The sequence below is a fragment of the Serinus canaria genome, chromosome 18, assembly GCF_022539315.1.
Source record: "Serinus canaria isolate serCan28SL12 chromosome 18, serCan2020, whole genome shotgun sequence".
NCBI classification, from domain to species: Eukaryota; Metazoa; Chordata; class Aves; order Passeriformes; family Fringillidae; genus Serinus; species Serinus canaria.
The window spans coordinates 3,909,205-4,163,318 of record NC_066331.1 but is presented as its reverse complement, the minus strand read 5'-3'; the positions used below and the strand labels follow the sequence as shown (position 1 = coordinate 4,163,318).

The 254,114-nt window shown below is 44.9% G+C and overlaps 2 protein-coding genes, 3 long non-coding RNA genes and 1 other non-coding gene across 9 annotated transcripts; 4 read left to right on the top strand and 2 right to left on the bottom strand.

Annotated features, from left to right (window-relative positions):
* The first annotated feature begins 4,273 nt into the window (after positions 1-4,273).
* SCPEP1 (serine carboxypeptidase 1) lies at positions 4,274-14,769 on the top strand. The gene is made up of 13 exons (XM_009094364.4): positions 4,274-4,686; positions 5,631-5,776; positions 6,648-6,737; positions 7,401-7,556; positions 8,014-8,088; positions 8,275-8,347; positions 9,238-9,275; positions 9,459-9,587; positions 11,030-11,114; positions 11,869-11,982; positions 12,617-12,754; positions 14,077-14,240; positions 14,341-14,769. Exons 1-13 carry the CDS (start codon positions 4,380-4,382, stop codon positions 14,404-14,406), a joined length of 1,581 nt encoding a protein of 526 aa, XP_009092612.3. The 5' UTR covers positions 4,274-4,379; the 3' UTR covers positions 14,407-14,769.
* A 2,862-nt stretch (positions 14,770-17,631) lies between these two features.
* On the bottom strand, positions 17,632-22,978 carry LOC127060236 (uncharacterized). Its single transcript, XR_007779016.1, has 3 exons — positions 22,888-22,978; positions 21,898-22,037; positions 17,632-19,137 (listed from the first exon to the last, which is right to left on the bottom strand). It is a non-coding gene; the product is annotated as an uncharacterized LOC127060236 (long non-coding RNA).
* RAB11FIP4 (RAB11 family interacting protein 4) lies at positions 22,775-133,996 on the top strand. Of its 4 annotated transcripts, XM_009094363.4 has the most exons (15): positions 22,775-23,093; positions 51,469-51,556; positions 61,064-61,152; positions 113,464-113,687; positions 116,957-117,148; positions 118,654-118,788; positions 120,204-120,239; positions 121,134-121,233; positions 121,640-121,743; positions 122,252-122,392; positions 122,928-123,009; positions 123,275-123,412; positions 123,868-124,026; positions 124,356-124,499; positions 126,321-133,996. In XM_009094363.4, the coding sequence occupies exons 1-15, from the start codon at positions 22,950-22,952 to the stop codon at positions 126,435-126,437; spliced, it is 1,893 nt and encodes a 630-aa protein (XP_009092611.1). In that variant the 5' UTR covers positions 22,775-22,949; the 3' UTR covers positions 126,438-133,996. The 4 variants fall into 4 exon arrangements, with proteins under 4 accessions (XP_009092611.1, XP_018774500.1, XP_030086578.1 ...); XM_018918955.3 differs by lacking the exon at positions 116,957-117,148 and having other exon boundaries at positions 22,816-23,093; XM_030230718.2 differs by lacking the exons at positions 22,775-23,093; positions 51,469-51,556; positions 61,064-61,152 and adding an exon at positions 102,163-102,268.
* A 5,325-nt stretch (positions 133,997-139,321) lies between these two features.
* Positions 139,322-139,393, top strand: TRNAT-CGU (transfer RNA threonine (anticodon CGU)). The gene has a single exon. It is a non-coding gene; the product is annotated as a tRNA-Thr (tRNA).
* A 9,895-nt stretch (positions 139,394-149,288) lies between these two features.
* Positions 149,289-167,948, top strand: LOC108962669 (uncharacterized). The gene is made up of 2 exons (XR_001991355.3): positions 149,289-149,548; positions 166,354-167,948. It is a non-coding gene; the product is annotated as an uncharacterized LOC108962669 (long non-coding RNA).
* On the bottom strand, positions 162,591-242,170 carry LOC108962670 (uncharacterized). Its single transcript, XR_001991356.3, has 2 exons — positions 241,899-242,170; positions 162,591-168,088 (listed from the first exon to the last, which is right to left on the bottom strand). It is a non-coding gene; the product is annotated as an uncharacterized LOC108962670 (long non-coding RNA).
* Positions 242,171-254,114: the final 11,944 nt, after the last annotated feature.

Genomic DNA, 254,114 nt, shown 5'->3' with positions numbered 1-254,114 from the left:
GTACTACACACCAAAATTAAGGTCATTATCTGACTATTCACATGGGAAAGTGAACAATATGCACAAAAATGCTCATATGACAATTCATTCATTGTGGCTTACATGGCAACTGCAAGATACACAGTTTGAGAAACATTAATCATTTCGGGTGTCAGGAACTGCACCTTGTCATTGCAGGGACTCATTCCACACCCACTGAAGATACACCATTATGATCTCACACTTTCTCTCTAAAATAATCATATACTTTCTTCCTTTGAAGAAAGGAAATAATTTCTTTCAGAAAATGAAACCATAGTAGAGGTGAGTCACTGACCACTCAAACTGACTGAAAAAAAATATTTTGTAAATACCCATGAGCATCTTTCAGCTCAACTAGCAAGGGTTAGAACTTCTCAATGTTAATAGACATTTTGGGGAAAGAATGAGGAGGGGAGGGATGTGTTGAGGATGATCGCAAGGAAACTGGGAATACTCCTGAAAGATGAAGTGTTCCTTGGACTTCTGGTTTTCCAGGTGACAGCACATGACAACAAGCCCTTGGTGTCCCCAGGTACGTACATTGTCCTGCTGATGTTGAAAGGATCTCAAGTTCAATCTGCTTTTTTTCATCATTCCAACTGATTATTTTTGCCTCCTTCACAAAGCAACAAGAAAAGAATCAGGTAAGACACACTTCAGCACTGGATAAGTATTCAATATTTACAACCTATGCACTACTTGATTGCTGCCAGAGGAAATAAGTATATTTAGCTATCAAATTTTCCAGTCTCTATGTATAAAATCTGCAAAGAAATAATGCTCAGCAATCTGTAACTACTGGCATCAATAAACCAAAGTTACTCATTGTCACTAACTTTGCAGTTTAAATCAGTACTTAGCCAGAAACCAAGTTATTTGAAGTAGCAACAAAATTTTACTTGCACCAGTTTTAAGAACTTGCCCTAACTGCAAATAGCAGTAGACTCAAATACAGCTACATTTTTCTACTTGAGGGTCTGTATTTTTTTTAATCTCTGAAATATTAGTGAGTATTAATAATCCTTGTAGTTGGTGGTTTGTTGGTTTTGGTTTTTTTTAATATCAGCTACACCTTTCAAGTGTTCAATTAGTTTCGGCTTCTAGAGTTTTGATTTTACTACTGTACCAAAAATAGCCTGTGGAGTCAACTGGATGCAAGGAAAAACACTGCACACCATCAAAATATTTAAGCCATACCTCACCATCATAGTTCTGTGAGTGAATGAAGGGAGGAAAGAAAACCAGTACCTTATAGTCTGAAATTTCAGGACTGTAATTTTCAGTTAGTTCCAGGCGCTGTTGAAAGAAATACAAATAACAAATTGTAACTTTTCACAATCTTTGATGATTCCACCTACATCCAGACACAGTTTCCTCAACTACAGAAAAGTGCAAAAGCCAAGTCTCCTGGAACCCAATGGCAATCATGGTGCCAGGTTTACTTCCAGGACTTGCTGGTCCACCGGATTTATGTTCAGGTCAGGCTGTGTGAGGAGATCAGGGAGATGGATCCCAGTCTCCTCAACTGCAGGGATTTAATTTTCATCTACTTTTTTATTTTACAGTGCAGGGTAATTATTAGATGGTAAGACTTGCAATAACATTTACATGGAAAATAACATTGTAATGACAGCAGAGACAGCATTTCTTGTGTTCTACAAATACAGAAACCTAAAGAAATGCACTTAACTTCTGTATTTGCTCCAAACTTTTGTCAAAAATCAAAGCCAGGCTTTACAACAAGTGAATTGTTTAGAGAAACTGTTAGGTCAGAAACTTACGAGTGGCCCAAATGAAGCAATTTTAACCTACTAACATTCAGCAATTCCAGAGTTTACCTTAAAGGCAATTCTTTCTCCCACTTGGGGTGGAGCAGCTAGAAGAGGTAACACACTATAGTCTCTCTTGGGAACCTCCACGGGATTCTGTGAAACAAAGAGTAACCCACTGATTTAATTACTGTATCAGTGAAAACAGAAGACAATGTTCATGAATTGCAAGAATCACTGAGAAGAGCAAGGTACATGCTTTGTTTTTAGATACAGAATACAATCACTTTATTGTTGTTTCACAAACACATCCTCAGGCTGACAAACGGAATTACAGTAAATAAAAGATGAGCTTTTATCCCACTAATCTATTTCTGCTGTTATGAATTACTCTCATCCTGTAGGTTCTTTGTACAGTTCAAGCTGCCAGGGAAAGGTGACCTCTGCCTGTGTCAGTCACTCACCTGGACAAGGACAGAAGTGTTTGTCGCAGCTTCATTTAACTGCCTCTGTTTCTGGCCTTCACTGCTGTAGTTATAGAAGAAGCCAGGGTTTGCTCCTCTCCCATGGCCCCTCATCATCCCACGAAACCCACGGCCCCTAGGGCCTCTCCAGAAGTTATCCTCTCCTGTTCCACGCCCCCTTCCACGGCTCGGGCTGGCAAATGATCCTTGGACACTGGCTGGCAACTGTTTAGTGCAGTTCCTTACTATGGAAATACCCAGTCCAGCACCTGCTGCAGATTTTTTAATGACCAGTGTTTCTGAATCTGAACTATCAGTGTTTGAAGAGGAGCTCTGTGCTTTGGGAGGCATGGTGCTGGCTTTTACAGCCACCACATGGTTTGGCACTGATTTTTCCTTTGCAGTGCTGTCTTGTGTTGGTGTCACCTTCTCATCCTCTGTACTCGAGTCAGAATCTGAACTAGAAGACTGGGGTTTTTTAGCATTTTTACTAATTGCAGTCTTAGTCTTTTCAGTGTTAGACTTTACAGTCACTTTATTAGTTTTCACATCAGAATCTGAAGCAGCTTGGGATTTGTCTTTGGGAAGTGTCACCACTACAGGTTTATGGGAAGATTTATTGTCTTTCACCTTTACTTCACTGCTGTCACTGTCAGACGATGTGCTGGAGGAATCTGAAGCTCCCACCCTCTTTTTCCTGGACTGTGTTGTGATCTTTTTGATGCTATTATTACCAGAATTTAGAGAAAAGCTCTCATCTGCCCGTTCTAAAGCCATCTTTGCTGCAGCAACCTTTGTCTGCTTTTCATCCTTCTTTTCTGTTGCCAACTGCTTCTCCCTCTCTGTTTTTTTCATCTTTTTAGAATGGGAAGTAGAGCTCTCTTCCTTACCTTCTGCGAGTCTATTTCTTCCCCTAACTTCTTCCTTTCTTTTTCTTTTCGTGTACCTTTTCTGAGAGTCCCAAGTATCTACAGAGATCTCTTCCCTACAAGAGGAATAGTCAAGGTTATGCTTCTCCTTTTTCTTTTTCCTCTTATGCTTGCCTTCATTCCTAGACAATTCTTCCTCATCCTCCTTGTGTCTGTGCCTTTTTTTGTCTTCTTTTGTTGAGTAAATAAAGCCATCATCTATCTCTTCATAATCTTCTGCAACTATCTCTTCCAATTTTACTCTGTTAAAAAAAAAAAAAAAAACCAGACAAAAGCCACCGTTCAGCATAATGGAGAATTTTCCCCACATGTGAGCAGCTTAGGCAAGTTCCCCTCGAGTGAAGATGCTCCAGCTCTTCCCTGGACAGTCCAGAACCCTGCCCTGCAGTCACAGGCTCCTCTTCCATCTTCGGGAACATTTCCTTTCCATCTGCTTGGCTCCCTCCATCCTTTTGGGCATGCTGGGGTGTCTCAGGTGCTGGGAGTCAGTGCCCGAGGGCACCCGGCTCCCACTCCACTGCCCAGGGAAGGAGGAGCTCAGACCCCCGGGGAAGCCCCATCCCTGTCCCACCAAAACCACGTGGAGATTCACAGAATCCCAGAATGGGTCAGGCTGGAAGGGACCACAGTGGGGTCATCTGGTCCCACCTCCCTGCCTAAGCAGGGTCATCCCAGAGCACAGGGCACAGGGTTGTGTCCAGAGGGCTCTGCAACATTCCCAGTGAGGGAAACTCCACATCCTCTCTGTCCCAGCGAGCGGGCCCTGCACCTCACGGCCAGGTGGAACTTCCTGGGCATCAGTTCCTGCCCGCTACCTTTTGTCCCATGGCTCGGCAGCACCGGGAAGAACCGGCCCGGCCCTGGCACCGCCTTTAGGCACTGACAGACACTGATGAGGCGCGTGTGTGGGACTGACCCCCGATCCTGCTGTCCCTGTCCCGCTGTCCCGATCCGGATACCGCTTTCTCTGTCCGATCCCGCTCCCTATTCCACTGTCCCTATACCAGTCCCACTGTCCCTATCCCGGTCCCTGTCCCTGTCCCGCTGTCCCAGTTCCCATCCCGCTGTCCCGGTCTGGTCCCTACCGCAGCGAGTCGTTGTCCCGCACGAGGCGCGCGCTCTCGGCGGGCGGCAGCAGCGCCCCCTCGAGGAAGAGGCTGAGGCGGGCGCGGCGGCTGAAGCCGAAGCGATGGCGGATGAGGCTGAGCAGGTCGGTCACGAGCCGCGCCTGGCCCGGCTCCAGCAGCAGCCAGCACAGCGCGCAGCCCGGGCTGGCCGGCGGAGGGTGGTCGAACACCAGTCGCAGCCGCACCGGACCGGCACCGCTGCCGCCGGCCGCCATCATGGAGATGGAGGAGGAGGAGGAAGAGGCGGAGGAGGCGGGCGCGGGAGGCGGTGCCTCAGGGCGGGCAGGGCCGGCCGGTCCCGTGACCGCGGGAGCTGAGGCAGCGATGGGGCTGCTCCGGGCTGTGACCGCGCTGTCCGTGCTGCTGCTGGCGGCAGGTACTGGCCGGGCCGGGCGGGACGGGAGCGGGACCTCCGGGCACGGGTCTCCAGGCAAAGCGCTCCTGTGTCCCTTAGCCGCTGCCGGGCAGGGCCCGGGCTAAGTCGCGCGAAATTCCGCTTGCTGGGGTGGCGGTCGGGCGGGACGGAGACGGTCGCGGCAGTCCCGGTGGGAGCAGCAAAGCCTGGCCACCATGGCTTGGAAAAACCTTACTGCTCCTGCTCCAGTGCGCTGTTGCCTTCTGCCCTGATCCCTGAGATTAAAGGATGCCGTGCCAAAGGTCTGTTCCGTGTCCGAGATGGACAGTAGACAGACTGCGTTAGGTGACCAGACTATACTGACTTAAATTATATTTTGGATTCCTTTAGAAGTGACTCTCAGTCTGTCTGCATCTGCTCTCCTTGGGGACTGTGCAGCGGAGCGGTCCCCGCAGACGCCCAGCTCACTGTTCTGGGATAAGTTCAGGTCTCGGGTCATGGCGCCAATAACTCTGGATCTGCGGGTTCGGTCCCCGCTCGGGCCAGACTGTAAACGATTGGACTCGGTCTTTTCAGGTCCATTTCAACTCAGAATATTCTGTGATTCTTGTCGAAATTGCAGCTGGTTATGGAAGTTATTTCACTGGGGCTGTGCCTTCAGCCCGAGGCCTTGAAAACACTTAAAGAACAAATTATTCCAGCGATTGGGCTGCTATTCCGGCAGCAGTTCTAACGCCAGGCTCTGTTAAGGCAGCATTTAATTACACACTTCGTTCATAGATGGTAACTCAGCTGTGGGTGGGGGTGTAAGTATAGGCAGGTTTCGTATAGTAATTTCTTTTCATAGTAGTAGCACTTCTAATTATCACACCCAAGATTGAAATGTAATGTTTTGGAGCAATTCTGGTGGAAAGTCCAAGGCTGAGCCTTTTAGCTAGCTGATTGTTATTGTTATTCCCCTCAAGGTGTAGTTCTGCGGCAGCCCCAGGAGCCCAAAGAGGTGTGGGGATATGTGGATGTTCGGAGCAAGGCCCACATGTTCTGGTGGCTCTACTATGCAAATAACCCAACCAAAGACTTCACAGAGTTACCTCTTGTCTTGTGGCTTCAGGTAAGGTTTGGTGAGAGACACCTAAGCAGTAATTCTTTCCATCCGTGCCTGGTTTAGTCTGATATCTGATATTGTGCAGTTCTACAGAAACAGAATTCAAAACTGCCTGGTTCTAAATGCCTCACCTTGTGAATGAGGTGTTGGGAGAAAATAAGAGTGATTTCATTCTGCAGTTTTGGGGTGTCCTCAAGTGCCCACCTTCCATCAAGTTCGATTGCAATAACAGAGGTTGTTCTTTCATACAATAGTAGTGATTTTTATGCGTTGTAATTTCACGGCTCCTTTCCTGGGGAGTTTGAAGTCTAAACAATCTTGAGAGAGAGAGTAAATAAAATAATCAGAGATTGAGGATGATTTCTAAATGGAAACAATCCCAGTTTGATAAAAGTGATAGCATGTTCTCCACAGTACATTTCAGAAGTTAATGCTTAATAGAATCACTTGAGGAGTTGTTCTTATTCTTTCTGGGTTATTTAATCTGTGTGAAACCCACAAGCTGTACATGCTGATTAAGTTAATGACTTGCAAAGCCCCAATTAGCAGATAGTTAACTTTTGCACTCTATATTTGGGGAATAAGGTTTTCAAACTGTGCTCACATTGCAGGCACCTCACCAGAAGCTCTCACAAGTGGGTCACTGCTTCTCTGTTGAATTCTTGCTTTCAGAAATGACATGTGTGTGCATAGCCCAAGACCATGAGAAACAGAACTTGCTCTGCAAAATTAACATGTAGTGCAAAAGCCATTTCTAAAAATTTACAGTCTGTCATTCTACTTACTGGCTGGCTCATATTTTTCTTCCATCTGTCATATCTATGACAGATGGAAGAAAACATCTTTAACATCTGTGTCTTTTGATATTTCCCTGCAGGGAGGTCCAGGATCTTCAGGCTGTGGATATGGGAACTTTGAAGAGATTGGTCCATTAGACAAGGAAATGAAACCAAGAAATACAACCTGGGTACAGTAGAGTTCAGCTTCTACCTACTAATTACAAATGTTTGTTTGCTTATGTAAGCAGATGATCACTACACAAAAAAACACAGTATAATTTTTTGTTTAAAGTTCGATAGTTATTAAATTAGCTGATAGGAATAGCCTTGTTTAGATCTGAGGGGTAGACATTAATTTAATTGAATGAAGTATGTATATTCCATGGAACTGTGAAATGCAGATGTCTGGGAAACAGAGAGGAGGGAAATGGTAGAAAGAGTTCTTTCAATTCACAGCATCATTGTGTGCAGTCACAGAGCTTTTTCTGGATGGCTGGCAGTGTAAAACCTATGGCTTATAATTACAGGTCCAGTATGACCTTCAAGGGAAAACAAATTACAGCTGCTTGTGAAGGTGGAAGTTTAATTAGAGCAATATATTTGTGCTCTGACTTACCAATAAGTCTGAAGTACTCCAGAGTTCCCCTAGGTGACCTGCCTCTGGATAACTGGGAATTTTGGGGTGTATTTCTAGTTACAGATTGGGCAAATTGAAGGACTTTATGTTGCACTTAATTTTTCTGCAAGTTTTTTCAGGTTCAGGGATTTACTGGCTCAGTAATCATCTGTGCCATGTTTTTTTGCTGGTGCTGAACTGAGGTTTTATACAAACCTTCTTTCTGCCTCTACAGTTGCAGGCAGCCAGTATCTTGTTTGTGGATAATCCTGTGGGCACTGGATTCAGTTATGTGGATGATTGTAGCTTGTTTGCCCAAAACCTTACCACAGTAGTTTCTGATATGATGGTTTTTCTTGGAGAATTCTTCAAGTGTAGAACAGAATTCCAGGTAAGTGAATTGAATTATTGTGTATTGTTGTATTTTTCTCTTCTTTTCAATAGAATTCAAAAAGAATTAGGGAACAGAATTCCAGGTGAGCAGTGTTTTGCTGTTAGCTAGTGTGTGGTGCAGGTATAACCACTGTCTCTTGTTTTCCACATTTCAAAAGTTGTATCTTGATTTTGGAGTTAGTTAGATAAGCATTGGGGTGCATTACTGTCTGTTGGATGATCCAAGCAGCATATATAGGATCACAGCTGCTTAGCGTTCCAAAATACTTCAGAACCAACCCCAGCAAATCACCAGGATGTTATGGAAACCTAATGTACAGCTGAAAATAAGAAAAACATTAAATGTTTGATGGTAAGAGGTGAATGTGTCTGGGTCCTGTGGGATGTGGGAGATGGTTGGAGGCATCTTCTGCCCTCCACACAACGAGTTCCTTGTGTGCTTTTTCTCTCCCCAGACCATCCCATTCTACATATTTTCTGAATCTTATGGAGGTAAAATGGCTGCTGGGGTTTCTTTAGAGCTGCACAAGGTAAGTACTTGGAGGATACAGTTCACTTTTCACTTCAAAACAGGGGGTTCTATTGTCTGGAATACACTGTCCCTATTTTTACAGTACTGCTTACTTTTTTCACTTAATGAAAACTGATTCTAGAGTCATGAATAGCTAAAATTTAATTCTTGTTGTTTTGGTTTGGTTTTCCTCTTATTCACGAAGGCTGTTCAAAAAGGGACCATAAAGTGCAATTTTATGGGGACTGCTCTTGGAGACTCATGGATTTCTCCTTTGGGTATGTTTTAACTCCTCAGACTGTGGATGATTTGTTGTTGTTATTTTGTTTTGTTGGGTGTTGTAATCATTCCATGCCTGCCTTAAGTGAATTAACTGTCTAGTGAGTCTGGTAAATCAAAAATAAATACTGCAGCCTTGCAAGTCTTCTTGTGACTGAAGAATCTCTCTTTGGAATGTATCTAGATTAGGAAAAGTCAGAGAGCAAGGTCAGCAGGGAGCACACTTGCATCTGAAGTGGAGGGATGGTAAAATGCCCCTACACATCTCCACAGCCTCTGAGGTGTTTTGTATGTCCTGTGCTGAAATGTGACCACCAAGTGATTCCCAAGGCTGCAAGTGAGATTTGTGCCTGGTGGAGGATAAAATGCAAATTAAAGGGCTCTTGGTCCTTCAGTGGTATTGGCAGGGGCAGGCTTTACAGATTCTCTGCAGCACAGAACAATACCAAGCAAACTCTCATCTGTCTGCTGTCAGCTGATCCTTGAGAATTTACAAAGTTGTTATAAAACAGATGTGGTTTTTAACTCAGTTTTTCCCTTGTGACTTTTCAAACAGATCAGTTTAGATAATTCCCATCCTCTTGTTAGACCTCTGGCAATGTGCTGCAGTGCTGGGAGAATATGTTGGTAGAAACATGTTGATTGCTTTAAATAAATTTCACTGGTTAACTCAAACGGGATTAATGATGTTGCAGGATTTGTAAAGAACCAGCTCTGTGGTACATAACCTTAGGGTTAAACAGAGCTTACTGATTAATTTTTACCAATTAATTCATCTCCATTTATTTTTCTCATAAAAATTGTTGCCCCAGTAAAGGAGAAGTTAGTTAAATCTTTTGTCAATGATTGCTTGTCAGTTTAATGCTTGAAATCTGTTCTGTTTGTTTAGACTCTGTGCTGTCCTGGGGGCCCTACCTTTACAGCACTGTAAGTACCTTCTTAAACTCTTGGTCCTCACCTGATCCCTTGTGCTGCCATACAGTACAAATGGATGTTGAGTTTTAAGATTACCTCTTGGCCTGAATAAAACCTCAAAAGCATGGAGGCTGTTAGCAATAAATGGATGTGAAATTGTAATTGAAGCTCTCCTTCTTTGTGTTTGTCTTCCAGTCTCTCCTTGATGATAATGGTCTAGCAGAGGTGACTGCTGTTGCCAAAGAAATAATGGATGCAATAAATAAAAATCAATATGGGCTGGCTACTGAGCTCTGGGGCAAGGCAGAAGGTGTCATTGAAGAGGTGAGATCTTTGACTAACATTAAGAACTAACTGCTGCCTGGGGAGGCACATGATTTCAAGTTATCCTTTCTATGAGTTCTGAGCTGGTATGAATTCTTCAACCCTCTGCCCAGTCATTTTTGCCAGGATTGGTTGTACCCCAGTGCTGACATAAAGGAGTGTTTGCTATTCCCTGCTGGAAGAGTTACAGAGAAAGTAGGGAGGACAGCCCTTGAGGTCTTCCAGAATTGCACTGAGGTTTCAGCATACAGCTACTCCTCTTGATTCCACAGTTTCAGTTTAAATAAACTATACCTCCTGGAAAACTCTGAATATTGAAAACTGCATCCACCAAGACACAAACTTGAAGTTAAGCACACATCTCTATTTGAAGAACTACAATAGGTGGACAGGATGGAAAGGAACCTCAGGTTAAGGTCTGTTACTGTGGGTCACTGCATCTCTTTACTTAGAAAGTTCCAGCATAAAAGACTGGTAAGGGTTTGCTTTGGTTTCTCCTTAAAAGGTTGCTCCAAAATCTGATTTTTTGTTACATCTCAGTCTCTTCTCCTTGCACAGAAAGGCTAATCTGTAACCACTTCTTTTTTTGTTCTTTTTTGGAGCTTTTTGGTGTTTTTTTTTTCTTTTCTGTGATTCATAACTGACAGTGCCTTGCACATAGTTGGTTTCACTTCTTGCTGTTCAGAAGGAATTTTTGGTTCCTGTTTTAATTTTCAAATCTACTGGGCTTCCCATCTCAGTTGTGATGGTGCTGGCAGGTGAAGGCACTGCATTGTGCAGTTGCTGTTGTAAGCTGATTTCTGACCTAAGCATCAGAACATTAAAAACTCAAAAATCAAGCAAAGCAGGGCTTTGAGAATCTGGAGTAACTTCTCTAATGACAACACTGCTCACATTTGTCCTTGGATGCAGGCAGCCACTGTCAGCTGCATCAGAGCTGCCAATCTGCAGTGCCTGGGCACGTCCAGCTGTCAGCAGCTACAGAAGATGGGTGGCTCATACCCAGCACCACGTTTTCAAGGAAGCATTTTAGATTTTGGAGGATTGTAGGTTGGAAGGATGTTGAGCAAGAGCAGCACCACACCAGACCTGGCAGAAGGGACTGTCTAAAAGCATCACCTGGCACTGCAGCTCTGTGCCATGAGTAATGCAGGGTAAGACTTCCTGTAGCTTCACATCTGTTTCAGAGGAGTAAATTGCATCTCTGGCACAACCCATGTGTGAACAATACAGGCTTGAGGAATCTCCTCCCCACTTCTCAAAGCAAATGTAGAACTGAAGTTTTTCCACAAGTATCTTCCTGGCATGCAGGTAAAATGACAGGTCACAGGGTCCTTTATTTAGGATTTACTTTTTTTTTCTTTTTTCTTTTCAGGAAAGGCTGTTCTTTGTCTCTGAGAAATGTTTTTATTAGTGTTACTGAAATTATCTTGTGTTTTCAGAACACAGACAATGTGAACTTTTATAACATCTTGACTAAGGAGGTTCCAGAAGTGAAATCAGATGAACAAGAAAATCTCCATCTCAGTAAGTTGTATTTAAACTTGAACTTCTGAAGCCCTGAATTTCCATTTACATACGTTCAATTCTGACAGTGGAAAGAGTCTCAGTGTAGCACATCCTTAAAATGGATGTTGATATTCTCTTGAGCAGAACTTGTTTGCTGTTGCATAAGTAGGGACGGATAAGAATGTGGAACAACCCTATAGATGACACCTCCACCTATACATCCTGCACAAATTACAGCAAGGAAGCAGTCAGTATAATTGCAACATGGTTTCATGACCTTTTAAGTTACTTCCTCTTACTGTCTTTCATTTCTGTCTTTAAGACAGGACACCAAAGTGTCTCATCAGTAGAAACAGTCTGATTAAATTCTTGCTCCGAGATTTTTGTGCATCAGTGCAAAAAACAGATGTTTAGAACTTCTTTCAAACTCTTTTTATGTTGGCTTCATAAGGGAAGGGGAAATGAACTCCTGAAAGTAAAACATTGCAGCTCAAAAATAACTGGTCTGTTGAGAAGAGCCAAGTGGTTGAAGCAGAAGCCGATGCCCAGAAAAAGTGCAGTGTTAGCTAAAAGTAGGAATGGATGGGATCGTCCTGTCCTAAATAAGGGTTGACTTCAGTGGTTTCTAGTAAAAGTAAGCAAATCTCTCTCTGTGGTGCTGTATTTTCATTAGAAAAGGGTTTGTTGGCCATGATTGACACTGAAGATTGTTATCTGTGCAGGATGGTGTCTTAAGTGTGCCACTGATCGAAGCGGGTTGGCTGTTTTTCAGTGAGGCTTTTCCAGCGCCATGTCAGAAAAATGCATCAGAGCAGCCTTGATGAGCTGATGAATGGGCCCATCAGAAAGAAGCTGATGATCATTCCTGACTGTGTGAAGTGGGGAGGTACTTTCCTGTCTGCTAGTGTGCACCTGATGAGTTCATTATCACTGTTTTACAGTATTTCATCCTGTAGGAAAATACTCTGGCAACTGCTCTCATTCAGTTGTTGTCCATGGGGCTAAGGAGGGGATTTGTTCTCAGAAATGAAGATGTTGTGAGGCAGGCCTGTGGGAGCAAGTGTGGTTCTGATTCTGATTCTGCTGCTCATATCTATCTTTAGCCAAGTAACTAAAAATACAGGGGGAGGGAGGAAGATCCTCTGTATTTCAGGAGCTGGTTTCTGTCTCTCGTGCAGTCCTGCTAAAACTCCTCTCAGTTTTCCTGTGCCAGAAGTCTGGTATCATGTAATGATGCACCTTATGGAGAAGGGGGTGTAAAACAGGCTTAAAGGGCTGATGTCAGCACTCTGTGTGTGTAAATAGGAGCCAGAAACTACAGCACTGTCTATGAGCTCCAGTGGGAGCATAGCTGCTGTCTGCTCCTCCTGTTCCTCAGACTGATAAATCACTGCCACTTTGGCTAGAATTGTTTTTTGTGCAGCTGTGAACTCCATTATAAAGCATTTAGCCAATGCTTCTGTCCCAGCTTGGGGATACATCCTTCATCACTTAAAATTTGTCTTTCTGGTTCCAACCAGGTCAGTCCAGACAGGTCTTTGAGAACATGGCTGAGGACTTCATGAAACCTGTCATCGATATTGTTGATCAGCTTTTGGCAGCCAATATCAGTGTTACAGTCTATAATGGGCAGCTGGACCTCATTGTTGACACCATGGGTGAGGAACTTCTTTACTGGGGGTGGAAGCAGAACATGTGATGAGTAGAATGTGGAGCTGTCCCTATATTGGTACCCAGATTTCTCCAATCTCCAAACCTCTTATCTAACTAGTAGTGCTGAAATACTACAGTCATAAATGAGCAGCACTTAGGATGTTTTGCTTATATCCGTCTGAGAGAGGCAAATCCTTTGCCTCCATTATACTGTTGAGAAATGGATCTGCAACATCAGTAATTGCTTGATTCAGTAAAGCTAATAATTCACTTAATCCTCCTGGATAAGCACATAGATGTGTATGCGTGTATGCTCATTCATAGGCAAAGAATGCTGGTAATTAATGAGGGAGGGTGCAGTAGAAGAGTGATCACACCTGCTTTCAGTGTAGGCTCCTGCACACCTTGAGCTTTGTTTGCTGCTTGCAAGATGTTGGTTTGGTCCAGGGGCAGTTTGGGAGCCAGGCCAAGTGCTGCTGAAATGCTTCACAAGGCTGCTGTGCTCCCTTCTGCTGGTACTTTCTCACTGAGTTAAAGAATCTGCAGTCATAGAGACTCCACAAACACCTTCCTATGCTATGAAAGGCTTTATTCCTTGTATGTCTCTGTCTACTTAGATATTCAGAAGCCCTTAATGAACAACACAGCAATCAATAAATCCAGGAAGCATGGTATTTAGGTTGTCAAAACAGATTAGCAGTTGGTGATGCTCCAGTTTATCACATTTTCATCTAAAATTGAGTTGTAGTTAACATGTAAATTCTTCCAGCAGTTCACAGGTAGGCTAAAGCTTTGTCCCTCTTGGAATCCTATAATTGATCTTGTTGCTATCTTGACCTCCACCTTCTCTAGCACCACCTGGAAACAGAAAGCCTTTTCAGTCTTCTCTCAATGAGTGTCCAACAAACAGAGAAACAGTGCCTTTTCTGATTTCCAGGAGGGGGACTTGGTATGGCTGATCCCTCTCCATGGCAGGACATTCAAGGTGTTTGAGGTGCAACGTGAAATATGTTGGAATTTCTAGGGCTGCAGAGCCTCCAAGAAGCACATATTCAACTTGTACGAATCCTAAATCCATTTCATACACACCTTCACTGTTTATTTATTCCCTTCTCCCCTCCATTGGTTTGTTTCAGTTTGTCCTGAATTTTCCTAGGCATAAAAAAATTGGTTTTAGGATCTGAACACACAGACTCTGTGCTAACTCTGCTGTACTGGTATCCAGTTTAGGGGGTGTCCAGCTGAACTGGACTCCCAAGCTGCTGTGGAACCAAGTATTGGTAATTTCCAAGTATTGGTAATCAATGCTATCTTTTATTTCCAACAGGCCAGGAGGCATGGATCCGGAAACTGAAGTGGCCTGATTTGGAGCAGTTCAGCCAGAAAAGGTGGAAGGCTCTGTATGTGTCACTAGAATCCACTGAGACAGCTGCTTTCCACAAGGCCTATAAGAACTTTGCTTTCTTCTGGATTCTCAAGGCTGGGCACATGGTAAATAATAAAGTCCTTGGGGTGGAATCAGCAAGAAGACTGAAGTTGTGTGTCTGCTTCCTTATAGCAGCTGCTTATCCTGTGCTTTTCTCCATGCTAGGTACCAGCTGACCAAGGAGAGATGGCACTCAAAATGCTCAGGATGGTGACTCAGCAGCAGCACTAGGGAGGGGAGGTCATCTAGTCTGGCTTCCTATCCAGCAGCAGGGCTTTGGAGGAGAGTCAATCTGGATCCTAAGCCAAAGGAGGCCCAGTGGCTGTTTGAGCACACAGCCTCCCTCATCCTGCTGGATACTATGCACAAGTGCTTGTGGAAAGGCGTTTTTTCCTTGAATGAGTTATTGCTTTTGAATTTTTAAGCTGTGATTTGCTGCCTTAACACTGTTCATAAATGACTCTTCCAGAGGGAAGTCCCCTGTCATAAAGAACAAGCCCTGAACCTTTGCCTTGGAAGGATTTTGTGCTCTTGCCTTTCCCTGAATGCTCTCTTGTCTGTTTGCACACCAAGAGTAAAACTGATTTGACTTGATTTGCTTTGTGTTCCTCTGGGAGAGCTGACCTGCTTCATGAGGCTGTGGAATGTTCCTTCCTTTGTCCTCAGGCTTGAGTCACCTGGCTGGATTCAAGATGAAGCCATGGAAATGCTAGGACAGAGGACCTGCCCTAGAGGAATCACAGTCCATCTCATCTTGCTGAGGTGCCTGAATTAGGATCCAGGATTCTTCAGATTTTCTGTGCTCTGGAGAGAGAAAAACATCCCACAGAGGAAGATTTGTCCCTTTTCATCTGACCATTTGTTTCTTGTTTCCATTCTTCTTAATGCCCACTACTCAAACTCTGCCTTTATCCTCAACACCTAAAGCACATCCAGCAGGAATTCCTGCTTTTCTCTATCCTGAAGCAGAAGGCCTGTTAATACCCTGTTGTACCAAAGAGTCCCAACAGACAGAAGCTTCTTAAAACCTTCTGGGTTTAGCCAGAAGGAAAGGAGCAATAACAGCATAGTTGTGAAATATTATAGGAATGTTTAAAAGAAGGTTATACAAAGTCTTGATCCATATCTTTTGGAGATTTTTTTAAAGTCTTGCAGAGACCTATTATTCTGAAACTTTTTTTTTTTTTTTTAATACATAGTCAAGAAGAAACTGGTCATCATTTGACTTTTGCTATGGAGTATGAAGTAGTTGTTTTTTATTGGTGTCTGATAAGAGGCAAAACAGCTCCTTCCAGCTGTCGGAAACCCACTCCAGCCACTGAAACTGTCATGAAATACCTGATAGCATTGTCTTAGCAAAAACTGAGGCACTGTCCTGGTTTAGGGCAAATTTGTGAGGAAACTCCAAAAGGGGTCCCTCTAGAAAGCAGATTCAAGCCTTCCCTCTACTGGTTTGGGAAAATATTTCCTTGGAGAAGAGTGGGGAAAAAACTGTTTATTTAACAAGCAAAGTATTCACAAGCATAAAAAATGAGTAATATTAAACAATAAAACCTCTCTCTGTTCTGAAGAGATAGCAAATTCAGGAAGTCCTTGTTGTGGGGTGTAGCTTGGCTTCCTCAGTCTCTTATCAGTGCCTCTGGTGCTGGAAAAGGCTGTGGCTCAGGCAGGTCACAGGTGTAAGCTCCCACACCTGTGCAAGAGGGTTCTCTGGGTTTTCAGTCCAGAGCAGGTTTGAACAGTTCCAAGAAAAAAAAATAACACACAGTCCAGGGAACTTCACTGCCTCAGCTAGCTAAAAAACTAAACAGCAAAGGAGAGCTGTCTTCTGCTCTCTGTCTGTGCTGCAGACAGCACAGTTCAGGAGAGAAAAACGCTGAAGCCCTCTGTCTATGTTTTGAAAACAACCACCTCAGACATTTCACTGCTTCTCTGTCTCCCCCTCACTTCACTTTCAGATCTAGTTTAAAAGGTGCAAAACATTTCTGGGCTGAGAGTGGGGATACAAATGGGGATACAATCATAAATTAACTCTAGGACAGGCACAAGGCTGTGTGAGCACATGTGCAGTCACCCAGCAGCTGCACTATTGGTACCTAATCATTGCTTTCCTTTTTCATGTTCCCTTCTTGCGTTCTTGAGAACATAAGCAATGCAGATCCAGATTTGTTTTTTGAAATACTTTTTTCAATAAATAAGTCTGATTCATTTCTCTTCAGCATCAAATTGATTTCATTGCTTGAAAAGGGTATTATTTCCTGGTTTGGCTTTTAGGTGAACAAGAGGAGGTTGCTACCGGTGTGTAAATTTGTGTATCTGCATTCTTTGAATATTTTAAAATAATTTCCCTAGCAAATCAGTATGTTTTTGCCTGGGTAATGTGCTAGTTTGGGCTGGGGTAGAGTTAGTTTTCTTCCTAGTAGAAAGTACGGGCTATGTTTTGGATTTGTGGTGGAGATTGTTGATAACACAGTTGTGTTCTAGTTGTGGCTGAGCAGTTCTGACAAGGCTTTTTCTGCCCTCACCAGACCCCAGCAGTGAGGGGCCTTTTGGGAGCACAAGGAGTTGGAGGGGACACAGCCAGGACAGCTGACCCTAACTGGCCCAAGGGATGTCCCAGGCCAGGTGGTGTCAGGCTCAGCTGGTGGAGAAGAAGGAAGGGAGGACACTGGGGGTGATGCTGCTTGTCTTCCCAAGTAACTGCTGCATGTGATGTGGTAAGGCAAGGTTTAGCATGTAGGACTTGTCCAAATTTCACTTGGATGTCACGTAGGCAAACACAAGTACAGATTCACAGGGGACTTGAAAAAACAAGGCCAGAGAGGCAAACATCACTTTTACAGAAGCTGGTTCAAACCCAAGAGCTCATTTCTCTGTTCCCCTAGCTCTTATCCTCCAGTTTCAACATCAACATTTATAGAGAGATACTGTTCTGAATAGGGCTGTGTCAGTTTTTAAATGCTGTGAATCCTCTAAGAGACAGCTGGAATCATGCCATCTGCAAGCTGTAGTGTTTAGACTTGACAATGCCTACCAGTCATTTCTGCAGGCAGCTATAAAGGTATAAAGTTCATCTATAAAGGTATAAAGGTGCTAGAACCAGCCTGGTTAAGCTGCTTTTCTATTGCTTCTCTGGTCCTGAAGTGTCCTTTTTAGGGCTATTTCTCTACAAGCTGGTTGCAGAATGTCTTTGAACCAGACTCAGCTCACCAGCATTAGCCCCACATGACCTGTGGATGGTCACAGCAATAATGATTGTCCTGGTTTAGGACAAATTAGGGGAAATCTCCAAAAGGGAGTCCCCTAAAAAAACAAACCTCCAACCACCCCTCCCCCAATACCGGGTTCGGGAAGGAATTCCTCGGAGGAGCAAAGTGGAAAATAAAACCTATTTAATGACAAGTAACAAAGGAACACTCCCCAACACAAGAAAAGAAAAGAAAAAAAAACCAGGCAGTGTTGTGGAGGGTGCTGAGCTTCTCTCGCAGACTCCGGGGGGTCCTGGACGTCCCAGGTCAGGTCCGGAGCCGGTACAGTATCTTCAGGGGAGGGTAAGAAAGAGGGAACGAAAGAAAAGGAGGAAAAAAAAAAAAAAAAAAGAACAGCGCAGAAAGCAAGCAAGCCATGCTAAGCAGCAGCAGCAAGCAAGCAAAAGCAAAAGCCAAGGTGCCCGGTCACCCTCACCCCCTCCCTCCCCGCCCCGCCGCGCCAAGACGGCCGGTGGGGGGGGGGGAAGGCGCAGATGCCAGACACAACACACGATATTGGGATAAAGGCTGTCACCCCACGACAATGACGCTGCATCTGCATTCTCCTGTATAAATACTTTAGTTCTGTCCTTTATCTCCCATCATCAGTCAGCTTAGACTTATCTCCCTCCATCTGTTTGGAGACAACACAAGTGATGACTGACATTAGTATCAGTATGGTATACCATGTTCTAATTTTATTATTCTGTCCCATTTCTCCTAGCTGAATACAGCAATATCTGGGAATAAAATTCCTGTAGTCAGCTCTACTAAAACTGCAGATGGAATGTATGTATTCAGATGTTGTGTAGTCCATTCTGGATAGGACAAAATAAACAAAATTGTAGAAACTTAATTTGAAGCAGTAAAAGATGACTTTCAACTGATTATATGTTGTGTTATGGATGAGCTAAGCTAAAAAAACACACTGGCTGGTGCATCCTCAGTCTGTTACAGCTGCTAGATGATTTTCTAGATTATTCATTTATTTTTTAACAAATTGAGGGAAGGAAAAGAGGAAGAAAAAGTCTTTGGGAATCTGGGGCTTAGGTCTATTAATGTGATTTCCTTGTCAGAGCCAGAGAGGAATGTCTGTGTGTCACCTAACAGCCCAGTTTGGGGTAGAAGTTGAAAAGAGCATGACTGCTGCTACTACACTGGTCTGATTTTCATATAGTTTTCTTGGAGCTTTAAACATTTTATTGCTTTCAAGAGGTTGCCAGATGCAATTATATGTTATAATCTGAGGGAAATGCAAGCCTGCCCAATTACTTGGAACTGGTCAGAGAAAATTGGGCAGGTGCTGTCCTTTCCCTGAGGCAGCAGGGAGGTTTCTGGAATGTACCGAGAGGCTTGGCCCCGGGGCATCTGGAGGACTGTGGGATGTGGAGGAGGGAGAAATCTTGTCCATTCACCTCGGCCTTAATGTATTATTCTTCTTGCCAGCCTCGGCAGGTGGATGCCTTGGGTTGGTGACAGACATGCAGTGGAGTGACCGGCCACTCGGTGGAGTCAGGAGACCTCGGAATACCGGGGGACACGCTGGCCTTGGCGTCTGCAGCCCAGCTGCTGTCCCTGGGAACACCAGGGAATATCCGTTTGATCCTGCGAGTTCACAGTGGAATCGGCTTTACGGGAACCTCGACAGAGGATTGTTTATTGTAGCTGTAACTGCGGGAGAACAGGTGGTTTGGTCTTTGTATAGTACTGTGCTCTAAGAAGAAACAAATAAGGCATTAATGGGTTTGAATTTAGTGCAGTTGCTCTCTAGCTAGGCTCATCTGACAGAGTTTTGCTCATGCTTAATTGATAATCTGGTAAGAATGCTGTTGAAATAAGCAAGAGTATTCATACTGTGTAAAATTAAACCAGTAAAACTTTTACAAGGTGAGGTCCTATAGGATTAAGAAAATTTCAAAGGAAGATCCTTGCTTTGGAGAAACATTTCTCCAAATTTTTTAAGTTTTGTTCTTGCTGTTTAACTTTTTATAATAAAAAATAGATTAGAGGAAAGGCAGTAAAAATAATCAAGTATATTGCTTCTGTTCTAAACTTAATTAAGCTTGTCTGAGAAGACTTCATTACCTCTTAAGTAATATTTTTCAGTTCTCAGGGGCAAGGGTGTTAATAAGCTGATTACTTCTGGCTGTTACCTGTTGTTTGTGACGTTTAAAGAGAATGTCCAGCTGATAAAGTACCTCTGTTACCTGTGGTTAACCAGAGCAGTCAATGGGAAATGGAATTTGATTCAAAATACAGTAAAACTATGAGAAGCCAAATATTCAAGGAGGGCTATATTGTGTGTGCTATAAAGAGAAATTGTACTGTGAAGCTGTTCTTAGGGGCTGGGTCTCTGGATGTGGCTGGATCACAACCAGAATTGTAGACAGGGCCATCAGCCCTGGGGAGTGCCCTCTTTAGACAGTGTTTCTGACACCAGATTACAATTTGCTATGTGAGTGGAACTGACATTGATGGAAAAGCAGCTGATTGTAAAGAAATCCTGCAAATGACAGCCATGGCCTGTGGTATGCAATGAAATATTTCCTCTTGAACTATTTATTCTTAGCATGCAAATATGGTAGCATCACCACTAGTCATATTTCAAGTTCTAGAAGGAAACTAGAGTGGCAGTAAGTAAAATATTTATTTCATATTGTTCATGAGTCAAACTGAGAAGTTGCCAATTATCTCTGATTAAACAGGTAGTTAGATATACCAGTAAGGGAAAATAGCCCACTGGTACATGTCCTGCCTAGAAGGGGAGAAGCAAGGATTAGCAAGGAACAATGCCAGCTCCACCACTGGAAATAAAAAAACAACCTCCTGGATTCAGCCCTAAAAACTTCACCTTGGCAGAGCAGCTGTCACCAAATGGGTGGCAATTGTTTGGTTCACTGTCCTGATTTTAGTCCCCATGGGACACCCCCAGCTTTAAGATCACAGACCCTTAAAGACAGCATCTCTCATCCCAATTCTCCCGTTTTCAGTGCTATCAAATCATCTCCCAGCTGTCAGATATTTGTTTCATATATATTCAGCTGTCTGCAATGACAGCTTCTACAACCTTTCCAGCTCTCTTATCAGCTTCATTTCAGTGCTTGCTGGCACTCAGGCTGTCTCTGTGGCAGTCCTTGGACTTCAGCACTAATTCCCCAAACCACAGCATCTAAACCCAAATCTTCTTCCCCTGAAACCACCCATTCCAAGTTACTGCAAGACTGACACAGATTTTAATGATGACAGTTTTGATCTAAATCCCTGTTGCCCCTTACTTGGATATCTGGACCAAGTTCCTTCATCTTCCAGCAGAAGATAAAGGAGAGTCAATGGAAATTAACTGGATTTCATGAAATTGAGCACAACCCCTCTGAGGTGTGGGAACTCTTCCTTGGGTCATGACAAACAGGAATATTCCTTTTTAAAATTTTTTTCTACCACAATATTTATTGTGACTCCACTTCCCAGTATAGGCCTGCACAGCTGCCCACCTGCACAGAGAGAGGGGAGTCAGAAAAGGAGTCACTGAGACAAGCTCAGCAAACATCTGTGTCACTGGGACAGTGACACAGATGTGCTCTGAGCCTTTGAAGAGGTTGAAGTGACTTCAGAGCAGTTAGACTAACAGGAGCTGATTCCTGGTGTCTTCCCACAACTCCAAGGGCTACCAGCTCACAGATTTTGAATAGGTGTCCCCAAGGGGTGTGCTGAGCTCAATCCCCATATAACCCGAAGAGTTCAAGGGTCTCAAGATAAAAGCTAAACATCCCCACATCTCAAAAGTCCTGCTCTAACTAGACAGCTTCAGAGAAGATTGCTGATCAAATATTCTGCTTCCCTTTTTCCTTTCACATCTCCTCATACCTCTTCAGAAATTCTTTGCTTCCCAAGGTTCATATCTGATCTCTGCACTTTGATTTTTTTTTTCCCAGACTGGAAAGACCATTTAGTACATCAGTGAGGGAAAGAAGAGCTCTCCTGTGATTTTTTTTGGTAAAAATAAAGGAAGATCAAAGTGGCAGAGGCTCTGGAACCAGCTCCTTATCTCTCTGAGGGTGGATATGTGGGGAATTGTATTGCTGTCACTGTGTTGTTGATTGACAACTGATTTGCAGGCTACAGGGCTGTCAAGCCAGCCTCTTTCCAAACCCTGAATTTGCACATAAAAGTGAAGAGAGACTCGTGCTTAAAGAAATAAAACTTCCTGAGAACACACTGGTTTCTACATAAGAGATAAATTTGAGCAGATTGCTCTAATCATGGAATTTTCAGGGTTATTAAAGGCCATATGGACCTTTCCTACTGCAAGAAGCAAATGAATGGATACTGTCTCGATTCAAAACCTGCTGCACTTACATGGTCATTTTAGTTGGACAGCTTTATCAATCACCTACAGGACGTCACTCACTGATTGATGGTCACCTGCACTCAGCATTTACAGCAGGAAAGGACTGCTGGCAGAGGCAGTGAGTACCTGAGCCTGACTCAGCCAGAGCTCCTTCCTCCCCAAGAGCTGGACTCATCATGCCTGGTCTGAGTGCAGAAACCAGAACCATCACCAGTCTTCCCTCTGGCAGCTCACAGCTGTGGGCTTCAAAAGCAGTCCAAAACACTCTTGAAAGAAAGAAAAGGGGCAGAGCAGAGAGATCAAATTAAAACCCAGCCATGGAGCACAACAATTGTAGGCGGCTTTAATGAGGAATCCTGCAAAGGCAGAGATCTCCTTTCTCTGGAGAAAGCGGGGGTGGGCAGCGTCAGTGCCCAGCCAAGCGGGGATCCTTCCCACGGCTTTGCCTGCTCGCACGAGCGCAATGCAGCGCGGGGGGCTGCGCTGGTCCTGCTTTGCCTTAATTGCCCCCTAACTCTCTACACTCGGGTTTTCCCCTCTACCCTGGAACTATTCAGACCAGGCTTTTTCTAAGAAAAAATATTGCAGTGTGACTGGTGTTTTGTTTGGGGCATCGGACTGAGGTATGGAGCAGGGTCCGTGCGCTGCCGCAGAGCCCAGGCCAGCTGCGTCCCGGGCTGCTGCTGCCGCTGTCCTGCTGTGCACCCTGCCTCTCTCCCCGCCCGTTCCTCGCTCCTCGGGCGCCTTCCCTGCCATCGCCGCTGTTCCCCCGGTGCCGCTGTACCCAGTCCCCCTATCCCTGGTCCCGCTGTCCCCCCACTCTCCGTGACCCGGTCCCGCTATCACCCCGGTCCCGCTGTCCTCCCGGTCCCCGTGTCCCCGTCCCGCCCGGCCCCGCCGGGGCCTCCCTGCTGCCCCCGGCGCCCCCTGGCGGCGGCTGAGCCTCCCTCAGCGCCATCCTCCAGCTCTGCCCTATTGTTCTCCCGCCCGTCGCTCGCTCCCTCCCTCCGCCGGGGCTCGCGTCCTCCCTCCGCTCTCCTCCATCCCTCCCTCCATCCCTTCCTCCTCCTTCTCGCCGTCGCTCCCGCCCCGCTCCCCGGAGCTGATGTCACGCACCCGCTGAAGGCGCGGGCGATCATGGCTGCTGCGGCCGCGGCCGTCCCGCCGGCCTCCAGCTAATGCCCGCGATGGAGCCGGCCAGCCTGCTGCCGTTCCTGCGGAAGCTCAAGGAGGTTTTCGATGTGTGCGATGAGGATGCGGACGGGTTCATCCGAGTGGAGCATTTCGTCGCGCTGGGGCTGCAGTTCGGCCAGGGGGATGAGGTGAGTGCGGCGACTCCCGGCCCCCGCGCAACTTTCACCTGCTGTGTTTGGCCAGACCCCGCCCGGGCCGCCCGTCACCCACCTGTCCTCACCGCGGTTCCCGTCCCTTCGGGAGCCCCAGGTTCGTGCCTCAGAGCAGCCCGGTCCCGCTCCTTTCGGGGTGGCTCGGGCTCCCTCCGTTCCTCGGGGGGTGTCAGAGCCCTCCCCTTGGCGGCCTGGAGCCCCCTGCCCTCAGGGCCATCAGCCGCTTTCCCCCTTTCTCGTGGAGCCCTCCCCAAAGACAGCCCGTCTCTCTCTTTCCCCAGGGGGTCGCGGAGCATCCCCCATCCCTCGGGGCAGCCTAGACCCCTGGGGTACAGGGACCGGTCGCGGTTCTTTTCGAGGGCTGTTTTTATTCCGGGTTTTGTCAGCCCTGGCTGAGCTGAGCTCGGTGGGGCACTGGCAGCGGAGCCGGTGCGGCGCCGGCCGTGTCTGGATAGTCAGGGACGCACCTGTGCAGGAACCCCAAAACCGCCCGGGGATGGGTTGGGAGCGAGGGCTCCATTCATCCCTGCCTCCCTCAGCCCTTCCGTGACACAGCGTAAATCTGGAGTCGCGCCACCGGTCTCGGCAGAGCGTTGCGTCAGTGGGACCGGTGTAAATCGTGACATCAGTGGAGATGGGAGTGGGATTCGGGCCAGAGGCAATGAGGGCAACGCCATGCGCTGGTTGGAAACAGTTCCCTTCAGTGATTCAATCAAGGGCTGCAGCTCCAGCGAAATGAACCAGCAAGAAACGCTTTCCTAGGAGAGCTCTTGGGATGTTACACTTTACTGTTCAATGCTTCACGATGCGCCCCAGCAACTTCGGGTGCCCGGGAGAGGAGTGAAGTTGGGACTATGACAAGGTTCAGAAAACCAGTGTCAAACAATCTTTTGGAGTACAATAAAACAAATTAATGTGAGGCGCTAATAAAACAGTGATTTATAGAGGCACGCCAAAGAGGAAGCAAAGCCAGAGTGAATTCAAGTAATTGTTGGAGCAAATAGCTTATTTCTAGCTTGCCACTCGTAATGAAACACAGCTTGCGAATTAAATCAGGAAATCAGGAGACAGAAGGCTTATTACTTACAGATAGGCACAGGTCTTAAACATGTTCTTAATGAGAAGCTGCAGCTTGTGGTTTTACCAAGCAAAATAAGGAGAAATAAGTAATTGTAACAAGTAATTGTTACAATTGTAATAAGTAATTGTTTTATTGATTTGGGGTTTATTTGTCTCTTGTATAATTTAATATAACTAATAGAAGTACTTTAAAATCCTTACTGCCAGATAAAACTGCATCCAAATTGCTTTTTGGACTACTGTGTTTATTTGGAGGCAGGTCAGGGGCTCTCTTGTGCAGCACTGAGGAAGACTGACAAAATTGCACTGACTGTTCTGCAGCAGGATGACACTGATGGTCATAACAATTCTTTTTGGTTTTAGAAATCTTTCATGTTGCGAGAGTGGAGTGGGTGTTCTGTAAGATGTGACAGAGAGTTCGGCTAATGATCTCATAAGCTTAGAGTGAATTGGAGTATATTAGTAGAAGAATATTTAAATGGAGAGAAAGAGAAAACTGGAAATCCCAGTAAAGACTGGGATAGAAGTACCAGTTGTCAGTGATAGCTTCAGGATGGGCTGCCTTGCTGGCCAGGAACAGTAGAGAGTGCCAGTGCTGAGAAATGCTTTGTATTTCTTTCAGTTGTAACTGGCAGTCTTTGATAAGATATTTGTAAAACTGGGACAGAGAAGTCTTATCTATATATCCGATTTCTTTATCTATCAGTGTTATAACTTGTTCTGGTTTACTTCCCCATGCCTGGTGTAGTTGGTGTTGGAAGTCCCTTGACTTCAAAGGAGCAGCTGAGTAAATGGGATTTGTAAATCACCCAAAGAGGTTTGCTAGTGAAATACAGAGTCAATTTTCCAAGTGCAGATTTACTCCAGAGCAACTACTGTAGGTGAACAACTAGTTTAAAGGCTTGTTAAAAGAGAACTTTTTGTGTGATGAATCACAGTTGATGTTTGGGGATGATAAGAATCTACTCTCCCAAGGAACACAGTGCTTTCTACCTTGCATCTGCAGGAACATACCTTGTTCTGTGTGGAAATGCATCTCATGAAATTAAACTGAGGAGACACTCTTAGGGAGCAGTTCCCTTTAACACATTAGAACATATTTATTGTCAATTAAAATTAATTCTATTTTTGATTATGCTAAACTTCTTGGGCCTTATCCATCTGGGCTCCCTTTCCATTCAAAGAAATCTTTCCATGAGCATCAGTGAAAGATTGATTTGCCCTCATGTGCAATGGAATATAAACAGAATATGATTCTGTTTATAGAGTTCATCTGGCCACAGGAAGGGTCCTATTTTGTAGCACCGTGTACTGAGTAATTCTGATACTTACCAACAGTAGCCTGGGGTCATGTCTATGAAATGAGAGAGTATCTATGAAGGGCACACAGATTTCCATCTCTTCTCTACTTCCTCAGAGCCACCACCATCCAAAGTTTGGAGTCTACAAATTCTTAATACTAACTTTAGTAGGGTTTGTAGGGCATTTAGCCTTTTGTGGTTTTATTTCTTCTTCTTTCTGTTTTCTTTTTCTTTCTTGTGTGTAGTCAACATGCTGGATTTTATTATTCCTGAAAGATAACAACTCTCTGAAAAGCACCCCAAGGCAAAATCGTTGCAGCAAGGCAGCAGCTTTCCCTTCAAGCAAAGCACTCCTTACCTGCACAGTCAAAATAATAAACTGTAATGTTTCTGGTTAACATTTTTTTCTATTTTATTTTAATGGGCTTTTGAAACCTCTGCTTCTAATAGGTTCTAGTAAGTTTGTTTGCAAGCTTTTGCTTTGCCCTGTGGTTCAACTAGAGGAAAAAAGGATTTGGTTGTATTGATTTGGCAGAGCCAGGAACAGAACCAGGTCTCTAAATTCCTGAATTTAGAGCAGACCTGACTGGCTGTCAAGCACTGCTTGCATATACACACAGTTGTGGAACTTGTACTTTTAGGCAGTTGGGCATTCTGGCCGCTGCTCATCCCATCTGACTGTGGGCATTTACTGAATCGTCTCCATCAATCTTTCTCCATGGACATTGATGAGCAGTTGAACACTCAGAGGCTGTAACAGGACCAAAGGATGAAATAAATCCCTCAGAGATGCTTCTTTGTCTCCAGGACAACAGAAACTCCTAGCTGAGACTTTTGGTTCTGTGCTTGGGTCTGACTTTCCTCGTGAATGGGGTATTTGCCGTTTGTGTAGAAATCTGAAGAAAGACACCAAGGGCTGTTTCCAAAGCGACTTGACTGGATGGCATGTACTCACTAGCTAAAGAAACACTTCACATAACACTGAGAAATGCCAAGAGTCGCTCACCATCTGGTTCCCTTTCACTGGGAAAAGAGTTGCAGTGGAGCCGTGTCTGGGAGCATGGTGAGTGACACGTTCAGCAAGCCCCAGTTCTGGCAGCGGATTGTGTGAATGTGTATTTCAGGGTAGTGCCAGTTGATGTTTCATTATGCCAGATTCTACTTAAACTCCACACTCAGTTTTCAGCAACAAGTGAAGTAAGCTGAGTGTGTTGATGACTTCTTTCCAAGGCAGGTAAACACCTTTTGGAGGTGCAAACCATGCAGGTGCTCACACAGTCATCTTTGTCATGGTGAGATCTGCTCATCAACTTGAAGCAGTGTCACAATTGAAAGGGAGCTGCAGCAGCTGATAAAATGTATAGACCAATATAAATTATTCACCTGAGTGGACAGTAATTCACTCAAAGCCAATGGTTTACTAGTGGTGTAGAACAGAAATAGCTAAAAATTAGTTCACTTATTTCTCATGAAGAGGTGAACATTTCTGGCCAAAAAAAAAAAAAACTGTTATAGGGAAATGTTTGTTGCTAATTTCAGTCATCAGCCCCATTCAGGGCTGAAGTTAAAGGCATCAACCTCAAGAGCTGCCCCAGCAGTGGATTGTGGCTGTGGCTGAGTTTAATGGCACTCCTGGTGCTTCCTTTTGACTTGCTATCAGATGTCTCCCAGGAGCTGAGGCTGTCGTACTCCAGAGACTGTTGTACAGCATTACTGCTATAACCGCTCCAGAAGCAGCTCCTCCTATAATTTCAGGACTGTGATTTCACTGCCTGGCAATCCAGAGTCTTTCTGAGGAGTCTGGGTGAATTTCAGTAGTAAATTCACTTCTCCTGGCTGCAGTGTTGCAGCTCAGAGTTGCACCCAGAAATTAAAGGAACCAAAATTCCTGTCGGTGTGCACAATGACAGAATAGCTCATACCTTCTTGGTAACATGAGTCTGCAGCCATGAGAAAAGGACACTTTGGCACTGAATGTGGAAACAAAAGGGTGTTATCAAGTGATACTGCCATTCTTATAAGGGCATACTTCTTCTTTGCTTTTCCTGGAAATAATTATTGAAAGAAAAAATAAAATATTTGCCTAGACAGTATCAAGGATACAAAGAGCAGTCCCACGTGACAGTGTTCTCTAGGCAGCAGCAAGGCTGCTATGCATTCAGATTCCTTAAAACTCTATTTGCTAATGACCCAGATGTTTAATGTAATTTACAATGAGTGGAAAAAATAGATTTCTGAAGTGGAACAGTGGGGTACTCAGTTTATGGATTAGTAAAGGTACAGCCACTGTAGCCTCCCTAACTTAATACGAACTGGCAGTGTATATGTTTAAAATAGCCTTTTGAAAAATGCTGAAACTAAGCATGTATTTCTAAACAGCTGATATAAAGCAAGCTGGTACTTAGTGTTAATGAAACGTTTGCCAAAGCACTGTGGTGGGGAGAGGAGCTGTAGGTTTGCTGTGCACTCATGAGTTTAATTCGTTATGTAATGTTTGCATTTCAAAGGTGAGAGCTCTGAGGGGTACAGCTAGGAATTGATTATTGCTGTGTTTTGCAATACAAGTCAGTGATCTGAAACAGTAAATTCTTAATGCCTAAAGGAAAGGTAATCAATTTTGATAGCAATTCTTGATATTTAAATGACTGTGTTTTATCACTACCTCAGTGTTTTGCATTTAGCACAGGTACAGTGATATTGTGTTGACATATCATTAAATGCAAAAGTAAAAAAATGCATGAATGAAGCATAGAAGACAGTACAATATAGAAAGTAGCATGTGTATGTGGTGTGTTAAAACATATAGCTGCCAGGCAGGGCCAGATATTTTCTATGCAAATTTTTCTCCCTCCATCCTGATTCAGTCCATGCTGTTATGGTGTTCTTTGTCTGTGATACGCCTGCATGTTCTCCAGAAATTTTCTCTTGCAAATCCTACAGAGGATTTCAGATTTCTCACATGTATTGATTTTATTCCTCTAATATGATTAAGCCCTGAAAAGCAAATTAAACAAAATTGCTGGAAGGGACGGTAAGTCTTGGAGGGAGAACAAGCCATTGCTGTCTAGTATTGGTGGGGGTGATCCCCAACACAGAAATTTCTTTGGCTTCTAAATTGCATTTTTACCTGCAATTTAGCACAATTGACTCATACTCAGCAGCAGTGCTTTTGTAGCAATGAAGTGGAAGTAAATAAAAGGCCTTAAAATGTTTCATGTTTTTATTTTCTGTGCAGTTGACAGTATAGTTTCCTATTAATTTTATATGATTTTAATGCTGATATTCACAAACATTTTAAAATCCTTGATCTGATTTTTGCATCGGACTGTCTGCTCAGGAGTTCTAGCAGTTCTTAAAATATGCAGTATTTGGGAATACACGTGATCTCAGACCTAGATCCTGGCACAGGCTGCTGAGTAAACACCCATCCCTGAATGTGGTTAACTCAGTGCTCAGTGTAGGGTGTGATTAAGCATATGAATGATAAAAGAGAGTGTCAGACACAATCACTACTACTCCAACATATGCTTTTGCAACAGCAGTGTGAGTGTAAACCAAGCACTGTACAATGCCATTTTACTCAAGATCCAATTGAAGGGCCTCACTTGGGGAGAATGCAGAATGCAGGTGTTTCTGCAGTTATGTGTGCTGGATTCACGTTTTGTGTGCAGTTAAAGTCATGAATAGCAGGGCTCCTTCCTAAGCCTTGAATCTGTTTCAGTTCTGAAGGATGTTCAGCCCCAGAATGAGAGACAGGACTGAACTTGGGGTCAAAATACAACCAGGGAAACAGGGTCAATGCACAGGGCACAAAATGCAGGCACTGGAAAAATTGCAGTGTACTCCTTGGATTTTAAAGTTGCTTTGACAGTTTAGTTTGAGTGAAGCATTATGGTTTTAGGAGGTCAAGAGAAAAGCTTAGAAACAGGTTAACTTTTCTCTGTTAGGATTCCTTAAATTAGGAGGAAGGATACTGGAATGGTGTGCTCTGGAATACGGAGGATATTGGCCTGGTGAAATGAGGGTGTTTTAGAATGACCTACGTTCAGTACTTACAGATGTGTTTTTTCATGTATTCCATAACATCACATACACATCTGCATTGTCAAACTTGTTTTTTTCTTCTTTGGGGGACATTCTGGTGGTATTCCATCACCTCCAGATGAGCTGACTCTCCCTGATGGGATCCAGATGGCTTCTGGAACATGGGATATTATTTTCCAGTGGCACTTCTGTTATGATAAAATATCCAAACAAACATGCAAACAGCTTTGTCCATGTTTTTGCACGGTACTAACAGATTTGAGAAACTGTCATAAAATACTGGTGACTGCTTGTTTAGTATTAAGTTACTATATGGGCAGTTTTAAGCCTAATATATAGGATGTGTATGTTGGGATGTGTTGCTAAGGCCACTTTTCTCAGTGTTGTAACCTTCTGGGAACAGGAGAAGCCTGTAGGAGAATTTTGCTTCACACTTTATGCAGATCCTTTAACAATTGCTTTATGAGTCTGGCATGTTATTTTTGCCTTAAAGAGGTAGGAATGTAATTAACTTCACCTTTTGGGGTTTCTTATAAGTATGATATCTTGATGGATTTCATTTAAAGCCAGCGTTTTATTGACAAAATTTAAATCAGAATATTTGGCAAACAACAAGTGAAAATGCTCCAAAACATAAAATTTTGCTCAACACAAAGCATTTTTCTGTTTTCTTCTGAGAAACATAAAAAAGAATAAATGGGTTTGATTTCCTTTACTTGGTAAGAAAGCTGAAAAATCATTTTTTTACCAAGTTATGTATTGAGCAAGTGCAGAGACTTTGTGGATGTTGGAGGAAGGGAAAATATGTTGTTTGGTTCTGTGCCTAATGGAGTTGTGTTCAGGTTGCAGTTATCCAGAGCTGTGGAGAAAATAAAGCAACAGGTAAAGCAAAACCATGCATAATGCCAAACCATGTAAGAGACTAGACAATGTAATCTGCTTGAAAAGAAAACAAGTGTGCAGGAAAAATGAGTTTGTGCAGGAAGTAGGAACAGCTTTAAAATGTGGTACAAGAGAATTTAGGATTATGGTCCATGAATGTTTGTTTGGCTATGATTCATTTTTTGCAGCCAGATATGGGAGAAACTTGTGAATTTTAGCCTCCAGCCTGAAGAGTGAATTGTGTCTTTCATTCCTCAGTTCTCTCTGGGATTGCTTGAAAATAAAGAATTGAGAAGTGCTTTGGGACACATCTTCAAAGGAGCTTTGATAATGTCAGTTTTGCTTTTCCTGCTGAGCAATTACAAGGCTTGGAAGTTTCCACTGAGGAAAACTGCATCTTGCCTCCTCACCTGGGAATTGAGTGCTCTTGGCCAAACACAAACTGCTCTGCACGGGCAGCTGCATTTCACTGGGAAGTGCTGTGATATTTGCTTCCAATCAGACAGTCAAATGTGCCTTGTTTAGAGAGAGAATGAAATTGGTTTGAACACTCTGCTGTTGACAGCTGTCATTTGGGAAGGTCTAAATTTAAAGGTCAATGCATTTGTAACTGCCAGTGTAACTTTGGGGGTGGCAGGTTATGATCTTTATCAGTAATCTACTGCCTCTCATGTGTCCTGTAGTCACCTTGACTGGTGACTCTGCTGGTGATGGAGAGGATTTCTGGACATCTTTCAGCAGGATTGGAAGCTTTGGCTCTAACCAAGGTCACAATGTCTTTCCAATGGCTGAAAAGAAAATTTGCTATGTACAGGGAATTTGGCACAGGTCGAGTTACTGTTGAGGTTCAAATGCTGGCAGATGCAGATCATTTGTTTCTTGATTTTGATAGTCACCCAGATAACCTCTGGAAAAGGTCAAATATTCACAAATTACTTGCATTTTGCCAAAGGTTGTGGCACAGATTGCTTTTTTCTGTGTGTGTAAGCCCATGTGATTTCTCTTACTGTATTTTTCTTGTACTCTTGGCCTCACTATTGCCAACTGCATATTTTCCAAGAAATAATTTTTTTCCCCCTGTGGCATTCTAAATATGTTTTCAGAAGCCTGACAACCCTGGTGTGTGGAAGTATCCTCATGGTACTCCTGTCTTGTTCTCCCTGAGTAGGTGGTGGAGGTTGGTGATGCTCTGTGTCAGCCGTTTCTTTGGGGTGGGCACTGAATATTCGGTGCATTGGCACAGGCAGGGCCAAATTGCTGCTCTCAGTCTGCTGCCTGGGGCCACAGAATGGTTTGAGGAGGAAGAGAAGGAGGGCACCAGGCAGCAGGGATATTTAATGCGGGAGGATTGATGGTTCCTTAAGGGAGGCATCATGAACAGACTGCAATCCCCACTGTCACTCTGCAGCATCACAGCTCTGCCCGGGCACTGCTTTTGCTGGAGACTCTCTAAAGTAATGTGTGATGTTATTATCACTGTGTCATTCTCTGGATTTATTCCTTCCATCTTCAGGGACAGCTTCAGTTCTGGACTCACCATGACTTGTGCTTTTTGGTGGGTGCTCCTGTTAAAGTGAGGGTGATTGTTAAGCTCTGGTAGTGTTACAAGAAAATAGCACCTGTTTGGAAAGGAAGGGAGCTTTGGAGGGATTGGTCTAAGTGGTCATAAACACAAATGATTTACACAACATTTCAGGTGAAAAGCTTGCTTGATTGAGTTGGTAGCATAATGTGGCTATAAATTACCTTTGGGTTTATTGCAGTTGGCTGCTGCAGCGGGTCTTTAGCAATACATTCTGTTTGGTGGCACTGCTCCTAATTCAGTGCCTGACACTGCTTGCATTTTGTAGATGTTGCTCTATTCTGTAGAGCTGCTTCCCTGGATTTGTGGTACAGGGTGAAGAGAGTAGGAGGGTAAACTCCTCCCATAGCAGGAGATTGCTGATGTCTCTATTTTAGTAAAGAGGCACATTTCAAATACCTTTTTACAGGGGGAAGGGTTGCCATGGATAGCAGTTGTGAAACATTAGCATCACACCACAGCTGCCACGCCCTGCCTTGGTTGACTTTGTTCTGGAAGGACCGTGAGCATCAGGTTCGTCTTCCATACTTCTGGATGGCAGAGGATGGCTGAAGAGACACTGGCTGTTAGTTGCTCTTGTTGGCTTCCAGAGATGTTTCCTGAGCCCACAGGGACACCAGGCTGAGCATCCTCTGCAGAGCAAAGCTGCAGAGCCGGCCTTTTGGGAGCGGGGATGTTGGATAAAGAGGCGTGTTCTCAGTCCTTTGAAGTGCCAGTGAAGTGGAACCTCACTGGGCTGGTGCCTCCCTTCCCTTTTCACACTGTGTAACTGCTTTACAGCTCACAGTGCCTTAGAAGGTTCATTCATTGAATAACAGGTGTGCCAGTCACAGAAGGTACTTCATTAATTAACCAAATACTATTTCCATTTTAATTTCTCTTCTTTTTCCCCTGTGTTCTCTCTCCCACTCTTGCTGCTGATAGAAACATTCCCATTTTACAATCAGTCTGTTAGTTGTCACTCCTGCTGAAGTGGTGAACCTGCTGTCACTAGCACTGTGCCACCATCAGCTCCAACCTGTGGTTTCCCTTAATCAGCTGGGCAGAAGGATCTCGTTGGGAAGGGGGGAGAAGGATGTTCCCTTCTAAAGGATTGCAAACACATGGACAGCAGTGACTGAATGCAAAGGAAATAACTGGTGAAGTGCACCCTGTGAAACAGGGTGTCACTGTTTGAGGGGGTACCTGTGTGTATCTTAATACCCACAAGCAAGAATTGATTTCTAGGAGTAAACTGCCAGCCTGCAATGGAAATGGATTTAAGACCCAAAGCATGTGCTCAGTGCACACTGTAATTAGATTGTGATTGCAATTTCAGCATAGTGCTGAACTTCAACCTTTTAAAAACCCCATCTTTCTTCAGAAGCTATGGGGTTATTTATATCAGCGATGGACTCAAGGAATATCACAGCTACCAAATGGGAAGGAAAGGAGAGGCTGTCAAAAGATTAAATTTTGACAGCATTTTAAATGTTACCCCCAACACCACTGTATTTAATGATTCTCTAGTTCTTCGAAAAATCAGTGGCTCTAAAATACTCCAGTCATTTTTGAAAATGTGATTTTATTTCCCCAAGTACAGCAGAGACTTGGTAAAATTTTGCTTTGGCCCTAGGAAAAGACTCAGGAGGTGCTAGACAATAATGCATTGCTCTCCACAGAGCAATTTTCCCCTCTGTCAGAACTGGCTGTTGTGCTTTCTGTTATTAATGAGGGAGTTATAGTTCTCTTTAGGAGAGGTTTCCATGTTATCTGCTGCTTGGCACTTCAGAGACTCTTACTAAAGAGCTGATGTGATTCCCATGAAGATTTTTGTGCACTCTCTGTTAAATGGGTCACTCCATGCCAGATAATGTCTGCACCACTTCTTGGGACCAGCAAGGAAGGCAGGCTCAGTACAGGCTGTGTGTCAGCACTGCTTGAAAGGAAAACCCCACACAATTTTAAAATATTCATCTTCGCTCAACTAGTATGACCAAAATAAAATAATAAAATAAACTGGGGTTTTTTGGTGCCAGATTAATAGATTTAGGTCACAGACTGTAAATGAATGTGACTCAGCTGTGTGAATAAATCAGTTCACTTGATTGTGGAATGAATTTACACTTTCAAAGCTTTTAATAGGTAATGAATATGCAGGGTCTACCACATGGTAGGAGATCTGAGAAAAAGGCTTAGATTCCAGCAGGCCTGGCTCTCAGTCAGCAAGTGTTACAAAAAGAGTGTCTTGGAGTGGTAGAGAGCAGTGCTGCTCTCATCCCTGCTTTTTGTCCTCTTTGCTGTTCCTGATAGGAGTGTGACAGTGTGATACACCAAATGTGCAACTGGTGGCTTTAGAAGACAGGTTTTACCATGCTGTATTGATGCTCAGAGCTTGTTGTCCTGTTATCACCATTTGTGGACATCAGATGGAGTTAGATGGGGATTTGAGATCTCCCAGTAGCCTGCAGAGCAGTCTGGGAGCAGTTGCTCAGCCCAGCCCTGTAGGCAGGTGGGCAGCACCAGGCTCTGCTTTGATTTAGGGTAAAAGGCTCAAATCTGAGCAGTAACAGGAAGTGTTTGATGGAGCACTTACCAACTAAGTTCATGCTGAAGAAGGTGGCTCCCCGTGGTTCTTCTGAACCAACACAAGGTTTGAGATGGTAAAACCTTGTTTCAGTGAGAGTCATGACATTGATTTGCACTGCAGAGCCCATGCTCATGCAGGAACAGACAAGAAATGCATGGCTTTCCTGGGCCCTCTTGAGAAACTCAGCATCCTGTAATAATTCCTATTTTCTTAGTTTTTGCATACTATACACAAGAGTGATGGGGAAGGGAAATACAGCTGCTGGTGCAAAGTTACCCAAGTTAAGAACAGCCTACAACATGACTCTGAAGTGTTTTACCGTCAATATTTTTGCTTGCAGTAGAGATTTCTTGCCAGAGCTCTCTGTGGAATTAGAAAATCTGAGTTTGAGGTAGCTGGATAAGAAAAAAGGATTTGGCAGTTCTGTGAAAATCTTTAATCAAAAAGGGTCTACACAGCACCTCAGCAAAGTTCTCCTGGGCACAGCCTTTGCATGTGCCAAGACTGAATCACAGTTGATAACAAAGCAGGAGAGGTGACAGTGCTGATCTGGAAAGTGTCTGGTGTAGGTGTGGTGTGCATTAACCTGCACAGGAACTTGGTGTATGGACAGCCCTGGGGATGGTCAACACTTCCTGGAGTGGGGAAAAATGAGGAACACATTTCTTACCAAAGCTGAGCTTATGATCCACTGCAACCAGGACCTTCTGGTGTTCCACTGAAATTACATCCTTAAAGTGTTTTCCCTTATTCCAGACCTTTATTGGTGAGTTATTTGCACAGGGTTTGCTGCTGCCTTTTTTCTGCTGTTGGAATTTGAGCTCACTGTCTGTGTGCTGGATGGTGATTTCTTTGGAATATTTCCTTTCTTCTTTTGGCAGGTCCTAAGTTTATTCCATTATCTTTATGAAGTGAAAAACGCCAAGCAGAATTTCCAGTGACTTTCACTTTTATTTAATTAGTGTTCTATCTTGACATTGTCTAGTGTGTAAATCTTGCCCTTTTGAAGACTAGGAGCAGCTGATGTATGGTGTTTTTGGCCCTGGCTGCAGATACCTCTCTGCTCAGCAATTGGTGTGTGACACAAACTTATTTCTGGGCTGGGCAGGTGGAACCACTGTTGCAGTTTACTGAGAGTATCTGATAAAGTGTTCTGTTCAATAGTAATGGAGAATGTGGTGTTTTATTGCTACCACAGGACAGCATGTGCATATTCACACACATTTGGCACTCCGAATCCTCCATTCTCCTCGGTTTCTTATACTGCACCCCTCATTACTTGCTCTAAACAGGCCATGAGTTTGCAATATCCTGTGCCTCTGCTTCCCCCTCTTAATCCCAAAAGCTGTAAAGGACAAAATCCACACATATGGGCTCAGTGCTGAGCCCATATTCAGGGCTTGCACTGGGCAGTCCAGACACTGCCTATGGATGTTGATCTAATGTTTTGGATAAATATGGAGCATTAATCTGCCATGCAGTGTCATACTCTGGAGAGCACTAAGTGACATCTAAGCCCAAGGGGACTTTTTAGGAGCCCATGAAATGACAGCATAGATCTGATCAGCTGCAGCAGCAGAGATTGTTATATCAAATAAGCCAAATTATTCTCACTATACGCCGTAGTGAAGTGAGGTTAAATGAAATTCTGTAATGCCAGTATGTCTGACTGCAGGATTCCAAGCTTTTCTGTGTGCTTGAAAGTGTTTCTTCTTGTGAATGGGGTGCTGCAAATCTGTGAGTCTGACTGGACCATGCCCATGTTGGGTATGGAGAAGCAGTTTACCTGTAAGGCTTGGGCTGAAGTGTGTGCAAATGGCATCCATGGAGCAGGACACAGCTGCTGCACTAACCACAGTCTGAGGCTGTAGGATCACAACTGATTTTCCATCCAAATCAATGACAGTGCAGTGAAGGACTGAGACTAATACTGAGGTAGAAATGGTTGGAGCCATTCCCAGGCTTGAACTGAGAGCAGAGTTTTGTCATGTGTTTGCTGGGAGAAAGAGGAGCCTCCAAGCCCTCTCACTGATGCAGTGCCCTTGCTAGAGCAGAACAAGTTAATTGTACATCTGCGCAGCAGGAGCTTACTGGGTGTCTTTCTGATGAGTTGACAGCTGATAATTATATGAGGACTACAGGCTGTTTGTCCTCTCTTACTTTCACTAGGGGAAAGCAGCACAAGGAATGTGAGAAAACCTTGATTATAGGGAAGGAAGGAGGATTTGTTCTTGTTATTTCTTGCTCTTATCATCTCCAGCCAATCTTACAGCTGGCATAGTTGCACAGGGTTGGGCGTGTTGCTGTTGTGTTTCAGATTTTACTCTAGTGGGTGGCTGGGGAAGATCTGCACATCTAGGCAGACCTCTGTCTCTGGTTTTAGCTCTCAGGACACACTTCCAGTTTGCAAGAGCAGAATTTGGGATGCAGCACATCTGTGCCATCTTTAGTGGGATCTCATGCCTAATCTCCTGCTCTCACCATATCTCCCCATCTCTCAGCAGTAACCCAAAGTCAATGTCAGTGAAAAAATGAAAGTTGTTGAAAGTGTTAGGTGAAATCTGGGTGTTATGTCTCCTTGCAAATTGTTCCTAGGTACTGTATAAGCTTAGCTCTGTGGCTGAATGAAATGGGGTGTATGTGCTGGGACATAAACCTGCATAAACAATACAGCATTTTCACCACTCCTCCCAGCACCAGTTATGCAGCACCAGTTGTGCCAGAATTGGAACATGCTGTGGTCAAATGAGAATGGGATTGGGAAGTGGGGAAGAACAGTATTTCTTCCAGCTTGCCATAAACTTGTGACAGGATGCTGTGACTCAAATCTGAGCCCCGGAATAGTCCAGCAGAGGAGGAAATCTTACATACAAGAACATGATTTTGGATTGGCTTGATGGTCTGTTCTGGGGAACCAGAGGATTTTTGGGGTTTAATTGTTCCAGTTTTACAGCTCATATAAGAGAGCTCAAACCACCCAGGCTGGGGATTAAATCCCTGATACTGAATTAGAGCTCTGTGTGTTTGACTTAGCATTAAGGTGATGTCCTACATCAGTTCTCTGACAACTAAATTTTGTCTTATATCAGAGCTCTCTTTTGGCTCATTTGAGAATTTGACAATTTCTGGCTTGTCCTCAGACTTAAAAAATCCCTTCTTGCATGTCTTATGTATGTATTTGGGCCATGTTTAGATTCCAGAAATGCTGTGCCACTTGCATATTAGGGAGTGCAGGGCTGCTCACAGAGCAGACTGGAACCAGGTGTTCCTTGGGCACTGGGAGCTGCTGCTCAATCTGTCAGCCAGGCCAAAGAAACATTTTCCTCCTCATGCTTCTGTCCCTCTCCCTGCACTGGTTATTTTTAGAATCTGTCCACCTCTGCATGTCACTTGTGGAGCTGTGTTGCAGTAGATGAAAGCAGAGGCCAAATAGGTTCAAACCAGCAAGGCTTGGTGTTTCTAGTGGTTTTTTATATAACACTGCTTATACACATGGTTTTATATAGATGTTTGCTTCTTTTCATATGTCCATGCTATATGCCAGCTCCCCACTGTAGCTTGTTCTAGTGAGGTGGAATAACATTTTATATTTCAGTAATGAGATTCTTTCACCTAGGATTTATTTCAAGAAGAAATCTGTGGCTAGAGAAGCATTCACTTGGCCTCTTAGAGTTCTTGGAGTGCTGTAATTGCCAGAAGTACTTGCTTTAATATATACAAAGCTATTTATGCACACAGGTTTGGGGTCATTGCTGTGTGTCTGAGTGTCTCAGTGTATACTTACTGTCACTGTTCTGGGGCTTGGGAGTGGACACAAAAAGAAACTGATGACTTGACCATGTCCAAAACACTGAATCTGTGGCTGAGTTGGTAATTTAACCCAGGTCTGCTCAAAGCTACTCTTTCAAGAGGACTCATAGCTGCTCAGAGCTACTCTTTCAAGAGCTGAGACTTATTTTGTATGGAAGGTGGTGCTGGGGTGAGTTTTGCATAGCATCCAGACCATTTCAGCAGAGAATTAGCCTTACTAATTACTTGCCCTCCTTCCTTAATTGAGTATTTGCTTAATATCTGACCTCTCTTAACATACTCAAACAGTCTGAAATAGCTTTCCCAAGGAGTTGTCTTCAGCTCTTTATTCAGGCAGAATTATTTATATACCAGTTATGCTCACTCTGCATCAACCTTTATTTGTGAGAAATGTGAATGCACACCTGGAAGGAGCAGCAAGGACCAGCTGCCATCAGATGTAACATTTCACTGTAACTCAGCTTAGATGTGTGTATTGGAATGGCAAGTGCTGTGTTCCAGGTCACATTCATCCAGGTGGCTCCCAGAGTGTGACAAAGCATCTTCAGGACCTCTTCCACCTTCTCCATCCTTGGCAGGCTGTGCAGCTCCAGCCCACTGCAGTCACACAGGGACCTGCAGAGAGCTGTCCAGCTGAGGGGGACATGGTGCCATCCAGCTAGGACATTGTATTTGTCTCTGATCCATCCCAGAGATGCTGTTGGCAGGGTGCCCATCTCCATAATAGCTGTAACCTTTCCCTTGATGTTTTTATTCCTAATTGTACAGGAAGTGCATGGATTCTGTCCAAACCAGGATGATTGAGAGATATGGGAGCTGCTGGCTCTTGAGGATGAGCAGGGTGTGGTTTACAGTGGGGAAGGAGCATCTCTCCTGCTGCTGAGGCACCTGCATTTTGTTTGGCACCATTTTTCCTCAGCATTTCCCCCTCTGCACTTACCGAGCTGCAGCCCTGAGGTTCACCTCCTCCCGCAGGCAAACCCTTCATAGAGAGATTTTTAAAACACATGGACAAATAGGCACCTGGTCCATGAACACATTAGGCAGGCTCAGTCCATCAGCCCTCTCTGTGGGGAGCCCTCCAGCCTGAGACCACAGTCAGTAGTGGCAGACAGACAGATGTAAAAATGTCAGTTCAACTGAAGATGGTTACAAACCATGAAACTCCTTTAGTCCATGGAGAGGAAACCTCACCATGCCCAGTGAGAATTCCTTTGTTGAACTGGCCCAGTGAAAGGTGCTCTCAGAAGGCTCTTTTTGTTGTATCAGGCTCTCAGCATTCCACCTCATGTTTCATACATATGCCTTTGCTACAGAGCTTTGCTGAGCCTTGTCACTGAAGGGTAAATTACATCCTTGTTACTGTACCAGGCATGTTCTGAGCAGGTAACACACAGACTGGAACAGCACAAAAACCTGTGGGTTTTGGGGGGCTGGTACATGTTCAGCTATTAGCAGTGAGCTGGCTACTCCAGTCTGGCACTGCAGTGAAATGCAGCTGGGTGAGGGCCTTGCAGCCCTCTACTGTGATTTCTGCATGCTCTCATCTCTTGATTGTAACTCCTACAAGACACCTTTATGTTGGAGGAAAATAGATGCAGGCACAGTTTTGGCAGGCTGGGAGAAGGCAGCAGCAGCAGCAGAAGTTCTGAGTATTTGAGAGAAGTTGCACTGTGGAAGGTCTGGCAAACACACAGTAATCAGTTTTTACCTATTTAGGGATTTCACAGGCAATCAATAAATTGTCAAGGGTGTTTAAAGTGGTAACTGAAGTGAAGAAGAACCTGTGAACTGAAAGAACAAGACTGGGGTCAAAGTTCCTTCTCTGATTTTAAAGGGACTCAGCTAGTATAGAAATAGTATTTTACTCTATATGTTGTACCTGGAATTGGGGTGAGGTACAATGGGAAGGATAAACCTGTGCAGTCACCTCTTGTATAGATGCTCCAAAAGCAGAGCTGCACATAATCTGATTGGTGTTTGTAGGGGATGTTCTTCACCAGAGATAATAATTTGAGGTTCAGCGACCATTTCTTACCTTATTCTAGGGTCCATCTAGGAGAAGCTCTCCTTATTCCCTTAAACAGCCTGTTTGTTTTTACACTGAAAGATTGGTTGGTTTTGCTTTCCAAGCAATTAATTTTCGCTCTCTGTGACCCTGTGGTGACATGTTGTCATAATAACTACGGGGAACTTATATCCACTGGAAAAATCAAAATGACAATTTTTTGGTCAGGCTGTTTGGTTTGATTTTAATGTGGGAAAAAATGAATTCACATACTGATACACAAAGCATCAAAAGATATCAAAAATAAATTAGCATATACCACTGGGAGATGATAAATATACACATGTTGACAGAGAAGGCAACCTACATCCCTACTAAAAGGCAGTTGGAAAAGGCGGCTGTGGAAATGAGCAAGATCAAACCAGTAACTTCTTAAAAGGCTTTAGAAGGAAACAGTTTCACAGAACAGGAACAGCCCTGTGGTCCTCTGTGCTGTACATACAGGCATGAACAGTCCAGTCCCACACATCTGGACAGAAATGCCTCTCAAGTGACTATTATCCTGAGTGACAGCTGGACTGGGAATAGTGACCTGCTTACCCGAGCCTGAGAGATATGATTTTCCAGCTGATGGAAGTCACCACATCATTACCTAAATCTCTTTTTCAAAATTTGCCTTTTCCTACTTAGTCCCCAGGCCCAGCACACTTCGCAGTCCATCTGTTTCTGGAAAAGAAGGTAAAATCACGTGTCAGTTGAGAAAATTACCTTTGTGTCAGATACTATCTTTCCAATAGTGTGTGCAGTGAGCCAAGAATGCTGGGTCCAGTCCCTCACGGAGCTTCTTACAATACCAAGACAAATTGATAGCAGATTCATTGGGCACACTTCTGAAACACAAAAGTACAATCCCACTGTAGCTGTTCACCTTCATCTCTTTTGGGGATTTTTCTATTGCATTTTGGATCTTTGTTCCATTCAGCCTTGTAACCATTTAGAAGTACTAATGTTGACCAGGCTGTGATGGCTAATGAGGATGCACAGTGCGGGCAGTCCTGTAACGTGAAGCACCCTTGTACAGCTTCTAGGGCTGTCAAGAGCATTCCTTTTCTGTGCATTCAGGCTTTGTATTTCTGACCCTTTCCACACAAAAATGCTGGCTGATTATCATTCTGTCTAATGGCTTCCCCCCGGTGTAGATCAAAGAGCAGTGTGGATTTCTGTGTGTGATTTTATACAAAGTTTCCTCCACTGCAGTTTGAATGACACATTTCTCTACAGGGGGATTGCTCATGGCATGGGAACGGGAGGTCTGCGCTGGCTTCTGGGCTGTTGCATTGCCTGGAGCTGGCAGCTGCAGCAAGGCACAGGGGGGAATTAGAAAAGGTTAACACGGTGTGAGTGCTCTGGTCAGGAATCTGGCTGCTTGTGCGAGCTGGGCAGGAAGGGCTCCCTGCTTCCCTCAGCCCCGGGTAGTTTTGCTGTTGGTTGGGGGGCTCTTACCCCCTCTCAGCACTGACAGTCCGGACTCATGCTCATCCCCGGCTGTCACAGCCTGCTTATCCTGCTTCCCTAGTCTTAACGTCAGAGGAGTCAGCTGCTGCTCAAACCTGTCACCCTCATTCCAGACTTGGTAATTATCCCACGTAATGAGCGGCACTTACTGCTCATTTCCTTCTCTGGTCCTCGGGGAAGGACAGGAAGGACATTATCTCCCAGCCACACTTTTCTAAAGGTTAAGATCTTTCCCGTCAGCTAAGTGGAATCTTGTTCCTTTAATCATACCTTTTTGCCCGATGTTTGTCATCTTAACTAATGTGCGTCTCCCTGAGCTGGATTCATCCCATCCTCATTCCTCCCATATGCATTTTTGTGTCAAAGCATTAATTTGCCATGAAATTTCTTTCAGTTTAATTCAGTTTAATTTCAGGACTGCTGCTCAGGCTTTTTCATTTGAGATCAGATCTCAAGGCCTACATTTCGTGCTCTATATCTGTGAGCATGCCAAAAGCCAGCCAGATTGCCTTTAAACATTCAAAACTGATTTCGGGAGACCAGGCTGAGAGACCTGAGGATGCCCAAATTATGCTGCTCTGGGTGGGCCTCTGGCTGGCTCCCAGACCAAAACCTAAATTCTTTCTGAAAGCAGATGTGTGCGAAGCAGTGTGTGCTGGTTGCATACTGTTGGGTTAGCTTTGTGTGTTGAGGAGAGAATATAACTACAAAGCACACAGTCAGGAGAAGTGGCTGTCTGAAGTGTAACACTTGCTTTGTAACTTTGAGGCTAGAAATCCAGCCTTGTGAGGATTTGCTGACAAAACTGGGTGATACAATATCTTGTGAGTGCTGTTGCACTTAGCTGCGTTTTTGACCTGGGAATCAGAGATGAAAGAGTGAAGTGACATCGCAGAGCTGCCCCAAAAGTGCTTTGTTCTGATTTTGTGTCAGCCATGCAGTCTGGAGCCACTGCCTGGTTTTCAGCACTGGAGTTTGTCTCTGGTTTGATGAATTTCTGAAGCTCCTGTTTGGCTCTGAGCGCTGTGTGAGACCCCCTGATGTCTGAACTGCTCCCTGTAACCAACCTACCTGACTTGCTGTGCTCTCCCACCCTCTCCAGCTCCTTCCTGCTGGCCTTTGCTATTTCGGTTGTTCTTTGCAAACCATAACACCTCGATTAAAATGCAGATGTGTCACAAGGAAGGCACCAAGAAAGTGTTTTCTGGCACTATGGGCCCCACCTGTCTCCCCAGTTTTACTACAAAACACGATAATTATTCTGAGAGTAGATGCTGCTTGGCTGATGTCTCGCAGCTGAAAGCCATGAAAATCATTATTCTGTGTAAGTTCCCTTTATGTACTGATGAGAGTGATCACACACACTACAAGCTGCAGAGAGGAAGAATATTTCCACTGAAAATCAATCCATGCTGCAGCACTTCTAGATAAGCCCTGATGTTATGCAAACATTTTCCTGCTCCTTGTTTAAAGGAAAATATGCTGCACCCACATGACCAATTGCCTCATGTGTCTCTTGTGATCTGACTATTTTCTGCTGTATTTGACTTATGCTAATGGGGACGATAATGGGCTGTGCCTCGTTTCAGCTTGTCACAGCTTTTGCTAGCAGCCTTGTTTTCCCAGGCAGCCTTGGCTTCAATTCTGATAGCTGTGGAGGAAAAGGTGTTAATGTAGCTCTGCTTATTTTAGCAAGTGAGTGAATCAGTGGTTTTAGGAAAACAGTTCAACACATTAACCCTTTGTTTCCAGAACAACACACAAAAAAAAAATCACTGTAGAGTGAACAGATGGCTCAGCATATTTTTAGCCTTGCTTTCTGTTCCCATGGTATTCCAGACTGTGTGGGATTCCCCATAGACTGTTGTAAGATTGGTGGGCCCAGCCAAATGTCTTGTTTTGCAACACAGCATCAGAAGGAAGGAGGGAAATGGAATCCTGTTTAAATCAGCTGTTTAAATAACTAAATGAAAGGTTCTCAGTTCTCACATATCCATAGATTGTGGGGGAGGCTGGAGAGTGAGAGGTTGGTCTTATGATTCTGGCACTTGCTCATTGTCAGCTGCTGCGTTGCATTAAGAGGGACAAAATAAATGTGAATTACTTTTCTAGGGCTGTTGTGTGTATAAACAATTGATACATCCAAAGGTGTAGATTGGCAGAGGAAAAGCTCAACAAGATTTTGCTGGTTTCTGGCTTGGAGATAAAATGGGGGAAGGTAGTTTTTGTAGCTGTGGACTGTCTCTTTGGGATGTGTACTCTGAGGAAGTTCTGAAACTTCTTAATTCCAGGCAATGATCCTTTCTCAAGTGAGGTCAGATTCAGAGCTATTCACATGCACTCCCTTTCAAGCTTCTTGGTGATTCTTTGTGGTAGTAAAACACTTTGTTGTGTAAGTAGAGAGGTTAACCAGGAAGGTATATGGTGTGAGAGAAGGGTTTCCTTAAGAGTAGCGACTTTTGGATCTCAGCTATGGTTAGACATTCTAACTGTAAGGATGATACCTAGAAAACTGGGCTATGTATGGCAAGAATTGTATTCGTTGTTATCCCAAATTAGGTTTGTGTCATCATGTGCTAAAACTGCTGGTGATTTCTCAAGGTGGAACAGAAATCATAGCATCCATTTTCCTAACACTGCCTGTATTTCTGTTATACACAAATACTTATTGAGGTTCATGGAGTATTATGTTCTCTTAATAGCTCATTTGCATATTAGAATGTTTTTAACAAGTCCATCCCTGATGTGTTCTCTCAGCAGTACTGCGTGGCTCAGTATTTTCCCATCAGAAGATAATAAAATGCTATTAACATAACAAAATGCTGAAGACGAGATGATGACAAGGTCTGCCCAGTGGGGCAGATTTCATTGCAGCAGAGCAGTTTAGAAATACCTGTGTATTGTGTCAGATCACCAGCATGCCTGACACATGCCTGTTCCATTGTCCAGTCCAGCAGATGTACTCAGAGATGACAGACACCAGCCCGTGAGCAAGTGAGACAGGGTAAGAATCCCCACAAGCTCCAGGCAGCTTCCATGGCCCAGCTCCAGGCAGCTTCCGTTGCTGTCTGCAGCATCACTGCCTTTATGGTGCACTCTGAGTGTGGGGTCAGTATTGCCATCGCCATTTCAAAGAAGGGGAAGCCAAGGCAGATGAAATACTTTGCTGGTAACATCATGCTGCTGAAAGACTTGCTGCTCTGCCCTGGTGCCACAGCCCCATGGCCACTGGATGCCCTGTCCTTCCCCTGCAGCAGGGATCTCCCAGTCAAGATAAACCCTCCTGCCCTGGGGGCTTTGCTGTGGATCCTACAGCTCCTGCCCTCCTCCCTCTAGAAGGTGAGAGGAGGCAGTTCCTGCCCTGCTCTGCTCCTTGTCCCTGTGTGCAGTGCTCCCCAGCCCAGCTGAGCCGGTTGGAGCTGTGTGTCCCTGCCCTGGGGAAGGGCAGCAGCTGCCCTGCCGTGTGTGCTGCAGCTCCGCTCACCATCTGTCACCCACCTGAGCCCAGGTGGTGCTGGCACAGAGCCTTCATAACACATCAGCACTGGAAGCTTCCTTTTGCCTCTGAGTGTGCTCAGCCACCTGCAGTGCTTCTGGAGTCACCTCTTTCCCTCTGTGCCTTTGTGATTCACTGATACGTTTCACGTCCTCCGCATGGCGCATGTTTTCTCCATCTGGATAACTGGGGGATATTTTTCTCCCCTTGGATCGAGGCCCCATGGACTCAGGTCATATTTGAAAGAAGATGGAATTCTATGTGTTATGCTAAACCCAGGGAAGACAAGTGAACGGACTCCTTTGGATTTGATCAGACTTTTTGCATTGCAGCCATTAGTAAATGATGGATTGGACAGATTAAGGAATTTGCTCCAAGTTGAGGCCAAGATTACTCAACAGGTTTGCTTCTGTTATTTAGGACACAGTCCCAAGATCTGCCTTCTAGCTGGTAAATTGGGTGTGCACAGTTAAAGCAGAAACTGAAACAATCCTTTCTGTTTACAGACAGCTCACAGAGAAGCCAACTTTCAGCCTTGAAGCCCACAGATAAAGGGAGAATGAGTGATGCTTGAAATCAAAATTCAAAGCAAATTCAAAACCATTGTTTCCAGCAATGATGTATGTCCCTGCATGCTTTGGGATCAGACAGCAGCTGATGGAAATTCGTGATGCTGTTTGCAGTGGTATGAATTATTTACGATGCACAGTCTGCCTGGACTGAGTGGGCTGGCAGTTTGTTGGACTCATGACTCTGAAATGCTGGCCCTCCACTCCTTACATGTGTGACTGGGAACATGGTCCTGTGTAGGGTCAGGGAGAGCATCAGAACATCTCATGTGACATCCTGAAATGGTGACAGCTCAGATTGTAACCCACTTATTCTAGCCTAGGTAAATTTTCTAGGTGTGTCTCACCTTCTCAAAAGGCCTCATATGAGGCCTTTAGAGTTCCAGACCCTTCCTAATTTTTTTGTTCTGGTGGGTAAACAATGGTGCTGATAAAACAATTGTGCTTTCCTTTTAATTGGAGTCTGTTCAGTTTTATTTTGCAGATAACTCTTCTTTATGTCTTCCCTCTGTTACAATCTTTTTGAACCTGTAATTCCCTGCTTGCAGAAGTCTTTATACCTAGTCATCATCATTTGATATCCTTTTTGCCAAATTAAACAGAAGAAAACTCTCTGGTTTTGGTTGCATAAGATGCTTTAATTGTATGTCAGTTCTCTGCAACAGATGTGTGTTTTCAGCATCTCTTATGACAATGGGTACCACAATTGTGTGAGTGCTAGTTTCTCCAATGCAATGTAAAATTCTTTCCCTCTTCTTGTGTTGCTTCCCTGAAATGCCACAATATCCGAGAGAAATCTCATTACTTTTCCCTCCATCTATAGATCCCAGCTCAGCAAAGACAGCCCTTCTGACTGAAGAGCTCCAACATCTGGGACCACATCAGTACCAAGAACACCTGAACCCAGGGGCTGGTGAAAATGACAGGGGTGGCTCTCACACATGTGGTGGTCTCATTGCCCAGCCCTACAGCCAGAGCAGCATTTCCAACTGTTCAGGTGTAAACTTACACCCTTTCCAAATGTGGGAAAAACCAGTCTGTTGAAACCAGCAGTTCTGCTGCTCCTTTTATAAATCATGTGGGAAGCTCTCTAATTCCACCCTGTGGCATTTACATGTTTAATCTCCTTTTGCTGGTTTTTTTTTTTTTTTTTTGAGGTTTCTCACAAATGCTTCTCAGCCTCAGGAGATGCTGCCCAAATGTCACTGCCACAGCACAGCCTGACCTTTTCCTGCAAGTGCTTGTGTTGCCTTTGTCACAGCTCCCAGGTGCTCCCTGCTAGCACTTCAGGGTGAGACGTGCTCACAGACTCCTGCAGTATGAAGGCAAATTACTGAGACAAGTTGTTTATTTCAAATGGCATCTTCTGGCTGTGATTTGGATCCTGCTGCAAGATTTCAGTGGATAGAGCTGGTGTAGGTTCCCTCTGAACTCAAAAAACAATCTTACAAATGTTTTTTGTGTTAACAAAATCTCTTCCTTTTTGAATAAAATTAAGTGAGGTCAATAGAGGTCTGAGTTTCTTCTTGCCTGCAAATGGAAGCAGGATTCAGTTCCAGACAGAAAATCTTTGCTGGAAAAAGTACTGATGCTGTCTTGGCAGCTTCAGTACAAGAGCTGGCCAGGGGTCTGGAGAGGGTTCCTTGGCTGTTCAGTGCAGGTGCCCCTGAATTGAACTCACTTGCAAGAAAGATCAGTTTCAATAAATATTTTCTGCTGTTGTCAGTAATTTGTTCTCTTTTCTCCCCTTCCTCCACTCTCTCTGCTACAAACCTCCTTTCCATTCTGCTTTTTCATGTGTTCCCAGCCACTTCTTGTGTGTCAGAAAGCAGCATGGGGCAAACACCCCTTTGCAGGGCAGTCAGGATGGCTGGGAAACCCAAGGGACAGAAGACAACACCTTGTTTGAAGTGAGCAGTTATTTCAGTGGAGAAACTGTTTGCATTGAAAGGTAATCACCCATTCATCCAGGCGAGTTAAACAATAGGGACAGAGGTTTGGTTTTCTCCAGTTGTTTCCCAAAGAAAAGTGATTTATTTCTTCTCTCAGATTTATGTCTTCTCTCTGACTATTGGATGTCTACTGAAGAGTTTATTAGAGACACCCTTGCAATTGCCAAAAGAACCAGCTGGATTATTGAGCCTGCAGCTCATTTTTTTCTGCCTTTTTTCACTTCCTACAGTGAAGAACTAGTTTGCAATCCTTATTTGTGCTGTCTATCCCACATGGTGAGGGACTGCTCTGTGCAGAGAGTGTCTGTCCCCAGCCCAAAACACTGCCCCTACTCATTGTGATGACTTCTGATGTTAAACTCTGGAGCACACCGTGCTCCCTGTGCTGCCTGTAGGTCCCACAACAATCACATACTCATTTCACACTGAATTCACACTGAATTTTGGCAGCAGTTGGTTTTGTGGTCCTGTGTCCCTTGCCAGGGGATCATCAGAGCCCAGAGATGTGGGGCCCAGGAGTCTGAGTGGCCCATCCTGCGTGTCCCCCATGTGCAGACCTGAGCTGTGCCACCTGTTCCATTAGCAGGGACAGAGCTGCTGTCCCTCATTCCCTGCTAGGGGCTGTGGGCTCCCCCAGTCCCAGGGAGTTGTTGATTGCAAAAAAGCCTTCACTGTCACCCAGCCTGCCAGGTAGGCTGACAAATCCATACGGTTCCCAAGGCAATGAATGAAACAACATTAATAAAACAACTTTTGATTCACTGTGGAGAGCCAGCCCTTTCTGAGAAGGAGGGGGAGAGGACTTTATTTCTTTACAAAGTGAAGCAGAGGGTCATTTATAGAGTGTGGACCCCAGAGAAGATTTAGGGGATCTGTAGATTATTTGGCCAGAGATTGAAATTTAACTTAAAGCAATGCCTTCAGTCTAGAATTAACAAGGAAGAGCTTCTTGCCTTATTCCAGAAAGCTATTGGTAAAAATGCATGACCAAGTGCAGGCTCTTGAAAACTGTGTGCAAATCTGCAGGGATTTATGTACCAAATATGTGTGTATATTAATGCTCAAACCCTATGCAAGTATCCACCCAAATGCAGTCCCTGGTGATCAAAATCCTCTTATCCCCTGACCTGCTATGGGAGCTGTGTTTATTCCTAGCTGAAGATGTGAGCACTGCTGGCATCAATTCCATCAGGCTATTCTGTAAATTCTTCATCATCTCCTGCACTGATGTCAGTTATTTGCATTGTAATATCCAACTGAGAACACTCAAATTAGATTTAGGGGAAACTGGACACTGAAGCACTTTGCTCAGGTGATAATTTTATTTACTCTTAAGACATTGCTTAGACCTAAATGTGAACATATCCTCTGTTCCTCCATAATACACACTCCCGGGCACATAGCATCTAATTTAATTTAATTTTAAAAGTGTAATTTTAAATGTCTGAGCAGCTGCTGGACAAAAATCATTGGATCAGCTTTGAGAAATAAACTTAAAGTGCCAGATTCACTGTGACACCACTGTGTTATAGCACAATATTAAATAGACTAGAGGCTTCCCAACTGGCTGCAGGAATCTGTGCATTAAAATTTAAAACAGAGTTGTTGTTTGTGAAGGTGACAGGGATAACACCAACCTGGATTTTCCATATCAAGCATGCCTCTACTTAATTGGTTTCAGTCAGGATTTTCAGCTAGTCTGGTGTGCATTAACCACACACTGTGGTTTCTGGTGAAGCAGCTTTTTTTTTTTTGAAACACAGATGTGTGTTCTGGTGCTCTAAATTAGTGGGGTTACAATAATTCCTTGTGATGCCAGGGTGGAAATTTGATCATGAGTCACACCATAGTTGACATCTGGGCTCTGTAGCCCAGCTGCCCCTACTGGAGTTGTGGAAACCTTCTGCAATATGAAAGTTTTAAGAAAATGTCTAACTTGTCATGGGCTCTGAACTCATTGTATAGCTCCTTACTTGCCCTTCCTACACAAGCTGATTTTTTATTTTCCATAAGAAAATGAGAGGGGAAAAGATTCAATTTAAGGATCAAATAGTGCCTTTCTCATTCAATATAGAATTTTGCAAATGAGTAAAATTTTTTTCATTTTTTTCATCCAGGTTTGCATGTCCTAAATGAGCCCTTTGGCTTATGATGGCAGTTGTTGGTACAGAGGGAATTTATAGGCACTGAGAAGTGCCTGTAAGAAGAAATGTCATGCACACACATGACTGCATTATCTTCAGGGCTTTGGGAAACTGCTGGGGTTTTGCTAGCACGTGGGAAAAAGCCACACCAGAAAATTGAGAAACTAGGTCATCTGGATTCATTTGCTGTGTCTTTGCAGCTGGGCTTTTGTTGCTGCTCAGAGTGACATATCTGAGCTCACACAGACTGTGCTGCAGCAGGATTCTGTGGACTCCTCTGCGCCTGCTGTCCCTGCACTCAGCTTGTTCAAACTCCTGAGTGTCTGGAGGGCCCAGCCAAGGGCAAGGTTGTGTGGAGCTGGCTGTGAGCTCTTAGGAGCAGTAAGAGGCTGCCTCTGCCTCAGTGAGGGTCCCTGCAAGGGAAGGCACTGGCACACAAGGGGATGTACACAAGCTCCAGCAGAGTGGTTGTCAGAAAGAACAGCCAGCTGTGGGTCCAGGTGTGCACTCACCTCCCTGGACTGGTCTGCTTCTCACTTTATTCTTCTTTAGCTACTTTTTCCTCCATTCCTTTTTTTTTTTTTTTTCTAGACAGCACAAGAGCCTCTCCAGGCTAGGCTGCTTTTCTTCCTCTATCCCAAAACCTTCCTGAAAAATTTGCCAGACCGTTTCTGGGGCAAGTACTAATTTGGTGACTGTGTTTAAATTCAGCATATTCTCATTCTATTGGTGAATAATGATCAAAAAGACTACACTGTGTAGCTGAGATTATATGGAGTAAGTACATTGTTTGTTTGCACAGTGTACTAGACACAACCATTCTCTCATCACATGAACATATTATCCTACTGTTAATTTTCCTATACAAAAACTTTATTCTCTGCTGTGTCAAGGAAGTTTGGTTTCATTCCAAGTGCCCAGTGGGTTTTCTCTCCTATAATCCAGATTATTTAGGAAATGAGACTGCTATGGGCTGTGCAGATCTTGGTCTGTCCTTTCTCCTTCCCTGAGAACTTGTGATAAGAGGGGTGGAGAACCACTAAGGTTTCAAGTTCCTCTGAGCTGAATGCATGGCAAGAGCTCCCAGAGAAGAGATTCTGTTAGCACCCTGCTCTGTGGTGAGAGGATAAGTCACAAATTCTCCCCTTATTAAGCTCTTGAGATCCCCATAGGACAGGATTGATGTCCCAGCTGAAGAAGTTTTGGTCAGAGCACATGCCTTGGTCAGCACCAAGGTCATACAAGACATGATTTCTCCTTGCAGAACCATTTGTTGGCTGGTTCAAGTGAACAGTGTGAGTATTCTTCAACTTGTAGTCTTCTGTAGAAGATACAGACAGGATCAGAGCAACAGACAATACACCAAGATCAACACATATTTTATCATCTTTTATTTTAGGTGGAAAAACTGGCAAAGTACTTGGACCCGAATGATTTGGGAAGAATCAATTTTAAGGACTTCTGTCACGGAGTTTTTGCTATTAAAGGTATGTGCATATTTCTTAAAAATAATCCTTAAAAATAATCCTTAATATAATTCTTAAAAACATCAGTTCCACTAATGTTTCTGTGGTTGCAGAAAATGTAACCATCAAAGACATCCTCTCTTTTAACTCTGGTTATTTGTAGTGACAGCAGACCAGGTTTGGGAACAGAGCCAGGATACTTTTCTTTTTTGTGCATCTCATGTGTTAATGGTGAACAGTGCTAGAGTTCCTGCATCCATAGGTGCTTGGACATTGGTTTACTGCTAATTTTTATCAGAATAAATGTGTTGTGGTTTTAAGACAAATGCAGCTGAAGAAAGAGTAGCTTTGTGATTAACAAACAGGGCACAGGTTTGATACTTCCAGATTCTGATCTGGTTCTGCTGCTGATTTACCTCAGGGAGTGAGGGAGCCCTTGGGCTTTCAGTTCTCTACTAGGAAATTTAGGACTATTAAATTCCTCTTGAGGTATCTGCAAGGTATAATTCATTCATGTTGTTAGGGTACTTGGGGCTATGTATTGGAAGGAAATAAGTTAATTACAGGTTGGCAAACCCTGAAGATTGAGATCAGGTGGATCTAACCACCTCCTTTCCAAGGAAACAGTCCTTGACATTGTTATGCTCTAGAGCTTAGCCTAAAGGCAACAAAAAAACAGTGAGGAGGGACTTCAGCTGGTTTGCTGCTGATTGCTTTTCTAACTTCCCATAGTGAAATAATCCATCTTTTCTGGACATGTGGTTTGTCCTTTCTAAAGTGTTGGAGTGATGTCATAGCCCAGAGGCTTCACTTCAGGGACAGGGTGAATGTCCCAGTGATCATGGTGTGGTTCCAGGAGAAGCCTCTGGAGAGTCTGTTACAATGACAATGAGGTTATTATGTAGCTATAACGATGCAAAAACATAAAACCACAGTACTTTTCATTAAAGTTTATGGCAGCCAGAGACACTGTATAATTAGGTTAAATTACAGTGAGAAGCTGCTCTCATCAATGTTTTTTGGAGACACCATCCAAGGTGACACTGATGTGTTTGAAGAGAAGGCAAGAGAAAGCCCAGGAGGAAAGTTACTACATTTGTGCACAGACCCTAAAGTCTCTGCTTGGGGTTTTCCTTGAGCAGAAAATGCTGTAGCAAACTGAGTTCTAGTTCAAGTAAGACACAAGCTCTGTAAATCATCTGGTGTCTTCTGTAATTCACAGTCTAAAGATTGCACAAATGCACAAAATATGATCAGGAAGGGATAGAAATGACCCAGAGCATCTCTTCTGTGGTAACTGTGCCCTTGTCCAGGTGATGGAGTGGGCAGCTGCATCTCCTTTACTGTGGGGACAGTGTGAGGATATTGAGTTATCAGGCATGAGGCCTTGGGGGTTTTCATCCTTGCTCACCTTGTGGGATCTAATTCTTGTGTTCATATCCTAAGGTTTAATCCTGCAAAGATGTGACCAAGACCAACTGGCGTACCTTGCACTCCAAGTTTATGAGTAGTTTAAAGCCCAGGTGTGGAGCATGTAGGGTCCAGGTCGTTTGTGTGATGGTTGTTAGGATGTAGCTGTGAACAGATGCAGAGAAATCACCCAGTTCTGCAGCATCACCTAGAGCTCCCTTAGCACATCATTAGCATTTCAACACTTACACAGACTCAGTGCTAAGTGTTTATCATCCAAGCAGCAGCAGCTGTATCTGTTTCTGATAAGACACTGTGCTGCATGTTTTCACAGCGTCTCTTTAGAAAAACTGCTTGTATTGCTCATCTCACAGCATGGAAATTTTATTCAGCTTTGGCTACTTGCCATATTTTCCTTAAAAATGAAATTGGTTATGTTAAAGTTCAGAAAGGGCATGTCTGCCTTTCAGAATGGAAAGCCTCCACCATGTTGTTTTAGTGCAGCCACATCCCAAGGGGAGAAGCAGGCTTATTATCAAACAAAAGCAATTTGTCTTGGCAGCAACAGATTATAAATATGATTCTTTGACATCTCAGCCTATTACAATTGCTTGGGGCAGTCAGATTAACAGAGCAAAATGAGATGCTACTATAAATCCACTAGGGTTTTCAGTAATAGAGTATGAAGTTATGCTGTTCTTAGAAATGGAAGCCAAATGTTTAAATTCAAGCTTTACAATCCCAATGCCTTACTATATTTCTTATTTATGAGATTTCAAATTAATTTATCTTAAGGATGCTTGCCTTTATAGTATGGTGATGAAATTTTTTGCTGCACAGAGGTGATAAAGTGTCAAGGTTTTTTGGTGGTTCAGTGCCTTGAATTTATTTAAATCATAAGGTTTCAGACATCTAAGAGCAATAGATTCAAATCAGAGTTGACCTCTGATGATGTTGGTTTGAGCATTTCATATCCAGGATTGGATTTCAGTGAAAAGCTAAATACTGGAACTTGAAAAAATCCCAAACATCTATGTGTTTAATGCTGTGTAACTGATTGATAGAGAAACCTCTAGCCCTGGATCTAAAATCTGTAGCTTGGCCTCTCTCCTCCATAAACCAGGGCATTGTTTACTCTTGCATGGTACACATGAGAAGTGTTGTGTTCCTTTACAAATGGACATCAAGCCTTGTTTCCTCCTGGAGCTGCATAAACCTCCTGACATATGGGTCAGGTACCTCTGCAGCAGCTGCTGGGACTGGAGAACAGTTCATTTCCTTCAGCTGCTGAGTAGCAGGAGCTGTGGCTGAGGATGAGCAATCTCACTGACAGTAGGACCTTGGGAAGTGGTGGAGAAGATTTGTCCAAGTGGAGGTGAGTATGCTAGAGGGCAGAAGGTGTTGAAGGAGCTCCTTCCCACTTTGTCTCTGGGCTGGAATCCTGGACAAGTATGGTGCCTGCTATTTTCTGGTCTTTTGTGCATTAAAGGACTTTGCCTCAGCATCTGTGCTGAGTCCTTGCTGTCCAGGCTGCTTTCCCCATGCAATTAGGCTCTGCAAGAGCCAGGGATAGGCTTGCCATCAAATTTAAAGCTTTGCAGCAATTTCATTGGAATGCCAGAGTATGAAGGTTTTACTTGAGCTCAAGCTGCCCTCTCTATCTGCTGCCTGCAGGGCTTTAATAACTGTCTGCCTGTAGAGCAATTGCCATGAAATAACACCTGTAGCCTCTTACCTAAGTGCTTTGTGGCACTGCTCAGAGATACTGAGAGCAGCCAGAATATCACTCAAATGCTGAATTCCCATTAATTTCAGCAGGGTCAGCATGGGAACCATTACTGTTTGCTCAGCAGAGCCAATGACTGTTTTTGTTGTTCTGAATTTATATTGCACTGATCCAGTAAATATTTTCCACCACTTGTAATACTCAAAGGCTTGAGTGGAGCTGTTAATTCCTTGTGCTCTGCAGGCTGGTGGGTTCTACAGTCAGATATGTTTGCAGGACCAGGCTCTAATTGAGTCTGACCTGTTCTTTGTATTCTAAGATTTCTATTGTCTTTCCAATAGTCTCTTTATTTTGATATTCTGCTTAAAAGTACCCAAACCCTGACAAATAAAGGGGGAGCTCCCCCTACTGCCCTTGGTGTTACAGCTCACAGTGATAAGAGGGTACTGTATGAACACAGATTAATACAGAATTAAAATACAAAGGCAGATGTATTCTGACTTTATAGCTTATTTTAGCCATGAAGACAGTGCTGACTGCTGTGCAGTGTTTGGAGGCTTTTATAACAGGAGAGACTGAGCCACGTCAGCACAGAGCATTTCTGCATTTATGAATCTGTGTGCTTTAGCAGAATCACTGTTTTTTTAGATTAAATCATACAGCCTGTTGTTCTCCTGGAGCAAGGGAGCCTTTCCCTCATGTTGTAGAAGTTTTAAGGACATTTTAGTTATGCTTGGTTATGGAATTTGAAAATGGAGAGTTGTAGGAGCTCCTTCTATTCATTAACATGTGGAAGAAGCACAGCTGTGAATTTATACACTTCCCCACCTGCAGCAATAGCAACCTTTGAATCTTCAAAATAGCAACACAGACCATTATGTGCCTTCAAAAATCCATCTCTGTGCCTCCCTAGATCTTGAGGCATCTAATTACTGCAGTGGGTTGGAAAGCTTCTAGAAGCAAGCTAATATATAAGCACCTAAAAGTTAAAAAGTAGATATGTTTCTCTGTGAGTTCCTAGCACTTTTTAATGAAAATTCCAAGAATACAAATTTACCCAATGTTTCAAAGAAATGTTCCAAAAGGGATGTTGGCCATTCTGCTAGCTCAGACTATGACAGGTTATTTGGACTGTGAAATAATACAAAAATAATAGAGTATGAAAATTGTGGGATATTTTTAGAAAACAAAGTTTTCTAAAGCAGAGTATTTGTGGCCTTCTGTTTCACTGGAGATTATATTTTTCTTAATAGCTTTTATAGTTTCATCCAGATGCTGCAAGCAAAAATATTTCTCACAAAACCAGTGCCAAGTCCTGGCCATCTCCTTCAACTAATTATAAAATCTAATTTGCAGCTCCATAGCTGAGAAAAGTGTTGTGCCAGTTGTGCCCTGAAGATCCAGCATGGACTAAGAGATGGGTGTGCAGTCATGTAAAAGGGAGTTTATTTGCCTATAATATCTAGGACCAGGACAGCTGTACCAGCATGGGAATTCCAGTAAAGCACATCAGAAAACCCCAAAGTCTACATAAACCATTTAGGTTTGTAGCTGTACATCTCAGACTTCAGGGAGAGTGTAACTGGAGATGATCTGATGGATGTATCTGTTCTGGTAAGAATAACTTAGTGACAGGGGTGGTGCTTGGGATGGCTCCAGGGACAAGGACTGTCAGTGAATGTGAAGAGCTGAGCTCTCCTGGAATTAATTACTTATTACAGCTGCTCAACGAACTGAAATTGGCTACTCCTGAAAGTACTTGAGAGTTTTCTAAGACTTCACTAAATTTCCCTAAATACACTCTGTAACCATAAATGAGTCTAATACACCACTAAAGATCCAAGGGCAGATAAAGTAAAAAGCTCTTGCTGTTAGGAAAAATGCCAGAAACCAGCTACATTCAATTAGGTAGCCAGATTTGATTTCCTATAGTATTAAAATTGCTTAATTGCCTGTGAAAATTGTCTGATGTGTTATGGGTTAAATCTCCTTCTTGGAGCATTTGCAGGAAATAGCTTTGTTAAAATTGAGTTTATTTGTGGCCAGAATGTCTGTTTGCAAATTGAATTTTTGTTAGGGTGGGAAAAGCATTTTTAAATAATTTTAAGAATTTACAATCAGTTTTATCTCATAAGGGATATCATGTCTAGCACCTGAGTGAACTGAGAAAGTTAAATGTTGATGTATTCCCTTTCAGTGACTTGTAAATTAGTTTCATCCTCTTTGCTTAGGAGTGAAGATGATCCTGTTCTGGTCAAATGAATTATGTTTGCTTTTGCATTTGTAGTATTAGGATAAATATTTTTAACTCAGATAATTTTGACAGACCAGGCTAGAGAGTGACTCAGTGCTTCCTCAAACTAGAACTCGTACACATCCACGTTTCAAAGACTCTCCTGAGTGGACAGAGAAGCTGCTTCTGTGCTGGCTCATCAGGTGTTTTTAGCCAGGAAAGAAATTTCAGCAGCTTCTGGGCACTCTCATTTTGTGATCTGATTGTTTAGTCCTTTCTGCAGACACAAGCTTGCTGCCAGTCTGTGTCACAGTGATTTACTCTGAGCACAGCCTTTCCCACTGTTTCTCCATAAAGGGCAGCCTGCAGAGGAGCTGCCGCCATGGCTGCACAAGGACCTGGAGCTATTCCTGGCTTACTCTTTCCTCTCTCTGCTTCCTCACTGTTACTGCAGTGCAGGTCTTCTTGCCAAGTGCTGCCCAGAAATGTAGATGAAATTTTCCCAACTGCAGCAAAGGAGAGGGAACATTGAGCACATTAATATCTTATGATACAGGTAGACATTCAAATGAAGTATCTCTAATCAGCCATGTAAGTGGCTTTCAGTTCTACCTTTTCCAGGAAAATGAATTTATAGCAATAATAGGACATCTCTAGTGCAAGAGGCCCTTAAAGTAGCCAGGAATCATTCCTTTATTTCATTGCAATGGGTTATTTTTTGACAGATTCTAGCCTTGGGTGCACACTGCTGCACAGCTTGAAATATCCACCATGGCAGTTCTGCAGACCTCAGTGCACAGGACTCTGCTCAGGAGTGGTTCTGCTAGCAAAGAACAAATCTTTGTCCAGTACCTTCCTATTTCCATATTGAGATTTGCCAGAGTAAACCTTGATTTGTTGTTGTTTTCTGTCTGGACTGTGACACACGAATTTAACTCACTGCACTTCCCAGGCTGCAAGCCAGGATGTGTTCTAATGAGAACATGTCCTAGGTAATAAGAGCACACATGGCACAGCACTGGAGACACTCCAGTGTTCTCTCTTTATGTTACACCACTGTGTAACCCTCCTGGAGTACCTGAAAAATTCAAATTGTATTTAGATGAGGGGAGCAAAAGGGGAGATTGTATTGGCACCGTTGCAGAAAAACACTGAATAAGAAAGCTGATTCATCACCTGACTGTGCATCACCTTCCTGGTGATAAGGGATGAAAGAAGGACCAAGGAAAAGACCAGCATCAGTCCTCCAGAGTGAAGAAATTCCAATTTGTGTCCTCAAAGAGAAGAGGAGAATGAAGAACTTATTCTTAAAACTCAGTTTTTAACAGGGATAAAAAAAGGGGCACAATTTTGAGATTCTTGAAGCCAGTGGCCTTTTTTCCATTGATTTGCTGGATGTTGGAACAGGTTCAGATGTCGGCAAGGTAGTGGTGATGTGGATTAGTAATCTCAGAGGAAAATGGTCTCTCAGCATTTCCTTCTCTTCTTCCCTTTTTCATGGAGTATAATCACAAGCAGATTTTCCCAGGAGGATGAAGAGAGCCAGGCTGTCATGCCAGCTTGCATGCAGAGCAGTGTACAGGGGATACTGCCTGCTGCACACCCAGACATCTCCCCACTAAAAACTCACCTTGGCAGAAGGAGACTGGCTCAGGTGAACTCATGCCCTGAATCTGCCAGCACCAATGGAAACTTGGCCTGTGACTACAGTAAAAGCAAGATTTGGCTTTGTTTGCCATTTTAAGCTATGCAGTTTGGTAATCAAATTGGATCAAATGGCTGCTGATGTTCTGGAAATGGATTTGGTGCTTGGCCAGGTTCTGGATCAGGCTGTAAAAGCCTGGGTCAGGTGGCTCTGGTGAAGAAGTGGTGAGGGCTGCACTGAGTCAGATGGATGCAAAGGAGGCATTGCTTTTCTCCCCAGTGTTTTTACTGAAGAAAAGACAGGCCAAGAGCTATCATGAAGTGGTTCTCCCTAATGGACAAGGGAAATGAAAGAACGTGATCAGGAGTAATCTTAGATGAGAAATGAACAGCAAAGAGGGGACACAGAAGACTCTACATTTCAGACCCTGGAGATTTGGGAGCTGTTTGTGACTCTAGCTCTAACAGACCAGTCTGGCTGGCCTTTTGAAAGGAGACAAGCTAAAACATTTCTCATACCCTTGTTTTGGGCAGTTAAATCCTTATTTAAAGACCCACAACTTTTATGACTTTTCCCCACTAAAAAAAAGAAAATTGGGAGAACACTGTTGTTAGCACAACTGGATTAAGAAAGCAAAGCTTGGAATTATGGTGTAAATTATTGTTGTTGAGAAATTTTAGAACACTGTAAACATGCTCTGTTGATCACACTAACCTGCATCCATTACTGCGTAGCACTTGGTATTTATTTCCCTTTTCTGTTGGAGGTAATTCACTTTAAGGAGTAGTTGCTCCATCTCATGCAGAGACCTTTTAGCAAAGCAGTTCATACACGTGATGAGTCTCACAGTGGGTGCTGGCACAAGGCAGTTTGATGAGCAATAAGCTTTAGTTGTTAATGTTAAAAGATAGAAACAATAAATTGAATTTTCCTCTGTGAGAGGACTAGCAAATAACCTTAGGCAAGCACAGAGCACTTTAAGCTAAAACCTAGAGGAAGAAAAGGATTATGGCTGAGTGGGAAATGTGACAGTTACAGGTAGGACAAGTTATGTAGAAAGATGCTTTCTCCAGGCAAACAAGTTTAACATCTTTCCTCTGTCAGTCAGTAGATTATGTTTTTGATTGTTAATCCCAGATAAACTCCTCTTTGGGAAGTGACCCTAGCACACATTCTTGGCCATTACCTTCTCCAGCAAAGATGGGCATTTAACAGCTTCTTTTATCCTCATTTATCTGCTCAGTACAACCTGAGGCGCTCACTTGGCTGCAGAAGGTGAAAAAGGAAAAAAAGTCTTGCTGCCTTTGTCCATGGGATATTTCTGGAGTCTTAGTGATGTCTCCATCCAGCAGGTGGTGCCTCGACATGTGTGTGACAGTCAGGGACAGCACAGTGATGCCCTTATTAGGTTTTTCCATCTGGTCATTTTTTCCGGTTTCTGAAGTACTCCTTTCCTTTGCAAGGGACTCCTCTCCATAACCACAAACCACAACATGTCTTCATCCCTACAGATGTTATTCCTTCATGTAAAACCAGGAGAAAAGGTCAGCGAATGGTACAAACCTGTTCAGTTCTCACTTCCTTCCATCCCCGTGTTTCCTCTATCTCACCTGCTTTGGGCGTGGGATCCATGTGTAATGTCACAGCCAAATATATTGCATTAGTGCTGGGATGGAAGGGAGGAATTACTGCTGGGCAATTGCAGCTTCCAAGCAGGATAGTGCACAACACATGCTGAGAAGGTTTCATACAGTCTGGGCCCACAGCTGTGAGCTGGGTGCTCTAAAATAACCTGGTCTGACATTACTGTCTTCTGCAGCTCACCCTGCCAAGTGGAGTCACTGGTAATTAATGAGGAACAAGGCATCTGGTGATTTCAGTGTTTCTATATTTGTCTCAAGTTTTCAGATGAGAGAAGAATCGAGGGAAACACAGACATTGATTTTTCCAGCTCTTAATGTGGTTGTTAACAAAAGCAAACACACAAGCTTCAAATCTCTGGTTGCAGTGCATAGTTATTTGCTTGTGAAACACTCTGTGACAGCTTTTTTTTTTTTTTTTTTAAGGGGGATTTGTGACACTTAGACACTGCCCTTTTGTCATTTTGACCAGAGAAAATGAGAAGCAGCTCCACCTGACACTGATGTGCAGTAGTTGGTAGCTCATGCCAAGCCTGCATTCAGGGTTTGACTGCAGAGCCTGGGTTTATTTAGAGGTGGGTTGGTAGCCCTCAGGGTAGTTTACCAAGCCAAGCAATGCTGGGCTTTCAGTTTCATTGCAGGCTAGTGTATCCATGCTGAGATAATTGCACTTTTCAAGTTCCACACGTTGAATGTGTGCTGGGCAGAACTCTGAAGGCAGAGTTGTGTTACATCCATTTAAATAAATCCCAAAGCTGCCTTCCAAGGTTTTGTGCATATAGATTGGCTAGAAACCAGTGTTTCTTCCTCCATTGTCCATGTAATGGAAGATCAGCTCTTGGCCTGACCATCTCCTCTTGTTTCTCTTTGCCAGGCTGTGAAGAGTTACTAAAAGATGTCCTGTCTCCTGAAAACTCTGAGCCCCAGCACTACCAGCCACAATATGTTGATTACTATTACCAGGTAAGAGAAGAACTGTTTCTGTCTCATGTCAGTGGGCTGAGGAAGGCTCTGGAGGGATGTGTGGTTGGATCATTGTAAATGTTGTTGTTTTACTTGGCCTAGTGACTCTTCCTTCCTAGGTTCACGGCTGTTAGCAAGCCATCCATACTGTTTTAGCTGTATTTAACATGGGTTAACTGATGGGAAAGTATTTAGCACTTGGGTAGCGTTCGGTATTCACCTGGCTGTGAAGGGAGGTTCCTGTACAAGCTCGCTGGCACCTCACAAGTGGAAAACACTGGTTTGTATCTAATTAAATCAGTCAAACTTTGTAGGTGAACAAGTCCTTAGGGACTTTCTGCAGATAATAAACAGGGCCTCAACAGAAACAATACAAACAATACAAAAGTTGGAAACCTTTGCTAGTATTTTGGCTGGTGGGTGTAGCATATTTTTAAACCATTAAAGGTCCTCATTTGTATCCTTAAATTGTCTGTGCAGTCTAAGAAGTAGAGCACTGCTAAGTTTTCTTTTTAGCATCTCTTTGTCCCTTCTTTACTTCACTTTGGTTTTAATCACCTCCACCCATGTAAAGATTAAAGGTGCAGTTAGCATCGTGCATTCAGAGAAGTGTGTCAGTGGTGCTACAGACTGCAAATCAACAGGAAAAGCATTTTATCTTCACAGCTAGTGAAGTGTGAGAACAATTCTCATGTGTTGAGGAAATATGTGATAAGTGTGCTGGTGAGCTGCAGTTGCACAGGAGGTTTCACAAAAAATACAGAGACATTTCCTGCACCTCCATGCCCATCACCACTCTGTCTGTAAACCCCTGGTTTTTGTAACTGATGACACAGATACCCACCATGCTGTTGCTTGGTTACCTTAATAGATGCCATAAACCAAACTCCTTGGTTTGCAGTAGCTGATAGAGGCTATAAAATGCAAACAGGCTCTGCACACAGTTGATGTTCCCCTGTTGCTATGCAGAAGTGTCAGGCTGGTTCTGACACTCTAAGAATGCAGGTGGCTGTTGGGTTTGTATTCCTCGGAGATTTCACATCTGCTGTCGTGCAAAAATGTGCTGGGGAGAGCTCTAGAAGACAAACTGCAAAACTGCAGACTGCACCTCTTCTGCCATCCGTCCTCCAGGAGAGCCTGAGGGTTGGAATTGCAGTTGCTAATCCTGGTAACAGCTGCTGAGTTTCCCATTGGAGTGCTGGATTTTTGCCTCTGGGAGAGGGAGGGGGCAGAGGGTGACCCTCCCTGTTCAGAAAGAGCTGATCTGACCCTGCTGTGCTGGAAGCCTTGCTGGTCACTCCTGATGTCCACCAGCCCCTGGATGGTCCCTGCAGGGGCTTGGCACCACTGCAGTGGGGTCCTGCAGCAGTTTTTGTCACTTTAATAGAGCCAGTGGGGAGTTTGTGCAGCCTGGGAGTAGAACCAGGTCCCTCCACACCTGCCCAGGCCAGGTGAGCTGTCGTGGTGGAGAGAGAACAGGCAATGGTGCGCACTGCTGTACATCCCACGCTTATGCCACAGCTCTTCTGCACCCCTGCTCTCCGGAGGGGCTGGTTCCATCTCCCATCTCCAGCTCCTCCGGGTGCAGTTTGGAAACTGCTCGCTAGATGTCAGCTAAAGACTGGGAAAAGGCGTGAGCAGCCTCTGCTCCGCCTCGAGGATCCTCTGCTATGGCAGGAAGTTGGAATTTTCTAGCTGATGAAGCAGAGGAGAACTGAGGGTCAGTGGATTTGAGGCTATCACCGTTCATGGCGTTTGTTCCCCGTTCCCAAAGAAGAACATATGGCAAACATATACGCTGTCCTTGCATCCCCCAGACCTTAATGAGTGTGAATTCCTGGTGCTGTAATCAAGTTTCTGGGCAGCTCCCATTGGCACAAGTGGTAGTTGCCTGTCTAATCTGATTTTCAGCCCAGTATGCCCTTTGCATGTCTCTAATTCTCAGGGGCCCTCAAATTCCCAGGCAGAAGGACACAACTGCTATGATGGTACAAACAGATACTTCAAAAGGGAATGCATCTTTTTTATTCACCCAAGGGGCTGGAATAAAAAGGTAGGTAGTTACACAAAGGCAGGTACTGAGCTGGTTCATTGTTATGCTGTCTCTGCATTGATGACTTGAAAGAATGTTTCTGTCCTCTGCTTTCACTTTTGCTTCCCCTCCCAAGGGCCCCCTCCCTGTATTGCAGCTTTCTGAAGCCCAGAGGCAGCATACTGAAATGGTAAAGGTAATTCGAAGAGGTAGGATGAAGTGGCAGGAGCCACTGTGAGGTGCTGAACTGGTCCAGCTGTTTGCATATGTTGAGTCAAACGGGGAAGAAGAAACTGCCAAACCTCCAGCCTTTAATTAAAATCAATTAATTAGTGCAATTAATTTAAAGGGGTATATAAACCCCCTGATTCCATGAGCTTGGGGCACTTCATTTGACATTTTTTAAATGTTCTGGTTTTACTTTTTGATTTTCTTCAGTGTAAACAAAGAGCAAAAGCCATCAAGCTTTCAATGTCTGAAAAAGCCAGGAAAAAATCCTATTGTATATTCAATTCAAAATGTAAGGGCCGTTCCATGGAAGGTTCTCAGTGGCCTGTATTGAGAGGCTGTGTGAGTGATACCACAGGCAAACAGATAGCTCTGCCTTTGAGCACAAGGCTGTTAAGGTATGATATGCAGAACACAAAGTGTGTAACCTTTATGGGTTACTACAGGATATCCCACTGACTTCCATCAGCATTGATTCAGGCTGCAGAGTGTGTTTTCTCTTTGGACCAGAGACACCTGGTCCAAAGAAACTTAGGAGGATGGGACTGCAGTTAGGAGATAGCAGTTCTAGAGCTCTTCAGCTTTGGGATATAGAAATAAACCTTTTCTGTCTGTGAGCTGAGTCTGTTGATTTGCTTAAAGTCTGAATTGTGCTCCATCTGAGGCACTGTGCTGTTCATTAGGATAATTTCTGTCTCTCACAGCCTTTAGAGAGGTAATAGAAGTACTCAGAATTGCCAGAAGCCAATTTGTCAATCCCAAATTCCTTTCCCAGTGTTTGCTGCTATGGCCTCAACTCATGTTTTGGCTTCTGTTTGAAGGGAGACAAAAGTCTCCCTAGTCCAGTTTGCTTTGTGGCAGGCATCTAGTAGCACTTCAGAGCCCTTGGATAGCCTTTTGGAGATGGTAACCAGCACAAAGTCCACAGCTGAAGTTTGCATGTGAAAAGCCAGGCCCAGATTGAGCCAGCTCAAACAAAGCAGAGTGCCTGTGTCTCGAATTTCCAAATGGCTGGCTCTGAGCCTTCCCAGGCACCCAGCCAGCTGGGAGCACTAGCCACAGCACTCACAGGGAATTAGGCTGGCTGCATCTGCAGCTCTCTGGCCAAGATTTGCATTGCAGGCCCTGAGAAGCAGTGGTATGGGTCTAGGTGCTCTTCTGTCTGAGCACCTAAGTTTAGGGGAATGGGAATCAGAACAGGAGCTCCTTTGTCAGCTCTTCACCTGGTATATTCTGGCTGTTTAAATTTGAAGGGAGCCTGACTCTAAACAACCCCCACAGGTGACAGAAGAGGGGGCTGAGTGACAAATCTTAGAGCCTCTCACCATCAGCTAGCAGGGCACTTCTGAGTGTTCCTTATGGAGGGACAGGCTGTTTTCCCATGAGAGTTGTTGCCTTTTCATCTGGAATTGATGGCCAAAAGCTATATGTGCAAACCCAGTGGAAGAGCATTATTGTAAGGAACAATAATGGCAGGGTCCTTGTTTCAATCAAAGCTGTTTGTTTCTTATTAATTGTTGCTGTCTTGAGTTGCCACATACCTTTTTTTTTCTGTTCCCATCTGTAAATAAGAGTGAATCTCTTCCCAAAGTACAGGATGATCGCTGCATATCAAAGAATGAGTTGTCTTTTCATTCCTCTGTGTGTTCCCCTGCCTGCCAAGTGATTAATTACACTGTATGAGCAGCAGAAAAATTGTTGAAACATGACAAATAAATTGTGTTTGCCTCTGGGATGGAGCTGGGACTGCTGGCTGATCTGCTGCTTTGAAAATATTTTCAGTAGCAATTAGGAGTCCCTCACCAGCTTCTGAAAAAAGTTTTTTTCCCCACTAGCTTCTTGAGGATATCTCCAGACACCTGTGTCAGAGCAGAGGGGACCTTCTGCACTATGAAAACACTGTCATACAAATGGGTTTTTCACTAAGCTGTGGAAGAAGGTAGCAGGAGAGCATGTAACCAGAATATTTTAAATTTTAATATCATATATTCTGTGTTTAGACCAATGACTCCACCATTGGAGAGAATAACTGACCCCATTTCTTAGAAGGTTTTTCTTGATAGTGTTTTTTCCTAACATCAAATACAGGTGTTTACAATCTTAATGTGAAATCCATCTTTCCTCGCACCTTCTGTGGCAGCAATAGTGGAGACACTCCTATCTTAACAAAAAAACACACAAGTGGTTAAGGTGGAAATACCTTTTCAACCAAAGGCCAAGAGAAGAAGCCAGTCAGTGTGGTAAGGACAAGCAGTATTAAATACATCAAACTGGAGCTTTTACCCCCTGTTTCTTATCATCCTCCAGTTTTCTGCACCACCCACAAGCTCTCAGTCACTGTTGGCTCCCAACAGAAAACACTGTTGTGTTTCAGCCCTGCAGAGGCTCAGTGTGAACACTCCCCTCCCTGTGCTTGGGACCTGGGGTGTTTCTGCCCCCCTGGGATCACACAGTGCATGTTTGCAAGTTGCTCCCCTTGTCAAGCTGCTGGGGGGGCTCCTGTGTCCTGCTGCCACCATGGGACCTCTTACAGCCAGAGCTCTGTGTTAGATCTAGTGCTCCTAAATTTGCCAGGTCCTCCTTCCCCTCAGCTTCTGCTGCATCCCCTGAGAAATAAATATGTTCAGCATCTCCAGAGATGGCCTTTTGGGAGGCCCAGCCTCAGGATTGATCCCAGCCCCTGCTGAAATTGGTAGAAACACTTCTTAGCCCCTGGCAGGTGTGAAATCAACATCTGGGGTTGTTCCCAAGGTCGTTGTCTGAATCCTTACTGGAGGGGTAAGGTGGTAGAAGAGCTTGGTAAAGTACAGTCATGCAGTTAAAGAGAGGAAAAAGTGCCTGTTCCAAGGCAGGATTTTACACAGGCAGTGTGCTCTGTCTGCACCACTGCGAAGTTTATTGTAACCTCTACAGGCAGTACTCTCAGCAATTATTTTTTCCTATTTTTTTCTGAGCATCAAAAAGCAACATTAACTACAACTGCTGAGAAACCCCAGTGAGCAATTACCAAGAGCAATGAAGAGCATGGTGTGCCACCATTTGGAATTCATTTACATGGAAATTGCCTGCTTTCACCTGGTGATATTCTGAATTTTATTTTTTATGTTTGTGCAAACATGCAAAAATAACTGTCCTTGGTCAAAACACCTGCATAAAAATAACCTGCCTCTCTGGCTGCTCAAGCTGATTCTGAAATGTTGCCCTGAAGAACTGCTGTACTGACAATGAGCAGCTCTGCACTTGGGGCAAGGCACCTTTCAACAAAATAAATGTCAACTCCTCCAAACACAGCCATAAAAGAGATTGAAGATTATTTTCTTTTTTAAAACCAGCTTGCATTTTTGATTTGGTGGAACATCACACACTGACATTTTTAAAGGGGAAATTACTTCGCCCCTGACTCATTTTTGCTCAGTTGTGGTATAAAATACACATAAAATAACTCCAAAGAAATAACACACTCTGGCCTGGTCAAAAATAATTCTTCTCTTTCTCAAAATGTGTTTTGGGTTTTCTTTAGAGAGAAATCTGAGTTTTTTGCTTTCTCATCCTGGGCTGGATCAACAAAATACTCTGAGATCTTAGAGCCTGTAGGCTGGAGAAATCTTTTCCCGTGCAGATCTTGGCCAAACACCCCAAATGCAACCCCAGTGTCTGAGGCCAGCAGGGCTGGGGGGTGACCTGGCAGAGAAGGCACAGCCCTCAGAATGGAATGTCTCAGTGCAAAGTGTTGATTCAGGTAGGGCCCTGTGAGAATCCAACTTCTGGGCTGAATTTGTGACAGTGTTTCTGTACAAATCCTGCCAGCTAGCTGGTTTAAATTTGGATAGAATAGTGCAATACTTAGGTAAATTGTCTTGCCCATGGTAGAAATTTATTTAAGTACCTGCTCTTGCAGGTGAACCACTGGTCTCCTGTAATAGAAGGATAAATCAGTGAGGGGCCAGAGATTGTTTTCTTCCCCTCAGGGTTGTGTCTGAATTAAAATTTACTCTTTCTTAGGGCTAAATTTGGCTGGGTGGTTTGAGATAGGGGGAAGTGTGACTGCCTGGTTCAGACGTCAGAGCTGTGACTCGGCAGCAGAGATGAAGTTCCAACTGGAGCATACTTCCAGGCACCCATAGCAAAGTCATTTTGTACACTTATTGTTACCTATATATCTCTTTTTTTCTGAGTATTTATTTTCTGTGGCCCAGAATTTTTGTATAGCATTCAGAGCTTTACCATTTTGAAGCCTGTCACCCCTCTCTTTGGCAGAACCACTTAATAGACATTTTCTGTCTCAACCTGAATTTTCTTTCTGAGTCATTATCTTCAACCTTTTAATCTGCTGATTTTCTGACAGAGCACAGTTTTGGGGGTGTTTTTTTCTGAAATTGTCAGTTGCCATGGCAAAATATTCCTCCCATCCTTGGATAAACCAATTTAGGCTGTGGCATCGTCTTTAGGTAGAAGCTGTGAAATGACTGAAAGCTAAAAGTTGTCTCTTTTATTGAGGAGGTCTCATCCCTATTGATTTAGTCCTTCAGGTAAGTGTGGCTTTGTGGTTTAGTGCCTTCTGCCTTTTGTTTGATGTACTGAAAATCTGTCCACTTCAATTTGTGGTGTGACCTGAGTACAACATTCTTAGCAACAAAAGCAAAGAAATATTATGGCAGCACTCACCTTGCTTTGTGTTCCTGTGAAAGAAATGCAGCTGCTCAGTGAGGGGGTGGTGAGCAAGTCCTGACTGATACACAAATACCAAAATATCTGTAATAAAAGTAGCTCTATGGGGCCAGGGCACACAGCATTCACTAGCTTTCTTGACACTTGCTTGACAAGGAAACCTTTGTCTTCCAGTTCATAAATTGACACTGATTCTTTCTTCCTTTTTTTTTTAATTTCTTATTCTACTTTGTATCATTTCTCCTTGCTGCTTGGGGAAATTTATGCTTCATTTATGGAAGACTGTGGGACAATGCACAATTGTCTTTCTTCTTCTTGGAATATTTACAGTGATAAGACTGTGAAACTGAAGTATAGGTTTTTTTTTTTTTTAGTAAATAACATTGGTTTAAATTGGTTGGTGGGTTTTTTTTTGTTGTTGTTGTTGTTGTTGTTGTGGGTTTGGTTGTTGTTTTTTTTCAGAAGAAGAAATTTCTATGTACATGTGTAAAAGCTGGTTGATAAAACCAAGATTCCAGGTTACTATGAAACTGTAAAGAGAAAGTCAACCACAGAGGGATGTTCTAGCTGATAAAACCAGCAAAATCCCTCATTGCACAAGCAAACAAAAAGGATCTGAGTGCTTCTTTTCTACCTTTTAACTTCTCTGATGAACCTGAGAGCTGTGTCATTTTTCAAAACATAGCTGCACATACTGCTAGAAACTTTCCCACTAAAATAGAAACATTCTTCCATAGGTGAAATCTCACACAGCTGTTGCTGTGCTGAGACAGTATGGCAGGGTTCAAATACATTATTTCAGTAGCCTCAAGAACTGCTACCAAAGTGACCCAGACAGTTCATGAAATTGCCCAATTCTTTTCCCACTTACGAAAACTCCAGGACACCTCTCCCACGTCCTTTGTCCCTCACGTCAGTCCCAGCTCTTGCCACATCCAAAGTCCCCACAAAAGCATGTGGTGTCTGTCCTGCTCTCTCAGGTGTCCCCCCAGGTTCTCCTGGCATGGCTGTGACCTGGTCCTGCTGTTGGACTCTGTCACAGAAGTGCCACAGGGGGACCATGGCAATGTCCTGCATCAGAGGCAACAGAACTGTTTAAAATTAAACCAGTACTCAGCTGGGCTGAGAGAGCTAAAATGAAATCTTGATTATCCTGTCTGTTTTTAGAAACTGGAGAAGAATCAAAAGGTGATTTTTTAATTTTTTCTTTTTTTTTTTTTTACATGCTGCGGTGTAGAATGTCTTTGTCTGGGTGGAGGCAGGCTTTGCCAGCACTGTCCCACATCTGGGCTCAGAGAAGCAATTTGTAACTGAACAGGAAGAAAAAGTAGGCCAGCCTACAAGAGAGTATCTAGGAATTACTCCTGAGGGATTTGTGCTACACTGCCTCCAGCAGCTGAAATAACAGCATGAAATTGCGATTAAAAATTAAGAAGAGATATGGGCTATTTGACCTTCTTTCAGTCAGGGACACAGAGGCCCTGCTAGGATGGGGATGCACAGAAATACAGCTTCTGTTGAGCAATTACCAGCAAGAGGCTGCTGAGGTTCATCCTAAGCTCCATGGAACAGGGAGATAATTTCTTTCCTTGCAGAACCTAAACCAGTTTCAGCACTGGTTAAAGTGGAGAGAAACTGTCCTTGCTCCTACAGCTACATGAGAAATAGCAAAGAAACTGTCAATTGTTACATTTTCTGAGTTTATGGAAATCTAGGCAGGATTAATTAGGCCCCTGAGAGGCTGTGTTAATTAGGGTTTAATTTGCCAAACTTGCTATTTGGCTCACCTTTTTACCCAGGCTGTGAGTGTAAATGCCCAGCTGACTCCAGCATCAGCTGGGGAACAGGCCATGAGACAGAGCAGCCTGTTTGGGTGGATGTGTGCCCTGATCCCAGGCTTGTTTTGGAACTCAGTTATGATAAGCTGCTGGGAAGTGTAAGTTGGAATAATAACAATAATATAACCATGGCAGTGGTTGACACAGAGCTGACGCAAATGCTGATGAGCATTTTGGGCTGACAGTGTGAATCTGGTGGCTCAGTCTGAACCACCAGGGCTAGGAGGGGTTTGGAAAGGGAATGCACAAAGTAGACAAGGCATATCAAAAAGGGTGGTTCCTTGGAGCTTGTGCCAGCCTGTCTAAATAAGCCTGTGATAGCAAAGTGTTTGACTTTGCAAGAGGTTTTGATTTGTCCTGAGCCATGAAGCCTGAGAGTCAGGGAGGAGACAGCCCTGGTGTGAATCCTGCCTGCTTGTTACCTTTGAGTATCAGCCTCTGGTCACTCCACATATTGTTTGGGAAGAGCCTTTCTCAGTGTGTGTTTGTGCAATGCCACTAGAGCGAAGCAGGGTAATGACTGGAGGAGAGAAAGTTTGCAGGCTCTGCACCCTTTGATAGGGACAGCAAATACATAAAAATGGTATAAATACATAGAGTTTTGGCTACCCATTTGTGTAGAATAGTGCAATACTTGGGTACATTGGCTCGCCCACGGTAGAAATTTATTTGTAGCACTCTTAACAAAGCCTGACCTCATTTAAAATGGGGTTAACTTCTCAAATGACTTTACTGTGCTGCCACCTTCTTCAACTGACAGAGAGGATGTTTGTCTTGTTTTGGTGACAGAGTAACAAACCTTCTGTATTTTTGTATTTCTCCACAAGAAGTTTCCTATATCTCTATCTATTCTGCATTTATTGTTACCATATGCATGTTGAAAAAATTATTGGTGTTTGTTGCTTCAGTGCGTTCTTAATTATTGTGTCCTTGAAGGCTAATGCCATTGGGGAAGATTTCTGTAGGTAGCTGGGGCATGTGACTTTCATCAGAAGATGGATCATATGGTTACGATGCCCTAAGGCACAATCATGGAAGGGTCTAGTGCATGCAAGGTGGGGAACCTGTCCAGAATGGAGAGGGCTATTGGAGAACCATGAAGAACTGTTTGCCAGATTCTTAGATTCTAAAAATCAATATAAGAACATAAGAGAAACAAGCTTATGTTCCTGCTGAGCTGGCTGGGAGGTTTTTACCCACCTTGTAAGCTTTTGAGACTGTTACAGTAGGAGCTTTACCCATATTTATCCCTTCTTCCAACTCTTACAGCTTCACCTTTGACAGGGTTCTCTTTGGGTTTTCAGACTTTCAGAATTTAAAATGGCTTGTCACTCCTCAGAATATTTCACAGACTAGTTATTATTGTGAAAAAGTGAGGAGACCTGAATAATGAATGAAGTCAGTATTTCACTGCACCTCTGAGATTTGATTTTTATGGAAATCAGTAATGCAGAGTATTTTATGAGACTAATATAGATAAATATTGCCTTTCACAGATATTTGTTTTCCTCTGAACTGTTCAGCATGAGGATCAACAACCATCCCACTATGAATCACACTTTGCAAGGTTATCTGCCTGTGGGAGCTGCCACAGGTTTGTCACCTGGGAAGCTGTTAGTCAAGTGGCAGAGTAAATCATCAGCTTTCTCCTTCCACTGTGTTTTGAAACTGCACTTAAACGTTTGTGTTTGTCTCACTGCCAAACAATGGTGAGGTATTATGGGGAATTATAAAAGGGAGTTTTGTGCAGTAAATTCAGAGTTCAACTGTTCTCTAGTACAATTCCTTGCCTATAAAGAAACTCTGAGGAAGCCTTCTCAGATTACTGCACCCTGACAAAACACTGCCATCAGGAGACATCCTGTGTCATGTCGTGGTTCTCATATCAAAGGGGAAGGAGTCTGTGCTCAGATATTGCAGAAAGTGCCCTGCCAAGAGTGACTGATACCCTGCTGGTTTACAAAGCAAAGTTTTAGCAGTGAAATGTACTGAATAACACTGCCCCATGTGCTTGTGAGGCAAGGTCCTAGGGCAAGGTCCTAGGGCTGGGGAATGTCCTGGAGCCCTTTCTCTGCAGTTATTGAAGGTCACTAATTTTCCCCCATAAACAAAATCATCAGATGCTTCCTGACTTAGAGCCAGGCCATTACTTGCTGTCTTTTGAGGGACATGCTTTTCCTCTAGCTTGTGTCTAGATCAAAAACCTTCACAGGAAGAGACAGACCCTCTTGATTGTATTTTTATAGTGCCTGTCTTGTGTTCCTTTTCCTCTCTCCTGGGAGGACAGGATCACTTCATTTTAGAAGAAAGACACTGGGAAGGGAAGAAAGCAGCACTAGGAGTATTTCAAGATTTACTGAGTGAAGTGGTCATATTTAGTTTGACTTAGATACTTGCTTTGTGCATGGACTCACCTTCCTATGCAATGTCTTCTTTCCTGTGGGGGAACTGATCCCCAAGAGAGGAAGGACGTTCCTGAATAAGGTCCCAGGAGTTCAGACTGGGTTAGGACATCCCCTCTCACCTCTGTTAGCATGGCTCCCTGGGGCTGGCTGTGCAGGTCTGCCCTGGTGCTCCTGATGCTTCCATGAGAGCCCCTGGGTAACAAGAACCACGTGGACCACACACCTTCCTGCTTCCTGAGGCACTTCACATCTGTAACTGCTTCTTGGATGACTCAGGGGCTCTCAAAGTTTCCCCTGTGCTGACGGCTCACAGCCTCTATTCTCATGGTATCTGAACACTTCCATACTGAACATGATTAATTAGAAGGGAGAGGCGAGTGTCAAGGGCAGGGATCGGTGTTTAAGAGTAGCTCAGTGTTTTAATTTGTGCAGATTATGGAAATAGAATGTGAAAGGTAACTAGAGGTATTTTACTCCCTGCTGAGATGGTAAAGAAAGGTCAAATTTAGCCCAGGGAGGGCCCTTTCCATGACCTGTTCTTTACATAACTTGGGGCACTGCAGGCCCTTGGCTGGACTCAGCCCACAGTCATGGGGTGTCTTGGTTTTCAGTGGATGTTTCCAGTCTGCACTGTAGGTCTTGGTGCAGATGCTGCGTGGGAATCTTCTTCATTAGCTTCATTTTCCTCTCATATTGTATATTCAGAAGTATCTGTGCAGCACCAGGCCATTGACAATGCTGCTGATTACTTCACATCACTATTTAATTAGGATGAAAGACAAGGAATGAGCAAGTGGAGATTTTACACTTGGGAAAGAAATTGATTTTTGGAACAATCAGACTGTTAGCTCCAGCAGGCTTTTCTTTAAAAAGACACTTTGGAGTTGATTTAAGTCAGGGAATTTGTACAAAATTATTCTTCTCAGCCTGTGATTGCAGAGACCTAACAATGGGGCTGAAGTGGATCCTCTGCTGCATTCTGTACTGTACCTCAGGAGTGAGGAGCTCAAGCCTGGACTTAGCAATGCCTCAGTGGGACCCCATTGAAAGGCCTTGCCTGGGCCATACCTGTTCAGTCACAGAGCTCTGCTCTTGCTATAGCAAGGAATTTCTGTCCTTTGGTCAGTGTAGAATCACCTGGGAATTAAAACTGATCTAATCTAAAGGGAGCTAGGGGATGTACCTAGGTGCTGCCCTTCCTCATGCCTTGTATAAATGCAAATATCACCCAAAAGGTGCAAGTCAGTCTGAAAGGTCTGGATGGTGCTAATATTGTCACAGCCTTGCCCACACTCTTGAGCTTTGTTGGGCAGCTGTACATTTCTGCTGAAGCTGGGAGTTTTCCCTGAGGCATCCTGAAATAAATGTTGTATGCATTGAAGGTGTCTTGCCTCCTACAGCAGATCTGCACCTGCCCTGCTCCAGGCTCAGCCCAGCAGCACCCAGTCTGGCATCATCCCACCCTGCCCTTGCCAGGCTGCCAACAGCTCCTGTGAAGGCCCTGCTGTCTGACACCAAGTGTCTCCCAGTTCCTGTTCAGAGTGAGGCTGAACCAGAGGTTGTTTTTCCTGGTACGTCTGTGTTTGTCAGGGAAACTCTGCTCTGCTGATATTTATAGTCTTAGTGCCTGTGAAGGGACCATAATAGGAACAAAAGTTGCTTTCTGTCCCTCTCTCAGGCTGCTGCTGCTCTGGGGCTCGTTGCCCCAGAGTTCCTGGGGGGAGCTGTAGGTTTGGCTGTGCTAGAGCTGAGCTGCTTTTTCTTCCAATTTCTGTAGCTAGAAAGGGCAGTATTTCTGTGACCAGGACAGAGAAGTTGATACAGATACTTGGCTAATGAACATTTGTCAGCCAAGAAAAATGAATTCTACCATCACTGTTAATGAAAGCTGTATTTGGAAGGGTTCTAATGCTAAACACAGGACCAGAAGAGAAAACAGCTGAATTCATTTTCCTGTTGCTACAAACCTCCCATGATTTTTAGGAAGGGCAGCTGAACCATGTCCTCCATATACCATGCTGTCCTCCCTGTCAGTAAAATAAGGATACAGCTATAAATTCTGACTGTCTGGATGGCAAGCTGGCTGGCAGGGCACATGCACCTGACTGTAGCTGTCATGGAATTAACATGTGCTGCCCCAAATCTGAGAACAGCAGCCACATCCCTCAGCAAACTCCAAAGGGCCTTGACAGTTAAATAATTGCCCATGCTACCTGGCTTTTAAGAAAATAAGTGAAACTTATATGGGAATGCTGCAAAGTTTGATAGTCCTTCCACTCAGCTGCCATCATTCATGGTGGGTGTTCAAGCTTCCAGCCTAATGGGGATTTGTGAGGAGGCATCAACTCAGAAAAAGTGTCAACAGCACCACAGGTCAGACAAGGACATATTATTATGCACCTTTGAAAACACACCCAGACTTCACATCTCAGCCCAGCATGCAGCAATCATTAGTCACCCTGCATAATCCCCTTGACCTATTTTTTTTTTTTTTCCTTTCACAGTGGTCACATTTGAAAATATTGTCTAGAGCTGGTTGGGCCCACACAAGGCTGTTAATTGGGAGCTGTCTAGCTAAGGGGTGACACAGAGGCCAAGTTCAGCACAGTGTGCTCAGCAGCCTGGTGGTGATGCTGAGGGAGGTGGTGGCTGGGAGGCCTTGTGTCACCAATGTGCACAGGGACTTTATTCCTGATGCTGCTGAAGGGGCTGGTTCTGAAGCACCTTGGTGCTTTGGTTTATCTGGAATTAAGAATTTGCCAGGAGCTGCCCCAGCAGGAGAGTTGGAATGTGAGAAGTGCTAATGACATTTACTCACAGAAGTGGGAAGACCTCAGCTGGAGCAATGCACCAGCCGGGAAAAGCTGCCCACACACCTCCATCCCAGAGAGCTGGGTGGGCATGGCCTTAGTCATTAGGGGATTTAAAAAGGGGTTGCCATCCTTCTTGTTTTCCCTGAAGGCTGGTGCCAAAGCTGAGGGAAGCAGCACAATTCCCAGTGCACATGGGCTATCACTCATTATCATCTCACAGCAGCTGCTTTCCCTTATCCTGCAGAGACAACTCTGGGGTGGAGAGATGTGGAAAAGATCTGCAATCTTGGTATAGAGGCTTGTAACTTCAGAAAGATTTATTCCACATCCCATATATCAGTTAAATTCCTGGAGGCTGAGGCCAGAGTTATGTAGATGAAGGAATTAGCATAAAAACTATTTACAATACTTATTCCATTATTATACTATCAAAGTGCTTCACAGACTCTAATGAATTCCTGCTGCAGCTTCTCTGGGAGCTAGAAAATTGTTATTCATCCAAGTCTGAAGATAAATTGAGCTGTTCAGGGCTAAGGCCCAGGTTGGTGGCAGAGTCAGATTGGTTTCCAGATAAGCCAGGTGTCTGCACACCACTGAGGTCACAGAACATGTCCATCATCGAGTGAGAACAGGTACCTGGGTCTCAGCTGGTGCCCTGTCTGCTGGGCCAGCTTTTCTATCTGAGCATCTCTAATAGCAGTACTTCTGTGCATGTAGGTGGAATTTGATACTGCATTTCAAAGGCTAATAATTTTCCAGAGTGCTTTTCCTTGTTCCTCTGTCTGCAGAGCCTGCCCAAATGAAAGGCAGAGCAAAGCAGGGCTCCTTTGCCTCAGCCAGGGAAAGGATCAAAGCTCTGGATGGTGCTGAAGGCACAAGCCTGTCTTGCTCACCTGCACTAATTTATGAAGCTGCTGGTCCAGGGAGATTGGTAGGTGTCATTATAAGTTTGCTGCACCCTTGTACAAAAGGCATGTTCAATTGATTAGGTCAGGCTGTGTTTTGCTAGAAGCAGCCAGTTTTGGGAATCTTGCTTCTCCCTATCACATCAGCCTTCCTGCCTTTCCCTGGTGTCTCAGGAGCCAGAGGTGAATGTGCTGTTTATCCTCCAGTCCCTAACCAGTCCCTAAAGGCATGTTTAAAATTTACAAGGCTGAAAAAAATTTGCAATGCTAAAATCTGGAGCTGATGGTCTTGAAGCTGATGGTCTTATGCTGCCAAACAGAGGTGGTCAGAAATGGCTTCTCTCCTGCTGGAAGGCTGCACACTCAGTGTCAGGAGTGGTGCACTGAGTGCCTTTGAGGTTTGGTGCAGGTGTCTTTGTGAAGCTGTTTCCTTGTCTGTTTTGACCTACCATGACAAGACAGAGCTGTGTCAGTCTGTCCTGCATATTCCTACCTTCATGAAAGCCCTGGGTACTGAGTGCTACTGCTTGTGCTCTTGTGCTGTTCATTCAGGGATTTAGGGCAGAGGTGCTTTATGTTGCCATCATCATCTTGTAAGGAGCAAAGAAGAAATGCACTGCATTCCCTAGATCCAGGATAATCATATCTGACAGCATTCTAATTAATCATCTCACAATCAGGTAATTCTTTCCCATGTAGCTGTCTAATTACTGTTTAGTAGCCCAGACTTCATTGTGCAAATAACTCATATTTTCAAGCAGGGGTTTCAAGGAGGAGAGCACAGTGGGCCATGACTCCTGCTGTAACTCCTCTATCTCCTTTGAATTACTCCTGGGATAAATTTGGTCTGTCAAATCTTTTAGTCTGCTGAACCACAGAGCAGCCCTAATTATTACCATATTGGCCACAAGGAAAGAGTGTGCCCAGCTCCACTGCTCAGTGCAATGGGCTGAGCTGCTGATAATGTGCTCACAGTACATCCATATGTTGGCTCCCCAGGAGCTCTTCCTAACCTAGCAGATTATAAGATAATGAGCTTGAGCCATACTTTGGGGATCAATATACAGGATGCTCTTAAAAGATGGGGTTGTATATTAGAGTGTGCTGAATGTCACCATGGTAGAGATTTACTTGTAAACCAGGGAAGACAGCAAAGATAAAAATTACAATTGCTTAACATGTATAGCTTGAAATTGCTTTTTGTCTTTGCCTCCAGCTCATTCCCTTCTGGTTTAGTTGGGTTCCTAGTGTTTGTGATGTGTCCTGACTCTGTGTGAGCATGCATGAATCCAAATTATATCCAGCCAAAAATTTAGACTCATTCAAAAATTTTAACCACACTTGGAAGAGCAGCAGAAACTTTACAATATTAATCTTTTGTGTGTCATAAAAAGAGGCTTTTTTATGGGTTTCATTAAAGCAAGACAAACCTTCATCTGTGGGACTTTACCAATGCAAAAATGATTTCATACTTCAGCACTATTCCCATATGTGAAAGAAATCAGTGAAAGCTGATACAAGGCAGTTTTCCACTTGCAGAGCTGCCTCTTGGGCTGGAAACATTATTTAGGTGTGTGTGATTTGGGATGTTGCTAGCTGTATCCCATAATATCTGTGTCAACACTATAAAACTAATCCCTAAGACATCAGTGTCCAGCTCAAACAGCATATGTACACCCACCTTGATGCTGGTTGTGGACCCACTGATAATTTAATATCTCCCATTTTTTCAAAGCTCTGTGACCCTAACGAAGAGGTGACTTCATGTCCTGGTGTAAGGTTTACTCCAGACATATTGCAGCAATTTTATCATGGTTTTTATTGCTCAGTTGTACACAACTGCCTCTGTATTTGCTGCATGATTACACCTTCAGTGCCCAGATCATCAGACCTTTGCCCAAATCAGCCTGAGAATGGCCTTGCAAACATTCTGGGGAGCTGGAGTGTGTTTGACTTTCCTTGGCTTATTTGCTTTCCATTATCTGTCTTCGTGGTGATAAAAACTGCTGCTGCCAACCTCAGGAGTGCTCCAGCTCTGCTGTGTGGAACACACAAAAGGAGGAATGATGTGCAGGCTGTGCTCCCAAAAACTGCCTCGTGGAACTTCTCCCCAGAGGAGCCAAGAGGAGGGAAATGTCGACCACATAAATAGCAGGGGCTCTCCAAGAACGTGTGCTGAAATAAAAGCAGCTAAAAATAGTCTCTAGGACTAAATGTGAATCATCTGGAGAGCAACTCACAAAATCTTCTGCAGGAAAATCCTGAAAGGATGAAGCCATGCTTTCAGAAGCAATCATGCGAGCTGGAAATAAATAAAGTCTTCCTATGGAAAACTGCAACTTCCAACATGTGCTCTTGGAGAGAGCTCACACCCTGCCCTGGGCCTGCGTCTCCAGTTGTGCTGGGGCTCAGTCTCATTCTTACTGGTGCCGTTTTGGTTAAGATTCCCAAGGGTTGGGAATTTTTTTTTCCCCCAGATTTTGATCCTAAAGAACTGGAACTCCAGCGAGTGGAATCAGGCTGTTACAACAGCCAGTCCACAGAATTTCTCTCTCCTCCAAGCAGTTTGCAGGTGCCAGAACCATGGGAAGGTGGTAAAACTTTTTAAAAAATAGTGGGTTTGGTTGCACCCCTTATTCCAGTGCAAATGCTTATCCCACTGACTTCCCTCAGCCATTCATTTGTCCCTCTTAGCCAGTTCCATCTGCTGCTGGAGCTTACCAGAGCTATTTCCAATGCAACCCGTTTAATCCGAAATTGAAAAGTCTTTGTGCGCTGGGGCCTCGGTGTCATGTGGTGAATATCTTAGATGCAGAGAGGGATCGAGGTGGCTTCTTAGTTACCAGTAGTTAACACAACCCATTGTGGTTGATTTAATTGCCGTTTATCCATGTCTTTGTGTGCCCTGCTCGGAAGGAGAGCGAGCTGGAAATAAGGCAGCGGATAAAGGGCCGCGGTTCGCTGCGGCTCCGGGCGAAAGCTCCGCTCTGGAGCAGCGCTGGTGGGCTCTGACCCGCACTGAGAGCGGCTGAAGCCTTTCTGCAGGACAATGCCGGGCTCTAATGCCAAAGCAGCATTAGGGCCAAAGCAGCATTAGGGCCAGCAGCCCCGCCAGGCGGGAGCGATGATTGCAGAGGGATCCCCAGCACAGCACCTGGGAGAGGGCAGCGGTGCCACGGCCGCGCTGCTGTGCCAGGAGCGGGCACTGGGCTGGCACAGGGCAGCGGAGGAGCCCTGGATACACAGACACTGCACCCGTTAAAAACGAGAGCAGGCTCCCGGTACTAAAGTGATTTTAGCATTTATTATAATAAAAGAAAGGCCTGAAGCAGGGGGCCCCGGGCCGAGCAGGAGCGATCCCATCGAGGATGGAGCAGCGCGGGCGCTCGGGCTGCTCTGCAGCGATGGCCCAGGTGGAGCGGCACGGATCCAGGGGGTCAGGAGCCCCTTTTTATCCTGTTTTTTGTCCCTTTGGATTGGTTTCTGTTTGGATCCTTCATTTGCATGAAGGTTTAAGGCACTTGATTGGCCCATTTCAGTTCTGTCCGGGCTGGCTCGTTTCGCTTGGGGGGTGATGCACTTTACTAAGGTGTATTATGGTACCCTATTTCTCACAACTACCCTTTTAACCCCTTTTACAATATAATAACCAAACTAACAGTACATGCTTAGCGATTTCTCAACCACTTTACAACAGTTTCTAAACTGTTAACACACCCGCACCCCTGCTCCTCCAGCTGGGTGTGTTTCTTTGTGTGTCTTGCAACTTCTCTTTTTGCATTGGCATTTCTGGCTGAGATGCTGGATGTGCCAAATTCAATGGTAAAGCTGTTTCCTCTCAGAGTTGAAATGTCCATAAAATGCTGATTTTGACAACATTTTGGCTTGGGAAAAAGGAAATTATTTGTGAATTTCAGAGTTTCTCATTTTGATGTCTTTCAAGAGTAGAAGCTTCAGTTTTTCATTTTGACTTGATTTTGATTTGTTTAATCCTTAAGAACACTTCAGGAAACTGGTTGGCACTAGTCTTTACAAAATTCTTCTAGTGAGAACTTTCACATTTTCCTTTAATTCTTTTCAAGAGTATCAAAATTTCTCTTTCAGAATCCCTATTTTCAGCCTGAGGCTTGTGAAAGACAGGGCAGCTACCCAGCAAAGCAATCTAGGAATATAATGGGAACGATATTTCATGAGAAATTGTTCTTTTCCATTCAGGAGAAGAATGACTAATGTGTAGTGCTTTTCTGCTAGCTGTTAACAATGCATTTCGTTTTTCCTGACGTGTTTAGAAGAATGCGACAAGAGCCCCGAGGCATCTTCTAACAAAGAAACATATCACTTGGGAGTTTTTACAGCGAGCTGAGGCTTTTCTGGGTTACACACGTCAGAGTGAAGTGGTGGGTGCACCTTCCATTACCCATCAGAAAGGAAACAGCAGGAAACAGTCTGATAAAGCCATAGTTTTATTAAGCAAATATTCCTATGTATGGTCAAGACATTGCTGCCTGCTGAATTTATTCCAGACTTCAGGCCTGCTTTTTAAAAAGCTTTAAGTGTGAACAGATAAGGAGTTAATTTACCTTTTGTGAATTAGACCTTCTTAGACCTTCTGAAAAATTCATGGAAATTGTGAATGGGATACATTTTTAAACATGCTTGGTTTATTTAAGTGTAATATTTGCCAGTCTTTGCTGTGATGTGTGGAGCCCTTCCCTCTCAGTTCATATCCCAGGATATCCTAACTCTGCTGGAAGACTGTCCTGACCACCCTCTGCCCTGAACCCTTGGCTCTACATTCCTAAATTTTACGGACATCAGGCCCAACTGTGCAGTGGTTTGACCTAGAAAAGAGCCTCGCCTGCTTGAGAGAGATGTGCCTTCAGCATCTGTGTGCAAAGAGCATGAGCTGTCTCAGGTGCCTCGATCTCTGGGGTGTCCAGAAGCAGCTCCATTAACAGATGATCATCCTTTTGGCAGAACTATTCACGCTAAATCTCTTTCGGGCTGAGTGATGAAGCTGGTTGGAGGCAGAACGCTCCAGGGCTCAGTGTAAATGCCGTGCCAGGAGCCGCAGAAGAGCTGTTTATTCTTCGTCCAGAATGTGTCTGGGAGTACAGCGAAGTGTAAAAACTCAGATGCAAAACCAGAGTTACCTTCCCGTGGTGCTTTCTTGACCTCATTGTCTCCTTTTGCTCCTTTACAACCCTGTTATTTGAGGTCAGGAACTGAAGCCCTTCTGGGAGGGGACATTTAACCAGTTTACTCCAGCCATACTATACGTGGTCTTGTAGAAGGAGTTCATTTTAAGTTATTTACACACCCATAGTGGTAACTGTTGGAGGAAAGAGGATTAAAGTATATCCTCTCCCTGAAAACTTAAATATTAGGAATGTTTGATCCTTTCCACTTTGAGCAACCCCTATCAGCAAAAATCAGCATTCAGAAATTTCCATTGGTGCAGAAATCTGAATTTTAGAAGTTGGTCTAGTTTATTATTAAATTATAGAAAAGGGCAAGAAGTGTGTTTTGTGTACCATTATAATTTGAAAGATACTGAAAACTGTTGCCTACCGTAACTCAAGAAGTAATTTTCAGACCTGTTTGTGAGCAATATGGAAAAAAAGGAAAAAAAAAACATGTCAGATCAGTCATACTGATAATTTTACAATGCTTTGATCTGACTTCCATAATGTAAACATTCTTATTGTAGTCGACTTACCTGTAGAAACACATATTAATGTTGATCAAGGACGCTGGAGTGCATTAGGATCAGCTGTAACACTGGAAAATGAGATTTTTAAATGTCTGTTCACCTCTTCTGGTTTTGCACAGGCTTCCATGAGCTCTTTGAACCTTTTCCATCTCAGCCACCACTAAGATACGGAATGGAATAGCCATTAACACAATTAACACATTATGAAGGGACTATGAATTTGAAAGGATGAGAGCCCAAAATACTCCTGCAATACTCTGGGTATTACAGACCACCTGTAAAACTGATTTGAGAGGTAGCAGAGAGGTAATATTTTTTTCAGATAGTCGAGTTTGGCTTCTGCTGCGCTTGAGACTTGTGTCTTCCTCTTATCTGACTATTTCTTGCTTTCTGAAACTTCACACATCTTGTATTTTGGACTGTGATATCTTTGAGAAAAACCTTGGCACCACGAGAGCTGAGTGTCCAGGACCTGTGGCCATAATGCAGAAGTTTAATTGTGTGTTGCTGCAGTAGTGGATTTTATGAATTCCATGTTTCCATCAAGAATCATTAACCTGCAGATCATGACATTTTGGCATAGCAGATTTTTACAGCTGTTCAGAAATAGCTGATTCAGCTGCAGATTTTAGCATCAAACCTGGGGGCAGACCTCAATCCTGCCATTGTTTCTGAGATCTCAGAGCAGCTCAAAGCAGGGGGGTGAGGCAGAAAGTTTATTTATTTAAAAAAAAAATTCACATAGTTTTTAACATCGGTTACAATTCCAGATAGAAAATGTTTCGCTAATAAGCAATATTGCAAACTGATGAGAGCACTTAATGGAAGTTGATCTTTACCTGAATCAAAGAAAACGCTGCTGTTCCCAGCCCTGTGTGATGCTCGTGGCCGTGCTGAAAGGAGCATTTGATTAGGAATGCCTCGGCCAGGGCGAATCTGGGAGCTTTGGAGTCTGCCCCGGGAGCCTTGGCAACGATACACAGGAGAGCCAGCAGCAGCACAGCCCAGAGCGTGTCCCGGCTCTGGCTTCACATCCCGCTTGTGCAAGGCAACAGACAAAACTTTGCTGCTGCCGAGACGGGCTTCAGAGACACTGCACTTCCCGTAGAGACTTTCACAGTCACTCTCAGTAAGTACAATTCTGAATTAAGGAATGTTTTCTTCCCTCTGAAGTCATCTTTGTTAAGCGTGCTGTAGTTCAGGGATAAAAATCAGGTTAAAACGCACAGTTCAAATATACAGCAGCCTGCTTTCAATTAGTGTGAAGCTGCTTTAACTAGCCATTCACTGCGTGGTGTGGGACTGAAGGAAAAAACCTTAGAAAACCTTAGAGACTGGGAAAGCAGAGCCTGACCCTTTCCCCTTTGTCAGCCTGTTGTTTTCAGGGTAAGCCTGTGGCATTGTGTGTGCAGTGCTACCTACAGCAGAGCAGGGACAGCCCCCGGGCTCTGCTCATCTCCCCCTGCGGCTGATGCAACAGGAGCCCTGCAGTGCACAGGGAGCCCTTCCCACTCCTTGGGCACTGGAGGCAGAGACTGATGAAGCAGGCTTGAAGAGAAAAACTGAGCTGAGCTGTTCCCTGTTTTCTAAGGTGGCTATTTTCTTAGGCAAAACTGGAATGTACTGTGAGGTTTTGTTCTCACCAAGCTTTTCTGCTTTTTGAAACGTTTGTGTTCGCTTTTAGTAAGAAGTGATTGTGGAAAACCTGGAGATCTACCCCAAATCAGAGAAGAGGATATGATTGTGGTTGTATGGCTGGTTTAGGATAGGGGTGTCTGCATCCATCTCTAGCCTCTGTCACAGCCTCAGGGAAGGAGCTGATCTCCCTGAGCACTGAGAGTGAGCCCACACAGAGCCTTTCTCCCTGGCATGTGATGTCCCTGCGTGGGCTGCACTGGCGTGGGTGGGCATGACTGGCTGCTGGTGCTCATGGCAACCTCTCCCTGTGCCTGTGATGCAAACAGCAGTGGCTGCAGGGATGTCTGCACTTCTGGTTGAAGCGTTTTGAGGCACAGCTGTGGCACACCTGTGAAGCTGCACATTCCTATGAGGTACATGTCAGGGTAGAGCTGTGGGACTCACAGCACAGGGCTGGGTTGGGCTGGCCCAGCTCCCTGCAGGGGTACCTGTACTGCTCATTAGAAAAGCCAGGGCAGTGGCACAGCTCCTCATGTGCAGTTCTCTCACAGCTCAGCTGCCTACAGCTGGATCCTGAGGAACACAGCTCCCATCAGTGCTGGGTGGTAACTCAGGCTGCTGCCAGGAGCTGAGTGTGTCTGCTTGTCCTTCAGCCAGGGACAGGGACCCTCTGTGCCACTCAGCCCGAAAGAGCAGCACTTTGCAGCAGCTCCTGGTGTGGGGAGGAAGCAGATAATTCACAGAGTACAGTGAGTGAAGGACTCAGACCTGATCCTTTGGGAATAGTGAAATCTGCAGTGAGAGGAAGGGGAGTCACGACTCGATTTATCAATGCTTTTTGATCAGGCAGTTGTACAAATGCTCTCTGTGGGGCGACTGTGAGTTTAAAGGAACTTAGTTCAAAGACTTCACACATCTGATGCTCAGGCCAAATCCCTGCAGCTTTGTTTCCCTGTTGGAATGAGTGTGTAGTTCAAGTGCAGGCTGTCATACTTGACTGGCAGCCAGACGAGGCTGCTGCACCTCATCAGCTCTCCTTGGCCCAGAACTGCTCACAGCAGTGTCTGTGGGAAGCCAGCTGTGACAGAGCCAGGGACCTCTTGGGCTGAGAGGTGACAAGGATTTGGCTGGCCCTGCTCTTCTCCACTTCCAGTATCAGGAGATACCAGAACCTTGCCATTTAAACCAGCAGGGCTCACTGAAGTCAGCACTGGTACTGTGCACCCTAATTAAGAGTCTGGCCTGTCATTTTTTCAGAAAGAATCTGACAGCCCTGCTGAATGAGAGCTCCTTTGGGCAGGTGGTGGTTGGGGTGGTGTGTGGTGAACTCCTTGGGTGTAGTCTGCTGTTGATGGATGGTTTGGGATTTCCTCATGCCTTGGAAAAGGCCATTCACTCCACAGCAGTATCCATATGGATATGCATATATCCAGTATCCATATATCTCATTACGCCCCTGCAGCCTCCTGTGATGGCCTCGAGGGTTTAGTGTAGCTTTGGCATTGCTGAACCTGTTCCTGCCGAGAACTCCTTTGTGTCACCCAAGTAACCTGTGTCATGAACTGTGCTCTGTCTGGCTCAGAGATGCCAGTTTGCCTCTGAACTGTGCTTCTGCCATGACTGAGGGGAATTATTGTGGGAAGGATGCAGAATAGATCACATCCTTATCATGTTGTGGCCCAGCTCACTGTAATACTTGTTCCCTACATGGCTGCTTAGGGATTCCTAACCCATTTTTTTCCCCTTGGAGAAAAATGTGCTATTTTCATAGCAGAAACCAGCATGGATATTAGTTAATTCCAGATCCCAACACATTGTGGTGTTTCCTGTCTGTTTCCCTCATTCATCTCAGTGTGTAAAATGTGCTCCATGAGGAGACCTTCCATGGGCACGCAGCAAGTCTCTTTCATCTATGCCTCCCTCCTCCCTCATGGAGTGTTTGTGTGTGTTAAATAAAGCGTCAGGCTTGGTCAGCTCCAGCTTGGACTCATCTCCTGAGTATTAAGGACTCTCTGTCTCTCTCACTTTAATCTTCCCCCTGCTTTCTTTCTGTTCCTTCCTCTATTTTTCAGCAACAGTGCCACCTAATTAGGTCATGGATTGTTTCCTACTCAGAACCTTTCAGGAGGTTTTCCAGTGGCTGTGAGTTTTGTTATTCAAGGCACTGGTTCTGCTTGCCCAGCTTTCCTGCTTTGTGCCTCTATTTGCTGCTCCCTAACACTGAAATATTTCTCATTCACATGGCTGCAGCAGTAAAAGCCTTGTTAGTTCCATAACAAGCTGCTACTGACTCCTCAGGGAACTCCCAAAGAAACATTTTACTCTGAGATCAGTCTGCTTTTCCGCATTCCCTACTGTTTTATTAATGAGGATATTTTCCTGAGAAGGAGATTCTCACATGAAGTCGCCTGCAGCTTCAGTGGCTGCTCCTCCCTGGAGCCCAGATAATGCCTCCTGCTTGCTCAAGATGTCAGGATCCCCATCTGGGTAACAACACACACGTGGCTGCTTTCAGGGCGAGCAGGGGTCAGCAGCAGGTCGAGACATACCTGGGAGTGTGGCCTTTAGCTCCTATGGAACAGACCTAATCCAAGGGGTGCTTGGCCCCAAATTTTGTTGCATCCAGATTCAAGGACTCATTTACCATGAGGTGTTATTTTTCCCCACAAACAATGTTCAGTTAAGCCTTAAGGAGTAATTCCAAAGGATGTGCTGGTCGGTGTAATCAAGAGTGGCAGAAATGGATTTTTTATATCTGGAACCAAAATCTAGGAAACACTCAATACATCCAAATCCATCTGCAGCCAGAAGTCTGTGACAGAATGAGCTGGGACTACATGCAGCCCTTATAAATGGTATTTGTAGCAGATTGCTACCTCCTTCCTCAAAACCAAATACCATTTTTCTCCTGTTCTCTAATCCTAGCTTTTAAAGCTTTTTTTATGGTCCTAAATTATGGTTGTGAATTATAATATACCCAAATATTCTTAATAGCTGTATTAATACACAAAAAAAGAAGAAACAACCCAACCCAAACAGATGAAAGAAGGGCTGATAATTCAGAAGGATTGAAAAGATTTCTACTTTTCTTCTGAGTTAATTGAGAGCAAAGGCTGTTGCCCCTTTACTGCGCAAGTTTCAATTAGGCTGACAGCTGAGCTGGTCACAGAAGGCTGAATCTAGCCTGTAACAATTTGTCAAGGAAAATCTTTCCTGTTTCAATCATTGAACCTTATTAAATCAATTTCATACAATGTTTTAGTCATTGCCTTTCATTCATGCCCAGCTAAAGCTTTTTTACAGCCAGCAGTGACAGCAAAGTTTGCATGCTAGCAATACCAAGACTGACTTTGCCTGGTCACATGTGGCATAAGAGACTGTCCAGAAATTTTCATCCTCTTGTCAGCTGGGTAAAAAGAGGGGCAGGAGGTGCTTCCAGCTCCTTCCCCAAGCAAGGTACCAGTGCATCCAGGTGAGATGGGGGTGTCCAAGTTTTTAGCCTGAGTAAGTATTTCGCTCAGGATGTTTTGTAACACTTTTCAAAGTGAAGATCACAAATGGCTGTGGATGGACCACCTTGGCTGGCTTTTTTCCTGTGACATTTTTTGACATTGCTTGCTAAGAATTTGACATTGCTTAGCAAAAGAATGGAGAGTGATGAAAGATGGGAGTTGGACAAGAAAACTACATATAAAGGAAGTAAGAATTGGAGGGCAGCTTTTGGGCAGCTTCTGAGCACCAGGTCTGAGCACCACCCCTGTCTCAGAAATCTCATAAGGCAGGTTATTTAGTAAACTTTTTGGACTAGTAGATAACATATCCTTTGCAGTGCATTTCTGGTCAAATTTGTATCCACAGCTTGTTGGTCACCTCTGTTTTCTTTTGAGATTCACTTCTCATCCCTTAATCACATCAAGCACTTAAACCCAGTGGGAATTTGGAGTAAGCCAAGAGTTTTGAGCTGAGCCTCTCCTGCTGTCTGAAGCTGAAATGAGCCAGCCTCAAAGTCTCCTTGAGATATCCTTTTTGAGCAGGATGTCCTGTCAGGTTTACATCGAAATTACAACTGCCTTGATTTTTTTTTTTTTTTTTTTTTTTTTTTTTTTTTTTTTTTTTTTTTTTTTATTCTTCATCTCTCTGTCGCAACAGGTGAGAAATCAGGGATGCAGGCTGACCTCCTGGAGGAAAAGGCATGCTGCCAGGGAAGTAGATCTCAGGTCTTTATAGAAGGAAGTGTCACATTACCAGCTGATTAAAGCAGTCTGGCAGAGCCTAAAGCACAAAGCATTGAGCCAGGAGCAGTAATCCAATAACTGTCTTGAGAGGAGCCTGTGCAGCCTTTGGGGTGTTCCCAGGTGAGTCCCTGCAGCCTCAAAGGACAATCCCCTGGTCTTGTGCATTCCTCTGAGTTTGGGGTGGAGAAAGGCATTTGCACTTTGCAGAAGGGGGTGAGGGGAGGATTGCTCACTCAGCTCAGGCCTGCTCAGGTGATAGAAAGGCTGATGGCTCTGGCTGGAGTATCTTTAGCTCCAGCCACACAGGCAGCCTAAGAAGCCCAGAGCCCCGCAAACTGCAGCTGGGTGGTGAATTGGTATTCAAATCTCAACACATGAGATGAGGAGCCAGGCCCCCACTGAGGCTGTGGCTCTTCTCACCCTCTCTCCTGGGTGCAAGGCTTACCTTTGTGGTGTGGGCTCCTGGAGGGGCTGTGTCACATCCATGTGAGTGCCTTGAATACCTTGAGGTTTTGGAGTGGCATTAAACGTCTGTATTCAGGCAGCTGAAGGCAATCTTCAGTCAGGCTGGACACCAGGTAGGAGTGACTGCTGGTGCTGATCCATCCCTGGGCTGTCAGTGCTGCCTCTGCCTGCCTGGGGCTGAGCCAGCAGGAAGGAAACAGGGAGCAGACACTCCCCATCAGGGATAACTGACAGCATGGGGCCTGTGCAGACACTGCAATTATTTCCTTCATTTTCCTTTTTCCTAGTTTTAAGATGTGTGATTGCCATAGGGGGGACCACCTACTGTTACACTGTGATTTGAGAAAGCCTTTGAACTTGTTTCTCTTGAGCTTTGGTCAGCCAGATGTAAAATAGAAGCAGTTAAAACATGGGAGAAGTGAAAAGACCTGGAAGATGGATATGGAAGTCTGGTCAGAGCCAGCTCTGCAAAGGGGGTGGAAGAGAAGGAGGGCAGCTTTATCTCTGGGGTGAAGGGCAGTTTTCCCTAAGACTTGCAAGAAGCCTTAAACCACACCTGCAGCATCCACGCTGTTTCCAGGCAGAGTTGTGTCTGCAGGACAGGTACAAATGCAAACTCTCCTGGCAGAGCTGCTCAGCCATGTATCTGAAGCATTTACTTCACATCAGTTGCTACTTACAAGTGCATGAAAGTGCCAAAATGCAGGATTTATTCTCTGTGAGCCTGGAAGATAGAACTTATTCCTGGCAAGGAGGGGCCAGCAGCATTTGGGAAGGTGTAGGAGCAGAGCGGTCTGGTAGGACACACTTCCTGTCCTGTCCTTTAAGCCTGGTGGATAAAGGGCACCAGAAGTTTCCAACTTGTCTCCTGGCCCTGGGAAGCCTTGGCCTGCCTGGAGGCACTCATAGGATCAACACTGTCCCCATGCAGGGCACAACAGCACCTAACAGGGAGATTAAAGCAACAGAGATGTTCATGAAGTGTAGCTGGGACCCAACAGGAGTGAGTGTAACTGAACCAGGGCTCTGAGGGCTAATGCCAAATGTATCTCTGTTGAAATAAAGGTTTGCTACTGATGTCAGTAGCTTTCAGACCAGTCTTGGGCAAAAGTGCTGGTGCTCACTGAGTCATTGTGGGCTGCCTTTATCTGGTGGCCAGTTTCTTTTAGCATAGTTGGATGTCAAAAAAACACATTTTCCCGGGAGCAGCAGTTGGAATGTTGGTTTCAGCTGGGGACCTCTGGGATGGACTTTATTCAGGGCTTGGGGGAGACTTCCAGTCTTGATATTAATAGTGATTTAATGATAAAATGGCAGCATGACTTGGGAAGGAGAGACAATTGATCCAGTGAGGCAGCCTCACAAATAGCTGTGTCCAGTCTGCTGGGGAGCCTGAGCACTGCTTTTGCTCCAGGCTGCTGCCCAGGGCTCAGCCATTTTTCAGGGCACCAATGAACAAAAGCACAGATGAAGAAGGAAATGCATCCTCTCTTCAACGGCAGAAAATTAATTGTGAAATACTCTCACCCCGCCCTTGCCCATTACTCAGGGAGGAGGGAAGGAGTGGAACCAAATATTTGAGGAAAATGTTTCCAGGATGAGGGTAATTCCAGTTCTGTGCAGCATCCATCCTAGCAGGGTGGCATTGCAAGAATGGGGAAAGAAGCATCCAACTCCTGACTTTATCTCTTTTCTTGTCTGAGTTTGGAGAAGTCACTTGAAAGTTGTTTTAGGGCTGGAGACCACCTAGGCTGTATTCTGCTGTTCAGCAAAGCCTGTATTTCTTTGAGCTGAGCTTTTATCACACAAATATGGAAGAGAAGCAATTAAAGAGTGGGAAGTAGGTGTCTGACCAATTTTAAAGGCACAGCCTCTCTCTGTCAGATTTCTTTGCAGTGAAATGGCAGTAGCCACTCTTTCTTTTCATGCAGGTGTTAGGAAATTACACTGAAGGTATCCCAGCTGGAACTTTCTTCCTTGTTCCGTGTCTGCCCTGCAGCACATGACAGCACCTCCAAAAGGCCAGTGAGTGAGAAAAGCTTCTCCTGGGCCATTTGGGGAAATGAGTGCAGCTGTTTGTTCAGAAAACAGCAGCATTGCAGGTGAGCAGCATTGAGCCACCTCTGCAGGCTCCCTCTGCAATAACCCCAGGTTTCCTCATGTTCTTTCTGGTGCTATCTAAAAATGACCTTCTTTTGGAATTAACTTGTGACATGTAGAAACTATTGCAGTGATCCCAGAAGAAACCACAAACTCGAGATGTGAGTTTCTGACTGCTTCCAGTTAAACACACACAATGGGTCCATTCTACGTCAGCTGGCACTTGTCAAACTTATCACAGTTTATGGTTACCACCGTGTTCTTTTGGGAACCATTAAGTCTGTGTGTGTCACCCAGGGAAAAGGCCACAGGAATCCAATTCAAAATATTTGCATTGCTTGCAGCCAGGCTTCACAGAATGGCAGGGGTGGTTCATGGTGCTGGATTTTGGAGCTGTTGGTGTAGCTGTGCCCCAGGTATTGAGCTGGGAATTAAAGACACAGCAAGGGCAGAAGGTGACTGGGACCCTGTACATGTGCTGCTGAGGACAGAAGGCTCACAGCCACCCCTTCCCTCCTCACTGCTGCCCAGTTCATACTCTGACAAATAACAAAATAATTGACTTTATGAAAGACATTTGCATTTGTGATGTTTACAGTACAGAGTCTGTTCCTCCTACTTAACTGTATCATGAGTCAATCCATTCATTTCAGCTGCAAAGCCTGATGCTGAGTTGATTTACCCTGGATAATTCCAGGTTAACCAAGCTACAGTCACTGAGCAATCCCAGTTATAAGAACATTCTTGAGGGCTGGGAGAGAAATAAGACAAGATGGAAGCACAGGCACACCTGACAAGCAGTCAGAGCAGTGTGAGTGTTTACAGACCTTGCTGAGAAGCAGGGAGGTGAGGCTGGAAAGAGCTCGTGATTGTGTGCCTGTGTATTCAGACTTACAGGTGGGGTTTGTGTGAAAGAGGAAAGTTTGAGGAAAAATGCTGATGAAGACAAGGCCACTGTCCCAGTACAGACTAAAAATACATTGCATTTGTCATTGTGAACATTTGCACTTATTAATAGCTAATATTAAAAAAAGCTTTCTGAGTCCATCTATTAAAATGTCTGGCTCAGGCAATGTATGTTCAGGGCAAGTTTTTGAAAATTCCTGCCTTGGGAAAGATTTTTTGCTAACTTTAAAATGTTAACAGCATTCCTCTGAAATTTGATAAAAACGTTTTGCTTACTCAGGTTTATAAATCATGATCAAATTCTCACTGTAGCACCACTGTATTGAGCAGTGGCTGAGGAGTATTGAGGTCAGAACTGGATATGAGTGATCCAGCCTTACGTTGGCATGGACAGGACTGTAGCCACCCCTTATCAGTACATCAAGGACTTGGATAAAATAGAGAGATCATGCACCAGGTGAATGATTAATAATGGTGGTTTTGGATAGCCACTGAAGACAGGATAGCACATGGAGAGAAGATTTACGTGCTGGGAAATCTGTAAGAAAAAAGGCCCTTACATTTTCCAGCCTGATCACAGCACATCACCACTGTGGGATATAAATCTAGAAAATATAAACAATTATCTCCATGTGAGTGCTGGCTCAGTGTGGAAATGAAGGGGCTGAACAATTCCACTCTGAGCCAGCCCCATGGTGTGACAGAGCCGAAGGGAATCTCTTCATGTGACCCCTCCAGTCCCTTGCAGTGGAGGGACAGGACACCTCCTGCTACTTTGGCCTGGAGGAGGCTCTTGTGGTGCTAAGGCTGCCATCCCTTGTGTTGTTCCAGGCTGCAAGTGCATTTCAGGGTGAGCGTCCCTTATCAGTGGTTCCCATGCTAGTGACTGGTTTGTCCTGGTGACTGACAGCTGTGATAATGAGGTTATTGTGAGGAGGCAATCAGTGCACAGAAATGTTTTTATGTCTTATGGTCTGGGATCTTGGGGGTTTTGTGCCCTGAGAGACTCCAGCTGGCTCAGAGCAAAAGGCAGAACACGGAATGACTGTACAAGAAAAATCCCAGTTGCTTTCTCACCTGCATTAGGGGTTAGTTTGTCAAAGTCATTGTAGGACTGTTTGCTGTAGTATCAAGACAGAGTTTTCTAAGCATTTTTATGTACCTTTGAAGTAAAACTACCTGGGAGCAAGGCAAGTCCATTAGTCCCTATAAACAACTGGTGGTTCACAGATGCTCCATTTCTAGGTAAATCCCCTCTGCTGCTCACTCTCTCAATGCTCACTGAACTCTGTTGACTTAACTCCAGGTTTTTACACAGCTGGCTTATCTCTGTACGGTGCTGTGCCCCTGGGAGCCTCAGATCTGGGTCTTGGCTTAGACCAGAACAAAATACTGAAGGATCTGACTGGATCTGGCTGGGCAAGGGTGGCATGGGGGAAGAGGGTGTTATTCTGGTAGCAAGGTTGGATAAAAATTTACCTTTTCTCTTTTATTCTGTGTTTTTATCTCACCAGAGTTGTGGAAGCTTTTGCCAAAGCACCTCTTTCACCATGCAAAAATCTTGTTTCCTTTCTCTCTCCCCACTAAACTTCTGCCTATTATATATCTGTGAGTTGTAAAAAATAGCCTCAAACCAGCAGTAGCCACAACAGCTCCTGTCTCTCAGAGACAAGATTAGAATCCACCAAAATGAGATGTCATGGAAAGCATTGAGATGCCATTCTTTGGTGCCACAGAAAATTGACTTCCTGTCTCTTGCTGCTGCAGTACAGAGCCCATGGAAGTACCTGGCTTGCTGGATGTCAGTATGAATGGAGATGGGTGATGAATTTGTGCCACAAATCACAGTGGTAAAGGAATGTGCTAGGGATGGCCCAGGTTGGAAGTTGGATGATTTTGATGTCTGTACTGAGTCATTAAGGCTAGAATTCATGTTCCAGATGATGAGACTGTCCCTGTGTAACTTTTACATTAGAATCTCTAAGTTTCTTACTGAGATTGGACTTCCCTTGGTAATATCCAACCATGCCTCTGCAATGCTTTGTAGGCAATACTTACAGGAAGTAGTGGGGGGTTTCCATCTGTACCTTAATATTTGAGTGGTTGCTGTTTTTTAGCCATATCCAAGAATGAGAATTCTGTTTGTGGATAGAACTGGTGACTGAGCCCATTCCTGACATTCTGCATGATCCAAGATCCTAAACCCAAAAGTAATCCTGAACCAGGCATGTGCAAATTTGCTGCAGCTGCAACTTGGACTGAAATGATTTTATGAACATTACTTACTGAAACAGGTTTAGCCTGACAGTCCAGCTCCCTGCTCACAACTGTGGCAGTGTCTCTCCTTCACAGGGAACTGGAAACATCTGGTTCCTCATTTGGTGAAGCAAAGAGCCAAAAGTGAAAGAAAAGGGGTGCAGCAGCCGTGTGCCACAATGTCACTGAAGTGCAGAGCCACAGGAACCAGAGCAGTTCATGTCTCTCTTGTATCCATGGAGACCCCAGGCCTGCAGGGGCTGGGGGCTGTCACTGCTGTCACCGGGGGCCACAGGTTACAGGAGGATGAAGCTCAGCTGGCAGGGAGGGCCCTGCAGGGGTCAGTGCTGGCACTGCCAGAGGTCACAGGTCACTGCGAGACAGCGGAGCCCAGGCAGAGCCTCACCATGACCTGGTGGAAATGGCAAACACAGCAAAGAGTTCAGCTCCTGCACTTTGCGACCTTCTCATCCCTCTGACAAACAACTCTGCACTCAGCCTGAATGGAGAGGCCACAGCTGTCAGTGCCAGGGGCTGAGCCAAGGCCACCTCGTGCCCATGAGTGTTTTCTCCCTGGTGACACTGGTGTGCTGGTGGCACTGGGATAGATGACCAGCTGCTTCAAGAGTCCCATTACTAGGTATGTGCTAATGAAGATGGGATTGGATTGATAAGACACAAAAGAGCAATGGTCTCAGATGCAATTTTCCAAACAAATAAAATTTTGATCTGAAATGTAATTTAGATTGTCTAAATCTGACACAGTCTGGGGTCTGAGATGTATCAGGATTCCCAACTGAAAAGCATTTCCTGTGGCACAGTTTGGTGTCTTTCCAGCATAGCAAATGAAAAATGTTTTCTTTTAACTTCCATGTCCCTCTTCTCCGCAGGTTTTTTTTGTCTTTCCTAACCTTATTCATCTGCTAAAAAAGAGGGCTGGAGACAGGAGCTTGTATTGGGCAGACCTGTGAGCACTTGTGAGGCCTTCTGTGAAAGAGATCATGAGGCGAAGGAGAAACTAATGTCTATGTTGCTTAAAAAGTCAACATTTTGACAGAGAAGTTTTCTTTTGAGATAGGAAACTGTCCATTTGAGGGCAGAAAAGGAAGGATCAAACATCCTGCAAGCTGTGATCTATCATCATGCGGTGCATGGTGAAGTTATCAGCCTAAACACTGTCCTGGTTTGCGAATCTCCATAAGCATAGATGTGCTTTGGGCACAGTGGGCTCATTGTCCCAAGAAAAATTGAAGGGAGCTCTTGAATGATGTCTTATTATAGAAATATTGCTGCTAAAAGCAAATTCTCCCAGAGAGTAAGTGCAAATTGTTTCTGTTATTGATTGCCACGGTCTCTGCTTCATTGAGACCACATGGTCCACTTTGTTTTTGTAGCTGTCTTTTATTAAAACTGACAAAGAGGTATCAGCATTTAAAAAGATGAGTCTTGAGAGTCCCCTGGGCGGCATTTTCATGCTGTAAAGTGATACTGGCACATTTGATCCACAGATGTTTTTACCACAGTGATAAAACAAAACCTTTCCTTCCCAGGGTGGTCCTCTACACTACAAAGCTTTCTGGTTTTTCCGTGCTCAATGGGCCAAGAAGTGGAGAGAACCTGCAATTCCTCCTACCTTAAACTGTACTCTCAGGATCTGGTCCTGTGTTCTGAGCTGCTGAGGACATGGCTATGGGTTTAGATTTTTAAGGTATACTCTGCTGCTTCATCCAAGGCTCATAATGCATTTTACATTCACATGGGTTGTCTGTACTGGTTTTCGGTGTTCCTGAGACTGGTGGTCAGAAAGTTTTCATCCTTCTTCCTGGGAACCAACATTTACAGTCCCTAATCCTCTCCTGTTTTGTACCTGACTTTCTAAGAAGTCAGTCAGAGTTTTATTTGAACACACAAACCTTGTTTGTTTGTTTTTATTTTTTTGGCATTATATTTGAAGGTATCTAAAAAAATTTAGATCTGAGACATTTCATACTAGGACCTATCATGAGTGGAAATGTTTGACCTCAATCTGTCTGTGCAGCAGCTCCTGATCTGTAAAATGGGAATACCATCTTCTCTCATTTTGAAGAGACTTTACGAAGATAAATTAATCGTTGCAGAGCACTCAGATGTCAGAGTGATGAACACCACAGAAAAGCTTAGGGGGAAATAAATAGTTCTGTCTGCAGAGCAGGCTGTTAGTAGTAGCCATAAATAAGACATGAAGCTGCACTTTGATCAAGAGACTAAAGCAGATATTGAGTAGTTGCTGATAAGCCAAGCACCAGCCAGCCAGGGTCCTGAGCACATCCAGACCAGTGGGAAGTAGTGTGCAATTGTGTGATTAAAGAGATGTGGTAATGCAAAGGAGCAATAGGACCAAAGTGAAGTTGCACCCATGAGCTCAGTGGAGGATTGTTCTTGCTTTTGGATGTTCTGTTCTGCAGCCTTGCTGTGTGTCATGAGAGAAATACTAGCCCTTGGTGAGCATGAATTATTCTTATCCTGGCCAACTGATTCTTTTTCTTTTCCTTTCCTCTGCTAACCAGTTGTGTTACACAGAGAAGGGACTAAAAGCTTAAAAACACATCGTGAGCTGAAACTCCCAAAAAATTCTTCTGGCAGCAGCCTGTCTTCTACAGACCATGCAAAGCATAACCCAGCAGATTCATGTGTGGGAAGGGCTGTTAGAACCCCCTGATCCATCTGCAGCTCCAGGCTCACCTGAGCCCTGGCCAGTTGCTTCCTTGGCTAGGAAAAAAGCACTGAAGCCTCCTCTCCCCTCAGCCACAGTGGAGACAGGTGAGTAAATGTGATTCCATCCCTCTGGTGCAATATGGAGCCACTTGCCTCCACCTTGGTTTAAGCTCTGAAGTGGCTGAGGAATGCTCACACTTCCCTTTCCTTTCTATGCTCTTGTCAGCAAAATGAATGTGTCCATGCCCTTCAAGAGTCCTCCCAGCCCATTTCTAAAGGACAGGCTATGTATTTTTCATTTGAATTTGCTCAGGTAGCCTGTTCTGTTTTATCTTTTTATTACTGATAATTTTAACAAAGGTTAAATAGAATAGATTTTGTGTCTGGCTTATTTCTGTAATGCTTTGACAAAGATGTTTTAATCATGGTTTCACAGCTACTATTCTGAGATGCCTTCAGAGCTTGACATGAAAAACCTAATGGTACAGTTGCAGTGATGAGGGGGATGTGTATCCTGTGCCATCATCTGGCCTTTGCATTCACAGCTCTTAACTACTTGTCCTTCATGAGGGGTTTAGGAGAGGAACACAGAAGATCCCTCCGAACACCTCATTAAGCAGCCAAAGTATAACCTGCTGATGGCAGAGAGGTTACAAGTAGCTCATCTCTGGAGAGAGCAGTGGGAGAGTCTCCTGAAATGTCTTCATGCTGTAATTGCATGTCACAGAGTCAGGCCCAAGTTCATGACAGGCCCAAGGAATGGATGCTCGTGGCCCTCAGCCAGCCCTGAGCTGCCTCTGGTGCTCTCATCTTGCACAGACCTTCCCCGGCGCACCCTGTGCGCGGCTGGAGCTGTTTGATGTGCCTGGCTCTTGCTGGGGGTAGGACACGAGCAAGCTCTCTGCTCTGAAGGTCATGGGGAGAGCAGACCCCTGTGGTGTAGAGTCTAAATTGCTGCTTCCTTAATTACTAAAATCAGCCTCTCTGCAGGCACTTGGGGTTTTGTTTTTTGGGAGTGGGAGCAGGGGTTGAGCTATGTCTGCTGCACCCAGAGCAGTGTTCCCCTGCAGCTGTAGTTTGGAGCTGACCTCCTTATCCTGTTCAGGGATGAAGGGATGGGAAGGGCAGGGAAGAAACTGCAGAACATTCCTGAAAGGCTCTGCCAGCTGTAAATGCAGTCTGTTTCTGCCCCTCTGCAGTCTTCAGCTCCCCTGCTCTGCACTTGTTCTATGTTCATCCTATCTCAGCCACCTCCTGATTTCCCCTTAAATCATGGGAACAAGTTGTAGTTGGGAGCAAGTTCATTCTGTCCTCTTTTCCCTACCTCAAAGTGTCTTTGCCTGTTGTGATTGCAAGGTCTTTGGGGCAGGGACTGTATGCTCCCTGTGTTTTGGCAGAAACTGCCTTAATTAGGGATTGTTCTTGGTTTGTTCTTTCATAATAAAAGGGATTCATAATAACACTGCAGTAACTCATGCCAGTCTTACTGCATTTCCTTCAAAGGAAGCACTCCAAAATAAGATGAGAGTAGATGAGATGAAGATCAGACCAGCTGTAATTACAAGTCTGAGATATCTCATTTTGGAGCAGAGCAGTTACACACAGTAGTAACTTGGCCAGCTCTTATTGTAGGGGAAAAACCTACATAAAAGGTATTTTTACATAAGTCTCTGTAAAATAGCCACCAATATTCATCAGAGAGAGCATGATTAAAGGTTTTTGAAGCATGATTGGAGTTGCCAGTTTTCATGAGATAATTAAGATGCAGGTTTGGTGTATATATATTCTGGTGATCTCATTACCTTCATTATTAATTAGTCTCTGTTCTTCACATTTCAGCTCCAGTTTCTTGTCATTAGGGTGACTCGCCTGTGAGTGATGCCTTAGTGAGATGCAGAGGAAGGATTCTGCCTCTGGAACAGCAGAGGAGGTGCCAGCCTTTGTTCAGAACTGCTCCAGAGAAACTGCAGTGCTTTGTGCCAGATCAGCAGGTTTCTCTGCCATCAACCCTTTCAATCATGTGCCCTGCTCAGTGTTTCCTGGCCAGGAGCCCCTGGTTTCACCAGGCACTCTGGGTGCTACTGGAAATCACAGAATCATAAAATGGTTTGGGTTGGAAGGGACCTTAAAGATTATCTCATTCCAGCTCCCTGCCATGCCTCACCACCCACAAAGGGAAGGGTACAACAGTGATTTTAATTTAGGCACTCAGTGATATATCCAGCAATATTCTTCTTATCACCCAAATAATGAATATTTTCCCCAGATTTTCTCTGGCATGCTTCTGCAAGCACCTTTTTCAGGATGCATAGTGTTGGTTTGGGAGTTCTTTGGGATCTGGCAGTGCCAAGCATCCTTTTACCAATATACCCATCTCTTTTCTTTCCTGTGGTAATGAGGATAAAATTTACTCTCTGTTGACAGCTCCTTGTCACTGTGCTCAAACCCTGGACAGGACTCAGCACAGGTACTTTGCAGGTACACTTAATACAAGTGGCATATGGAGGGTGGGACTTAGGAAAAAACAAGACGAATTAAAGCGGAACCTGAGTGTGAAGGGGCACCCTGCCGTTTCCAGGGTGCAGCAATTATGGCACTGGATGAGTGTGGGCATTGAAGGGCTTTCCTCTGAAAGGCAGCAAAGCTGCTGCTGATGGCTCACAAATACTGTGCTCAGGAGGGTCTCAGGGTGCAGAGCCTGCTCTGCAACTGCACCCAAAGCCTGGAGCCTGTTTCAGTGTCTGTGGTCATCTGAGCAGTCACTAACCTGCACAAATTCCTCAGCTGCCTGAAATCATGACAGGAGAATAGGCTTCAGTCTCAGATGGGAAAAACGTCTCACGCAAGCTCTCCTCCCGTGGCACTGACTCAGTTGAGCTGCAGCTGCAGTAAGCGGAAGCTGCTGTCCCAGCAGACATGCAGACACCCTTCCTCTGCACCCTTGCTGCTCTTAGGCATGAAGCACTTAAAGGCCTGTGTCACTCCCAAAATTAATCCTCATTCCTTCAAGAGAAGCCAGTGGCGGTCACCTGCCCAACCTCAGCCATGACAGCGTGCTCTGCTTTTCCCTTTGTAGGAAACAAATCTTAAATCATATTAAACAGAAAATTATCACTTTACCATGAAATATGTAAAAATAAGATTTTTGTCTCAATGGAGATCAAAGGCAGCTTATAACAATCTCTACTTAATCAGGCTTAGTTTTAATGAAGTGAGAAATGAACCTGTATTATAGCTAGGGTTATTATTTAATAAAGATTTTATACATTCACTCCTTAATGAGGAGTGATTATCTAAAGTCCATACATTTTCTAGGACCTTTATGAGAAATGCATCTATCAGTGAGAGATTTGTGCCTTCTCAATCATTACTATGCAACAAATATCAAAGCCCTGGGTAGCAAACTGAGTAGGGTGTTCAGCAGGTGTACCACACAGTTGTGCATATGTTCTTTACAGTTCTATTATAATATTCATTTTAACTATTGCTCTTTATCTGTTTAATGCTTATTTTATGTTTTTCTCATCACAAGCTGTTTAAAGTAGATCTGTGTTGGGTAATAGTTCTGTAATTGTCAGGTTTCATAATGTCCACAGGAGTGCCTGATCTGTGTAACAATACAAACACTTCTGACTTGCATCTTTCAGGAAACAATTGCAAAATGTACCATGCAGGTAATTATTTCATGTGTGATTGTTGTTTATTCTGCAGTGAGCCCCTGACTCTCTCAAATTGAATGCTGAAGGGAAAAGCAGACTTTAGAAGTGTCCTATTTAAAAAGCAGTGAAGTTGTCTGTCCCTAAATCTGTCTTGTAGAAATTGCTTTGCCATTCATTTAGATCCATGAATAGGAGGATGTTGGGGAGAGGGTTTTGATTCCTGTTGCACCGTTCATTATCGGCTTCTCAGCTTCCTGGGAGAGCCCCCAAACAGGAAGGGTCTGGAGCCCCACTGCCACCTCAGGGAGCCCAGGGTCTGCAGGGTCCCCTTGTGCAGGGACCTGTCCCGAGCTGTGCACTGCGAGTCCCAGTGACCTCCTTGCACACGTGGGGACGGCAGTCTGTGCTGGCTGAAGCTGTGCTTGGCTTTCATCTGTTGCTGTTACACTTCGTTACACTAAACCTCAGGCATCCCCCGCCCTTCCAAAACTTCTCTGCTCAGCAGAGATGGAATTCTTTTCATTTTCTTTCAATGAACTGCAAAAAGGGTCAAGTTCAGTGAATTGCTTTAAGCATTGCATATATATAAGAATTGGGGCTGATTAATTTCCTTCTCTTCTTTTGCTTTTTGAACAGCAATATTTTACACTTAGGAGTCACTGGCTGTGATGAAAATGAGGGTAGGTTCAGGGAATACATGGGACATGAGATGTCAGTTGGTAGATGGGTTTGTGTCTGCCTGCTTCGCTCTCTTTTCTGAGAATTTCCTTATCCCTTATCAAGTAACTTTTGGGCCTCTCTGGAAAACACCCTGTCTTTGGACACAATAAAGTCCAAAATATTTTAGAAGTATAAAGTACTTAAATGATCTTTCAGGGATTTACATTTACAGCATCTTTGTAACTCTGTGTATAAGCACTGTTTCAACAGTACACCCCAAAGAGCTTTGCCCCTTCTGAAATACCTGTAGGTGACATTAAAGACAGGCTTTGGAATATGGCCAGGTCAAATGGCAGGGTAAGGGCTGGGGATTCTTTCCTTTTCTGAGACTTTCAGTGCCATTACAGTTGGGAGGGAGGTGTTTGTTTGCTGGCTGAATCTGCAGGATGGTGTTCCCTTCCATGTGTGACGTAGCAGTGACAACTGTGACAGTCAATAAAGGAAGGGTTTGGCTCCCAGATAGAAATTTAATAGAAAAATGTTTTTTTTGTATTTCCCTTTTTGTCTTGTCGTTTAATGCTGCAAAGCTACAGAAACAGATTTTTTTTCTCCTTTCTCTCTCTCTCTTTCTTTTTTCCCTTTATTTGCACAGACAGCACAGCTCTTATGAGGTGTTGTGAAAAAGGAAGTTACACAACTTCCAAGAAGTAAAGTGAATATAAAATAACAAAGTCAGTGTGACTGTTCTCAGCCTTTTTGTTTTGCTTCTCATTATCTTGTAACTAAAGGGATTAAAATCAAGGACAAAACAGACATCACTTCCTAACAGGATCTGTTTTGTTTTGGGCACACTGAGGGTGCTTTAGCCTGTCAACATTGCAGGGAGGCTGTACATGTGTTCAGTTGTGACTCTGTTGTAGGAATGGGGGTACACCAGGCAGGTGAGGCTGTCCCCTGTGAACCCTGATGTCCCCAGAGATTGTCCCTGCCTGGGGACCTGACAGCTCTCAGTGCCTGCTACTGCAATCCTTTCACCTATGAAGTATCCAAAAAAGAAATAGTATCCAAGAAATCCAAAATCAGTCTGTGAAAATTCTTCTGTTCCATCTCAGATGTGTTCCTGCACACCCACCACCTGCAGGAAGATTGTCCATAACCCTGGGGTGGGGAGGCCCTGTCCACCCTGGCCTTGAACACTAGTGGGTAGGGCTTCTACAGCTTCTCTGGGCAAGCTGGGCCATTTACACACATATAATTATATAAAACCATATAAATTACATATAAACGTGCAGATATATAAATAATAAACATATAATTAGATCAATTTTTATTTTCTATATAATACAAAGTTATATAATATATCATTATATAATATAGAGAGAATTAATCGGGTTTTAATCGGGTTTTAAGCCACATTTCATTCCTCAGGAACCCTAGGCATCTTCCCCGTTCACCAGCAATTGCGCATAATTTTAATTACAGATAATTTTGAGCAATACCGCATTATTTTTGAGCAAAACCGAGTGACTACGACTAAACCCAGGAGCGGGGTAGGACGCGCGTCACTCCCACGCACCCGAGCACAACACCAAACCGCACACAGCCCGTGCTGCGGGGCCCTTCCCGCCGCTGTCCGCCCACCGCCCGGACCCCGCGCTGGCGGCGACGGCTCGGGGGTACCCGAGGCCCGGCCCCGGCCCCTCCGCGTCGCCCGGCAACGGCGGGGCGGGGATGCTCCAACTGTTGCCCGCCCCGCGGGGCCGCGCTCCGCCCGCCCTCTCTGCGGGGCGGGGACGGGGCGTGGGACGGCACCGACCTCCCGGCGCCGAGCCAGGTACGGGCAGCCCGGCTGGAGGAGGAGGAGGAGGAGAAGGCGGGAACCGGCCGGTGTCTCCTGCGGGGTGAGGAGGAAGTTTGCGGCGGGGTTTTGGGGGTTTTCCACGCCGCAGCTCCGGCGCGGGCTCTCGCTCTGTTCCTCCGGAGAACCCGCGCCGTGGCTGCGGCGTGAGGAGAGGGGGATCCGTGATGGAAGGGGGATCCTTGAAGCCGCTCTGCTCCGGTGGGGATCCAGGAGCGAGGGCGGAAAGCATCGCTGGGGTTTTTGGTGCGGTATCGGCGTTTTCGTGAAATGCATGAAATTGCAGGTAGAACGAAATCTGCTGGGTTTTTTTTCTTGTTTGCTGAAGGAGGGGATTTTCGCTCCGGAGTTGTGTGTGCTACAAGGTTGGGCTCGCTATGGAAGTGAGCGGGTCCTGGGGATGTTGTTACACGGGAAAATCTAAAAGCGTATGTGTCTGTCAGCAGCTGTGTGGGGTGAAATGGGGTGTAGGGGAAGAGGCAGATATCTTCCTGCATAGCTGAGCCTCTTACGGCTCTCAGCTCTGTAACCTGGAGGTGCCCAAATACCTGGGATTTAAACCTTTATAAGGGGAAGAGGAAGAAAAGCGAGTACTTTTTAGGATGAATGCAAGCAGGGGGGTTTGCTCTGTAATTATTTTCTGTGGCGCTGGCAATGTGTTTGGATTGCCATTACTTATTGTTGAATGTTTTCAATACCCAAATGTGGTTGTGAATGCATTTGCTGGCTCCAGGATGCTAGTGACATAGGCAGAAAAAAATGAGTTGTGGTTAGTGTGTGGCTGTCACGACAGCCTGTGCTGGAGCTACAGATGCTGCCTTGTAGCCCTCGTGTGGCACCAGCACTGCCCTGGTGCTGTGGGTGAAGTGGTTGTGCTCCCGATGCATGTGAGATGTGTTTGGCTGCGTATGAAAGCAGCTCACAGCAGAGATCTTGTAGATGTGAGCAGTTCCTGGCCTGGAGTTGGTCGTGTCCCTGAAATGGAGAAGGGCAATTGTGCTTTTCTGTTAGGCAGAAGTGATGTGTGGTTAGAGATCCCAGGACAGGCAGGCGCCCTCATTGCTGTGTGCTGAGCTGATTTTGAGGTGGAATTTTAATGTTGCTGCTTTGGTAGTAGCAATATTTTCATTGCTTGTGGCAGATTTTTAAGGTTGGTGGCTTTGAGGGCTGAGAGAATTATTTATTCTCATGGTATTCAGCTGATTTATCTACTGTGGGTAAGGAGGAGGCACAGATGGGAGAAAATTTTTGAAATGGGTTCAGAATGGACTCCCTAAATGTGAACTCTGTGGTACTTGTATCCAGTATATTATATTATTACCTATATACTAGTATAATTTGTGATTATTTTGATCCTTGTTGTTATGTTATCATAACTACTTTTGTTAAAAATAGTTTTATTCCATTCAGATGACATGTGAATGGGGGGATTGCTCCAGTGATGGGCCTGGATTCCCCTTTCCCAACATAAGTTATTTTTCTGCCTGTGATCCCTCTGATTTTTGGGGGAGGTGGGGAATGACTTGGTGTCACCACCAAATCTGTGCAGTAGTGTGGAGTATTGTTCTTACAACTGGGCACAGAAGGAGGGTGAAACTTCTGTCGGCTGTTTGGCAGTGTCTGTTCAAACTGAGAGGAGTGTGAACTGTACCCAACACAAGATGTGGCAGCCTCCAAGCAGTTTCAAAATCATTTGTAATGGGTTTCTTTCAAGTTTGTTATTTGAAGAATTACTGCACACAGCAGCAAGTCTCCCAGAAGCCACCTGATGTGCAGATGTTTCTCAGCTGTGGTTGTCTTGACAGGGCTCTTACCACCAGGGTAGTTGGGGAATCTTTGCCATGTGCAAAACAAAACACTTCCCATGCCAGAATAGCAGGGGTAATGGAATTGCTTTGCTCCAGTTATTGATTAACCAGTGCTGTTACATCTGTCGAGCATAGCTTGATCTTAACTATTTATTTTAACTAGTGTCTTAGTGAAACACTTTAAATGGTTATTAAACTAATCATAGGTTGTTTCTGAATTAACCATTATCCAGATATTAATATCTTCAAATGCTCACCATGTTTATGTAGCTGACCCCTTAAAATTCTGAAATGTAGCATAATAATGTCACTCCTTTTGTACTTTCTTTAGTCATTTAGGTTGATTGCTGCACCAAACACAGGACAGGCTCTGTAAGTGCTTCCTGACAGCACAGGACAGTGCTTTGGGCACTGTGTTGCAGCTAATAATGAATACTGCTGATTAGTAGGAGGGGGTCTCTGCATATGATTCTGCTTTGAATTGTGTTTTCAGTTTGCAGCCTAATCTTAGAAATCCTTGGTTCCCATCTGCTTTGTCTGTGCGGGTTCAAAGGTATCTCCTGCCTTTGTGTATTTACTGTGTAAATCAAAAAAATCCAGCTTATTGACCAAGCCAGGGTCTATGATCAGTGGGTTCTTAGTTTGTGTTTGTCATGTGTGGAGCTCGATGATGTGCATGGCAGCCTTTCTGCAATTAAATGCTTTAACTTCACTGTAGAAACTGAAAAAAAAGGGGGAAAGCCTGAAAAAAGCACTTTTTCACTGAAAAAAAAGAGCAGGTATGTGAGAGACTTTGTTTAAAAATAAATAAAATGTCCTTTATAAATAGATGGAGAGACTAAATTTTTTTAAAATCCAGCACTTGCAGTCTTTGCTGGGTAAAGGCTGCAATTCCAGTTATTCCTGCAGCAGAAATGCCTTAACCTGTGGTTTGCCCGGCCACCAGCTGAAGAGCAGCCAAGGTCCTGCAGCTCCTTTCTTCTCCTAATGAGGAGCTCTTCAGAGCTACTTCAGTATTTCTTAAACATGAAGTAAATTACCTTTTAGGCTTGTCTACATTCAGAGTGACCAATGAGCTCTGGGAAGTGTTTCTGTATAAACTACAGCAAAGCCACATCCTTAATGCTTTCCCTCTGCTTGCCAATATAAACTACTCCTCATCAGGCATGGCTGGACTTCTTACTGTGTTGGAGAAACTCGAGATGTTTCTCTACCTCTTGGGGTCTGAAATTGCTCCCATTCCCCCACCATCCCTCCCTGCTGGAGATTGCAGTGTAATCTAACCCGGGTGGTGGCAAGACAGAAGTATGAGTTGTGAGGCAAAAATCTTTTTTTTCTTTGTTTTTCTTTAAATGACCTTATTTCCTTGTGTTTGCTGGAGACCAGACTTGCAGTAGTATAGAAAATAAATGCAAAATTTAGAGTTTCCAAATTCCTTGGGGGAAGGGAGTTTGACCAGTGTTCCTGTGAATAATTAGCTAAGACACAGGCAGAACTGTTCCTGCCTGGGACAGCTTCTTCCTGTTCTTCACGCTGTTTGTGCCTAATGGTGCTGTGGAGGTGCCAGGAGGTGCTTCCTCCTCCTCCTCCTCCTCCTCCTCCTCCTCCTCCTCCATCTCTCCCAGGGGCTGGGGCAGCTCTAAGTCAGCTCAGGGAGCTCTTCTCCGATGTGCCTGCAGCGCCTGGGGCAAGTGTGATGCAAGGGTTTTGTTATTTATTGAGGCCCCGAAGGGTGACCTTGTGGCTGGTTAAGGAAAACATGTTGGGTGTGAGCTCGACTGTCCCCTGAGCAGCAACCACCACTGGCAAAGAGCATCTTGTAACTTGGAGCTGGTTAATTAGGGGTCTGAACTGAGAAGTGAGTGCCTTCGGCATTAGGACATTTTTTTGAAAGCAGCCTCCAGGTGTTCACTTGTACCATTGCTTCAAAGTAACAGTCTGTGACCCTTGAGCTTAGGACTGGTCTGTACTGGGAGGTCTGTGGGTGCCTTTGACCATGAGCTGCAGATCTGTGATTGCTGTGTGAGGAATGCTGTGACATCTGGCCGGGGCACCCAGGACACAACCCTGGGCACAGTTTTGCCCCCAGGTGATGCTGCCAAAGGAATGGTGAATGCTGCTGCCCCCAGTGTGCCAGAGCTGCCCTCGTGGGCCTGCTGGCAGGCTCAGCAGGGGCTGAGCCACAGACCCAGGCAGCAAACCCTGCTGAGAGTTTGACATTTTCTGTCCTCCCTCCCTGTTACTGCCGTTCTGACTTTAAAAATAGAATGAGATTGTCTCATCTCAAGGCAAAGGCTTCTCAAGAGGGTTCATTATGTCACGTGTATTATCTGCTCTGCAGATCTTTTTAGGCAAGTATGAGTATTTTTTAAAGTTGTATACCAGCTTTTATAAACCAAGGTCTGCAGCGCTCCCACACGCAGCACGAAGGTGATGCTGAGTTGCCCATAGCTCATTTTAACATACAACTCCCTGTCCAGGAGGAGGGGGTGGCATGGGGTACCTGCTGGGGGCTGTCCCAGCAGCTCACTCTGTGGGAAGGGCCGTGTTACCACTCTGAGGAGGTCTGGCAGCTTGCACAGTCACAAGCATTTCACTCTAGAAATGTTACCAGAGACTTTTCAGGTAGTTAGATCTCGTTTCTTCTCTTACTGGAGTGGACTGAACTTGGGAGTTTCCTGAGTGATGTTTGTGACATACTTGTGGTGTGTCATCACGGTGCCACTTCACACCACTTTTTTTAGATATGTGAAAGAAAAAGGAAACTGTCTTGCAGTTCAGAGGTAAAAGTGCCTTAAGCAATGCTGCAACAAAGTGCCAAGCGATGTGGTGGGTTTAAATCTGAACTCTGGTTGATGTGCTGGCCCCATCCATGCTGAAGGTAATGCACTCTTATTCCTAACACTGCATATTAGGATGTTCTTTCATCTGCAAAGGGATTCTCCTTGCTTTGATGACCCTCCAGTGATGGCTGATGAGTGTATCATAGTCCAGTAGTGGGGAGCAGCCCAGGGAGTGATGGGACACAACTTTAAAGTAAAAGGAAGAACTTTTTATTTTTTTACTTTTTTCAGAGGATCAAATTAGCAGTCTGCTAAAGCCTTTTAATGCTAAAACTTCCAGAGCATAAACAATGACCTGTGAAAAGGAGTGCTTGGATCTGGACCCTGCATATGATGAAGTCTGGCATCTCCATTATGGCCAATTAAAGTGACAGCAGAGTGTAAACACTCCTGACTCCTGTGTTCCCTGGCTGGCTCCTGGCTGCACATAGCCTTTTTCCTCTGCCTTGGAAAAGGCACGATGTCACTTTGAACTTCCCAGCCAGAGCACAGAGCAGCATTTCAGAACCTCTGTGCCCTCTCCTCGGGTGGAGGAACAGCAGGAACAGCCCAGAAGCTGAAGCTTGGTCTTCCAGTCGAAACCTGTTGTCCTTGAATTGCTCAGTTGTAGAGAGATAGATGTTATCCTGCAGAGGGAGGGAGGCTGGCAGTGCACTGCAGCACGGGCTTGCCCTCTTCTCTGGGGACTCTTCAGTGCCTTTCCAAGATGCTGTCCAGCACTCAATCCAAGATCTGGATTTTAGGAATAACCTTGCCCCTAGAAGTTCCTTCCAATACCCACAACAATGTGTGAAGCTTTGCCTTAAACTGAGCTTCAAATATTGGATTTGAGTAACTAAACAATCACAGGAAGCTGTTGCGTTGACCAGACTAACTTTTGGCCCTAAATAAGTTCGTATTTGAACAGCTTAGTAGAATATTGGTGCTCTGCATGCTGGTCTTGAACTTGGAGAGATTTTATATTCCCAGTTATACTGGGAGACGGGGTGTTCTTCCGTGTTGTGCAGCAGGAGATGGAAGTGGTTTGTGTGACTTCCTCCCTCCCCCATCAGCCTGCCTGTGAGCAGCCTGCTCTCCCCTGTGCACAGGCACAGCAGCCTGGGTGAGAGAGAAAGATGTGGGCAAGAGCCAGATGTGGGCAGGAGGGATCCTGCCGTGGGTGAGAGCTCACTCACGTCATGGGCATGGAGGCACATGTGTGGTCTCAGTGCTCCTACATTTTCCTCTTCTGGCTCTTCCTCATCTCTCCTGTTCCCGTCAGATCAAAGGGTAGATCAGCACCTCCCCACCTCTGCCTGACAACTGAAAAGGAAAGGAAATACGCTGGGGAAAACCTGTGCTTTAAAAATGCAGCCCACTTGGTGTAAATATGCAAATGTTTGTAGAGGAGTGGCTGTTTCTAAAACACATTAGGGAGAAATGCTTCACACCCTTCTTTGTCAGTCGGTAATTAAGAGAATACTTGCCTTCCAATGCAGTGGCTGCTTAAATAAAGATGAGAGAGCCTGGATTTTCTCTTATGATAGAGTGCAACAGTAAGTAACTTTCATCTGAGACCAAGCCTGGCACACCTCCACATGGCACCTCTCGCAGTTGTGGTGAGGTGACTTGAGGTGACTTTTCCTGTGCTTTTGCTGGGAAGAAAGTGGCTGGGGAAGGTGCAGAGACTCAGGCTTCTATCTGTCCCACATCAGATTCAGCTTGTCAGAGGGGTCAGAGGCATGGTCCTGGTGAAGGAAGGGCCATGGCTGGTCTGCATGTGGCATTTCTTGTTTCTGGTTGTGTGTGATGGGTCCAGCTCTTACTAATCAGATTGCAGAGTGGTGGGATACTTGGATCGTCTTTTCTTCCCTGTCTCCTCTGGCATACTGTGAGGCTGTCTAAATGTCAGGGGTGTTGGTGATTTGGCTGTGATGGGAGTGAATTTTAACAAGGCTTGCTCTTCAGCATGAAAGTATTGATGTAGGCATGTCATGTAGCCTGTCTGTCAGCCAAGTTTCTAGCTTTCAGCTGCTTTAAATGCCTGTTTCGGAGATTGCTTCCAACCTGGGAAAGCCCAGTCAGGTCAGTGCAGGGCAAGGCAGAGCTGTATTCCCATACCCACCTAGTGCTGACACTGCTTTCCTGCCCCACAAGGATCAGAAGGAATCCATGGGAATCGCTGTCTTCTGGCTACTGCTTCTGTTTGGGGTGGCTGTTGGAAAGGCAGGCTGGGCTTACTCATCTGCCTTCAATGCAGCCACACAAAGCCTCTTTCGAGGAAGGGAATTCATTAGTTTCTGTGAAGTGCCCTTGGATCTGTGGGCAGCAGGTGCTTCTATAGAGCAAACTGTTGCTGAATATTCAACAGTTGCTATACAAGCGTCTGGCCGGCTGCCTGTGAAGCACTTGGAGTTATCTTGAGCATCCGATTGGATAAAGTGCATACCACTTAGGGCTTTAAAGATACCCGCAGCTATGTTGTATTGGTGGTGTTTTAACGTTCAGGGTTGGGTTTTCTTTTTATGAGAATCTTCCAAGATCATAAGCAGCAGCTTTATCTCTTTTGACTCAGCCAACAAAGAAGGGAGCTGCCTAGGAGAATGACAGCCCCAGTGATTCATATTCAAGTCGTCAGAACCTCATTCTCTTGGCTGGTTTCTGCTAATGACATGTGCACTGGAAACAAATGACTCAGGCTAGAAGTGTCTATTCATCTTTAAACTTCTTAAACTCTCCTTAATCTCAAGTTAGCTCTCTTGAGGCTACCTGAATAACACTTGTTCTTGCCAACCTCTAATTTGGTACATGAAATACTGTATATATCTAAACTATGAAGGAATAATTTGAGAGGCTAATGTGTACAATCAGCCCCCCCCCTTTTTTTTTTACTTTAATTTCCTTAGGTGTGGTTTATAAGCAGCTTGTGCTAGATGTCATCATTGGAAGTACAGTTCTGTGAGAAACCATGACCACTGAACAATTACAGCTTCAAATAACTTACAGCTTTACTCAGTAAGGTGTGGATGCCTGTATATTGTTTACCAGCAACACAGCCTGATTCTGTTGTCATGTAATAGCTTACTTAAACCTGTATTAGTTATTTTAAAGATGCTTTGTCTCTTTGTCTGTGTTCTCCTAGTGATTATTTAGGCCACAGAAGGAAAAGTTTTAATTCAGTGTGTGATTGTGACAGTTGTACTGGAGGCTGGTTTCACCCAGGGAGCTGAGGAGACACCACAGTGGTGTTACCTGAGTTCCGTGCTTTACAGGATCTGCACGAGGGCTCCCCATGTGCCAGGAATATTGTATTTTCAGGGGGCAGGGATTCCACACCCCTAAGCTTTTAAAGCTCAGTGGTACATCGTGTAGTTCTGCCCACAGGGAACAGGCTGGAGCCACAGTGGCTGTCGCTGATCTGGCTGCCGTGCATTGCCTGAAATTGTTAGCAATTGTTAGAATTCTCCAATTGGAGATGGACCTTGAGCACTTTAAAGTGGGAATTGACAGCGACTGGAGCTGAGCCCTCCTGCTCCTGGCAGAGTCATTCGAGGTGCTGCTGGCTTTGAAAGGTCTGGGGTCTTCAGTGTGTGATTTGCAGGGTGCTCAGGGAGCAGCTAAGATGTGCTTCCTAAGCATCCACTTTGTTTGCATCGGGCAGTGGGGTTGGGCCAAGTTTGCGAAGAGGGGCCTTGGCAACCTGGGATATGCATCTGCTCTCCCTCTGTGAGGCAGCAGCTGAGGGGGACCTCCTCCAAGGAGCTGGGCTGGGCCCTGTTCTCCATTTATCCAGTCCCCATCAGTCCCCGAGCTACCCCTGCTCGAGGGTGGGATCAGCAGAAGGGAGGACCCACTTCCAGGAGGGGTTCCAAGTCTGGCAGTGAGGCATTTCCGAAGCTGTAAAGCAGGTGTTGAGGCTTGTGAGGGACCATCACCTTCAAAAACTCATTTCTTTTATTCTTCCTTTTTTTTCCCCTCTTTTTTTCTTTTCTTTTTTTTTTTTTTCTTCTTTTTTTCCTTTAGAGGGCTTTAAGGTGCAGGAATAGAGGAATTACACTTTGGAAAAGAATCCCTGGCACTGCTCAGGCTGGGGATAGTGGAGTGTGTGCTGTGGTGTCGCTCAGCTCTCCCATACAAGTAAACGTGTGAAGGTTGCTAGAAAGGGACAGAGAGGAGAAGCCCTCTGAAGTTTAAAGAGATGACACTGCACATTTAATTGCTAATGGACTCTTCAGAGAGCACCTCAGTTGCTATTATTAGAACAAGCAAATGTGCAGTGTTACCTACAGGGAGCAAAAAGAGTCTTTCGTGATCTTCTTGACCTTTACTTTCTTGTGTTAATTTGCTTAATACCGGAGAGATTTTCCTGCTGTAAAAACTTGCTTAAGCAGAGACTTCTCCAAGATCTCTGAAAAACACATGCTTATTGGGAGCTTCAGGGATCCACTGTGTATTGCTTGCCCCTCTCTTTCCCTCCCAGATCAGACTTTTACCAGCTGGTGCAATTCCATAATAGCAATCAGGCTTTATTGCATTGAACTTGTTAAGAAAATAATGTCTGTGCCTGTGGGGCTCAGCGTGGGGGAGAAAACTTCGGGAAAATGTTAGATAAATAAACACTTCTGGGCACTTCTGAAACATTGTCATTGCTCTTTGCAATCTTTGCTTTTTCAACACCTACTAAAAAGGACTTTCTGTTTGTGCTATTTGTAGCTCCCAAGGTAATTTGCAAAGAACAGCAGTGGCGTTATCCCTGCTCGCTTTGGGAGGGTGCAGGTCAGGTGTGCTGAAGAACCTGGGGCTGAGGTGGGGCAGGTTCCAGGGCTGCTGTCTGACCTGCCAGACCTGGACCCGCTGGGGATGAGGGGCTGGGGCTCAGAGCTGTGAATTCCATTGCATGAGGCAGTGTGGCTTCAATAAGTACTGTGTGGTATAGACCAAGGATAATCCTTTGGGACACCTCTTGAAGCAATACCTCAGGAAAGTTTCAGGCATAATAAAGCTGACACAGAAAAGTGGGAAAGGGCTTTTTGAATAGTGCCAGGTGTTTCACTGACATTGCTTGTTAATCTGGAAGGCTTGTTGAAAGCTCAGCTAGAAGAGCATCCAGGTGTCTGCTCTGAGTGTGTACCTGGAGTTTCAAACACAGCAGGCAGTGCTGTCCTTTTCACTGCTGGGGTATATCTTAGTTAATGAGATTTGAGCAGGTGGGGTTGTTTGGAATTTCTTCAACCTCCATATGCTGAAGAGATTTCAGAGTTATATGAATTGGTATTTCAGGAAAAAGCTGGATGGTGAGACCTGCATTTCTAACAGGAGTTGCTGCAAATCTTGAAAAGCTGCAGCTTCTGCCTCTTTTCCTGTTGAAGTTGAAAAGGCAGTTGGTGTCATCAGCACAGAACATCACTGGTTCTGCAAAAGTGGGTTTGAGCCTCCTTGGCTCCAGCAGAAGAGTATCCAGAGGCTGAGGCGGTGGACTTGGAGCTGAGTGGTGCCTCTGGGTCGGTGTTGCAGCAAACGTGCTCACAGCAGGGCAGGGAGTGCTGGTGATAGTGCCAGTGCCTTGGGATTCCTGGGTGGGATGGCAGTTGTGCCTGAACATGAGGTATATCCCTGAACGAAATGCTCCATTCCTTGTGCCAGTGAACTCAGCTTTAAAAACTTCACTTGCTAGTAGTAGCTCAATGGTCAGGCTGCCTGTGGAGCTTCCAGATGAGTTTTGGAGTAGAGCTCTGAGTCAGGACTTGCTCTGCAGCTCTGAGTTGTTTGTGTCATGCTGGATGGGAATTGTCAAAGCTGCATTGTGTGGCTGCTTATCAAAGGATAGAGTAAAATCTTAGCCTTCATTTTTTCAATTAGGAAATTTTTTTTGTGCCTCAGGGACAAGCAAATAGAACCCAGCTTGTCTTGGCTATTCTTAGTGTTTGTGGGGCAGGAAGGGGAGGGAGAGGGCAAACAGCAAGAGCAAGGAGTTGCAGTAATGAGAATGATGTCTTATTTTAGTTGATCCTTAATCAAGACATGTGGCTCCAGGAAGAGATGATTTTGCCCTTTTTTTCCTGCTCTCATATATCTTTGTTTGTCACCAAGACTTACCCTGAACGATTTAATTAATTTAATGCCTGCCAACTCTTTTTTCATCTTACAAATTTTTGTCCATCCTCAAAGACAAGGTAAACCATTGGGCTTACCTGGTTTGCTTTTGTTTAATCTGTAATATTAATCAGAGAACTAATTTTTGGTGACTAATATATTACCATCTCTCAAAAGATGTCTCATTTTGTTATAAAACTTTGAGGATATTTATTACTTCAAGTACATTTTGTTAGTGAATTAGGGTAAAACTGACTGCATTTTATAGCTGGGTGTTGTGTCCTTCTCCCCTGTGAAGTCAGAGGCAGTACATGAGCCCCTCTGGAAGGTACAGGCTGCTTTATTGGCTTGAAGGAGCTGGCTTTGTAAAGCAGGTCAGCTTTTTGTTTCATGGCTGTTATTCAGTGTCACTCTTGCTTACCAGGGCATCCAGAGAGTGTCTTGTTGCTTCTCCTGTGTCTGCTGAGCTGCCTTCAGGGCTGATCTGAGCTGACTCCCGATTTTCCTTGTGCCAGGGCGGTGAAATCCAGGACTGTGCCTACTTGGACAGCGAAAGCACCTACAGCGAGTTGGAGCTGTTTCCTGATGAGGAGGCGATGACTCTGGCCCAGCAGGAGGTTCACCATGAGTCTGACATGGACAGTGCCATCGAGAGCGCCCAGAGCTCCGAGGCCTCGGACGTGTGTCGGAGCGAGGACAAGGACGGCATGCTCGGTGGCCTCTTCCTGCCTGGTGACAAGTGAGTGGTGCCAGGGAGGAAGGAGCCTTTATGTGGCTAATCCCTCCTGGGGGAGGCTGAGGATGGCTGATGGATTTAGAAACTTAACATCCATTTACAACATAAGGGGGATGGATGTCCAGGTCCTCTAAGTGGCTTAGACAGCCTCGGTCCTGGCTCCTTCTGGCACGTTCTGTGAGCACTCACAGAACGTGCACGTTGTGTGTTGAAGTGAAAGCATTGGGTCTCTCCAGAACACATCACTGCAATAGCATCTCCCAAAACCTAGGTTCTTCTCTGTTGCCATAAGCTTTATCTGCTGGAATTAAAACAATACTTCCTGCAAAGCAGTTCAGTATGGGGAATACTGCTGCAGTCTTTTGTACATCTAATTGTGTACCCGGTATTGTGGGCTCTGCTGATTTGCTTTGCAACTTCACGTACCAAGATAATTCTTTGTGTTTCTAATTTCCCATTACCTATATTGTGCAACAGTAAATTGTGTTTAACACGGGGTGTCCTGGCATGTGTGTGTGTAACCATAGTTTGCTCTTAACACCAGTGTCTCTGTAACCCTAACTTGATTCTTCCCAGGTGTGTACCTGGGAGTTCTGGTTAAAGGTGTTTGTGGGGGAAAAGAACCTAATTTGGCTTAATCCTGCTTTGATCTGAATTAATGCAGTTACCACCAGACAGAGCTCAGCTGGGCTTGCTTTGTAAGCTCTGCCTTGTCTTCCCTATTTTTGTCCTGTCATCTTGATTTGTGCCTCTTGAGCTTTGTTTGTTGCTAAGGCAGCCTTTCTTCTCTCTCCTGGGCCTCATTGGATGCTCCCTGTGCTGCCTCATTCCTGAATTTCTCAGCTAGCTGAGTTTTGGCCTTCTCCCATCTGCCCAAGCAACCTCAGAGACTTTATCAAGATAATTACAGTTTCCATGAGCTCTTTATCAAGCTTGTCTTCCTCCTTTGCTTGCCATTCCCAGTTCTCCAAAGCCCCATCCTTGTGGTGACTTTTCCCATGCTGTGTTTGAGATGTTTTTCCTCCCAGCTGTGCCAGTTAGGCTCTTGTGAAGGGGGTGGGCAAGGCATTGTGCCTCCTGTACCCTCCTTCTGGGGCAGGCAGGAGCTACCAGGAGCTACTGTGCTCTTCTAGACCTTGATTTGTCCTCTGAGACCTCCTCAGCCTTGGTAAATCTGTGGGGGGGAAAGCATGAGAAGCTTCAGGCTTTTCTGTTAAAAGAGGCAATAGAGCTATTTACTTTGGGCAATAGAGAGATTTACTTTGCTGCTTGCTGAAGAAGCAGGTGAGGTGTGTATCAGGTGTATCAGCCCTCTGAAATCTTGCTCTGAAGAACAGGAGATTACCTTTGAAAACAAACCAAAAAAACCCCAAACAAACGAAAAAGCACGAAACACTTGAAAGTTCCCTTCAGAAAGTGTTAGAATGAGGAAAATCAGTCACTTTTAGCAACTCCTTTGCAAATGACTGTGTGATTCCTAGGCCTCTAATCTTGGTGGAAGTGTTACAAGGAGCTTCTTCCCAAACTCACTTGGTGTACCTGCAGTTGAGATGCAAACAGCAGTAGGATTGTAGGATCTCCCAAAAACGTACCAATACACAGTATGTTCATGGCACAGCAGCACTTTATGAATAAATGTTAGTGTGATATGTTGAGCTTCTCACTAATCCCTCAGCCAAGGAGCCTTGTTAGATAAGTTTCATCTATTTCTTGTATGAGTATTCCTATCTTTATCTTTCAATAGTGTGCCTGGCTTGACTTGCCCTAATTTCTGTTAATGTGAATTAGATAAATGAGTTGCAGGTTATAAATGGATCTCATCAAAACAGGAGAAACAAAAGAGCATACATCTGAAATGTTGGCAGGCTTCCTCTTCTACTAATTGCTTTTGGAGGGAAGGGATATGCAAATGATGCTTGCACCATCCACCAAAGGAACACTGGTGCATGTCTTGTTTACAGCTCACAAGTGGGGTATTACAGGAAGAGGACTCTCCCTGTAGAGAGGTTGAGAGGCTCAAGGTAGACTCAGAAGAAGCTGAGGAGGAAATATTGTTGAGCTGCTGGAGAACAATGTCACCTGGGAGCTACTGTCCCATGGCTCAGCTGGTGGAGCTGGAGATACAAGAACTGTGCACTGAAGCAGAGGGAGAGAAAAACATGACCTGATCTGCATAAAGTGCCAGCAAATTCCATTGGTGCTCGGTCTGTACTGCAGAGGCCTTGGGTTCTGCTGTAGAGGGAACATCTGGGCAATGCCAGGGCCTCACAGTTGAAGCATCTATTTCAGGTTTTCCAGGTGGGTTTTCTGTAGGGAGAAGTTTGTTTGTAAGAACTTTTTTGTAAATTTACTGGCTTGTCTGTTTGACTGCCTCACCAAGGTGGGAGCTGAGTAAACCTGTGTAAAACACCTGCCCTCTGCAGGTGCACTGCACAGGGCAGTCAGGAGTCTGGGCAGGTGAACCCTGTGCACCCTCTGCAGCCATCTTGCTCTGTTTTATTAGATTTGATGTGCTCAAAACTGCTCTGCCAGCTGCTTTCCTGTGGTGCCTGACTCTGCTGATCTGTTTACCTATGTACCCTCTTTCTCTGAAGTCACAGGGTCCTGCCACTCCCTACCTATTTAACATCATTTTAGGTACTTTTCTGGTAGTTAGACAGCCTTTTCTTGTGGTCCATATATCCTCTGCAAGACAGAATTTGTCCTGATGGAAGAAGGGGCAGGAATCCAGCCTCCATTAGTCACATCAGTAGCTTTAGTGACTCTCTGGTAAGTGGTGAGCAGAGGTTTCTTTCTGACCACACACACAGAGGACAGTGGCTGGAATTCCTGGGGTGTGGGAGAGGGTGTATCTGGATTACTGGGAAACTCTCTGATTATGGAATAAGAGTGACAGCCTCTGTCTTATACATGTTCCTCTCACTATCCCATGCATTTCAGAGCTGTCTGCATGGTTCCTGCATTCAGAGCAGAAATCCCCATGTGGTCTTCACATGGAAGTGGTGGCTGAGGATCATCAAAGTGTGCTCTTTAAAGCAAAATGGTTTGTGTTGATCCAAACTTATCACACAGGTACCTTGTTGGTAGATTCTCATGCTCTTGTCTCTCAAGTCACTGTCAGCTGCACATCAGGTATATTTAGCACTTCAGGGCTTTAGCACAAAGGTGGGTTACAGCTTTAAAGAGGGGACAGCCTGTGAAGGTGGAAGGTTCCATATGAGGTGAGGTGCTGTCAAAGTCGGCCTTCGAGATGTTTTGACCTCTTGTTTCAGGTCAAGTCCTCACAATCCTTCTGCAGCATCTGACCTCTCCACTTATTCCACCGCCTCCCTGATCAGTAATGAAGAACAGTTTGAAGACTATGGGGAAGGAGATGATGTGGATTTTACTCCCAGTAGCCCATGTCCTGATGATGAGACCAGAACCAACGCCTACTCTGACCTTGGCTCATCTGTATCTTCCAGGTTGTTCCTTATTAATTAACAGGTTTCCATTTTTATTCTTCTCTGACCATAGCAGAGTTTACACTGGTTAGGTAGACTTACCTTAAAAGCAAAATATTATGAGTTCATTTCCTGCCTTCTAATTGACAACCTGCATGTAATAATAAGAGCTATAGCAAATATATTGTTTCTGATTACCTTGGTTGGGTTCTGTTGAAATAACTGGGCTATTTCACTTGTTGAGATTTCTTTCTATTGCAGACAGTAATTCCACAGTTCAGGGCTAGTATTGGAAGGGATTTGCTGCAAAGGAAACCAACTTCACATTATGTACCCACCCTGATATAGGGAAGACTTACAAGAGAGCTGTTTCTGTTTAGCATTCTGATACTACGAATCCTTAGCACTAATCTCTGAGAGGAACTGCTGCAATCTGTTCAGGGGGTTATTTGAAACAAGCATCCTATTGACTTGGAATGTCTTGGGAAACATGAGCAAGTAGCTGCTGTCTGTTAGGAGCTACAAATCCACAGCAGTGCCCTTGCCTCCTGCATGTATCCTCGGTCTCTGCAGCTCTTACATCTTGTGGCCAAGGCAGGTCCAGATTGTACAGTCCTTCCCTCAGGCAAGGGAATGGGTGAGCAGGGCTGGGAAGAGCTGAGCATGAAGATTCTCTAGGATTAGTCTGCTTGGATCAATAGCACACAGAGGTCTTGTCTGCACTGCTAACGCAGGACAAGCTCACTGCATCCTTCTGTTCCGCATGCAGCCCCTACGTGCTCCCTGTGTTTCCAGCATTTCTGCAATCCTGCCTGGCCACGTCTCTCATGCATGCAGAGCCAGACCCCTGTCCACTGCCCCTTCATGATGATGGTTCCTGTCTTTCATCCCCTCTTTCCTCAGGTTTATGCAGCACTTTCCATTCTCATTCCTGGGGCTCAGTGCACATCATGCCATGATTGCTGACTTTTATTTGAGTTTATTTTCTCTTTATCATGCCAAGAGGTACTGTTATCTCCTCTACAGACCTGTGTCCACTTCTCCCTTCCTCCTCATTCCAGGGTTCCTATCATCCTACCATTTGAGGGGATTCATGTGACTTCCTACCAGACCACTCTCTTCTTCATATTCCTGCCTTTCTCTTGGAGAGAAGACTCTTCAGGTTGCATGCCAGGCTCTAGTGGGAAGATGGGCAAGAGGAGAGGGGGACATTGCTGAGGTTGAATATACTCCTGTAGCTGCCTTTGCTATGTGCATCACAGTGGACCACATGTACCTTTTGTTGTTCTTTTGATCACCCAAACTGATTTTTTCCACTGCCACCCAGAAACATCCACATCCTCTGGAAGGCCTCAGCTCAGACAGGTGGACTTGCCCTAAGAGTAGCACTGGCCATCATCAGCTCTGAGCTGTGGTTAGAGATGTTCTTCAGGTCCCTCATCTGTGACTCTGACACACAGTCATGAGGAAAACCTGTTGTGGGTTGGTTACTACAGCCAGTAACATCTCTCCTTTCCTGCAAACAGTGCTGGCCAAACCCCCCGAAAAATGAGACATGTTTATAACAGCGAGTTACTGGATGTTTACTGCTCACAGTGCTGCAAAAAGATAAATCTCCTCAACGATTTGGAAGCCAGGCTGAAAAACTTGAAAGCAAACAGGTAAGCAGCCTATTTGCACTGCTTTTGGCAATGCCCCCTTGACATGAGACTGGCTAATAGCAGGAGGAGAGGGAGAGCAAGCCCTCTCCCTTCTGTATCCTATTCCATCTTACACATTGTTCTTCTTACAAAACAGTAAGAAATTTAGACTTGGATATGTAGCCCAAACCAATATGCTGTTCTTCATCAGCTCTTAAATATTTTTTCTGATTTAAGGTGCAGACATCATTGCTAAACTCAAATATTTTAACCAATGAGCTCTTTGATTGCAGTGTGAGAGTGATATTTCAAGGAATTTTTCCCAGGAAGTGGGATCTGCTGTGCTGCTTAGTGCAGATCTACAGTTAGCTCCTGCTTTCTCCAGGTGGGAAGGAGGGATCTCCAGATCCTTGGCTAATGCACATAACCTTACATACACCTCTCCTAAAGCTACTGGTCAGCAGAGGTACTTGGCTTCTGTGGGATTTTTTTTGTGATGTCAACAGAACTTGGAAAAATGATAAATCCTATGGCAGAAGTTATTTTTGGAGTTCTTTGCAATTTCAGCCTTTTCCTTATGTTTCTCTCTCTGCCACTTGATCACTCCTAAGCTGTGCTGAGCACTTAAGAAGTGCTTCTAACAATCACCCAGAGTTTTTGAATGGAATTATTTGGTGGGATTTTAGCTCCCCCTAGAAACTGGATGTGAGTCCTGCCAGTCAGCGTAATCCTTGGGACGCAGCGCTGCACTGCTGCTTCTCGTGATGCACAGCAGTGTGGAACTTGCCATGAACAGTGCTTCTGCCCCAGCAAGGAGTCTGCCAACATCCAGACCATGACCAGCCAGTGGGAATTTTCTGAGGGAGGCTGGATATGCCAGACCAAGAGCTGTGTCTGTGCACACAGAGATGTGACATCTTCTTACCAAGAGATGCAGCAGGATATTTTTGATGTGGTTCCAGTGTTTTCTGGAGCAAGGGATCTTCGTTTAGATAGCACCAGTCTCTGGCTGCACAAGGGAACTGTAACAATGGAAAGACCTCAGTTCCTGTGCTGAACTGGGAAGCATTATGGGGAAGGATAAACTAACTGTTCATAAAATCATCTAAAAACTGGAAATCCAGAATAAATGTCCATCACTAACTTGGTGTCCCTTTGTGGTGTTTCTAATGTTAGTTTTGCTCTGATTTACACTGACAAATCTCTGCTACATGTAACAGTATCTGCAAATTGACTTTTTAATGATCACAGTAATTTGTGGCTTCACTCACCTTTGTGTTCTTAGTAATTGCAGCTTTTGATTCAGTTGTTAAACAGTATTGTTCACAGAATCATCTTTTGAGTAGGCTAAAAAAATCCATTATATTTCATTGTACAATCGAAATTGAGTCAAATAAGTGTTTAATTCCTATATCATTCCTTCTGTATCCATGTAGCCCTAACAGGAAAATATCAAGCACAGCTTTTGGAAGGTAAGAGTCTTCAAGTTTTGTATGAATATTTGTGGAATCAGCCATAACAATTCCATAAGTGGGAGTGAGAGATGAAAGCAGGAATAATTTTAGAAAAACAAAAATGTACCAAAATAAGTTTTTTAAGGGAAGGGGCCTGTGTTTGGGTATGAATGTTGCCCCTGTTACTCTTGGAGCAGGCGGCTGAATTGGAAACAGCTCTGTTAAAATATAGATAGTTTTTGCTTCCTTGTCTGCCAAATGTATTCCTTTGTACTGTTATTTCATTAGTCCAACTGCTGTTTCTTTAACCCTCCTAATGTGGGCCTTGCTGCTGTTGCGAAAATGTGAAGGAAAGCAAGAGCACCCCTTTAAAAAGGACATACAGAATTGTCATCTTCCTTTGACTGAGTGAACCAGCCCTAGTCTGGGGAGGGCTGTAAGGTTCAAAGACATTTTAGATAATCTCCAGTGTTACATATTCTGACACTATTCTGCAGTGGGAACTGCTTGATATTTCTTTTTTTCTGTTTTTTTAAAGTTCTTATGATATGAAATTTTCTAGCTTAACTGTACTAACCAATGTGCAGTGGTGACCTTATTTAAAATTTGTAATAAGGCAAATACAATTCAGTGCATAGTGTGAATAAGACTTAAGTATTTTTAAAATTATGTTAATGCTAGTGGCAGATCCTATCAAAAGCAACAAAGAACTCACTCCATAGAGCTAATGTCATTGACTGTGCTCAGTATGATTTCATTTAGCTACCAGTCTCTTGTAAGACTTGGGCTTAAACAGTTGTAATTTTAACTGAAATGATTGCACAGATTTTACCATGGATGTTCAAAGTCTGAAGCCAGACTCTTTGTCCTCCCTCCTCATCAAGCAAAATAATGATCCTTCTGATCTTTCAGACAACTCTTCCACAACAGTAACTTCAGCAGCAGTAATGGCAGCACAGAAGACTTGTTCAGAGACAGTATAGACTCCTGTGATAATGATATCACTGAAAAGGTGAGAATCTCTGTGCCCTGTGAGTAATGTACCCAACCAAATCCTGCTAGAGCCCAGCATCAGGGGATCAAGATCTTGCTCAGAATTACGCATGATCTGAAGTAGCTTATTTCAAAGGTCCTTGATGTTCCATTACTATTACCACTTTTCAGGCTTAACGCAAGAACTGAGCAAGCTCAGATCTAGGCATTGTGTTAGGACATCTTTATGGTGTGTTTGCAGTGATCACCTTCAAGGAACATGCAGGGTCTGAGGAACTCAGAATTGTGGAGCTTAATTTTGCTGCTGGCTTTGCAGAGAAATATGCCCCCTTTTAAAATGGTAGAGTAGCTAAATGCCAGTTCGGTACAGTGAAGGGGTGTTTAAAGAGAGACTCAAACTCAGTGTATTTTGCTTGTCCTTCCAGGTCACATACCTAGAGAAGAAGGTGACAGAACTGGAGAATGATAGCCTGACAAATGGTGACCTGAAGAGCAAACTGAAACAAGAGAACACACAGCTGGTTCACAGGTAACAAAACACAGAGCCAGGTCTCCTCACCAGTGCAGCTGTGGGGAAAGAATGTCCCTAGAGTATGATCAAGTCTTCTTCCCTAATGCTGACAGATTAAATAAGGCTTCATCTGAGAAGTCCAGGTGGAATAGGGCTGCCTTGCTGAATTTTCAGCAAGAAGAGGCCTGCAGACAAGTATTTTTGACAGAGGTGTTACTGACTTGTACAGAGAAAATTTGTCCGCTGTAAGAGCGGTTACCCCTGATGGTTGGAGTTTATTTCCTTGCTTGTAGCAAGAGCAGAATGCTGGGTGTTGGTCTTAGTCCCAGCTTTATGAGACTGAAAGAATACTAGATGAACTGATACTACTTAATTCTGTGTTTATTAGTAAATATGACAGATACTGGGAGACATTAAATGCCAAAATAGATAATGAATTAGAGTGAAACAAAGGAGTAGGCAGGAAAGAGAGAGGCAATGAATTTGCTTCTGAAGCTGTTACTGAAATGAGATCTGATTTCCTTAGAGTTCATGAACTAGAGGAATTATTGAAAGACCAAGAAACATCAGCAGAACACACTCTGGAAGAAGAGATAAAGAGACACAGAGAAGCTTACAGCAAGTATGAAAAAGAAAAAGGCACCGAAATTGAGCTGCTAAATACAAGGTAACAAACATCTTGGTGCCACCCTGAACAGGGCAAAAGGTCCTCTTTTCTTCATTTTTACTTTGCTTGTAAATGTAGGCTGTTCACCAGCAGACAGTGCACAGATGGTGGCAGGTTGGCAGCTCTGTGGAGTAGCTCTGCAGTCACGTGTCTAATGCCCAAAAGCTTGGAGGATGCTTTACATTAATGCTTTAATCCACGTGGCCCATGTAGACAGCTTAACTGGATATTTGGCACTGATTCAAGGAGGGAATTGTGACCAGTTCTAGCAAATGTTTGTGCCTGCATTTGTTTTTTCCAACTTATGTTTTTTCAGCTACCTCTTGTTAGGAGCACAAGAACCTGAGGGTCAGTGTAGCATTTTGGGCCTTAGAACCGAACAAGCAATGCATACTAAAAAGTGCTATGATTAGAAAGATTTTCCCTATTTGGTCTTTCTATCAAGTGCAAGTGAGATGGCTTTTTAGAGCACACTATTGTGCATGTCTACATTCTTGAAGAGGTATTTGCTGTAAGATTTTTGTTATTAACACAGGGTTCAGCAACTGGAAGAAGAAAATGGTGATTTGAAAAGCACTGTCACACGGCTGAAATCCCAAACAGAGAGATTGGATGAGGTAACAAAACTCCTGAGTCCTTGAGCAATTTAACAGCAGTTTATAAGAGCAAACTCTTACAGTGCTTGGCCCAGCTTCTTAAATTTTCCTTCCCTAAACAAGGTTATTGATGGAATTGGAACATTGGTCCAATTGAACATTTAGGGGCAGGAACATCCTGAGACACAAGGCAGTTTATGGCCAGCTGTGTCTGTAGGTTCCTGTTGTGAAGCTGAGCTGTGTCCTGCTCTTGCCAGTCTGTTCTGAAGTTGCCCATTGGTTCCAGGAGAGGCAGCGTATGTCAGATAGGCTGGAGGACACGAGTCTGCGACTGAAGGATGAGATGGATTTGTACAAGAGGATGATGGACAAGCTGCGGCAGAACAGGCTGGAATTCAACAAGGAGAGGGAGGCCACACAGGAGGTAAGTGTGAAGGGGGGTGTAAGACCAGGCAGTCTCACATCACCTGCATGGAAACCCCAGGGAGAAGGAATGGGCAGACATGATGAGCACTGAGAGCACCATATCCAATGAAGCTATTGCTGGATTGTGTTTCTGTGGGAAGGTGCCCACAGAGCAATGAATGTTGCAAGAATACTTAAAAAGTGTCAATCCCTGAATCAGCTCTTGGAGAACTGTGTGTCCTAATGTTTCCCTCTCTTTCCAAGGGAAATTATGCCTCTTGTGCATGAAGCTTAGCAATCACAGTCATTGCCAGCTCTGGGGCTGTTTAGGGGACCTGTGCTTGCAAAGGTAGAGGAAGAGGCTGTGTTGTAGGACTGTGGCCTCAGCCAGGCTCAGGGAGTGCTTTTGCTGGAGTACAGAGGGGGCTGTTTGCAGGGAGGGCTGCACAGACAGAGCCTGTTTGCTGCCCACAGCTCATCGAAGACCTGCGGAAGGAGCTGGAGCACCTGCAGCTGTACAAGCTGGAATGTGAACGTCCTGGACGTGGCAGGAGCTCCTCCTCCAGCCTGAGTGAATTCAATGCCAAAACCAGAGAGGTGGAAATGGAGCATGAAATAAAACGGCTGAAGCAGGTGAGCAGGGAAGGGCCTCTCAATCCACATCAAATGTACAGGAATACCTTGAAAAATGCAAGCCCAAGCGCTCTGCCTTCAGCTTTTGTCCCCTGCTTTCTCACATAAGCACAAGAGCCTTGTTGTATCTGTGTAGGACTTCTTTGTACTGGTGATGTAAATCATGCCCCAGGAAAATTCAGGCAGGGAGGCCTTGTCACTGGTGGTAAGAGTTGCTGTCAGCTTCAGCCTCACTGTATGTCATCCAAGCTACCTGTGATGTTAAATTTTTTTTTAATGAAACCTTGTAAGAAGAACCTAAAAAACAATGTCTTTTCATCCTTAAATAGGAGAATCAGAAACTTCGTGACCAAAATGATGATCTTAATGGACAGATTCTAAGCCTCAGTCTTTATGAAGCTAAAAACCTCTTTGCAACACAAACAAAAGCCCAGTCACTGGCTGCTGAAATTGATTCTGCATCGAGAGATGAGGTAATGTGCTTTTCTAATCAGGTACTGCATCCAAGAATATGCAATTTTCCATGTAATTAACTGTCAAGGTTGAACTATCTGAGGTTGACAAATGAACAGCAGAAAATTCTGCTTTGCTAAGAGTTCAAGGGTGTTAGAAGATTGCCTTAAATCTAACACTATCTTGATATCCTTATATTATAACTCTCCCATTTTTCTCTCAAAAAGATTTGAATTATTAGGACCTGAGTGAACTGTTTTGCAGTTCTAATAACTTGTATCTTGCAGAGTAATCTGAGAGTATGACATTAATTTCATACAAAAATGGCCATTGCTAGTTACTTTAATTTTTACTTTCTGTTCTAGATTTAGTTCTATGTTACTTCAGTAACAAGCTCTCACTTATATATTTGAGCTACATATTCCCTGTAGGAGAGCTGAATTCTTGAAGAAAGTAACTTGTGTGCAAATAATAACTTGGTGACGCTTTGAAAGATATTCTGGGGAACCTGTTTGTATGTGGGCTGAGTCCAGCTGGTGTAGCTTCCTCTGAGCTCCAGGACAGATTGTGAGATCAGGCCAATGGATACATGAGAGCTCCCAGGGAAGAAGGCAGGTTAGTGGTGAAGGAGATCAAAGGAATTGTTTGTCCTTGATGCTCTATTTCTTCCAGACAGAACTTCCCATTTCTTCATCAAGAAAAGTTGTGAGACAGAAAAGTCCTTTTTACCCAGTCTGTACTGGACTGCCCTGTCAGCCTTAGCTCCTGGGCAGGCCCTTGAAGTGAAGGCCCTTGAATTACATCCTTGTTAACTTAATTTCTTGTTCAACCAGAGCACTGTGAAGAAAGGCTGTTTACTTGTAGAGCTCTAATTAGCTAAAAGCAAACTGGCTTTTGCTATTGTCAAGAAAAATCTGACTTGGTCCCTTTCAATCTCGTGGCTCTGGCTCGTGTGAGGAGTATCCCAACACTCCCCCTTTAAAGGAGGAAAGTGCCTGAAAGCTGTGGCCCAGGCTCACCAAAACCTTGCAGACCTGCATAAGCTGTTCCCATTATGCCATTTTTCCTGTATGATCAGAACAAAGGTAACAATCTGCAGATTCAGGGTGGGACTTCTGTGAAGTCTTATGAAAACAGACAGACAAATAATATGAGCTTTAGGAGGATCTGGGGCTCTGACATGCCTTTTCAGTTGGGCATTAAACATTCAGAGATAAAAAGCAAAGCATCTTCATCTTTAGAGAGGTTGAGGGGCCTTTTACAGCCCAAAAATCTGGTGAAACACGTGTATTTAATACAGAACATTGAGTAGCAGGTGGGTTGTTCTTGTAGAGTATGTAGTGGTTGTTTTGGGGATTTTTTTGGGAGAGAGTATGCACATCTCTCAAAAAAATCCAGAGGAATTCCAGAGGAAGCACATATTTTTCCTGGTGCAAAACACTGAAATATTTGTTCTGTTCAGCAACCTTTCATGCAAACACTTTTAGATTTCAGTAATAATGAAAAAAATTGAGTATCATGAAGCTCTTGCTCTGAGATGAAGCAGTTGAACGATGGTATAGATGCAGGATGGATTGGTATGTTAGATGGGGAACTTGTTTCAAATGACCTGCCAGAAGATCCCTGGAGATGACTGTTCACCATTTTCTTTGATAGCAAAGATCTGTAGCATACAGAATTGTTTCTAGTACAGATACAGAGAGGAGCTGGAGTTTGAAAATCTGTCACAAAAGGAATTGGTGATCCTGAGCAGGCACTGGTCTCTCACCTGTCTCAATTTCAGGCTGTTACATAAACTACTGAGAATATTTCAGGAGTAACTTGGAACTGTTATGTTTTAGCTCATGGAAGCCCTCAAAGAACAGGAAGAGATAAATTACAGATTGCGACAGTATATGGACAAGATAATTTTGGCAATCCTGGACCACAATCCATCTATCTTGGAAATAAAGAATTGAAGAGAGTATGAGAGGAAAAACAGCAACTGCCTGATATTTCTGCACATGCCACTGGATCTAAGCAGCACTCTGATACTGTAAATGAATCTATAAATTATATAATACACACTAGGTGTGAGTGTGGGTGCGCGGGTGTGTTTCTATGATGTTTGGTACACTGTTATTTGTCATTGAATTGGCTTGGGTAGACTTTTCCATGCACTTTCAATACCTGTGATGAGATGGATACTGTATATTAATGTAATAATGATATAACTGGATCATGCTGTTTTAGATACTGGACAAAATGACTCTACCTCTAGTTGTAAAGGTAAAAATAGACAATGGAAACATATGGATGTGGCCCTAACCTTAGGAGCAAGAATTTTTTTCTTTGTTCTTCCAGGAATTTGGGTACCACAAACCAATTGACATAGCCAGGTTCAGTTCCTGACTGGTGCTGACTGTAATTTCCTATTTGACAAACAAACAAAAAAACCCACCAAAAACACAACAAAACCCCACACAATTTGGGAAAAGACACTAAGTAAATGGGAAGGAAAGGAAGATACTGCAGAATTTTTGCTATTTATGAAAAATCACCATCCATTTATTTGCCACTGTCAGCACAAAGTCTTTTTCATGTAAGATCACTTTGGAGCCTGCTTTCAGATGCTCTGAGCCTGCTCTCTAGTGTGTGTGCATGTGTGTTTTTTATGCCAGGGTCCCTGTAGCATTGAGGCAAAGAGGTTTCAAATCTCTTCCCCTATTTTCAGGGGTAATTATGGGCCATTATAATGAATTCTGGGATTCTGCCCCTTCCCCTCACCCTGATTTTAAAGATTTCACTGAAGGAACACATTCCAGTTCTTACAAAAAAAAAAAAAAAAAAAAAAGAAATGAAAGAACAAAATATTTGCATGAAATATCTCACCTTAGGGGGAGGAGGAGGACCAGCCCTCCACATGATGTGCTGAGTTGCTTTCCCACCCCAGACAGCTGCACTCCTTTGAGAATGGCATTTTGTGGGCAGGCTGTGCAGAGGAACGGCTGGTTCCTGGCACAGCAGTGGAGGACAGTCTGGTATGGAGTGGCTTCTACCTATAGGACAGGAAAAAGAAAAAGAGCTTCACCTGGCAGGAGTTGCCAGTCCAGACTGAGCACACACGTGCACATCTAAAGCTCTGAGCAGGGAGCACATCCCAATTTAGACGAGCAGTTGTGCAGGTGCTTAACTTCAGGTGTGTGCTGCATCTGCTCATGGATGTCAGTGGGACAGAACATAAAGCTTTAAAGTTGAGTGTATGCTTAAATGCTGCCTTAAATAGGGATGACTTCAACATGTGCCTGTGTTCTCCAGAGCTGGATTTATGCTGTAGGGCTAGGACATTTTTAATTAATAATGTAGCTTATATAAGGAGCTTATGGAATTGTTTGGGTAGTTGAGTGCTAAAAACAAATTTTATTCCATGCACTTTTTTTAAAAGTAAAAGTTTCACACTTTTGATTCACACCAACTGGCACAGAAAGATCAGCCAGAGTATTTGGCTTTCCCCAATGCATAGAGATGTTTCCTCTATTGAATACACTCCCCAGAGGAATGTTACAGTAGCAATGACTGCTTTTCTGTGTATTTCTTGCTGTTGGCCGTGTCTTGCCCCTAGTATTCTCTTGATGTATCTTGGTGTGTATATGTGATGCATTTTTCCTGAATTTGAATACATAAAACTGTATTCGGTTAGGGATGTAAATATATATAATTTTTTTCTGCAATCTCTGTGCTCTTGCCTTCAGTGATGTGTTACTGGAGTGATGGGAAGCAGGGGACATACTGAATCAGACTTTCTTGAAGGCAAGAAAATAAAACCAGTTTGTTTCTATGTATCTGCATAGGCAGGTGTAAAGTAATGGAAAGAGTGAGGAACCAGAGAAATGACTGAGACCCGTAACACCCAGTGCACGAAGGTCTGCAGTGCTCTGGGATAAATGGGACAGTCTGGTTCAAACAGTCATGTCACAGGGCTGGGTTCCTGAGGCTCTGGGGTAATCTGGAGGAAAGGATTTAAAGACCACTCCTTTGCCACCTGGGAATGGTGTAAGATGTAACACTGGAGCAGCTTCTGTTTGTTTAGAAGTAGGTGGAACCCCATGGAAACCCCACATATCCACCTTTCCCACCTGCTGCTTCTTCTGGATGTGCCACCCAGAAGGTGGGAGAGAAACAGTTCAGCCAGCTTGGTGCTTCCTGCCTGCAGGACTCCTCACTTGCACTTTAGTGATGGCATTTCCCTCTGCCTGGTGCTGTTTGTGGGTAGTGCCAGAGACTTCACTCTTTTTGTAGGCCACAGAGAACTCTTCCACACTGTCAGGGGGCTGTTGCAAACCTGCTGTCACCAGCAGGGCTGGGTGACCCAGCAGCCCTGCTTCTGTGTTGCACTGCTGTGCTGCTCTCATGCAATGGATTTCAGTAAGAGTGAAGCTGTTGCAGCTTAGGCTGGTGGCTGAATGTTTTCCCCTAATTATTTTTAATTAAACTGGACTCGGCTTCAAAATTTCAATGATTTAAAGCCCATTCCCATTGGGGTGGAAGTGTTGAGGACTGCTGCACTCAAAGCAAAGCCCATGGACTTGAACAGAAGACATTACTGTAGTGAAAGCCAAGTTTTTGTGCAGACTATTATATGTAGGAGGTGAACAGTCACTAGTAGTGACAAGTAGTCACCGAATCTGGCTGATATCCCAAAAGGAATGCTCTAGCCAAGGGTACTCAGCAGTGGAAATTTCTTAAAACTTGCAGGACTTCTTGTTCAGCTCTGTACCCAGCTGTGTGAATATTTAGAAACTCTTCCTTGCTCCAATGTTTGCATATGAAGAGATGTCTTACCACCATGTTGGTGGTGTTTGTAACTGTGTTTTATTGTGTAAAGGAGGTATCCTTCTGCTCCTGTGGGGCCCTCGTTGTGGTACTGCCATCTGTTACTGTGGAAATCATATCCAGATACTTCCTGTGTTTGACAAATAATGGGAGTTGGAGGTGGGAGAGGTATTTCACTGGCAGATATATTTTCCTCTAAGGTATCCACCTCTAAAAAATACTAATTAGCAATTGTATTTTTAGCCTGAGTAACTACAGATATTAGAGCAACTCATCTTGCAACTCAAGCCCTGGAGAACCCTTTTATCCCAGAAAAGAAGTCATTGTGTTTTATGACAGACAGGTAATTTGGTAATAGAGGATGACTTGATGGCTCACTGGGGCAAGGAGAAGAGTAATCTGATACCAGTGTTGCAGAGTACATATTTTGATCAAGTGTCAGACAGAGACTGGCAGAACAGACAGGAGATGTTGCAAATGGGGAGACATTAACTTCACTGTCTGTTCTCTGATAAATTTCTTACTTCTTTGCTCTGGACATCTTTTGTATTCTCAGGCTGGCCATGAAAGAACAGCCTGCCTCTGTCAGTGTTACTGTTGGTGGAACAAGGGCCTCCCTTCCCTGGGTAAATCACTTCAGACACAGAAATGTGGTATCATCTCCTTCTAGCAATACACAGATGCAGTAAACACTCCTGTGTCAAACCCATGGTTCTATTTAACCCTTGGGGGTGCAAACACAATCCCAGGTACTGTATCTTGGTCTGATCCTTGGTTCATTTGACCTTAGATTCTGAAAAGCTAAATTATTTTCTTGTCAAACCTGTTGCAAACCACTACAGGTATTTCTGGACAGTGGAAAAAGACGACTGGCTTTCTGGCTTTTGGCTAGAAGCTGCCCTTGGTCAGGCTAGTCCCACACAAGGTACTGCAGAAAAATTACCTCTTTCAAAACTTGCACTTGAAGAGTACCTGAAATGCAGTCTCTTAAGATTTTTCTGGTATTGGCTGCTTCCCTCCAGACTTCAATCTTCAGCTGCTGCCTTGTTCTGATTTCACAATGACGCTGATTCAAAACTGCTTTGACATCAAAAGATTTTTCAGCTTTTTGAATAGCTTCTATTTAAGACTGAAGCTATTAAAGAATTTTTCTTTAAGTGCAACACTGATGAACTGTAACTATCCCATCTATTTTTAAGGAATTTTAAATATGCAAATATGTAGGAAGTTTCAAAGAAACCCAGCATCCAATGAACTTTGGTTGCCAACTTTCCTTTCACAGTCTTTGGGAAAAATTCAGATATTTCTCAGCCAGCTCTGCAGGGAGTTGAACACAGCATTATTAATTCTCAAAGATCTGTATCAACAAATATTTTGCTGTCTGAGTGCAGCAATGCTCCATTTACTTTGGTAGAACTGCATTGCTCTCCAGAGAGGATCTAGGGCAGTATTTAGGCTTCTTAATCTGGTTTTTAAATGAGGGCTTGGAAGCTGATATATAAACACACATTGTGGGCTGCTACACGAGGCACTGCTCACTGGTCTGTGCATCATAGTGCCCATGACATGTGATGAGTCTAAGAACTGGAATTTACAAATAAAAGAATGCTTTTTTTACATTCTTTAATGGCAGTGAATATGCAGTGGTTTTCTCTTAAAACAAATACTGTATGGTGTGGTCTGAGGGATTTTTTTCCAAGGAAGGAAGGAAGTAGCAGCTGATCAAACACTTGCCAAATCAGTGGCTTGGCTTATACTGATTTAAGTGAAAACTTGACTCAGACTTTAACTGAGCAGCTCCTGGTGTAAGCAGCAATGCTCACATTCTTGTCAAGTCATTTGTTACTCAAGAAACATTGTCAAGAAGTCACGACTGGTTGGTTTTAAAGGACATCAGTACCACAGTTCTGACATTTTGTTCCTTTGCATCTCAGCAGTTTTGAATTCAAAGTATTGATCCTAGGAGCAGTTTGCTGTTAAATCATGCACAGGTTTCTAGTTAATGAAACGCTGCATGTAGCTTTAGAGTTTGATGACAATTGCAGTCAGTGCTGGCTCTAAATCCTGTCATTCTGCATAACGCACTGGGAGTTGGTCTGATGTGCAAGAGAGTTGTTTCTTTCTGGGACTCTTCCTCAGCATTCTGTTGACAATTACATTCTTGGTCTTGTCCCCAGCCACCATCAGGTGTCTGTGTGCCTTGGGGCAGCACTTTGAGCAGATGGGAGGGACAAATTCAATATTCTTGGCTTTAGTGTGACTTTAGCTACCAAGGCAATGTTTTTATACCAGGCCAGTCCTGTCCTTGCCTTTTTTGTGGTTGTGAAAATTGGTTGTGTCCCATGTACATGATAAAACATTGTAGCTGGTTCTCGTGGTATACAAGCAGGTAGGGTGAGTAAAGCTGAAGGTGATCCAGGTGAGGGATCCCTGGGATGTGCCTCAGTTCTGTGCAGGTGTCCCACTGCACACTCAGCTGACACACTCTGGAGGCTCAGGCCTGCAGCTCAGCGTGGCCAGCACATCACAGAGGTCACAGCAGCAGCCCCCGAGGATCTGCAGGCAGAGCCACGCTACCGGAGTTTGCCACAGTGTGGAGCCAGCTGACAGGGCTCCTGCTGCTCTCTGCACCCCGGGCTTCTGCTTGCTGGCTTCAGTCTGGGGCTTTTGTTCAACTGCAAAAGTAGTACCTGGGCAAACATACTGTTAGAGAGATTCGTTTTTATTTAAACTTTAAACCTAATGAAAACATTAACAAACTTGGGCTTCTGCAGTGTAATTTGGACACCTAGCCCTGGAATGGAGGTGCTGTGAGTGGAGCAGCTGTGACACCTGAGCTGTCAGCTTTGCTGTCACTGTTCTGGGCACAGTGACACCCTGGAAACCCCTCAAAGCTGCTGTGCCCCAGTGAAGGGTGGCAGGGGGACACATCTGTGCAGGGGTAAGGGGGCTGCAGACATTCCTCCTCCCAGTGATGAACTCATACTCCCCAGCATCACCCCTGATTTATTTACTACCTTATCCATAGCTAAATTATTCTGGCTTTGGAAAAAGGACATCAGAAGGAGAATCAAGAATTTAGTATCCTGTGAACACTTCAGTACACTACAGGGCAGTAAATGTTGCACTGATATATATTTAAATGCTGAGACATTTTCAGAATTACTGTAAAATCAGTTGTGAGAGCCATTTGTTTTTCTCTGTTGCACAGACTAGTCACTTTTTTTGCATGGTTACATATTTTAGTACTTGTGCCTTTTACTTCTCTGTTGTGAGGATACATTTTATTTTCACATTTTATCATCTGGTTTGGACACTTTTTATATACACTTCTTTATTCATCTGGTTTCTTGTAATGTACATGTGTATATATAAAATAGATCAGATTTGTATTCATGTGCCTCTGAGATGTAAAAAATATTCATTTTGTACAGGTTTTTTTAGAAGCACTAGGTCATGGTCTAAATTACGTAGCAAATGAAATTTAACATAATTAGCAGTTCTTTGTCTTCTTTTAGGAATGTTGTGTCAGATGGTTGGTCTCTTGTAAGGCAATGTCACACCCACTCTGCAGATTTATTGTTTTAGTATTGTTTTGAGACCAATTCTATCCACTTATTGGCTTAAGTTAATTCAAAATAATAAAACACTTAATTAAATGTTACAGTCCTGACTTGGTGATTATAGTTTTTATTTCCATTAAAGCAAATTTGCTTCCTTTTATACTTGAAATGGGCACCAGACCAAAACCTCATTTGAACACATTGCCCATTTCAGGTTAACTTCCATTCTGGGATTATTTTTGTGGGATCAGGCAAATGATTTACTTTGACCATTGAAATGGAAAAAGAAATAGCATTACCAATTGATAGACTCTCCATCTTAGAGTGCCTAAAATGCATTAGTTACTCCTTGTCTTCCCTGCCTGGCTTCTGTGGCAGCGTTTCCTAAGGACAGACCCTGGGTCTGCATTCCTCTTGCAGATGTGAGAGATTGGGTGTCTTGCTCTTCCCATTTTGGCAGATGCTGAACAAACTCCTTCCCTTGGGGTTTGTAGCACAGCACTCTCCCACAGCATTTGGGAAGCTGTGTGGACGCATTGTGAGCCTGGACATCTGTAACTGGCAGTGAGGGCCCTGGTCCTAGGGGTGTCCTTCTCTCCCTCCAACCTCTTCTCGAGCTGGTGGTTTCATTTCTGGACTGTTGACCCTGCTTGTCTGATGAGATCCTCAAATTGTTCCCTCTCTCACACCTTGTTGTTTATCAGTACCCCACTTACCAGCCCCCCGACAGTGAGATAATAAACTGTGGTAAGTCTCAAGGAAAAAAAATCATCAATGTCCCCTAAATCTTTCAGAAAATAAATTTTTTATCTATAAAAGATTATGTTCCAGTCTCACAGAGCAGAAATTTTTTAACTGAATTTGACACCGATTTCACAGAATATAATGCTGCCTTAGAAGCAAGGAGGTGGTTTTATTTTTTATTTCAAAGGCTGCTTGGTATGAAAATGAGCAAAGTTCACTTGCTCCATTGTTACTGAAAAAAAGCAGCCAGCAAAAGTGGCATATGACTATTTTTAATCTCATTCTGTAATTTATAACATCAGTGAAGTGATGTCAGTACTGTTGCAATGTGCCATTACACTATTTTCTCTGTATTTTCTTGAAATACTTTTTGGGGACAATAAAGCTGTCCTTGCTGATGTGGATCCTTCAGGTAGCTGTAATGTACAATTAGATATGTAAATAAATTATTTGCTTTCCCTGCATGACTAAAGCATTGTCTGTGGTGGGTGACTGATTCAATGTCCCTCCTTACCATCCTCCCTGGTCCACCTCCATTTCTGTGCTTCATTTAAAGGATTAGCCAGTTCTGTTCTCACCTGCCCAAACACCAGCTTCGTTAACTTTGCACAAGTTACACAGATGGCACCAGGGAAGATGCTTGCACAGTACATGCCTTACCTGATACCCACAGTTGTGTTAAATTTCCAAGCCCAAGCTTCACAGGACCAACCCATTAATGTCTCCACCAACAGCGCTGCCCTTCTCAATTGATGGGAACTCCAGCTGGGAGCTGTTTGTAGCTTTTTGGCTCCAGCTTTTTTTTGAGACTTAAATACAATTATTGACTGACCAATGTAGCTAATGAGCACGTGCTGTGGCTCCTTCCCCGAGGAGCTGTGAGCTGTTTGTGGGGAGGGCACAGCCTGGAGCTGTGTCCTGGGGGATCTGGTGCTGGAGCAGTCTGAGCTGGCACGGCCAGCAGTGACCACCCCAGGACACGTGCTGAGGGGACTTGCACACCTCAACCGAAGGCAGCAGCTTCCCTGGGAGAGTCCCGAGGGAAAACTCTGCCATGGGCGGCCCCTGGCGAGGCTGAGGCTCTGGGTGTACTTCAGAGGCCATCCTGGGAGCAGCACCGCAGCCTTTGTCCTGAGGGACCAGGACAGTGCTGGGACACCTCTGGCTGTGACTGGGAGCCAGGACCTGTCACAGGAGCCAGGTGTGCTGACCAGGGAAGACCCTCAACCTGATGTGGGCTCAGGCCAGGGCTCACCACATCCCGAGCTGGCGGAACAGGCTCTGCGTGAGGTGCGATGGTGGAGGACACACCCAGGGCCTGCTCGTCTGACACTCTGAGGTAATTTTTTCTTTTAATCTCCAGTTTGAGCCACCAGACCTGCTGGCTTCTTCTCTGGGCTTTATTTTGGCTGCTGGAGTCAAAAGAATAACAAGTGAGGAGCAGCTTAGGTTCCAGGCTGCTTTTTGGAAGATCTGTGTGGAGGGAGGGCCGTGCGCCGTGGGCAGGCCCCTGTGGGCAGGGGCCTGGTGTCTGTGGGCAGGTGAAGGGACACCTGCCCTGGTGTCTGTGGGCACATTGCCCAACAGAGGGGCCCGGTGTCTGTGGGCAGGTGAAGGGACACCTGCCCTGGTGTCTGTGGGCACATTGCCCAACAGAGGGGCCCAGGGCTCTGGGAAAATGCTGCTGACAGAGGGGCAGATGCTGTCAGCCCAGAGAAATGCTGGATGCTCCTTACTTGGGAAAAATGGAGCCTTTTTGTTATGTGTTGAGGACACTCCAGGGTGAGGTGTCCCCTCAAGCAGCCCAGTGCCGTTCCTTGCCTTGTCCTAGTTGCCCAGCAGCATCTTGGATGGAACCACCAGGGCTGGCCTGAGAATGTCAGCAAAGCTTACCCTGTCATAGCCACAGGGTGCAGGTGGGTCAGGGATGTGTTTTCACAGGGGGTTACATGGGTTTGAAGTTTGACTCCTGAGAAGCTGCTGCTCCCACCCTCAGCCTGCACCTCTAGTGTCACCTCGTGTCTTTGGGCTAACAAAATGTGACTATTTTGCACCTGTGTGAAAGATAGTGAAGGGAGCCAGGGAACCAAGCCGATGGCATATTATTTAAAATACAAAGCAGAGTTGATAAGATCTCTGCCTCCAGCTGGGCTTGGAGCAAGGCAGAAGAGGAAAGGGAATCATGAAAAGACTTCACTAGTCAGTTCAAGCCTTGAAGGGCAATTTTTTTTCCTTTCAAAAACATTTTGATGGTCTTCAAGTGATCATACTATACCAAACAGCTTTCATTTGACTGATAATAGTCTCTAAACTTGGTATATGTCTTTTAGAGTATCATCCCATGAGGCTGTGAGGTAGCTTTTCTCACACTGGGTACAGATATTTGGGGGATATTTGGGGAATCAGGGTAAAGGTACTTTATGAATAATCCATGGAGCAACATGTTATCTTCTCAGGCTCCCTGTTCCCAGATTCCTCCCAGCAATGAGATGTTGGATATTCAGATTTATAACAGCAGGCTCAAAGAAAACTGCCTACTGTGTATGCTAAACCACTTCACCAGAGAGACAGGGAGCAGTTTTGTCCTAAATCTCAGCTGCTCAGTCTAATGTGCTGTACTGCTGACCTACTTGCACAGCAGTTACTTGCTAGTACATGAGAAAGACACAGTGGGAAAGCAAACCACGTGTTACTCTGGGGGCAGGAATCATCTCCACCACGTATCACGAAGTCTGTAATAGTTTCTAGCAAATTATGCTGTTCTCACTGGGCTGGCGAGACACAAGACCCTTTGGTCATTTTACAATCAGGATTAAAGCTCAGAACTCCTGGGAGGTGATTGTTGCCTTGCTCTGATCGTTGGGACGGGGAGGGGAAAGTGGGTTTGGAGGCAGACAGAGGCTAACTGGGGTAGTAGCAGAGTGGGAAAGAGATTGCAAGAGAATCGGGGAGTGACAAGGAGGACTTTACAAAGAGGAAATACATTTCATGGGAGCGTGAAGGGAGTACATCAGCCAACTCCTGTAGTCTGGCAGCAGACTCTGATCTGTTCAGGTTGTCTTGGCTGGCACATTTTCTTCAGCATAGCAGTCTCAAGGCCCTGACTTTGATGTTTTCCCTTGCTCTGTTCACTGTTTGTGATGGCCCATGTTTCTCTGTTGTCCTGAATCTCTGATGGCAGACTGGAATCTGGGATGTGTCACTCCACTCTAAATGCCTTTTGACACATGCAGTGCAGCAGGGACTCTTGTAGCTTGTGTAACTCAGGGTGAAATTCATCCTTAGAGCCAACTGCTTTTTGGATGCATATGACCAGTAAATTGAAGACTGTCCCAGATGTATAACTGTAACTATTTGGGTTAATGGTGATTTTTAAACAACTTTGCAATGATCATATGTCAGCATGTCCTCTGGCATGGTGCTTAAATCTGAATTTCCATCACACTGGAATCTTTGTGCCTTGGCAGATGAGGATGCAGTTTATATTTTGATGTGATAGTGTGCAACAGGGGTTATGACTCAAGTACAAACTGTTGCTGAACAGACAGAGGAGTTGGGCTTTGGCACCAACAGAGGTAATGGAACTCAGCTGCTGAAAGGCTGTGCTTGCTCTCTCCCTGCTGGACTGGAGAAAATTGCTGGCTGTGTCTTGTGAAGCACTGTCTCTCTTGGTCACCCTGTCACTTTTCTTAACGTGCTCAGGCTTTTATTTGACACCTGAGCAGTCACTGGGCAGAGCTGCTCTCAGCCCTTTAGGAATCCTCTGCTCAGCCTGAGCACTTGTCCCACCTGACAGAGCAATAACCCTGCCCAAGCCTGTCCCTTAGCTCTGGCTGTGCACAGCAGTGAATGGGGGGATGCCCTGAAGAAAAGCAGCAGCAGCAGAGGGGTTTGCTTTCATTCTTGGAAATACTGTGTAAATCTGGATTAAAGGTGCAGCCCTGAAGCCCCTCCTCAGTGTCCCCACTCCAGGGAGCAGCAGGGCCGGGCCATGGGCACAGCAGAGCTTCCCTGCAGCAGAAAACAGCCAGGCTCTTCCCATCATTCTGCCAGAGCAGGGGAGGGTGAAGGAGCCTTGCCAGGGCTGTCCTGTGCTCAGGGATTTTTCACTGCCCTGAAATGCCAGGTCCAGGGCCAAAGGGTGCAGGATGTGGCTGAAAAACATCTGCAAGTTCTGTAACCCCAGCAGCTCTTGCCATCCTGCTGTTTTCAGGACCTGAATATCTCTGGGATCCTGACTTCCCAAATGACTGTAGCCTCAAAAAGTAAACCTTACTTTTTTGAATAGCCTTGTTGCCGTATTTGTTTGAAGACCTAAAAATGGGACCCTCAGGAAAGCAACTGTTTCTCTTTGGAATGAGTTGATCAGGCCTCACGAGGTTGGTTTATTCGAGAAAGGAGCACACTGTGAATGCAGGATGCATGCCTGTAATAAAGGTTGTGTAACTCAAATCTGATTCAGCAGAAAGTGGGGTCTGGTTATAAATTCATAAAGTGAAAATAGTGATTCTACTATGTCAGATGGCTTCTAACTGTGCCTGGATTTTTTTGCTTTTTGTCTGTTTGGTTTGGCTTGTAGTTTTCAGGAGGAGTATGTAAGCCAAAAAAATACCAGATTACTTTCTGCCCAAGACTGGTTCAAAACTAGAAACCAGGATGAAAAATTTCAATGCAAAGCTAAAGAATAGTTCAAAACCACAACCTTCAAATTCTTCCCTCCTGCCCTTCAGCTAGGGGTGATAAAAATGAGAGCTGATTCATTTCTTGGGTTTTAACCAAGTGTTAGCCATAAGACTAAATATTTGGTAGCTGGAAACCCAAAGGAGGAAATATTAATAATGCAGTATTGTATTTATGATTGATGCTATTATGATTTGACTATGTAAACAGAACATAATGGGTTTGAAGTAAAACGTGAAAATTCAATTTGAATATCAGGAAACACAGACTGCCTGATACTGTCCCAAGGGAAGGGGTGGAAACGCCGCTGTTTGGCTCTCAGAGAGGCGGGTGGCAGTGCCGGAATGGAGCTGCGCCATGCCGGGACAGTCCCCGCCGTTCCCCGGTGTGCCGTGCCCGGGAGATGTGTCCCAGCGGGCCGGTGCCGCAGGGCTGGCTCCTGCCCTGGGGACCCTCCCCGGCCCCAAAGCGGGAGCAGGTGCCGGAGCACTGCCGAGCGGCAGCGCCGGAGGTGTGTGTGAACTTGGCAGGACTTCCCTCGTTCCGAACAGCTGCTGTTTGTTCCCAGAGGCAGCCCTGTGATTTCGCGGTGATGCTCCACTTTCCTCTGTCGTGAGAAACACCGGGAGGAAGGAAAGAAAAGCTTCACCGGGGACTCCGCGGTGTCGGAGCAGCGGCGCCTGGGGACACCAGGGACACGGCGGGGGTGGCGGCAGCGGCAAGGGCTTTCCGAGGAGCGCCGCCGCAGCGACACGGGGCACGGGATGCCGAGCTCTGCGGGCGGGGAAGGGACCTCCCGCGCTCCCGTTCCCGGCGCTCTGCCCCGCGTCCGCACGTGCCCGCGGAAGCCCCCGCACGGCGCGGCCGCCCCGCCCCGATCCCACCGCCCCGGGCCGCCCTCCCGGCCCGGCCCGGCCTGTCCCGTCCCGTCCCGTCCCGTCCCGTCCCGTCCCGTCCCGTCCCCTCCCGGCCCGGCCGGGCCCGGCCTACCCGCGCCGATCGGTGCCTTCCACTGGCGGCGCGGAGATGCAGACAGCCCGTCGGGCGCGGTGGCCAAGTGGTAAGGCGTCGGTCTCGTAAACCGAAGATCGCGGGTTCGAACCCCGTCCGTGCCTGCCGAGGCAGCGCGGTGCGCTGGCAGCCAGGCCGCCAACGCCGCCTCGTTTGCGGCTTCTTTTTGCTGTCGGTGTCGACAAAATTAAGACCCGGAGCCCCGCGAAGAAGCTGCGGATCACGGGGTAGGTTCCACCGTACGGCCGGCCGGGTGTCCCAGAGTCCCGCGTGTCTGTGCTGCAGAACAGGTTGGGAGGCGCGGGTGGTACCGTGAGTCCTTGGGTGAGCATCCCCCGGAGCCCCGGTGTCACCCACAGCACCAGATCCTTGCAGACGACACTTCTCGGCGTTTTGCCTCAGGACCTGTGTCCTGAACTGTGTGAATCACAGCTAAAACAAAGCAAATGTTTGCGCTGCGATGCCGCAGGTCAAGTGTTAGGTGCACTCGGTGTGAGGAATCCTCCTCCTTGTGCTTTCTCTGTACCTGCTGGGTTTGATGTACTTCTCACAGATAGACAAGCTGAATGCTGGAATAAGCAAGTGCTCAGTGCAGTTAAAATCGTGTGATTGGTAAGGTTGGACAAGCCCTGAAAGATCATCGAGTCCAACCATTAATCCAGCACTGCCATGTTCCCCCCTAAACCCGGTCAGCTGCCACATCCACATTTTTAAACCTTTCAGAGATGGAGATTCCACCACTTCTCAGAGCAGCCTGTTCCAATATCTGACCACCCTTTCCATGAGATTGTACCATTTATACCAGAATTTACCCTAATTGCTTGGTTCTTGATCTATCAGTCTGTGCAAAGCATGACGCATGTGTGAGGACATTTCTGCTGCCTCTGTATAACATCACTTTGGTTATTGCTGCTTTCAGAGAGCTTGAAATAAAGAGTAGAGTCATTGTATTGCAAAATCAGCAATAGCCAGATATCTGGGCAGAGCAGAGGAGCCTCTTTGAAACAACTTGCTGCTTCCTTTGATGCTTAAGAAAAAGCTGGTTTTGCTGTTTCCCGTGCCACACTTAGCCTGGACCTGACTGGGCAGGAGGCTGTCTGCCTTTCTCAGCAGGGACTGGAAGTGTGTGTGCATGAGGTGTTTGGGGAGGTCTGTACAAAATGGTTGTGCAGGATGTTATTAGCAAGCCACAAAACAAGCTGTAGTATGTTTTGATATAAAAGCAGGAAATACAGTTTAGAACTTGTTTAGAAAAATGCAGACACTATTTTACTTGCAAAATAGAGTGCTGTCAAATCCCATCACCTTTGTTGGAGGCTTTTGAGGATTTAAGTTCCAGCTTTGAAACACCCTCTTTTGATTTATTTTTTTCCCCTACATCATTTCACAGCGGCATGTCAAACCAAAATGTTTCTACTGGTTCAAAAGCCATCTTGCTGCTTTTGCAGAGATTTTCAGAATTCTGTGGGTTTGTTTCTGGTCGAAACCAGCTGTGAAACTGAAGTTCTCCCTGAAGCAGGTTTCCCATCCTATAAACTCGAGCAGTCAGGTCCTGCCCAAACGTGTGCCACGAACCCAGGACTGTGAACCAGGTATTTTAATAAAGCTCTGGCATCGCTGTTCTCTGTGGCCATAACACATACAGGCAGCTCACCAGTTGCTTAACTTCAGTCTCTGCAGAACTGGAATATTTCCTTCTAGCTCCCAGGTGTCTGTGAGGAAGGTCCTTCACAGGCTCCTGCTGAATTCCCAGGGAGAGGCCCACGGGAAAGCCTTGGCCCAGGATTGCTGTTGTGCATCTTCCCTTCTGGAACAACACCACGACAGGATCCTTTCTGTTCAGGGACAGGCAGCTCTGTGTGGGCCATCCTGCCCTTGTTGTTGTCTCCAGGGCAGGGTTGTGTTGGGCAGGTCACATGTTTGCTCACCTCCCAAATTCCCGCCCCCTCTTCTTGCTCACTCAGGCAATAAATTTGATTTTGGCTTTAATTAATAGCTAAAGTCCTGAAGTGCCAGCCAATGAACTTTAATCAAGGCATTTATGATCTGATCATAGCTGTGCTGGAGATGGGTTTGGCTTGGGGTTTTTTGGTGGGTTGAGGAAAGAGATGTTTATTTTGGACACAAATCCTGACTGAAAACATACATTTTTTTAGGTGGCCCTTTTGAGTTGCTTTAAGATCTTTGATTTTTTTTTCCCCAGAAAAACTGAGCTGCCTTTCTCTGAATATAACACCTCTATGAAATGAGGAGCTATTGAATGAGGATTAAAATGAGGCCCCTGTTAATTACCCAGTAAAACCATATTGCAATTAATGTACTTAAAAGATGTGTTACTGCTAGAAATATTGGCCATATTTAAATACAGAATTCCCTGTCCTCTCTTGCTTGACAAACCAGTTATTCAGAATCTAGACATTTTCCTGACTGCTTTAAAATAAGTGTAAAAAATAATCAATTTTAACAGTATTTCCTGTAACCTTTCAATTTTAGCAGTATTTCTGAGTTATGTGTTTTTAAGAGGCTGACAGAAAATGTTTGCTTTTGAAAGGTAAGATGTGAATGGGCACTGAAAATAATGGGGTTTGTTTGGATTATATGAACATTTTCAGCTCTTTGCAACTCTCCTGAGTGTCTGTTGCATCCTCCCTTGGGTCAAACTTCAGCAACCAAAAAGCAGGGTGTTGGGAACACGGTAGGAGCTGTGTCTGGGTCAGAAATAGCACTGAGATCACTGGAAAGCCTTGCTTGGACGTTGCTGTGTGGAGCCAGGCAGGGGGATTGGCCCAAAAGCTGGGCAGACCTATCTCTCCCATTAATAATGTGTTGGAATAATTTCCCACCTCTCTGATTTTTTGGGTTATCCTTCCATGGGATGGCTGGCACCTTAAAAAAAAAAAATAAATGGGGGGGCTGGGGGGGCGGGGAGGAGAGAGAGGAAAAAACCCAGCCACACAAGCCCTGAAACCCTGACCTTGGAAAGGAAAGGCCTGTGCTGGGTTGTGCAAACAGAGCATGGTGTGCCAGGGGTGACCAGGCTGAGCCATCTGGGCCATGGGCTGGGCACAGTTGCCCTCCCATTGTGGGGAGCTGTCCCAGCAGCTCAGACCCCTCTTTGTAAGGTGAACAGCACAACCAGGGTGGGAAGATGCTTCATGTGCTCAGTCCAAAACCTCAACAACATTTCCTGCAGGTTGGACAGCTAAACATACAAAGGGTTTTTTAAAGCTGCCAGTGTCAGTGAGACCACCCCAAAGGAAGCAGTGAGCTCAAATGAGGCACAGAACAGTATTTGCAGCATTGTCTGACTCAAAAATATATGGCAGAGTAAATAAACCCCAAACTGTGGAAATCTTCGCATGGCTACAGGAATGTGATTCCCATTTCTATTATGCCTGGAATTTAATGGACTGCTGAAGTTTGACCAAAAGGCATTTTTTGTGTCAAAATGAAAAATTACAGATCAAAAGGGTGACTTTGCAGACAAACATATCGATCTAAAGCCTGGGTGACACAGACTTCCTGGAAGAGAGCCCAGAAGCATGTCTGTGTTTAAAGTCAAATGGCTGTAGCCTTTTACCACTGATGAATAAAAAATGTTTTTGTCTGCATGCCGAAAGCTCCAGCAGAAACAGAAATTACTCAATTTGTTCTGCCAGAGGAGCAGGTACGTGTTTGTGAATGGTAATCCATTGAAGGCTCAGAATTCAGTAATTTTAAAAATGACAGTGAGATAAGAAATAGGAATTATTTTTTCCCCTTGAAAACTCTGTTTATGTCACTGTAGGAAAGACAGAGTGAGAATCCTTATTCTTAGTTCAAGGGACAGAGCTACCAGTGTCCCCTTCTCCAGAAGTGTGAGGGGAGCAGTTGGGAAGTTCCCCTGTGAGGAACCCAGTTGCATTTTTCTTTACTACAGGAGTAGCAACTCTTACGCAGGTCTGCACGGTTGCTATTGTCATTTGTAATTAGATATCAATGGACAGGTCAGGAAGGATGGATGGCCCAGCATAGCAATGCTGCTGCTCCTCTGAGAGCCAGGGTTACCAGTGGGAATGACAGCTGCAGGATTTTGTGAATAAGCTCTGAGGGCACCCATGAGAGGGAATGGGAGTCCTCACTGCCATGCTGGTGTAGTGCAGAGCAGCGCTCTGCTTCCCCAGAGAACCTGTGAAACAGAATTTAGATTAAGAAAGTGGTGCTGAATGGCAGCTACTGCTTCTGGGGAACCCAGAAAATGCCAGCTGACACTCCAGGCAGTGTGTCTCAAATGAGCTGCAATTATGCAGGAAAGGAGGAGCAAAATAGATGAATGGGAGATTACTAATCCCTTCTTCGAAGACTATTTAACCTCAGCAGCACAGCGCCTGCTGCTCACAGAAGCCCTGCTTGTCTCCCTGACTCTGTCTCAGGTACTTTCCTATGATCCTGGCTGTAAACTATATGAAAAAAAAAATTAGAAAGAGTATCAGAGCCTAGATCTGGAAGGTTTGTGTGCAGGGCTCTCTTTATCTGTGTATACTCATGCCTTTACCACTGAATGAAGTTCACTGCAGTGAGCAAGCTGTTGCAGGATGAAGAACAGTAACATGAGTATAGCTTTTATTGTGATGATCTTTCTGTAAATTGGAAAAAAATCTATTTGAGCTGATGAAATGATATGTTTGTAAATGCAGTGCCATGGGAGCAGAGTCAGGTGTTGGATTAATATAGCAATAGGACAAGAGGAAATGGCCTCAAGTTGCACCAGGGAGGGCTTAGGTTGGATAGTAGGAAAAATTTCTTCACCAAAAGGATGCCAAGCCTTGGAAAGAGCTGCCCAGGGAAATAGTTGAGTCACTCTCCCTGAAGGGATTTAAAAGATGTGTTGCTTAGGGACATGGCTTAGTGGGGGACTTAACAGTGCTGGGTTAATGATGGACTCTGAAAGGTCTTTTCCAGCCTAAGCAATTCTCTGAATCTTATGGAGAGGAATTGCCTTTGCACAGTACAGCTGCACGGGCCTGGTGATTACAGTGACAAAGCCAGGCTCAGAGGCCAGCCTGAGATATCAGGTCAGTGCAAAAACTTCAGCAACAAACAGGACAAGAGACAAAGGGCACACTCTGAAGCACAGGAGGTTCCATTCAAACATAAGGAAAGAGTTTTCCAAGTGAGCAGGACTGATGTTGGAACAGGTAGTGCAGTCTCTGTCCTTGGAGAAATTCAAAAGCCATCCAGACACAGCCCTGGGCAGCCTTCTTTAGGGGACCCTGCTTGAACAGGGGGTGGGACCAGGTGACCTCCAGAGGTTCAGCCTCAGCTATTCCATGAGACTCCTTTGCCTCTGAAGTTTTACTGTTTGCTGTGCCTGAAAGACATGGGGCCAAACCATCCCCTGCATTAAGAGCAGTGGCTGCCTCAGAGGGTGCTCTCTGGGGCTCTGCCTTGCCAGCTCACTTGTGGCAGCAGTGCTTCAAACTAGTGCTGAGTAGGTACAATCACCCAAGTTAAAGAATTTAAACTGTATATGAATTCAAGGCAAGGACAGCCTAATATAGAATGTAATGTTTACTGTCTTTGAAGAAGCTGTAATAAACTTGGATGGGAAGCTTAAGCAAGAGATGGAGCAATCAGCTGGCCTTGCAAGTATGTCAAAGGGTCCTTGGGAGCCTGAATCTTGTCTGTCTTATTGCTGGGCATTGTGGCCATCCATTTAACCCGCTGGTTACAAGAGTTCAATGGCGTGCAGTTTGCACTGTCACAGCCTTATTGGGACTGTGAGGATTATGCATCTGGATTGGGGGAATCCCTGTTACTAATTTCACAGGGATTGTACCCAAGTTTGAGCACAGATTTCATCACAGGAAAAGGAAAGCAAGACGTGTGTGAGGCTCTACTGGTGAATCTGGGTTTAAAGCCTCATTTCATATGTCCAGAGCATAAATAGGAGGATTCAGACTGTGACAGCACCTTTATTTAATTTTAGGGAAGCATCTTGTAGAGTCCTGTGATCACTGTCCCCTCTCAGCAGTCACTGCAATGCCTCAGTGCCTGTAGAAGACCTGCACAGTGAGAAATGAGCTCCAAGCCTGAGCCTGGTCCCTTTGAGACTTGCTTGGGCTGAATTCCTGACTCCTGTCCTTTCATCACTCTGGGCCCAACTGAAAGAGTACTTGTGAGCTACCAAATATAGAATGTGCACAGCCTATTTCACAACTGGAACTTGCAAATGCTGGAATGGATTTCATGGACTGAAGCCCCCCAGGGAGGGAGCATTACAGTAAATAATGTTAGTGTATTTGTTTAATCCCTGGGGATTGTGGAACGTAGGATTAAAGTGGGCTAAGGGGATTTCCCCATTGACAGCTGCTCCACAGTGCACAAACACACACACCCAATTTTTTTTCATGTAACTTGTTCAGGCCCAAAGAATTTAAACTGCATATGGTGCTGACCGTTATTTCCACATCTGGTTACACATGGCTGTCTCCCCCAGTAATTGTCTTTAATAGAAACAATTGGGGATGAGGTAGTTGTCCTAAGAAGAGACAGAGCTCTGTGTTTGAACAGGAAACCATTACTTCTGAGCTTAATCAGAGCTCATTAGTTCTGTGATTTTCTCCTTTCTCAGATATATGCACACATGCTTTAAATATGAAAGCCCAATTTTTGGTAGGGCATTCCTCTTGTATGGCTGATTTGCCAGAGGTTCTTTGGACCTGCAGAGCCTGGGCCAGTGAGCAGAGAACCAGAGCATGTCTGAGCGGTGACTGGAGGCTGCAGCTCACTGGTGTTACATGGGTGCTCTGAGGTGAAACACCAGGGTCTAGTAAGGATCTCAGAGGAGGGACTGCAGTTTCCTATGCATCCTTAATGAACCTGGCTGCTTGGTGCTCCTGCACAGGTACATGGGATCAGGCCAGCTCCTTGCAGTACATCGTATTTGCACATTTCTGAACTTTTAATCACAAACCTGCTATTCCTACTGTTCTGGTGTTCTGTCTAAAAAAAAAAAAAGAAAAAAAAAAAAAAAGAGAAAAAGAGAGAGAGAGAGAGATCTGACCCTTGTCTCTGGCCTGGATTCATATTCATGGGTGAAGACCAGAATTTAATCCTGTGCCATCAGTGGATTTCAACTATTTCTATCATTACACTGTGCTCAAGTTTAACATCTTTGACAATCCACTCTCTTTCTCAACAAGGTCAGATGCTGAATTACCAAGCTGTTGGCTACAAGTCGTTCTTGCTCACACGCTGCTTAGTACCACACACAAGAGTTAACAAATCAGTGGATCTACTGGCAGAGAAAGGTACTGCATAAGCACAGGCAGGATTGAGAAAGACAGACTCAGAGTAATGCATGTATTCATGACATATATATATTACTGGACCAAGCATTGTCCACAGGGTTCATGTCCCACTCAGCAGCAGGCAGGGCACGCTCTCACCCACAGAAGATCCCTCCTGACTTTGGTGGTTTCACACTTGGCTTCCACTTTGTGAACACCTTTAGAGAAGCTACTCCATCTGGTTTGTGGCTCTTGGGAAAATGTTTTCTTTTTTTCCAAAGAGGGCTATTTTCAGAAGTGACAGAATTTTTTGTTCCATAGTTACTGTTCTGGGCTATTGCTGGTCAAAAGTTATTAATATATTAACCTTTTGCCTGTCGAACAGTTGAAAGAAACTGGTTATGTTTATTTTTAGTATTGTGTAAGTTGTGATGCTTTACAACTCGATATGCTTGTGATTACATCTGAACTCTATGCGGACCTAATCCTCTTCCCAGCTCCCATCCAGGCAGGGGGGTCTTCTCATGCATTCCCTGTGCATGGATTCTGCACACCATGAAGGGCAGCCAGCAGGTATTTGTGAGAGGACATGAGGTCCTAAGACCTGACCTTCTCAGGTATGGAAGTACCTCCTGCCAAGTGAAGACTTGCCTGAAATATGCCTTATCCTGTTACTACCACAGGGCTGCCAGGGGCATCAGTGGAAGTGGGAATGGGCTGCCAGCAGCTGGGCACGTCCCATGGGATCAGGCTCCCTGCAAAAGAGCTCCTGCTGGGCAAAAATGTTGTGTGAATGTCTTGCTCTGCTCTCATGAAAATTAAGTGGTGCTTCACATCAGTACTAGTGGGGGCCAGGTCAAGACAAGAGGCAACATGTTTTGAGGCTGCTGAAAATAGCAGATTAAGCAGTTGGTCAGGACATCAGAGAAGCAATGTGCCATCAGCTCAATTAGGGAGGAACTCCATTCCCTGGCTCATGCTCTTCCTTCCATACATATAGGTACATTTTTTTTGCTGTGAATTTGTTGTTCTCAGAATTATTCTGTGGTGTTTCAAGCAGCTACATGATTGAGACAGAGAAAAAAAAAGTATTTAAAAAAATTAAAATGAGAGTGAAGTTGGCAGATGTAACTTGCATCCTGTAAGAGTAACAGTCTCTTATTTCCTAAAAGCTGATGAGGCCTTTTCTTGTTCAACCCAAGTGATTTCTACAGCATCTATTCCCTTCACCAGAGAAAAGGTTAGTGTCTTTTACACCTTTTCAGGAAGTCTTAATTTTTACTGTACTCTCTAGGCATCATCTCTGCAGAACCCTTCCAGATGGTCAAGAAATTCTTTCTTTTTCTAACTTCTGCCAGAATGTCTTATTTTCAAAAGGCTCATAGAGCTCTGTCCCTCTTCCAACCTTTTTGCCCATGGCCCATGATTCACTTTGCATTCTACTATCAGTTTTAAACAACATGTTCCTTGGCTCTACATATTCGTCAGGCCTCTAGCCAAGGAACAAGTTCTTCTGTGTAGAGGATGGCTTCACAGTGTTGATCGAGAGCAGTTCCGTGACAGATCAGTTCAAGTTCTCTCTCTGGCATTCTATCCACACAGGCCAGGTAGAGTTGCTTGCTACACACATAGCGATGCATACACAAGGCTGCCTTGTCTCCAGTATAGATACAGGAAAAAAATGTGGTGTAGATGACAAATAGGTGCATTGGGTGCTGAACCCAAAGATTTAAAAGATGAGGCCTCTGGCTATTAGCTTTGATTTTTTCATGCATGAACACACAATTATATAGTGCATGAACACAAAATTACCACATGCATGAAGGCACAATAATGTCATGCATGAGCACACAGTTATTTAATGCATGAACACACAATTACCTCATCCATGAGCACATAATTACGTCACACGTAAGTGTGCAAGTACGTCACAGATGAGTACACAATTACATAATGCATGAGCACAAAAGTCACCCAAAAGAAGCCAAAACCTTTTCAGGTCCTTGTGGCATTTTCCTAAAACACATTTACAACTGAGTGTAGTGTAAAGAAACTACACAATTTATACAGTGTACAGGCTATGCTTTGGGCCCAGATTTTCTCGGTCATAGAGGTGTGCTCACCCAGCTTTACTGGAGATGTAAATGAAGAGACTTGGCACACATGGAAGGGCAGAGTATGTCCTCTGACATACCTGTGATACACACAAGGTGTCCATACCCACTTCAAGGTGTGCAGGGGAAGGCTGGACATATAGGGAGCAATGCAGGGAACAGTGCAGGGAGACGTGTGGGACGATACCCATAGAGCAGTTCAGGGAGATGTACGGATACATATGCAGGGAGCAGTGTAGGGTGATGCTGGCTGCGAGCAGCCTCGGTCCGTGAGGCGTGCGGAGTGGGTGTCGCCGCCGGGCGATGCCGGGGTGACGGCACAGTTTGTCCACAAGGTCGGTCCGCAGGGTTTGTCCCCCCGGGCCCGGCTCGACCCTCGCTCCGCTCCGCGCAGTGCCGGGAGCGGCCGGCAGGGGGCGCGCCGCCCCCTCGGTGCGCGGGGCCGCGGGGTGCCCCGGCGGGAGGAGCACGGAGAAGGGCGGGAGCGGCCGGGGCTGCGCGGGGCGCGGCGGCCGCTCCGGACCGCGGGCCCAGCGCCTGCCCCGTGCGGGGCCGGCCGTGCCGGCGCGGCGTCGCGGAGGGCAGCGGGTGGGGAGGGCAGCCCGCGAGAGCTGCCGAAGCCGCCGGGCCGGGCTGCGGCGGGAGCTGCCCGGCGCAGGGGTGGGGACTGGCCGCTTCCTTAAACGGCGCGGGACCGGCGGAGCGAGCCCGCACCGCCCCGGTGCGCCGGGCCGCGCCGACCCTCCCGGGACGCGGCCGCAACACGTGGAGCGAACTTTTGAGGGACGCGTGTCTGCGCCGGACGGGACTCTCGCCGCCCGCGACCGCAACGCTGCACGGAGCAGCTCGTCTCTCTCCGGTTTGATGGCTCTGGGTGCTGGATTTTGGCTTTTTTTTTTTTTCTTCTGCTTTTGGGTGGTTTTGGTATTTTTCCCCTCTTTCCCCTACTTCTCTGGTGTTCTTGTGTCGGGACACTTCAGTCTCGCTGGGGCAAACGCCGCGTTTGAAAAGCCGAGAGAAATGTTGCAACGTCCCTTGTGGCAACGCATTTTATTTATTTATTTTTATATTTTGCCTTTTGCAAGGGCAAAGAGGAAGGGTAGGAGAAAACCCACCGTAATCAATACCGGCTAAAATACCCATCTGCGAGCCCCTGGGCTGCGGGAGGCAGGAGAGGGGAGCGCGCCCGCCCGCCCGCCGGCCGCCGCTCCCCGCTCGGCTGTAGCTCAGCCCGAGCCCTTCTCGTGCGGATTCCCGAGGACCTGCGGCTCTGGGCGGGGAGGCGGCGGCGGAGTCCCACGAGCCCCTTTCCCGTGCCCCCCCCCCCCCCCCTCAGAGCAGGTAACGGAGGGGGCTCGGGATTTTCTGTCCGTTTGGTGTTTTCGCTCCTACCTCTCCGCGCACGAAGTTCCCGCAGGAGCGGGAGCGGGATCAGCGGTGCCGAGTCACGATGGGTGTCGGGGTCCGGCCCGAGGTGCGGGACCGGCTCCGGGAGCCGGCACCGGGACAGCTCTCAAGTTCGGGAAGGGGGCGGCGCGGATCGCTGCCTTCCGCGGCCCGGTGGAATGATCCCGCTCCGGCGGGGTCCCCAATGGCTTCGGGGCGGGGGTTCTGCACTGGCGGTGAGCATCGGCCAGAAAAAGGGGTTCAGTTAAAGATAGCGGTGAGTAGTGGTCGCCTGCGCCTGATGGGCGAGCTGAGGGCTGGGTCTTTGCGGGCGAGATGAGAGGTTCGTGTTTTCAACTGGCCTACAAAGTCCCAGTTCTCGGCTCCCGGGACCTGCCGGGCGCGCAACGGGCGAAGACGGAGCGCGGTGGCGCCGCTGGCGCTGCCCGGGGCCGCTCGGGCGGGACGCGGGGCCCGGCCCGGGCGGGTCGGCTCCGGGGGCACGGCGGGCGGTGCTCGGGCGGCCCTCGGGGACCGCGGCTTGCCCGGCGCTGGGGCCGGCGGGTGCCCAGCTTGCCGCGGCGAGAGGACGGAGCTGGTTCTCCGCGAACCGTAAGTGCATTTTGTATTCTTCTGCCTCGGAAAGGGCCTTAAACGTACGCGTCCTACGGGTGCTGGCGGCCATCCCCGCGGCTTCGCGGCGGTCCGGACCGGCTGTGCCCGGCCCTGCCTTGGCGGAGGGAGCGCTCGGTTTCGCTCCCGCAGGACCATGTGCATCCTTCCCTCCGCTTTCACTTTCTGAAAACACATCTGTTTTCTTTTTTTTTTTTCCTTTTTTTTTTTTTTTTTTTTTTAGTAAATCTAGTCACATCCATACGGAGCAGCCGGGCTACCGGAAATTCTCTTACTCACCTAAGCGTTTTAACCACCCAGCATTCCGGAGTTCCTTATTATTTGTCGGATTTCGATTCGGCACACTGCACGTCTGCAGACACTGGTTTGTGCTCCTTCTTTGGGCACGGTGTATATACAACTCCGGGTGTGTATATTACTCTTGACTTGTATAGCGTCGTATTTATAACTTCTGTGCCCTTCTGTGTTATGTTACATTACATTTTAACTTCTTAGAACTATTTTGAGGGTCCTCATAATTTTTTGATTTATGTAGAGATGTTTTTACTTCTCTCTTGTAAAAAGTCAATGATATTGACCTCCAGTAAAGAAAAAGGCCAAGTGGCAACAGTATTTTCAGGGATAAGGTCTATAGGAGTAAATGAAAAATTAAAATCTTCCTGTGTGTTTTTTTGCGCCACTTAGAATTTCTTTTTCTCTCTGATGTAGCATTGTTGGAGTCTACATTCTGTATGTGTGTACACAGACTCACACAACTTTTATGCTCTGTTCCCATGAAATTTTTATGAACAAACTCGGTTTTCAGCACAATTTTTTGTAGCCATTGCCCATGAAAAATAAGTGTTATTTCTTTCCCAGTTAGGAGAAATTTAGAAATGCTGTTACAGACCTCTGCATATTTTTTTTCTCCTTCAGCCCTTTATATCCAAACACTAGCATGCAGCACACTAACGTGTATTAATAGCTATTGCTCTGACACAGCTCCTGACACAGGTCAGGACATACAGACCTTGACGGATCAGAATTATCTCCTATGTGTGGTCCTTCAGGTGCTTCCTTTGACTTGGGGGACACTGGATGCTCTCAGGTGCTTCTTGGGCCTGTTCACTTCATGAACCTATTCTGGTTGGGAGCTTTCTTTGAAATCAAAATTTCAAGGAAAACTTTTTGCACGTTTCTTTTCCCTATATGCTTGTTTTTTCCAAAGAACCCAGTCTAGTGGCCACAAAAAGGAAAACTACCTGAAAGTAAGGAGTAAATGCAAAGATACTATTACCCATTTAGGATAGAGACCTTTGGAGCCCACTCTGCCAGCCTGTTTGCAGCCATATTCCCCCTGCAGATCTGTAGCCCTTAACAAAATGAATCTGCAGTGAAATCACAGAAATCTGATTCTAATCATCCGCCCTGGAACAAGTCAGCGCTACAAGAAGACGAGCATAGTGTAAAAATACTTCAGGCACGCGGAGCCGTATCATTAAAACCTGATGGTGTGAAAGGGGGACGGGGAGCAGATTCCTGTGCCTCCTCAGCCCACTCCTTCCAACTTGTGCAACTTGTTAGGCATCTCTGACAAGCAGCGATTTTTGTGGAGGTTGGTTGTGTTGCTAGTCGGGCTCCTGGACTTGCTGGTGGGCTAAAGTGAAGTTTTCCCTTTCATACCAGACTTTCTTAACTGCGCTGTTCTTTGTTAAGCTGGGTAAACAGCTGAGTTTAGCTTTTGACAAGTTTAACATAATTTGGATTCTTTTTTTTTTTTCCCAGAAACAATTAGTTTCTTCCTGCCTTTAAGTAGCTCTGGCAAGTTTTGTACCTCTGAAACCTATTTTGGAGCACTATACAGCATAATTTGAGTTAGTACCTTTTCATTTGAGTGTACCAGTCAAGATTCAGTGGAAGCCTGGCTTTTGTAGAAAGTGAGTGCTCAGCATTTTACGGTCACCAAGGCTTGTTAAATGTGTACCTTTGAGCTTCCAACTCCCTAGTCACTTTTAGAGGTTTTTTTTTCCATAATGGCATTTGCCAAGGTGAAAGGACACATTTTTTAAGCAATATTCATGTGTTTGCACTAGTGTGGATATAGTTGTCTATAGCTGTGAGAACTCTGTTGACAGACTGGTTGGTACTAGGAATGTGGGTTTTTCTCCATTCATCTACATTATTAGGATTATTTAGATCATAGCCACACACACTGCATTGACAGGCACTTTCCAACTTCTGTCTGTGCCCCAAAGAACATACAGTACAATGCAGATGTACTTCTCAGCATCTGGTTTACACTGTGGAGTTTAAACATTCTCTCTGAATTAATGTTCAGGCTGGAAGGGAACATTCCCTCATGCCCCAAGTGACTTTTTGTGGGTCAAATTACCAAGTAAAAATATTTTATTTTTAAATAATATTACTCTGAAGGCTGGGTTGGGGGTAGACCATGGTTTAGCACTTTCCAAATGCTAAAGAAGATGGTTCAAGCTTCTGCTGCAAGTTGTGGACAAGCTCTTAAATTATTGTTTTAGCTCCGAGGCTTTCATAATGTTCTGTGCTCTCTGGGATGCAGATTCAATTATTCCCCCCTCCCTGGTTAATAATGGGGCTTTGTTTTATTTTCACTTATAAACTTTATGCCTCTCTTGCTAATCTTTCTGTGTGTACAAATATGCTTCTTTTGTCAGTCAGACTTGGCAATACTTAGGCCACACTAAACTAGTTCTGGGCAGTACAGCAAGGCTTTCTATTTATCAGGGCCTTTCCGGGGAAGTTTATTACACTGTAGGGGTGACATTTTCAGCCTTCTGAAAGAGTTGGTAAATATTTGGCAGGTTTTACTCCTCCAGCAAAAAAAAAAAAAAAAAAAAAAAAAAAAAAGGGCCATATTTTATCTGTGATAAGGCCTGAAAGAAAACTATCTAGGCATTAAGGTTTGAGTTGTCGGACAGAAGGGTGGGGTTCGTGCAGGATATTCTTTGAATTGCCCTGAGTGAAGTCAAATGTTTGCCTGCAATTTAAGAACCACTGTTCCTCTATGTTTGCAAATAGAGACCTTCGAGCCAGGGCTGTATTTTAAGTTGCAGGAGGGCACAGAGCAGAACAAGCCTGTGATGTCTGGGTTACAGATATGTGTAATCAGGGACAGGTTGGAGTCAGATCATGCCTGGGATCTGCTTTGCTGTTCAGTACAGACCTTTCACAGAATGCTGGACACGCTTGTTTTAGAGCCTTGCACCCATGGAGAGGGCTGAGCCCCAGAGGGCTGGAGCAGTGAGTGTGTGCCCGGCTTGCAGGCACTTTTCCCTCTGCTCTTGGCTCCATCTGCAGATGGCAAATGCCAAGCTCGGGCTGTGCTCCATGCCAGCTCCTGCTCCAGGCCAGCTCTTCAGCACTCAGAGGCAACCAGACGGGGAGGGGAATGTGCTTCTCCTTCCCACTGCTGGCCTACTTGAGAAAAATCCTTCCAGCTCCTGCTGATTTCATCACTTCCCTTCCTGAGGACCCGAAAAAGGGCCAGGTCCCAGAGGGGAGGGGAAGAGGGGAGGAGAGCCTGGAAGAGGCTGCAGGGTGGCTGGTGCTGGCCCACAGGTGGGGAGACGCCTCTGAGGCTTTGGCTCCTTGCCACAGTCCAAGTGACAACCCCCTCAAAGGTAAATTGGTGGCATCTGCATGACTTTCCCAAAGCACTTTGCTGTCTCCTTTTGCCAGTGTGATCCTTGCTTGGTAGAGGGCTTTCTCTTGGGCTTGATTGCTCTAGGGGAGTGAGTGAGAAGAAGGAGGGTCTGTGTGATGCTACTGCCAGGAGGGTTACAACTGCTCAGATCCCAAAGAAGGGAGTGTCTGATGGCGGGGGTAGGGAAACCTTTCTTTGCTGAAGGCAGAATACCTCTGTCAGGTCCCATTGCCAGCCTGGGCGTTTGTGTGAACCTTGGTGTGAGCCAGCAGCAGTGTGGAAAAGAAATCATGTGGCTGCAGACTGAAGAAAATGAGCCAGGGTGGTGCTGGTCTGCGGACAGCTTCCCCTTCCCAACTCATGGGCTTTGGATGCATGGCATATTTTTTAGCACTGATGAATCAAAATATTTCCAAGACACTGCTCAGTAGATTTGATTTTGGATAAACTTCCTGAATTTTATTTGGATCTCAGTGGCCTGTCAGTTTATGAGGCTTAGGCTATTGGGTTTTCCCTTCTATGGCAGCAGGCAATAGGCCTTTGTTCTTTGTGTCCTTTGGGAGAAAGTCCTTCATGGTGTCCTTGATGTTCACGTGGGTGGATGTTGTACCCACATTTGCAGGATTTCAGTATTTTCCCAATACAGATTTGTTAGTGACACCATTTATGGGTCCAGGGCTGGAGTTGTGATTCCTAGATCATGCCTGATAGAGCTGTCATTAATATTATTATTATTATTATTATTATTATTATTATTATTATTATTATTATTATTATTATTGTTATTGTTATTGTTATTGTTATTATTGTTATTATTGTTATTATTGTTATTATTATTATATTTTAAAAGCAAAGCATCCCACTGACCAAGGCTTTGGAGTCCTGCTCAGGCAGTTACTGTGCAGGACTTGGCCAGTGGTGGGTGGATGTCAGCCCATGGAGCAATGTCCACTGCTCCAGGTGGGATTCTGCGGAGCAAACATCACCTAAACTGTCCAGTCTGCTGAATGGGTCAGTCCTGGATGGCTGGAGGCAGGGCAGGATCTTTTCCCATCCTTTTGCTGGTGAAATCCAATGAAAGAAAATAGTGGCATTCCAGTTCTTGCAATTGGTTTGAATCTCTATAAATGCACTTTACTCTTTTTTTTCTTTTCCCATTCCAAGTATGGAATTTCCTCAAACTATAAAATTTGAAAGCAGATTTGATTCAACAAAATCTCTCTGCATGATAACTTTTGAAGTATGGTGAGGAACTCAATTTAAAACACTTTAATTCAATCAGCAGGCTGTAGGAACTAATTTACAGTGGCCCAAAGGCCTGCTAAAATTAGTCACGGTTTTATGTTTTTGGAAAAAAACTCTTTAGGGGTGGCTCTGTTGTTACAAAGAACAGGACTTTTGAGTATATGACTGTTGGTAGGGTTAAATTCAAATATGCAAGTGCAGTAGTTTGAGGAATAAATTCCAGAAGCTGTTCAAGGCTCAGCTGCATTACAGAGCAATGATCAGGTTGGGTTAGGCAGAACTGCCGTGGACTGAAACATCTGGAATAATATCATATTTCCCCAAAGTGGAATTTTCTTTAGGAGCAGCAGCAATTGCTGATATTTGAGAGGGTGGAGCCAGCAGTAACCTACAAATGGCTGGAAAATGAATTAAGAATTTATAGAGTGAAATATTGAGACTTTGTCAGGAATCATGATTTTGATTATGATCTCTTGTTTAAAGCATCAGCTAATTCTGAGAACTGGAGCTTTCCAGGCTGTGGGGATTGGTTGGGCAGTTTCTGCCTCAGCCAGAACTTGGCTTTTTGGCACTTGGCTTTTTAGTCTTTTGATGAATTCCAGTGAAACAAGTTGTGGCAAACTGTTTTGGAGCTTTGGAGCCAGAATATGCATGAAAAATCTTGTATGAAATGAGAGATTGTTTCCTAAAGAATTTGAATGTAGTTCAGTTAAAATATGCTTGATTTAAAACTGTAAATGCTATTTTGATTTTTTTAAAGAAAGATAAAGATTTCCTCAATTCCTGCATTATGGGTGTATTTTACTCTTGAAGGATACTATAAAAGACTTGAAGTCTCAGTTGCATATTAAAGTACTTTTTATTAAAAAATCTGCTTTGACTACAGAGATATTTTGTATGATTGTGACTTCATCTGTTAGTTTTGAAGGAAATATTTCTGGAGAAGAAAAACATTTCCATGCAAATAACAGTTGTACAGAACAAGAAACAGAAAGGTGCTTAATCACAAGTTAGTTCATCCATTTTAATTTACCTTGGACCATAGCACCAAAAAAAAAAAGGTCATTTGGAAAAAAATCCCTAATCAGATATTTACAGTATCCATTTTTTCCATCTTGTGGATTATTCAGCACTGCAGTTAATGGTTTACATCAAGCTTTCAGTACATTAAGAATGTGTGCTGCTGTACACACCCCAAAACCAGCCTGAATCCACATTTTAGAAACAACCTAAGTGAAGGGGGGGTTTTTAAACAATTTCACTGAACAATAAAATTCAACTGAGTAACTTAAGCCGAATTTCTTAAATCTGAGTCAGTAAAGAGCTCCCAAAATGTCACACACAATAGATTGTAACAAAGGAGCAGAACTTCCCCAAATCTTTGCACAGTGTTTGTTGCTGCAACTCAAAGTGCTACTTTGAGATTAGAATTACTTTACTCCAAGTCCCACCCTAAATTTAGCTCCAGGATTCACATACTGCACTCACTTCATTGGACGAGTTTGGTTTTCTTGCAGCATATTTGAGCTAGTTTTGCATCTCCTTGGGGAATAAATTACAGCCTGAATGAGAACATTCACACGTATTTATGGCATTAATGCTCTGTGCAGTCGGAGGGGCTGTGTGCAGGCAGCCTTTAAAGCTAATGTTACCTCTAGCCCCCTTCCAGGGCTTCATTTAATTTTTCTATCAATGGGCATCAAGGGCAGTGAGAAACAATGAAACGTTTTTTCTTCTGACAGTGTTCTCTTTGCAAACACAGCAATAAGTTTCTCACTTTAGAATTTCTATCAGAGTGAACTCTTTCCCCCCCCAGCCCATCCCCACTTAACTGCATTCATATAGCGAGTTGTTTCACATGCCCCAAATAAAAATGCAATAAATCCAGAGTAAGAAAAATGCTTATGAGCCCGTTTAAGGTGTTATGTAATACTAGTTACATAAAGTTTTGCATGTCTTTTTACTTTTATGGTATTATTGCCTTTAAAAAGAACACAAACTGCAATTTAATTTCAAAACATTTGATAGTAGTTTTGTCTTAAAATACATAAATTTGGCTTGTAAATGTGGCTACATCACGGAATGAATTTACAGCTCTCCAAAGAAACAGCAGGTGTGCCCAGTGCTAAATAAAACATCTCCTGTAAGCCAGCAGAGATCTCCTGATCTGCACCAGCCCAGGATTTATCCGATACATGCTCTAATTTTGGTGACGGGTAATGTTTTCAGACAAACAGTCACGAGCACACTGTCATTTTATAGCACTATGCTTAGAATTGTTGGGAAATTCTGATACTTTCAAGCCTTCTATAACTTTGAAGTGTGTTTTCCAAACAGAACTCTTTTACAACTGGTCAGCTATCAGTATTACATCAATGCCAAATTACAGTCAGTTGTTTGCAGGCAGCAATCAGGGTTTCAGTGCTTAAAAATACATCTAAAGAGGCTGTTGCAAAACACAGTATGAGCTGTGCTGTAGGGTGGTGGGGATGGGATTATAATCGATGAAGCTCTGACCTGGTGGGCAAATTTCTTTAGAAGCTGTGGTCAGGATCTTGTGTTACCTGTGCCTCTCCTGCCTGTGGCCTGTGCAGTGCACAGGAGGTGAATGGAATCAGTCACCAGGCTGAGCTCTTCCTCTCCTGTCTCCTGTCCCAGCTGAGTGAATTCACACCCGGAAGGAAACACTTTAGTGAAAGAAATGTAGTACATCCCAGTACAGCCTCCAGAAATACTCTACTACCTGAATGATTTCCACAGCAACCAAAGATTTTACTTTTAATGAAATTTGCTATTACTTCACTATTCCAGGCACATCTTTGAATGTAAGAAGTGCTGCTATTACCTGACAGCCAGAAGCCTCTTGTTCATTAAAAGTATTTTTAAAGGGATAGAATTTCCCCTTTTGCCAAGCATTTCTTGTGCCCTCTGCAGTACTGAAGGGCAGTCATGAACCTGGACACTCACAGAACATTAACTGGTAACATCTCATTCTCACTGAAGTATTTCATTAGAAGTATCTGGGAAAATGATTCCTCATTCACCCAATATGGAGTTCAGTTAACTTCATCAGTCTAAACAGTGGGTCCTGGGTCTGGACTTCCCCTCAAGGCAGAGGAGAGGGGGAGATAGCTCCAGGGTCAGGGTGTCTCACTGAGTTAATACTTGAGGCTGGGAGAGCTCTCTTACCTCACTAATCAGGAAATTTGTACAATCAGTTTTGAGTCACAGATGTGAAGGCTCCCCAGCCACTGATGCAAATGGAAAGGTTTTAACCACATATTTCAGTTGACTCTTAGATTTGCTTGATGGATTTGGTATGAGAGATCTAAAACTTGTAGATGAGAAGCTCCTCCTGTAGCAGGGGACTGGTGGTTGGGCACTGAACACCCACAGGCACCAGCACCAGGGTGTGCCTGCAGCCCCCAGCTGTTCTCAATGTTGCTGTGACTTTTCTTTCAATCTCCATGGCAAGTGATTTGGGTTTCTTTGACCTATTCTTAATGTCTCTCAACTAATAGCAAATTTAAGGATACCTAGCTCAGCTTCATGTTGCCAAATCTGGCCTAGTTTAATTAATGTCATTCAGCAAATGAGGGGGGGTTGTCCTGTGACTTGCTGCTGTAAGGAGCTTCTGTATGTATAGAATTGGACCCCAAAACCAGTGGGCATTCTCCACAGTAACCAGTGTAACCACAGTAACCAGTGTCACTGCACTTGGCAATCTGCTCCCTTTGAAAAAAACATTTCAGGGTTACCCATAAGAAGTAATGCTGAAATGAGAGGGAAAAGTCATGTAAATTCTCCCACACGTGCAGCACTAAGTCTGGGATCCCTAGTAATGTAAACTTTATTTTCTGTGCAAGATTTTACTGCATTTAGTACAAAAAAAAAAAAAAAAAGCTTAAGCTAACAACAAAAACCAACATCCTAAGCAGAGAGCAATATAGTTTAAAAGCTCGAGGTCAATGTATTAGTGCTTCAAGCAGAGTGAGTGCACCTGGGCTAGGCCAGCTGTCTCTCTGGGAGCTGTGAGGTGTTTTCTCTGTTGTGCCCCAGTATCCAAAATAGACACTTTTCATGAATGTGCTGGCAAGGAACAGCATGTGATGGGATTAGTGATGAGGCGAAGCCAAAACACTTATCAATTATTGTATCTGTTTACTTCCTCAAAGAAGGCTCCCTTCCGAGGCACGTGCCTCCTCGCTTGTAACCAAACCCTCTGTGCTCCCCCTCACTTGTTGAAAATTGATTTGCACATGCTTTGCTCCAGTGGAAGTCTCTTGGCTTGTCCCTGTGAAATGTCACTGCTGGTGGGTGTAGCTGGGTGTGGGTGTTCCCTGCCCTTGGGATGCTGGCACTGCGCACGGGTCACATGCCTGCCTCGAGGAGTGGCTCAGTCCAGTCCATCAAGGCTCCCTGAGTGCCACTAAAAGGGCAGTTGTGTCTTTAAAAAAAAAGGTGGAGCTTTCAGGTCCCAGTCTTCTCTACTTGCTCCTCCCCAGGGAATGGACACAATTTGACCTTCCTATATTATTTTGAACTAGGAATAAGCCTTTGCTGGAGAGGTGGAAAAGCGCAGTGAAAAAAATTGCCAGGATCATGTAAGCTGTGGCTAATGAAATGTGGATTTACGTGACCACTCATAGCTGATGCACATTTTATGCTTGACTTCTTCCATGCGATGAGTCCACTCCTAGCAGGGGCAGTCGTTTCAATTATATGCTCCATATTTTTTTTTAGGGCTTTGTACACTGCCCAGACATAAGGGAACTAATCCACAAAGTGTGCAAATGAAATTAATCTAAGTTCTTACCTGAAGCAGTATCCAGGCAAAGTAAAAAACTAAACCAAATGCTTTTTAAAAGCTTGAAAATGACAATAATTAGCTCATGTTTTAATGCTAATACATTCTGACCATATATGTAGTATTGTAATGCTCATAATCAGTATTGGTGCAAAAATGGGAATAAGAAGTCCAAATTTGTAATTTTTTAAAAAGTCAAAAACTGGACTTTGTGTGAATTCCTTGGAGTGTATGAGCACAGGAGTATTCTTACATTCTTTCCACTTATTTGACCTCAAAGAACTGGTAAATGGAGAGCACCAGAACACCTGATAGATGTACTTAAAGCTCCAGGTCAGTAGCATGCTTAAGCACATGCTTAACTTAAAGCATACAATTAATCACATCCCTTGTCCAGAGAGTAATTAAACTTGTGCTTATGTACTTTGTACAGCACTGTACCTGCCTGCAGGCGTTCTCTGAATAATACTATGCCTGAGAAAGTGGTGAATCAGAAAGTGATTTTTGGCTGGAGTTTGAAAATGAGCTTAAAAGAGTGAGTTAGGCACTCAGAACTTGTTAGATTTGAATAGCTATGGAAAAGCTGGCCTTGTCAGCAAAGCCGAGTAAGTAGCAAGGTGTGGCCATTTAATTTATGGTAATGCCTCAGTTTTGTTTAAAGTGAAATTATTTTAAAAACCCTTTGCTTGGTAATTCCCTGCTGCTCTCCTATAACTCTTTGCTTCCCTCAGTGCTGGGCAGACCAGCAAAGCCCAGGTGGGGCAGCCTCTTGCTGGCAGCTTCTCTCTTAACTCACTGCTCAGAGTTTAGGGGGGGTTGAGTAGTAGGGGCCAGCACTGGCAGGTCAAGGCCAGCAGCATGGCTGCTTTTCCTGTCATTGATCAGTCTGGGCAGGGCTCTGTGGGAACACACTCCTCTGGAGCCAGCAGGCATATGGGCACTGCTGGTCATTATCCATGCCCCCATAGCCCACTCCAGCTGCTCCAGCACTGCTGAGGCCAGAGCCTTGGGTTACAGCTGCACTACTGAACCCACCAGCCAATGGTACTGAGTGTGGTCCTGGAGAGAACTGTGACCTGGGACCCCTCCAGCCAGTCCTGGACATTGTCTGAAACTCAGCACAAGCAATGGACCATTAGCAAGAGGCTGTTCCGAACTGTCCCCTTTCCCCCCTTCATTTGGAGACTTGAACAAGACAGCAGTGGCCAGACTGGGCTGGCTGGTCATGCCCTGGTTAATTTGCTAGGAATCGTGGAGCCTCTTCCAGCCACAGCTCCTCCCCTGGCGTTTTTCTCCTACTGCTCCACTGTTCTCCCTTCCTGTCCCTGTCCTGGTGCCAGCCAGTTTGATGTGTCAGCCATCACACCTGAGCTGCTCTGGGTGGCTGATTTGAGCAGGCAGCACTGCCATCTTCTTTGCCAGCCTCAGCCAGGTCATGGTCTCTTGCCCCTTGAGTGTAATGTGGCAGCCTCTAGTAGCTTGTTGATGACTAATTGTTTTATTTTATATACTTAAAGTCAGCTGTTTTAATTTGCTTGTTCTCCAAGGCTCTGTGTATAAATGCTAGTGAGGTCACCATGCTGAGGCAAACCAGGGCAGCATCAAAAGCTCCTCTTTGAAATATTGGTTCCTGGGTATCTGAATGGTGGGAGGCTTGTTTGCAAAGCAGCCTCTATGGAAAGTCTGCGTAATGTGTTTGATTATCCAACCTTGCCATTTTCAAAGAGACCCAGCCAAAATGACCAGAGCCTAGATGTACCATCTCCTAAAAATAACTTTGGCTTTCCAGCTCCTCTGCTGATGTTGGGAGTGGGAGAAAAAAAAGTGATGCTCCAAAATGGGGATTGTAAAGAGAGGAGATGTCAAATGCATGTGGTCAAACCCACCTCTTGTCGGTCCTGGATGAGCACCCTGGAGGATGGGAGCTCTTCCAGTAGTGCTCCAGTGTTCCTGCCCTTTCGGGTCCCAGGCAGTTTTCCCCGGGCACTGGCTCTCCCAGCCAAGAGCTCAGCTGGGCAGCTCTGCTGGAGACACTGCCAATGGGGACATGGTCTGTTCCTTGGCAAAGTGAGACACTTCCTGAATTCTCCTCATGTGTGCCTCTTTTTAATTTTTTGTGGGTGAGGGACAGGGGCAGAATTGGCCAGGAGAGATCAAAGTTTCAAAGTTTTCACTGTGCATTCCTTTTTCTTTTTTTTTTTTTTTTTTTTGCTGTACTGTTAATGCTTTCCTGGGGGCTGCTCCTGTAATTTTCAAGATGGTGATCAGCCTCATCTTGGTTTTGAGAGAAAAATCAGAGCCACCCCTTGTTTCAGAAAGCAAACCCCCCCATGTAATAGCTTCTGGAAGTTTTGCCGGCATTTCTCCAAAGCAGCTCATTAATTTCAGGGCCATGCTGATATGGACTGCTCACTTGGTGTCGTGTCCACTGGCTCATGCACCTCGAGTCAGCTCCAGGTTTGGGAAGTGTACAGTCCCAGAGTCTTCAGAGCCTTGGTGTACTTTCAGCTGCTCTGAAGGCAGCCCTTGGTCGTTTCCAAGCTACATAGATCCAGCACTGCTGCCATCTAAACCCGGAGGCTGAAGCTCTCAAGCTCTTGTCCGGGCACAGCAGGATTGGCAGTTGCTGGTTAAAAGGCTCAGATCTCTCCTGTGAGTGGGTGTTACTCACTTGGTAATACCAGTCCATTCCAGCTGAGGATCTGTCCCTTTGTTTTGTGTATGGGACAATTTGTTTTCAATTTTTGTTTCTGAAAGGAAACTGTCAAGACAAAATTCACACTTAAAAAAATTAAGGGAAACAGCCTTTTGTCCGTTTCTAACAATCCCCTTCCATGACTAAAGCTGGAAGAATTCTAGAAACTGCAATAATTTCCTACCTTCACTTTGGTTTTGTTCTGCTCTTGCATTTTCTAAGTTTCAGATACAGCACAACAAAAATAATTTGAGTTAACACCAGTGTAACCTAGAGATGTGTGCTTTGATCATCAGAATCTGATTGTGCTTTATCTGGAAGTGGGACGGGGGCAGCAGGGAGCTTAGGCTCTTCTTGTAGTGCACAGCCTTGGCTTTGCAATCCAAGAGGGAACATGCAAAACCTCTGTGGAGGGTGTTCCCCTTCAGCACATATCCGTCCTCACTCAATTCTGCCAATGACCCAATGCCAGTAAAATAAAACTGGGGATGAGACACCCTGCCCAGGCTGCAACAACTCCAGTTACTGCATTCCTGTGCTCTGGGTCTGCTCTGCCTGCTCGTGGTGGGGTCCTGGCTGCTGCAGAGGTTGTGCTCTCCCTGGGGCAGGGGCTCATCAGATTTTCTTCTGTAGTGGTACAGCAGCCAGTGCTGCAGAGACCTGGTCCTGCCTGGGGCTCCCCTCAGCTAGAAAGAATTGTTTATTGTCAATCCAAGGAGAAGAAAATAAAAACAAAAAACTTTTGAAAATAATAACAACATGCATCTCATTTTCATTTTAGTCCTAAAAACTACTTGATGCTCATTCCAAAAGAATTGATTCCTTAAATGAATGAAGCAGCCAGGAGTACTGCTTTCAGTGTGGAACTGCTGGTGCTCTGACTCATGCTCTGCTTCTCATGGGCTCTGGCTGTTATGCTTCATTTAGGACACCAACATCATTAGCATTTAGAGGACTGCTGCCTTTTTTTATTATTATTATTGTTACACTGCTGTTGTAACTTTCTCAAAGATGCAAATAATATTTGGATCCAGTCATGGCTCATGTTTTATTACCAAATCAGGGCACAGGGTTTGCTTTCAGTTGACTTACAGAAGAAATTGTAAATGAAAATAAGGTGTGGTTCTGTGTAGTTCTGAGAGGGTCTCTGGGGTTTTTGGATGCCAGGTTGTCTGTTACCATGGAGTGTCATCCCATGTGGGATGGGTGAGGATATTTTTCTTGTGTTGCACAGGGCTGGGACCTTTGTGACTTCCTGAGCATCCCTGGTCACACCAGCTGCGAGATGGATTGTGTGAATGGCAGCACCTGCAAACTTGATGCTGGCAAAGGGTCCCTTGCTGAGGCACCCATGTGATGCTTTTTCTACAAGGGCAAGGGAAAGAAGAAAAGCCCTGAGAGTGCTGAAGGGTTCCCTGCTTTGACACAAACTCTTCTGGAAATCCTTGAGCACACAAAGTTCTTCTCAAGGGCAACAGCTTGCACAGATGCTTGCAAGCCCATCCCAGCTCTCTACAGGCAGAATTCATGGGGCAACAATAGAGCAGAATTGTGGGAATCTGCCTGTAGTTGCAGCTGAGTCCACTGCCGTCAAAATACTGATCAATTGAAATGAAAGTGTTACTCCTTGCACTAAGAACATGCAGAGATGGGCTGGGATTTCCAGGAGGACTTGTGAATGAGGGTTGAAAATTCCCAGCCAAATACTTAGCCCCTTTTCAGTTGAAAATGTAGATAGATCTTCTTCAGATATTACTTTAGCTGAAAGTTATTAAGAAATCAGAAGTAATTCCCTAAAATTCTCAGCTTTTTTAACAAATTGAAGGCAACTGCTGCTGCAGATGGATGTGAACTTTCCTGCTGGGATCCGAGTGCTACACGTCCCCAGGAGAGCTCCAAGTGCCCCTGGGGTTGCAGGGTATGACCCAGTGTGGGATGTGTGGGGCCAGTCAGCCTTGGGGTCCCCACTTCCCCTGGCCAAAGACCGCTGCTCACATGGGTGCCAGAACAAGGAGTACCTCCAGGGCTGCCTGCAGCGAGCTGTGCCAGGCTCTGTTCGGTGGCATCCTTGCGAGTGACAGATGAGCCATCTGGCATTCCGCTGAAACTCAGCACGGCGTTCACTCAGGAGGAGCCCACAGGGATGGCAAAGCAGTTGCCCACCTTCCCCTGCCGTGTGGGCTGGGGCTGGGGCACTTCTGGGCACATCAGCAGAGGCGTGTGTGCCACGCTGGAGAGAACGGACCCTGCCAGACCCTGCCCTCCTGGGGACCGACAGAACGGCAGCAAGAAAAATGAGGGACTTTCAGGGGCAGCTGTGTTTTACTAACCCAGTCATAATGCCCCTAAAAATCCTTATTGTTCTTGCAATAGTCAACTGTGGCAGAGGGAGGCCTGGAAGGAGAGCTTGAGGGGGAAGGAGGGCTGGCAGGTTGAAGCAGGTGTCAGGCTGGGGACGGTGCTTCTGTTGGAGCAAGACTACAAGGACATGGAGTTGTGACCTGTGGTGTGGAGCATGTGCTTCTCACGATGCTCAGGGCATGAGAATTGGAGCACAGAGATGGAGAAATTAAACAAGCTGAGCACTTTCCCTCCCTATTGTGTCTGTCTGACATTTCCCTCCCACCAGAAATAAATGCAAGTAGAGAGATGCACCCCAAGCCCACAGAAAGAGCCCTTACCCAAACCAAATCTGTTTTACTCTTCTTTCAGCAAACTCGTTGCAGGTCTCTGGTCATCCACCGCTTCTTTCTCTGAGCTTTATTCCTGCTCTCATATTTCAGATCAGACCATGATGAAGTAATAGCATGCAAAGAAGCAATTTGTTAAACAGAACCATAATATTCAATTATTTGCCATCTTTATGCATTCTAATACTTTATTTGCATTTCTGAGAGCTTCTGTATGCTGAGTAAAAGTTTTTATTTTCATTGAACTCTGCAGCAATGTTCAAAGCTTTTATCCTTTAATAACTCCAGGGGTATGGATACACAAATTAATGCCTCCCTGGCCCCACAGTTGCAGCAGTCCTTTCACATTATCTGTGTGGATTACCTATTCATTACTTTTCTGAAAAGGCTTTGTTTATGGCTTTTAGCATTTTTATCAATTAATTGATATGATTATCAATTAATTCTGCTTTATATGCCCATGCCAATAGATTTGGAGTGCATGCTTTTTTTTTTTTTTTTTTTAAACTGAGTTTTATGGCTCTGGAGCAAGATTTACTCATTTGTTATTTGTCATTCTCAGGAGCATTTCAACTGCTTTTCTTAAAGCTGAATTCTTTATAAAGGAGAAGTGACTACAAACCCTGAACTGAGTCCCAGGTCTGGCTTAACTTTGTAAGGCACAGTGACACACTGAGGCTGCTCCACTTAAGGTATGGTATGAACCAGGAGCTGATCCCGTGGCTGTGGAATGAGTGTTCACATGGAGTCATCCTGCTGTAGCTATTGCAGCTGCTGTGTAAGCAAGTTCTAAAGGACAATCCTAGTCCCAGTGACAGTGTGACAGATAAGACAGACAGTGGGCACAAGGAAGGCACCGCTGTCAATGAAGGATGGATTCTGTTCAACCCGCAGGGAACAAAGAAACTTGGGCTGCTCAAGGCCCCACAGAACTGTCCAGGAGTGTCCTTTGTGCCAGCTGATTCCAGGAATGTGACACTTTTGGAACTGTTCGTGTCAGAACTTCCTGCTTTGACACCTGTGTTTCAGAGACTGCCTCATCATAGGAAACCCCAAATCTGCTGCTCCTCTCCACAAGGACTTCTGTATCCAGCAACTCTCGTGTCTTCTTTGGATACTGAAACGAGATGAAAGGGCTTGAGTATTTCCTTGGCAAGATGGGTGGATGGAATTTATTTAGTCTGTTCTGATTCTGACACCTACAAGTCAACTGACCCAATCACCTCTTCTGCTAACAGGCTGCAAAACAACACTCTACTACTGTGGAATATTCTTTGTGATGAAAACAGGAGGATTGGGAATGGGGGTTTGTAACTTTTTTGAATGAGTTTCTGTTACAATTTTTATCTTTAATATCAACACTTTAAATAAGGACATTTATATGTTAAAAACCACATTTTTTAAACACGTTTTTTGCTCTGAAATACTGGAATACGCCTCCTCAGCCTCTTCCTACCTCAGCTCTGCCACTGTGAAGAGAAGCCACCCATGGATTTTAAGGTCAGAAGGAAAAGTCAGAACTTCTAACAGAGGATGTGCACAGAACAACTCCTGCAGTTCATCCTGCAGCCCAGACCCTGATGAATGGATCTTTTTCTTATGTGCTGTGGGAACTCTGCCTATAGAAATGTCTGAGAAGCTGTTCCAGGGCTTCATAACCTTGTATCTTGTTTCTTGTGGCAAGCTGCAAGTTGCCTGCTTTTCCTGGCCTCTGTGGACAAAACCCTCCATGTGTGTGACTGCATGTGGGAAATAGGAGAGCACTGTGATTTGGTGCTGGTTTTGTCAGATCGTCTCCAAAGCAGCTCCCCCAGGTGTCACACTGCCTGTCAGAGAGGAGGGCTGGTGCAGCAGAGGTCTGTAGGATCATTTGGTAAGTGGCCAGGGGCTCACATGAGTATCCCTAGTGCACATCCTGCAGTGGGATCCAGCCTCCTGCAGTGGGATCCAGCCCTGCTGGTCCCTCTTTAGCACTTGAGAACATTGTCAGCAGACCAAAGTGCATTTCTTAGTACCCACACTAAGCCTCTAAGACTTCAAGAACAAATCTGACTAGACTGAATTTTCTTTCTTTTTAAAGTTCAGTGCCACCTAACACCTCCAATTTAGCTTGGGAAAAAACCAGGAATACCTAAAATAAAGGTGTTTTGAAAAGTACTTACAGGCAATTATGGGTTTTTTTCAGACTCAGTTTCAGGTGATACCCTCAGCTTCTACTGCTGTTAAGCACTGCCCCAGACTTCCTTCAAGTTGCCATCCTTAGTCTGTGCCAAGCATCATGAACATGAAAATAGATCCTGTTGAAATAAAACACCCTGGTCTTCACATGCACACATTTTTCCCTCTGAAAAACAGGTAATAGGAGATGAACTAAGCCTGAGCTGTCATTGATGCTGCTTTGCACACCCTTGGAAGGTGCAGAGCATCTGGATTGGTGACTGCCCACAGAGAACTGACCCGAGGCAGCACAGAGCAAAGGGTGCAGGGTGAGATCCCAACAGAGAAAAGGGGGAAAAAGAAAGAAATTTCTCTTCAAGTACAGGTAATTCTATTAATGTCTGCAAGGAGTCTCTCACTGCAGGGGATGCTTAGCAGCTGCTCTCAGTGCACAGCTCCTGTCCAGAACAGTTTAATGTGGTACACTCAATCAAACAGAAATTGTATGTCAGACACATACATGGAGTAAAATAAGAGCAGGAAATACATTTTGCAGGCAAATTTATTGATTTCTTTTATTGAAGCCCTGTGGTACTTTGCTGTAGTTTCTGATGAATAAATATCTGCTTCACAGAAGAAATACATTTATTTAGGCAAACTTTTGTCATCGTTTAAACATTTGATTTGCAGCAAGACTGAATAAATCCAAGCTTTCAAGGAACCTTTAGCTTTAGCAGGTGGTTATTAGGCTTTGTCTTTTTAATTGTACCAGAATTGGCCACATTTCACCAAGAGAACATTTGCTGGAATTGGTGGGAAAGAAACTACAACTTCTCCAATGAGATGGCTAAGCCAACCTTCACATGAGCTGAACCCTGGTGCCCAGTTTGTATTGCCTGGGGTTCAAAGGCTGATACTTGGTACTTTTTAAAGAGAAAAGCCAAAACAATACCCCAGCAAAGTGAGCTGACATCCCTGGGACCCAATTTCAGAACACAAAGTTATCAGCTGATCTAGAACAGCATGACTGTGCCTTTGTCTGCTACATCAAGTTTGAAAAATTTGTTAAGTCATTGGAACAGGATTTGTCTTCTTAACCTGGAAGCCCAACAGACAGAAAGTCCTCTTGTTGAGCTGAGCTTGATGCTGTTTTATATGCAGTTTAAAAAAAAAAAAAAAAAAAAAGAAAGAAAGAAAAAAGAAAAAATATGTGCTGTTTCCTTAATACTAAGGATACAAGAAAAACAGTTGTGGGGTCCCAGGTAGAGAATTGCTGGGTCTAATGATTTAAATCCCACATTATATTTGTGAGGAGTCCTCTTGGCTATTTGTTCTGGTGTCATGGGCCCATGACACCAGACACTTCAGTGTGACAAACACTGAAGGGGTCCCTGATTATTAGTGTACCTACAAAATATTCTTTATATTTTTAAGTTGATATTCCTGTACTTCACTTCTTCTTTCCATCTGTAAACTCAGACTGGTTCTTTAAGCTCATTACCAGCACCCTCATAGACAAGAAATGCAGAGAAATTCAGAGCACCCCAGTTTGTAAACTAGGGTGCCAGTAAGTCCATGGAGCTGGGCAGGATGAACTGAAAGGAAGGCACCCCCCAGACTCCTCAGGCTGCTCATCTGCCTCATGAGAGAAGCTGAGCAGTACAAGGACTCTCTGCTGCTCTTCTGAACCTGTGGAAGAACAATTTGTTTGCTCAAAAATTTGCTCATTTTTAAAGAAAAAGTTAAAGACTTACTGGTTTCTACAGCCTACCCTTTATAAATATACTTCCAGTTCATCCACTTCTGATGATTCATTCACTTCTCTGACAACAGACTGACATCCTGAGTAGTGCCTGCATATACAAGAAGCATTTTCATTCATTACAGAATAAAGTGGAACAGGGAAGAACTGATGATCCAGTAGGACCCAATGACATTTCCAGTGTGCCTTAGCACAGGACAGGTTGGTACCACACTCAGCCCCACCACAGCCCCATTACAGTATATTCTGATATTTATGTCTGGTGCCATGGATCTTATGCTATGTGTACTATCAAGTGATTTGGATCCATAGATTTGCTTCTCATGGATTTTTGCTCCATGACAGGTGAGAAGCAAATCAATGGATCCCAGAGTGTGGATTTATAAGTAGTTGCAGCTTGCACTTAATTGGGGGAAAGGAAGCCAAAGGAAATCATGTGCATTGGAATCAAATACCATTTTTAGGAGTGTGCATTTCAACAGTGATTAAAATAGCCAGGGACCAAGGCACACTCATGATTAATGGTCTCTGTGAGCTGAGGGCATGTCCCACAGCCTCAGGCTCTCCTGAGAGACACCCATGAGGAGAAGGAACTGCTTGGTTAGGCTTTATCTTCCTTCATTGTGTGGATCAGCTTTATCATGTGTCTTGAATTACTCTCTCCTGTTTCTGGAGCCTGTGCTGTGTGTGAGCAGCTCCAGCCCAGCCTGAAGCAGAGGCACATCCCTGCATCCCATTCCCATGGGGCCAGCATGGAAGGCACTTCCTGAGCTCTGTCTGGCACGCTGAGCTGGTGCTACACTTGGAACAAGACCAACCAAATGATTATTTTAAAGTCACTCATTTTTTTCTGACTCTGTTTTCGTTCACATTTTGTGACTTTGCTATTTCCTGAACCCCTGCATGTCCCTCTGGCCAGTTGTAGCTAAACCACTGAGCAGTGGCTTCCCCAGCAGGTATAGACAATTTCATGATGGATGAACCACATTGAGACACATGAAGGTGAGCTTGGAGGCCCTCACTGTACCCTGTCCCTATTACAGGACACAGCTGGGTACCTCAGGACTGCTCAGCCCTGCTCAGTGAGGCTCCAGTCTCAGTGGGATATGGCAGCAGGGCTGGCACTCTCCAGTTCTCTGATTATTTGATGCCAGATGAGAAGCTCCCTCTCAGATCTCCTGGAGCAGCTGTGAGTCTCTCTGAGGGTGCTGGGGAGGGCTGAAATGCACACAGGAGATGAGCTGGGGGTTGCTCCACACTCCAGCCTCGCTCCCTGTGTGGCAAAAAGCACAGGCTTAACCTCTGCGTGCCTCCCACCCCGGCTGAACCAGAGACAGGGAACTCTCCCTGTCTCAGTGGGTTTCTGCAGCACTTAATTGATTTGTGCTGCTAAACAGCCCTGCAGTAAATAAGTACAAGGTGTTAAAGAAGGATGTGTTAGTGGGAAAGATCCAGCTGAAACAAAACTTAGATAGAAACCATGTGTGTGCTGCGAGAGCACTCTCACCCCGTTCCCAGTGCCCGGCCCTGCACGGGGTGATTAATGCTTTACAGAAACCCTGGCTTGTTTTCAGGCCTCTGGCTTGTCCTGCAGCATCCCTACAGCCCAACTGTCCAGTGGGCATTGCTGCTTCAGAGCCCAGCCAAGCAGCCAAGTGGCACCAAGGAATGCAGCTGCCCTGTTCCAGCAGCATGCAGACACCACTGGTTTGCCCATTAAGGATGTCTTTTCCTGCACAGAGACAACAATACAAGGCAGTGCTGTAAGAAAACTTGAAAAAGACACAAGTGAGGAACTTCTGGGAATTCCTCAGGTTTTTTTACAGCTGCAGAGGAGGGTGAAAACTTTTGGCTACAAAAATATTATTGTTTATGCTGTTAAACAAATCATCATTTGTCAACAGGTAGCTGAATTATGTCCAAGTCCACTGGCAAAGGAAGAACTGATTTTGTTCCCAGTGCTATTGTATAGTTAACAGCTGGCAGCAAACTGGCAGTGAGGGCTGTGCTGGGCTGATAAATAACCCAACCAGCCTCACAACAGAAGTGTCTCATGGAGCAACTGCAGCTCTGGCTGGAATGTGTGGAGTAAAAGCTTGCTAACAATCTATGCACAGGCAGAGGACTGCCTGATGAAAAGGTACTAGAAAAATGTTATTTAAATGTGACACGGATTTCCTAGGGTTATCAAAAGAACAAACCAGGGTTTAGGTCTAAGAATACCAAACCACAGCAGCAAATCAGCAAATGTTAGCATTTCTCACTGACTGAAACCAAGTCTGGTAATAATGAGTGAAATGTCCCAACCAGTTCTAAGATACAAAAGGCAAGCCAGAAAACCAACAGAGAGAAATATTTCTGTATTTGTTTCACAGCCCCCAAATTCTGCTGGAGAATTTTCCACTCTTCCAGATGTTTTCTGACGGAGGGAGAGAGAGAGAGATGTTCTGATTTCAGATGCTGTGTTGCTTCTAAGCCAATGAGAGCACTCTGTACCACCTGGGAGAAGGCAAGGTGACAAGTGACAATGCCCCATCATGAGGCTCATACAGTGATGTATCACTGCCCTGTGTTCTGTACTTAACACTGCTCTGGTTTTGTCTTTGCTTTGCAGGCATTTTATTTTTATCATGGGTAAGACCAGGAATGTGTGTCTCTGAGAGAGAATGAGCATAGGGCTACATGCTTCATCTGAGTGCAAATAATTTTGGCAGGAAATCTGCAGGAGATTAAATTAGGGGTATAATGACTGAATATTAAACATTTCAAATTTTGAGTTCTTTTAAATAAGCAGCTATAGAAAAAGGAGAAGTCTGACAAAATTAGCAGCTCCAAAAGCACTAGAGGAATCCACTAAGGGTGACTTGGTTTTTTGGTGCAAATTTAAAAAGACTTTTTATTATTTTTATTAGTAGCTGTATATGTCAACATGCTATTTCCTCAATGCGTTTTGTGTCCAGATTAGCAAAAGTTTTAAGTATTGGCAGACTTGCTACAATGGAAGGGAAATGCCAATGGAATAACTTTAAACATGATCCAATCCCTGATGATTCATTGGATGTGTTAAAATTTCCTTTGAGACCATGTAAGTAATGCAGGGACTGGAGTGCAGAGTGCCTGTGACTCAGCTCTCTGAGGCAGCGGGAGGATGTCAGAATTACTCACTGGGACAGGAGGAATCTCATTTATCTATTTATAGGCAAGGCTGAGATGAGCTTGAACCATTAAAGAGATGAGTTTGCCAGTTCCCATAGGGAAGGAGGAGGGATGGACCTCACTTTAGCTGTTGAAACCAAAGCTTCCTTTTTTCCCCCATTTCCAAAGCTGGTGACTGGCCAGTTACGCTTTCTCCTGCTCGCACAGGCAGCACAGGGCTCCTCCCCCTTGTTAGAGGCCAGTGCCCACTTTGCCAAAATCCTGTCTGCTGCACGTTTCTAGGAACACAGGGCTCAGCATTACTGAGCCCGTCTCCCACTATCACAATCAATTACATCATATCATGCTTTTTGGCAGGCTATTCCAACACTTCATCTTAAATTTCCAGCCCTAATATAATTTGTTCTTGTGCCAGCATCATCATTTAGTTTAAACAATTCTCTTTTTTTCTCTGATCTTTACCTATCAGATATATTTACCAAAAACAATCCTATCTGCTCTAGTCTTTGTTTTGAGAAACTAAACAAATGAAGCTCTTCTAGTCTCCTCTTGTTCTAAACCCTCTGATCATCCTTAATGCCCTTCTCTGTACCTGCTAATCTTCCTTGAACATGAGTGAACCTGTATCTTCTAGGACTGTGTTTGCCTTTCCATATCAGATTGGTGGCTCACAGTTATCCCTCAGAGCAAGTAATTCTCTCTGTGTGTTTTTTTTTAACCACCCTGCTTTTGTCCTTTTCAAGTGAGTAATGTGATATTCTAGTGATTAATTTTTAACTGCCTGTCTTTATACTTTGTCTATTCTATCTCAAATTCTGTCATTAAATTATTGCTGATTGATGTTCTGATCCTTCCCTGTATTAGCAAAGCCCGTGTCCTCAGCAAATTTCTTATGACATTCCTACAGCTGCGCCAGAGTCATTAACAAAATAAGTAGGACTGGCTCAAGACTGACCCTTGAGGAGTTCCACTCTCTGTCCAGCATTTCTCCTTCCCACAGAGCCCCCTGTCCTTGGCTTTAGCAGTTCTTCATTTGCCATCCACACTAATCCCCATCCTCTCAACTTCAACTAGTAATCTCCCATGTGGTGTAATATCAGATTCTTGACTCATGTCTGGATAGAGTATATCACCTGTATTTCATTTGTCTTGGAAAAAAAAATCAGTAATCCAAGAGAAATATGAGGTTACACTGAGCTCCTTCATGTGCCAGTTCTTTCCAAATCCTGAGGTGGAAATCTGCCAGGGCACCTTGATCTGAGCACATGGAATTCTTTAGGCTTTTCCTTCCGTCTTACATGTGATAATTTTCATTCCCTTAAGTATGTTCCTACTAGAAATCCCATCTTTGCCCCATTGCCCAACATTATCATCTCTACTGAAAACGTAGGTAAGGTGGTTTTAGACCATATGTAGACTAGTCTAATCTCAATCCCATTCTCACTATATAATGACTATGTTTTTCCTTTTTTCCTCTTCTGTATTTATCTAACTGAAACCTACCATCTGCTTCATTTCCTTTTCAAAATCTGATTCACAACATTACTTTTCACATTTTTCATTCTACCCTTATATTTTCTGACCTCAGCAAATTAAAACAGGAAAACTGAGGCAAATGGTTCCTCCAGTCTTGCCCCAACACTCTTCTCTGATGCCACACTCCTGGGAAATATGACAGAGTAGCTCATAAAGCAGGTCCAGAACTGCTGGACTGAACATGCCCTTGGCACAGGGGCTCAGCCCTGTGCAGGGTGATGGGCTCCAAAGGCAGGTGGTCATTCCCTGCAGTGGTTCCCCTACAGACTTCTAATTTCAGTCCCTGGCTGCACCTGAACCAAACACTCCATTGCTGCTCAGACCTTCTGCCCATCTCTTGTCTGCTCTCACCAAACTCCTGCATGTGTTTGGGGCTGGTTTTGGAGTGTTTCCCTCCAGGGTTTGTCCTCTTGCATGTTCCAGCTAGTTTTGGAATCCAGTTCCCACCACATTCAACTCCTCAGGTCTTCAGTGCAGTTGATTCCACTCCTTTGTTCCCTTAATTTCTCAACGTTTGTCCTTTGATAGATAAATACTTTGGTGTGTAACTACAGACAGTGCTGAAGATTGAGCCCTAATGAGGTACCCTTAAAAACTCTTAACCAGAGTCTTCACAGGCTCTGGATGACTCAGAGCTCAGCGCTTTAGAGACAGTGAAAGAAATTCACTTGCCTTTCTTGTGTGTGTGAGACACTGTAACCCTTCTCAGGATGAACTAGCATTTTCATTTTATAGACAACTGAGACATAAAGATCACACTTCAGAACATACTGCACTCTATGAGGAATTAGTTAATTGCCTGAGGTGAAGTACAAAGCCTCCTAACCCCACTGAGATTGCTGCAACAGCCAGACCTTGCTCACCTGAAAATGAGGTGCCTGTGCCAAGCTATTCACTTTGAATTCTGTCTGGTTCTTGAAGAAAGCAAAGCTCACCCAGACCCTGGATTGACCTGTTCCAGACATGCAGTCAGGACAAGCAGCAGAGGCTTAGCTTAAACTGGCTGTACAGGGCCTATTCTAGAAAAGAGGAAACCAACACTCAAAACGCATCATAAAAATGTACTGGTCATCCAAACCCCTTTAAAAATCACTGTCATGTATCTGCATGGGTATCTCTACTCAAGTGGGATTTGAATCTCAGCAGGGGGTCATCCACCCACTCACTGACTTTCCCCACTGCCATGAGAATCAGGATCCTCCCTGTGACATGTCCTTGCTTTCCCTGTTTTCTGAGTTGCAGAATGGCAGCAGCACAGCCCTTGCTTCCCAAAACAGCATGAGAGACCTACCACAGCACTAAAGCCATGCTGCTGTCCCAAAAAGATGGAAGATGGATGGAAGCTCTTCCACTGGCAAACTGATCCAGGTTCCATCCCTGCAGAAGAGATGAAATGGCAGAGCAAAGCAAATTTCTCTCCTCTCCATTAATATACTCTAAATACTGTGGAGGGGGAGAAAAGCTGTGCCCCACTCCCAGAGCATGTCTGCCTCGAATTCACAGTGCTCTGCTGGGCACCTACTGACCTTGGCAGTGTCACAGGACTAGTGTTTGTCTAAAAAAGTAACCTCCTTGTGAACAGGCTCTTTGCTCGGGGAAACAAAAAGCAGTCTTGTCTTCCAAGTGTCCAAGCCTTCTTTTCATGTCTGTTTAGTCCTTCAGTAGCATTTATTTTTGGTCTTGAGAGAAAAACACCACTCCACATTAAAGGGATGGTGTCCAGTTAAACCCACAGGCTGCACCATCCTCTGCTCCCTCCTTGCAGGGAAAGGCAGTGGAGAAGACCAACAAAAAAGAGAAATGTCCATTGCCTGTTGGACACAAAACTGCTTTTGCTTTCTAGTGAAAAGGAGCAGAGCATCCTCAGCAGCACAGAGCAACTGGCCAAACAGGCCAGATCCTGGATGCCTGAGGCTTTTGCTTAACAGTAATAACAAGTCCAGAGGCTACATTTCCATTTGTCATCATTTCCAAAAGCCTTTCCAGCTGAGATAGCTCAGAGCAGGGAGACAGCAATGCTCCACATTGTTGTCTTGAGTTTGTGGTGGGTCTAACTCTGGCAATGCCAGAGTTCAGCACATCACCTATAAATGATACCAAATCAGAAACACACCCTTTCAATCTGCCCCCTCAGTGCCCACAGCCCTTCCAACCCCTCAGGACAAGGCTGCTCATGCTGTCTGAGGAGCTGAGGAGGGGCTGCAGGTCACCACTGCCTCCTGAGCCAGCTGCAGGCACATGTTCACCCTGTTCCAGGTAAGTGCTAAGCCAAAGTGCTCAGGCTTCCAGTGGATTATGCTCACCTGTTTAACTCCATACAGGAGAGATATTCCCAGACCCAGTGCCAGCTTTGTCACCTCCAGCAGAGTCTCATGACTGTGTGTGGCCTGAGGCAGCTGCAGAAGGGCTATCTAAGGGCTCACAAAGCTGAAGCCTGAGGCACAAAGTTCAAGGCAGAGGTTCTATATGGACAGTGTGTGTGGTCAGGACCTGCATTCCTTGGGGGAGAGGCAGAGGGGAGAGCAGGACTGCCTCAGGAGCTCTCCTGATGGGATCTGCAAGAGGAAATAAGCTCATTTTGGCCACAAACTATGTTTTGGGCCACCCATCATCATTCAGCATCTCAGGTCAGGGAGCTGTGCTCCCTGCCTGTGCCCCTAGGACAGTCACTAAAGCACTCTGCTCTCAAGCTCCACAGGACAGCGACCACAGCCCTGCTCCCTGAAATCAAGGGAACTTTGGCCCCAGTCCTGATTCCTCTCCCTCCTGCATCAATACCTTGTCTTTTACATCCACAGACTTCAGTGATTGGAGCTGTCAGGCCATGGATGTCCATGAGGGCATGGCTGGGCCCAAAGTAATCGAGGACAGAAGCTGCAATCCGTGTCTGCCTCACACTTAGCGAGTTAGGGGAATATTAACAATGCATCACTTGGAGTAAGTGCTCCTGGCTGACCTTGGCAAGGGGCACTTTGAGAAGGATAAAACTGCATTTTCATTCCTGAGAATCCTCCTCCAGTAATAAGATGTCCCCTGTGGGATGCTTGTAGCACATTGGTATTGTCTGCAGAGTAGCTTGGGGCTCGGGGCTGACATTGCTAAACCATACACACAAATTACCATTGAATGTCATCAGTCCAGACCCAAGATTTACAAACACACAGACAGTCACAGGTAGGCTGTCCTCCAATTAGTCTGGGAATCCAAAAAAAAAAAGAAAACAAACCCAACCCAAACTCCTCAGTAATTTTCTATTCTTTCCTTTGCATATAAAACGTCATTAAAATAATTAATAAAACAGATGCATTGTATCAGTAACTGACAAATTAAGAATTCAGTCATGGTTGTTCAGAAACCCACTGCCTCCTAGCAGTACTAATAATGATTATTTATAGCCTGCTCTGCAAGGAAAGCAATCCAGAAAAACAGAATGATTATAATGTAATGCACTCATCCCCAGGGAGAAGTCTGGTGCAAGTTGCAGCCGACATCTCACACCATTTTCTTGTCTTGAATTTTAAACTTTATTGTAAGTACTGTTTGTGTATTTTGCAGAGAATGTCTCAGTTCCTCTATAACAAGTACCCATTTTATTCCTGCTGAATTTCATTGAACTTATTCCTGTTATAAGAGGCAGATCCATATTACTGCTTTATAGAGCAATCTCTTAGCTGCCTATTCACAAGAATGTGCAGCCTGGCAAAAGAATGAGCTGAGGGAATGAGCTGGGTGGCAGATGAGCTATTACTCTCGATATCACCATAGCATCTGGAGCAGTTACACGCAGCACTAACACAGGCTATGAGAAATTCTCTGCTCTCAAAAAGAGCTAACAAAGAAAATACATAGAGGGTGGGAGGTATGGAAGAGACACAGAAAAGAGAAGGAGCTGAACAATGTCACATTGCCAGCAACTGAGAAAAGCAGGAGCAAATTCCCCGTCTCAGCCCCCTCCAGCTTCATGCTGCCTTTGCTCATTTTTGGTTCTGCATTTGGATATGATGCATCTTTAACTGGAAGTTCAATTCAGAAAAAGAAAAGTAATTTTTTTTCTTATTTGCTAAGAAAACTGCCTTTCTTCTGGTTGTGCAAACAAATTTTTTCCCATGATTAATACCTGTCTCCTGTGCTGAAGACATCAGTCTCTGCATGGATCAAATCTTAATGAAGCAAAGCTCTCTTCTCAGAAAAGAACATTTCCCTTTTTTTTTCCAGCAAGCATTCCTCCTCACAATTTCCCTTGTTTAGCCCTATGATAATTTTATGATGCACTCCCAACATAACTCACAGTACTTCTCATTATTGTGTGCCACAAGTGTTTACAGAGCCATTTTTGTGGCAGATACCAGCCTTTAGACATTCCACATTTCCTGTTTCACTGGAGCCAGTCACTCACTGTTCACTACTGAGATGCAAGTCCCTAATTAATTTATACACAACAAAGCACTTCAGTCATTGCAATGAAAGTGAAATGGAGAGCAGACCATTAGCAAAAATTGGCTATCAAGCACGGAGAAATTATTTCCTTTTCATGTTTCCATCAATATTAAGATTGATTAATCATCTTGCAAAAAACCCCTCCCCCAATACCAAACTGCCTTTACACTTTTCCACCAATGCTGGATGGGATACCTGTGCCAGTTTTGTTTTCATTCACATCAAGGAAACCTCTCTGATATGCTGAGAAGGACTGGGGACTTCACAGGGGACTTCACAACTGGTTCAACCCTACTCATATTCTCTTTATAGAATCAGAACATAATAGCCTTGTTTTATCCAAAAAAACCAAAAAATCAAGATTAAATTCAATATATTCTGAAGGAGTGAAAATTCCTAGCAACAGCTGAAAAAGAAGTGGAATCTATAAATGCCTCTTTCATCTTTATCAAATTACTATTCAGTGCAGTTACATTTATTAATAACAACATCCCTTAAACCACATTGTGAAAATCCATTAGCAAGAAATGCTTTAAAATGTTCAACAGGCTGTAACAGATGATTACAACCAAAAGCTAAAACAATTAAATACTATGAGCAGAGTGGGCATTTTCATGGGCCATGGAGCTTGGCAGTGGGACATTCTGGTATGATCAGAAATGGACAGTTTGCATAGCATAACTTTTTAATTTTATCACCTCCATTAGGAAGGGGATAGGCAAGCTAAGAGTGTTTTCTGACTTTTCCTTCATCTCACTTCCATATGTACTCAACACTAAAATTGCTGGTGGGCATTTCAAAGTCTTCACCTGTGGCATTTGCTACACACTGAGGTACCAGACTGCTCTGAATCAGGCTTGGAGGGAACCTGTGAGAGCAAATCACTGCTCCCAGAGGAAACATCCTCTGACTGTCCCAAGCCCTGGCAAGAAGTGCCCTCTAAGAAGTTTAATTGTCCCCATGAGGGTCTGACCAAGGGGGGCAATCACTGCATTGTTTTCTCCTTCAGCACACCCTACACTGGCCCTGGAAATTCTACTCCCCTCCTGTATTTCTTGTGCTTTTACACAATTGAAATGTCAATCACTGCTGAGCAATCACTGTGAAAGAACTGGATACTGACTCTAAATTCAGGTGGAGGATTCTGTCCTTATTTTCCTGCAAAAAAATTCCATTCCTGGATTTGGTGCACACCCCAAAACACAGAAGGTTCACTCGGGTCCTGGGGGATGATTCCAGAGGGACAGACTGAGAGTCCTTCTCTTGTGGCTTCCAGCTTGGAGCAGAGAACAATAATGGCACAGAGAGCTCCGCTCGTTCCCAGCCGTGACTGTGGCCATCGCCGCCTCCCGCTGCACCAGCGGCAGGAGCTTTGTGATGACATTTCCTTTGTTGCTGCAGAAGGCAAAGCCTGAGTCAGGGATTACAGGGAAAGGTGAGGGGGAAGGGGCAGGAGATGACACCACAGCTGTGGAGGGACTGAAACAGCAGCTCTGGGGTCTCCATGCACGTTCTGGGCTTCACAGGGGGTTGCTGTGGGCTGCATTAGGTTTTGGCTGACCTGCTGATAGATCAGGTTCCCCTTCCAAATTTGATCATTCCCTAAATCCATAAAGAGATGCCTGAGGCATCTCAGATTGTTTCTGAGGCAGATACACACAGTGCAGCCCAGTTCCCCCCAGAGTGAAAAGCTCTTTGCACATCTAAGCTGTAGGTTTAATTCACCCCAGTCAACAGACAGACCTGAGTCACACACCAGCCACCCTCGTGTTCATCTGTTCCCCTGGGGTCTTCCACTTAGGAGCACAAAGCAGTGGCAGAACAAATTTGTGGCAGAATGTATCTTCTGTAATCGTTCACTAGCCAACTTGTTAGATCATTTTCTGTCCCAACTGAAATTGCAGCTCCGTGATTGCTTGTGATTGAGCAGAACTAAAAAACACATAATTACACAGGCCAAGGCACAGACATGGACAGCTACAGATGCTGGTGCTTAGCTGGGAAAGTGCAGCACATGGTGGGGAAAAGTTGGAAATGATGTGTACATTCCACCTCATCCCCACTGCAGAGCTTTTGGCCTTCAACTTGTGCAGAGCAAAAGGCTGTTATTTCTCAGGTGTAATGACAGATTGTGTGGCACAAAACGTCAGAAACTGTGTCAGTGCTTGAGCTGGTGGGTTCAGCTCGCCCAGCCAGATGAAAGCAGTCTGGACTAACTCTGGTGAGACAATACTTGGCATCTCCCAAGCACATCATTCTTGGCTGTAACATCCCCCTCCTGGTTCATGTTCTGTTTTCTCTGTTGTTGACCTCCAGTGATGGAAGAAAGGGGTTGGACAGGGAGATGAAAAGGAGAAGGCAGTAGATGGCTCTGGGAACAGAAGAGAGGCCTGAAGGAATGGCAAAGAGAAGGAACAGCTGTGGGGCTGGGAGGGAAATGGAGACAGGGAATGAAACAGATATGCTTCCCCTTTGGGATGGTGGGCTGAGCCAGCACGAACAAACCAGGGCTAATTTGAAAGAGAGGAAACCAGAGAAGAGAAAAAAGATGGAACAAGGGAGATCACAGAGAACAACAGGAAACAGCACTAAGAGGACAGAGATGAAGGCTGGGACATGCTGGGGAAAAGCAAACAGTGAAAAAAACTTCAGAAATATTATGCAAAAGACAGAGAGAAACAGAAAAAAGTCCTATGAAAATGCCAGCAACCCAGCTGCTGAAACTCCTGTACACTTACGTCAACGTCACTCCACACACAGATCAGCACCCAGTGGAGGAGGTTGATTTTTACTTTCATGGAAAGGCTTTCAGTGATGCAGAACATGAACTTCAGCTCCCACTGAAGTCAGAGTGGTTCAGAGGTGCTTACAGCCACAAGAACACAAGACCCAGCAGGATAAAACCCAGGAGATGGGAAGCTACATGACAGCCTTGAGAACAACTGGCCTTTACCTTGTCCAACTCCCACCTCAAGACCCAGGGTGATAAGGACCAGCACATGCAGGGAGGGAGCCCAGGGCAGGAACACTGCCCAGCCCTGCCCTGCACCACAGCAGCCATTTGCCCCCTTGTCCCAGATGAGCAGTGAGGTCCTTCATTTACATGTCTAAGCTTGAGGAGGGGTAAGAGGCATCCTCTTAGCTGCTTGAAGTGAAATGTTTGGCTTATTGGCACGGCTTGTTTAATTTGGCTGTTAGTGCTTGGTCAGTGTTATTAGAGAAAGCAATAAAAACACATTAAATACAAAGAGCTACATTAAAACAACATGGAGTTTGCAATGCAAACCAAAAAAAGCAGGAGGGCTGAGTATGGAGACAGCCATTCCCTCCTTCAATCATCCTCTTCTTCTCCCTAAATATGGAGAGTGTTCTGGTGGAGGGGTGGAGGGCCCAGGGGTCACCATTCATCTGGGAAATGTCAGATCTGTATCCAAGTCTGGCTCCTTCCCACAGTGCCACGGTGGCTGCTGAGGTCACAAGTGGGGGCAGATATTTCACTCTGATGCAAGATGAGAATTCAAAAGCACTGAGGTCCCAAAACTGTAGCTTCTGCCAGAGTTTTGCTTCAATGCAATCTCCCCAGAGGCAACTGGTGTCCATCCTCAGCCATATCTCCCTCCAATCTACATAAACCATCATTAAAGTGCACCTAAAGTGTTCTTCCTCTCCACACATCACTGCTGAGCTGCTTCCATACTCAGTTCTTACACTTGCCATGTTTTTCCATTGTTTTCTTGTGACCATATAATAAGGGGCAGGTCCCCCACCACAGAGAGGGACTGAGAGACATCAGAGTGACACACATCACCTACCCTGGCTGGTGCTCACTGCTTGGGCCCAGCTTTTGCAGCTCCATCAGATTTCTTGGGTTCTGCTCCAGCCTTGAGATTTTTAATTGCATTAACTGATCTGGGCCACAGCTGTGTCCCCACATTTCTGCTGCACCATGAAAACCACAACTGCATGTTACATCTGGGACAATGGTGAGGTGATTGTTGTTAAGCCTGGGATTCCTAAGGAAACAAAGCATTACAGGTATTGACTGTCTCCCTCTCTCCCTCTCTCTCTGTGTCTGTGTGTCTGAGTAGTTCTAGAACAGCATCAGACAATTTCAACACAACAGAAGAGAGTATCTCTCAAAGCTCTGAAGCTCCCAGAGGTGATTGGAGAGGACAGCTGGAGGATACAGACACCATTAGTATTCCCTGAGGAAAAGGCACTGGTGAGTGCTCCCTTCACAGCAGACAGTGGAGACAGCACAGGAGTGAAAGCTGCTCATTAGACCTTCTGATCAGGAAATTACTCCTTAATAACCTCAGTGTGCCTGAACACCTTTTCCTGCCACTCCTATGGGAGCTGGACCCTGCATAGCTGTTACATTCACAGCTTTCCCCACTCACCTGCCCTTCATCCTGAGGCCCAAATTCCAGGGGAAGGGGGTCCCTGTGTGCTACTGCAAAATAGCAACAGAGGCAGCAGTGAGAGGATCCAGGTGCAAAATGCTGGAAGTGCAGTGCTGCCCCTGAGCACATTCATTGTTCCTGCCCAGGGGCAGCTCTGAGAATGTGGTGGAAATTACAGGAACTGGATCACTGGCTTGAACAATGTCCCTTTAAGGGCATTCACTCCCCTATGTCATGAAATGACAAGTTATTATTTAACAGCAGACCTCACAGGGAGGAATGTTTTTCTGTATTCATGGCTTCTAACAAGCATAACAATTGTTTACTGTACTCTGAGCAACACAACAGTAGCTCTAATGTAATAATTATAGAGAATCCTTCCTAAAAAATGTATTTCCAATGCATCAGCATAAATTCAGCTAGCAATGAACACAAGAGTTCTGCCCAGCTTCAGAATCAGATCGTGCACTACGTTTTGTGCAGCTGTGCAAGGATATTTGGTGTGGAGCTCTGGAGCCAATGCCTTGCACTGATGGAGGGAAGGACAAGAAGCAGCATAGAAGCAGACGAAAGAGCCACAGGTTCTGTTCTCTGTGGTCAATGACAACAGAAAATGCCAGGACAATTTTCAATGTGGATAAACTGGGGGTTTGGAAATCATAACATCATTTTTTAATCTGGCTGCTGACTTGTTGGTCTCTGGTTTTGGAGGTTCAGTCTGAGTCCAGGCTGCACCAGCATTTTTCAAGGAGATGATTCATTATTATTATTATTTTATTTCATCCCAGACACTAGAATAGCATCTAGAGGACCCTGCAAGCTCTTTGGAGGATCCTTCCTTGTGCTCAATATTAGTGAACTCCAGCTCATGCTACTGTGCCTCAACTTCCTCACCTGCAAATAAGGCCAAGACAGAAACCCCTCAACCTAGGGGTCTGTTTAGGTTTTGAAAACAATTCTAGCACCTTAAAAGAAGGTTTCTCTAGAAGCCCAGTTTGCAATTTATTGCTTCAATTAAAAAGTGTGTGTTTTACAATCCACACTCTGTTTACACCTCTTACAGCTATCTCTCTAAAAAGAGCTGGGCTCTGGTAGCTCACAGATTTGGCACAGCTTGTCAAAGAAGCAGGCTCACCAATCTGCCACAACACACAGCACTTCTGTGTAACTTTGCAGGCTGTGTTTGACTTGTCTGAACTTGAACAGTCACCACTGATTGATTGGCTTCTAAAAATACCCACCCGCCATGTTTCGAAGTCTGGAGAGCTCTTGTTGATTTCGATGGAGACTTTCTTGCTGGTCAGAGGCTGAGACAGACATCTGACACCCGGGCTCTGCTCCTGCCACCTGCCCTGGGAGGGACCAGCAGAGACACCCAGGCCTGCTCCACACACTGACAGCTCTCAGCTCTGGGGCGGGATGAAAGCAGCCCTACACATCTCTTCCTGCATCCCCATTTCCAGGCTCCTCCTGCAGCTATTTGTACTCAATGGGATGATCTGCAGCCACCAGGAGCTGAAAGTGTCCCCACAGTGAGGGGAGAGCTTCCAGAGGCAGCCACTGCCAGCAGAAGGCATGGCAGCATACCCTGGAGAGAGATGCAGACCTGGTCACTGTCACAACAGCCACCAGGAGAGAAACCTGTCACTGATGGCACTTTTGTCCCAGCTCCCAGATCCATCATCAAGCCAGCTCTAAGAAAGAGCTCCATCAGAGGATAAAAGCTACTTTGGGCTCTCTGGAAGACCACAGCTAGACAGTTGCCTATGGAGTACCAGGCTGATAGAAGAAATTAAAGTTATTCTGGGGCATGTGGGCTTGGAGATGACCACTGCAGCCAGACCCACTTTCACAGCTCCACATTCAGTCCCTCTTGTGTACAGGTTACAAAATGGGATCTGGCTCTGCTGCCCCAATCCAAGGTCTTGCAGAACCCATTGTTCCAAGACCCAGAGCCCTCCCTGTTTTCATCTTAAGTGTATTGCATGACAGTTTATAATTATTCTGTCAGCCAAAGATATCCTTCCTTTTATTTTATTTTTCTTCTGCAGCAGCTACAGAAAGCAGTGCCCTCACTCCAGCTCTCCTACAGTGAACGACCCACACCCCTTTGGCTTTTCCTTGCGAGCACCACTCATTGTCCCAGTCACCTTCTAAATTCCACTCTGGATTTATTCTTCCCCAAGATGGATGATGAGAATTGTCCATGGCTTTTCAGATGAAAGTTCAGCAGTTCCTTGTACAGTGGCAGGAGTGGTTCCTCATCTTTTCTGGAAACAGCTTGCCCGATAAACCCTATGATCTCATTTGGCTTTTGTGTTCAGTTTTAAAAGGGGTATAAAGCAGGCTCTCCACTATTTCACTTCATTTTATTTTAGTGTTTGTTATCTGGAAAGAAGAGGGTAGTTAAACCGCCTTTTTAATTAAATTCCTTTAAATCTTTGAAAACAATAAAGAAAGAAAGATAGCAAACAAAGTAAGACAGAAGAATTACCATGTATATGACCAGTGGTATTTTTTCCCGTAACACATTTATATATAAATCTCTATTCCAAAAACTTGCAACATTTCTCAGTTGCTCAGTCTGTCTCCTGGGTAACTTGACACCTCACAAGAGGAGCCTTGTGCCTCTGCTCTTTAATGGGACATGAGTCTTAGGAACTCTGTTGAAATTCTCCTCTAAATAAAGAGTATTCCTAGTTTCTGGAAGGTGAGAAGAGCTTGGGGTATTGCATCCTTCTTCCTTTGCTTCTCTCCATCTTCACAGAGCTAATGAAAAAGGCTCAGAGCAGCAGTAACTTCATTAAACCATGGTCCCTTTGAGCACACAGGGAAGGGGTGTAGGTTCTTTCTGTAGGTCTGGGAAAAGCTCCTAAGAATTTACATGAGCAAGGAGACAGTAAATAGGCTTGGGTTTGCTGCAAAAAGGTTCAAATCTGCAGTGTCAAGTGTTTAGAGCTCCATAAATTAAAAATAAAGTTGAAAAGCCATGGCTTAGCTGAAAAAACCTGACAAAGGTCCTCTACTGTCAGCTCAGCATCAACAGGATGAAATCTCACACTTGCACTGTGGAAGAAGGAGGTCTGTCAGAAGCCCAGACCCTGTCATTCAGTCAAATCCCTGGTGCAATAGTTCTGATTACAATGAAGACATCTGAGTGCAGAACTGCATCCTGCTGCATCTTGCTGCATCCTCCTGCATCCTGTGTCTCAGAGTGCTGGAACCATCAGTCCCAACAGACCAGGGCAGTTGGAAGCACAAGTGTGACCAAGTTGCTCATCTGCCATTGCTCCAGCTGGCCACGAGTAGCACAGAGGGGATGTAAAACACTCTGGGTTTGACTCATAGGGCAGTCTAAAAATCCCCTTATATTAAGGCTGGAATGTGTTTTCCATTTTCACTGGAACTGGAGAATCAGGATGTGCAGGTTGCTCTGTACTGGGGGCAGTCTGTACTGCAGCACCACCTCAGAGCTCCCTGCAAAACCAGATCTTTGTCTCCAAAACCAGACCTTTGTGGCAGCTGCTGCTTTTAATGTACCTTCAGCCCTTTTAAAGTACAGATTTCAGAAATGTAGGACTGGGTACTGAGGGCTACTTCACTATCTACCAAATGGCTCTCAAACATTGCTTGCTGCTTGCCCTTTAGTAATAGCTACTTTTAGCAACTTTTTTCATAACTTGCCTGATTTCTTTTTTATTAATTGCTGTTATATGTTTTTGGGGTTTTTTTCATAAGGAGACAATGCTTTCTGTGTCTCCTTCCTCAGACACCACTGCTTTCCCAGGGACCTCTCAAACACCGAGGCCAGAAACCAAGTTCAGTCATTGTAGATTGAAGTTAATCTAAAATTGGTGACTTGTCAATTTTAGTAGTTTTAGTTTCCCACTGTCTGCTTGCTTTACACATGCATAAAAATTTTAAATAATATGCCTTCTCTCTCTCCCCACATAGAAAACTACTGTGTTTCCCTGTCCTCCCCAGAGTATGTGACCTCTAGCTGCTCTCCTTGCTTATCAAGTCAAGGAATTCATTCAGGTCCTCAGCAGCTCCAACCACTGACTCTCCATTCACATCCTTCTAAAGGCCCCACCAGCTCCTTGATCAGTTTAGAGAGATTTATACTTGTGTGCCCCTTCATATCCTTCCTCCTCAGGCTTTGATTTACCATTGTGGCTTCCTTATCACTCTATAGCACTTCCTACACGTTTGTCTTTGTAGCTCCGTGTTTTCTCTCTTAGAAATCACCCCTGAGTTGTGTTTCCTTAATGGCAGTGGGAAAAATTCATCTGTCAGAGAGGCCTTGGCAAGGAGCTGTGCAAACCTGAGCTCCTGAGGAATGCAAATGGCATTCTGCTCCTCACACTGGCCCTAAGCACAGGAAGAACTTTCAACCTATATCAAACTTCCTTGGGCAGTTCTCAGACCCTTGCCTGCTTTTACATTTCCTGTGCATTCTCTGGAGAAAAGCTTTGTGCCCTCCACAAGGCATGAGGAAATATGACTTTTTTCACCTGCTTTCTCAGTGCCCCCTCTCAAAGAACCACTACAGCCCAGCATCATTTTCTTAGCACAGACAGTTCCACAGCTGCACTTTTTTGCAGCTCTTCTTTTGCTTTTTAATTTTGCTCTTCTTTTTATTTCCCCCCCTTCCTGGGTTTTGTGATCTATTCATTACACAGTTTGTGTTACCCCATTAAAAACCCATGACTAATGGGAAAATGCAAGGCTGTGCTGGAAAGGACAGTGCCTGGGGTGACCACTACCCTGAGGATCCCCATTAGGCCTCTTGGGGTCCCAGGTGAACTGATCTGGATGAGAATGATGGATCAAATGGAGCCACAGCCCCCTCAGTGCTCAGCTGCTCCTTGGCTGGACCCAAGGTTTGAGTTCCCAATCTTTTAACTCAGCCTTTGAAGTTACTTTCACATTAATTCTCCTGCTCCTAAATATTCCCCTCTGCAGGGATTAAAGCTGGTAGTAAATATCTCGCAAATGTTTATGAACACTATTACACCTGTTCCTAGAAGAATTTCTCAGTCAATTGAGTCACGTTATTCTTTTCATATTGGCCTTTCCTGTCCTGGTATCCAGATTTCCCAATCACACAAACCAAGAGAGAGCCCTGGCAGGTTATGAATTCACTGCATTCTTTAAAGTGTTTTAAACTCAAATCCTCGCCAAATGCAGACATGCAAGCCAGGCAGATAATGAGATGTCTTCAACCAGATGAACTGCAAAAAAAAAAAACAAAAAAAACAGGGAATGTTTCCTGTAAACATTGCCTCTAAAGCACTGGGATGTGTATGGCCAAGAACTCAAGCCAGCTGCTATAATTTCTAGATCAATTTTATCCAAATAAAGGCATTCCTACTCTACATTGCACAGCTTTGATCCTTTAGGGAGGAATTCCAGTTACCAGTGTGAGTTCATACTGATCTGGATACAACCAATACTCTAGCATGCAAGAGGCTGGGCAGAAAAGCAGGGGAAAAATTTAAGCTTTCCTTGGCATTTATTCAACCTGAATTTCCCAATAGAAAAACAAAAGCTCAGCACTTATGGGTGAAATTCCCCCATGACAGAGTAAGGTTTGTCTTTCAAAGAGGAGCTAAGGCAGGCACAGTCAGGACATTTGGAATTAGACTCTACAAAGTCTAGCTAGAAGCAGGAATAGGAAATAGAGCCTTTGAGAGTCCCCTGCTCTCATCAAAATCACCTGGAAATCCCAAGTGCTGTAAGGAGAGGAGAGTCTCCATTTGTAAAATATTCCTGGCCAGAGTTCACATTTCACTGTGATCACTCATTGCCAATCAACTTTCAGCTCCTTTTCTCCTGTAACCTACTTCAGCTGTTAGCACCAAGCAGCAATAAAACCATATCCATGTTCACTCAGAAATCACATTGAAATGCCTTCATGCAAAGGGAGAAGTTCCACATCCTACACATCAGATTTCATGTGGGAACAACTTTCAGGCTTCCAGCATAGAATAATTTTTCCAATACGAAAAAATCAAGTCCTATAGTAAAGGCTGATCTAATAATTATATTCACAAGGAATATATTCACATCTCTGAATCTCCATGAAATTGTCACAGAGATACCACAGCTATACCCTCCTCTAGTTCTAAGGAAAATCTTATCTCATCCACTGAGATACAGTAACTTCCAGCAGAGTGTTCAACAGTTATAGCTCTGTCCTAAAAGTCTAATTGCACAACACAGTAAAAATAGATGCAACACGAGCACTTACAAAAATGTACTGCAATGTCAAACAGCTCTGCCAAAAAAACACAATGGCAGGCCTTGGTCCTGCAAAGCCCCACATGCAGTCACGCTGCTTTTTCACACATTTGGAATAGCTTTTCTAAAATCCATGCAGCTAGCCATAACAGGCATGGCCTTTTGCAGGACCAGGGGCCTGCTTTACTTGTTCTACTGGTGGAAAATTAGATCTGTTCACTCCTATATAACCTCTTTCAAACAGTATTGAATTACCTAAAAGTTACTAAAATTAGACTAACAAATAAATTACTTTGCAGCTGAGCTGATAAAATGTGACTGTTTACATATGATTTAATCCTAGAACTAAGATTAAAGACTACTTCAAACAGAGCCTTTATCCAGTATGTCACATAAAACTCTGTTTGGTTTCAGCAGAGCTGAGAATGACTTTAACAACCTTGTTAATCACAGATTAAGAATGGAAAAGGTCCCACTTGGCACCAGGTGTGCCATCAATAACAACTGGGATGCAGGGGAGCTGCAGGATGACCGAGCTCGAGTGCCAAGGAGGAGCTCCAGGGCTGGAGCTGTGCCACGCTCGGAGCACAGGCACGGCCAGGCAAAGCAGCTCCAGAGCAGCCCATGGGGACAGGAGCTCCTGAGACCTCCCTTCTCACACCAGCTCTGCCTGAAGTCCTCTAAGCCTCTGGTGGATCCACTTGAATAGTCAGCAACTATCCCTGGGAATCCAAAATTGCCTGAATCAGTGGTTTCTAGCCCTAATGAAGTCCCCTCCCCTTTTGTTGGTTTGTGTTTTGGATGAAACAAGGCACAAGGCTGATGTTCCTCACCTTTCCCTTTGGCAAGGCCACCATAGGCATGTGTTTAAATACATGTTAGGGTCCTTGTCCGTCTATGGGAAAGCCCAGCACTCCAGAGGCACAGGCAGAGGCTGAGCACAGCCTTTGTTGGCACAGCCACTGGAGCTCCTGCCACCCTCTTCTCTGGAGCCCACAGGCACCTGGCACCAAGGCCAGGCTCAGGGACAGTCACCTGGGCATTTCTCATAGCAGCTGCCATCTGCCAGCACCTCACCTGGCCATGCCTGCCCCTCACCTGGCCATGCCTGCACCTCACCTGGCCATCCCTGTCGGCATGGTCCTGTGGAGCACCACAGAGGAGTCCTCTGTGGTGCCTCCCTTTCTTCAGGGGACTCCTCTGTGGTGCTCCACAGGACAGGTACAGCCACCCTACCCCCTCCAGCTCTCCCCTCCAAGAGCATCTTTCTTCTGGGATGGGCAGTGAGCCCCTCTCAGGTTAGAGTGTGGTCCATGGCTGACTTGCAGGCACTATCATGGAATAGATGTGAGGAGGAAATGGGCTGGAGTAGGAAGAAGGTCCAGGCCTACAGGACCCCAAGCCTCAAGTGAAGCCCTGCAAGGTCCTTTCCACTCATCCAAGGCAGAATTCCAGCACCACAGGCTCTCCCAACCCCACCAAACCACCCAGGGAGAAGAGAAAATCTGTTCCACATTAAAGATATCTAACAATTATTTTTAAGCACAACCACAAAGGCTTTGCATGAGCAGCCCTTCTCATATTTACCTCCCATGCAGTCCCAAGGTCCCCCAAAATGAACCAGAGAATCTTTGCACATCAGAACAGTCTGGTTGTAACAGCTGCCCTGTGTATAAGCACTGGACAAGGTTTCCCCCAAAAACCCACTACAGAAACTTTGCAAACCCATCTTTTAGGTTTTAGCTCTCACTCTGCAAAATCCAGGTCTATATGGGCAACACACAGCACATTGGGATGGCATCCAAGGATCCAGTGGGCATTGCCAGGCCCAGCTCACCTCCAGCACATGAAGTCAGCACAGCCAGCCTGACTGACCAGCTCCAGGTGAAGTATCTCCCAGCTGTCTGTTGTAGTCAAGACAGAAAATAAAGGGGGGACAGACATTTTTTTCCCCAGGATAATTTTAGGTGTTTGTCATAAATCTCCCAAAGGTAAAAAGCAGAAGAAAAAATCTGGAATCCTCCCTTCTGCTGTGCAGTAGATAAGCTGTGATTAAGCAGGAAAGTCCTTCTGAGTTTTTCCTAGTTCCCATTACTGCAGTGCCCAAATATCCCATTGTGAAACAAAGTCTCCCCCAGCGAGGTGCAGTGCCAATGCACAAGAAACATCAGGGGGTTTACAAAAGAGAAGAGCAGCCCTGGCGCCTGATATTCTGAAAACGCTGTGCAGGCGACCTTTGGGAAGCAGTTCTGAAATCCCTCTCACGAAAACAGAGGCTCCTAAAATCACTTCTCATATTTTATAATGTTGGTCAGATCTCTGCCCTGACAGTTTAGCAGTGGAATTCAAGTTTATGATCTGTACTCCACAGCCTTTACTTGCTGCAATTTACTGCATGTTAAGGCCCAAGCAATTGCAGAGAGCATGCACAGAATTATCTTCCTGCTTATATTGCATGTGGTTTGCATTGTTTAGCTTTTATTGTGTGCTCCATGCTATTAATGCCTTGTGTTTCTATAGCATCTCCCAGGTGAAGGACTCAACAGTGTAGAAAGGTAAATGCAGCTGAAGAACACAGCCAAGTCTGGCAGAACCCCCCCATTCTGTGACCATTTTGACAATTTCAAGTTGTCTTGTAAAGTGCTGAGAGGTGCCTTTCTGCTCCTGCAAGAAGCCTGTGCTCCTCTGCAAACTGCTGCCAAGCTGCTGCAGGACCAGACTAGTTTATCCCTGCAGTTCCCCTGGGTAAGTGACTCCGAGCTCTCTGCCCTTTCCACAGTGCAGAGCCAGTGCCTGCACGTACCCATTTCCTTGGGAAGCTCTGCAAAAGGGCAAAGCTGAAAAATGCACTGCTGTGCAGCCAGCCCTGATCCAGCTCTTCCTCCCCTGCAAGTCCCGAGGGCTTTACTAGCATGCTGCTGTCAGTACCAGGAAAAAAGGAAATTCTCCTGAAGGTGTTTGGGAGCCAGGACTAAGTGTGCTGACAATTATTTTCTTTGCACAGAGCTGCCATGTGTTCAGGTTCTCCTGGATAGTTCTTTTTTCCTCAAATCATGCATAGCAGAATTAGAAGACTTTATATATTTGCTGAAAAGGTGGAATTTTCAAAGGGAAATAGAGATAAGCAACTGCTTGTCTAGGATTTCTGGCTATCCAGCAGCCAGTTTGAGAGCAGCAGTTGCTGGACTTTTGGCATTCTCGGTTTTGTCACATATATTAGGATCAGCTGTACAACAGACACGTGGCTCTGAAGATCTGAGCCTGCTCTGTGCTTCTACAACAACCCCAGTGTCTGAGATTACCCTGTGTGTGCAGATCAGCTGCACAGAACACACACACAGGATGCTTCCTGCTAATGCTGCATTCATTGTGCCAATAGACAGATTTCTGCAAGGAAATATTTACCTCCACTTGGCTTTTAGCAAGTCTCCTGTACCTCAGCCTGTCAGTGGGATGCTGTCATCAATCCACAAATCCTGCAAACGCCCAGGACAGATATAATTTCAGTTGAATCAAAAAGGTCACCCAAGAGCAGCACAATAACACAACCAACTCAATCACACGGGGTATTTGTCAGACCTTGTTCCTATGTGTTCTTCTCAAATCTGAGACTCTTTAGATTCTGACTGAGCCATCACACTTCTGACTGTGCCCCCAGTACTCAGACATATGTTCAGCTTTGGTAAAATTTGACTTCTTGTTGTGTTATGCAACTGAGTTTTACTCAGTGTTATCTTTTGATTGACTCCTCCACTATTCCCCTCCCAACGGATTTATCTGAGGCCAATGACAGCCAGCAAATACTTACTAGAACTCTTGTCTTTGGCAGCTCATGCTGGCAGTAAGTGTTTTCAGGCAGTTTGAGAAGTGGGTGTCACTTACATTAGCTCACTCTAAAATCTTGACTCACCCTTCATGCACATAATCCCTCCTGCAAATTCTAGGCCATGGATTTTAATAGAGTTTCCAAAGAAGGTGTGAGGGCCACTGGCTGTGCTAATTTAGTTCCTATTGATTTATCTTGTCTCCTTTCATGGCAGCAAATTGTAAATGCTTCCTTTGCTTCACTGGGTGTTTGCTCCCTGTGTGACAAGTCTCTAGCATTGATGGAATGTGTTAGTGAAAAGTGCCTTGATGTCTGTTTTCAATATCACAGAGACAGAGCCATCATCCAGTGACAGTCCCACTTTGGGAGAGCTGCCTGGCTCTGCCAGCCTCTACCCATTTACCCAGAGAGGAAAGCTGGGCCCTGTGACGTGAAGACTCTGCAGCAAGACACAAATAAAACACCAGAAGACATTAAATACTCCTGTCTTTAGCACTGGAGGACAGACTTGCTGTCAGTGCAGGGCAAAGAAGTGGAAGTCCAGGGAACAGCACTGCAATAGAGGAAAACTGATGCTTCATTAGTGTGAGCAAAGGCAGCTCCATCCAGCCTTTCAGCATGGTATGCCTGTTTAATTAGGGCTTGATCCAGGCCTGAGCCCTGAGAAAGGCCTGTGCTCCAGCTGCTTTTAGTTCTCACTCTTGATTTGAGTACTAATCACATGTTTTTTGCAAATATAGCATGAAACATTCCCCCTAGGGAAAAGGACATTTAGATGGAGCCTACAAAGACCATAAATTTTCTCTTTGGTTATAATTATGTATTACATTAATGTTGTTTTTTAATGAACAAACAAGTGACATAATCTTTATAATTACACATTTGTAAAAAAGAAGTGTGACAGATGCCTTTTGCAGTGTGTTTCCCCTGCCTCCTGCAGTGGGAATCCCAGCCTGTGCCTCTGAAGGAGATATGCTGGGACTGGCAGTTGCCAACTCAAATCCACAAACTTCTGGTTGTGCCAGTTTGTGAATTACAGACCTGCTGTCTGCAAATGACTGGTTTTTGAAGCAAAGGCAGCCATCATTTCAAAGGCTGAGAAAGAAATATATCATAAATCAGTGTATGTGGATTTTATTTATAAAGATCTAATTAAATTTTGTTCTGTAATTCCAATGTGCTGTTTACACACAGAGTGTATATTTTTTTCTTCTTCTTTTTGGCCATGAACACAAGCAATATACCTTATAATTCTCTTCCTCCCTAATGTGCCTGTTTTTATGCTGTTAAAGTAACATCTTAGCCTATTGTAGCTTGTTACAGTGCACTGTAGAATCTTTATAGTATGTTACAGTCTGGTTTGGAGATCATCCAACCAAGCAATCTGCTTCCTTTTAAAAAATAACATAAAATACTGCATTTTTCATAATATGTATAAAGCCATGCAGAAATCCAAGCACGGAAAATAAACAGAGCATTGCCAACACCAAGCACTTAGCAGTCCTGTCCTAGGCCACAAAATCACAAGTTTGCCTTACAAATCTTGAGATTTCAACGAATCATAATTTTGGGTTTCCTCTATTTGCCTTTCTTCCTTTTAAAACTTTTTGGTTGTTTTTAAGCTATTCTGTACAATCACAAAAGTTGTCAATTTACCTTCAGCTTTAAAAAATGCTGAAATTATCACATAATTAAAGGATATGAAGAGCCAGAGCTTTGAAAAATAACTGTAACAGAATCTATGGTAAAACTGCAAAAGTTGGAGCCACTGCAGGCTGAAATCCACTACTGGCATAGAAGTGACACACCCTCATCCCTTTGAACCCTCTCTGGGATGCTCAGAGAGCTAAGCAGGAGCTAAGACTGCCCTAAACACATGCAGCAGTTGCTTGTCTCTACTTCCTTTTGAAATTCAAAATTTTCAGCTTACTATTGGACAGGTTTTCTGCTACCAAACCAAACAGGATTCCAGGCTGGAAAGGGTATATCGAAAGAACTTGAAATGTTTAGTTAAACCTAATATATAATTTCATTTAACAGAGTTTTGAATACTTTTTTTCCCCAGGAAACACTGAAAAGACAGCATTATTGATCAATCCACATCAGGCACTGCTTCCCCCCAGTTGTTCTGTGTAACTCTTGGTCAGAAGCTGCTGTTCTCTCTGCTCTTGTGCTGGTTCAGCTTCCATGGAGAAACATCCATGCCCTCCCTTAAGGACAGGAAAGTCTGGTGTCACTGAGAGCTTGACCAAACCCACCTGTGGCTGGGGCTCACCCAGGGATGCACAAGGGGATCTGGTGCTGTTGTGGTTTTATCCACAAGAGTCACACAGAGTTCCCACACCTCTACAGGCACTTGTTAGTTACTGTGTTTGTTAAAGGGCAAAAGAAGCACCATACCCTGTGCAGGGGCACTGCAGAACCAGGCCTTGGGAAGGGCTGGGCTGCATTCCCATCCTCCACCTGCACCCAGATCCTTAAAGTTCACAAGATGTGCCTGCTCAGATTTCCCTGGTAAAACAAAAGCACTTCATTGTAGTCAGCAGGGCCAGACAAACAAGCATTAAATGACAGGTCATCTGTCTTCTGCAGCCCAGCCTCAGGCAGGACTCAGAGGGCCTTGCAGTAACAACCCAGGTGCCAAGCACCTCTCTTTGGCTCTGCCCTGTGCCTGGAGTCAGCAGCACATCCTGGGCAGAGCAGGGCCATTGCTCAGCCCCAGGCTGTTCTGATTCCTGAGACACTCATGGATCTGCTCAGGAGTGGCCTTGGTGAGCCTTCACCAAAGCATCCAAAACCCAGCTGCAGACTGGGGAGCTGGGAACTGATTTTACCATCCAGGGCCAAAAGTTCAAGGCCCAGTCATGGACATGATGTGCTCAAGGAGCCCTTCCTTACATGAGCAGCCCCTCAGCTCAGGCAGGAGTGCCTGCCTCCACCACAGATCCATTTACAGATGATTTGTTCTGAAGTACATTAATTAGAGGGCATCTTTCACTGCAGAGCTGGTTGCCAGTAGAAGGATTGTGAGCTGCAGATCTGCTCTCAGTGTTGACATGTAAGGGTAGCATTGCTTCAGCAGTGATAGGAAGGTGTTGAAGGGATAAAACCCACCCTCCCAGTAACTTCAGCTCTGGAATCACAGCAGGCCATGAGCCAGCCAGGCACTGATTTGCTCTGTTCCACAGCCCCAGCATTAACACTGAGCAAGTGCCTGTGGGATTGCAAAAACCTCACTCTGTGCTCGGCATGCTCATAGGTAAAAGGCAAACTTATGGGAAAGCTAACAAACAAAAAGTAGTTTGGGAAAGATACAGGCTCAAATCCATTTTAGATGCCCAGCTCCTACTGACAAATCCCCTGGAGTTTGAAGGATACACACTGAACTGCAAACTCAGGGCCTCAAGGCTGCTGTGGAGTGGCTCACACTGACCTCCCCAAGATCACACAGAGGGTGCACCAATGCAGGGAAAATCAGGCCTGCTCTGTCACCCTCTCCATCAAAGTACACAGGTGTGAGCCAGACAGCTTCACCTTGCTGAGACAGAGGCTGGGTTGGAGTGTAGCAGCATTAGTGGCCAAGCCCCATGTCCACAGCATCACAAGAGACCCCCTGGTCCCATGGGACAATTGTACCCTGTTCCCATCAGCCAACAAAGGCCTTTTGCTCTAGGAGAAAAAAAAAGAAATAAGAAAGTAGCATGGTTCTCTGTGCAATTCCATTGTTCCTGAAATGTCCCCTTACATCTACCTCAGGCCACGCTGTGAGTCAGTCTGACACATCCAAGGGCTGTTTCGCAAGGCAGCCTTATGTGTGCCCAGATGTGATCAATCACCCAGAGCAAATAACCCTCTCCAAGAACTGCCCAGATCCAGCAAGGGCAAATGTCACTCCTGTGCCAGTGGCAAGTCCACAAACCTTCACACCCACACATGGCAGGGTCCTCACAGGACTTGTGAGAAAAGGGCCTCCTGAATGTCATCCTAATGCCATGTTCCCCAGCAGTGAGGGTACCATGCAAGAATGATTTCTGCCCTGAAAAATGAATCAAATTCTGCCCAACTTTTAGGCCAAAGCAGCGCCCATGTCCACAGTGAGCTGTGAGGCTCCAGGAGTTGCCCTAACATCTACCTGTGCTCACAGAGCCCTCACAGAGTCATGACATTAATTTGTATGTGGCAGCAAAATAGCATGAGAAGGTTGTGGGTCTGCTGGCATAGCCTGAGCTGTCATATAGGATGGAGAGTGGATAAGAGAACAGACTGAGGTCAATATGAAGTGAAGAACTGTTCAGGAATGTCTTGCTGAAATAGCCCCTGAACTCTGTGAAGACTTTGCAAGCAGCACTGTAAACAGCTTTCTATTAGATTTTGGCCCTCAGATTGTAAGGGCAAACCCACAATTAAAACAGGCTGCAAAAACAGGGAAAATAGCAGCACAGAGTGCCACAAATCCCCTGAGAGGAGAAATTCTTCATCCAGTGTCTGGGCAAACACTCAGTGCAGATGTAATGGCAGAGGTTTCTGCAGCCTCTTCTGCAAGGTTTCCCCCTGGGTGTCCCAGCATAGGAGGGCAGCTCTCCATGGGAGCCAGCCACAGATGGGCTGGGGACAGCCTCCAGACCTGCCCAGAGACAGGCAGAGGGTGCTTCCAGATCAACACTTGCTTCTACAAACTCCTCCTGTGCAGCATGAGCCATGCCCAGGTCTCCACTGAGGGTGGGTGTCTTCAGGCTGGAGCTCAGATCTGAATGGGTGGGTGAGACAAGATGTTCGACTTGTACCCTTGTAAACTCTGCTCTAAACAAAGGGGCAAAGCCATTAAGTAACACAAAAGCAAATAAAAAATCTGGATGGTGAAAGAGCCTATGTGTGTGGAAAACACGGTATTGACCCAATAGGGCAGGGAGCAAAAACTGCAGCTAAGAATCCCAGCCTAGGTCAGCATGGTCTGAACCATAGCAACATATTTAGAGCTCTGTGTCACAAAATCTGCTTTTCTCAGAGCAGCACCCAGCAATGTGGGCAGCAGGTTGTCAGTGGCACTGGGTGTGAGGATGGCAGGAGCAAACCCTCCCCGTGGAGGAGCCAAATGCTCCAGGAGCACTTATCCATGGCAGAAAGTGAGCTATGGCACTCTCCACAAAGAGCTGTCTTGCTAATTAAGCAAGCCAAAGATTTTCTGGAAGGGGAAGCAAATATATTTGCAGACAGGCTAAAACAATGAAGGAAAATTTAAAAGGCTGAACAAAGGGACTGCAAAGTCAGTGACAGACGTTAAAATCCCAGTAGCAGCTGCCTGCAAGTGGGCAGAGGGGTCTCGCTGCCCTGCCACTGCAGCACGAGGCTCCAGAAATCTAAAAGATGCTTCAGCACTAAATTGTCAAAGCTAGAATCTGCATTCAGGAAAAAGGAGAAGTGCTGAAGCCGTGCAGTCTCCTTGGGGAGGAGCCAAACGCCACGGAAAGACGGAGGTGTCGGGGTCTGAGCCGGGAAGAGACTCTCGAGGGGCACCTGGGACAGGAGGTGGCTGCGAAGGTCCCGGTGAGCACGGCAGGGAGCAGCGAGCCCTGTCCCTCCCTTGGGAAGCTGGAAAGATTACACAGCTTCATCACAGATCATTTCCAAACAGAAGAGCTTTTATTCTTCCTTCCTATGGTTCAACTGTCTGAATCAACTGTAAGGCTGCAGACCTTCCGGGTGGGAATGTCAAATCCTGAATCCCTGGTGAGACTTTGTTGTCACCTTGAGGCAATGGCCGGTCACGGGAGCATTGAAGATGGACACTCACCAGGGAAATTCCCAGTGCTCCACTGTGCTTTGATACCCAAAGCTGCAGTGAAGGAATTAGTCATCAAGAAAGTGGCACAGCAAAATACATTTTTCCAGAAGAGACCCATCTATAAGTGGCCATCTTCTCCAACACAAACCACAAACCTTTGGCAGATATTTAAGCATGATTATACTGAGAGAGGAAAATTAGGATGTGCCTAAATTCATTTAAATTTCCTACTTCTAAGCCTGACTGTAAAGATGTGCTCCTATCCCTGCATTTCCTTTAATGCCACAAGAGAGAGGTTTCCTCACAGCATTCACAGACAAAACTCTCCAAAGCACCATTATTGGAGCTGCTTTCCGTGGCTGTGGAGAAGCTGGAGGGAGGTGGGTGCCTGGCTGCTGGGAGTGGAGTGAGCAGCCCCAGAACTGCTTGCCTCTGGAAGCAATTACTTAATGCAGGAATCCACCTAAATCCTGGTCTAACTGCTAAATTAGATGTTAATTATTGTGTTGATATTCTGTTCTCCCTGACTTTCGAAGTTAGTACTGCTGTCTGTTCCCTTGCTGCCTGTTCCATTGCTGCCTGTTCTGTTCCATGGCTGCAGCACTGCTTGAGATGCTTCAGCCAAGGCAGGGGTTGGTGTGATTAATCCAGACCATCTCTTGTCACACACTGCGGGCCACATTTGTGGGGTGAAATCCGGAGTCATTCCTTTGACATGACATATTTCATAGTCATGACTGAAAACTAATGGCTAAATAGGAAATAAGGAATTCTGGATTTACAGCAATGTAAAACAAAAGTTAGAATTTGCCTATCTTTGACAATTAATTGGGAGGAATACAAGGTGTGAATTTAAAGCACTGCAGTTATGACTGATTTGTTCCTCAAAGATACTCTTTGTTCTGGAATAAAACAGTAGAATTTAGGAATAAGTGTTCCAGAGTAGTATTGTGCTATTTTGCAACTCTGGAGTAACAACTTTAGCAGTGAAGATTCAGCAAGATGGTCATTTTATGCTTTATCTTCTGGTCATCAGAGAAATTCCCTTCCACCTTATTTTTTTCCAAACCCAGTTGACTCCCTCTCCTGAAAAGAGTTTTTTTTTATAAATGCAGTGGGAAATTCTACAGGGCTCACCTGCACCACTTCCTTTCAGCATTAGCTTTTATTGCCTTTATTTAAAGTGGAAAAAAAATCACACAGCAAAGAAAACCAAGCATTTGTAGGAGTATGGCAATGTTTTCCATACATGCTTTCCCCATGAGTCAGGGTCCATCCTGTGCACTGACACATCCTGCAGACTTGCTCTGACTCGTGGGGCAAAGCCATGGGTGTGCACAGGACAGGGAGACACCCAGAGAAAACAGAGGGAAAGTTCTGGATCCAGGAGCTGCCATAGGAGACACAGCTCCCCAGTCATTTTCTCCCAGGATATCAATGTGCTGGCTGCTCACTTTGCTCTGCACTGTGAAAACTGTGGAGGTGCTAGAAAGCAGCTCATTGGTGATGGGCTCAGGATGTTTGGAAGAGCTCTGAGAGGCTGCAGTCACAGTCAATACCCCTGTGCATCCCCCAGCTTCTGCTGAAAGTGGGAAACTCAGGCTTGTCTAAGCCTGAGGAGTGATTCCAGCTGAGGTTATGCACACAGAGCATATGGCTGTTCCCACAAAACACCACACCTGGACACATTTATCCTGGAATAAAATGTGACTTGATACTACCCACTTTACTCCCTTGGAGAGTTCAGTTGCACTGGCTTTAAAAGTGGATTAGGGTAAGACAGAACAAGGCTCTATTTATTCCACAATGAGTTGTGCAGGAATACAGATGATGGAATGAGTCCATCCCTAAAATTAAACCTGGAAAAGCACACATTGAATTGCGTATATTAATAACCAGTATGTATCATTTCAGTGCTCAGAGGACCAAATGGCCTCCTGATTTGGACAATTCAGGTGACTATCTGTCAGCAAGATTTCCTCTCCAAAACACTGTTATCTGAAAGCTAGGCAGACATTTCAGTGGCTTGGACTGTGATTTATAGCCCGGTGGAGGAATCCAAATATCCTGAATGATCTTAATTAAACTCTGAGGGTGAAAAATTAATCACCATAGTTATTTTATTATGCATGAACAGTAAAAAAAAAACTTCAAATTTACATAATGTCTAACAGAAAATTATTTTATAGTCACATTGAGACTCAGATCATTATTAATAATTTAACTTCTCCTTTTATCATCGGGGAGGAACAGGCAACATTTTGGCACCAAGTTTCTGGACAGTAAAAGGAAAAGGGTTACTTTGGTATTTCTGCCCTCTCCCTCAGGTGGCCAGGCTCCATCCTGCTCCAGTCCACTGCCCAGTGCCTGCTCCTCTTCCCAGAAACACTTCTTCATCAGCACTCTGTCTCTAAAAATCATTTTCCCAGCAATATATAACATCCACTGATTGCCACTAATAAATCTCCAAGCTGTCCCTGCATGGAAATGATTTGGTTTTGGTGCTGAGCAGGTTTCTATGTGCAGGTTTCTCAAACAGGCAGAACATGAGGGACAGGAGCTGCCCTGCAGATCCCTGCCCTGCAGGTGCTCCTGAACGAGCCCCACTTTGTGTCACCATCCCATGCCCAGGGCTCAGCTTTACCTTTGGGATGTCTCTGACACAAACCCTGCATGGGACTGCCAGATGAATTTGTTTTCACCCCTTGGGTCTCTCCAAGGCCCCTGGGTGACAAACTGAGCCTCAAAGCAGCAGGCTGGTACCAGCCAAGCCCCTACCCTGCTGCTGGTGTGAAACAAGCTCTCTCCACTGTCTGTGTGTTGTATTGACTACTCTCTGAAGGGAAGGTTACCCAGGACATCCTCACAGCTCTCTATGACCTCCTGCAGTATCTGAGTTACTGAAGAACCAGGCTCTTCCTCTGAGGAGATGAACAAACTCCTCCTTGAGGTCCTGTCTGCACTAAGAGGACTCAGGGAGAGACACAGCCATGGAAGGTCTCCTCAGAAACCTCCCCCAGTCCTTCCCCCACGCTCCATCTGCAGGTTTTTTCCCAAGACACTCCCTGGATGGCTGTGCCAGGAGCAGGACGTGCGCTGGGCTGGCCCCTGCACACGCTGGGGACCATAAATCACAGAACCACAGCGCAGGACATGCCGTGGCACCCGCTGAGAACAGGGGAGCACACTGACAGGGCTGTCCACATATCAATGCAGCAACCCAGAAGAGAGCCTCCAAGGTAAAGACAACAACCTGCTCTATCAAATTATCACCTTAATGAGCCAAGATTGCAAATAATAGACAATCGTGTGGGCTAATGGCTTGGTATGGAATGAGGAAAAACAGAATATAGATTGGCATGAACTCTGCAAAACACAGTAGACTATTATACTGATATTCCTTAAGAATACCTATAAGTAATGTTCAAATTGAGAAAGTATCCCAAAAATCAGCTTCAGAAGGAAGTCAAGGAGCACCTGGCAAACTCCAACGTGCTGCATTGCATTTGCAAGCTAATCTGGAAAATTATTACACCACAGGAGTCCTTACTTTGAGTTTCATCATCAGTGAGAAATCACTGCCTCACGATAATGTCAGCAGAGATCAGCCTGGATGCTCCTCTGCAGCCCTGCTGAAGTGTCTCCCACACCATGTGGGGTAACTCTTCACTCCCCACACTGAGGAGCCACAGGCCAGGACTGAGCTGCTGTGCTGCCCTAAGCTCCACTGACACACTCAGCAGGCACCCCCAGCTCTCAGAAAAGGAAACTGAGGCAGAGATCGATTCACAAAAGAGGTCAGAGATCATGTACAGGGACAGCAGCTTGGAGATTCCAGATTTTCTGGCCATCTACAACCTCACCAACAGGATCAGCACACAGAAGAGATTTCATTTACAAGTGCTGTTCCTATTGGACTTGAAGTCACCAAGGTGACAGCATGTCCTGACACCACCAGGGCCACCTTGCCAACCTCCCCTGCAGCAGGACAGGCAGCACTTCCAGGCTTTTCTAAGTAGAACAGGAAGTGGGAATGTAACACCATGGAGTAACTTAGACACAATTGAACCCCCTCATTTGGTAGCCCCAAAAGCTGTGCCCCACCTCACAACATGCCACGTGCCTATGCCAAAGTGCCACTGGATGAGGACTCGGAGGATGCTAAGGCTGCACTGGACCTGTCCCAGAGGAGGGATGTTACTGCAGTATTTATTTATACACCAGTCTTCAGAGAACAGCAATGCCCACTTGTCCTCAGATCTTTGCATGCCTGGGGAGAGGTTTCCAGTTACACAAATTTATTGCAGGGTGACACCCAGAGATCTGATTTCTTGAGAGAGATAATGAAGTCCAGGACTTTCTGGCAAGGAGCAGAAATGTCAGTGTGACAAGCTGATCGCTTACTATACCATAACTTAATACATCCTGTGTGTGTTTGGGAGGATGTTTTTGATGAACTGGCAACCCAAATTAGCAAGGAATTTTTAGCATGTGCCTGCTCTTCTCATACATCAGGTATCAAGATTCACCTTGAATGGGAAGATCATTCCCTGAGCATGACTCCATTTGCTCTAGCATGGCAATTTATGACTCCAAGGTGCTTGGAGAGATGAGTGGAGAGGGGAATGTCTGCAATTATTCAGGGAAAGCAGATGCTATCAGACAAGGCTGTACCACTGGCTCCTCTGAGCAGGGCAGCAGAGATAGCTCCCAGCATTGCCTCTTGGTGACCTGGACAAAAAATGGACAGCAATATCCTATTTTCCAAGCAGAAGAGGACAGTTTGGGAGTGATTTGGAATGCTGCCTGATCCCAGACAGTTAACTAAGTCCTTCTTTTGTAAATCCCTGTAAGGTAAGAAGCCAGGTTGGTGATTCTTTTGCTTCCAGTGAAACCAAGGACTCTGCAGGGGCACTGCAAAGATGGAATTAAATCCTGCAATGGTGGACTTAAATATTGCAATGGTGGATCACAGAGGGAAGAAATGGGGTGGCTGACAGGAGTGTGGGCAGTATATAATTCAAACTGCAGAGGAGGAGGACAGGTTTAGGCCTACAGCTTTCTTATCTCACTGCAGTCAGATCCTGTTTACTAGACTGACAAACACAACAGCTCGAGAAGTGAAACTGTTTACTTGTAGTAAACTTGCTGATGCTCACAGCTTTTGCTCCATGTGCCTCTCGTGTTGCTTTCCCATCCTTCCAAATATAATCTTCTGTGGCAGGCAAGGTCTGGAAGGCTTTTAAGCAGGAGTCTCTTCCCAAAGGGCACTGTGCAGTGCGGTTTGGCCTTTACATATCACTGCCACTCAGGATACAGAAAGAAATTAACTTTCTGGAGATTAAACAGGAATCCATACAAACTCCGAAACAGGCAGATTAATTGCTAGGAATAATATTACCAAACCTGTATGTCCTGTGCAGTGCATGGTTGTGCAGGGTGTTTATGTACTATGTGTGTATCTTTACAGAGTAGGCTGAGTAGGTGTATGTACATAAAATCTGGCCAGAATTTCACAATTTAAGTTAACTGGGGGAAGGCAAAGAAGGCTGTGGGCAGGGAACAGAAGGATGCATCCATTTCTTCTACAAACTGGATGAATTGTTAGTCCAGGGAAGTCTCACTGATGTGCCTGCCCAACCCATGAATTCAGCTCCTGATCCTTGTGGGAGCCATGGAAAGTCCAAACCATCCTTTCCTCTTTCTCCTCCCTGTGTTATCTGGATGCAGATCTAGAGCTTCTATAGAAAAGGAAGCAAAAGAATTTCCTGGATCCAGAGGGAAAGAGTAGGGCTCTGAAGACAGAAAAGGATGCATGTGACATTAAATACCACCCAGCAATTTATCAATACAGAACAGGTACCCAGGTACTGCCAGGGCCCACGAGGCTGCCCATGGGCTGAAAATACTTTGAGAAAAGCAGCTGAACGAGGAGACATCGAGATCTCAATAAAATATGTGCTCCTCACATGAAATGCTGGCCCACTGAAGTCCACGGGAGTTTTGTCACTGATTTAACTGGGGCCATAGTTCTACCCTGGTCCTTTATTTCTTCTGTTGATAATATTGTAAACAGCCTCACTAAGTTATAAAGTGGAAACATGCCCAAGGCATCCTAGTGATGAGCTACATTGCTGTAGGTGGCAACTAAACTGTAAATAAATCTTGATACAGAGCAGGGAGAACACACTGACTTGAAAACCTCATAGGGCAGACTGACATGGAAGACCAAGTTGATTCCAGGAACACAAGTAACTGACCTCTCTATTTTAGAAAAATAATTCATTCTCTGCAAAGCTCCAGCACATAAAATGTATATGAGGAAAAGAAAATAAAAGAAGAGGAAAAGAAAAGGAAAGGAAGGGGAAGGGGAGGGGGAGGAGGGAGGGGGAGGGGGAGGGGGAGGGGGAAGGGGAGGGGAGGGGGAAGGGGAAGGGGAAGGGGAAGGGGAAGGGAAGGGAAGGGGAAGAGGAAGGGGAAGGGGAAGGGGAAGGGGGAAGGAAAGGAAAGGAAAGTGAAAGGAAAGAAAGGAAAGGAAAGGAAAGGAAAGGAAAGGAAAGGCAAGGAAAGGAAAGGAAAGGAAAGGAAAGGAATGGAAAGGAAGGAAAGGAAAAGAAAGGAAAGGAAAGGAAGGAAAGGAAAGGAAAGGAAAGGAAAGGAAAGGAAAGGAAAGGAAAGGAAAGGAAAGGAACGGAAAGGAAAGGAAAGGAAAGGAAAGGAAAGGAAAAAGAAAAAACAGCAAAAAAACCCAAGCAAAGTCTGACATCAGCTGTAAAAAAGAACATGCCAGATGACAGCCCTCTGGGCCTCAGACTTTTAATTGCTCTCCAAATAGATCTTGCTGGAGATGAGTTGGTTTGGTTTAGGAGTTGGCTCCTGAGCCCACACCTCCCAGATTATTGGGTTCTCCACCAACCTTTTAAACACCCAAAACTTTTACAGGGAAAGCACCAAACTGCCTACTGTGCAAGGGAGAACTGAGGATAACAGGACTGATATAAGGCTAGATCTACTTTCCTGCTCTCACTGACAGTCTGGGTTTTCTTGTGTCAAATCCTTGTCGATCCAAAGCAGTACTATCAGGGCAGCCCAGCCTCTGGGCAAAGCCAAGCCTGGGTGCTTACCTGGGGAGGGGACAGGGAAAGTCACAGCTGCACTCAAAAGCCAGGTAACAGAAAGAGGAGAGGAACAGGTCCTGAGTTTGGGAAAGAATTTGCTTTTGAGTTTTAAACAACAGCAGTGTTAGTATGGCCACCATTTTGGCATTTCTAAAAGCTAGCAGAAACCCCTGCAGAATAATGAGGTTTGAGATGATTCCTGAAATGAGTTTTTCTCTGGTCTATATTGCAAGTCCCTGCTTCTCTAACCTGTGGCACTCAGCAGAACAGTGCAGTGCCATGGGACAAGTCACCAGATGTCCTGCTGACCACAAATGTTCCTGGAGCTGTGTGAGCAAACCCCTCAGCAGAATGCAACAGTACACAAACCTACACCTGAAAGACATACAGGTGTTGAGATCTCCTAATCTGAGCTCCAAATCTCACTCAGAGCCATCTTTGGTTCCTCTTGCATCTTTTGATCTAATCCTTGTCCTGACTTGTGTTGGTGATATTGCCACTGGCAACAGGCAAAGTCAGGAATGTAAGAACAAAGGAAGGCAGAACAGAGAGGGACCATCCAGGCCATAAAGCCCAACATCATGAAAAACTCATGAGCCTGAAACTTACCTGAATCTCTTACTTTGTCAAATAAAAGCTTTTACAGATCTTTTCAATTTGGTCAGTGAAACTCCATTTGGGTGGTATTTTATGAAAAAAAAAAGGTGTCAATGAGATCACAATTATTTTGCTTACTTTCACCTTTCAGATTAACAGGAAACTATGTTATTGCTGGGTTGATGCTGATTTAAGCTGGTAAGTATTGGAGTAGCTGACATCTCAAAGCCAAGCTTAAAATGATCAATTCTGCACGTGAGAGCTCCACTGATTTCCCTGGCCTTGCACAATGGCCCAGCCTGGGCAGATCAATCACACTCAGGACATTCCAAGTGGAGAGACAGCACTTAACTCCCCTGCACATGTCTGCTCATCAGGGCAGCACACAACAGAAATTCTGGCACTGATTGTCCAAGGGAAGATGAAATAAGAAAGAACCTACTCTCTCTCATCACTGTGAGACTCAAGATTTTATAGAGACAGATCCCAGACACAGAGACAGATACCAGTAAAGCTGTCATGAAAAACAACACCCAGTACTATTTACTGGGAACCCTGTTTTTTCAGTAGCATCACACTTAAAATGCCTGTTCCTGTTCCCATCAAAATTAAAAGCAGAATTCCCACTGTCTCGCCTAAGGATCAGGCCCATTATATACGTTAAGAGTTAGATCAGCAGCTTGCAAAGTCTCTAAAGGGTTTTTATGATGCTGCCTAATTAATTCAGAAGCAAATAGATTATTTCTCAGGAGGTGAAAAGCAGGAATTATTTAAAAGCTGCCTTTAGGCAAACTACCAGGGAATAAGAAAAATGTAACTACTGGTTATGTCAGATTTCATTTTCCAGATCAAAATTCATTGTGTCAGCTCCTTTTCTTTGTTGTGATTCTTTATGGATGTAATAAGAGCTCCGTGTCTGTAGGAAAAGAAGGTGCTGGTGCTTTGCTGAGCCATGCAGCATCTTACTGTACTTTTCCCCAGCTAGTAAATATCTTCCAAATGGGAGTCTGTGAGGAAGGGCAAGAAAAAAAAGAAGTGCTTTCCCCTCTTCTCCAGGTTGCCTCTTCATGGGACAAGAAAACTTTTCACACATTGAATTGTGCAATAGAAGGTGTATTATGGGTCAAATATTTAAGTGTTGCATGATTCTAACCCCTTCTATTAACATCTACATAAAAGAATAAGAATGGAACTCTTGTCCAGAGGTCATGTCTTCTAAATATGTAAATACAGGTTTGAGGGGATAGCAGAACTGCAGATAAAGTCCCACAGCAGGTCAGTGACAGGGCTAGGATTAGCCACAGTCCCCTGTTTTTCCCAGCACAGCCTGCCTTCAGATTTGCAGTTGCTGTAGTTTGGCACAGATCTGCTGAGGCAATTGAAACTACATCTGCCCACACCAGGTCTGGCTTTGGCAACTGTTTTTAGAAATTCTGGCTGGAACACCAGAAGACCAGAAAGGCACCAAACACGCAAGTCCTTGGGGATGTCAATAAACTCAGCTCCCATTATCCCCTCTGAAACAACGCAGCTGAGAGGGAAAGTGATAGGAGAGCTACAGATACATCATGCATTGCTAACTTAGAAAAGCTTACTTAGTGTAAGCTCTGTGTGTAAGAGGTTTGTGATGCTTAATCCTGTCTAAACCTGCTAAGACACTGCTTTTTAATTCAAGGTTTGACAAAGGAGGGTGTTAAGCCCTGTCCTGCACAAAGAAGCAAACTGTGTGAGGACCCTCTGAAAAGCACAGCAAGTCCAGTGTGAAGCCAAACTCAGCTTTGTGCCAACCCCAGGCCTGTGGATGGGCAGGAGGGAGGACTGGCAGGCACAGCACAGCCTGGCTGGATCCTGCTGGAGTCAGTGGAGGTGCTGTGGCTGAGGGAAGGAGGTGGCTGCCCAGGGAACCCATAAATAGGTGTTGCATGTTAACTCCAACAGCTGCTCAAAAAAAGCACAGTTTCAGGCATGAAGTAGCCAGATGACCAACCAGAGAAAAAGCGTTTGACTAAAAGTCTTTTCTACTTTGCACCATTTTCCCTGCTTTGCTGCAGTAGTGCTGCAGAGGCTCTTCAAAACCGATTCACTCTGCGGTGCCGGAGGACGTGGGAATCATTCCTGTGCAACAGGACGAGCAAAGGCCTCTGCATTATTCACTCCCACTGCACTGGCAGCCTTGGTGGTTCTCTCCACATACACTGTGAATTTCACCCACAGCAATCAAAGCTTCTGGACCAAGGTGTGTCTTTGCAGCTCCCTGGCCATGGTCTGGCTTTCCAGGGAAGCTGCTGCTTAGATGGTTTTCCTTTTGGGGCAGGGGGTGCGGCATGGGGATTTTGAAGACCATTAAATATTCAAACTTGGGCTTAGCCAGTGAGATTCAGAAAGCATCAATGTCTGAGCAGGCTGGCTCACCCTCCTGTTTTTCTGGGATGTCCTCCAGGTACCTGAGGACTGTAAAGCAGAGAAAAGAGGAGAGTCAATAATTCATGCTTTTACAGGACCGAATTTAGATAAGCCTGAGCAAACCAAGCCAGCCACGCACTCTGCTGGGGCTTACTGCTTCAGTCCTGAAATATTTTGTCTGATGGCTCCTTTGAATTCCAAAGGAAAATTAAGAAGCTTGCTGTTTTAAGAGGTTTTGTAAATCTCCTTCCTTTAATTCTCTTCATGTACTCTGTCTGGGTGTGTTCTCATTACAACTAGGAAAGACCTGAAGATCTTGTTTCTAGGTTCTTCAGTGTGGGGAGGATATTTGAATTCAAGTCATAAGAATGTGAACACAAAAGAACAAATGTTGAAGAATTTCCTTACTCACTAGTTTTCCCTTGTCTTGACTTATATCATGGTGACTCTACTGGTAATTTCTGTATTTTTTCACAACTACAGAGCCAAAACCATATTCAATGTGAATGTGCTGAAATTTACATTTCTTCAAAGAGTTGTCTCTACTTGATACAGTTGCTGTTTGGGCCTTAGATAGCCTTGAATAATTTCTCACTGCGGTGGGGTTTTGATCTCAAGTCTGTACAGCAAAGCAAGAACTGTGGCAGTAAAAGTGAGACTTACACTTCACTCAGAAATGGCCAGGGACAAATGACTAAATCCTGTTGTGAAACTCAGAAACTTCTCAAAAATACGTGAGACAAAATTCCTTTGCAAATATCACACAGGTGAAGTGCTGCGCAGAACAGGGCAAGTCACTTTTTATGTGTCCTCCCAGAAGTCTGGGGTGCAATGGGGAGACAGAGCTATAAAGAATATCATTGGGCCAGGTAGCTTCCAGTTCTTCTCAAAAGAAGGCAGAGACAAAAAAAAAAAAGGAGGGGGGGGGAAGGAACAAACCTTTCAGGCCTTTGCCTGCTGAGAGCAGACCCTCATTTAGTCATTATTGTGGGAGCCTTGCAGAGTCTAAAGGAGATTCAGACGAGGACATCTACTTACAATTATTTCATAGCCTTTGTAATGTTTGCAGCAAACTAATGCAAGCAAGGACTCATTTCTGTTAGTCAAGAAAGTGTTTATGTTGGCAGAAAATGCATCTTCCAAGCCTGCTAATGTAGCATTACAAAAGCCAACAGTAGGTTACTCAAACTGGAGATCAAACCTGTTTACTTTGATGAAAGAAATAGTCTAAGGCACCAAAGGGTGCAGCAATAGCTGACAGGCCAAACATTGAGTCCAATCCCGCAAACACTTCCTCTTCTGAGGCCAAAAATCTAAATAACACAAATGATGGGAATATGCACAGCAGCTCTGTTATTTCTAGCTGTAGTTAGGAATAAAACCAATCAGGCCATTTGTCAAGGTGCAGCCATGCAAACACAGGGGCTTTATCTTAAATGACACACATAAGTAACATTTCCATTGAAGTGTTTTGGTTGCTTTAGCCACAAACTGGCAGTCACCCTTGCTAAGCAGAAAATGGTTGGGTTTTAATAAGCTCTCCTGGGACTGCTGGACAGCAGGGACACTTCAAGACAGTTTATTACTATTTTCTCACTCTCAGTCTCCTTTGGGTGACTTTTGGCTTATCCATGCCAGGACAGAGACACTTGGGCTGCCTCCAGGCAGGACAGCTCGCTTCAGCAGAGCCTCTTCCTTTGTGTGAATGTGACCGTGCTGCTCTCAGCAGGCAGCCAGAGCGTCTCTGTCCCACATTCCTGACACTGGGACACCACTCCCATGCCGGGATGTGCACGGCACAGACAGCCAGGCACGTTGCACAGAGCCAGCTTGAATAGGAATTGCCGGCACCGAGCCAGAGCTAATAAGGCTGGCGAGACCTGAGCTGACTCCTGCAGTCATGAGAGCAGGGAGCCAGGTCAGAGCAGTGCTGTACCCTCCTGCAGCCAGCAGTGCTGGGAAACAGGGCACAAAGAGGAGCTTACATCCTGCCCAGGACATTAGCACCAGCTACCCTTCTGCCATGCAGACCTACCTGGGTATTTTAGATTACTCTTTCCAGTGCTCATATCACCTAATTTCTCTCTTTACCCGAACCATCCTGGCCTCTAGCATGCAATGGAGAGCTGAGCGTGTTAGAAATTACTTTATAACAAAATTAAAATACTCCAGTGAGTTACAGCCAATCTGCAGCACAACAGTTTTCAGCCAGATGGTCAGGCTATCACAACCATCTAGTCTGAGCTCCTGATTAACGTGGGTCACAGAATTTCCCATGGCCCGTTGGCAGGTTTAGCTCCAAGCATTATTAGTCAACACAGCACCAGCGTGGTTCTCCATCACCCATGTGGTGGCTTGAGCAGGGCAGCCAAGCAGGATGGGTCCTTTTAGGTAGACAGCACTGCTGTCTGCAAGACCCAGAGAGGTGCAGGAGGCTCCACAACACTGGCCTGTACTGGGAGCTGCAGAAGGCTCCGAGAGCTGGGCTGGGCTCTTGCAGCTCCTGTTGGCAGGGGCAGGAATCACAGAGTCCTGCCCCCCGTTGTAATGAAATCAAATGGAGTTTTGCTTAAGTAAGGGCTGAGTCAGTCATGAGTCAGGATTCATGGACTTGGCCCAAAACATACATACATTTAAAAATAATTGCCTTGAGTGCTTGGATAAATTTTCAGCAACACTAGGGAGATGTGAATAATTTTGGTCCAGTAGGAAGATCAAAGAATGCTGCAAATATCTCTGTCACCCAGCCTCATGGGCACTGTTCAGCCCAGCCACAGCAGATCCTTGCTTCCCAGGGTGAGAACCTCAATGCATGGGTGTCAGAGAGTGAAATCATACCTACTCTTTGATGTATTTATATGGGTGGAGATTCCAGGTCATGCAGTGAAATGGAATTACTCACACCCTTTTGTTCCCAAGGATTAAAGCCTTTATCTTCATATTCTCAGCAGGAATATCATGTTTTGGGAAGGGAACCCTAAGATCTATACCAGTTGTATGCTACTGTTCTTTTAAATATATATGATATGTGGTTAGCCTTCAGGACAGAATGGAGAGGCATCAGAGCAAACAAATGAACTAACAGTAAAGAGTGTGTGGCTGTGAACAGTTTTTTGGTTGCTATTGGTACAGGGCTGATCTTCCTTTCCCTCACTCCCACAGAGCACTCATCACTTGTAATCATATGGGAAAACTGCACCAGCAAAAGAACGCATTGTTAATATTCCTATGTTGGTTCTTTTCTGCCTGTGATATCTTGCCCCAGCTTGAAGAGCCCCAGGCACATCTATTACACACATCCAGTGGAGACAGTTCCTTATGGTTTGAAGGTAAGGAGGAGATCCATGAAAGTGTTTGCCTGCTTGGTACCAAGTTCAAACCCTAACTCATGAGCATGACCCCAACACACAAAGCAAATTTAGGAAGAGGAATAATATCACAAGGTAACAGGTACCAGCTATTCTGGAATAATTGTCTTTTTGCTTTCTCTAACTCCTTGGCAAATACAAAGCAAGCCAAAGCAGTTTTCCCCTGCCACAAAAAAAAAAAAAGGGGATAACTGCACTGCTGGGCAAGAGCATGAACAAGGCAATTGTGGTGAAGAACCTGACATGCAGGAACCTGTTACATTGTGGTAATTCACCTGTTTGTCAGAGCCCTGAGCATGAGCAAGACTCAGGACCAGTGCAAATCATAAGTTAGGAACAGATAATACTGGGCAGGCAAAGCTGCAGAACCTCAGCACTTCTGTCATGGATCATGCAGGCAAACCCTTGTGCTATGCACTGAAATCATGCTAAGCCATTTGTCACAGCGGTGATAATTTGCTTTGGTGACATCTCGTAGTGATCTACCTTGGCAAACTAGAAGAGATGAGAAACAGGACAGCTATTAGAATAATTATCATTATTTGCCTTCAGCAGGTGCTGAGAACTTCACTGCAGAGTGCTGAGAACTTCACTCAGGGTGCTGGGTGGTGTACAGAGCACAGCAAGGAACAGGCAGGATACAAAGGATACACAACTAATGAGAGCAATGTCTATTCAGCTTCAAAATATCTTAAATGATGTGCCTCACAGTCACTTAGCAAATCAGACCTTAAACCACTATTTCTATAAGACACCACTACATAGCAGTAATGGAGCACATAATTTCCTTTCATTCCTCTAGCCAGCTCTTAGGGGTCCTGTATCCACTGGAAAAGAACATGATGCCTACTGCTCATGGTTTCAAGGCAATTTAAATATGTCAAGGATACCCTGAAGCAAATACAGCAAATCCCAACAGAAGATTTAAATATAAAAATCTGTTCCATAAGTTTATGATGCTATCTTTGGGGTGGGGGGGTGGGGGTTGTATTTATTTTATATTTTATTTTATTTTTATTTTTAAACATTTGAGTGAGATGGACACTTGGTAAGGGCCAGAACAAGTAGAGAAGCAGACAATGAGAGACTGGTGAGCAGCTGGGAGTGATGAGGGCAGCACAACATGCAGCAGCCGTGCCACAGGCACTTCCCTCATACTCAGCATTTCACAGGCATATCTAAGAGGACTTCAATAGGGGATTTCATGCTCTATTCCTTCACTGGACAGCAAAATTGCACTCATCTGCCATCAGAACACTGACTGTGGGCTCAGAAAAACACTTTCACACAGATCCCAACAAAAGCCTTTTCCTCATCATGCCATTCCTCGGGTAATCAATGACCCAGCTGAGACTGTGAGATGGCCAAGGACTTGCAAAAGACTAAAGCACATGTTTAGGACTGAGCTCAAGAACAGTTTTACTGAAGTGAAGCACATTTATGAGTGATTTCATGGAGTTGGGCTGAACTCTGCAACTGCTCATCTTTCTTGCTGATTGCATCTGCATCAATAAAGGGTAGTTATGAGAACAAGGATCAGCTGTGAGTTACATGGAAGGGAAAGGTGAAGAGAAATCAAGGAGGAAAGTTGGTTGCTAAGGAAAAATCAGGGTCTGAAGATAGACTTCTTGGCTTTTCCAGCAATTACAAAACTTCCCCAGCTCCCAGATGGGAGGGTTCAAGTGAGCTGCCTGTCATAGCTGTGACTCTAGTGTTCATAAAGGTCAGCCTGGCCACAGGAAAACACAGGCACAGCCAAATGCCAGGCATTTGTTTGGCTCCAAGAGTCACTTGCTGCTTTAAAACTGCAAATGAAATGCAGCACAAAGTTGGAGCACACCAGGACTTGAGCTTTTTCCAGCAGCATAGAGATGTGGGATGCTGGCTAGTGTCAGCAGTGCCTGTGGCTGGCAGAGGTGATGCCAGGCAAGGGTCTGGGCTCCTCACTTCCCCCCAAGCCATTGCCCAGCCTGCATCCTGCAGCAGCCTTGGGAACATCCATGAAGGCTCAGTGACTCCACAGTTTCATCTGTGGTGGAGGACAGGACAAGTTACTGAGCTGAGATTTGTTACTGGGACAGGGTAAGCAGGGGCAGGACTCACAGGACCAGGTTTTTATTTCTGGCCTGCTGGATGATTATGGATGAAAACTCAATGTTCCACTCTGTAAATTGGGATTAAGCATATTGGCCTTTGTAAAGGTCCATCAGACAGAGATATCTGTGTATTTAGAAGAGAGGTAGCCCTGCTATGCCTGGCATTTATTTACATGCTTTAAAGCACAACTGGCTTTTTCTCTGTTGGTGTGTATGTGTGTGTCTGTGTGCTGCACTGTATCATGGTGCTGCTGCCTCCAGAAATCACCAGGTAAATGATTCAACACTGTGTGTGTCAGGATCTGAACCATTGCATTTGGTCAGTTATTGGAAGGATGATCAGACAGCAACAGGAATTTCTTCTTCTTTGAGGGCAGGCAGGCAAAAGAGCGTCATTTACCCAATAACACACAGACCCTGGGCATCCCAAGCCTTCCTCACAGGAAGCCCAGGGCTCTGCTCCAGCCTGTGTGTGCTGGGGTGGGTACAGCACTGGGCAGGGGGACAGGTCACCAGAGACACAGATTCACAGAGGTCAGACCTGAATGGCTGAGCCCAGGATGTGGTCCCATTGCCCATGAGGGTGTCCAGGGCAACCACAAGTGGGTGAATGCACTGAGCAGGTCCTCAGCTCTCACTGTTGGTGGCTGCTGGGCATCTCAGCCCTATCATGTGCAGGTACTGTAACAATGAACTGAATAAATTTTTCCTCTCTTGGTAGTATTAAAAACTTATTTCTGAGTAATTTTTATAAATTTTCACCAGCTACTGTGACCCTTTAGTCCCTTCACCTCCTCCCAGGGGTCAGGTCCATGAAGCTGAACCATTCACCTGCTCTGCAAGTCAGAGTGCCCAGAGTGCTGCTGACAGCAGGACTGGAAATCACAGGCAGAATGCTCTGCTCCATGGGGATGCTGGCTGCAGAAAGGAAACAATTCTGGTTTTTTCCAGCAATGCAACTATTCCTGACAGCTCCAGACCCAGCATGTGCAAGAGCTGGGGTTAAGATGATCAGCTCTGAGATAAAGCTGGAGATGACCAGATATGTTTAAATTCAGCAGGCAGAGGCCCTGCTGTGGCTGTCCTGGGGTCAGCACCAGGACTGGACCCACACCCCTGACACACGGAGGGATTCCCAAAGTGAGTGGGGCTGGCCATGGTGTGCACCCTGCTGCCAGCTCTGCCGTGTCCCCATCACTGAGTCCTCCGCGGGCACTGGCGCTGGGAGAGGCCACCCCTGCTGGGGAGCAGAGCAGGCTCGGATGCCACCAGAGGGAGCAAAGCTGCCGGCTGGGCACGGAGGGGAGCGCTCGGAACCACCCGGGGACCCTCAGGCTGCAATCAGCCCCTGCCTCTCCTGGCACTGCCACCACGGAGCACATGGCACTGCCACCACGGAGCACAAGTTCTACCAAAAAGAAAAAACAGGCACAGGAATGAGCCATCAAAACTGATCAAGTAGCTAAAGCTGATCAGCATCGCTAGATTGCACAACTATAGATGTGTGTGTATGTATAAACATATATATATATATATCTATAAAAACACATACATATCTATTAAAAAATCTTCCATTATCCCTTAAGGCATTTGATTGTTTTGTTAATTCCCAGGATGTAATCTGTTTTGCATTAAGTGGGATGTTAAGCATCTAATTGTCAAGCGTTGATAAGCCATGGGAAATTTTATTTCAAGATAGGCATCAGCTGAATGGAGATAAAACACATCAGACACTGAGGTGTGTGATTTCCAGGTGAGATCAGTGTATACCAGCACCGGGGCATGCCAGGGATGAGCTGCAGGAGTGCTACAGGTGGAAACGGGCTTACAGATCAAAATTGAGGATTTACAGATCAAAATCTGCTATTTCCAACTGCTCCCTGTTCCCATGTGTGCATGGCACTGACAATTTGCACCTGGGCTGAAGACATCATTTGGAAAAGGCCCCAGATTTCATGCATTTCATGTAAAACCCATTATTTACACCTACAAGTACCAAAGCATCTAAAAATACCATCAATTACCCATAAGTACCAGAGCAGAGACTGTAAACATGTTTTTCTGGCCCCTCTTATCTCTGCAAATGAGACCCAATTTACTGCTCGGCCCAGCTCCTTGCCGGCCAGCCCTGCCACGTGCAGTTCATGCCCTTGAAGGGAGGATCAGACACATTTTTGCAATTCAAACTGAGATTACTGTCAGCCCAAGTAATTGCTTGATCTTGTGATTGGCAGCTTTACGTTCCTCCTGCCTGTGTACCTCACAATGTCTTTCACTGTAGACAGAGAGGTCTCCGAGCAGAGGCTCTTCCCACGTCTGCCCCAACGTGAGTCACAGCACGTGCTTCCACCCATCCATCTAGCATCAACATCCAATAATAGGCTGTCAGAGGCTACTCCAGCCTGCCCCATTGCTTTTATTACTAGAACTCTTTAATTGTCATTAGACTGACAAGCAACTTTGTCTGGAGTGGCACAAGCAGAAGGAAAGGAAAGCAGATCCCCTTGGAGCTGGATGAGTGCTCCTTCACCAGACACAGCATTGCATCAGCAGGGTCCTGTTATCTCTGTGACCTCCCAACGCTGGCTGCTCTCTGTCATGCTTTGGGAACAGCAGAAGCAGATGCAGAGATTGGGGGTTGTAGTACCAACACCCTTTGAGCTCTTTAACCTCAAGGACTGTTTGTTTGGCTTGGCACTTCCCACCGACCACGGCTCCTCCAGAGCAGCTCTGCGGTTCTGAGCTCCCGACCAGAGACTGGAGGTGGCTGTGAGCCTGTCCCCAGCCTGTCCAGCTGCCACCTGCACCCCTGGTCCTTCGGATGCCCCTTGCATCAGCCTCTCCAGAGGTGGCAAGTGCTGCTGATGGACTCACAAGCAGCCCTTCCAGAGCACCCAGTGACTCCAAAATAAGCACTTAGCACATCCACCTTTGTTTCAAATTATGACAACACTGAGGAGACATTCACAAAAAGAGAGCCAGTTTCTGAAATTTCCTGATTATATGCTGTTTAAAAGCAACTGCCAATAAGTTCAATTCTAGTTCTTTTAAGAAGCTGATTTTTTTCCTTTGCTTTCTTTTCCCCTTGTTGTCAGAGAAGGTGGGAGAGGAAGCCAAGGAGGGAATGCAAAATTCCTACATATTTTAGGGACAAAAAGCAGTTGTCATTTCGGAAGGTATTTTTAGGAAACGCTCACTTCATCAGTTGTCAGGCAATTCTGTTCTGCACAATGCTGCTGCAGGCAAGGCAATAACACAAACTGGTATTATATTGTACATAAAAATAAGGATATATTATCAGCTGAATCAGAGCTGCCTTCTCACCGGAGCTCTGACAGTCCTGATGGGTGCTCAGGGCTGGTGACTCAGCAGCCACTGGTGACTCAGCACTCATAGAAATCAATGGAAGCACCTCCAGAACTTTTTGTAAGAGCTGAATTAGGCCACATTTTAGCCTGGTAAGGGAAATGCACTTCTGACAACTTTGTTGCTTCAATTTTCTGTGTCTGCTCTAAACTAGCTTCAGCCGAATTTTCACAAAGACAGCATTTCCCCACTGGCTTCTTGACCCAAAATAGCCTGAATTTCAACACTTGCAGTTATTTGAGCTCAAATCTTCTATGTGTTGCTTGCAGTGACTGTAGGGATCTAAAAGACTTTTGACATGAAATCTTTTGGCTTCAAACAAGCATTTATGAACACGAACAAATTTTTTTCTAATTATTATCTTTCTATCTCCTTTTTTTTCTTCTCAAGGTGGAATGTGCATTCTTTGGGTCAGAACGCACTATCTACTGCCATAAGGACTTCAGTTCATTGTTATTAAACAATGTGATGGAGGTATACCTCTGCCTCTCAGACATTTGCCAGTTTTCTTTAGGATGAAATTCTTAGTGGTAAAAGAAGCTTGTTAAAAAATGAGAGGGAAAGGGAGGAAAAACATTCAGCTGCTTTGTAAATAATTTTGCCCTGCTCCTGGTATTTTTGGCTGTCTGGCTGCATTCCAGCTCTGTATCACTTCCCCATGTTCCACCCACAGGAGCCCCATGAGCAATGGCTCAATGCTCAGTTACCCCAAGCCAGTTCTGGTGACCCCACATTTAGAGAGCAAAGCCCTACCACAGCTGTGGGCTCCTGAAAGCCTCAGACGACACCCGAACAATCCTAAAGAAACATCCTCTTGAGTTAGTGGCCACTTTTGGGTTTGAATGGAGATGTGGAGGACTTGGCATTGCTTTGTGCAGTGCCAGGGAGGGCCTGGGAGGTGGGAATGACAACACTTCTGGCATTTGAATGAGCAAGGCCCAGCCTGTTGGTGCTGGGCAGCCCCTCAGGCAGATGCCAGCCCTGCCACCCTGTGCCCACGCCAGCCACTCAGGATGGATGTGGGAAAACCACAGCACACCCACACTCAGAGTCACAGGCTCCTGTCCTGGCTGAGTCAACTCAGCCCCTATTTTTGCAGGGAAGATATGCAGGATCTGATGGAGCTTATCAGTTGTGTAGGGGCAGGGAGCAGCTGCTTGGCTTCAAAGAGCAGATAAGGCCATCAAAGCGACTGTCAGCCCCAAACACTGCCTACTCAGCCAGCAGAGCTGAGCACCACCTGGGCTCAGACTCCAGCCCATCTTCAGGAGCCACTGAGGACTTAATTACAGTGTTAACTGCTCGCCACTGCTGTCAGCTGGCAGCCTCAGCACAGCCTTGAGGAGAAGAGCTATCCCTGCTTTTTGCTCTCTGCTTGTGCATCAGCAGCACCTCAGTCTGGAGCTTTGCCCTGAGATGCAGTTGCTGTACATGCATCATGTACAGGAGCCAGGGAGGTCTGCGAGCAGGGACCAGCCCCCCACCCTTCTGCTCCCCAAGAGTGTCACATGGACACATTTGGAAGTAAAGGAGCGGTGCCAGGACACACTGTGGGTCAAGGCAGCAGAGAAAGACACCTGGGAAAGAACAGGGATCCTGTTTAATCCCAAGGGCCCATTCCAACAGAGAGCAGAAATAAGACACAGGCAGGAAAGGTGGCAGGTTTCCAACCCTGTAGAGCACAGCAGAGGGGACTCACTGCCCTCAGAGGCAGACAGGATGCTAGAGGAGAGGCAGAAGTGGATGAAAACAAAGCAATCCTCAGTTGACTCCGGGCAGGAGCAGGGACAAGACAATCTTCTGCCAAAGCACCACCTCAGGAGGACTCAGATGGAAAGAATTTCTCTTGTGGGCAGAAGGGCAAGTCAGATACAGTATCTCAGCACACTACCCCACCCTTCTCTAGGCTTGTCCTCGGTTTTGATATGCAGTGTGCAAAGCTGGAATGCATTCCTAAATAAATGTCAAATTCTCAGATGCATTGTCAGCCTTAAAGAAAATGAGCAAACTTAATTAAAAATCCCACTGTTTCTTTGACTCATTACCTGAGTCACATCTTCAGCCTTGCCGCTTTTTACACCTTTAACACTGAAATACATGTATCTTTACATTATACTTTATACACATTTTACATTATACATTTTACACTGAAATACATTATATCTTTAGCACTGAAATACAATGAACACTTATAAACTCTGAGAAGTCAGCAGGATGATGATACTCCAGTGTCTGAGGAAGTCATCCACAAGCTGTAGCAACAAGAGGCTCAGAAATCTGAGGAATCCCTGTGCAATACACTCATGTGATGATGACAGGCAGATTGCCACTTACTGAAATCACAAGATGCCATGAATCCACTCCCATATTCCCTCCCCAGTGAGGACATATTTTGCTCCATCAGGTGACAGCACAGACCCATTGGGCTCCTGATGTCTGTAACTAAAACTCTCCTCATGGCGGGCTGGTGCATCACCCCTTGAAGACTCCATTTGTTCCAGATTTGTTCCTGTCCCCTGACCCACAGGAGACACTCGGTGTTAGAAGGAAGCCAGTTCTGGCAGCACAAGCCATTCCCATGGCTGCCATGTCCCATTTCTTCCCGGCTTCAAAGGAGTGGCTGTGGGCAAGATGGCGTGTGACAGGGCAGGTTGGGCTGCCCGTGCCTCCCCCCGGAGCCAGGCAGGCTCTGTCCCAGCATGAGGCCCAGCAGCAGCTCCTCTGCCCCCCAGCAGTGCCTGCATTGTTTGTGCATTTCCAACGAGGATGAAAGATGCTCCTGAACCCCAGCCTTGACCACAACTGACAGCAAAACTCACAGAAGGCACCCAACCCTTGCACAGCAAGGACAGACCTGCTAGTGCTATCCTGTGAGAAGGCTTCAGCCAAACCACAACAAAGTCCATCACTTCTACAGGTTTGGCTGAGGTCTGCCTTAAAACCTTTCCTTTTCCAGGACAACTCCTCTCTGGACCCATTTGGTTCATCTCAAAGACAGTGGCAAACATCCAATGGTTTCAGTAGTAGGCGTGTTTTGGAAAAATTTATCGCAAACAGGGATAACTGGAAGACTTGAGACATCCCTACCTGTCCAGCACAAAAATACCCTGGCTGGGGCTTCTGCTGCAATCAGGAGGCAGCAGGCTCTGGGGGGTTCAGCAGCAGCTCCTCCCTGCCCAGCACACCAGGCAGACACATGGACTTGCTGACCCACCAGGCTCTCTTTCAGATATATTTTCTTTTATTAAAGAGTTTCACCATTTTACTGTATCTTACTTGTTATTAACAAGGTTTATCATCGAGGTTTGTCACTAGAGAACAGGCATTTATACCTGATGAAACAGAAGAGAACGGGCCAACTGCCACTGTGGTGATACCTTTCATTTTTCAACAGTGGCCAAGGACGTGTAAGAGCAAGCAGAATCCACCTCAGTAATTTTGCAAACTAGGCTGTCAAACTCCAGTGCCAGGAAATCTACCTGTTGCAAAATGTAACCTAAACATTACATCATTGTAACATCTGCACTGCCTACTCCCAACGAGGTTTAATACAAGCTGGCCTTTTCCAGCACAGCAATGTGGCCTGCATTCAGGCCCATGTGAGAAGTTTAGCAACCCTCTTACACTGTCTTTTCCCAGGAGATTAGAATTTGGTCATAAAAATTTTACTCCAGAGTGGCATTTTGCAGAGACACCCCTCAGCTCAAGTGCAAATAGGTTTTGGTAGCAAAGTGGAAAACCTCCATTTCAGCACTGAGGTGGCCAGACACTGATACCAGCGTCACCATTTCCCAAAGAGGTTTTTTGTCTTCTGAGCTCCTCTTCTAGACCCATACAGTAACACTGCTTTGTTTAAGGGTCACTGAAGGGCAGTGGGAATTTCCCCATCACCTTCAGAGTCCCATGAAAACATCACTCACTGCTCCATTAGCATTTGTTTGCTTTTTTGTACAGCATGATTTCACCTAAGTCAAGCCTAAGCTCAGATAGCCAGCTCTGTTTAGTAAAGCAATATGTACATAAGCTTTAGGTCCCAGGATTTAGGAATGGACTTAAAAGCTTGGCTGATATCAGAACTGCACAACCATTTTATTCATTATTCATGGCCCTGATGGTGCTGGAGCTGCCTTCAGAGAGGTCTTCAATACTGCTTTTGACATACAGAATCACCAGCCCTTGTTGGCAACCACAGCAATTCCCCTCCACTCCGGGAATGCATTATTAATTGTGGAATTTGGATACTAGTGGATGTCCTTACAGTTTCCAGACTCTCACAGTTGAGACAGCAGGGCCCATAAAAGGGTGCTTTGGGACTATTTCCTGCTTAGAAAACAGAGAAAACAAAAATTCAGCAATTTAGGCCACTTTGGACCTCTTGAAGACTGAAGATCAGGCTCTAACTTCAGCTCCACCACTCATCCAAAGCACATGCCGAAAAGTTAATGGAATTCCTTCAGACGTTCCCCAGCACGGCTGAGATCAGACACTGGCCCACACTGTCTGGGCCAGGAGATATTCTGAGCCAGACTCCTCACCCTCAGCCTTGGGAACATTTTCATAATGGAACATGATGTTTGCAAAAATGAGTCCAAAGGTGGCTTCTCTGCCTGTAAATATGTCAAGAGCGAATTGGCAAGGCGACTCCTCATCCCTGGAATGTGCAGGAAATAGCTGTGCCTGTACTTACCCAAAAACAAACAGCCCCATTCCCACCACCACCACCAGGTCCTGACATGGCACCACAGCGCTGAGAAAAGGCCACACCACCCTGTATGCCCTGAAAATGGCTTTGAAATCTCAGCCCAAGCCCTCCACTAGGAGCTCATTAAAGGACAGCCATTCCCTCAGCCTGGCTGTGGTCACAGAGCAGAACAGGAGGGAATTGGAACCACTTCCCACTCCTGTATCCATGTGTAACCTCCCAGGCAACGTAAACCTTCACTTTGCTTGCCAATGTTGCCACACAAATCAGCACACCAGACTTGGCAGGAGTTTAGCCAAATCTGGCACAAGCTCTAAGTCAGTTCATTTCACAGTTGCTCAGAAAAACAAATCTGTATCATGAAAGTTCTTCAGAGCACTCACGTTTGTGTTTTGGTTCTGGAAGAATAAAAGAAAAGAGCCAGATTTTGCTCTGATTTACTTTGGTGCAAACCATGAGTAATTATATACAGGCTTTAATCCTCCAGGTTAAACTGCTCTGTATTCAATCACAATGTGGCTCTCAATCTGACACAAGGGATGACTAAATTAGGTGAGATAAGGGGGTTTTTACCATGTCATTAGCATCGAAATATAACTTATGAAACTTAACACCATTGCTAGCTGGGTTATTGATTTTGCTAAATTCTCTGTCAGAACCCTTATTTCAACAATCTTGTTTAAAAATAGTTAACTGTTGGCAATACACTCTGCACTAAGAATAAATAAGCAAGAAAAAACATAATTTTGTTTTAATTTTGAAATTTTTTTTCTGCTTCACATCCACTGAGAAGTGTTATTTTTTGACTTGTGATTTTTTTCTTTTTTTTAATTACTATCTGTGAAAGCTATCAGTGTCTTAAATTTGGGGGGTTGGGGTTTTTTTTATTATATGGAAAGAGACACTGGAAATGTACTAGTTAAATTTTGTAATAAAAATAAGTTAAATATCTGACAGTACTGCTTTATAAAGGATTTTAAGGGAAATCAAAATTGGATCAAAGCAATGTTCCGTACTACAGCATATTTACTGTAGTAAATACCAAGTAATTTATCATTCTTCCATTAAACTGGGCTAACCTTGATAGCCAAAAAATAGGTTTAATTTTATTTAGAGTCTGATTAATTTCAGTAGTGAGGACTGCATGCTATTTGAATCAGATATATTTTATATAACATCATGTTAATTAAAGGTCTAATACTACACTTTGTACATGAGCCAGGCAGTGACAGGGAACTCAGAGCAGAGCAGAGTTACAGCCTCACGATAACATCCAACAATAAAATACCTAATGATGTGGTTCCTACTAACCACACTAACCTCTAGGAAATGGATTTTCTGTATTCTAGATGCTTACAAACACTGCTCTGGCTGTAAACTCTGCCCACTTGAGATGCCAGAACTGAGCATCCTTCTTTGCAGGGAGGGGGCTGGGGGTTTGCTGATCCTTTGAATCCCCATCCAACTTCATGGCACTACAAAGCAAAGTAAAATACAGCAAGTAAGCAGAAACTTTGAGGAAGAAGATGACAATCTGGGAAAGCAGGGAAGATGCCAGCCCACATCAAAGCTGTTTATGAGGCACAGTCACAAAATCTGAGAAACAACAAACATCGAGGTTCAAGCATTAGAAGTTCTTGTCATTGTGGCTTTTGGGAATTCACAGGAGCACGTGTTGGGGAGGGAATGAGAGCTCAACTGAAATACAAGGGGTTTCAGAAAAAGATATTTCAAGCACAAGTTCTGTAACAGAAAGAGTAGCATGACTGGAAATCATGTTGTCAGTACGATAACAAGAAGGCCATGTTAGCTGGGACAGTGTGGTGTTTGTGTGAAGCCTGTCAGGAGCATTTGATGCTAAACAACCCCAATACTCAATAATTTGGAGATAGATCATCTCCTTGAAAGGAAGCTAAGTATAAAATAGAAGTTGCCAAAAATAGGGGTTTGTGAACTGCAGCTACAGGAAAAGAAGGAATGTGACAGGCCAGTACCCCACTGCCTGGCTGGTGTGGGAAGGGACCAGAGAGCTCTGCACTACAATCACATCCCCACCACATTACACACTCTCCTTTTTAGGTCAGTCAAGCTCCATCTTAACAATTATTAAGACATTTCTGCAACCTCCCCTTTTGCTGAAGGTGGCTCCAGAACCCCTCTGCTCTGTACTTGGAGACTGCCTCTAGTTTCCAACTTAAATTCATCCATGGCCAGCTTATAAATACTTGTCCTCTGGCCAGAAAAGGGGTTCAAGCTAATTCAAACCCATTGAAATTAATGAGTTTTTTTCCCCATTGACTTCAACAAGCCTTGAATTAAGGCCCTGTGTGTGGACAAAAAGGTTTAGGGCAGTTTTTGTAAGAGGAGAGTTTTATCCTGTTGATTTTGGCCTCTCTCCTCAGCCTGCTGTGAACTGTCTGCCTTATTTTAATGCTGTATTCTCATCCTGCTCTAGAGCAAAACTCCTACTGAAATCCAGGACAGCCTTGCCAAGTTGTTATTAATTACTGTGGTTCTCCAGGCTCAGTCCTGCAAACTGATCTGCATGAGCTCAGAGCTTTCTCTTCAAGGATCTGCTTTCAGGATCTGGGCTGTAGGGCTGCAGAACTGAGCACCAAAGGGACTGATCCCATGTCATCCAGCTCTGCCACCCTGGTGCCACTGCAGCCCCAAGGAGCTCGCAAGCCCAGCTCTGCTGTTTTCCTTGGAAGGCAGAGAGGGGGCCAGCAGGGAAACAGTCCTGCACAAGCAGCCGTGCCTTGAACACAGAGCTTTCCAGGCCAAAATAACTTTTTGCCTGTTGGAGTTCAAGCACAATTGAGCTGTGCTGGAGGAGGGCACAGCTGAGCTCTGCCTCTGCGGTCAAAGGGAAAAGAGCTGGGTTTTGAGGAAGCAACAACTGCTGTGGGATTTGTCTTCTGTGGCTGGAGCATGGAATATTTCTTACCCTAAGAAATGGCAAGGTGTCACACAGGATGCATGCAAGGTCAAAATTTTATCGATATGTGGGCAATTTATTGTATTTCCAGCACCAGAAAATCCTTCTTTTATTACAAAATGGGATGTGGATCCCATGCCTACCTTCATTACTGAACCTAGTACTTAGTGGTGCCAGGACTGCATTAAAAGCAAGTTTTGGGTATGTTTGTGCTGTTCATTTTAGCTGCATGGTGAAAAAAACTGGGAAAAGCTGCTTTGCAGTGGAAACAGAAAAATCTCAACTAGTTATTGAAAAAAGTTATGAGCTCTTCAATTAGAGCACAGGCATTTTATAAGGCAAGCAGGTCAGGGTGTACTTTACTCCCTGAACCTGAAATGTCAAAACAGTCATGTGACATATTTGCATTGAGTTATGTAGCATGAGTTTAGATCTCACTAATCTACCTAGTCAGATGCCTGTAAAAATAAATAAGAACCTGAAAAAGAGTGACATCAGCCATAACTGCTTATTCTGCTCCAGATCTGGCAGGTAAAAACAGCAAGAAACCGAGTGCATTATGCTGTCTGGGCTCTGTGCCTATTTTTCATCATGTAGGGAGCCAGGCCAAATCCTTGACACAATAGCAATTTTTGCTCAATGCCAACTATTCCCAGCCTGGCAGTGCGAGTGCAGAGCTGGCTCCTGAGGTCATGGAACTGTAATGGAATCCACACTGCAACAAACATCCCTGCTCCAGCAGGGGAAATGGCTCTTGCATGTGAGGCCTGGATTCAAACTCATGCTGTCAAGAGATGAGTTACAGTGACAGCAGATGAGAACATCCTGAATTAAGTCACCCCTCATGCCAAGCCACAGGTAATGCATGACCAGTGGCCTAGAGAAAGGCTGGGAAACAACTGTACCAGAAGAAATGCTGAAGGCTCCAATTCCAGGTGTCTGTGTGAGCTATAACATATCAACTGTCACTCATGGTAAGTGGCAAGTGACATCTATTTAGATGAGCTCCACTCAGTCAGCGCCATGATAACAAAAGCACTTCACCTCACTACACCCTTCCCTGGAGACAGGAACATCTGACAATGGCACAGTTTAACTGTCAGGCTGCTACTCACTGCAAACACAGAGAGCTTCTCCTCACCTTTATGGCTGATCATCATGTCCTCTATATTGAACAGTGGGTGGAATGACTCTGGCTTAATAATAAAAACATGCTGAGATAGACAAGCTAAAAAATAAAATTATATATCTGCCACCAACCAGCATACCCAGCACAGGTTCTGTTTGAAAAGGGAGACCCTTTTCTTCATGCTAGAGAGCCATGGCAAGAGAGATCAACCTGCTCAGCTGGGAAGACACCAAGCCCTTCCCAAGCAGTTCAGAGTCAAAATGTCCTTAAAACTCATTGTGGCAGGAGTAGCAGTGTCCCCAGAGGTGATGAACGTCCTGGAGCACTCAGAAAGGCAAAAGGCAACACTGCTGAGCACTTGTGTCCACAACACATGGGCACACGTTGGTAGCAGTAACCATGGGTATTGTCACCACAAACCATGGGACAGCCTCACCCACCCACCTCTACCCACAGCTCCTTACTGACACCAACAGTGCCCTTACCTGAAAAGAGGGCAAGAGGCCCTTCCACCACAAAGCAGACAAGCAGAACAGTACAGCTCTACCTGCTTTCTATTCTAACAGTGTCAGTGCTCGCTGCTCATGCCCATTTAAACACCATTTTAACCAACAACTAAATAGAATAACTAAGAACAGGACACTAAGCCAGCACATAAAGCACCCTGATTCACATCTCTCTGAATGACAGCATCTGTACAGACTGGGCAGATGGGAAGACAGGTTCTTCTCCATGTAATCTGGCTTTGGCAGCAGCAGTTTGGGTGATTTCTGAAATCCCATTGCCTAGCATCAAGCTGGCAAGAGAAGAAATAGCCTCATCACTCTCTCTCTCTGCTAAGGGATGCATTTTATATTCATCTGCAATCAGGAGAGAGAAGAAAGAAGAGTTCCTTGAGCTTTATGCAAAGTAGATTGAAAACTATCCAACTATTTAAAAATGACTTTAAGAAAACCCCAGAGTAGCAGTGATGAGCCTCTGCATCAGGAGAGAGCTCCCACTGCCTGGGGATCTCTGTGCTCCCAGCCACAGGCACCCTTTGGTGCACAGCCCCACTCACACATGGCAGGGTGATGCTCCTCAGCTTCATGGGCAGGTTTACCAGCACCAAAACAAGTCCTAAATGCATGTGTGACCCCATGGTACTTGAGATGTGATTCAGGGCAGCCTGGTAAGAGCCTGCACATGGAAACAGCGAGGAGTAGCTGCAGTAAGGAGTAACCCTGTGAGAGCTGATTCACCTGTCTGCTATCTGCCCCACACAGGACTCACAGCAGTTCCTTCCAAAGCTTGGGCAAGAGTGTTACACTTCATGGCAAAACCATCTCCCATGGACTGAGTGGAGCACTCCAGTGTGCAAGCTCCTCATGGGAGAGCAGATGCTGGCCCTGGCAGGTGTGCATGAGGCCAGCCCACACTGAGAGACCATGACCTGCTCACATCCCTCACTTCCAGGGTGCAGCACCCACTAGGTGCTCCTCTGCCCCTGCTGAGGAATCTCCTGCCCTCCACTCTTCCTGCTCAGCTGAGTAAGATGGGAAAGGATTCCCAACACCAAATAAGCCTCAGGCAGACAGCCAGGTTTCCAATCCCCTTGCCAAAGGGGAGACCATGCCTCTGCTTTTCCAAGTGCTCTGTGATCTTGCACTTGCAAAGCTTCTGGAGGCTTTTTCCTCCCACTGCACATTAGCAATTCATTGAGTGGCTTCTACGGGTCTGAAAGGGAATGAGACAAACTTTTAACATATGGAGGGGAAGAACTGCAGAAGTCTCCCTAAGAGACCATCATTAGGCCCAGAGCAATGGGGTCAATAAACTGCTGCACCCTCCAAAGATGGCACAGCCATGGTGATCACAGGGTAAAAAAAGGTGCCACCTCCTAAGGATGAAGAGCTGTACATCTTCCAAAGCTCCCCAGACATCTTATTAGACTTCAGGAAAGTTACTTCTCTTTCCCAGTCTCCCTCTCTGTAAAGTGGTGGTAAAACTTCACAGGAGGCTCAATTCATTAATTCTGAAAACATTCAAATACAACAGTAAAGATTCTCTGTAAATATGCAAACCCACAAACAAACCAGTATTTGTAGGGGAGGAGAAACCACAGGTGGGGCTGAGAACATCCACAATTTGCAGTCTCCCCCAGCAATGTCCTCCTGCAGTTTCCTGGAAAAAGGCTGTTCTGATATAAGCACTGCTCTTGTAATGTGAATTTTGTTCGATGGGCTAATATTGTTATTTCTACGTTTACTAATACTGGATACAAAACCATCTGTATTCATGAAAACCTGCAAGTTTACAAGCTCTCACACACAGAAACAGAAGCCATTTCAAAAACCATGCTGTATTTAGAAGGCTGCCTTGAAAATCTGACTCTTAGAATCACCTTTGGTTGCTAAATAAACTTCTCTGGAGTAACCACAGCCCACACAAAAATAGTTACAACACAGTTTCATGACTTTAAGTGGAAATGGGTGTTGGTAAGAAGCATGCTCAATTTTTCTTCACTGAAGTTGAAATGTAAAAAAAATACAATATAAGCTCTGTAAGCAGATTCTCCATGGTAAACAAATATGCAGAGATGCAGAAAATGCTAAGTGATCATTTTTAGAACATTTATTTTTGGCAGGATAAACACTTTCAGACTGTAAGCAACTTCTCTGTGTACAGAAACTCCAACTGTGAAAAGAAAACAAATAGCAGAGTTTCATTTGTTATAATCAGGGTTTTTTCATGACTGTTTAGAATAAAGTTGGATCACATTTGGAGTGGCTTGGAAATTCATTGTTTAGGCATTAGTCTCCAGTTGTAAACATCCTACAATATGTGTATAATACAGCAACTATTTTTGTACTTCAAAGCCTTCCCTCATATATTGGGAAGGTGCAGGATAAAAACAACCTCTTCTTTTCCCTTCTAGGGAACGATGGTTTCATTGCTTGATTTCACCCAGAAGAAATCCCTGATTATCCCTCACCAGACCCATTCATTCACATAAAAATTAGCCCCAAACACCAGACCACAAATTGCACTTGAGAAATCCAACTCTCTGGAGAAACAGGAGTATAATGGGGGGACTGTAGAGTCCTGAAGCCTTATCATTCCCCAACTCCTTGGGGCACAGGGCTTTTTTTAATACAGGAACTCACTGTTGACTCTTCAGGACTGAGTATCCTGCAGATGAGGAAATGTGGAACAACAAGGACAGACACTCAGCTGGTTTGAGTGATCACATCTCCATGGTGAGTGCCCCACTGCCCTCCCAGCTACCACCACTCCCCTCTCAGAGCCCTCGTCTTCCATTGCTTCAGAGGAACAGAAAGTAAGCTCAGGAGCAGGGCTGAAAACTGCATTTTCTCATTTTGAGCAGCCTGGTGGAAATCTGACTGCTCAACACTTCTGAAAGCACCCGAGTGCTTTCCCGAGCTGTCCCGCTCCGAGTGGCCAAGGAAGCAGCAGCCAACATGAGTCAACGCTCTGGGAAATGTCGGCCTGCCAAGGTCACGTAAGTCTGTGGCGGGAGAAGTAACAGGATCATCTGGCTCTTCTCCTGTTTCTCAGCCACAAAACTTTCTTCCTCCCCTAACAATTACATATGTGGGTTTCCTTAACAGTTTCTTTTTACATTTCTGTTTAAATAGCACAGGGAAAAGGAAGACGAGACTTGATGTGGAAAATTAGTTTTGGAAATGTTGAGCAGTGTATACTTGCCAACTTCTGCTCCTGCAGTCAGTTCACTGTCGATGCTCTCAGCTCTCACCGAAATGCTATTTTTAGGCTGTACGTCAGATTTCTCAAGTGAAACTGACAGGATTTTTAGAAAAATCTGAGGCTTTCCCCTGAGAATTAAATGAGAAAAACAATGTGGGAATACTGCTTCCCACTTTGTGCTGCTGAGGCTCCACCACAGCTACGCCAGGGCAAAGCTCCAAAGGGACCCAACTGCACAGGAGCAGCTTTTCCAGAAAGCGTCAGGGGATTCCCAGCATGAGGAAGATGTGCAGGAGATTTCCAGCAGGTAGATGTGCAGAACATTCCCATCACGAGGGAGATGTGCAGGTCTTTTACACCTAATGAGACACAGGGAGTTTGTTCTGAGGAGGTTCTCTGCAGCAAATCAAAGCACAGGCAACAGAGTGGAGCTTCAGATAACACAACTTTCTAATCAAATCCCCCAGCTGTTGCTGGAGCTGCCAGGTGGCTCCTTAGGGGCAGAGGCAGCTGCAGAGCCCCTGTGCCAGGAGCTCTCATTGCTGCCCCAGCTTGGGCACAAGGGCTCCCCAGACCTTCACCACCACTTCCTCCCACTGCCTGGTGTCATCTGCTAAGCTGCAGCCTTTGAAGGAGAAGCCAGGAATGCAGAGGTGGCACTTTCTGCTGCAGTGAGGAACCAGCAAAACCTGGAGGCAGCAACAGCCGTGTCCAGTGCATTGTTTGCTGAGCACTTGTCATGCTATTGGACATGCACATTAAGAAATTAGAGAGAACAGGGCTGCAGGGAGAACACCTCATCCACACATAAACCAATGGCTCAACCAAAAAAGTATTGCTGTAAAAAGACTATTGCAATGCTGCTGAGCAATTTTTTTTCAATATCCACATGGATATTTGAGACTGCTTGATGATGATATGGTGATGCAGATTGTTTTGAATATTTCAGGGTCATTTATGCATAAGAGACTTTAGACAAGTAATCCAGCCAAATTTCAGCATGTCCAAATATTTGACCACACAATCCCACAGAGAAAACGTGGTGTCACTGTGTTAGCTGAGGTTGGTGACTTCACACAGGTGTAACTGAGCGCAGAATCTACCTCCCAAGGGTTTTCTGGTGCTTCCTGAACCTGACAAGATTAATTTAGTGATTTGGAAATCTGTTGCCAAGCCCAAGTCCCCAGAAGACTGCATAGCAATAGGAAGATTAAAAGCAGATGGTTCAACAACCAAGGTTTGCTAGTTAAACTTTTAACAGACTTAAAATTCTTGGGCTTCATGTAATCATCTTCATTCTTTCCTTCAATTCAGTGTGTGTTAGTATCTTTGGAGCACTTTCCTCAGACATGAAGCCAAACACATCATGCTAATAATACAACCTCAAAAAACATACCTTTATGATAGGCTTAATAAGAGGTTAAGGAAATGTTGACTCTAGTTCAACAAGGCTCTGTGCAATTCGACCATCTCCATGTGGTTGTTAATTTCCAGGGAATCTAAAGTATGAAGAGAGACCATTTCCAGGAGGAGCTTTAGCAGATGAGCCCCTTAAAGACAAACACTGTTGCAGTTGACAAAGGGTCTCCTCTATTAAGATGAGGCATTTGTAAAGGATCAGTGTGGGAGCCAATGGTCACACAATGCTCCTGATTTCCTGTTCCCTTGGAACCACTAAACCCCTCTGTCAAGTCTGGAAGGAGTAGGGGTGATATGGGTCAGGCTGTCAGCATCCCCAGGCCTCGGGAGACCTGTGATGGAGAGGAGCAAGGCAGGAGCAGTTGGAAGCAATAACAGTTCTGGAAATTACCTAAGAAACTTAAAGAGTTTCTCTGTCTGCTCCAGGCTTTCTCCTCTTCTCTTGCTCTGACTTTGAGTCCTACAGCTTTGACCCATACCAGGCCAGCCACAGCTTGCTGTGCCAAGGTCAGGCTCTCCCTCAGGCCAGTAGGATCCAGACGCTGTCCAGTCCAGCTTCAAGTCCTGGGATCATCTCTTCTTTAGTTTTTTTTCCATCTCCAGTGCTAATCCTGAGCATTGGTGTGACTGAGACAGAAAAGCAGGCCCATCCAAGCAAGTATGTGCCTGGCTGAATTGTAGTGACTCACTCCAAACTCCCAATTAACATCAGAATGAAGACAGGACAAGTGTCTCCCATTTGTCTACTAGAAATTTTCCCTCTCTGCAGAAGTGGCAGCTAAAACAATCCCCCAGACATTCCACATGAGGTCCAACAAACACCAAATACAAATCAAATACACAGAAACTCTCTGCTGGGAATTTCTTCCTCTGCAGTGTCTTATAGCACCAGAACTAACTAACCAGACCACTTCATGCAGGGGCACAGAATGCCAGTGCTGAGCTACTGAGGACACAATGCCCCTTCTTTGTGTCACCTGCACTGAACAGCCTCAGGATTTGATTTCCAAGGGTCATTTGGGTCAGCCTTCACAGAAGCACTCAGGGGAGGAGGACACCAAGCAGCAAGTATTTCTCTCCATGAACAAAAAGATGCTTTAACAGCCTTCCTTGCCCAAGCACCTGTGATACCAGGGCAGCATTTCTCATTACCAGCGCCAGGGTCCCCGAGGTCCCGAAAACTTGGGTTTCACCACACAGGTCAGGCCATGTCAACACATTGCCCATGCCAGAACAAAGCATGAGAAGTGTCTGCAGTGCCTGATACTGCAGCCTCCATCCAGAAAACACAGCTGGCCTGATTCTTCCCATCCCTGAAAAGAGACTTGAAGGAATGTTTCAGACTCCCCCCACTCCTCCCCATTCTGGGTGCCCACCATGTTGTGCCGCTCCTTGTGCGGCAGTGAGTCCCACTTTACCACCTCCCAACATCCCTTTGAAGGCAAAGTTAGCTGCAAGGACAAAAAACTGCACCTGCAAAAGCTGAGGAGGTCTGCTTTGAAAAACCAAACCCCCAAAATACATTTGGACACATGAATAGAGCAGCCAAACCTCAAGTTAAATCTTCCAAATGAAGTGTAAGGAATCAAATATCCATCCAGAAGAGATGTCTGCAAAATAACTTGGCTCATAACATTTTCATTTGGGTCAAATTAAAATAATTGTAAATCTTCAGTGCACAGCACGAGAGCTGCATTCTGTGCAACATTGTACCTATTCTATTAAGCTTTAAGTCAGTTCAATCCTACAAAAATGCTTTGAAAACCAGACTGAGTTGCCCTTCCTTGGGCAACCAATCACACTACTGCAGGAAAGAAGAAGAGGCTTTGTGAGTGAATTTTCTCCACTGTAATTAACCAGAGCTAAAGAAGCAGGGGAACAGGAGGGGCAGAAGAAACATTCCTTGGAATGAAGTGGAAAAGCATCATTACACATTGATCTCTTGAAGCTGCATTAAACCTCAGCTGTGCATCAATTAGAAGCCAGTGCCAAGCTGACTACCTCCGACACAATCATGGTTCATCTAATGAGCCATTCGTGATGACTTCCAAGTTGGGACTTCCTGGGCATCCTGGAGGTTTAAGGGAAGAAGGTGTCTGGCCTCCAAGGTTCACACACAGAACTGAGCCCTGTGGGCTGCAGCTCAGGTCTGTGGGGAGCAAGAAACTTTGGACATTGTTTACCAGCTTTTTGCCAGATAGAAAAATTACCTCCATTCACAACCCTGTTAAATCATTTTACATCAGTACAGATCAGAACATTCAATTCCACTTTGAAATGGGAGTTTACAGTGCAACATGTAGGCAGTGGCTCCTGAAAACCAGCTAATTCCTGTCACTCCTCCCCTCATTTTGAATAATTTTGTCTCCACCATCCTGTCTTAACAGCCTGAGGGCATTTTCAGAGTTGGTGTGAGCACAGCACAAGAAAACTCAGCCACAGCCATGCCAGTAGAGCAGAGTCACCACCCCCACCTGGGCCTTTCTGAAGCTCTCATTGACTTTGCAAGGCTTGGAATTAACCAGTACATGTCCCTAGTCCAGCTATAAATAGAATATTAAAACTCCCACCCCATAGTTGCTTTGGTATCAAGTGCCAACCCTAAAGAGGGCTTAAGAATCTTTTCTAAAGGTGGCATAGAAGGGCAAAAGTCAATGATCAATTGGCATAGTTCTGCTCATTAGTTCCTGTAGAGGATGAGTTCAGAGTAAGGTAAACCCCAACACATGAGTTTTTTTCCAGAGCTCTTTCTGAAATTGCTCCTGCATATTGGTGCCAATAAATCTTACATTCCAGCTATGCTTCTCTAATAGATACAGGCATAAATTTTTATTTCTAGTTGGCCAGATTAATGACAAGGAAAAAGGGAAGAATTAAGCAAAAGCTGCAGCTAGCACTTCTCTATCTCTGTCCTGCAGCCTTCTTTCTCATTACTCCTGCAACTCTCATATTTAGAGGCAGCTGAGCTCTCCACATGCAGTTTTAATGGAACACCTATCCCTCAGCATCCAACTGCAGAGTTCAGCTGGGACTGCAGTTGCAAATAAAAACCATTGTACTCTTCCTGAACAAGCACAACACTGATAGTGTAGATAATAGCTTGTACTGCTGAAACAAGAGCCATGCAAAGATTTCAAAGAGCTTTACAGACATTCATAATTTAAGACAATCCACATCCTCCTAAAGGTGATACTGGTTCCTCACTTTGCAGATGAAGAATAGACGCATTAAAAAGTTTAGGGATTGAGGGACACGGAAAGCAAGGCAGCACTGAACAACATCCTGCTCACATACATCACAGCAACCAGACCTTGTGATGGTTTCTGCAGGCACTCTAACCATTGCCACGTGCTGCTGAAGTTTGCTTTATCAATTTTGCTGTTTTATTTCCTAAGTTACTCTTGGATATTGTTACCCCATCCCTGTTAACCCCATCTTCTCTGCTCTGGACCCTACTGTTTCACACCTATACCAATTACACAGCCTGTATCACCCTGTCTGGCAGCCCATGATGACACTGGAGACACCATTCAGGCATGATCTGATTTGGTGAAACAGCTACAATCTTTAGTTCTTTTTGATATATTATACACTAGATATTATGAATAACTTATTAAGTGCACCCTATTTCTATTGCCTTTTCACTTTCTGACAGTGTCGAAGCCATGGTTCAGTGAGGTGAGCTGTGAGCTGCCCTTTGCAGGAGGAACCTAGGGTGCCAGCCTCAGGTTAGGCAGGGCCTGCTCTAGCCTAGGGCTTTCATTCAGCACAGTTCTGTTTACTGAGTAACACTCAAAGTTTCAGACCCCAATTTAGAAGTTTTAATTGATGCACACAGGAAAGCTGGATTAGGCACTGTCGCTCCTGATGGATCTCTCCCTGCAGACTGTGAAACTGGGGAGTTTAAAAGCAAAGATTTTGCTCTTCACTGCCATAAAATATATCTTCTCACTCTATAATTAATCCCAGTGAAATGAAAAGAAAGCAGTCCGAACGGATTCACCTGTTGTGGTGCAAAGTGCAAAAAGACTGATTGAAGATACACTTTCAGAGGTGCAGTTTGGCTTTCCTAATGTACCTCTTTAATGAGCATCTTGGACTTGAAAATCATTGAGCACAGGACAGGCCAGAGACACAACAAGAAGAGGCTTCGCAACAGAGAGGTGAAGCTGCACTCCCATATACCAAACGATAAATTTAAAAAGCGAATATAAGACAGTCTGTCTCATGAAAAGCCAACCCCAAATATAAGGCTTACTCCAAAGAACAAGCTTAAAGCAGAGAATCCACTTTGCTGGCCACCTTCTCCCTTTCCTACTCGTCCCTCGTCAAGGGCTGAAGGGAGGCAAAATCCAGATCTGCCCACCAATTCACCACAGGAATAACCCCTGCACAGAGATTGCTCCAGCCAAAATCAGACCCATGACTGAAGAAGGGAAGTGGCACAGTCCTTGCACAGGGCAGTGAGTGTGCAGCCTTTCCCCTCTCCAGGAATGTCCAACCTCTCACGTGTAGGCCAAGGCAAGGGCACAGCCAAGCACACACACTTGGGACTGGAGGAACAGCACCAGGAACAAAGCAATGCAGTGCTCAGAGATGTGCCCTCACCTGCATTGTCAGGTGCCTCTCGAGCAATTCCAAGAGCAGCTGCCTGCTGGCCTCTACTCTTACCCAAAATACATCCCTTCACATCACAATTTCTTCAAGAGAGTACAGCACCTGAGACCAAACAGAAATTAGTTACAAGTTCATGGATCTTGAGAGCAGTGAAATCCTGGAAGACAGTCTTTCCCCATCAGACATCAAGAAAACCTTCCTCAAGGTTACAATAGCCCTGTGCTGAGGATATAGGCACCAGGTAAGCCATAAGGTGATAACTCAATTGCAACACTGTAAATATGCAAGAAAAAATGATGCTACAGATGCTGGTAGATAATTGTGCAGTAGGACTGAGCTGAGATAAAACAAAAACGGTATTATGGAGATGAAATAATGGTATTTTTATACTTCAAAAGAGTAAGATAAAAAGCTGAGATTTTACTGATGGACTTTAGTTAAGGAATTAGTCATCATTATACAATAGCAATTTGAATATCCTAGCACAGCACGTGTCACAAGAAAATCATTCAAAGTTTGGATACATTTTAGCTGTATCAATTAAAATTGTACATCACAGTATAACATCAGATAGCAAAACTTTTCCCAAGCAAGTATTTACATAGAGCTATTAAATGACAAGGATTTGGTTTAATTGGTGAGTAAATGGAGCTGGAAGTTGCTGAAGAGATCTTTAGCAACCAAGAAGCTCATTGGGGCAGAACAAATTGGTTTACTCTGTTTTATGTGTCTGAGTTTTAAGCCTTCCAGATGCAACAGCAAATGCAATAATAATACTGTCTAATGAAGATGGGTTTAAATAATGAGTTTGGGGTGTGAAGGCAAAGCAATGACTTGTGTAGCAGTATCTCACCAGGGAAGTAGAGAAGCTGACAGGTTTTCTGCCTGGAAAGGATGTAGGAAAGTGGATCACTGAGATAAACTAACGGAAATTCTCCAGAAACAAAGGCGTCATTTAGGTATGTAGGACAGCTTTACTCAGACTCAGTAATTTGCTGCAGAACCAAGAAAGTTTAATGGTACTGCAGGCAAGAGTCAAAGCCCTAGGAGATGGTGAAAAAGGTTTGGAAAATATGGCCAAACAAATCCAGATCTGTCATAAACTTTCATACAGCACTTACTTGACTGGACAAGGCACTGCAGCACTGTCCTTTCCAACTGATCCAACCCAGAGACTGCTCTGGCCATGTGGGCACATCCTCACAAGGACTCAATACTTCCCTCAGCACCACTGTTAGCAAAGCTTTACTCCTCCAGTCTCCCAGAGAAGCTGCAACCACAATCTGTACAGATCTATGGCCATGACAATTTACACCAGCTGGAAATCTGACCCACCTATTTAATGCAAGGGAACAGGCATGACTTCTTTCCTGCTGCATTGACTAAGATCTCCCCAGCCATACACTGAGAACACTTCAGGCATTGGGATATCAACCACAGAAAACTGAGTGGAAATCCCCAGGCAGGAATAAAACATATGTTTAATAAATGGTTCTACAGAAACAGAAAGAAAAAAAAAAAAAAAAAAGAGAGGGGGGCGGGGGAGGAGGAGGAAGAAAAGAAAACGTTTGCAATTGTGAGATCATAAGAATCCAACCATATAAGTGATGACTAAGTGTAATCTTGTGTTTCAAGAAGATGAAGAAAAACATGTTTTTGAAACTGTTGAGGCTGGTGCTCCCAGTCAACAGATATTCCTTTATTGGCCTGCGAGTGACCCTTTCAACCTGGGCTTTCCTCCAGCCCGTGGGTCCATGGCAATGACTAGAGGGGAGAAAATCCCCGCTACTGGCCAGCTGTGCTCCAAATTACCTTACTCAACTGTGCCTATAAATGTAATTGCATGTTTCCATGAAATTGCATCAGAATGACCTGCTCACCCCTGACATAGTTCATATATCTGTGATCTCTGTCTCTGCAGATAAAAATCTCTTTCTTCTATGTGTGTCTGAAGATTCTGAACAGAGTCAATTCCCCACTAACCAAGGAAATGGAGAGAGCAGATAGCCCAGATACAGCCAAACTCTGAAGAGTGCAAAACAAAGGTAAATTATAACCTCAAATGGACAATAAGAATATGAAATACAGAAGTTTAGTGTTACTGCTGAGTACAGACCACAGATAAAAATTGGCAGACCTGCAGCAAGGCAGCACATGTGTATATGCCACACTGAGCCCATGTCAGCATCTCTAGCAGTTGATTTCCATGGGGACAGTGGATAGTGGATATCTAGGGATAACTACAATTCACACTGGTGGTGTACAACAGCATAAACAAACACTGAGAAAAACCCAAATTCCAGTTCAGGTGAGAGCAGAAATATTTCCTGCTAACCCAGAGGAAGTGTCTGTCAAACTGAGTAACTGAGAACTCTCCACTGTCTCAGCTCAGCCTCCCTTCCCAAATTCCATCAGCATTCACTCCTTCTCATGCCCCTTTTCTCTTTCCCAGCTCTTCCCTCACAATTTCTCTGCAATTTCTATGCTAAAGGAGTGCTGCTCCAGCCCAGAGCAGCCCAGAGGAGAGCTGTGGTCCAAGTAAAGTCAAACATAAGCAGAAAGAAAGTCAAACATAAGCAGAGGCATAAGAGGAGGATGTTTTGGTGGCTCTGATGAGTGGGGAATGCCCTGGTGCAAACTGCAATTTGGGTCACAGTGTGGCAGGGGAAGGAAAAAAGCCTCAGATTGCTGAACAATGGTTTTTGGCAAGAGCCTGGGAGATCCACCTAGAAAAATCTGAATCTAAGACAAAGGAAACCTATGATTCAATTTCAAGATGTCAAGTCAGCCATGAAGATAGATATAGACAGAGAGGAGGAGAGGTGAGAATGCACCTCCTTCGCTTTGAAAAGAAAGGCCAGAGAAGAAGAAAATCAACTAAATATAACAGCCAGTGAAATAAGTAAAACATCTGGGAGGTTATTTTCTTGGTAACAAGCTAATGTAAATAGACCTTTGTATTAGGTCATAAATGTAACTTCCACAAAGATGCAAGTGAACTCCCCTCATTCAAAGGCTGCTGTGGGCTGGACATTTCCATGGAATTGCCTCCCTGGACCACCACTGTTTCCTGTTAGGCCTTCACACGGCAGGGCAGTCCTGCTCCTGACAATGACTGAGGCTCAGGACTATTGTAACCAAAAACCAAAATGTGTTCCCATTAAAAAAATCTGGATGATAGCAATTAATTCCACATTTTTGTGAATAAATATCATGTGTTTTGTGCCAGAACACTTTGGCTTGTTCGCAGAAGCTAACAGTGACACATAAATCTATTTTCCCTGTTGCTCAACAGACCATCTCACTCTGCTGACCAGTTTTCACTGGGGAAAAGGGTTTTTTCTGTCTCTCAGTCAGCACCTTGAAAGGTCCTTGCTCCCCATCTTCATGTTGACCTGTGGGTTACAAAATGTACTCAAAGCTACTGATGTTGAGGTAGTCCTGTGACTGCTTTGGGTTTTCACCAGCCACTGATATGAAACAAATTTATTTCCAAGAGCTGCCCCACCATTTCCCAGGAGTGATGTCACTCAGCTGGAGTCAATGACCAGGATTTCTCCCCTTTCCTGTAGCCAAACCCAGCAAAACAGATGTGCTGTGAGCATCCCTGACACCACAGCTATGCTGAACGACCCATCTTGTTCTCCCTGTGGCACTCCTAGGAAAGAGCTCTCTTCTGGCATCAGTGATTTGGGTTAATGTGGAACAAGAAAGGACCAACACCTGAGCAGAGAATGGCCAAGCCATTCAGAAAAAAAGCTGATATACCCCTGTCTTTTCCCAGGGGTTTACTTTGGTTTTACTCTGCTGATTTTGGTGTATTGTATTGCAGAAGTGTAAAACCAAAGGAAAGCTGTAGGATTCTGGCTGTTCTGAAGCTTTACAGATGTTTGCTGGCTTTATGTGGGAGAAACATCACTATTTTATTGACCAAACTCTTTTTTGTTTTAATATGGAAAATCTCAGTGGCACTTCACTCCATTGGTCTCTTTTTTCCTTCTTTAGTCATATGATAATGTACACTTATAACCAGTGAATCATCCACCCAAAAAGTCATAAAGAGAAAAATAGCTTGTATGTATGTCTCAGCGGTCAATGAATCATTGACAACAGGTATAATGGGAATAATTATATACTGCTGAGAAACTTTACCCAAAGCCCAGCTCAGAGGCTAGTTTCAAAACTTCTGAGCTGTGCAGTTGGATCCAAGGCTGTGAGTGCCAGGTTAGGAAGCAGCCAGGAGAATTTCAGATTTGTATTATTGCAAGGAAATGTCTTCCCCAAGCGTCTGTTATGTGTTGACAAATTGTTTATACTTAACCAAGCAATAATAATGAACAGTCTAAATAGACATTGATTTTTATGTTTTTAATTCACTTTTAGTGGGAAACTATTTTGGCAACAGAAATATGAATGTCAAGTTTTGGATGCCAGCCACTGCTTTAGAACTATGCTATTTTAAGCAGTAATATGTATTATTTGGTAAAACAACATATATTTTTATGGTCTAATCCTGGAAGTTCCTACTCCAATGAGCTTCAGCCTTCCAATCAAAGTTTCTGGAATTACACATATGAATGTAAATTTGTAGCAGACTGGATCCAGACAAAAAAAAAGTTTCAGTTTCAACACAGTTGTCTGCTGACTTCCTAGAAATAGTTGAAATATAAATGTGAGGCAATTGCTCCAGAACACAAGTGCAAAATCCTTCTCTAAGCCAGCTCAAAGAGCTGGAGCAACTAAAGTCCATGGACCAAGTCCAGCTCCAGAAGGAGGCTTTGCTTTCCAGTGCAGGGTCATTGGCTATTTTGAAGAGCATCTATCACACAGAGCAGTCAGGGCTGCCTCCCAGGGCTGCTGGCTCCATTTTTCACCTGGGTTTGTAGCCTGGGCTGAGCTCAGCCCCAGTGCCAACTCTGGCAGCCCTGGAGATTTTGCACATCATTGTGGCGCCAGACCCCACATTGACCCTTGGGAACAAGGACAACAACTATTTTTTCTCAGATCTGCTGAAGCCTCTTAGAGAGGAAAGATACACAAATGTGGCCTCATGATAACACAGTTGTGTCCCTTCCACCAATGCACAACAGGAATTCTCCTAAAGAACAGAATTCCTCACAGAAGGAAAATTTACAAAATAAATTATGGATTAATCAGATCCATTGTGCAGCATGATCCCTGCCATCCACCAATGGCAAACAGCACCCCTAAGCATCTGATATACTTTTCCTCTCAAATATCCCAGCAGTACAAGAAGATGGTGATCAACCCCATCCTGCTCCTGTCACAGCAATGCAGAACTGTGCACCAGCAGTTAATTCAGTGAAGCTGTAATTGCCCATACCTGGAAGGAGATGGTGGTCACAGGAACTCTTTCAGTGGAGACAAAAAGGCACTTTCTGAGAGGAAATCTTCTGATCCATCATAGATATCTGCCTGAGGATAAGCTGGACAACCTTCTGGAGGTTCCCATTTCTGCTTGTCAGCTGCAAAGGGAGCATGGCTGCAGCTGTGACCAGCTCAAACTTAAATTTCTGACTCCTGGATGCCTTGAGTTGGAGCAGAAATATTTCACCTTTAGCTGAGAAAGTACTTGAAGAGAGATGGGTGGCTGCTGTTGCATTTCTGGAAAACACAAGATATTATACGACCTGTTAATTTATTCCAGAGTTTCCCTTTATGCTTTAACAATATTGTTCAGCATTCAATTCAAGTCATAACATTTAATGACTTGTGGTCAGCTCAGCTTATCCTGTATTTCTGTGCCAGCTTAAAAAATAAACAGAGCTGCGTCTACTGAATGGCACAATCAGAGGAATTTACCCTGCTCCTACCACAAAACATGTATCAGAACATACCAACACAATTTCTGCTCAGTTCAGAGAACATGGGACTGTTCTTTACATCCTGGTATAGGAGACTGAGGGAGTTGAGCAGTTTGTTTGGTAATGAGCATCACTCTTTAGGGGACATGAAGACTGAGGACAGCTTCAAATTAACACTACTTTCATTTCAATCATGTCCAGTGGCCTCAGATAGGAGATGCAATGTGCTGGGGGCTGCACAGTTACTTGGGACTTGTTTCCAGCACTGATTTAACTCAGTGAATAACTTGAGTCGTGTCCTTACCAATACAGAAAAGCTGTGGGTTTGGAGGGTGCCTTTGTAGGGGTGGCTGTCCCTCATAGGGGCAATGTGGCATTGTCATGTATGAGCCACCCCTCCGCCAATTCTGTACACACAGTGAAGGGTTAACTCCACTGCAGGGTAAATGCCATGCTGCAAATAATTCCACAGGAAGAGGTAATCCCTGTCCTGATGAATTTACAACCAAAATCCCCACATAAGGTGTGTCAGGAGGCACAAAGCCAAGAAGAGGTACAGAAACTCTTACAAAAGCACCTTTGCTGCCAAGCTGGGAACAGAATTTAATGCTCAGCTGGTGACAAACAACCCCAAAACAAAAATTTGCAGAAGATGCTCCATACTTTAGGCAATGGGAAGAAAACTCAGGTATTCTTGAGTTTTCTTGTCTTCCTCCCTTTGAAGGTCTACGCATACTCGATTCCAGCACAATTTATAAAATAGATTTCTAACTTCTTGGCCTCAAAACCATTCTCTAGACATACCCAGTCTATGAATCTGCTGCACAGACATTCTCCATGTTCTCAGCTTTCTGGTTTAAAAGCCATCAACCAACCTATATACCTCAATTTCTTCAAAATCCTACTTTAACGTAATTTTGGCAAATAGGACAGTAACTATTTAAAGCTGTTCTGTGGGTTGTGTGCTTTGAAGAAGAAACCATTACCAGATACTTCAGAAAATTTCCATTTATCTTCTGTTGTTTCTCTGCTTTTATGCACCTTTCCTACCAGCTGCTGGACCACTGCCTGCCAACCCACCTCCCCCTTCTCCTGCATTCCACATTCAATGGGCTCTTCTGCAGTCAAAAGCTTTCTCCTATCTCGTGGGGCCTTTATGTTACAGAAATAATTTGTTTGTTACATTCAAAAGGGAATTGCTTGGTCCTGTCCTTAAAAATGTATGACAGAGTTAGAGTCCATTTTTTTACCCTTTTGCTTGGAAACCTGTACAATTATGATCTTAGGATGATTGTAGATTTTTTAGTAGATCAGGCAACAAGACAGGCTATTTCATCACAAGTGTCTGTGTGGAACTTGGGAGTGGTTTCTTTATCATAATAAAGGTACAGAACCAAATTATAAGGCCATTTCCAAAAATTGAAGCCCTTAGCCCATCTAAACCAAACTGTTTCTGGAGTTGGCTGATGTGAGGGCAAAGGTTGAGGAAAAGAGGGAATATCTTAAAATACATTTTTTACATCCTCTTCCCTGTCCTAAGCTATATACTTTGGGTTTCACCCCAATGGAGACACTTCCCAATGCTCACTGTCCTCTTTCCCTCCTATCCCATGAAAAACAGCAGTTAACTACTGAGCCCTTTGCCTCCCACTTTAAAAGTCTTCAGCATCCATAGTTTCTGCAGTTACATTCTTGTAAACTCTAGATTCATATCTAATAATATGGAAGTTCTCCTGTAGCATCTTCTGAAGCAGGATTTCCAAGCTGTGCAGTGAATATGCATTAACTTGCAGATCAAAGCTGCCCTTGTCATTACATTAATGATCAACCCAGTCAATATTATACAACACAGATTCAGCACAACCTTCAGATCCAGCCCTATGAAAATGTCTTCATTTCAAAGAGATGGCTCTGAAACTCCTCAATGACCCCTGCTCACCCACCAGCATCACTGCCTACTTATGGGAACTGGGGGACATGCTGCAATTCTTTCTTCAGGACATCCTGAAGAAAGAAAGGAAAGAAGAAAGAGAAAAAAAAAGAAAAGAGAAAAAGAGAGGGAAAAGAGAGAAAAAGAGAGAAAAGGAGAGGGAAAAGAGAGAAAAAGAGAGGAAAAGAGCAAACCAGTCTGTAAAAGGGTTCTTGCTGAAGTTTTGGAAAAGCAATCTTTCTCCTCTTCTGGAGGAAAAGGCAGTGCTCAGAGCATGTGGTAGAAGTGCTACACAAGAACAGGAGGTGAGTGGGGGCCTCTGGCAGCAGTGTGTGACACAAGAACACAAATCCAGGGGCTGCCAAGGCAGCAGCACCACCAGCAGTGAACCCCATTACCACCCTTCCCCTAAACCTTCCCAAAGCCCCTCAGTGCACAAGATCCTCTGCACAGGGAGGGCAAAATCCCAACCAGCCTTTGCTCATATTTCCTGAGGGCTGCTGAAACCATGTGCTAATCCCGTCAAAGCTCTCTCTCTGCATCCCTTGCCAGGGGTGCACACATAAACCTGCCTCATGTGAGCAGCCACCACAGCACACAGAGGCACGGGCTATTTTAGCACAGCTCTGCTTTCAGGTTACCCTGCTGGGTCATGTTACACACCCAGTCACAACATACTGAAATACAATACCACACCAGAACAGATATGTGACAAATTCTCCTCCAACCACACAAGTGCCTTATCCCTGTCCTGATCCAAAGTACAGCACTGCAGAGCTCTTGCCAATCAGGCACAGACTCAGCCACACAGGCACAACTTGAGTTCAAGCAGAGTTGAACCACTTCAGAAGTTGGGAAGGAGGGAGTAATTAAAAATATATCCTCTTGTTTATCCATATTTCACATCGGTGTTTTGTTCAGTTATGAGGAATTCCCTGTTTCCTTCATGAAATTACACCAAGGACCAAGCACCTGCCAAGGAGGGTGGCTATGTTGCTGCAGGAAGAAGAGAGGAGAGGAGCAGCACCTCCTACCCCACACTCCACAGCTACTTCTACACTAGAAGCTTTAATAAATCTGCTTTGCAACACCTATTGCTTTAAAATTGAATAAAGGCAAGTGGTGCAAGAGGTAGGGAGGGTAACATTATATTCCAATGACAGGGACAGAGGCAGCAAAAGAAAAACCTTCATTATTGGGAATCAAAGGATTTCCTTTGAAATCCTGTTCCATGCATGAGGTCACGGGAATTCCTCAGCTTGCCATTGACTGCTGTGTAGATACAGGGCAGGCAAACCTTGTGCCTCAGTTTCCAAACATGCAAAGATAGGAATATGAGCACTTTCCCTGCTTCAGCAGGGCTTGTTGAGGCTTGGAGGTTTGCAGTGTGCTGCAAGATCAAAGGACCAGAAGAGAATTACATATTCAGCACAGGTCCACACACTATTTGAAGGTCTGGAGGCAAGGCAGGTTGCTTAGCTTGCAAAGGAAAGCAGGAAACCAGAGATTTCACAAGCCCTTTTGTTGTAATTACTGGGGATTGAATTGGTGCTCTGAGAGATGGGCACCAGGCTGGCATCTCCCAAATAGCACTTACCTCAGAGGTATCACAGCCTCAGGATTTGCCCTAGAAGCATCCTAGAAGTGAAGACATTGAGATGAGTCTTCTCTTTGTGAAAACACAAGATTTTCTTGAGAGTCACTTTCAACAATCTGCCTCTTGCAAACTTCTCTATATCACCCTTCATTTGTTGGGAAACACAATATAAATCCTGGCACTCACAACGCTGTCACAGGTTGTGGTACCCTGAAAGATCTCATATTTCTGCAGAAGCAATAACTCTTCTGCTTGTCACTGTAAGCCAAGGTCTTTCTTACAGCACACACAAACACAGAAGAAAATAAATGTATTCCAGGAAAGCACAGGGATGAATTCACAATTACAAGTGGGAATCGGTGCTTTTGTAAACACACACAGACAAAAATTTATGGCACAGATCTCTTTTTCCAGCTACCATGAAAGGTCATTTCAGTCAGACAATTGGACTGGGGAGCTGTGGTAGCACATGCACTCTGTTATTCTCCTTTTCATGCCTTCACAAACTCATGCTGCTGCCAGTACATCCACAGCAGGTGGGCTTGGTCCTCCCTGGGGCTCCTTGAGGCCACAGATCCCCAAGCTCTGGACCTCAATAAAATAAGGGGCTTGCTATTCACCATAATTTCAGGATTTCCACAGTTCCTAACTCATCTATCACAAGTGCTCATAGTGCACACACCTAAAACCAGTCTCCTGCTTGTTGTTACCCACCACACATGACAGACAATGAATACAAGAGTCAGTAACAACATTCCCACAGACTGGGGAATGTTGTTACTGACTCTTGTATTCATTGGACACACATGTCCACTAGAGGCGCTCCACCTGCCACACCTTTCCTTTTTTAAATCAAAGTATCTTGTTTAGAAATAAAGTGTTTGCCAAGGATTAAATGTTGATCCAGTGCACAACAAAACCAGTGGGAGTCTCTAGAGATTTCAGCACCGAGAGCCTCACACAGCTCTGAATGCACACAGGTCACACAGGATCCAGGCAGAGCTCTTGATACCTGGCAGGCTCAGACCTCATCTTGCCAACGCAAGCAACTGGACAAAATGGAAGCAAAAATCAGTACAGGTAGTTTTTTATAATTTACCCATGCCCCTAATGTCGGGCTGAGACACACACAGAAAAAAAATTGTAAAAGGTGCAGAAAATGCAGTGAAATAAAACTGCAAAATTGTCAGGGAAGGTTGGATTTGGTGGTTCAGAAGATATTGGAATGTGGAAATCTATGGAACCTGGGATGGTGGAAATGACTAAAACTTTTATGAGCTTTGCAAGACTACAAAGCCTTACATGAGAAAACAAAAAGCCTTAGAAAAGCAGTCAAATGAAAGCCCATGCTAATGCTGGCATTACCTGAGAGCCTCATTACAGAAACAAAGCTTGGGAGCAGACAGCACCAACCCTGGGCTTTCCTCAACAGCAAGGACAGATGAGATTTTATTTAAAAAGTTTCTCAGCTGGTGCAGACATCAAATAAGCTTTTTGGGAATGATGCCAAGCGGAAGAGGAATGACAATGAAACCCAATCTGAAAGAATCAGGAAAGAAGTTTACATGGACACTGCCTGTAAGTCTGACAATGGCACTGAAAAGCAGCACCTGTCAATGCAGACACACAGAAAACCCACAGGTCTCTACATCCCACAACCTGAGCTGGTCATCTCCAGGCAGACTGATGTTAGAAGCCTCCACCAAAAAGGGACTCAAAATGGTGTCCTAATCTTCTGCCTTGGTAGAAGAGAAAGTAGAGAAAGGCAATAAAAAGCTCAGTGACTACAAACTGAATCATGAAGTATTGAGACACGAAATAACACAGAAGCTCTTCACACTAATTAATGACTGAATATTCAAGCTGTGGGACATGGGTGCTGGGGCCTCACCTGAAGTCTCGAAAGCTGAAATACTCCAAGGCTCTGTGCATATCTAGAATATTAGAAATTAATTTCCTTCTAACTCCATGAGGTCCTTTTTGTTAAAAGCTTAAATTGAGACTGGATGGTGTTCTCAGAGTCATGTTCCAGTTCAGCCACTTCTTAATGTCTGTAATGCAGAAAACACCAAAATGCCACAGGCTGTAACTTGCAGGTGTTCAGGCAAAACAATCACAGGGGTCTCTATAGGCCTTGAAATCAGTGAACTGTGCAGAGAGCAATTAAACACTCTCACAATTGAAGATGACTTTGGCTTCCTTTGCTGAAAGGCTCAGTATGCAGCTGGTCACCTCTTCCTCAGAACTTTTGCTTGGCAACCCTGAGTGTCAGGACAGAACAGAATCTGATGTATGTGTGCATATATATACATATATACATATAGATATATCCAGATACATATGGCCCCTTTGTGTGACTCCATGGAGCAAACCAGAGAAGGGATCAGACTGACAAAGGAAGGGAACTTCTCCTGGAGCATTTGCAGCTGGCACTGTGGCTCAGTGACCGACCAATGCCACGTGCAGTGGGGAAGCTCAAGGCAGAGGTTCAGCTTCCCCACCAAATAACAGCTAAAGAGAAACCACAGCTCAAGTAAATTGAGGTGCAGAACTCAGGGAGCTCTCAGGCTTGGGGAGTTCTCTGCATCCCTTTTGTTAGGCCGCTATTGGTAAGTAATTCTACCAACTGATTTAGCTGAGGCAGTGGTTCAAATCAGAACAAGTCTGTACTCCCAGTGACCAAAAGAAGTGAAGCTCTGCTCAATAACCTCTACAAAATTATTCTCCCAATTTGGGAAAACGACTTTATTCCCAGAAGTACCCAGAAACATGTTTAAATTGCGCTGTGTTTGCATGCCACCCTGTATAATGAAGGTATAAGCATGGGCTAAAGAACCTTGTGCTGGGTATTTGAAGGTATACTGGGGAGCCAAGGAGAAGAATACACTTGTCCTCCTGCCAGGTCTTTTAAGAAACACCAAAAAACCGAGACATCATTAAATAGTAATATTATGCTGTGAACATAAGCTAAAATAATGTACTAGTTGGAAAGATGAAGACTTACAAAAGTATATACTGAAATGAGGGACAAAAATTATACTGGATAGTCTAATGTGTACAAAGAAATGTAATATTGCATCTGTACAGCATCTCCCAATCTAACATTCAGTGGGAAACTGGTATCCTCACCTCCCAGAGAGGAACTGAGGCAAAGAATGGTTATATGACTTGCAAAATGCTGTATCAGATCTGGGAAGGTGCCCTGCGAGGTGACTCAGTGATCTCTGCCCCCACACACCAGCCAGAGGAATTGTTTCCAAGACAACACCCAGGTCACTAAAGCTGATAAGGACCCAGGGCCAGGGACACTGCTGCTTGTCATAATCATGTGTCCAAGCCTTGCAGATACCTGGTTTAGTACAGACAGTGACTATTTCTGATTAAATGTTTAGAGCATAGCACAGCAAGCCCACACATCTGACAGATCCCAAAGTCTCATCTGGAATGAATCAGTATCAATTCAGACTTTATTTTAACATATTGTTTAAATACAGTTTATCCCTCCTGATGCTGGGTTGAGAAGTTCAGTCTTTCAAATATACCCTCTTACACTGAAATTTTCTTCTCTTTAGGAACAACTTGAGAACACCCAAGTGCATAATTACAGTGGTCAGATATCTTCATCCTATTATCATCAATCTGTGTTGCTTTTCACAGGAAATCAGACTGACGTGTCTGTGGGACTGTACCGACCACACCACAACAGCAGTGTTTAGGAATAGTGACAGCAGGGACCAGATGAGCCTACAGAACCTTGTGCCACATGCATAATATACATGGCTTCAGTACATGGAGAGAAAGCTCCCAAACTTCCTGAGCCAAGAGAACTAAGAGCAAAATTTATAGATCAGCTATGTATTTTATTTTTTATAACATTATGTACCTCTGTGACAAACAGCAATTTCCTAGAAATTCACAGTTTGGCTTCCAATAAATTTGTCCTCTGGACTACATTATTTGCTGCTGTGACATCAGCACTCACTTCTCCTGCAGCTCCCTTGAGGGACAGCATAAAAATGCTGGTTACACTGATGGCACAAGATGCTCTAGCCTGGGATAGAAAACCCTTTCATCAAATGCATTTAGAGCTTATCTACAGAAGGCATCATGACTTAAGGAGCTGCTCACTCAGCTCTGGTCAGCAGATCAAGCAGTGCAGTTTGTCCCTACTGAGCAAAGCAAACAGAAATCCTGAATGGCAGTAACACGCCCATGCCTCACATAAATCCTGTGCTTAAGTGTTTTCCTGGTTGAACCTGGACTGCAGCCTGAGGACCAACAAAGCACCTTCTGCCACCTTCCAGAATGTGGAAGAGTACCTGGCTCAGAAGAGCAAGTGCCTCTACTGATTTCCACAGCACTTTTCCTCTTGGGTAATTATTGGCAAAACCCAGCTCAAGAGTACCACCTAGCCTTCCTCCAACATTTTACAGACACTAACCAGGGAGCTCAACATCACGAAATTAGGTAGCTATTAACTCTTGCACCTGTCCTACAACAGATTTAAAAGGTGGACTGAGAACCAGGGTAGGTCAAACTCTACCGCAGCATGAAGCGGTGCAAGAAATAATATTTTTCTGCTGTACCCCACACAGCCTTTGCTCAGAAGACAAACTCCTCTCTCTGCCCTCCTCCTGTGCTCTCTGCCACATTCATTCCCTCTTAACAGCCAGTGCCAGAGCTGAGCCAAAGGGACTGACTGACTCAGCAAGGGATGCCCAAGCCTTTGCTCAGTGTGGGAGACACCAGTGTCAGTCCCATGGCACTGCCTCGGGAAGGGGACAGCTTCCCACAGCCCTTTTTCCCATAGTGATGGACTAGAGAATGTTTGTGTGTTCAGGAATAATCACAGTATAATGTCACAGCCCACCCTCAGTACTTTATAACCCCAAAAGCCACTGACTCATACCCAGTCCAAGTGGTAGCCAGCCTCTCCACAGGCCTACTGTGCCCACCAGTAACACAGCCACTTCTGAGCTGAAGCATAACACATAACATCAAACAGAAATATCTTCTTATAGTTTAGCCTAGGAAACAGAGGATATGAGCCCACTCCAGGAAATACAGGGAATAAATTACCCTGGTGGGCTCCTACAGCCCGAAGCACAGTTCTCCCACGTAGCCTGGAAAGTGGGAAGGACAATGTAAAAGCACCTGTGTGGTGTCCTAATTGCTGCATTGTGCCAGCCAGAGGTGAGTCAAACTGAGCCTGGAAGCAGCTCCACTGCCCGTGTAACAGCCTGGTCACAAAGCAAGGACAGAGAGACTCCTGGCCATCAGCTGGGAGGCCTCAACAATGCTGGTTTGTGCCCTCAGGACTTGGCTGTAACCTCTGATTGCTCAGGAAACCCTTCTTCAATGACAGTGCAAACACCCAGAGTTGTCCAGCCTGGAATTGTGCCAGACCTCTGGCATGAAATTCCATTTACTCAGAGGAAAAAAAAATCCAGATGATGTGGGTGAACAAGAAGAAACATGTTATAAAGGCAATGCAGGAGATCTGAGATTTGTTCTTAGCTCCACCCAGCCCTGTGATCGTAATCCTTTGTTTGCCTTTTTTTTTCTTCTATTTAGATTGTAAGTTCTTCAAGACAGAGATAGTCTCTTGGTATTTGTTTATACAGAGTTTATACATCAGTCCCAGGGATTACTGCAAGGAGAATAATCTTTAATGACCACAAATCACTGTGACCCCTGTTTTAGAAATCCTCTAATGTGTGTCAAATAGATGTTCAAAAAGAGGCTCCAAACTAATTACAAGGTCTAAGATACCACAAGCTCACCACCTAGTCCATTAAATCCAGCTAGGAATCAAATCCCTGTATTCTTGGCTCTGACTTACTTTTTCGAGCAGATTGGCAAATGAGTCTCAGTGTGACTAGGAGCACTGTGCCTTTCCTCCCACAGGCTTACACTTGACAGAGAATTAAGAGAAGTCACTTCTCTTTTTGCCACATCAAAACCAAAGCAACAAAAACCTAGCAAACAAACAAACAAACAAACAAACAAACAAAACAAAACCCAAAATGAAACAACCCCCCCACACTACAATCACAAAGAGAAATTCAACACTTCACAGGAACTTAGACAGACAGAATGCTCTTGTACTGGGGCTTGAAAATAAAAGTAGGAAGTCCAAGACCTTAAAAATGTACCTGGGGCACAGGCAGGCAGACAGACAGGAGAGAAAGAAGAAAAGTGACAGCCCCAGTGGGAGGGACACTCTGATCAGTATCTGTTAAACACAGAGATGCATCTTGAATTTCTTCTGATTTCTGAGCAGCAGTGTCAAGAGGGAGTGCCAAGGGATGAGCAGCAAACCATCTCTGAGCCCAGGCAAACCCAGAACCCAGCATGAGCCTTACTGCCAGATTTGTTTCTTGGGGACTGCCTACCTTCCTCCAATGGCTGACTAAAGCTCCTCCACCTTCACTCATGTGCTACAGTTACTTTAGCATACTCCTAGAACTAAAATCCATTATCAACAAATTCCATAGTTTCAAGGGGTTTCTCTAACCAATAAAACCCTGCATCAGACAGTTTTTCATCCTGTATGTTCTCCAGAAGTGGCATCATGAACACTGCAAGCTTTTTTAAAGGAAGTTTGGTTCTCTGCAGTCACTACCTGTCTTCTCTTTAGCACCCATCCCCTTCCTGGGGAAACAGAGTCCAATCCAAACAGAGCTGTGCAGAGATTAGAGCAGATGAGATACAGGTTTGCTGTGTGCAGACTGCAGATCCAGGATTTGTTTAGAAAAATGACTCTGGTTTACTTCATGTGTCCACTCCTATTGTGCTTCTTTCAGTTGAGATAATTAATGTACTTGAGGAAAAATTGATTGTTCCCTAATATTCGTTCAGCCCTGTATAATGAGGCTCATTTTGGTCCTGAAGTCAGTCCCGTCCAAGTAAAGTGCTTGTTTGCATTTAAGATCTTACGGGATGTTAAGATGAATCAAGGTGCTTGGGGCTGTCAAGTTGAAAGCTTAATATCTTCAAATTGCTGTCCAGGTTACTTTGAAATATTTATGTAATGTACCTTTCTTTCCTGGCAAATTACCATTAATGGGAAAGGAGCTTAGAATTACCTACCAGAAGCACCGAAGTCCCTCTAATGGTAACAATTATTCATTCCAACTTTTTTTATATACAATTTTTCCTGTAGTACCTTCAAATTACCTGCAATTCCAGCAAATGTTTTATGTTAATCTAAACTCTGATTCTATCTTACTCATCTTTCTCAAAGCTGCTGCCTTGAGGAACCATGCAAAGCAATAGATAAACAGTGATTTCACGCTTCTGACTGTGCATTTGATGCAAAAAATCCTCTTGCTGTTTTAAAAAAGGCTGAATTTGCTTCAGTTGGAAAGCAGACTATTCAGGTGTCAGTCCAAGACCTATTGAAGCCAGAAGAATATATTCAAAAAACTGCTCTTCAGAGGGGTTAATAAGTCAACAGTGGATATTTTCATGTGGAGTTATTCAATTTCAGACAATTATCATAGTCATAAAAGTCAACAAGCTCTCTCTTAGCTACCTAAAATACTCAAGAACATGTTTATTCAGAGTTCATTTAAAACAAAAATAACATCCATTTGAAGAAAATAGTGGATTTGTAGTGAAATAATCAAGAACAAAATATTTCCATGCTGAAATACCTGCATGCCTCACATGGATCCCCTTGCTGAGACCCAACGTCTCCAAATGAAACTCATTTAAGAGAACTGTAGAAAACTTGGGAACTGAAATTGTAACAGAGAGGAAGGATGGTTTGGGAGCATGCCAGCAGGCAGGACATTGGCGAGATCTGGGTGAATTCCCTGATACTGTTGCAGAACTCCTGCTTGAGCTTGGCTGAGCTGCTCACCCTGCGCAGCTCCCACCTGGAACACTGACCTCCATTCACTTCTGCCCACACAAGCCCTCTTTTTGGAGTGAAGGAAGACTCCCTCAAAACACATTAGCACAGTGCTTTTTAGCACAAATCAGCTTCATTTTGGAGAGGGAAGTTGGCCACCACCATAATTCAAGCAGCTGCTGAGCACAGTGCAAGCCCTTGCCCCGGTGTGAGTGGTGCCACACAGCCAGGAAACAGCCACAGCTCTGTCATCTACCAACCCAAACCAATTCAATTTTTTTTTTCTGATGTCTCCTAGGCAATTTCACCAATGCCCACTAATTAATACAGTGGTCACAGAGTAATTTTAC

Excerpts from the sequence above, each read along its gene's own strand:
- SCPEP1 (XM_009094364.4), top strand. The coding sequence starts at position 4,380 with ATGAGGCTGAGCAGGTCGGTCACGAGCCGCGCCTGGCCCGGCTCCAGC. Across the intron at positions 8,089-8,274 it reads TTTCTTTAGAGCTGCACAAG|GCTGTTCAAAAAGGGACCAT; the intron begins GTAAGTACTTGG and ends TTATTCACGAAG. Across the intron at positions 14,241-14,340 it reads TTCTCAAGGCTGGGCACATG|GTACCAGCTGACCAAGGAGA; the intron begins GTAAATAATAAA and ends TCTCCATGCTAG.
- RAB11FIP4 (XM_009094363.4), top strand. The coding sequence starts at position 22,950 with ATGCCCGCGATGGAGCCGGCCAGCCTGCTGCCGTTCCTGCGGAAGCTC. Across the intron at positions 23,094-51,468 it reads AGTTCGGCCAGGGGGATGAG|GTGGAAAAACTGGCAAAGTA; the intron begins GTGAGTGCGGCG and ends CTTTTATTTTAG. Across the intron at positions 113,688-116,956 it reads CTCTTCCTGCCTGGTGACAA|GTCAAGTCCTCACAATCCTT; the intron begins GTGAGTGGTGCC and ends CTCTTGTTTCAG.